This window comes from Melanerpes formicivorus, unplaced genomic scaffold (genome assembly GCF_026170545.1).
Source record: "Melanerpes formicivorus ecotype bairdi unplaced genomic scaffold, bMelFor1.0.p_v2 SCAF_16, whole genome shotgun sequence".
Classification (NCBI taxonomy): Eukaryota; Metazoa; Chordata; class Aves; order Piciformes; family Picidae; genus Melanerpes; species Melanerpes formicivorus.
In genome coordinates, this window is record NW_027142368.1 from 11,022,959 (window position 1) to 11,311,316 (window position 288,358).

Sequence of the window (288,358 nt, forward strand, 5' to 3'; positions counted from 1 at the left end):
ATAGAAAGGATTAAAAATTACAAGAATCCTGAGATTCAAAATTAACCAATCATTTGAATAATTCATTCTGTTGATTTTAATAGTAGAAATCCTGCCTTCCTCATGATATTTACTGCAAGACTTCAAAAAAATTAGACAGACTCTTGTTACGTGACACAAAAAGGGGTCCTGAAATGCAGGACAGTAAATGCAAGCTGTTTCCTCCTGTCCTTCCTTCCCACTTCACAGTGAACAAAGAATTTTCTGCCTCAGATTTCCCCGAGCTAAAAAGATCCTTGCAGCAGCTCCTGGAAATAGTTGCACAGTAGTAGTGCCACGGAAGCTGCTTCACATTCAGGTCAAATCTTGAAAAGAGCTTTAAAATGCTACCAGAGCTGAAGAGGCTTTATGCAAGAACCATAAGGTGCATCTCACACATTGAAATAAGCAACTAAGGAGACCGGGGAGAAACCTACCATTTCTAGTCAATGGAAAGAGAACTGACTCTTGTAAGAACAGGTGGTGTGGAAAATGATAAACAATGAACTTACAAAGGAACAAAGGTGTCCAGGAAATGTGAACTGCTCTACTCTAAGTGCCCCTCTAATGGGCAATGATAGATGGAACAGGAGGAGTAAAAGGGGAAAGCTAGAAAATAATGTGACAATTAGGCTCAGTCTTAAAGAAGAAATTTAATCACCAAAGGCATTTAATGATTCCTTATTTTAAAAACTAGGATGTTTCATGATCACAAATGTAAAACATGCCTTTCCAATTTTTCCTTGCTTACTACTCATTAATGTTAGTTTGACCATCTTTTCATGGGAATTTGGAGACTGAACAGGCATTTATTCTCTTAACTGGAAGTCTGATAACGTCCTTCATAAAGCTGAAATATATAAACACTGAAAATACAACCATTATTTTATCATTTTAAAACAACCTTTGATTTCACCCAAACATTATTTTAATATAGATGCCTGAAAATATTCCATAGTCAATGTGAAAGCTTTGTTGCAGTCTTGAATGAGTTTTTTTCACAGCATTACACTGGCAAGGCAATTAGCCATATTATTTCTAAAACAGTAATAGTTTTAGATGTCTGTTGTGAACTACCTAATACACAAGAACTTGATACTAGAAGCTCCTTGAATAATTAAGTTGCAAGTAACTCGGTGCCTCTGCACAGCTTTTGTAATCAGGTAGTGGATCAGTTCCGTAAAGCTTATTTAGGTTTTGTTTGGACAATGTTGTCCTTTTTCACTTGAGTAACTGTTCTAGGGCACCGTAGCTAATACTAATGCTATCTCCTGACAACCCTGCGTACATAAAATTGTTGCTGTTACTAAGATCCCTAGGCAGAGGATTGTCACTGGAACTGAGTGGCTGAGCATGGCTCCTTCACGTTTGACAGTAAATGCCAGACCTTGAATTCAGCTAAAATCTAAACAGGTACTGGCTGTGTGGAGAGCTCAAAATGTAGCTGAGAATTGCTTTGTCAGCAGGAATGTTTTGTGACAGCATCGCAGAAGCAACCACGCTGTTCACATCCCTCCTTACCCCAAGAACAAAAATCTCAGCTTCTTTACAAAAGGGAAAGGAGTGAAAGGTTGTGCCTACTGCATGCATAATTCATAATTCAGCATTCAGCATTATCCACTCCTTTAATAAAATATCTATTTATATTCCCTGATTATCTAACAGAATTCACTCTGACCTAAGGGAGAGATTAATTTTTCACTGGGTATCCTATTGCCACGTGGCTCTCTGTGTACGTTTTTTGCTTCTTTTCATCTGGAAATCTGAAAACAGAATTTTTCCCATTTATAAATAATTTCAGTTGTATACTATCCACTGCTCTTTGTAATAGCAAATCATTGCTTACTACGAGAAATGTACAGCCCCAAACTGTATTACTGAATGTTTTATTTTGGAAGTGTAAAGGGCTTTAAAAGAAACAAAAGTAAATATTCCAATACATTTTATATTGCATGTGGTAGGAGTGGCTCCGTATGATACAATATGGCCATTAATTTCTTTGAGGCACAGAGTTTAATACATCGATGCTTCCAGATCTGCTCTGGTGTCATACATAACATTGCCAGACCCTTTTGTTATCATTCACATTCAGCCTACTTTATTAATTATTAATATTCTATTTTGCTATATTGATTGTTCGAGGAATCAGTTAAAAACTACTGACTTGAGGACACTGCAAGACCCTAAATACTGCAACCTCTGAGGACATACTTTTTTTTTTGTCATGAAAAGATGTCATCACCTGCAGATGAATCAATGCAAAATGATTGTGTAATTAAATAGGACAGTCTGAACTGGTATTTAAAGCTGCAGACCATGCTTTTCCTACTCCCAGTGCTGCTTGAAATCTCTCATGTCTTTAAAAAAATATAATTAGCTTTAGATTTATCCCATAATAAATAACACCAGAACATACCTTGTGCTACCAACCTGAATTAAATAAAAAAACAAAAAAAAAGAAAGAAAAAAGAGGCCACCTCAGTGTTTCAAGTTTATGAGATCTTTCCGACACAAAGCCCTAAGAGAGTTTTCCAGTCAAAAGGCATCAGGAAGGCTCATCACTTAGGGTAAACTTGGGCTTTAGCTTGACAGACCTCTTCCTTACTGGGCCTTTAGGGGACAGTGGCATGGTGTCCATTATGCTCTTGTCCTCCTCCAGCTGCCTAGCAGTGCATGAAGGGGTGGGTACTTTCACCGTGTTGCCAAATTTAGAGTAGTCCACAGAGTATCGCCCATCTTCCTCTGCCACAATGGGCACAAACCTTTGGCCCCAGAGGATTTCGTCTGCCAAGTAGGAGGTTCTGGCTTGAGTAGTGATGCCGGTGGTCTCCACTACCCCTTCCAAGATGACAATAATCTCCAGGTCCTCGTGGTGGTGAAGGTTCACGGGAGAGATGTCGTAGAGGGGACTGTTCTTGTCTATCACATGGTAGATGATGAGTGGGGAGACGAGGAAGATGCTGTTGCCCCCTACGGGGTTCTCCATCTGGATGTCGATCTGGTTGAGGGGCACCACCTCTCCCTCCAGGCTGGCGGTCTTCTTCACGACCTGCATGCGAATGGTGGCGCTGATGATCATGCTCTTCCGGAGGTCACCCACTCGCAGCATGAAGCACAGCTTGCCTTCCCGCAGGGCGATGACCGCGTGCTTGCTGAAGATGAGAGTCTCAGCCCGGCGGTGGGCCTGTGAAGTCTTCATGAAGATGCAGCCCAGCATGATGGCGTTGATCACCAGCCCCACAATGTTCTGCACAATCAGTACAAGGATGGCAGCTGGGCACTCCTCTGTCACCATGCGTCCACCAAAGCCGATTGTCACCTGCACCTCGATGGAGAAGAGGAAGGCGGAGGTGAAGGAGTGGATGCTGGTCACACAGGGCACGAAGCTGTCCAGGGACCCTGTCGCACCCCCTCCGGGGTCACGCTGCAGACGGGTGCTGTGGTCCAGGTCTCCATGGGCAAAGGCTATCAGCCACCAGACCATGCCAAAGAGCAGCCAGCTGCACAGGAAGGACATCGTGAAAATAAGCAGCGTGTGGGGCCACTTGAGGTCCACCAGGGTGGTGAAGACGTCCTGGAGGAAGCGTCCCTGCTCCCGGATGTTTTTGTGGGCCACATTGCATGCCCCGTTCTTGCCCACGAAACGCGCCCTCCGCTCCCGGGCGCGGTACCGGGCATGATCCGGCACATCTTCTGCCAGCCGGGTCAGCACGTACTCCTCGGGGATGATCCCCTTCCTCGACAGCATGGCTCCCCGCCGCCGCTCCGCCGCTCAGCGCCACCCCATGCAGCCGCCGCTCCGCCGAGGGTGGGAATGAGGTGTGTGGGGGGGCGGCACGGTGACGGCCGCGTCGCGGGGGCCGAGCGGGTTCAACGGCGCCGCCGCAGCCCCCGCTGTAACCGGTCCGGGCAGCGCGACGGAGACGGCAACAGGGGCCGCGCTGTCACCAGGCGGCGCAGCCGAGGCCGCGAGCGGCGCGCGGGGCCGGGCTGGACCGCTCACGGCCTCCATGTTGCAAATCCCGAGCCGATACCGACCCCTCGGCGAGCCCAAAACGGCGGAACGAGGCGCTGAGGCGTTCCCGCGCAAGGCTGTGGAGGAGCCGCGCGCACCCTCCGCCTAACGGTCGTTGGGCAATGGCCGGCGGTTAAAAAGCGTTGGCCGCCGTTTCTCAGCGTCGCTGTGTGGGAAGGGGAGCGGGGACCCGGGACCCGGTACTGGATACCTCCCCGGTGAGCCCTGGGTGCGTCTTTGCTTTTAACCTCTATTTTTCCGCTGAGGAAGGGGGGAGGTCGGATTTTAGGCCGCGGCGGTGCGAGCGATCCCCTGTCCCCAAGGGCTGCTTTCTGTCAGTATTTGTTCGAGGATGGATTTGCTGTTGGTACCTGGCTTCTATTAACGGCACCTACTTGGAGTCGGTGTGGTTTTAGGTTGGACAGTTAGTTCATGAAATAGGAAACAAAATGGTGCTGGGGATTTTTTTAAAAGAAAAAATTAACGAAAGAAATGTACTAAAAATCTTGAAATTCACCTGCATGTCTTTCCGTAAGCAGGAGGAAAGCATGCATCTGCAGAAACGGGCAGGCAGTGCTAGCAAATTGGCTTGCAGAGGCCAAGTCTAAGGATACAGTGATTAAAGAGACACCCAGGACTAAAGGGGCTCAATCCCATGTATAAAATTTGCTAGAGTGATTTAGCCTAAGGAAGGATTTTTCTGAAATAACGAGCTTGTGAGCCGATGTGAGATGTGACTTCGGGAAAATGCCTGCTGCCCAAGTAGCACTGAAAATTCCAAACAAATGATCCCTCCACAAATGGTTAACCTGCGGTGACATGAACTTCCAGAGGGACCGCAACAGTGACAAGCAGCAGCAGACAGGAGCCTAGACCTTGCATGTGGCAGTACGATGCCTGTGTGTGCGCAAGTGCATACATGTGCATGTGTGTGAGGATGTGGTTTTGTAACGAGATGCCTTGTTTGGAAACACTCCAATGTGTTTACTTACTTTGCTCTATATATTTTGTTTCCATTTCAGTTTAGCCACCAACATTGCAGAGTTGCTAAAGCATCCTAGTATATTCTGGGTAAGAGGTTTCTTTAGTGCCAGTGGATTTATGATTTTATTTTTCTAATCGTGTGTGGCTATGGACTTTCCCTGCAGTTGTGGCACTAAGTGTAAGCAATTATTGGCATTGATTGCCTGGGCAAGGCAATTGCCCACTTGATGGCTGGGAGCCAGCCAGTTGAGGTTGAAATTAACTTTCGCCACCTACAGCTATTTAGTGGCCCACCTTGGGATTTCAGAATAGTGTTGTTGAGTTATTACTCAGAGCTCTCTGAGCAGTCATTATAGGTGTTGCAATTAAATGATTCCTATTATTATTTTTGCTTTTTATGTATGGATAGTTGCATGTCCTTGGATAATCCATTCCTTCTGGAGGTGTTGGTTTCCAGTAGTCTGTGCTTTCTCTTGTTCTGGGTTGTCTTTGTGGCTGTTTTGATAAATAAAACTAAAATAATAACAAAGTGCCCTGGCACCTGGCCACTGAGCTTAGCCAAAGATACTTCCCCTTTCTCTGTATCACTTGGTCTGCTAGATGCGCTTTTGTGCTTGCTGTGAATGTCTTCTGCACCTACACTTTAAGTACATGATTATATGTACAATTTAACTTTTTAAAATATTGGATTTTTTTATGCTTCTCTTTGGCAACATTAAAAACAAACAAAAGCCCCCCAAAAAAACCCACACACCAAAAAACTACAAAACAGCACCCTGCCAAAAGAAACCCAAACCAAAACCCCAATATAAATGAAGTAATTTGAAGATTTGCTTGTCAAAGGTGTGATTATCCAGCTGATGGCAACTCATAGTTACATCTATCACTGTGAAGTGAGCATGAAGAAGCTCTGTAACATCACACTTTTTTTGCAGAGGTGGGCATAGGCTTTCAAGGAGGCTGTCGCGTCCTTCATGCCATCTTTCCTTAAGTGTTTTCTGGTTCTTGCCTTATTCTGTACGTTTCCTCCAGAGGGCGATAACTACATGAGTGTAGAAAGAATATACCCGTGTCTGGGATGAGTGTTCTAAAAAGAAATTGGTCTGGTCCTGGGAATGACCAATGGAGCATACTGCATGAACACACTCACCATGTGGGGTTTGGGATTCTTGAACTCTGTAGAGCTAAAAGGATGTCTCTTTGACTCAACTTCTACTCTTTATTTGGACTGTCATTTGCCACTTCTTTTCCTTCGCTTCTGAGCACTTACTGGCTGAGTGGGACAGCAAAGCAAGAGGCTTCTGCTAAAGAATTTCTAGAGCAGAGTGAGGGAGCCCTGTCTTTGTGGATCAAGTGACAGATACTTAAAAAAGTGACAGATCTTCTGAGTGAGCCAACATATTTGTGTTAAGAGCTGCTGATCAAATTTGGCTCACAGGAATGAAGAATCCCACTCTGTAGTACTGTAGTTCTTCCACCCACAAAGTAGGTTTTACATTTCAAAACTCCCCCTCACCCTGATTTATCCTAGCTTTAATGACTATTGAAGAAGATGCAACTACGACATTAAAATTTCCTTGACACCATGCTATTATTCTGCTTTTCAGAAGCAGACCTTTCCTTCAGAGGCTACACACAGCCTAACATGAATTAAACCTTATAAATCACCTTGTTGTACAAGTGGGTAGACAGGAGAAAGATGTGGGAGCTGGCTGTGCAAAATCACAGGGGAAGGGATGAGTAGAGCTGGGAAGAGGACTAACTTATCAGGCATGCTGGCCTCCCAGGCATTCCCTTAGAACAGGATGAAATTGCCACACTAAGACAAGGGCATAAATCTTATAAATGAGTTATATAATGGAAGCATTTGCAGAAAACAAACTAAATAAAACAATCCTTAGTTGTGTCTCCATGGGCAGCTGACCCCACTGACACCTTTGGGACTGAGACAAGTCTCATCCCAGAAGAATCAAAGTCTGGACACGGCAGCTCCCTCAATACCTTCAAATGGCTGCTTTAGGGCTGCCTTCCACCCATATTAGCGCAGCACTTTCCTTAGTAATGCATCATTGCCATGCAAAATACATTTGTGAGCCTGATTTAACATTGACTTCAGGACTGCCTATCTCAAGGTTTAATGACTCAGGTAATGGCAAAGAGCCACCCACCACAGAATAATTTTCTTGGATACTGTTCCTAGTCACTGTTGAGACGCTAACCCTTTGGATTTAAGGGGCAGAAACTCCCTGGGACTTGGCCCTGTATCAACAAGAATAGACAAAATGTGTTGAGGAAATGTGAAGCATGTTCTCCCCAAGTGGCAGCTAAGAGGCCTCCCTGTTCACACATATTTATCCAGGAGCGTGGCACCATTAAGAAGATACATAATTGTTGGATATGAACCAACCCAGTCTCCTCCCCTGCAATGCTGCTTTGTGAAATACAAGCCTCATTTATAATGGAGGTGTATGCCACATGTACTTTGAGCTCTATTTCCTAATACTGCAAGGTATAATACAGTCTTGTTAGTCATATGCTGTGTCCTTCACTCCCTTACATTCCTTTCCAGGTAGGGTTGGCAGAAGCTTGTGGAATAGGACCTAATTCAAACTTTAGCATCAAATCTCAGGTACTGTATTAAAAGCCTATCAAACATCACTTGTCTAGATCTCTCCTCTTGCCCTTAGGATTTAGGATCTTCCACTCTTGAAAAGCTTCCACAGCTCACTCACTGCGGCCTGAGTTGGAGATGGCGTGCAGAGTGGTGTTTTCCTAAGCTTGTACAGGACCAGTGCTGGGCAGCTAGGAGACAGCACGCACAGCAGCTGTGGTAGAAACCTGCTCTGCGCTGTGTCCTGCCCTGGAAGGATGGTCACCTTCTCTTCTAGCCCTAATGGAAGCCTGGTATCCCAGAGTGGAAATGCACCTGTAGCCCTTGCAGATGTTTTTCCTTTGATGCTGCCCAGCAACTGATTTCTCTGGAGGAGGAGATACTTCCTAATGCCTATTTTCTCTTTTTTCTGTCCTAGGCAATGACAGGGTGGAAGTATCTCATCTGCATGGCTGTATCCTATCTCCTTTTACCATTGTTCATCCTACACTCTGGTGTTTGGTTATGTGTTCTGTGGCACCAGTCTAATGCCCTTGTGTCACATAAACAGTAGCAGGCAGATGCTGCAAACACACTACTGTGGGACTGGTGCAGCAACAGCAGTTCTTCAGTTTTTCTTGCTCTCTGCTGCTGTGCTAGAAGCAAGGAATTAAAAATACCATATATCCCATGAGAACACCAAGATATTTCTTTCTAGAAAATAAAGCCTTTAAAAAACAGATTCCAAATTAATTGATCAGGTTAAAGCAAAAGAAAAGGAGTTTTCCCAGGTTTACACATTCTTCAAAAAGGGCAAGGGGACAAAACCACATGTAAAGCCAAAGTTGCTAAAAGCAGAATAATGGTGGAAAACACTTAATATGTAATTTCTTGGGAAAATCACAGTGAATCTAGAAACAGTGTGGCAATGGGTAAAATACATGAAACTGGGAGGCAACGAGTCAAGCTCTCAGGAAAAGGTTACATACTGTTTATTTACTAGATTTGGAGGGATAATTTCCAGATGAATTGGTACATGTGTACCGATCTGGGAACTGCACATTAACCACTGATACCATATCACAACCTGCTTCTTCACTTCCTCTCAGTTTGGGAGGAAGGCTGGCTCAATTCCTTTTGGAATAAGCATGATATGATTCAGTGGTTGTAGAGCTGAGGCAGCCTAAGAAAGACTGAAGGAACCCACTTGTAATTAATTTCTAAAAGGTTTTAAAGGAGAGAGCAAGAGACACGGGCACCATCAATAAACCACAATATAATTTTTACAGGTTTTATATTTAGGTATTAAAGCTTTACAGAGTCATATGAGTAAAAGATATACAAGCTTTTGAGAAATACCTTTGGTATATTGCTATTCCTTCTGTATTTATGAAATCATGAGCATTATCTACAGTAGGGCTCTGCTACTTAAAAAATAGCATGTTAGTAAAATGACAGGAGAAGTTGAAGAGTTACATCAAAACTCCATGCTGGCTATGTTGCTTTGATGTGTTTCCTGTCATAGTTCAACCATGTAGTTTAACCATAATTCATCATTCTTTGGTAGCAAAGAAAAGGAAGGTTAGTAGTATACAAAAAAGGAAAGTACAAGGATAATTTATTAATGCTTCAGATGGAGAAAAATGGCTCATTTTATTAAAAAAGGAAAATCTCATTTTCTTATGAAATAGCATTTATTTACAGATATTTTACATTTTTAGAAAATAGTACAATTGTATTTTAAAATGCTTTATTCGGTTTTTTTACTTATCTGCTTGTACAAAAGATGCAAAGACACTGTCTTCTTGTTCTAGCAGAACCTCAGGCTTGTCATATTCCAAAATAACCCCTCTCTTCATTACAATAACCAAATCCGAATTGAGGATCGTGTGCACACGGTGCTGAAAAACAAACAAAATGCCAGTTCAGTGTATCCGGCAAATACGTTGCAGGATAAGACAGACTTCCAGAAATGGATTTTTCTGACAAGTTCAAGGCTACTTAGCCTATTTTACTGTTTCAGTGCTGCTGATAAACATCCAGACAGAGCCACATAGATATTCAAGTACCTGAATTAGGCACTTGAGTAAGAATAGTTATGTTAGTTCACAGTACAATGTCTCTAACCTGTTGTCCTGCCACCATGTGCTGCCACAAGATAGCCAAGAAGAGCAGGAACAGGCCATGTGCGTGTGGTACTCTATGCAAGTACTCTCCCAGTTCTGGACCACTTCTAGCATCAGGGGGAGTTCCTGAGCCTGGTGCAGTTTTGTCTGATTGTGAAACTGAATAGATCTAAGACCTTTTTTCTAAGACCTTTTCTGTCTCTTCTCTTGAGCTTTCACTGACATTTTGCATCCACATCTTTTGGAAAGGAGTTTTCCAGTTCTGCTCCCCACTGTGTGAAAAAAATCTCCCCTTTTGTATGCTCTGTGCCTTGCTGCTCAGACCTTCATCTGATGCCTCTTCCTCCTCGCCTAACGATTTTGCAGACTACTCTCACATGTCCTTACATTGTCCTTTTTCCAGGCAGAAGAAGCCTAACCTATACAGCTGCTCCCCTTGTGGGGCAGTTTCACACCTCCGATCATCCTTGTGCCTCTCTGCCGTTTTTCAGTGTAACACGTCATTGTGGTGAACTACACTCAGTATTCAAGGTGTGTTTGGCTCACACAATGTTTTCTTTTTTGTTCTTGACCCTTTTCCTAGTAAGCCCTAAGATTTGATTATTTTATTAGAAAGAAACCTCCCCATTTTTTTCCACAATGAATACTGAAAATAACTAACTTGGCTTTTCTGCAATGCCATTATTTTTCCTGAGCATTTCTTTCATATACACCGATCTCAGGGATTCATTTTTTGTGGGGTGGGGGTGGCTGCCTTACTGCACTTTCACATGTAATGACTTCTTAGCATAATTTCTGCTTTTTCTGGATAAGAGTTCAGCTTTTACAAGAATGCCTTTATGTTTCTAATAGTATTTTCTCTTGTTAAGGTACACCAGCTGCCTTTCTACACTTACTCAAACCTTTCCTAATATATAGCACACATTAGCTCTGTGATTTTTGAATACAGTCCTTCTGTAGTTTCCACAATCATCCCATTTTCCTCACTTCCTCTTTCAGCTATTTCCCCCCCTCCATCTATTTTTGGGTTCTGCTTTTAACAAGCTGCCTCCTTTTTACAGGGTCCCACATTCAAAAGTTGAGCGTAACTGCATTGGACTTTTTTCCTTTCCTTTACTCCAGCAGGGATATTTCACCTCAGAATACGGTGGTCCCTGTTATACAGTCACCATAAGGTTCCTTGTGATATCTTGGGCACCCTCAGTACCAAAACAGCTCTTGTATTGCCTTCTGTGGCTTCCTAGCCAGATATTCCATAAAATAATTGCTGATGGCATCTACAAATCTCATCTCTGCTGCAGTCCTCCTGTGACATTCATCCTGTCCTCAGGCAGGGGGAGGGGACTGAAATACCACATTCCAGTTGTACTTGCTGCCCTTAGTGTCTGGTATCTTTCAGGCTAACACAATAAGTGCTGCCATCCTGGTAAAGTAACATCAGTGATAACATAGGCCTAATTTTCCTTTTCTTATTCTTTCTAGGCACAAATTAGGAATATATGTCTCTCTCTGGAAAAAAACAACTACTCTGCAAACCAAATCGACCAACTAAGCCAAAACCCAAACCACTACCCAAAATCTCTGCATAGTGTTTCCGCTGTGTAGCATTTTGAATGCAAACCCATCTGCTTGTAAACCAAATAGCATTCTGTAAGTAAAACCAAAGTAAGTTTATTCCAAAAACGCTATTTCTTTGAACTGTGCAGTTTAAAACTATTAAAGACTAATGAATTTTCCTGTCATATCCCCAAACAGACTAGAAAAGATACATAAATGCAAGATGCACTTTTAGCAAGTCTGAATGCAAAGTCTGAAATTTTAGGCAGAGAAGTCAGGAAATTTCATGTTTGTGATTCCTTTGCTGAACAGGTATTTTAAGATAAATCAGGTTTTCTATTGTACATCTGCTAGGTGAAAATAAAAAGATGGTGTAAGATTCCTAAGCATATATTTCTTGAGTTGTATTTAATGTTTGAATCTTAAAAGCATAATGACATTATTTCACCTCTCTGAAATATGTATTTTTAGAAAGTAGAGCACTGAAAGGTGTATATTTCTTCTGGCATATCTGTTGTTGAGCCAACTGCTTTGATTCAGGCCAAATCTCTTCCATAAACAATTTTTATAATAGATACTCAAGATCTTTATATAATGACTTCAAGAATATGCAAACTTAAATTCAATCACTGTCAACAGGGATGGAATGTTTATTTTTAAGTTAGTAAGAAACTTGTTTATTTAAATTCTGAAACGTAATTTTATCTGCCTCTTTATACAGTGGCACAACTATTCTATAACTTGATTTGTCCTTAGTTCAGCAATTATTGTAGTTTGATGAAACTTAGATTTCATGGTAGTCTGAATCATACTGTACTTTAAACGAGCATAAAATGAGTAACAAAAAGTAGACCTGTACTTAGATTACATGCCTTTACAGGCAAACAGACCTAGCATCATCACACAGCACATTTAATAAACTGTTGTTATGTATTTAAATAAGTAGTTTAAAATGGAAAAGAAAGCTCACATTTAAACACTGCTTTAAAGAAAAAAAAATTAGTGATAAAATTAGCATAGTCAGATCTTGTCAGTATTAATAAATGTGGCATTTTTGATTCTTGTTCCCGTTCCAATGGCAGCAGAAACTGTACTTACTGCTATTGTAACCACAGTACGGTCAGCAAATGCAGTCATGACTACCTTCTGCAGTATGTTCTCCTATATAGAAAAACATTTGTTGCTTTTTAGACAACAGAAGTTACATGATAAACACACAGAAAGTAAGAAGGATTAAGTAACCACTGATTACTCCATGCTTTTATTGATTCTTCATTGCAGAAATGAAAAATTAACTACAAATTAGAGCTTGATCATGTTAGCCCTGCTTGCTCCCGCCATCCCCCACTGCCTTTGGGCTTCAGCACACACAAGATCTGTGTGCCTTGGCCCCCAGGCCTCAGCTGTCCTAACCTCAGCTGTACAGTGTGAATCAGAAGTGAATTCAGTATCCTGCCAGGCTGCCCGCATGCTGGCACCTCTGCAGCATGTTCTTCACCCTGCTGGAAGCCCAGGAATGTCCCAGCACACTGGGGACTTCTAACACCAAGGGGTGGCAGAGATAACTAAAGGAGTGTGGTGTACCTGGCATATTTAACAGTGGAGATGATATTTAAGATGGTCTTAACATACATAGTTCTCACTCAACAAGTACTCATCCTTTACTATTTAGGCAGCATGATGTGTACTAAAATCAGCCTAGAAATGTCACTAGCACAGATACCTTTATTTATTCTTATCTGTTCTTTAGAGATGTATCTCAAGGGAGGAACTATACCCTCGATGTGTCAAAACTCAGAATACATTTTAACTGGGCTAATTACAGTCCAAATTTCCAACCTTTCTGACACCCAACGCACTAACGTTTTACAGAACTAAAAACTGTTAGCTGTTACAATAAACTTATCTGATTCTATTCTTTATTCATAGAAAAATCATGAAGAAGACTAAAACATTTCTCACAACTTACTAGAGGAAAAAAAAAATCCTTTTACACTTTTATTGTGTAGTTTAACCTCTGTCTAGCAATTTCAGGCTTGGTTTCAACCCTTCTAACTTCTAGACTTGTCCTGTCTGCTATGCTGGGGAAATCTGTCTGCTTGCCAATTTACCTTTCACTGACCAACCCAGCTAACCTTTCAAAGCTTTGTTTACTTTAGGAAATCAAACTGCAGATGAAAATAACATGCTTTGTTTTCCTAATGCAAGCAGTGCTAGAATATCTATTAACCCCCTGGTAAGAAGCTCTTTAGATTAGTGAGCAGTGACTCAGAACTACCTGGACTTGTAAACACACCTGCACTAAATATGATGTAAATGTATTACAGAGAAGATAGAATTGCTTTCCACCTTTTGCTTTGTATATTAACAGTTGGGTGTTGTGTCTGCCCCACCTTGCTGCCCCCCAAAAAACCAAAACCCAAACCCCCAAGAAATCAGAAATACTCCAAACTCACTGTTGCCATATCAATAGATGCTGTGGCTTCATCCATGATGAAGATGCTTGTCTTCCGCACAAAAGCCCGTGCTAAGCAGAACAGCTGTCTTTGTCCCTGGCTAAAGTTTTCACCTCCTTCTGTGACTATAGCATCTAGAAATGATACAGAACAAAATGTGTCTATGGGTGTAAGTCTGTGTGTCTGAGAGGGTCAGGTCAGTGTAGAGCATATGCTTGGAAAACATCTCAATTTCAGCATAAAGATTTTCAAAGTAATGTTTCCTAGGTTTACAGTGGCTGGTGACCCAATGTTGCCTGTTCATTTCCATTGTTCAACACAACCGGTACTCCTGTTTCTTGATACTCTTTATATCTATTAGACATTGAAGTAACTAAGGATGTTTTAAGAATGGGTTCCTCTGGAAGATGTGCCATCTAGGGTACTGCATCTCTCCATCACAGTGACATCTACCATTTCTTTACCCTAAGGCAGTGTGTAACTTACGGTTTGTTTTTTTTGGTGTGTGTGGCCATGAATATTGGAAAATACAGAAGAACATACTCTAGGTAACACTGATTTGTTGACACTTTTAAGGCCTGTAAACCTCAATGCTTCACAATGAAGACATTCTGCAATAAAATTAAGAATTTCACTACTGATTTAATAGGAGCAGGATTCTGCCCCACAAGGGCAGATGGTAAGGCAATTAGATGGATGTAGAACCTTTGCCTGCAGCAAGCACTTGTTGTCACTCTCCATAAACCTAAAAAGTCCTTATTTTTCAGCAACTATGTTTTTAATAAATAGTAATGTGGCAGTTTAGGCTGGGTGCCTCCTGTTCCTGCCACATAAATTATACCTCCTGTGTCCAGAGGGTCCAACCCAGTAGGTGGACACAGGAAATAGCATATTTCATACCCATAATGTCCTGTGCCCTGTAAATCCATCTGCATAGTCTTTCTCTTCCTCCTCTCTCTGTTCTCGTGGGAGATGCTCCCTATCAGGTAATGGTGGGGGAGTATCTCAAGGCTTCTTAGGCCGGTTCAGGTCTAATGCCAGAAGGAGAAGGGGGAGGGGCAGTGTCAGACCTGAGACTGGCCTAGCAGGGTGGGGGGAAGAAAGTGCCCTGGGGGGTTTTGGGCATACCCTCAGGTGGGGAACAGGGAAGTGTTGGGAGGTTTTGGGTGTGCTATAGGGGATTCTTTTGTCACTGTTCTTGAAGTTTCTGTAAAACACTTACTGCTTTTCCATTTAAACTTTCCATCACTTCTGCAATCCATTTGTGTGAGTGTCATTCTTTCGCCCCTCTCAGGGGCAAGAGAGGATCTGCCTGGCCTCAAACCAGGACAAGTAAACATGAAAAAGGAGCACTGTGAACACTGGTAGTTATCTTCTCAAGAAGGAAGTCTTATTACCTAGGCCCCCAGGGAGTGCTTTCACCACATGCTTGAGCTGTGCTATTTCCAGTGCTTCCCACAGCATGCTGTCAGTGCACTTCTTCTCAGGGTCCAAGTTAAACCTAGTTATGTGTAATTCAAGAATATCAGTCAATATGAACTTCTGCAATGCATTTCTTCTTTTAGTGTGCTTAGAAACAAAGTTGCAAATAATCAGAATCACATACTAGAGACACCATTCTGATCATTGGTATAAAGCCACTGAATTTTTAGGCTTAGTCAACATTTACACCAATGTGATTAAGAACAAAACTAGACTCCTTCAGTTGAGCAAGATGGGAAAAGTTTTCTGTTTTGCAAATATCTTTGTGGTTTTAGAAGTAATCTTGTTACAACTAAAGAAATGCTCATGTTTTACTAGATAAAGCTCTGAAGAAAAAAAGTCAAAAACCAATCTGTGAATATCATCAGTTCAAATGAACACATTTTTTAAACAGAGGCAGTGATCCTGTCCACTCCTACTGAGGAAACAGGAAGTGGTGTGAATCAGCAGTTCTGAAGAAGTCATGCTATGGTATCATTATTGTATCTAATGGCATATAAGTCACTGTATGGCTTTTATTGCTGGTGCTTAATGCTTACCGGATCGTTCCACTGAATAAAATAGGATCTTGGAGAATGATTGACAGCCTGGATCTCAATGTCTGTAAAGGGAGCTTAGCAATATCTATACCATCAATGATAATCCTTCCTATTCAAAAGAAAAGGGACAATCTGCTAGCCTCTTTATTGTGACACACCACTGCTGCAAAGATATGGCTCACTTTCAGCTTGCAATACAGTACAGTAGGAACAGACCTTGAATTGCATATCCCCTTATTCACTAATGAAAAAAGTTTTGGTTAAGCAGCAAGCAGAACCATCTTGAGACTAAGCCTTAAATGGAAAAAATGCAAAGTGTATCTCTAATATTTTATAAATAATTAGACACACAACTTATCTGCCTCACCATTATAAACATCTATCAAGCAACAAAATAAAAGATTACTACAATCAGGGACTAGTTAGCAGGGAAAACAGGCATTTCAGAAAGTCAAATTGCTACTGAGCACTTGGAAATTTTGTCTCCAAGTACCACTGTCTGGCTCTGCATAGGGGTCCTGTGGGCAACGTGGCTGGAAACTGAGGCTAAATTTTTTTGAGATGCAGAGGAAGATACTCCATGATATGGCACACGTAGCAGGAAATATGGCAGGAAATTCCAGGGCAGCAGGCCAAACTGCAGTCCCCACTTCCTGAGTTTTCTGGGCCAAGTGGGTCCTATCCATGCCTTATATGAGTATCTTTCACCACACTTTTTAACACCTTCCCCTTTCGTGGTTTGCTTCTATGGCTATGATTTAACAGCACAAGAACTTCTGCTTCTGTTAAGTAGAATTTATATTGATCCAGCATATCAATGGCACACAGCTGTTAGGTGACAGATGATAGCATGTTTATACAAGATTTTAAAACTGCACTTCAAAGCTGCTGCTAAGGACTACCAAAGCACATTCTAAGAGCTAAGCTTGACCAACATGAAAAAGCATTAACCTTACCTTCAAAAGTGTCAACCATTCTGAAAAATGCAAGAGAGAAGGAGGATTTTCCACTGCCTGTTCGTCCGCAGATTCCTATCTGTGACACAGAAAGCAGATGAACATCAAGTGAACATAAATGGATAATGTTTGTATTTGACACTTAAGGTGAATGGATAGAGGAACTCAACTGGCCATAACAGAGTCCCTAAGTTCACTTTGTCTTCAGGGGTCTAAGCAATGTAGAGAAAAATCAAGGCCAGTCCAATATATACAGGAACAACAAGAGAATGACATAGAGAAGTGGAAGGAGGTCTAACCAGTGCTGCAGGCAAAACTTAAGATCCAGACGTGGCCCAGTTTACCTAGGACAGACATATAGGAGTAAAGAGAAAAACAATAGAGAAAAAAGACATTGAAGCAGAAGTGATGGCAATAAAGGCAACAGAGCCACATGGGATTGATGGAAAATACATCTAACACAGTGAAGGGCCACTCACTTCTTTTGGCACTATGTGCTGGCAGCAGGGCACTGGGATACTGAGAAATAGTGTGTAATTTTAACGTCTCACTCTAACATGTGCCTGAACACAACAAACTAAGAAACCCACAGGCTCCTAAATCCAGTGCATTACACTTTTAGAGTAAAAATTCTGCAAACCAAAATGCACTGCAGTATGTTTTTTCAACTGTGTGATTTCTATGATGTGCTAGTCTAAAGAGCTTCTCAGAATCCTTGCAGTTCTTTACCTTTTGTCCTGGGGAGATGTGGGCATTGACATGTTTTAGCACTGGCTTTAAGTTGCTATCATATCGGACACTGAGGTTCTGGATTTGGATTTCGCCTCTGTCTGGCCAGTTCTGAGGAATCTGTGAGGAAGCTGTACCAGGAGAATAGGAAAAAAATACATTAACCCTCTCATAATAAATTAATTAGGTCATTAAGTGATTTATTATATTTTTCATGTTAATACACTGCAAAATCATTAAAATTTCAGCAAGCTCTTTCTGCATGCTGCACAAAACTGCACTTACAAAGGAGCCCTTCGTAATTTTCAGCTTCTGTTTTGAGAAGGCCATTGATTCTTTTCACTGCACCCAGCTGGATCTCCATGTCAGCCAGGTTACGAACCATCCAATTCAGGTAGTTAGACACCTGATGTAAAGCAAATACACTACTAAATTCCAGATTTTTAGTAATTTGCAACCTTTGACCAGCATGCAGCTTATATTCTTCCACAGTTACACTCGTCCAGCCTTAATGAGCTGAAGTTGTGAGTGAGCTGTACAATACACATCAACAGAGTGACAGCAATGTTTAAAGCTTGAATTTCCTGATTGCAGTGAACAGGTAGATCTGATATACACCAACAGGAAAAAGGAATGGGAGCAATAAAGGCAGGCCAAAAGACATCTTGGTAACAAGGTTTGACAGTCTAGAACAATGTAGTGGGGTATAATTACAACTGATGCACTGGAAAAAATACTCTTAATAATGGAAGACAAGATAAAAAAATATGATGCAACTTGGCAAGTTTTGTTGACATATTTGAACTAACACTTCAATGAGTATTTTGTCTGAAGAAATCACACACTCAAATATATCAACCACTGAATGTGAACTGAAGTTAAGACATGGTTTCAGTGATGTTACAGAGTACCCGCTATAGATGTACAGACACCTTCAATCTTCCTGTTCATCTCTGTGCCCTGAAGAATTACAAAGAAATGGGAACAAAAAGGGTCCCGAGATTCTTACCATAAGAGCATATGTTAGTCCCAAGCCTACAAGTCCTGAAGAGAGGTTACTATACAAGCAACTGGTAATAGAAGTGACAGCTGCTATGAGTACCACACATGCTCCAATGTACTCCTGAAAGAATATGAATAGGCTCCATCATTACAAGGCTACAGATGACTAAAACATTCTCATAACTTTGCATACCAAACAACAAATTCTTTGCAGTTTGAAATGCAGGCATAAAACACCAACATAAACACAGACCCTGCCTAAGGTTGTGCTGTTTGGAGATGCTGTTGCATACAGGAAGAGTTGTGCCAATACTGCTAATCTTCTGGAGAAGCCAACACAACTATCTTAGCATGTAGTAGAGGTAGCTGAAACTATGCAGGTGCTGTACATAAGGTAGGAGGGGAGTGCTCATGTGACCCCCTCTGGCTGACAATGAACTGCTTGGAGGCACTGTGGTTGCTCCTGGGTGGCTACCATCATATTTGTTCACACAAGCTGTCCTTGCACAGCATGTATCTATTAGTTGGATTGTGTCCATGCATAATGGGCTTTTGCTACTTTAAATCATTAGTGATTTGACTTCCCACAGACAATCTTTGTATAAAATTATGTGACAGACTGGAAAACAAATGGCATAGGAGGGAAACTGTCACTTGTCTTATGTTTGTATTACTGAGTGATCTTGGCATAGATCAGAATTAGGAACGTATGGTGGTCTCTAGGACTCTACGTGTAAAAGGTAATAACATAAGATGCCTGAACCTAAGTAGCAAAAAGTACCTTCACTACAACCAGCTAAAATGGAATCCATAATGGAGAGCATGAGGAGAGCTAGCATACATTTAGTGCATATAAAAGGAGCCCATGCTACCACAGCAGCAATACTACACCTGTATCAGACAAAGTCTGATACAAATATCACCATGCCCAAGACACCATTCCTCAATTTGCTTTTCAAGGAATTATTTTAATAAATAGTTCTCATGCCAGTCCACTTAGTGAGCACACTAAGGAAACAAGCACCCGAATACTTTTGGCATTCTTCAGATGAACCAAAACAGATGTAAACCTGTCCATGCTTAGCAAGAGAGGTTCCAAGATGTTGAAATGTTCCTGGGGAACCCACAAGGCAAAGGCCTGCTAACACTAACACAGTCCCAATAAAGGCAGCCTGGCTGGTGACACAGCTCAACCAGCTCTGATCACTGTTCACACACAGAGGAGTCAATGTGACCTATGAATGCTGTTCTTGTCTTGGAGAAACAGCTGCAGGCTATGGTGAAAATTCATACTCTGTTCAGTTTTTCCAGGGTGGGCTGGACACATGTTCAATTACAGATACAGAGATATAGAGGTAAAGATATAGTTTCAAAATCCAGAGGCGGCTGGGTAGCTGTTGGATGCCTCATCAGATTGATTGAAGTCAAAGAAATTCATTGTGTATATAAGAAATGAATGTACTTGCCATGCGGACTTCCAGCCAGCGATTGGCAGCTGTAAGGAAAAGGGAAGCAATGTTGTTGGAATCTGTGTATTCAAGAAGCTTTTGTCGAAATTTGGCTTCATACCTAGGAAAAGAAGCAGAAACAGCAGGATGAAGTTCCTCTTCTCGATCTTATAATCTCAAGTTTTAAACTTTGTATCACTGCAGTGCCTAGAAATTTAACAATTTATAAAGCATCGATTGAAAGTACCTCCATTCATGATAATGCCAACCTTGCTCAAAGGTGTTTGTCCTAACCACTAACCAACAGGAACACTTTGGGAAACAGAAATCCAAGCACATGGTGCAACAATAAGTAACAGACTGAAAAAAGTGTCATTCCCTCCCAAATGAATTAGCCACAGAATACAAAATAAGATTAATGGCAAGCAGGTCTGTTTACAGTTTATTACAGATGATCTGCACCCACTCATCAGAACAGCTGCATCAGTGAATTAATTCTGCCTTGAATTCAGCAAATAAGGAAGATGATTCCCCGCTACCTTTTATCTAGACCAGGGGCTTGGAAAGCATGCAAGTCACCACAGGCATATTTATTTGCATAGGTGTGATGTTAATAATAAAACGTATCAATAACGTCTAATAATAAGAAGTTTGGCACAGAAGTTTTTTCCAGGGTAGTAATGGAAGCTTGAAGGCCTGAAGTTCTAGTTTAAGCACCCAAAGCTTGCCCTTTTCTCTCCTTTATTACATTAGCAAGCTTAACAAACTTGGCCCTATTTATAGCCTTAGCTACTATGGCTGCAACAAGCACCACTTAGTTATAAAACTCAGCCCTCCTTATACTGATATGAAAGAAAGAGAGGACAGTGTTTTAACTATGAAGTACATAGCTTTGAGAAGCTTTCAAATTTGTTCACTGTAGAGTGAATCCTTCTTCTGAGTACAGTATAATCAAGTTACAACTTTCACATAGATCCTGTACGATTTTAGGGGAAGAAGTTAAGAGCCACGTTGTGGAAGTAGTTTGGCTGCTCACAGCTTGGCCAATATGCCAAGACATGACTGCTGCAAGCAACAGAGAACGGCCTGTGCTAGTTCCAAGTGTGTTGGTGTTTGTGTAGCCTGGAGTGGTTGTTCCTGAAAGTCAGCATATCAGAATTTCTCTTCAGAAGAGTCCCCAGATGAGCAGGCCTCTCAATATAGACCAATCTTTGGAGAAGCCTTCACATACACATTTTATTGATTATTTAGAACCAATATTATCTGAGGTGCTGGACAGCAAACTACAAATCAATCCAAGGCATTTGCTGGTTTATTTATATCTGCTGCAGTAGCTGTCTTTCTGATCTCCCTCTGCATTTTTTCGCACATTTCTTTCCTTATGCATTCTGAGTAAGTGCAGGATGGAGAGTTACCATAGGAAGGGACACTCCAGAAATAACTAGCACCTCCTAACTTAATGACTGGATTCCTGAATTAGTGTTATTTTTAGGGATACTCAAGCTAGCGAGTCTGAACTCCACTGCTACTAATATGTTAGGCAGCTGAAAAGCTACATAGTCCTAAAAATAGCAGGTTACCAGCTGATGTGGGAGGCTGATGGAATACAGAACTTACTGAGCACACATAGCTCTTTGGGTCAGACACAGAGCAATGACTGCAAAATTTTAGAATGTTTCTTTACAGTGGTGTTCATTTCAAGGGGACAGGAAGATCCAAAAGAGAATGCTCCAAAAAGCTGAAAACATTAGCTACATGTCATTGAATATTATTTATTGTATCAATACTTGACACAATATAGAACTGCAGATCCTTTTGATAAAGTAGAAGAATATGTTGATAAATGTAAAAGCAACAATTAAAAGAGAAATTGAATTTCCTTAAAACTGACCACAGACATAGCTACAAACTAGAGAATACTGTTGGCACTTAAATATTCAATAGCAGTAATTATTAATGGAAAATACTATGCTGTTCCACCACTCTTCAGGAGGCTCTCTCCAGTCAAAAAAAGAAAACTCTAAAAACTCTCAGACTGTTTTTACTGAGCTATTTATATCCTATATAGAATAGTTTAAGAACAGTTAACTTTGCACATTACTTCTGTTATAAAATATAAAGTATAGGTTAGGAGGAATAAATGCCATTATTACTGTAACAGTAATAATTAACTGACAAAACATGACACTGTCCAGATGAGATAGGTGTGGAAGCCAGTTGACCACATTAGAGTGACAAGAATAGCACTAGAGTAGGGAAAGCAGTGGTAAGCTCAGCAGTGCTTTTACTGGTACCTCTGGTAGTATCAGCATGACTGCCATTTCTGTAACGGAGACACACAGCCCAGGCGCACTATAGGGTATTCCTGGGATACTCCTGTGAGCATATGTAGTTGAAAAAATGGATCAAAACAGGTGATGAAAGACTTGGTCTCCAGCTTGTGCATTTCCAAAATCTGTATCAACAACCACAGTTTTTGCTAGCAACCTGAAAAATAATTTTGGGTGCTACTGTAGCCTCTGAAGCCACTAGCATATGCATGGTTTACCTTACCCGGACTTCGAGTCATGCACAGATTGCTCTGGCATAACAAGTTCGTGTATATTAGTTACATGGAAACTTTCCAAACACGTAGTCTGCCACACTGCATGCTGCAGCAATTGCAAGCTAATTTAGCTTCTTAAATCACATTTTCCCCACAAGTATTTTTCAGACTGTGTGCAAGCGTATGGAGAGTCAGTGCAGATGACACGCATTAGCTTATCGTTCTACAGCAACTCCTTCACATGCAAAACTCTTGCAGTTCTCCAGTGTTTTGGAGTTCCCCCTTACCAATGCTTTGGAGATTATGGGTTTTCCAGGTGAACCAAATAACCATTACTTGTAACTGCACAATTGCAGAACAGAATCAGAGATCAATATTCAAAAGTGAGGTAAGGTATGTTTCTTAAAAAACTGTACCTGAAGGCTCGGATGGTGGTAAGACCTTCAACGGTCTCTGAAAAGTGGGAGAGTAATGGTAGCTGAGTGCTGTCATCCAGCTGCTGCAGGTCCCTGGAGGGGGTTATGAAAAGAATTTTGTAAAAAACCAGTTTTGTTGTGCAGTTATTTGCTTGGAAGAAGCCTAAGAAATGAAAGAGAATATCATCACAATAATTATACATATATAATCAGCAGAGTGTGAGACAGGTAACTAAGAACCCAGAAGGATTATTCTTTTGAAATGTGAATACAAACAGTGCTGGAGTTCTCTGGGTCTTTTCTTTCACCGCTTTCCCTTGATTCTCCTATGTTCTTATTTCTCATGCTCAATTGTTTGTTTATTTAAACACTATTCTGGCCCTATACTGAATATAAATTTAATGGGATACAGCAAACAAGAGCATGAGCTGAGCAGAAGGCAAAAAGCAACAACTTCTCTCTGCTCTTCATCCCCATCTGATGCATGACTTCTCACTGAGCTCATACGCTTGGTAAATGGGAGCCGACAGTCATCATTAGATTGTGCTTCCCACTTTCACATTTAGTCATCAAATAGCTGAAGCACATGTGGGGTGCAATTCTATTTAGTCTCAGTTCCTTCCAGCAGGAAGCCAATTGGTTGCAGAATCCCTCTTGATCCATGCATACATGAAGGGATAAATGCAGCATTGCTGCAAATGCTTCTTGAGCTCCATGGGGAGGGAAGCTGTGTGACTTAAGAGAAAAATCACAGATGTGGCTAAATTTTTTCAACTTGTAACAAAACCTAACAGATGACCAGAACAAGAGATCCAAAATGGACATCAGTATCACCACAGTTATACTGCGTTCTCCAGCCTCTCCCTGCCTTTACAGATTTCTTCCTCAGTTTCCCTTTTCTGTCACCACATTTTCTTGGACGTGCCCATCATGCAGCCTTTGAAGAGGACAGAATTCAGTTGGGGTTTTTTTGTGTGTAATGTGAACTCTAAGAAACTTTGACCAGGGACAAAGACCCTGCTCATGCTTCCCAGAATTTCTGCTTAAAAGCTACAGAGGAATGCACTTGTAAAATGACACATTTTCACTACAGTGAATTTGGGTCACTTTCAGAGGGGTTTTGATAGGACCAAATTTAAACATGCAGTTCCCCAGCACTGTGATTCTGCAATGCAATCATGCACTGCAGACATTTCTCCTGCCAGAATGATACTGGTTTGTGCTCTTACCGTGATGCAACTCGGAAGTACTTCTGGATGAAGTAACACATGATTGCGAGGGGAACCAGGGCAATGAGAAACATCGGAGTGACGTACGAGATGACAGCAAGAGCAGATACACACAGCAATGTGGAGCGACTCAAGCACTCCAGGGTAGCTGGAATGTGCTGCATAAAGAATAAGCCCACACAATCTTTCATAACTTATCAAGTTTGAAACACTATTATTTTATTTTCTGTTCTCCCACTTACACAAAAAATGTTAAAGATTTGAAGTACTAAACATACAGATCTGCTTTTGAGTTGGCTGCTGGGTTTTGGAAAAGTCTGAAGGTATTTCTGTGGGGATGCTTAGATGTTTGCACTGTGGACAACAATCCTCATGTCCAAGGATCACAGATAGCATGCAGTAGTGGATTTTGGCATCTGAATTGATCCTATGAACTGGCATTGTACTCTGGGGTAAACACTGATAATTTGAATTTCAGTCATTTGTTCTGGGCAACAGCATTTACCCTTCTCTCATTTCATTTGCTCATGTGTTGAGTTAATATGTTTACCCACTTTTGAAAAAAGAAAAAGAAGATCCTCTTAATTTGGGGATATCACTGTTGGCCTAATTTCACTTTCCCTTTCTGTGTGGGGCATCTTAGTCAAATAAAAGTGGGTTGTTGGTTTTTTTGTTTGTTTGGTGGTGGTTGTGTTGGTTGCTTTTGGTGGTGTTTTTTGTTTGTTTTTTCAACTGTGCATTTAAGATGCGGAATTAATTCCAAACCTAGAAAAACCACAATACAACCTGATACAGTAGTCAAATATATGCATTATCAGTAAACTTCATCCAACTGAGTCTGCAATAAATGAAAATCCAGTCTTTCAGATTGAGAAAGACAGGATAACCTGGGAGGTCGATGATATTTATTGAGTACCTGGTCGATGGTATTGCAGTCAGCTGAAAATCTGTTTAATATACTTCCCAGAGGTGTTGTTTCAAAAAACCTGAAGTGAGACAGGGAATGGGAAAGATTACAATACTGATGCCAGAATGGGTTGACATTTCTTTTTCTCTCGTCTTCCTTAAGCTAGGTACTCAGCCACAAACAGAAATAAATTGGCATCCACAGTATACTCTCTCATTTTCCCCATAGCTATGACTTTCCAATAAAATGGCCATCTTGCATCTGGAACATAAGGCAACAATTGCAAGTGTGGCCTCAGCTCCCTCTGCTGCCTAAGCTACATAAATCACATGATTACATTAAAAAAAACAATTCAGCTTTGCAGCTTGAGGACCCTTCATTAAAACTGCAAACAAAGTGAATGCATTTTTCTGGCAATAGACATGTATAACTAAGAAAGGCTGTTGGAATAATACAGCAAAACATCCTTCCATTTGCATGTGCGAAATGCAAACTTCATTACTCTGTAATTGTTACCTAAGTCATGTTGAACCTTGAGCTCACAGAATGGTGGAGGTTGGAAGGGACCTCTGGAGATCATCTAGTCCAACTCCCCTGCTAAAACAGGTTCACCTAGACCAGGTTGATTGCATATGAACCCAGGTGGGTTTTGCAAGTCTCCACAGGAGATTCCACAACCTCTCTGGGCAGCTTAGTCCAGTGCTCTGGCACCCTCACACTTTTTCCTTAGATTTAAATGAAACCTTCTTCTATGTTGTGGTTTGTCCTTGTCACTCCTTGTCCTATCATGGGGCACCACTGAAAAGAGCTAAGGCCCATCCTCTTGACCTCTGCTGCTTTAGATATTCATATGCATTGATAAGATCCCTTCTCCATCTGCTCTTTCCCAGACTAAACAGCTCCAGGTCTCAGCCTCCCCTCACAAGACAGATGCTCCAGTACCCTCAATTGTCTTCATGGCCCTCTTTGGTCCCTTCTCCAGCAGTTCCTAGTCTCTCAAAATAGGGACCCAGAACTGGATATAATCTCTTGGTGTGGCTTCAGCAGGGCAGAGTAAAGGTTGAGGAGAACCTCCCTCGACCTGCTGGCCACACTTCTTAGTGCACCCCAGTAGACAATGTATGGATAGTTTAAAATCAACAAGGCATTTTTTCCTAATGTTCAGGAACACCTGTAGGTTTGAATCAAGCTACAGCTTTTCTTTTATGCATTAGAAAAGAAAACATATGCACGACAACTTTACCAGTAATGTACATCCCAGTGTAATGATGCCACTGATGACATTTGTCTAAGGTCATTATCATATGCTGCCTGATAGCAAATCTTTACAGTGATTAAGATTATGATGCATGCTATGAAGGAACTCTACAACATATTGATCAATAATTGTGGTTTCTCCCTAATTAAAAACAGCAAAGAGAAATTAAACAGGCAAGAAAAGTAAATCTCTCATGTTGCAGTCATGTATTTGACCAGTGTCCAGGAACTGAAGCAGCCTGGCTGGCATTTTCAGAAACTGCTCAGTGGTTTGACATCTGGTGACTTTCAATGACACATGAAAAACAAAGTAATTCACAGTCATTTCTTAATGAAAGCTGTGCTTAGAAGGCTGCTTTGGAGTAAGGAACACAAAATGAGTACAACACTATTTGTATTAGAATCGGAGGAGTACCTCATTGGAGCCAAAATAATTTTATTTAGTAAAGAAGAATGTAGCTTCTTGGTGACTTTCAAACCAGTCCACTCCACTGCTATTGATGTGACAAGACACAATACAATCCCAAGGCAGCAGAGAATGCTGAAAATTTTTGAATATGAAGAATGGTTGAAATCCTAAGAAAGAATAACAAAAGTTATTCACTGTAAACATTTAAAATTTATTGTAAAAACATGAATACAGAACTGAAAAAACCAAATAAAAGGAACAAATCCTTTCTCCTCCCTAAATTAAACTGCCAGTGATTCTCAGCCATCTTAAACCACAATTTATTATCCTTTAGAGAGAAGAGTGGGTGAAATGAGGAGATCAATCAGAAATTTAAAACAATTCAAAAATCTCTGGAAAGATGCATTGGATAATTTCATTTGAAAGTAAAAACATCCTCAAAGCATTGATTATGGCTTTGTTTTTTAATAAAAACAAAATAATAGTTTTTACTTCAAAATATTCATTTAATGGTAAATCCTACCATCCATAGAGCATCTTTTAGAGGTGAAAGCATGACTCCAGTGAAATCATACATGCCCTTCCCAACATTGATGTGGATTATTTGTAGGCACTAAATCCTGATAAAGAAAACAATCCCATCTCTAACAAAATCCCTCCACTACTGCTTTATACATACAGAATACTCTGCTAAATAATGCTGTGGTCAGTTCCATGTGGAATTAACACAAAAATCAACTGAAAAAAAGCACGCCTCTCACAAAAAGAAAAACCAGCCTGTCCTTCCCATATGTGACAAAAGCTGTAAGCCCTGCTTGCAGTGAGAAAGCAATAGTGAACTACAATATCAAAATCCCTTTGCAGGCCAAGGATTAGGCATATCAGCTAGATGATGGAAGTACAGCACATCTAGCAAAAAGAGATGAACAACACACTAAACTTATCCATTAGTTTTATTGCACTCTTACCCCACAATGGATTAACCTTCAATACTATGGAGTTTCTGTTACTATAAATACAGTGCAGTGCATGCAAATCTTGACAGAGGTTTACCACCAGTTAAATCAGAAGAAGGTGGTGAAGAAGTCTTGCATACCTCCTCACAGTGAGAGCAGTTTTTCAGCTCTAGCTCTGCTTTCCAAGAAATGGCTTCTGAGGTCCAGCACGCCAGGCAATAGTCAATGGCCACCATTACTGTGTGCTTCAGGAGCTGGGACAGCACCAGCAGCGGCAGAAGGAGGATTCCTGCTGCACTGAGGTACTTGCCACAGGCTCTCCAGGGCATCTTTGCTCTCTGATGCAGCACTGAAGACAGGTTGTCTTCATCATCGCTTTCTGTTACTTCTTCTGCAACATGCAAGAAAAACAAAGTACAGTCACACTGACTTACTTGTACACACCTTCCACAGGGACTGGTGAGCAGCAGCTAAATCAACTGTACCACACACAGAATGTCTTCGAGGTGAAATTAACTGCACATAGTCGTGCACATAATCACCTGCTAAATTGTAGTAGTAATGCATGCTAAAAAGATGCAAAAAACCTTAGCACTTGGTGATTAATGTCTTCAATCATGTTTTTGCAATTTGGAAGTACTTGATTGACAAACACTGATTGCAATTTTTACCTACACAAATCCATAAACAAGTGTGCCTGAAGCTCACCCAGGGTAAATTGTTCACTACTAGTCCTCTGCCATTATCAAATCATGTTCAATTATAAGGGAAAAACCTCAAAGTTGAGAGGAAGCTGACTGCTGAATGCTTGAAATCACTGTGGTCCAGAGAAAAAAACAATGGAAATAGCACTCAACACACTGGAAAAATTATTAACTGCTTCTCTTGCCAGTTTGAACTATGTTAACCCATTCTAATATAATTTAGCTGTGAAGAGTAATGTAGTGGTGCTGGGTTCAAAGGGCGCCCTTTTACCTTCATCCTCTTCATCGTCTTTCAGCAGAGCTTCACGGGAATACATAGTCCTTCGGAGATTCGTTCTTTCCAAAACAGTTTTACTTTCAATAGTAGTCTCCTAAAAAAGAGACAGTTCAAATGTTTAACTAAATAATTACTATAACACTAGCAAAATTACTATATTAATGGCAAAATTTGTTTCCAGTCAGAATATCAGTAAAAAAGAAAAAAAAAAGTGTGAATCTTACAGGAGGTAGTCAGAAGTGTTTGATTTACTACCTGTGTGTAGAACCAATGGATGTAAATTAGATATCTGACATTAATTTCATGTTGCCAATCCCAAGCCTCTTGGAGTCTTAGCTTGGACAGATATCTTTGAATCAATAAGAACTAAGATCAATATCTCATCATACTGTGTTACAAAATGTGTTGGCAATGAAGAGAGCTTGATATAGGCACATCTAAAAAGCTGAGAAAATGGAGGCATCTTTATAGAAGCAGCTGTCAGAATTGCACATTGCCAATGCTTTCCCTAAAATAGCCCCATTCATAGACTTCAGAATATTTTGATAGAGTTTCCTATCAAAAATGGATCAGAGGCAACAGTATCAGGGAAATGTGAGATGTCCAGACAAATTTATCTTAATAGATAAATAATAAAGGTAGTATTAGTATTAATGTAGTATTAAGTCAGAAATCACACACAGCTCTCCAATCCTTGCTACTGTTTCAACCTAAGGGAAAAAAAGTCAGTTTTTGCAAATGTTAATTGCCCTGCCAATTAAAAACCTTCTCCAGCTCTTGGTCTTGTCGATTCATTAATGTCTTCCAGTGTTCAAAGAGCTCAGTCTCTGATTTCTGAATGTCCTTGAGTGTTCCTTCTCTCTGGATGTTGCCATCTTTCATCGCGATTATCTATAAAGTTGGAAACACAAGTGGTGAGATAAATAGCCATGCATCTCTATTTTAAAGCTACATGGCTGAGCCTGGACAGTATTTTCTCTTTTCTTAAATAAATCACATTTCTGAGAACAAATCTGTCTTCTAAAAAGACTGTGGATTTTTCTCTTGACTCTACCCCTTTTGCACAAGATGCTGCAAGTCCCAGAAATTTCCTGCACTTCAGGTTTTCAGAAAGGAAGGCTCTTTTAACTAAGAAGAAGGAAGGGTCCTTGTCAGCAGACAGAAAAACACATTACTCTTCCTAACTACAAGTCATTAGCAAGATAAGATATTCAAGTTCTCTTACCTACTAAAAGGAAAAGGCTTTTAGCACCACACTGTGCGCAGCATGTTTTGCCCTCAGTCAGGCAATTAGATAGGAGCATGCTGGCTTCACTGTCTGTTTGGTATCATGGATCTGATAAGGAAAAGCTAGGGAACTTGAAACTCTAAAGCTTTTAAAAGCATAAAGAGTGGACAGTTAGAAAAATAAGTACTTCATTAAGTATTTTCTAATGATGTCACGTGAGTTCACAATCCACGTGCCTCATTCTCCAATTCTCCTCATCAGATCTGAGGTGAAGGTAGTTCCACTGGGTGTAAAATAGAGTTACACTGATACAAACTGGGAACCACACCCTTTGGACTGCCTTGCATATAGAATTTTTTTTCATTTCTCCGTGGAAACTCAGACAGTTCCATGGGCAGGAGATGGAAGGAGTGGAGAAATAATCTGTTCCACTTATTGCTAAGAATTGACACCAGAGGAAAGGGAAGAATAAAGCAAGCAGGAATCTGCTTGTGGTCAGTTTAATTAGGAAACCTGTAATTGGGCTGGACCTTGAATTCTTCTGAGAGTTTAGCTATAAAGAATTCGGAAGAACATCACCTATCCTTCAAGTCAAAGTTTTATTTAAAATTCCTTAATAAAATAACAATCCCTGCTGCACTCCATTGTGTAAGACTTGCTAAGGCTTAATGATTCCTGTGCTTTGGAAACCCTCCTGAACTATTTCTTGGTACTTTTAAATTATAAATCTAATTAATATAAGTTCTTCATGTCCTGCAGGCTCTTTGAAACAGTGTATTTCAGAAAGCATTACTGACACTCAGAAGATAACAGGAATAAGATAATTCTCATAGACTATCTCATAAAACATGAATGCTTACAAATGGGTCTGTTATTCATGAAGAAAATGATAAAAGTTTACACTGATGCAAGGCTGTGCATATTAAAAATTGCAAGTATAAAACAATTGGAAAAGAGGAAGTTAAGATGAACTCTCCATCACAGGGAGGGGAAAAGGCAGAAAATTCCTGTATCCTGAGAGCCACTAACCAGAAAACCAGAACTGTGTTGAAAAGAGCAACAGTTCTTCAAGTCCCAGCAGACACCATAAAGGATAAATGCTGCCCACAACAACATGATCAGAACAAGATTAATGTCTGTCTGCAACTTTATAGGAGGACAATATGAAGAAGAGTAAGCAGCTGACATATGATTGTTTCTTGAGAGGGAGTAACTGATGATACATAGTCTGTGCAAGCTGCAAATGAGAGGAGTCCTGCTAGGAGGCATAACTGCAGTCATCAATCCTCAAGTGCAAGTTATCCTGTAGCTGGATAACTGCAGGAGAACTAAGTGCAAGGCCAGTATGAATCAATGAACTAAACCAAAACATGCAAAAAAAACAAACCAACAAAAAAATCAAACCCCCCAAATCTCCGTATCCTACTTGATTTGCTTCACCTTTGACACTTGCAATTGCAAACTGTTACAGACAGCATACTTTCAATTTTCTGTAAACTACAAGATGTAACAAAGAAATCGAACCAAACAACACTACATTTCTTAATATTTTACCAATTTACAGAGGGTTAAGCTGTTGTTGATACATGATGTACTAAGCACAAGGAAATACTCTTCTTATATTTCCATTCACCTCAACATCCATAAACAACTTTTTTTGTGGCAGCACAGACAACAGTAACATCCCAGAAGAGGCAAATATGTTATTCAAACATTTCACTGGGTTTTGAGATCAAAAAAGTGAGCAAAATTTTCCCATATAAAGTTTCTGGGTACTCCATATATTTTAAATGCAGTCTGCTTTCAGCTCTAGGAAAATCCAGCTGATTTACATATTCTGGGATGGGAATCCCACAATTATGGCACCTAAAACTCACTGGCTCATTTCCAAAATATCTTTGTTATGTTTCTCCTCACTAAAAATACCACTTGGTTGGACAGGTGAAGCAACAGCCTTGTGTGTGCCACCTGAAAAACTGGGGAGAGCTTTCTTACCCAGTCAGCATGGGGCAAGTACTGCAGCTTGTGAGTTACTAGCACAATGGTCCGCTTGTCTTCCCGTAGCATTTTCAGGATCCCTTCTTGCATGAGATGGTCACTTAAGTGGATATCCAGTGCAGAAAATGGATCATCCTGCCACAAGGAAAAGAGGTCAGACTGCAGCCAGCACTTACAGGATTCAAGCAGATAGAGTTCAATACTAGTAAAACCAGGTCGATAACTATAAACAAGCAAAAGAGACCATCAGAAGATCAGATTTGTTCTGAGGAATGGTTTTCAGAAACACCCCAACAAACCTCAAACTGTCTTTCTGCAGTGAGTACTCAGACATAGGGCAATGTCAGCTGTGTGTAAATGCTGATTTCATAAGGGTTCTGGGAGCTGCTGCTCTCCCCAGATGTGTTTCACAGCCTGCATAACTGCAGCACATCGTGGCTGTCAGACTCAAGACAGCAATGTAAGCCTGTGGCATATGTTACGTAAGTGCTCCAGGAATGGTGACACAGAGCACTGTTTTATTTCCCTTGTACAGAATTGCCTTCTGGTTTAGGGTGGGTTGTTTGTGTTTTTTTTAAATCCATAAATCAAAACTCTAACAATGAAACACAAAAGGAGAAATACTGATTAATATGATGACTCTGCTTAGATGCTTCATTTACAACCAAGATTAATTTACTGAATCAATGAATTATATGCAATCAATTTAGGCATAAACTAATTTGTACCATCTTTTGGGGGACTTGTTTACCTAATCCTAGTTATATGGAATAATAAATCTCATCATTTTGCTTGCACTAGTTATACTGGTAGTATAATTTACTTGGTATTTACTGGTAATTTACTTGGTTTTACTAAACCCAGGATGCCTTAGAAATAGTTTTGTTTTCTTCAGAAGTGTGCTGATAAAGTCGGACTGAATTTGAATCGGTTCTGCTCACTGAGTGACAACATTGCCACCAGTTAGATATGATGAGGTGTAAGAAAACAGGTGAATGCTCTAGAAAATACCCTGCAAATTTCCTTCCTTTTGGTTTTGCAACAATTTCTCTTGTAACTGTGTTACTTTAGTATTGCTTCTTTAATGCACATGCAAAATCAAAAAGATCTGCCATCAGCAAGAAGATCTACCACCGCTGAAATTCTAATCAAGCACAGCGTTATAGCAGAACACCTGAAAAGTGCTTTTGAAACACAGCAACTTCTGACTGCAATAGGGAATTTATTCTTAAGTTGTGTGTGCCCTTTGCTCACTGAGCAAGGCTGTGTGTCTGGTGTCAGCTTCACTGCTGCATTCTTCTGACCTGGCACAGATCTAACATCATCCTGAGCCCCGAGTCTGCGCACAGCCACCTCGTATGCAACGGTGCAGCTCTGTGAGCTGTAAATGCCAGCTGAGAGAACAGGATATTACACTGTGGTATCAGGCAAGGCTTTTCATTAAGGTGGCATTCACCACATGATGATGCACTGACTACAAGGTACCTAAAAACCAAATCTGTTCATTCAACAGGACTAGTCCAACATGCAACAAATAAAACATGCTGACTTAATGTTATTAAGAATAAAATAGGTAATGAATTATCACATGACCCCTTTTTTGTATCTGCAGTGATCACAAGTTCAGAGAATACAGAAGATTATTGACTATGAGGTGTGTTCTTGTCACAGAATCACAGAATGCTGGGGGTTGGAAGGGACCTCTGGAGATCGTCTAGTCCAACCCCCCTGACAATGCAGGTTCACCTAGATCAGGCTGCACGGAAATGTGGTCCAGGTGGGTTTTGCAAGCCTCCAGAGAAGAAGGCTCCCTAACCAGCCTGCTCCAGGGCTCCAGCACCCTCACAGCAAAGAAGTTTCTCCTCCTGAGGAGGTGGAATTTCCTGTGTTCCAGTTTGAATCCATTGTCCCTCATCCTATCACAGGGCATCACTGAAAAGAGCCTGGCCTCTTCTTCAAATCCACCCTTCAAATATTTGTAAACATTAATAAGATCTGCTTTTAGTCTTCTCCAGGCTGAACAGCCTCAGGTCTTCCAGCCCTTCCTCCTAAGAGAGATGTTCTATTCCCTTAATCATCCCCATAGCATCTGTTGCACTCTCTCCAGTAGTTCCCTGTCTCTTGTAAGACACTTTCATACAAGACATTTTCATAAGCAGTTGTTTACAAATTCAGTTTTTAAAGAACTCTTAGCAAATACTAATGTATGCTATTCCTGATTACTTTTAAAAGACTGTTAACTGGGAAAAGAAGTGCTTTCCACATTATCAGACGATGAGAAAACCTTCTGTCAGACTACTAAGTGCCCTGCACAAAAGCGACAAAAGTGACAAAGCCAAGTTAGAACCCAATACTGGATCTGCTGACTTGCAGCACCTGGCTCAACTTCCACTCCATAGTGATTTCCAGGAAATGCTCTACACATGAAGGAAGCACATATTGATCACCCAGATTACAGGAAAAGGTCTAAGTAACCGCTAAGACTTTAAGGGATGACCTCTAATGTTTACAATTTTTCTAATCCCATGTGACTCATGTCTCACAGCCATAGCAGCTGCATTCAAAGCACCTTAAAAATTAAGTGTAAGAAGGAAACCCTAAATTGGACAGCTAGCAAACTCACTACTAGGATGTGTAGGATGCATCTGTTTTCCCACCTACTAGGTTTTCATAGCCTGCTCTCACTCCTTTTTCCATAGCACTTCTTTTGAAGATGGGACAGGATATACACAGGAGATAGCTTAGTTTGTTGCAGAAAGGAAACATCCAAGACACAGGACAACACTCATTTTAGTTCTGAGACATCTTAGGAATTCCATTAATACAGAAGAGACTATTAAATTTCTACATACCAAAGATAAACACAAGGATCAGAGTCAAATGTCAGCGGACAGAGGGGAAGCATCAGCATTTCAACTGGTATCCTAATACCTATCTATTGCTCTGCAGCATTTACAAAGTACTCCTTACCTGCAGACTAGCTAACAGCAGATACAAAATAAACAGTGCACATTTGGCTTTGCCCAGTGAAGCACTATGATCTCTGTGTGTTACCCATGTACTGCTCCAAATGCTGACATCTTGTGCTTCTATTTGGACCATGAACATAATGGCATCTACTCACCAGGAACACAACATTTGTCTGCTGGTAAAGTGCTCTTGCCACACTGATGCGTTGGCGCTGCCCTCCAGACAGATTAATACCCTGGAGATAAGCAGGAGAAAAACAATCAGACACTTGTAAAAACATCAACTGAATATTCAGATTCTGATTAAATTATCCACAGAAGTCTTTCTGGACAAAGAAACCCAGAGAATTTTTTTGAAAGTGTGGGCCTGCAATTCATCTGGGAACACAGTAAACAAATTGTTAGGACAGCCAGAGCACTCCATCTGGAGCTGTACTCCATACACATTAGAGGGGTGGGAAATGTTTAATGCTTTTTGTGACATCATTGTGTAGATGGCATGTCTGAAGCTGTATTCTACACGTCAGAGGGGCAGGAAAGGTTCAATAGCTGTGGTGACATAATGGTGTAGGTGGCATAGATATTCTGCAGGCAGTCCAAAACAGAATTCTACTCAGAAGTCAGCCTTATGAGACTGGCTGTGTCCTGGGGTTTATTTTTCTAGTTGTATACTGCTGTAAGTTACTTATCCTCCCTGTGGTCCCTCTGCAGTTTCACCAACACCTGTAGCTCTCATAAGCCAGAACTGCTGCCAAAAAAAACTACTCCACCTCCTCCTTCCACTCCACCTCCTGTCAAAAAGCATTCATTTGGCTACACAAGGAACTTGGTTAGGACCTAGTCCATGTAAAATTAATATTGTAGCCCGTGTGGAGATTAGGTATGGAAATGTATCCTTCAATGTAAATATGTGGGGTGGATTATTATGGTTTGAGAATTTGGGGTTTATTTTATTTGTGACAGACCTGGTATATGCCTGAGAAACAGTTTACTAATCTGCAACTTGTTTCCTTTCTTATGACTCCCTAATCTTCTCTGATGTGCTGAAGCTTGGTTTGCTGTTGATTAAATGCCTGCCCTTTTGAAATGAAGGGGTTCTAAAAGAATCAATGAATTATTTATTTTACTCCTAAAGAAACCAAAAAATGCACTGTGAAATCAGGATCTCTGAGACAGTGGCCACAGAATAGTCAAACATTCTGATAGCAGCATGTTTGAACCACTGCAGCTCACATAAATGACAGGGTTTCCATGTTTACTGAGCAATAAGCTTTCAGACTAATGACCCAAACACACTTCACTAAAAGATTACCTTTGTTGCCAAATAACCAGTAAGATTTTAAGAACACATCAAAATAATAAAACCCCTTCTATATATTTAAAACAAAAATAGAAGCCTGTAGCTGTTTACTGACCCTCTCTCCAATCTGAGTTTGGTCTCCATGAGGCAGAATGTCAATATCAGGCTGGAGGGAACAAGCATCAATTACTGCTTTGTACCTGCGGAAACAAAAAACGTAGTGCAAAATCCACACAGATACTGCTAAAGAAGCACATTTCCTACCTGCAGAGGAACAAAAATTAACCAGCTGGAAAAATCACACAGTGGAAAACATATTTGTTAGCCACTAATTGTTCTAATGGGATCTCTCTCAATCACAGGGAAGTAAATAGTATTTCAGCTAAGAAAAAGCAGCTCCCAGTTAAAAATATCCAATAGTTAAAACCAGGCAAAACAAGCGCCGCTTCTTCCCTGGTATATTGTTACTGGTTAGCATTTAACTTTTTTCATGCCCAAGACCTTTGTTTCTTGTTTGAATATCCAAAGATGACAGAAGAATGCATGTAGGACATGAATGCACAGTCAACCATTTTTTAAGTGCCAGGGCGGGGGGATGGAATACCAGCAATTAATTTTAAAGATCTTAGAATGTTTGGTGGGCATTCAGACTGGATAAAAAGGCAGGCCATTAATCCTTCACAATGGCCCAAACACTGAAATGATAATAAACATCATTCCCACTCACAAATGGCTAATGCTCTTTTAAGACAGTTAAACCAGTCAAGTAGGCATTAGAAAAGAATGCTCTATGCTAAGTAAGGACACTCCTTGGAAATGAAACAACTTCTGCACTTAAGTTCAAGTGAGACAGAACTCTGTCTTTTGTGCCCTTCAGGAAAGCCATGGTCCAAGGGGGACCATGTAGGACTCAGGGTCTTTTGCCACTATTCAGGCAGGTGCAGTACATTGTTAGAAGGAGATGGAGACCCTAAAGTCAACTGAGGCCAGTGCAATTCCATTATTGCCTGAAGGGGAGTAAAGCATGTGACAGTGCTGAAACCTCTTACCTCTGTTTGTTAAAAGGGCTGTCAAAGGTGATATTCTCTTCCACTGTGGCATTGAGCAACCAAGGTTTCTGTGATGCGTATGCTACTGATCCTCTTTTCCTGGGGGAAAAAACCAACCATAAAACAGTGTGCCCAGCTTATCAGTACAATAGATGTGTTTGGAACCTGTGTTCCTTATAAAGGAAGATAAGGGGATAAGGTTTCAAAAATGCTGACTTTCATTTCTTGTCTCTCATCAAGTTAAAAAATCAGATTTTAAATTCCTTGCAGAATAATGAAACTGTTCACCTAAATGAATTTCATTTTGTTCCCTTTCTGCTGCAAGAGGTATGTTGGAGAGGCTAGCTTAATAAAGCTGCCTCTTGAGCAGCACAGCTGTCAGGAAGAAAATTACCAAGAATCTCAGCTCTGTTTGAATAGATTAACAAAGAAGAAGAACAACAAAACTTACAGAAAATTTCTAGTTAGGCAACACCTATCAGGAAGGATGTTCTAAAGATATTTTTAAGGTGTTTAAAATTAACTCCACATATGCACAAAGGCAATTTCTCCTGCCCCAAACATTTTTTTTCCCCATTCTGAGAAGTCAAGCCCATGAAAAAAAGGGTAGCCATGGGTAGCTTCTTTCTATGTCTACAAAGACAAGAAAAGAGAACAGAGACAAAATATATATGCTAAATTTCTCCTTGTGGAATTGCCCTCATAATGGATCTTCAGAAGAGATGGCTTAGCTGATATGTGTATTTTATTTCATAGGGATTATCACTACTATTTAAAAACTAAAGTATCTGCCTCCGAGTGAAGTAGTGATGCTCTTGTTTGCTGTTAAGGACTAAGGCAGAGCTCAGAGAAAGGAAACCTTTTTTAATCAGAGCAACCAATACTGTTGGAAAATCCAATGACATATCACTGTCTCCAGAAAGTGGCCAAAAGAGGGATCATACACCTAAAAACATATCCTTTTTCTTTCCAGCTGTATCACCTAATACAATAAAAAGATAGGACCTCTCACCCAAACCTAGCCTTTGTCTGCTAAACAGCCCTTACAGCAGCCTCCTTATAGTCGGATCTCAATGCAATTCAAACCATGAGCAGGCAAAAAGCTTCAGGCATTTTATCATTTTATCAGGAGTTAAGGTCAGTCACCCTGCTCAATTTTTCAGGCTTTCACCAAACTTGCTTAGAAATTATTACAGGATCCAATTTCTTTGACAACCCAGAGGAATAGAGTTGTATTACCCTGCTAACACGCTTCCAAGTTCAAATGTTTGATGGCTCATTAGCATTTAATTATGTTTTATGAATTATCTTTATTGGAAAAGGAAACAAACACACACAAAAAGAGGAGAAGAGACAGAATAAAATCCCCTAGGCAGCTCAGGCCACAGTCCCAAAATGTAATTCTAAGAGCATTCAATCCTGCCTCAAGAGGGAAGCATTTTTTTAATTAGTATGAAATTCTCATCCCAATGATCGAGAAATAATTGCTCGGAGCACAGCAAGACAACCATGTATTCCCTTCCCTGCCCTTTCCTTGCCTTAAACTGTGTCGTTGCTTCTCTTAATTCTCCATGCCAAAAAAAAGTTACTTCTAATTTAGTTTTTGAAACAGTACTAATGGTTTGAGGATGCTGATTTTGTAACATCTGTAAAAAGCGTTCTTTTGCTCAGAGAAGATATAAGCACTGCCAGTAAGGTGCATTCCCTGCAGAGAACCAGCATTTCTGCTCTTAGGTCATCAGTGAGAATTAAGTAAATCAAGTAATTTGGGAACAAGCAATGAGCTTGCCAAAGTTTCATTATAGACTTAGAATTTAGTGAACCTCTCTAAATTAATTTTAATTGCAAATCGACACTAGTGTGACATATCAGGGCAGATCACACTCTGGCATTAGCAAAAGCTTGCAAGTGCACCTGTACTCTGTTCCTTACAGTAAAGGGGCAGTCAAACAGAACTTCTATTGAAACTATGAGAAACAAGTGGCCAGAACCCCAGAGAACAAAATGTTCTGGAACAGAATATTTGCAAGAACACTTGCTCTGGAAGCCTACCTTGAACCTGTCTAAGGTTTCACACTTAGAAGACTGAATGCATGCAAATGCCTTAGACAAAGACTTAATGAGGAATTTACTTTGGAGGTTCAAGTAATTGCATCCTCTCTTCTAGTGCATAAACATGCCTTTTCACCAAGGGAGTGTCATTTTTTGTCCTCCAATAACTCAAGACAGACTAACCGTAGCCTCTTAATTTTCGCATAGACTCTGACAGCAAAATCCAACCTTACAATAAGTAAGACAAACCTTTCCTCAGCTCCCTGGAGGTTATGTGTTTTGGCTAATATAGGAGCAAGCCTGTTCATTAATTTAGAATGAGAAACAACGTTGTGAAGGTTGCTTGCTTAAAGTTACTAATCTAACTCTATCTTCACATCTCATTTTGTATATCCAGCAGGCTCAGTACCGACTCAAGATTACTGGAAATAAAGATAATTAAGGGATGTTCATATATAAACATACATGACTCAAACCTACCCAGCCTGAGATGTTGGCCCTTTAAAGTTATGATAAAGTAATGGAGTTATGATTATAATGGTAAAGAACATATTGCAAAGCCCTTTCTGTATGTTCTACACTGCTGACTTGGTTTTATCTTGATTATTTTGCACAATTTGTGAATTTCTAATATAGGTGAACAACTCAAAATCAGATGTTCTCCAGATATGACACAAATGTGTACTGTCCTGTACTATTCCTGCATGAACAAAATAATATGCTTCTATTATTTTCAGCTTGATGGTAGGTAATGGAACATTCTGCTGTTGGCAGTCCCAAGTACTCAGGAGCATACTTTTTGCCATTATCAAACTGCAAGGGTCACTTGCTTGTTTTATACTTCTAAATCTTGCAATAGCTTCTTACAGAGAAAACACATTTGCTTTTTAAGGATAAACAACTCAAAACAACGGAAGGGACCTCTGGAGGTTCCCATCAGCTTTGAAAGTGTTTTACCTGAATTCCGTGTCAACAGGAACCTCCTTCTCCGGGCTGCAGAAAACAAACAAGGGTTGGTTTGGGTTTTTTTAAAGCAATTCAGTGATTCCAGAGAGTGCAAACAATACCTTAAAGTACTACCACTATGTTGGAGTGAAAAATATAACAAGATGACTGCCTAACAGAAATACTCTCTTAAGCATGCTACAATTCTGTACTGATCTAAAAAATAAAAAAGAAGTTAAAGCTTCAGTTCTGATAAGCACTAAACAACCTTGTAGAAAAGTATTGAACAAATATATTCCTACAGTGCTTACCCAGCATGAACAGGATTCCCAGGACATAGGATAATGTATTTGCTTCACACAGTCTAATGCTTTTTCCTGCTTTTGAATATACTTACCATGTTGTTGTGCATACTACCTCTTACTGTTTCCTGTCCACCCCCATGTAACAGTTTCAGACATGCAAAGTCTAACTCTGATCAGATTTCTCTTGTATCTTAACAGGTCTAAATGATTTCACTCTAAACTGGCCCAGAAATCACAGTCCTAAAAAGAAAAATCTCTGATTTCTAGCATCCTTTAACATGAGCCTTAGTTTCTAGGCACATGAAAGTACTTCTTATGCTACACATGGATGGGAGCAGAGGTTTTGTAGGACTCAGTCTGACAACTAGGTAATGTGTGTGAGAAATAAGGTAAATGGAAAGAGAGTTTGATAAATCTTAAGTAAAGGCAGTAGCTCATGCAACACACAACCAAGAAAATATTCTGGTTAGAAGAAGACACGTAATGTAGTATAAGTCAGGAAAATGGGTATCATAAGGTGTTTTTCTTCTGCTGAACAAAGCTCTTGCTGACTTCAGGAGGGACAGGATTGTCACTTAGACAAGGTTTGCCCACCACACTATAAGGAGAATCACGTCAGAAAGCTTTGCTCTCAGCTGATTTTGTAGCTATTCCCAAAATCCAAGCTGAACTAGATTAATCAGGTAAAAATAATTTCCATGCAAGTATCCCTTGCCAAAGGATGGACTAATCTGTTTCTCCCCACACCTCTCAGTCTGCGTGTGCCTGAAGAATGCTAGGTGAGAAAAACTTACGACTGGATGAGGGGAAGGGGGGCGGGGGGGTGGGGGGGAAAGAGAAGGGTAATGGGGAGAATTTATTTTAATAAAATAAACATTTAATACAATATTTGATCCTGGACTTTATGGTGTAGCATAGGCACTAATCTGGTTCAGACTCTAAAAAGGATTTTCATAGACATGTAGGAAAGTTGTGAGATGATTTGCAAAGCAGCAATGTTTCAATAAAAATGTTTCTTTTCATAAGTCACAGAAGTGGTTTCAAAAACTGCATCCTGATCTAGTTAATACAGTGAGAGCTTCACTGGTTTTCAGAATTCTGACTGAAAACCCTAAGCACAGATTTCAGAAACCTTTGGTTCCTTTTATCACAGTGGATTTAGTAGGAAGACCAATGCAATACCATACCTGCCATCTTCCCCCGTCTCACTGTCAGAAGTACAGCTGCATCACAAATAGAAAGCAAAGATTGTTTACTTAAGCAAGCACAGGCAATCTGCCCCAGAAAGCAAAACTATTAAATTCCACTTATTGCACAGACTGCAAACAGTATTTATCATCACAGAGCTGCAGTGCAGCGTCTGTTCCTTCTACACAAACTGACTTGATTTTAGGAGTAAAAAAAATCATTTGGGAACAGGTTTTTTCCCCTTAGGAACATTTAATTCAACTCCACAAATAAAATCACCCCCACTCTGTCCTGAAGGTGCTAACAGAACTATTATCAGAACTTAGAACTATTGGAATTAACCAGGCTGGAAAAGACCTTCAAGATCAAGTCCAACCTATCACTCAACACCATCTAATCAACTAAACCATGGCACCAAGTGCCTCATCCAGTCTCTTCTTAAACACCTCCAGTGATGGCAACTCCACCACTTCCCTGGGCAGCCCATTCCAATGGCCAAGCACTCTTTCTGGGAAGAACTTCTTCCTAAGATCCAGTCTAAACCTCCCCTGGCACAGCTTGAGACTATGTCCTCTTCTGGTGCTGGTTGCCTGGGAGAAGAGACCAACCCCCACTTGGCTACAACCTCCCTTCAGGGAGTTGTAGACAGCAATAAGGTCTCCTCTGAGCCTCCTCTTGTCCAGGCTAAGCAACCCCAGCTCCCTCAACCTCTCCTCACAGGGCTTGTGCTCCAAACCCCTCACCAGCTTTGTTGCCCTTCTCTGGACACATTCCAACTGAGAAGTCCTAGTGTGACAAGAATATTGTTCCAGTAAAAAAGGGACATTTTCAGGGAAAACAAACCAATAATTTGTGATACTGTTTTGAAAGATACAATAAGTTAGTTTGAACCCCAAATCCCACTTTCAGTTGACTTGCAACATGCTGTGTTCTGTATCAGCCCTATCCTTGGAGGGGATGTGGCTGTGTAAGTAAGCATCAGCAGGCCTGAAGAACAGACAGGTTTTGGTTTTGCCATTTTTGTATGTGTACTGAAATGCTCACAGCCAGTTGATTAGAAGGAGACTGGCCTAGGACTGCTACTAGATTCAGTTCCATTGAAAAGAATAAAAACACCTGTATGTCAAACAGAATAAATGAAGTTAAGGAGGAACAAAAGTGTTCATGCCTTAAAGAGTAGTCATTAACTGGATGCTAACACCATTTGCTTACAAGTATCCAGGAAAGAAAATATCTGCAGGTGAAAAGGTTGGTATGAGGTCCTTGCAAAAAGTTACGGCACAGTGAGCAATGACCATATCTGACTTCACTTTACTGTAGAATTTGAGAGGGGCAGCCAGCCACTAGTGTCTTTATGACAGTGTACTGAACAAAGTTTTTCCAGTTACATCAATTTTCAGTGTTTCAGTATTCCTAAGGTTGGAAGAGACCCCAAAGATCGAGTCCACCTCACACTTGGTCTTCATAATGACACTGTGAACTCAGTGGCAAGAACCCATGAACCTTCTGCATATTATTAAGTAGCAACACATTCTTCACAGAAACTATCAAGTTCCCAAGTGTTTCTGAGAGTGAGCACCAGCCAACACATCCTTGTGTAAAATCAATGTACTTTTTAGGCATCACAGTAACTTTTCAAATATTGCCATTTGAAAACAGCCAACTCTACGTCAAGTAAAAGAAAATCTGAACAGCCTTAATAAATCTAGCATTTCATATTATAAGGACTCTAGCTTGACATGGGAGTATGTGTGTCCTGTTTAGAAACAAATGACATAATTGCCTGAGCGAACTATTTCTTATATAGGTCAGTTTTCTGATATTATTTACTTCAAAAAGACTTATACTATAAATTGCTCCCTGTGAATTAAGTGAGATACTGCCCAGACAAAATTAGCATGACATGTACTATAATTATTTACTCAACTAGTCAAATCAATACTATTTACCATCTGCTCAGAATATAAATAACGATGTCTCTATTTTTGTTAATCTCTAACCATATTATAAAGTATTTATGCTCAGATGCTCTCAGTCTCTTTGGACAAGGGACAGTAATCTGAGCTGGATCTTCCAGGCACACACTGTAATATAAACCACAAAATAAACACAAACAAGCCTGTGCTCACTTGTGATTAGCCAGCTCCTAGCTCAGGAATAAATTACATGTCTTTTTAAGGTTTTGAAACAAATGATTTGTATAGGAAGCAAATGAAGATGATATGAAGTTAATCCGGTTTTATCAATACAGCATGGAGGTACAGAGGAGGGAAATGACTTGTGCAAGGTTATCCATTAGACCAAGGGAAGGGCCAGGAATAGAATCCAGATTTCCTGAGTGCTGAGTGTCATGTCAGCAGGATGCATCCCTCATCTTCGTAGCTGTGACCTTGGAGGAAGGGAAGGGGAAGGAAATTTGGAACAAAATAATTCAGGACCATTCTGTAATGTGAATGACTGAAGCCAAGCATTTATCTCACGCCACAGAAAGAACTGTAACAAAGGTCTTCCTGATTTTGGTGACATTTTACTGCCTGAGCTAAGGCTACAAGCTGTGGTGACTGTTCTCCTGGAACCTGGGATAATGTTGCATGTACCTGGTCAGGCATTAGTAGTCTTATCTAATGCAAGGAGCTTTCATCAGATAGCTTTACAACACAGGTGTGCAACCCACAGTGACTGCATCCACCACTCTGAATAGACCGGTACACATAGCAGTAGCCCTGGAAGATGAGATAAAACATTATCTGTCCCACTGCAGCCAGCATTTACAGTGCTGAGACTGTTTCAGTCACAGCCCCTTTATGCACATCTGACAGAGAGCAACTGAATTTTACCTTGTGATACTTTGGCACATATAGAAGACATGAAAACCAGTTCTGACCTTTACACTGTTGTGAAGCACGCACTTCTAAACAAGTGCTGTTTACAACCACAGTCTGATTGGAACCACCATGTCATCTGTTTTAGTTTAGCTTCAGACTTTCAAATTACACTTCTTAATCATGTTATGTCATCTGTAAAAAAATTACAGCCTTACCAAAATGAAATTAGTTCACCTAATAGGGCTGCAGGGATTCTGTATGGTTCCTCGCCATACATGGATTTTCTCCTTGGGAAGTATGTTTTAAGGGATAGATCACCACATTCTGGAAATCTGGCTTCTGTTCTTGTCTCCCTCACCTGCTGGTCACCTTCCAGTGTCCCATTTTCCTCACCTATAAAATAGGGAATCTTCCTTCTTTGTCATATTACTATTAAAGCATGTGTAAATCTGTGTGGTGTGACTGGCTTATGCATGAAGGCTGGATATCAATACCTCTCTACAAACTCTCAAGGAATTGGTGAGAACTATTTCCCAAATCAGTGCATAACATTGCACTGAGTAACAATGACTCTCTGTCCACCACAGTGTGGGGACTTGACACACAGTTCACTGTTGTTCCTTCATTCCAATTTATCTGGAAATAAACTGAATTTTCTCTAGGTTCTTCTGAAATTTGCAACACTTTACTCACAAACAATAGTATCTCAAAAGAGAAAGAGCAGACTGTATGGCCAGAAAGTGTAGAACTGTGAAATACACAGGGCAAAACATTTTCACACACATTGATCAGACAGCGTACAGGAGATGGCAGTAATTTACCAGAAACCACACACAGCAATTGCAATCTATTGTATACCATCCGCCACTCAGATGGAGGCTCAAGAGACCAGGTCCTAACAGTACAGCTGCTGGAGCTGGGCAGCGTTTGTTTTCCCTCCCTTCATGGCCAGTACAAAGGTGAGACAAGTGTAGTCTATATCTGGCTGTCAGAGCACAGCTACTTGAGTGCCCCTGGGGAAGGAGGGAAGGACATGAGTACCTCCCTCTTGTCAAATCAGGGGAGTACCCTGAGGTCACTGCCACTTATAAGAAGAGTCTTCAATTTCTCAGGCACCAGACCAGTGCTGAGATGGTGCACACATCTAAAAGCATAGCCAAGGACCACTGCTGGTCAGCCCATTCAAAGACTTGAGTTCAGGCCTGAAAGGGCAAATGTATTCTGTATCAACACAACACTTGAGCTAATTAATTCTGATCCCTGGTAAGTGACCATTTCACTCAGATTATATCACTAGGGTGCAGAACACCCACATATGGTTATCTGTTCCTATTCAGGGACTAAATAGGTTGTCTGACCCTGACAGAGTTCTTTCTGATGTGATCCCCTACCATTAGGATAAGGTTTTTATCTTGAATGTACACCTACAAACTCCCTGATTCCACCTCACGGTTCCCAGGATAGATTTTGCCTCTTTTCTGCAATATTCAATCTTGAATTTTTAAATAGCATTACCTGCTCCAAAATATGCTCCCAGAGATCTTCTGCATCTCACCAAGTATGGCTAGCAAGAGAGATGACTTACCACAGCCAACCTGCCCTACAATCATTGTTAGCTGACCTGTGAGAGAAGAAAGCATATATAAACCTCTGATTTACCAAATGCTCACAGAAAAACAACTTATTCTGTGTATCTGATGCCATTTTATACCTTGAGGGATTCGGATATCAATGTTGGACAATGCTGGAGGACCTTCAGGTGTCCAAGTGAAAAAACCATTTGTGATCTATACCAATATGGAAGGAAAAAAAGAAAGACAGAACCACTTTTAGAGCTGACTTCTTTTTTCAACATCATAGACACTTCTTTTTTCACTACATTGGGTACAGAAGCAGTTAACCTTTGCAGGAAACAGGCAAGTGACAGGTTTTGTAAAGGTCTATATTCTGATGTGCAAGAACCTGTGAACTCAAGCAAGCACAACAAATAAGAAATTATGAGACATTCCTTCAGAAAAAAAAAAATAGTTCCTGTTTAGGATTTCTTCTGTTTTGTTATTTGTGAGGTGGGCACATCAAAACAATGGAATTATTATGATATGATTAAATTCTATACAGTCACAGTTTGCTCTCTGCAGAGCACCGAATGTCACCCTAGACACTGCAGCATATACAGCAATTACACAGTCCAAATCCCAAGCAGATTTGCAGAACTTGCCACAGAAATTAGATGTTGCTGCCTTTTACAGTATTTTCCTTTCTATTTCAGATATGACACAGCTAATGTAGGCTTTACTAGATACAGAAATCTGTTCACTGAAAATGACCAAAAACAAGAAAGCAAGGTCTGCTCAGGACTTTAAGTGGAAGAGATTCCCATGAATACTGTGAAAAATCAGAAAGCTGAGACAATTTTAGAAGGTCTCTATTTATACAGAATGATCTTCTCACACTTTTCCAGGCACTGAAGCCTTCAAAGCCTTTCAGCAACTCAAGGTACATTTTTGATCTGAGTGGAATGGGGCACTTTTATCCTACTCTGGAGAGACAACAACAAAAAGGTAATACTTGGGACAAGAAAAAAGAGAAAAGAAAGCACAGTGTACATCCCTTTAGATTTCCAAAGGCTGCCAGAGGACCCTCTCTCAAAAAATGCCTCTTCATTGGCAATGACCTGCAGACCTAGGTGCCACTGGTGACAAGGATGTCAGCAGATGACGCTAAAGATTACAGCTGGCCCTGGCTTTCTGTTCAAGACCTTATAAATACTGTCCTTACAGACATTACTGCTGTAGCCTCTCCTTTGTTCTCACTCCAGGCAGTCTGCTGCTCCTACATCATCCTCCCAAAAAACCTCTCTCACACATTCCTCTTATTTCCCGGCAAGTCTTCTCAAGAAGGATCCTGCACCAAAGCAGCACATCAGATCACAGCCTCTGAAAACCTCTGAAAGCACTGTAATTTGTCCTACTTAGTCCCATGAAACTGAATTATTCATTCTCTTGTGCCAGAAATGCAAACATAATAGCAGACTTCCTAAATAAACAGAATCACCAGGACAGCCATCAAGATTCTTATTACTTCTGGCCATCCCTATAGCAAATCAAGAGCTTCAGTCTTCAAAGTGGTATGGGTAGCTTACATTTTTTTCTTCATGAGAATGTGACTAATAACTTAAACACTTCAAATAGAAAAGTGGTGAGTGAAATCTAGAGGAATACACAGCTAATCACGACATACAGGTCAGTAATCAGTTCTTAAAATGGAAGACATTGAGAAGATAGGGGGAGGTTCATCTCTGACATGAGCACAAGTGGCTGACAGTTCACATCAAATCTTGTTTCTCGAATTTGAAACTGCTATCAGAATACAAAACTAACTATTAGTGAGCTAGAAGTAAGTGTTATTAAAGTGACCTTCATATCACCTTTACACAGAAATCATCTGCTTCTGCGATGTTAATTGGTCTTATGTGAGAGCTGTAATTGTTCCAGTCCTCTCTGGCAGGCCTCTTGCGGTTAACAACTTTGAGTGGCTGTGCAAAATCAAAGAGACAGAAATAAGTTGTAATCTGTGGCAGCACCAGCAAAATATCCGAAACACAACCAACCATATGATGACATACATAGTTCAGAGTGTTAAAAAGCTTTTGCAATTGCAAGAAACAATTGTTAGAAGATGGAAAGGTTAAAAAAGAAATACTTTGGGCACTTCATCTACAGGTAAACAGCCTTACTCACCACTGCCTGGTATTTGCTGTGATTATCTGCACTTCTCAGCTCTGAAGATTTATCATGCTCTTCTCCAATTTCTTCACTGGATAGGAATTCACTCAGTTTCTGCACACTGAAGGGGAAAAGACAGAATCACACCTTAACCTGGAATGCAAAACTTCTGTTTATTATAGAGCATCCCCTTTAGTATTTCAACCACTGCCTGCTGTGCAGCTTGTTTGCTTTCATTTTGTTACACATATATGAAAACTTGCAATGAGAAGATACTGCAAGGGAGCTGACACAACCTACTCTGTTGTCTGTTAACAGCTACAATATTTTAATGGTTTGTGTAGATGCTTCTCAAGTCTTGCCTTTTCTCTACCACCAGAAAGGCATTGGGTGGGATGCAGACCAGTTACAGTAGTAGGTCATTCCGAAGCCACGTGCTAGATCAGAATTAATGTTATCTATGTTACTGAAGTGTTGCACAGTCAGTTCTGCTGAACAGCCTTATGAACACTAGCAGTCTGATGACATCTGTACATAGTGAGACAAATCCAACCAGCTATGGTGAAATACAAAGTGTATAAGGTAATAAAAAGGAATATACCCTAACAGAGCAGCATTCAACAGATGAGGGATAAAAGGAATCCTGACAACCAGCAACAAAGGAGATGGCATTAAATCTTCACAAGCTGATGAAGATTTAATTAGGTAAGAGATAATGTGCCATTATTATGACATTTAACAGATCATGGCATCAGTTTTATCTCTGTACCTGACTTTATAAAATGTGTATCTGATCTACTCCCAGGGACAGCAAATGAAATTTGTAAAGGAAGTGGATTGAATCATGAACTCAAGATCAAAGGGGCTCAATTAGCTGGAAATAAGTTAACTATCACTCTCCAAAATGCTAAGGTGGCAGAAGGTCTTTAATTTCCTAAAAATAAATGTACAGATGATGACCAAAAAAGATTTGATTTCAATATTTAGCCTTAGGCTAATTGGGCAGAAAGAGTCAAATGATGCCTCTGTAGCATAGTGATACGTGGCTATCTACCAGGATAGAGATCTTAAAAATTAAAACCAGTAATATTTTTGAATAAAAACATTTATTTTGCATTCCACTCAAGGTATTTCTTATTCAGGAGGAGACTTATTCTCTTCTAAGAGCTTCATGAGATACCCAACAGGTGCAAAAGCAGTGCTTAGACTAAAGCATTAGAGCACTGCAGGCCCTCTGTACAGTCAGCATTTGTACTACAAGTAGAGATGGAAGCCACCTGAGGACTCCCTAGGAAAGAACTGGTTCTACAGCTTTCCTGTCAGCACGCCTGCTTGCTAGTGACAGCTGAGGATTAGGAGATATACGTAGTGAAGTGGATTTAGCTAGAGCGGGTACTACAGCCTAAGCAACTGAAAAGAAGGAGAAAAACTACTTGGAGTGGGGCAAGAAGCACAACAATTACTTCAGTCTTCACACTGAAACAAAATTCCTTAATGAGGTGGTCTGTTATCTCAAAGGAAGAAATTGGAAGCTCCAGCAAATCATGGTTTAGATGCTGTCTATACAGAGAGTTGGTATGCAGCTGCACCCACATCTCTATAGGAGAATTACACTCAAATTAGAATAATTGCTCTGAAGGTATAAAGAGCAGATGGAGAAGTCCCCTGCATGTCTGCTCCAGGCTCCAGAAGGGCAGAAAGAGAAGACAGCAAACCATGCATACCCAAACAAGATCATGCCTTTATTAAGCCATTCAATAGTTTGATTTTGTTTTTTGGTCTCTGGTTGTGTATCAAGGTGTACTCTAAGACTTCTCCCTGCCCAATAATCTGCTCCTGGAATCACTGAAAAAACACAGTACAGCTATCAGAAAATCTTCAGCTAGAGGTAGCAACTTCCATTTCAGAGAAACACACTGTTAAACTCATGAAGAGTATAAAAAAAATTATGTTCTCTGCAGAGCTCTCAGTGACATCACAATTTCACTAGTATCCCAATATTTCCAAAGGGGAGCATACTTTCAAGCCACAGAATAGATACATTGATTAAAACATGGTTATTTGCACAGCTGACTGAAAAAGCAGTTTCATATTAAACCCATTAAGATGCATAATGCCACTCTTGCAACTTGACTTTTGCTGATGGAAAACTGAACACACTTTGTCCTGGAAGGCCTTGAGCTTGAGAAATCCATCAACTGGCTGCTCACCTTTAACTTTCAATGACACAAACACTCTACATTCTAAACCAAAATTTTCAGAGATAACAGAATTTTTCACCTTCCTAAAGTCTTTCAACAGTCTCCGCACTCAGATGCAAATACTCTAGCCCTGTAGATGGTCCAGGGAATGAAAGTCTGCACGATTCCGACACGGAACAGAAGCTTTAAATCTGTTTAACTATTGGGATCAATCACACAGTTCTGATAGCGTCAATGACAATCTATGAGGATACTTTGCAATTGGGCACATCAAAGATACTGACAAGCCTATTTATGGAGATTACTGTCCTTAATAGCACCTGTCATCAAAGACTGTAGCCAATATTAACAGAACTCTCTTAGTGTCCTTTATGTGCTGTTTTCACTGCTGGATCATTTGCTTCACTTAGTTCCTTGCTGTGACTACAGAAGAAACTGTCTTGTATGTTTGCTAGATCCAATTAGTATGTATCAGGCTAAAGAAAGTCAGTGTTCTTCAGAGTTAGGTTACCTTTACCTCAGCTCAGCTCAGCTATTTGTTAGCAGAAAGGTTTAACAGCAGAACACACAGCAAGCATACATTAGTTGTGCTCAGTTGGCAGAAACACAGCTTTCTAATAGCTGTCTGCTTCACATGTTTGCACGTGTTGAAAATATCTGGCACATGCTTCCAAAACATTGCACCCAAGGATGAAGTACTGAGAAGTCACATCTAGAGTACCACCAGAAGCACTGTGGAGCACTGCACTCTGGAACAGTGCTGGGTTACTGTGCTACAGCCAGCCAGGAAGACAAGGATCCTGTCAACTGCGTTACAGAGTTTGAACCCAGGGATTCCTGCCTGCACTACAAATGGCAGGGCAATAGCCTGTTAATAGGAAGATAACCACAGAATAACACATGAAGAACTCCCAGATAGCAACAATTAATACTTGCTTGATACTAATAGTTTACAATTGCTCCAGCAGCATTAACAGGCACACAAAGACCCAAATTTACAAAGAAATCTTCAGGCAAGCCAAACTACATGCCCATTACCAGTGCAGTCCCCCCAGTGCTTTGCTGGCTTGCAATCTTAGTGTGCCAACTTGCCATGACTCCAGAGTCTAACACAGAGGCTGCAAAAAAATTCATGCCAGCTGCCAGCACTCTCAGATGTCACACTTGTTAGAAGAGGACACAGCTGTGACTTTGCACTGTCAGGGAATTTTGAAACAGCAAGGTCAATCTCAGCCTCCTGCTGCAGTCTGCATCGCCAAGGTGACACAAAGGCAATTAAGCAAGGGCTGGTGTCCAGTATCTGTTCCATGGTTTAGACAAGCTCTTCAGACAGCCGTATTGGAGGTCACAAAGAAGTCCTAATAAAGTCCAGACTGTCTCTTCCTCCCCTATCAGTCAGGCAGAGTTACATTGCATACAAAAAGGACTAAGAGGTTTCAATACAAATCTGTTGATATTCAGAACTCCCAGTGAAACAGTACTGGAAGTTTTTTCTCACCTTTTGAATGCTCAGACTAACACGTCCATGAGAAAGTAAAAATTCAAGTCTGGAGTAGACATTTTGTCATGAACTTACTTTCACACATAAATAATATTTTATTTTATTTTTCAATTTGACAAAGTCCAACTTCCCACCAACAGGCAACCTCTCAGACAGAGGGATGAAGGCTGAGCACCGCCCAGGAGATGCATGCTGAAACAGGTGCTTCTGCGATTACCTTGTTGCCTTGTACATGCTTGATGGAGGGAAACCTTTGGGTGATTTGCAAAACTAAATCTTAAGCAAGTTTGGCTTTAGCTCAGCCCACTCTACTCAATGAAGTATTAGCTGTGGATCACAAAATACTGCCTGTGACAGCTGTATCAGCAAAGAACTTGGCCCACATGATACAGCCAAGGGGTCCGTGCAAGGTAAAAAGCTGGGAAGCAAATTACAACAACACAGAAATAATCACCACATTATTCCTAAACTTAACAACTGTAGAATGAGGCACAGACACATTCTCAGAAGTCAGAGAGGTGGTAGCAAAGTCATTAATTTTACACTTCTCACCTTACTAATGCTTTGACAGTGGATCTGACCACACTGGAGAGCAGGAACAACGGAGACACAAGAATGTGAAATAGGGAGATGGAAGCAAATGCCACAGATGGGGAGAAGTCAGCCTTTGTCGTCAGATGAGCATGGACCACAAATGTCTATAAAGAGACAGGCATCATCATCAGTGCTTTGTTATAAAGAAGGAAATGCACAAACATGTCATATTTCATAAGCATTTAAATTTAGAGAATCTTAATTTATACTCTCATAACAGTTTAGGGGAGTGCTGCATACTCCAGGCTGCTTCTGGTCAGGATGACAAGTGGGCATTTTCCGTTCTCTCCCAGAGGAAGTGCAAATGTGTAGCAGGTTTGCATCCTGTCCTCCTCCTTCCTCATTTCCACATCACTTATACTTGAAAATGCAGTTGTAATTGACACTACTTAGGAAAGTCCATACTTACTATAAGTACAGCTGCAATTGGTATTGCTGCATTCATAAAGACTGTGAAGGAAAACACGTAGGAACATTTAGAAACAATTTCCATTCAGACATGCTAAAATACTACTAGCACTGCTTTACAATGGTATTTTCTATGCTTAAGATAGGAAAAATGTGCAAGATTCTCCACACAACACATTGCTTTAAAATGCCTACGGTTTACTTCCCTTCACATTATCAGGGCAGAACCCAGCAATGCACCCTAAAGAAGATGACTGGGTTTGAGCTGTCACCAGCTGACATGTGGCTCAGGTGAAGGGTGCTGCAGTTCTCCTTCTCATGACAGGCAGAAAGGCCAAGATGGTACAAGGTCTGGTAGGTGACCTGAATCCCTGACAGTGAGGGTAAAGGTGACCCAGCAGTGGCTGCACAATCTGGCTCGGCCCCATCCCCCAGTCTTGTGGCAGGACCTCCTAGGAGAGCCATGGCACATATATCAAGCTGTGACCTACTTCTGGAGTACCACTTCTGGAGTTCAGGGCTTTGTTGCCCCCTCAGGTTTCAGAATGCAGCTCAAAGGGTAAGGAAAGATTGGCAGCCCTGTGCAGTACCACTGACAGCTTATATTTATGGAGGATTTACTCAGTTACTTCTGCTTAATTAGGCTTGGCTACTCTGTGAATGTCCTTAGGAGTTTGGTACAGGTTCTAACTACTTATATGTGGCAGAGTTTGATTTCAGCTAGGTCTTGAGTTATTAAAATGCATGTACTGAATCCTCTAAAACCAAGCATAGGATCAAACATATGATCCTGCAACATCAAACATAGGACTCCTGTAAAACCAAACACAGGATTGTTATGTACGAGTCATCTTTGCTACTGCCAAAGCTCAAAAGGTGTCACTATTAATTTTGCAGCCCAGCTTTGATTCTGGTGGTGCCTTTCATTAAAATTATAGAAAGAGCTAACATGATCAATTCCAGAGATGCACAAAACAGACCCAAGCACAGGGGTGAGGCAGATGAGATTCAGTTCCCGTGTGGTCCTGAAATGGAATTTTTTTGTTGTCTATCCACCACTGCCCTGAAACTGGTATGTATACTTTCTGTAATCCAATGCAATCTATCCCTCATGAATTGAGGTAGCTCCGAAGACATTCTCTTACTTGTGACAGTAGCCAAGTATTCCAGAGCTGATTCAACATTGTAAATAAATAAATAAAATATATAACCCTCCCAATTTTTGCTGTCTTACTGTTCTATGAAGTGTGTGCCTTCCTCTTGATCAATAATACATTTCTTGCATATTTTTTTCTTTAAAGAAAGAAATGAAACCATGTTCACGATAATATTAGCAGACACTGTGTGCTGGTTATGCTTATCATTCTATTTATATGTAGGGTAAGAAAACTGGGAAATTCTCCTAGATTTATGCTCCTTATACAGTCCACTCAAGTGCAGGTTTGTAAAGATCAGTGTAATTTCTGCTAAAGAGAGTATGAGAAACTCCTAGGTTGACACTATAGGAACTCTTTATAAGCCAAGAATGATACATAACAACAACATGAAAAAGCAGCATTGGTTTACCTCAGCTGTGCCTTACATACACATAAATATCACAGGTAATACAAACAAGACCACAAATGCACACAAGAAACGTTTGAAGAAGCATCAGTACACATTCAGAATTGTTTTTAAGAACATAAACACAAACTATGTCACTATTTCTTTACAGGCTAGACAGTACCCTTAGGATGAATACACCTTTTTGTAGGTGTTAAAAATGATACTGTGAGGATTTAAAAATCAAATAAGCCTCTACAGCTCCTTCAATCTTACAGCTGAACCTGTGGCTCTGACTATAAATAGATTTTAATGTCACATGAAGAAATGCAAACAAAGGGAGCCCATCTGTGCTGAGCTTGGTGTACGACCAAGTTTCTGGTCACACAGTCTACTCCAGCTAAATCCTGGTTTATGTCAAAAGGGAAGTTAGTCTCCAGACAGAAAGCTCAGCATCTCCCAAGATAAATTCTGGCCTCAGAAGTCAAAGAAAACCTCCATGTAATGTCAGTCAAATTCATTCAGATCAGGATCTTTCCCTTGGAGCACATTGTCTTTGTCACAATTTGGCAGGGAAGAAAGCCAGCTGCACATCTCTTGGGTGAATGAAATCAAACAATACCAACCAGTCTGCAAGTTATTTTCCTAGGGAGCAGCCTTCTTTATTAGCCTAGAAAATATTTGCACAGGTACCTCAGGGCATTTAAATACTTCTCACTATCAGTTTCAATTATTTAATACCTTGCAGATTACAAAAAAGTGTTCTTCACGATGACTTTCCTAACTTTTCAAGTATTACACAAGTGATTATACAGGTGCTGCATATGGTCTCTTCAAATACAAAGTTCACTGTGGTCTAGTCTTCCTGAAAGGATGATAAATGCCTTAAAGCAGCTTGAAAGATTACACAAGACAAAAGAATCTGGTCAGGGACTGATGACACTTCCATGATTTTCATTTTTTACCTTTTTAGGATCTAGAAAGGCTCTTAAGAATCACTTGGTTTTAGAAGGAATCAGAATTTTGAGTGAGAAAGTTTAAGTACCATCTGCTGGAACTTCAGTGCAAAGACAAGTCATGTAACACGAGTTGCACACTGGATTGTGCAAAATACAGGAGGAAAGAAAAAGAAGCATCAACAGAAGTTTCCACCTGAATGCTCTGTTAGCAAGGAGAATATTGCAGGCTGACGGTAGCTAGTGAAATACTTGTCCCTTAAAGGCTTCTCTCCAACTACGTCCTGTGAAGCATTAATCAGGATTTTCTCTTTCAGGTGTATTTCCCATATAGGCAAAGATCTACTCAGCTAAATGGGAAGTCTCACTAAATGGAAAATGAGGAGTACAGATCAGAGCCTAAAGCAACTGAACCAATATTAACAGAGAAGTGGTAAATTCATTAGCAGCTAATAATGTAGTAGCACTTCAGCTGAACAGTGGATTAGAATGAAGGAAGAAACTTACTGGATATGGAGGTATAAAGGGCAAAAGACTTGAGGCTAGTCATTTCTTTTTGTCTGGTTTCCTCTACGCTGCTGTGGAAGATGTGTTCCCAAGCATAGAGTTTAAGGAGCTTAATGCCTCGAAGCATTTCATTTGTCTTCTTCAGTCTCTCATTGGAGTACTCCTGCAACATTTCCATACATGTTTACTTAAAGACTATATTTAAAGAAATTTTATCACACAAAAACTGTAAGCAGCCCCTTGTAATCAGTGAGGTGAACTGCACTGGTTCTGTCCACTCAGATCCTTTGTTACTATTTTCCACAAAGGTGAGCTTCCCTAGAGCTCAAGTGAATAGGCAGTCACTTTGCACTCTTAAATCACACAGCTCGTACTGAACATTTTACTCAGCTTTCTGATCACTTGCAATGTGGTGGAAGAGAGTTCAGCAATTTATCCAGGCTCCAATGGCTTGCTTGGCAGTGCAATAGTCACTGAACATAGGGATAAGGCTCAAAGCAGCTGGGTGTGGTAATTCCTATAAACCAAGGTAACTTTCTCAGCAGTGATGCAGACAATTTAGACAAGTGAGGGATCCAGCAACAGCTCAGAACTTGGCAGATGCCTAAGCTCCTCAGCTGAGGAGCGTGCTGCAGGAATTAGGACTGTCTGCTGGTAATTTAGATAAATCAATTTGATGGATTTCCACATCTGTGATACATCTGAGTTTGGATGTAGCATTTCTACTTCTTTTCCCCTTGGACAGCTTGCCTTGCATGAGTTACTTATTTGTGCACCATCTGACTGCACCGACAGTGCACATTTGCACGTTAAAGGTTTTAAGATTTTTGGCTTTGCTCTTAGGGAAATGCATACTTGTTGAAAAATATAACCCCCCAAACCACCATCTTTACTGATTATGTTTATCCTATTTTCACATTCTTGAACATTACAAAATGTTTGACAATGGGTTCTTGATCAATATCCAGAGTTGGCTTTGCAGTTCCAAACAGACCAATGCATAATTTCCAGAGGTCTCACTTATATCATGTATGATTTTGAAGACACTTACCAATGTACTTCTCTGGGCCTGTGAGAGTTTTGTGGCTACAAAGTACTGAACAGGTGCAAGGACTATGATTACTGCTGCTCCAATTAAGGCACTGATTCCAAGAAGGTAGTAGAGCAGAAGAACTCCTACAATTATCTGTTTGGGTAAAGAAAACAAATGAGAGGAAGGCTGAAAGTTAGGGATGACTTCACTTTGTGTATGCAATACAAAAAGCAATCACAGGGTAACTGGAGGGCACATTCAAAAGCAATGGCCACTGCAGTTAACTGTGCCCCCCAAACATCATACTTTCTGCATCATTAGCACAGTGGGGTATGATCATTCTACCAGAGGACCAAAAAGGGCCACCATAAATCCTATCAATAAGAGCCTTCACTTCAAATAAACTCTAGCAAACATACAAGGAATTATTTTAAGGAGGCACTGTACCAGGCTGGCCATGACTTCAAAAAAGGTTAGTGAAAGAGCTTAAGAAAAGAATGGCTTGTCTTTGGAGCCATAGCCTGGATGGAAAGGGTTCCTGTAAGCAGCTCAAGAAATGCAAACAAGATACAGAAGCCACCAAATGTTAATTACCACTACTCTAATGACTGGCTCCTGCACAATCTGGAGCACCCACACTCTACATACTTATCCATTTAGGCCAATAGATTAATCAGAAGACATAATGATAGAAAGCTAATTTCATACATCATTTCCCTTCATTAAAGAAAGGATAAATTGGATATTTCCTTAAAGCATTATCTACTGTCTTGCTATATTTACATACTCTCCTAATCTTCGTAGAAACACTACCTTCCATCATTTTGAAGCTCAGTAGTCACAAGCTCATCCATTCTCACACATATTGATGAGAACTGGATGTTTCCATGAAGAAAAATGAAGTCCTCCATTTCCACATTTCCATTTTGACATTTTCATGAATTTAAGGCACACCAAGATAATGCAGATTTTTTTTTTTTCCTTAACAATCCTTTGATGCCCCTTTGCAGATTAATTTAACTGAAATGGAACTCTTAAAATGAGCCACAGTATTTACTTAAGAAATATGCAGTAACATGAAGGTAAGGTCCTATTGTACACACACCACAAATCTAGTGTGAGGAAAGCCTAAACTGTAAATTATTTATTTTTTCAGTGATGAGTAAGTGAGCAATCTGCTTCTATCTGGAGTCAGGAAATCCATGAGTATGCATGAAGCCAAAGAAAATCTGTAAGGGCTGTGTCAGATACCCCTGGGTAGAGCTAGGCAGAGCTCTCCTCCAGAACACGAAATGGTCTTGCTCTTTACAGATCAAGATAGTCCTTTCCCAACTGCTCGGTCATGGGCAGGCAATCTAGACACTCAGAGGAAAGCACAGAACAGTGCACAGCGATGTTCAAAACTACAAAGTCAACACAGAACACTGAACCTTGCTTTCCACCACTACTGGTTGATTGTCAAGGACATTATGGGACTGTCTGGGACTAGAAACAGAGCCTCAGCTTCTCACACATACAGGGGAAAGGTGTTCTAGCTGTTAGATCCTGAGGGAGCTGTTGGCTTGCAGCTGCTTCCAACCCCTTCCCATCCTGCCTATTGAAAGGGTCAGTCTTTGATCCTGTTTTCCATTATATTGCAAATAGGGGCAAACTTGTCAGGTATGGGCCAAGAAAATCTATTGTCAGTTTAATTATGTGAATATTTGCATCTGAAAAGTGCTGAAATCTGTAAGCAACCTTGCAAGTAGTTCTATATTTATCATACTGCACACTACACAGACAAGAATAAACAGTACATAGCTAATATCTGAACTGCTGGAGGACAGCATCTGGCAGATGGGAAGGCTCTCATTAACATTTCTGAGATGGAAATGATCATATTTTCAGAAAACTGTGTAATGAAACACTTTCCTACCCTTTCATCAAAATCCCAAAGCTCCTACCTGCCAGAGAGATATATCATGAGCAAGATATTCCCTAATAGCTCTGGTTAGTTTGTCTTGATTATTTACATAAGGTGGCAAATACTTTCAGCCAGACACTACTTTGTGGTCAGTTTTGAAACAGACAAATGGCCTTTCATTCCAACTGTAAGCTATCCCTGCCAATGAACCAGAGATGACAATACAGGATTTTTTAATAATCACAATGAAACCAAAAGGGTGTTTATGAAATGGAAGCCTCTATAGGGCCTCACTTTGCTCCCAGGGTTAGAGCCAAGCCTGCTGAGGGCATCTTTCAATTTATGGCCATCCTCAGGCCTCTTTTCATACATTTCAATGGCCTTCAAACAGTAACTTAAGGCTCCTATTGATTCCAGTCAGAGTAAAGATGGAGCTCAAATTATCTGGTCTGTAGAGAAATCCTAACTCCTCATGAATGGCTAGGCCTTCGAAGTCAGGGATAATTACAGAATCCACAGTGGAGGCTGAAACACTGATTGTTCATTCAAAAGCTACAGAACAATTAAAACCTTGTTTTAACTGATAATGAAGCTTGTTCAGCTTTTTATTAGCCACCTCTCAAGCACCCAGTAATTGCTGTCACTGCCTCATAAAACAAGGTATTGAATGATTGATGGGGAAACATGTTTTGGAGAAATGTTTGTGCCCACCATAACTCACTGATCTGCGCCTTGCAGTGTGCCCCATCAACAAAACAGGAGCATGCTTTGGCACTGATTGTCCTGACCTGCTAGAGAACAGGGTGAGTTCTAATACAAATGCAAGCATGCATTCAGAAAAAAACTTTGGAGTCCTTGACTTCTGGCACTTTAGAGCAAAATGTTAAAGAGAACACCCAATGAATTTGGCTTAACTCTTGCTTGCACTAAAGCCCTCACCACCTTGAGCTGCCAGAGTGGTCTTACAAAAGCATGCAGGAAACAGATACCTCTCACAGCCTGTTTTACTAACAGAGTTACATGGGACTAAGCCTAACAGTATTTATACCCTTGAAGTTATCATTAAAGGGGCAGACTCTTCTTAAGGCCTCACAGCTATATCATTTTAGCAGTATACAATTACTGACTTCTTACTGCAGGGTACTTCTAGCCAATGGACAAAAAACACTCTGGTAACTGAACTGCTAACAATCTGCCAACCTGTAACCATATTTAATGTAATATTTAATTTTTTTTTTCTCATTACAGTTGTCTACTCTTTTACAATTAGGCATCAATATTAGCACATGTTCCTATATCATTGTTTTCCCCCCATTTTAAAATAACCTGGTTCCCATTTTTTCCCCCTCCATAATTTCAAGAAAGCCATACTGAGGTTAAAAAATGAGCATTTCCTTCTGAAAAATTCCTACTGATAATTCCTGTATCCAGCAGCCTTTTTTAAATACAAGTAAAATGTTTTTAACTGGCATATAAACCTCTGTAGAGTAGGTTGGGAACACTAGTTTATATCCTGCTGCTGTTAATCTTGCATAAGAGAGAAATAAATGCATTTATACTGTGTGAATGCAGCTGCACTGTGACCTGTATGACCACAAGAATCTTAATATTTTAACAGTCATAATTACACACAGCTCATGCGTAAAGACAAACCCTGGGCACAAAGCACAGTTAAAAGAAGCCATCAGTTAGTAAGCTGCTGGCTGCTTACATCTTACTATCCTGATTTCAAGCTTTATACAACTCTCCCAGGAGTCAGATAGAGTTTTACCAGAGATTCAGACAGATTTGTTTTACCTCCAGGTCCTACTGCAGTCTTGGAAACAATGTACCCCCACTAGCACAGAGAAACTAAAAGACATATGGTACCACAGTAGATTTCAAGCATATAGCAGAAGTGTGAGGACTCCGAGTATTTCGGGTAGACACTAATTGGTTTTCCAAAGAACAAATACTCCCCATAGGCAGAGACTGTGAGAAAGGACACAAGATGCATTCAAGAACTCACTGTCTCTGACAAGAACCTTCACGGCTGGGTAGATTACTTGCAGCTTTCTGACTTCTATGCCAGCCAAATCAGGCTTTCCATAATGCTGGAACCAGACCACCTTTGTGACATGAACACAATGGGATTTTCATCATGTTTTAAAAATATTCTTTAAAAAATGAATGGGTTTGAAATTACTGTTCAAAAACACTCTGTGAATTTCAACTCTGCTGCCTCTTTTGTCTGTATTTACTGCTAGCACCGAAGCATCCACAACATCACCACACACAGCAGGTGGAAGAATGCAGAAGCTATTTTATTTATTGTCAGTTTTCTCAGGAAATTCCTAAATGGAAGTGCAGGAGGTTTCTACGGCTTTCAGTACTGGCTCTCCCAAAGCAATTTGCAGTTGAGTACTGTTTCAGTAAGGGTAAGCTTTGAAAAATGATCTACAGTTATACTGAGATTGCTCTGACCTCCTTCTACTCGTCTTCTCTACCCTTTTACTAGCATAAACCTACATTAATGCTGTGGCCATTGAGTGAGACTGACCACTTCAGAGTCTCAGAGGAATGATGCTGCACTGAAAAAAGCCTAGCTTTGATCAGAGTAGTTTTTCAGTAGCTCCACAAATTCACATGACACAATGCACAATATAGAGAACTGGAACAATGAAGGAGGTAAAAACACCATGTTTCTATGTAGGACATTGGCTACAAACTCCTGTTCAGTAGGGCAACAGGCTTAGGTGTATGTTAATCAATCAAAAAAAGTACCTCCTGAGTTAGGACACTGCTTTCTTTGCCTTAAAGACTCAGTAAGACACAGCTGTATTTCACTGGGCATTACAAATGCTCTGAGGCTACAGGACATGGAACCAAAAGTCACCAGGCGATTGAGCACAACTTAGAACAGTGATTTGCCACATCACACGTGGGAAAGAAGACTGAAGAGAATGGTATTTAAAGACAGGAGATGAAAGACACCAGTGATAAAGTAGCAAACATTTCAGATAAATAAATCTGTGGAATTTTGTGTGCTAGAATTTGTGATCCATGAGGCAGCAGTAAGTTTGAAGGGATATCCAAAGGATCATCTCTAAGTGATCATATTTTTTAATGAACTGCTATTTCTTTTTCTTCTGCTGGGATTCAGGAGACAAATGACTGCAATACATTGCAGTTAACTTCCCTGATGGAATAAATGCACTGAAATAGCACAACCTGCTGCATCCTTCAAGTTGTTACATATGCAAAGCATGTTTGGCAGCCCTCAAGATCCTAATGCAACCCTAAATACCTAGAGTCCTGTCACAGATGTGGAGTATACATACAGAGTTTCTAGATAATATTAACAGCTTGAATGTGATTTAAAGTTATTCTTTAACTTCTTCAATATGTCTACCTTCATAAAATTGATAAGCAATCAATCACTACAGACTGAGGCACATTAGTAACAAAAGCACGCTCAAACGCCTTACCTGTACTGGCATAGCCCAAAGGTTAGGGCAGAGGAAAAAGAACCACATCAGCTGATTTGCGTCTATGGCAACCAGGTTACAGATCTGGCCTGCAGTCATCTCCCCCATAGACATGTTAGAGGTTGAAAGCTGCATAATTTTATTGTATATTTTTGTCTGGAAGAGAGATCAAGATGTGTTAACATTCAGAAATAAAATAGGATTTCTGGTTCCATCTAAAACACAGGTGTAGTGCAGCATGCTAAGGGAAAACAACATTCCCAGTAACTTGAATGAAGAGCATAAGGCTTGGCTTTCTTTGTTACAGTGAAAATTTTAAGCTACTGTCTTAGTATTTGCCCAGAAAGGGCACAGTGCAGTTAGGTACACAATGGTTGTCTCAGCACTCCCTTTTTGCACCTCTGCAAATCCGCAAGAGAATGAAACCTTTACTGTCCAAAAGGCCCCAAGCCCAAACTGGTACCTCCAGCTTCTCATTGCTGTAACTAGTGCTAATAGGACTATACATCATTACATTCAAAAATATTATAATCCTTCTTCTTGTTTTTCTTTGGCAATTGATTCAGGTCTCATCAGGCCACAAGACCACAATCCTGGCTGAGAACATTGATACATTTTGGCTGGAGAGCTCAGCAACACTACAAAGTTTATTTCACAGAACTGATGTGACAGGTCCTGTACTGAATTAAGTAGTTATCTCAGGGCAGAACCAGGCACCATGTATGAAAATAACTTAAAACACAATAATCAAAGTATATTTTTACCAGATGGTTTGGGAAAAGACTACACTGAGCTGCTTTGCAGTCACAAAACTCAGCTGACAGGAGCTGCTCTGATTCAGTAAGTGTCTTTGGACCAAGTGCCAACTACTCATTGTGAAGCATAAAGTCATACAGGGCATGCTGCATAGGTGCAGTTTTACACAGGGGAGGAAATAGGAAGACTTAAAGAAAATTGAAAAATCATAGGAAAAAAGTATAGTAAAAAACCCTGGCACTGGGACTGCCATGAACACTAACTAATTCTGCTGCTTAGAGTGATGGCTACACTGTTCAGTTTGAATGGTCTGACTGCTTGTGTTATCTGGGCCTCAGGGTAATACCCAGTGCAGAGAACACAAAGCTTTTCTTAAACAAAATTAATGTATCCCTATTTTCTGACAATACCCCTTTTACACTTAGGGGTGTAACACTTCATGTGTGTTTTGGTTAGTTGCAGCTCTTCTGCTTGATGCAAGACATGCAATTGTTTTCTATATATCTTGAATCAAATTTTGTTTCTTCAGGAATTTTCTACTTCACACTATTAAGGGAAAACCAGTGGATGGATTCAAGAAGTCTGGCAGCTGAAAATTGTCTCCAAGTGTAAGATCAAAAGAAGATTAAACAATTACAGAGCTATTGAAAGCATCCATCCATCACACAGACTCTCACAGGATACATGTAGTTTGGTGGATAAATAGCCTAACTTAAGGCTGGCTTTGAAGCTGTCAGAGGGTAGATTTCAGCCAGTGCACTTGGCAATATCACATTGTAATCTTACCCCTAATGCTCTCATTTCCAGGCACAGAGCTTTGTATACTATGTAAAGCTTTGATCTGCTGTCCACAGTTCTACAGCGATTTTGGACTCCATTTTAACCATCTTACTTCTGTTCAGTAATTACAGAGTCCACAACACCTGGTAGATTTTGTGGCACGACCCACAGAATAAGACACTACTTCAGGTATAAGGAATACAACATAACATTGTCCCAGGTATACTTCTAAGAATATTTAAAGCTGTATTATTTGCACAGGGTGTTACAAAGATTCACCTTTGAGATAGAAAAGGTATAATTCACAACCTAAATTATTTCAAAAGTTACATTCAGCTTTCCTGTCAGCAAATTTATGTTCAAAGGTAACAAGAAATACAGCATTAAGATATTATAAATAAATGTTTATATCAGATCATCAAAGAAGCTGCAGAGGAAAAAGAATGCAGGTCCAAGATAACACAGACTTTAATGGCAATGGTTATATGCAACACACAACACATTTTAGGAGAGATGCATTTTGGAATTTAAAACCTCTAATTGGTGTTTACAAATAGACATGATGGTACTAAAATAGATTAATTAATAATAATTAGTTACTCAATATCAGCTACCTGTATTGCACCTCTCAAGTTGATTCCCGTTTCAATAGCAACGTAGTATGATGCTTGGAGAAATGTCCTTTGCAAGAGAAGGGCAAAAAACAAGAGCACAGCCAAAACATAAGCATTGGAGAGGAACTCTTGAGATGAAATAAAGAAAACACCAAGGATTTTAATCTATAAAAAAAAACAAGTAGAAATCAGATGTAATGGTAGTTGAGTTATCAGCTTTGCACAATTAATTAGCAGAGGTAGCTACAGTTTATTACCTTGAAAGTGCTGCCAACCTCACAGTTTATCAGTTTAAGGAAACAGTCATATAATGTACCAATTCAGTAAGTTTTACTTAAATGCAGAATGACACCTATAAGATTTCTGATGTCCTTCCAAAATGCTAGGACACTGAGTAACTCCATATGGCCATTGCTAAATGATGTGCACTGCCCACTGACTAGGAGACATCCTTTCAGAGATATGAGTCTCCTTATTTTATCACTTCAGGTCAGTGAACACTAAAATGACCCTCACAACCAGCTGAAACCCCATCCTTCCAACTCCTGGAACTACATGTTATTTTGGTTTGCAACATCTTGTTTTGCAATTTTACTTAGGGTCATTACCTCCAGCAAGTTCACCAAAGTGCATTTTGAAGCATGTCTATAGCTTGCTGGGAAAGCAGTGCACTTATTCTAGATCACATTTAACAAGCTGACACTTTAGGTGCCACAACTAGCTGTGAGGCTAGCTTTCCTTGTGAAGCCTTATGGAACTAAAATGCCTCTGATCTTCCTTGGCTGCTTATCTTTCTACCCTTGGCTCCTTCAAAACTTTGCTTATACTGACACAACAGGAAGACACCTCTTTCCATTCCCTCTCAGGGCTTCTTATCATTTACACTCCAGCTGTGTTCCTTGCTTCACACATTTCTTCTGGCCTACATAGTTCCTTTGCTGTTGCTGATATCAAGGCTGCTATAGCATTTAATAAACTGTATTTCACAAACTCTCACTGTCTGTAGAAGCTATTAGATCTGATCTGCACCTTGCAGTTAACTGTTCCTAGAAATCCCACACAAGTTAGTACAGAGACTAAACTTATTTTAAATAATGAGGTTTGGTGCAACATTTGAATGTGCTGTTAGCAGATACTCCTAATACTGGAACTGCTTAATCTAGCATTGCAATATGGAAGATGCTACCAGCAAAATATAAAGGTTATCATTCTGTCAATCTCTTCTTAGGTGTGAAGTGATTAACACCCAGAGAAATTCATGCCATAAGAATGTTCTGGGGTGACCATAAATATTGATGCTGGAGTTATAAATAAAAATGAAGAGCGTGACAGAATTTAAGATGCTGTCATGCTCTATAGCAGTTAATACTGCTTGTGACACCCATGTGATCTCAGAGTTCCAGCTCCATAGTAGTTTATATCTGTCACAAAGGGTCTGAAGATTAGAGCAAATACTCTGTTTTAGGATTTATCTCTTTGCCTTCAATTTCATAAACAAATTGTGTTTGGAAGACAAGGGTGACTCATTTCAACATCTCCTCAACCTAAACTACTTAAAATTAAGACTTGTCAATACAAGGGATGAGTAGAAGATGCTCCCCACTCCACTTGCACCTTACTTTGTTTGCCCAATTCTATCCCACTGTATGGCAAGTCTTTCCAACGTCCTCAAACTCAGCAGCACATCTGACACCTTATCTTTGCCTTCCTAAGGCAATGTTTTAGAAGGCCTCTCTCATACCCATGTGGCTCTCAGAAGCAAACACTTAATAGGGTGAAGTTCTCCTTTTTTGAGTGATTACAAATAAGGATGTAACACTCCTATCAGTAGAGATGGTGCACCTTTTTCCAGAGCAGACCCAGCTGGCTAGCTATGTGGGAGCTTTCCTGAACACCCCAGTCTGGTTACAGGTGGTTTGAACAGAAAGCCTTCATGCATTTCAGAAAATTTTTCATCTAATCCAGCAAAAGCAATTTTCAAAATTACATGAACGACACTGCAATTAGCCTCTGACCAGGAAAACAATATAATTGGCCTCTTTACATAAAAGCAATTCACATAAGCCAGGCAAAGGTGAAATACACCCTTCAGTGCCACTCAGACTATCATCATCAGTGAATATTGCTGTTAGGTGATCCCCAATGTAAATGACAATGATGATGAGGGTACATCTTAGACACAGTGAGGATGTCAGGGCTGGATAAGGCCCCTCTTTAGGGCCTGTAGGGATCAGACCTGAGCTGTTTCACAGAGACGCACCACTGACACCATAATAGGAAAATGAAATAGGATAAGCTATAAACTGTGATTTGGTATCATTTCAGCTAAAGCAGCATTCCAAACAAATCATCAAGAAGCAGAGCTCAAAAGCTTCTGCAGTACTTTGCTGCAACATAGCCCTGAAAACTTAATTTTTTTAATTTCCTGCCTGAACTGGCCTCCCCTGAATCTACTTGCTATATTAAAGTTTCCAAATATTAGGATAAGGATTGCAAAATGGATAAACAATTAATTTTAGCCTAAGGCCTTTGTTAAATTTTCTGCAATGCATCTGATGTATTTCACTATTTACAGTGGACCTAATCCAAAGTGTACTTGAGTTAATGGGTATATTTCCATTAGTGTCAACAGACTTCGAAAACGAAGTCTTACATCAAACAGTAAGTGAGCTGCAGAAATAAACTGATCTTTCTCAAAGAAATTCAGCCTGGGCAACCTCATCTTATAATGAGAAAATGCTTCCTGAGAGTGTGCATATATTTTATTTTTCATTAATCAAGAAGTATGACTGATTTTATTTTCTAGAACATGCATTTCAGTAGCATCCTTTAAAAATAAATATCTTTTGATCTTCCAGAACTAACCTCCCCAAAGACACTAGTGGAAATTCTTTGTCACAGTTAAATAACTTGTCATTTTATTATGATGACCAAACCCTGCTTTAATTCTCTCAGATATGACTAATTTTTGGAGACGAAAAGGCCAGCCTATTGAAAACACACTTTTTCCCTTCTGAAAAGCACTCACATACAGTTTCTTCTCAAGACTGTTCATAAAATCCTTGATATTACTGAGTTTTGGACACTTTTGACTGTTATCTTGACTGAAGTAATTTTCCAGACTTCAAGCCTGACTAGATGCGTGGGTTACCTGCTTTGCTCCCCATCACACTCTAACAGTGAGTAATAGGCAGTACATATTTACTGTCATTCTAGCATTCACAAATGCACTGCAGAGTCACTTTCTTTACTGAGGCCATCCATAGTCATAGCATTACGTTTTTGACTCCTCTGTTTTTATGACACTTGGAAGTACCTGTGGGCGGATGGTGTTATTTCCTTTTCCAACATTATGAACAATCCCAGAGATGCAGAGCGGACCAGCAAATCCAAGCAAGTCAGCCAGGATACGGAACGTGCTGCTGAGAAGCAAGGGTCTTCCAAAAGCACAGCAGAGAGCACGCCAAATCGATCTGGATCCTTGTGGCGATGATGACCTTTTGTTCTGTTCAGAATGAAAAAAAACAACTCAGTAGTAAGGATGATGTTATACATTAACCTCAGGTCTGATGAATGATTGGTACTTTTATCCCCGCTTCAGTTCTGTGACAAGAAGTTGCAATCTTAAAGCTAAAAAAGCACAGGAACCACAACTGTTTCTTTTTCCTTTTTAGAATCAGAACAAAGCATTATTTGCACTCTTCTCCAAGTAAGTGTTTTATTTGTGGCTTGCTGAGGGAGAAAAGTGAAAAGAGGGAGGCTTTGTTTTCCTGGGGACACAGAGACTAGTAACCTACTGTCTTCTTAGAAAGGATGCAAAAGATTTCTCTTAAAATTCTAAATACACTCAGCTCTCACCAGGGAATCAAAGAGAATCTGAGCTGATGTTGCTTCAGCTCTAAAGTCTCCTACAGACAAACAGTAACTGAAATAACACAGGAAATAAATATTATCCTATGACATCTGATTGACTCTGTAAATGAACGATTCCAGCATCTAATTAAGAAGAATAATGGTGTTGTGTGAATACAGTCCATAACTGCTTTCCACAGCAGACGAGAGAGACGACATGGATTGTGCACACATGTAACTAGTAATTGTTTGACATACATGCTTAGAGAAATGTCATTATTTGTACAAGGTACAACTGAGGATGTGATCTCTCTGTTTATGGAAAGCTATGCTAATGGGGATCCTTCATTTGCATCCTGTCTGTAAAGTCTTATATCATGTTCACAGCATAAAAAGTAATGAAAAACACAAGCATTGAGTCAGCAGAGACATAAATCCCTGCTTTGCCTACCTTCTGTGCTTCGAAGGCTTCATTAAGGCGAATGTAATTGGTCAGAGCTCTCATAGCAATGGGAAGCTTGCCTATCGTTTTCAAGTCTATTGGTTTTTTATGGGCAGTCTTGATGAATGTATTCATCCACCAGTATGTTCCTTTGGATAACAGATTCACAAACGGCTGTAAGAATCGAACGCCAAGGTCCTGGAGGTCCTCAGGAGGTTTAACTTCTTTGGGAGTTTTGAAGAAAACATACCTCTAAAATTCAGAAAAATACAAAACAACCCAAAAGAATCACACTAAATGCATGGAAAATGGAAGTTCATTTGCATTAATGCAGGAAAATAATTCTCACCTTACATTTCAAGTAGCACAGCCCCCTCAGTTCCAGAGAGTACCCCATAGAACACACTAGCTTAAGCCCAGCCCTGAGTTTTTCAGTCATTCACCCTCCCATCATGCTGCCTCACCTGTAATTAGCTAAGAACATGCAGCCACCTATGCTGGCCTGAGTAGATCTGGGAAAGCACTGCACTGGAGGCTGCATATGGCACTAGGAAATGTTTTTCTGGCATTTAAGCCACTGAGAGCAAGGGCAGACTGATAAGGATTTGCTATTGTCAAGATAAAACTTTTTTCAGGCATTGCTCACTTTTGCAAATGCAAAGTCAAGCCTCTTAAAAAATAAACCTTTTCCTTCTGAAAAGTACTCAGTCATTTAATACCTGACTGCCCCTAAATCCTTTTAATCTTAATAGGATTTCTGGATATGCTTCACTGATATCTTTTCTCCAATCATACAAAGAGAAACAGTGCACAGATCCTAAAAGAAATGCTGAAGGCTTGGGAAAGGCTATCTACAAGAACAATGGGAACAGCAGAAAGAAGATAGGCAATACAGCTGGGAGTGAAAGTCAAACAAGTCAATCTTCTGTCTTCTGGTAGAAGATGGGGGAAGGTAAGAGGAAAAAAAAACAGGTGAGGCTAATGCCTGCTGTTTCTGCTGGCACAGAGGCCTTAACCCTTATTTTTATTTTCTCCCACCTCTGCAGTGGTGAGCTCTCCGTGCACCCCAATCCTTTCCTCCTCCAGCTGTAGCAACAAACCTGGCTGTCCAAACTCTGCCATAGACACAACAGACAGTAAGAAAAATCCATACTGCTCAGTGAGTTAATGGAAAGAGTCACATACCGATGTGAGAGAAGTGACAAGAAAATTTCCATAGAAAAGTTTCTTTTCCTCCAGAGACCAAGTTTAATTTGTACACAGTCAAGTGATGGACAGGTGAAAGGAAGAACGTCAGTATTTATATATCCAGCAGTCTCCAAATCTATTTCTCATTTTGGATTATAACCACAGAGGGAAAAAATATACATATATAGCAGGGAGGTTTGATAGCAGTCCCAGTTTCTCCAGTAAATCACTTATTGTGATTGTCTCCTGGAGAATAAGGGATGTTATTTGTGTGCCTGAGATATTCTCCCATAGAGCAGATGATTCCTTTCACCCAGACTTTCCTTGCATCAGAAATACTTGGTCCTGATGACTGGGACTGTGAATTGTGATAGACATTTTAAAATAGAAGTTGAACAGGTGAAATTCATCTTAATTTAACTACAATGGAGTCTGGCATTTTTTTGAAATGATGGATTCATCTAGCCTAATGAAATTACATTAGCCTTTGATCTGCAAATATTTTTCTCTTTCTAACTGGATTTTCTCTCTCCTTTAGAAATGCATTTTACACTAAGTACCCGGAAATGAGAATACCCCTCCAAACAACAACAAATTAAAACAACAAAAAACACAGCAGGAGACTTTTATGGTTATAGGACACTTAGATGTTTTTATAGTGTGCAGGAGAGTAACTTACCCTCACCCTGATGACATTAATTTCTACAGCTAGTAGCATTCCATAAAGAACAACCAGAAGTCCTGTGAGGCAAAATCGAAGCTGAGAAAATCCAACCCCATTATCACAGAACTTTACAAATTTGATGGTTTTAGTTATGAAAGCCAAAGTCCAGTAGAACAGTAATGCTGTAAGGGGAAAATCAAGTACATCAGCTCCACAGTTGCAAAAATACACAATAGCATAATAAATATCCAGAAATAACGCACAAGAAAAAATAAAAACCAGAGAGTGACCTTCTCATGTCAAAACAGAAGCCAAATTCAATTCCACAAACATGGAAATATTAAGATATTATTAGTTGCAAATGCTTCTCCTATTGGATTTAGTGATATTTGGGAAGTTTTACAAAGTGAAATCTGCAGAAGGAAATTTTCATCTGTTGTAAACATGCACCCACATAATGAGTTCAAGGCAGGGAACTGCCCCACAAGTGAAGGCGGTGAATGAGGCCCTTCAAATTTGGTGAATGCTACAAGACTGCTATAAATTAGGTTTGAATGAAAATATCTCATTCCCTCTGATTACTATCAGGAATTGTAAAGCAGTCCTACAATTACAACTGGTTCAAAACAGGACAGCTTTCTTAAAATAAATAAATATCAATGCCATACTAGTATCCCTTTCAGATTAAAAGCATCAAAGTCCTATTGTTTCATTACTTTCTCCAACTGTCCAATTTCTGAGGTTTATTGAGCTACAAAACAAGTAAACTAGCTCATGAACTCATAAAGATTCTCATATTCAGTTGTGTACTTTGGAGGTTGAGAAAGCAAGCAGATGTTTCCAATTCAGTATGAAAACTGTTCTAAAATTTGTCCTGCTAAACTGTACAGCTATTATGCACCCATCCTGCAACAGTGTGCAAAGAACACCAGAAGTAGCTTTACTACTGGAGTACCCCAATAAGCAGCACTACACAGGAAGAGTCATGCTTGTTATAACTACCTATTTTAGCTTCAAAGAATAAATATTCCAAACTGTCATTTTTTTTTTTTCTTAATAAGAGATAATGACTACTCTGAACCAGCCAACAGCCTGGGTATAAAGTTGAGAAGCAGGATCAGTGCAGGAACTTTGTGTCCTTGTCCTGCATACCCCAAGGGAACGTGTTAATCCCCAGGTCTGGTATGGTATCTGCCCCTTGCTTATTTATGAGGAGCTACAAATGGACTTGATTTCTTCAAGGTACAACGTAGGGAAAAAAAAAAGTTAAAAAAGCCAACATCATCTCAAAGTTCCACAGGACTGGAAAATTCTATCCTGTTCAGAATTAATTAACAGGTTTTTAAGGGTCTTCTCCACTGCATTGGATACTGCCCATTTAGTAAGTTTTGGATAAGACTTGGTTAGCCTTTGCTTTATACAGTTACCAACTCTGCAAGCATAGCCCTTGTTACTGTGGATGAAGCAGATGCCCTGGAGTTGAGTGGACTTCACTGATAGTCAGATACAGCAGAACATGCTGTATCAAGTCACTTCCTTTACTCTATTTGTGTAGCGTTAGTCCTTATCTACAAGATTTTATAAACTAGGAACCATCTTTTGGTTTCCTGTCTCATACACTCAGCAAAACGTTAAGCCCAAACTTCAGCTCTTCCTCATGGTTCAAATTTACCTCATTTGTCTTAGACTCTAAGAGAAAAGTCATGGCCACACTGCACTCTAGTGGGTTGATCTCTAAATATAGGTATAATTTAACTATCTCATACTAAGCTAATTCACATAAAGTTATCATCACCTAATCCCAGACGTCAACATAGAGTATTGCAATTAACACTGGAAGATGATAACATTCACAGTTGTGTAATAATACACGTATAGTCAAGAACAAAGGATGGATACTTCTAGAAACATCTGGTTTAGGCTCTCTCTCAAACATGAGACAAGAAAAAAAAAAGGTCAAGAATTTAAAAAAAAATAAATCAAAGGGCATCAGCTTGCAAAGACTTTGGATTAAAACTTAAATCAGACTAAGTGGAAAAGCCTGTTGTCTACTTTTCTTTCTTGCCTATGACTTAGCTGTTAAAATTGTGGATTTTACAGGAGTCTATTCTCCAAAAATTCTTGAAAAAAAAGGTCAAGATTATTAACATATGTGCCAATAACACTTAAGTGTTGGCATTCACTGGTATAACTATTTACTATTCAAGTAGTGTCCAGAGCTTGCCCAGCATCAGCACTCTAAATACTGAACAAAATTATCATAACAGGATTGCTACAGAGAAAGAATTATGCAAAGCAAGGTACTTGACTACCAGTTGCACATTTGTGCTCCCTTCTCAATGACTTAACAGTAGGAATGTGGTAGTGATACTCGATTATTAAACATGGCATTATACCTCTGAAAAAAACCAAACACCCACAAAACCATAAACTGTGCTTAAATGCAACACACTGACAAGAGGGAGGTTTGGGTATCTTTTCACAAAGAATTTGATCTACTTCTCTCACAAATCCCATTTTCCCAAGAAGCCAATGGGCCAATAGGTCCATATAGAACACTACTAGAAGTGACAAGCACTGAGAACAATGAACTGGCTCAGGAAAAATCCAAACTGAGTCCAGTAACAGCAGCCAGCAGACCATAGTACACATATAGCTTTATCCACACAAGGCAGCACTGAGATTGTCACAACCTGCCACAGAATGAGCTGACACACAGTACCACAGTCAGATTTCCCAGTCTTGTAAGTTGTGAGACATACCAATTAACAACTTGGGGAAGTTAGATGTCTCAATGTTATGGTAATAGACAACTGATGTGATGGCTGCCAAGAAGGCCATCCCAGCTGGCATGTACAGGTGCAGATGGCGAGACTCAGATACCCTTAAAAAGAAAGAAATGAACAACTATTAAAATCAAACCCTCTTGGCTTTTAATTTGTTAATTATATTCTGTGCCCAGCCCTGACATCCAATTTCCTACAATGAGTTATGGATGCAGATCTCTCCTATTTTCAATAGGATTTATGCTCTTAAATGACGTAGTGGGATTTCAAATTCTTCCCCTGTGCTGAAAGTCAGATATGTTCATTCCTACTGAAATCATCTGGAATGTTGTTTAAATTAGGATAAGCAGCTCAGCTCCAAAATGAGAAAAGTTAATTTAAGCTAAACTAGTTTGGGAGCTGTCCATCAAAATATGCAGATATGACCAACCGATAGCACACTTGAAGATTTTCTATAGAAACATTTTATTTTCTTTTTTCCAGTCTGGGAGAAGGAACAGCACCACAGCGTAGGAAGTACTTACAGTGATCTGTGTTTTCAGCCAACAAACAAAACCTACAACAGAATCACAGACCTCTAAGCTTTGTCCTATAAAGCAGAACTCTCTTGACATTGCTTCAAGTAGCAGCAGAGGGGATCCTGCCAGCTGCAGCACTTTGGGATATGAGAATTGTTGGGTAATGTTGTTGGTTTGTGCAGAGTTGGGAAGAATCACCTTCCCCCAGCCCCCCCTCCCGCCCCCCCCTCCCGCCCCCCCCTTCCTTCCTACATGTCACCTTCTCTTACATTTCTCTATCTCCCACAAAATCAATGAAGTGTCCTGTGTTGTTAAGAAGTACTATTCCCTTTGTCTCCCAATCCACTCCAAAAGAGCACCAAAAGGAAGACCTTCAGGACACAAACTCTCAGGGAAATTCACAGTTCGTCCTCTGAATCTCATGGAAAATAAGTTAGCATCTCTGGATTTGTTCCTGATGCTGCAAGAGCTAGCTTTGCGTAGTTTGGAGGGACAAAAAGAGCCATGCTATCAGGGAACTGAAGGTCATCATGGGACATCACATTTCTGAGGGAAGAACATCCCAAATGTCTAACAGATCCGTAAGAGCTCAGGAGGACCTTGTAGCAGAACAAGGAAAGGAAAGCCTTCCCTCACATGGACATTGTGGTGTACTCTAGAGAGCTGGCTGGAGAGGCATGCTGACAACCTGTGTCGCGAACACTTAACTCCTTTTGTCGGCAATTAGCTGTACCTGTGTACAGCAAATAAGGTCCTCCAGTCTGATCTCCCAGTAATGCCAGGAGTTTTGTGTGCCAAGGCTGAATTCTGAGTAAGGAAAAATAAGCAACAAGAACAGATTTGACGCAGCCTAAGCTTCAGTAGGTTACACTGCAAGAGTGGGAGGCTTGGTGGTTTTGCGTTTTTTTTGTTGTTGCTTGTTTTATTTTAGAATTTATTCATTTAAGACAGAAGTTGCTGGAATTCTCTGATACAACCATATCTGCAATAGGCTGCATCTATTGCTGAGGTGCTGAAACTGATGGTACTCTACTGCTGTCAAAAGGACTTACCAACATGATCCATTTTAGTCTTAAAAAGCTGATGAATCTCAAAATCTGCATTTACTCACTTGAGCACTTACTAGCCTGCTGAGTGCTCAGGAGGCAGGACTGTGGGCTGGCACTCCCCCAGTTACAGCTAGGAGCTTTGATTCTCATCAGGTGACACTTAGTACTTAACAGTAGCACTCTGAGTCAAGTTAAACAGCAAATAAACATAATGAGAAGGGTAAAGTAAAATAAAAGACAACTGCTGAAGAGTAAAATAAAACAGAAAATTCAAAGCAGATTTTGCTCTGAGCATCCCAACACTGAATAAGAAGGAAAAGAGATTCCTTTTTAAAAACTAGCACTAAGAAACATCCTACCTATATATTTTGTATAGAAGTTACAACAATAATGATGATATCAGCTTCTACAGCAGAATACTGCAGTGCCTTTCACACTGGTTAGTGGAGAATTGCCATACAGATGGACAAGCAGTGGGGCTTTGTTCTATTTAATGAGGAGCTTCAACTTTATAATCACTGAGCTGAAAATTCATAGCAGTTATGAAAATCAGACCTTCCTTTAGAAGATGATCATAGTCAGTGTTACAGAGAATATGCTTTTTTTTTATATAATAAATCCCTCTTCTGTATCACTTGTTTTACTTGGACTGTTTTCCCCCCACAGATTACTTCTAAAGAAATCCTAAATTGAGTAACAGCTGATGCATCATGCTCACACAATGTGAGGTACTCTGCACAAGGTAACAGATGAGGTGTACTGCACAGCCATCAGAAGAGCCTCTATAGGGTATGCAAAAGAGCATGTGTCCAATAGACCCATTCCTTTTATTAAGATGAGCACAATTCAGCTTGCAGGGGAATGATCTACTCTGCACATGGGAATTCTGTCAGTAAGGACTGTGGGACTGGGTCCTTGGACATAAAACATATCATGAAAATGTCACCATCTGCTTTAGTTGTTAGGATTTAGCTGTGATTACTCTTTGGAAAGATAGTGTCATTAAGCTGAACTAAAAAATGATTAAGGTCAGTGTGCGTGTGCACATAACTTGGCAGGGTCTGTGGAATTTCTGATACAAGGTCGGTAGGTTAATCACCAAGAACACAGATTGTAACCACAAGAAATATGGTCTAGATAAGAATTTAGACAGGGACAAAAAAAATTACCCTGAAACCTTTAAAATGCTCAATGCATCAGAAGGTAGACATCCACTTACCCATCAGACACTATGCCCTCTGCAATTTCACACACCAGCACAAACAAGAGGATAAAAGTCAATATCCAGCGTAAATTGTGGCCAGGAAAATGAAGCCATGTGCTATGATGTATATGTACTTTGGAACTCTGACTTCCCCATCCTAAGCAGGAAAAGAAAATTATTAAGTTATTACTAATTATTAAATAATTAAATTATTGTTAAGAGCTTTCGTAGCAACTGGAGTGACACACAAAGCTCCTGCATACAGAAAAGCATATGTATAACAAACCAGTGCACTGAAGTTGACACAACTCATTTGTTAAACATGCATGTATTTAAATGTTGAATACATATTTGTATCAGCAACACAGACAAGGAAAAGCCTTGAATTCCTATACTTCTAGCAACTTACTGTCATGTAATTACATCCATTACGTATCTTTCAAATATATGAACAGTTTAAATGAACAACTGAACATTTGAACAAATATGCATATAATAATTTCTTTATTCCAGTGTATTTCATTAAAGAACTTACACGAGTTGACCTTTTTTTTTAAGACTAACTCATTCTATTAATGCAGATAAAAACTAGCAGCATTGAGAAAGCCAGATTACCCTAAACAGTTCTCCAGCTGACCACGTGTTAACAGCTGTACCGTTATTTCAGCACTGGACCTTTTAGGATGAATAAAACTAGTGGTTAAGTCACACCATTTGTGCCCCGGCTATCTAGAGGACAGACCGGGCTGGGCAGAAAGGTACTCGGAGGAGTCACAGTCACATGTATTAAACCAGCGGGCCACCTACTGGTAACCCCAGTTTTATGCTATCAAATAATATCTGCTGCGGATATGGCAAGAGTTGCAGCAGCCGGGCAGCCCACCCAGTCACTCCCGGCAATGAGGGGGCTGCCCGGAGCCTGAAACTCTTCCGTAATTGCAGGGAGCATCATCTGATAATTTAAGACTTACCCACCAGGTTTGCTACACTTTAAAGAACAGTTATTTTGCTTCCCGCACTGCTAGGCATGACCTGCAGCCTCCTCCAGCACCTAAGCCACCCCTCCCAGGGGATATCGCCTGCAGGGAGCCCCTCCAAAAGCCCCAGCAGCGAGAAAGGGGCAAGCGCGGCCAGAAGCGGAGAGCCGCCTACGGGGGCGGTGCGGGGGCAGCCCTGGGAAAGGCGCTCCCCGAAGCATCCCGGAGTCCGCGCCGCCTCCTGGCATCCTCCGCAGGCTCCCGCACTGCTGCGCGGCGGGGACCGAGCTACACGGGTCAGGCCAGGCTGGAGGGAACACGGCAAGGCCATGCCAGACAAGCGGGGGGAATAACACGACACAAGCGACACAGCAAAGCGTGGGGAACCCAGAGCAAGAAATAAAGGGGCGGGGGAGGACCGGGGGAGGACAAGACAAAGCAAGACCGGAGAGCGGAGCTTGCAGAACAACAGGGGAAGGCAGAAGGCGAGGCACAGGCGGCCACGGGAGCCCCGCAGGCACTCACCGATGAAGAGGATGGGGAAGGTGATGAACAGCAGGAAGACGTGCGGCACCACGTTGAGCGCGTCCACGAAACAGCCGTTGTTGAGCACGCCGTGGTCCACGTTGTAGGCAGTGGAGTTGCCCTCGTCGCCGCAGAAAGCCAAGGCCATGGCGGGACCCTGCACGCAGCCCGGCGCCGCCTCCACCTCCGCGCACATCCAGGCGGGGCCGGCGCGGGCTGCGCGGTGGCGGAGACAGCTCTGCCCGCACCTGCGGCCAGCAGCAGCCGCGCACCGGCATCGAGCCCGCCCCCAAACTCCGCCTCGCCTCCAGCTCAGCTCAGCTCCGCCCCACCCCGCCCGATGAGCTCCAGCAGAACTCCTTATCCATCGGGACTGTCGGCAGTATTCGGACATCGGACCGCCACTTTGAGGGCGATCCACATCATTCACTAGGCGGTTTTATGTATACCAAGTAATCTATAAATCAAACTTTTCAACCCGTTTTGTCTTAAGCAGCATCAGGCTCAGCTGAGCCAACGCCAAACAAAACCTCTAACCAAATACCTCTATGCTGGGGGATAAAATTACAAGGAAAAGTGTGACGCTCAGCAGCAGCCAGTACCTGGCTTACATGTCTGAGCACAGGCTGAGTCAAAGCCTGAGGTCCCAATGTCTCTGGACTGCAGCCATGAAACAATCAGCCATAAGATGTCTATCCAAATCCCTTACCTTGAAGCTCCTCCCTTTCCCAGTCATAAAACCATGGAGTATCTTAAGTTGGAAGGGACCCATTAGGATGATCAACTCCCTGCTGCTTGCAGGCTCAATAACACTTATTCGCTGCTCAGCTGAACATTTAATACAAACTTGCCAGATCCTACAAACAGGAGTACAAACAAATATGCCCAGGGATCCAGGCTTAACTCGCCAAAATGCAAAAGCTATAAGTTGGCTGAATGCCAACTAAATGAAAAATTCCCTTGTTTCTCTTTTAACAATCAAACTGGGGGTGCTTGATTAGCCACCTCCTCTCTTAGATTTGAAAATTACTTTTGTCATGTTGTTTTTATTGATCTTGCTGTTGTATAGGAGGAATTCTCTGCAACGTTATTTCCCAGATTTCCCAAAGCCCATATAGGGTCTTTTGGCAGTTTGATTAGGAACAAAAATTAAAAGACAAACCCCAAGCCAAGTCCTGTGTATATGTATTTTCCAGTGGTAAAGTTACACCCACACTGGAAAGACTAAAATTATTTTAAGTTTTGGACAAAACCCAGCATTCGTCTGAGCTTCTGGTCAGGCTTGTCTCTGTTATCCTAATAGCTATTTAATAAACAGTATGTGCAGTTTACATGAAGATAATTTAAAAATCATTTATATTTTTAGGATTTCCTGAGGCCCCAAGTAACACCAGGATTACGTGTTACGGATGACCAAGCTGGGGACAGGAGTTGATCTGCTGGAGGGTAGAGAGGCTCTGCAGAGAGACCTCGACAGGCTGGACAGATGGGCAGAGTCCAACGGCATGAGATTTAACACATCCAAGTGCCGGGTTCTGCACATCGGCCACAACAACCCCATGCAGTGCTACAGGCTGGGGTCAGAGTGGCTGGAGAGCAGCCAGGCAGAGAGGGACCTGGGGGTGCTGGATGATGGTAGGATGAACATGAGCCTGCAGTGTGCCCAGGCAGCCAGGAGGGCCAATGGCATCCTGGCCTGCATTAAGAACAGTGTGGCCAGCAGGAGCAGGGAGGTCATTCTGCCCCTGTACACTGCACTGGTTAGGCCACACCTCGAGTACTGTGTCCAGTTCTGGGCCCCTCAGTTTAGGAAGGATGTTGACTTGCTGGAACAAGTCCAGAGAAGGGCAACCAAGTTGGTGAGGGGCTTGGAACACAAGCCCTATGAGGAGAGGCTGAGGGAGCTGGGGTTGCTTAGCCTGGAGAGGAGGAGACTCAGGGGTGATTTTTGCTCTCTACAACTACCTGAAGGGGGGTTGTAAACAGGCAGAGGTTGGTCTCTTCTCCCAGGCAGCCAGCACCAGAACAAGAGGACACAGTCTCAGGCTGCGCCAGGGGAAGTTCAGGCTGGAGGTCAGGAGGAAGTTTTACACAGAGAGAGTGATTGCCCACTGGAATGGACTGCCTGGGGAGGTGGTGGAATCACCATCACTGGAGGTGTTCAGGAGGAGACTTGACAGGGTGCTTGGTTACGTGGGTTAGTTGATTAGGTGGTGTTGGATGATAGGTTGGACGCGATGATCTTGAAGGTCTCTTCCAACCTGGTTTATTCTATTCTATTCTAGTGGCAAAAAACGCTTGACAGTTTGGAGACTGAAATAATGGGGTAAGATTTGGGGAAGAATGATCATCACCTTCACTGGGGCCAGAGGACTGAAAACAGAACCTGAAGTTTGAATCTGGAAACTGAGTTCACATCTCCAGCCTCTGCATGCTCTCTGACCCCTAAGACCACCTTTCCTTACTACAAAGTGCCAATCACAATACTTTGAAAAGTGTATTTCTCAAACAACAGCATATCATGAGATCTCATAGTTTGGAATTCAAAATGTATCTTTTACAGAATTTTCAAATGCAGCCAAAATGACATTGTTTAAATCATGGTTTCAAATTAATGGTCTCAGTTCAGGTTCCTCGACAGATATGGACCCATCACAGGGCTAAAGTTGAGTCAGAAATGTGTTGGCAATCCCACCAGCAACATGATTGATTGAATGGAGAAGAGTCTTGCACTGCAATTAACTACTTAAGGAAACACTAAAAAAGCCCTCACTGGCAGAAATCAAGACATTTCATAAACAGAAAGTGGTATGGAGAATGCTAAGCAATGCACACACATTGACTAAAACTCTGTGAAGAACTCACACTTCCAGTAACAATCCCACAGTTTTTCCCTGCTCTAACAATGAAATCAGGAGTGCTGAATTTGGGCTAATACTGGTAATGCTCACTAAAGCATCAAACAGCAATTTCTTATTCTCTCATTAAGTGTTGAGCAAGCTATTCTGTGACTGAACAAAACAACTCGTAATGCAGAGTTTGCTCCTTGCATGAAAAGCTTAGACATGATTGTCAGTGGCGCCAATGGACAATCTGCTAGCCCTATGTCCAGCGGACTTTGGAGCAGGTCATAGAATGATTTTTTTCTCAAAGCTGCCTTTTTGTGAAGCTTTGTGAGAACAGAATTACTTCTCAAAAACCAGAAAAGGCAAAGGACATCATAAAACCAACAGGTAGACAGCTACGTTTATCTATAAGCATGTGGCAAATGCAACCTTGTTTTTCACCTAAGTCTCATTTCCCTCACTCTTTTCTGACTATTTCCATATTGCAAGAAATCAGTTTTCTGCTTCACCACTGCTGTATCAGTAATGAGAAAACAGGTTAGATCCTGGCAGCCATCAGCATATTCAGCAGGTGACTTGAAATACTTTGGAAGAACCATGATTATCTGAAATTTAATTCCAGACAGGTGAGTGCAACACTTTTAATTAGCAGGGGGGTGGGGGGATGAGGTAAGAAAAATCACCTTTTATGTTTGCTTTGGAATCTGAACATGTCTGCAGGATGCAGACAGGCTTTGGTATTTGCAGTAAATTATTGATGCTTTCAACTTTGAAACCTGACAGTTATTTTTAACAAACAATAATATTTTCTTTTTGTGGAAATTATATTTTTTCTTATCTACCTTTGTCATTCCTCTTATTCAGCTGTTTTGCACTAACCTCTCTCTCAGCAGTGCTATGTAGGGGAAGTGGTCTATCCCTCAAAATGATGTTTGGCTACTATGGATCACTCTGCAGGTTTTCACTTGGGTTTGCATCTAGAGACACAGATACAAAAGAGAAATAAACTTCTGAAAGTTTTGAACAGCCACAGCCCATTTTCAAATTTAGTCAGGTAGACATTTAAAGCTTAGGCATCAAGCAGGAAAACTTCATTCTCCTGTGTATTTCAAAGATGATAATAGGACCAAGTATCAGGATGAAATCTTAATCAGGAAAAAAACCAAAACCAAACGAAAAACCCCTCCAATAAAGCAAATCCTTATTGTGGTTTAGAATTTGTACTGATCTATGACTTTTGCTTCCTACTCAATTTTGCTCTTGGAGGTAGAAAAAAAAAAAGTAATTTACATGAATGGGAGGGAATTATTAATCCACCTCAAATTCACATTGGGGAAAGTTGAGGGGAGAACACTGGAGAAAATGACCTTGAGAGAAACTTGTTATGTTGTGCTTGTTGAACAAAGAATCCCATTCCATCATTTCATAGAAGATATCATTGGACAAAACAAATAAAATTTCCATGGTTTTTCTCTTGCCTGCCCTCTTGCTTACTCCACCTATAGCTCTCATTCATCCTGTAAATATTCTGGAAGGTAATTTATTACCCAGCTTCAGCGTGCTTCGTTGGTGCTCAGCATTTGAAGATATTTTAAGTTGAGCTAAGAAATGCTGAGCCAACCAAAGCAGCAACAGTTTTGGAAAAAATAGGCCTAAACCAGCTTTCTATTCACTCCTGACTATGTTTTTACATAGATGTACTCTTACAATCTCACTGATCACGTTCTACCTTAGTTTATTTTCCCAGCATTTAAATGGTTAATATCCCTGTGTAGTACTTGTAGCACAAGTGTTGTGTTTTCCTCAGGAGAATAAGCCGAGCGCTGTGGACTAACTCACGCCAATGTGTTGGCTCCAGTGTGGTATTCTTCAGCAAATGTTATTTTAATTACTGATCCAGTTAAGTGCCTTTGTGATGCTTGTCTTTCATATAAACTTTTGTATATAAGAGATCACATACACTAAAAAATAAACACATAACCAGCATTTATTTCTAAAATATAACAGGGCTAGAAGTCACTGGCCTTTCTAGGAACTCTTCCAAGTAACAGAAACTGGACTCAAACCCAAGATCTTAATTGTTTGTTAAAGATTATTAGAAACAGAATGAAGCTATTATCTTTCCTTTTCAGAACAAAACCCAGTTTTCTCTCCATGCACACTACAGAGCTGTAGTTACTCAATTTGCTTATTCATCACCCAGAAACTTTTCCAGACTACCTTCAATTTATGCAGCGGGTAAAATCGACACACTAATTAGAAACTTGAAACTATCAGTTCAGACTTGCATTGGGAATATGTTTCTTTTGCTGCTGTTTGACAAAATTATGCAAAAAGTTTATCAAAAAGGATATTTAAATGAGGTTTCTTCTATTCATTCTGAATAGACTGCAATATGGCATTTATTCTAACTCTTAAAACAAAATGGTAACCAAAAGAAATAAAGATCACATTGTGGATTTGTTAAAAATGAATTTAAAAGATTATGAGCATGCACAAGCAGCTTGATCCTGTAAAGTCAAGGCTGTGTATTCCCCACTGTGATTTATCACATAATTAATTAATTGTCAGAGGCCTATTTTAGGAGCCTTTCCTCTTGAGGTCAGCCAATGTGCAGATGACATTTGAGATTTTCAGAGGCTCAAGGGAATTAAAACAATCAATACCCATACAAAATACAAAGAAAATGAATTTACTAACTTTCTACTTGGTAATTTAACTTTTTCCTCCTATTGTTTTTCCTTTTTTTCCCTGAGGATTTTTACCTGAAGCTCCTTGTGTCTTCTAGCAGTACAGTGTTGTTCTCATATAGATAAAGCACTGCATGTGCGTTCATAGGTGTGGAAACTTTGCATGGAAGTAACTCTAGCCTGTGATACTGTTACCTAGCAGCAGTAAATCATGGATGTCCTCATTTATGACAGATGCTCCACAGTCTAAGCCTTCATACTAGCCAGAGACCTCTACTCTGGAAAGGGATTCCTCAGACTGTCATGATTTAGAAGAAATTAAACAGCTTTAGTAAAAGTTGGGGGGGAACCATCAACCAAACCCTTAAGCTGGGCAAAATAATGCATCACAAAGGACACAAACTATTTGCAAGTTTGGGCCATGTGAAATGACTATTTCTGGCCAAAAAAGAGAGAGTAAATTCTAAATAGCAACAAAAACAAGTTCCCAGCATATAACACCACAGAAAACTGGCTTCACTGAGACAGGCCAGGCTACCAGTCCCCAGTCAGCAAATGGTTTATTGTTAAGACTCAGGGATGTAGAGTCTCCTCTTAATGCCAAGGAAATCTCATGCTGTTGTCTGTGAGATTTCTTGAAAAAAGTATTTAGAGGTGGGACCATTTTTAAGATGTATCAGGAGCTTGATGTTGAGTGGCACCTATATGCTCTATTACCATGCAAATGGCAGCAAACAACTAGGTAGCCACTGCAGGATATGAAGCAGCTGTAGGTCCTCCCCTTGTAAGAGCTGCTCTCAGGAAAGTATAAGCTATTGGTAGAAATATTAGGTGCCTAAATACAAAATCTCTTACTACAGTTGAACAAAAAAACAAACTAAAAAACCTGTTCTGGTTAAAAAGTTGGAGAAGTTGGCTTTTTTTTTTCTCTTCTCTTGACAATGCCTATAAGGAGAAACATCCCCTTTCCTTCAAAAGCACTTATCTCCTTCAGCACTTCTGTAAAACTTTGCTGACTGGTAGTAACACATGGTAAATGCTTTAGATTAAAGATAATACACTGTGTGTATTTTCTTAAAAGAGAAGCCCTATTTCTTTGTTGTAGATTTTCTGAAAACAAACCAAATCCAAATCCAAAACAAATAACAAGAAGAAGAAAAAAAACCAACAAAACAAAGTTTCTATTTTCTCAAAGCTGAGTGTTTTCTTTCCATAACAGCATATGTTCCACCAGTTCACTCCATAGCATTAGTTAAGAAAACAATCCTGACTCACATGCACAACAATTAATTTGTGCTGTGCTAAAGCTGCACACAACTGTGATTGATAGAGCTAAAAATCATAGTAAGCATATAAGAATTGACAAGTAACATGAACAAACATTGTGTTTGGTTCCATAATTTCTAGCATAAATAGCCTGTAAGACCAGTTTATAAGAGTCAAGAAATATGGCTTAGCAAGCATTAGTTTGTAGGAAATCCCTTGCAGTCTCCTTGGTAGGAGACTGATGTCCTAATACAGTGCTAGCTCCTTCTCAGCCTAAGTCCATGGCTTCTCAGTAGTCACTTGGGCAGGCACAAACATTCTGTGGACCCACTTGATAACACAAGGTGGATGTGTCAAAATAACCTAGTACAATTTCCAGACTCGAAATCTTCCCTTCTATATGGAGATACTCCTCATTCTTCTCCTTTTCTCATGGTTGTAGGTAGCCTGTCTCAGAATGTTTTCCCCAGGCTGTATTTGTCTCCTGTGATAAGGCAATAAAAGCTAGTGAAAGCTTTCTGCACATCTGCATTTTAGCAGCCCAAAAGGGGGATGTCAAGAGCCGAGGCATGGAAGTTTTTCACATACAGTCATCTGCTGTCTGGTTCATCTATAGGGTAGCAGCAATGCAATGGATAGCAATTGCATCCAGCTGGAGAGTACTGACAAGTGATGATTTTCTCATGTGCCAGGGATATATCCTCTGCACATGCTCATAGTAACTGGGCAGAAGAACTAAGCTTGCTTTCTACGTATTCCCAGTCCTGAAACTGGCCAGGGCTTCTTCAGCACATGTTGACCTGCTTATTCTTTACCCCACATTTCCCTATTAACTTGTATTTTGGGCTATGATGGCTCTCTTCACTGCTGGAAACAGCTGACTGTACTGGTCACTGACCCAAGCTTGAGAGACTATGCCCATAATAAAGAAGAGCTGAAATATAATCCTCAGGTGTAATTTGCTTTTGAGCAAAATGATGTCTTATATAAAAGTCACTTGTCCTACTGTAAAGGGCAAGTAATTTTTCTCTCTGTGTGATGAGGCCACACCTCATGTATTGCGTTTAGTTGTGGGCCCCTCACTACAGAAGGACACTGAAGTGCTAGCACATGTTCAGAGAAGGGCAAAGAAGCTCATGAGGGGCCTGGAGCACATGGCCTACAAGGAGCGTTTGAGGGAGCTGGGGTTGTTCAGTCTGCAGAAGAGGAGGCTGAGGGGAGACCTCAGCGCTCTCTACAACTACCTGAAGGGAAATTGGTGCAAGAAGGGGGCCAGCCTCATCTCCTTGGTGGCAAGTGACAGGACTAAAGGAAATGGCTCCAAGTTACACCAGGGGAGATTCAGGCTGGATACTAGGAAATACTTCTTCACAGAGAATGTTCTCAAACATTGAACTGGTCTGCCCAGGGCAGTGGGGGTCACCATCCTGTAGGTGTTTAAGCAGTGTGTGGACTTAAGGACATGGTTTAGTATTGACCCTACAATGCTGGGTCAAAGGTTGGACTGGATGATCTTTGAGGTCTCTTCCAATTGGATGTTTTCTGTGATTTTGTGATTTATAAATCCAGTCACTTTTCTCCATCTATTCACTACGGTAAATATAACTACTCACATACATGGGGTTAGAAAAGGCAGTACTGTAATTCATTTAGTATTTTGTTCTGGTGAAAAGTGGCTAAGAATTCTCCAGCAGCTACCCTGAGTGTGATCCTGTTTCAAAGTCAACATACATGTAAAGTATAGAGAAAATATGTCTATCAGCTATTATCTGATAAACTCCTGACAAACAGATAAACATCATCTGATATGAAACCATGAGTTTCAGTCCTGTTTTTAATGTAAGAGGACTTATAAAGGCTTATTTATATTCAGAGGTTATACCTCATATTAGTGAGATTTTTACATGTGCTACTCAAACTAAATTGATTTAAACAGTCTTAATATACATCCCTCCTTTAGGTATATAGGTTTGTTCATGAAGAGAACATTAAAAAAAACTAAATCATCATTTCTTTGGAAGGTACTTACAAATTTTAGAAGATGTCATGATAAATAAGGGCTAAATAATAAGTTCTTAAAATAGTAGAGTGGCAGTAATAAGTAGATCAAAGTCTTCTCTATGCTAATATCCATATGAGTAACAATATTTCCTACCCTGTAATGCATGTCATGGTTCTGATCCGTAAGGTTTCACATTTTTTTCCCTGCACAGCGGCACGCACAGGCTCACAGAGCAGATGTGAAAGTCACAAGTCTCTAATGTAATTCATGCTCCAGTTCAGCAACTGTGAGGGTATGCTGAAGACAACGCAGTGACTAACATGGCCAAGAATTCCTGAGAGAATAAGAACGACTGTTAACAGTTCTGAGAAACTCTTCCTCTGGGCTATTATCCCACAGAGAGAGACAGTGGGTTTTAGCGGTCTTAACCAAACAAACAGCTCTGAGAAACTAGACATATTCCCTCTGAGATTACACCAACTGAAAAACAAAAAACATCTTATGTTAAAAGTGGTTTGAAGCATTCATGACACTGTCAGTGAAGTACTTGGACTTCTTGCTTCGTGCATCAGGTCAGACTTTCCACACTCCCAAGGGAAACTAAGCATTGGCTGAAAAAAAACAAGCGAAAAGACCCATTTACCCTTACTCTTCTCTTTCCACATCCGACCTGATGGAACAGGGGTAAGGCATGGGCACACATAGGGCTATTACAGCCGCCAGAACACAGTGCAGTAGCACTCCAATGGGCATGCCTGTTTGCATCTGTTTAGATGATTTACCTCTGGGTCATTTTAGTCACACACACCCCAAAGTAAATGAAAGTGAAGCTTCTTGAAAACTTATTTCTTGCAGCATTCTTCAACAACTTGAGCTAGCTGGAAAATGAAAGATGTGATCTAGTCCTAGGGCATTGAAAGCCAGAAATGAAGTAAAACAAACAAACAAAAACCACCCACAAAAACCCCCCAAACAATAAATGAACAACTCTACCTGACAATTGGCTTAAGATAATTTTAAGATTTCAGAGGTGTCAGTCTTGTCTTCTCTAACGCCATCTCCTTAAACAGCCTAAAGCGACTTTGCCTTAACAGAAGTTACATGCAGTAAGTAGCATTCTCTTATATACATGAAGCAATGAGCAGTAACTATTTCCTGAACTACCTCTCATGCATTTTAAGTGTATCCAAGCAAATTAAGTTAGAGGAGATGAGGAGATGGCAGTTTTCTGACTAAGAAGCAAGGCTGCAACTCCACTGTTGGTACTCCCACAGATTTCCCAGCTCAGTCTTCGGTGCTCCTTTTGTGTCTGAAAAAATAATGCCAGTAAAATTATTTCTAATAGCTAACCTTGAAGTTTTCTGTGTTATGTTTCTTACTGTGCTGAGACATTGATTAGAGCACAGTCAAGTACTGGTTGCAGGCTGAAGTTCATTATTGGTGCATTACTATGGCTCTCTAATTGCTGGTACATAGCATCAGAGAAAACATTTGAGAGCATCACTCATCTGCATTGTCATACAGACCAGATGGTTCCAGTACGTAGGAAACTGGGAGCCAGAGCAGCAGGAGGAATATATCCTGCTGCAATTTTCCCTCTGGTGCTAATCTTGATGCATTTGGTCTGTTGGTTAGGGGGTCTACAGCTCTAGTTAGATGCACCCAGAGACCTAGCAAACTAAATAAACCAAAGCAGCTGGACTCAGTACCTTGCCAACTATCAGATGATCAGATTTGCCCAGAAAAAACTCATTAAAAGATTACTGCAACTCAGACAAGTGGAGTTCCCTACTGTGCAGACTGAATTTTCTTTGAAGTTCCACAAGGGTGGCATTCTGTTGCAAATGGGTCTGTTATTAAAGTTCAAGTCAGAAATCTGTGTACTTTAGCAGATTAACACCTAACAATTTACAAACCCAGAGACAAAGAGGAAACAAGACTTCTTCCATGTGGCAAATGCAATTTTATTTCTGGATTAGTTGCAAGAGTTACAATTTTTAACATTCTATCATGTGTACCCTGCCAGACACATTAATTGGCATACTGGAACAATACTGCAAATGAACAAAGTCAACATAATTAATCATCTCCATGTAAGCACAGAGTTCTCAGGAACCTAATAGTTATTTTTCTGTGTTACAGAAAGGAGGGCTTCATAACCTTGAAAAGGCAAGACTTCACTTGAGATTTGATATGCCAAAGAAGTATAACTGGATGTCATCAATCCAGGTAAGAAAAATCAAAACACAACATGAAAAACATAATATAAACTGGCAGATACAAGGAAGGAAGGATGACAATGGCATTTCTAAGGAGGTATCTGGATCATATAACAAGATTAGGAAGTCCACAACAGCTATAATGGTTATTTAAGGCCAGGTTAGCTCAGATTTTATAGTCTTGAGGAATTTACTTCAACAGAAGACAGAGTGATCAAGAGCAAAATATTACAGTGACTTCCTGCACAGTTTAGTCATGTATATAGCCTCACTGAGAGCAAAGTACACCACACCCAGATTTTCCACACCATGGCTATACGAGGGAGTCCTTTTCCTACCAACACAAATACTTGGTAGCATAACTCTGACTACCATAATAATTTTATCTGGACTGTTTGCTAGCTGTTTTCTTTTCTGGTAAAGAAGATTCTTTACACTGCATAAGCATCACCAAAATTATTCCTTATCATGATAGTACTCCTGGTATTACTGGTTCTTCCAACAACTGGGATTTATACTCAGAACAACTTACAACTAAGAACAGACATGGAGAGCTCCGACACACGAGTGGGAACAGAAGTTACCTATACACGTTCCCATTTTCCCAGGAAAAGTCATTATGTATGGAGTAAAAATATAATCATTTTCACACCCAAACTGGCCTGTGAACGTGTCATCACAAGTGTTGCATGTGGGAACAGACATCTGTGTTCCATCTTCGTTTGTCATTTTGGTGTCTATTTCCAGGAAAAGCCGAAGATAATGTTGAGAATTTGGCCTCCCAAGATAGAATGAAACAAATTGAGCTCTCACAACCCAACTATGCTCACTGGAAGTCCTTTTTGGTGATCTTCCAAAAAAATTATTGCTCTATGTCTATAGAATTACTTGAAATTACTCCAATTACCTTAAGACTCTGAAGTCTCTAGTTCAATTCATAGGTCTGATTGCTCACATTTCTCTCAAATCAAGATGCATTTCATGAGGGTTTGAATTTCCTATTACTTTACAGAGTAGCAGGTTGCTGCATTTCTCCAGTCAATATGCCATTTCTCCAAGGTAGCCTTATTTAAAAAAATGTCCTGCAGAAGAAAAGAAAAATAAAGATAGTGAAACAGTTGCTGTTAGCAATAGTTCAATTTTTAATCTTTCTGGTAAGCACAGTTTTATGTGACTGGATCTCAGTTGAGTCATTTTGTTTTGTATAGTAAATAATTGAGAAGAACACAAATACCCGCATGCAACAAAAATCTTAAGATGGTTCTTCTAGAGATCTACAACTGTACTTACAGTGATGATAGCATACAGAAACCACAATAAACTGAGTTTGTGACACAAGGATAGTTCTGGGACAAACCCCTTGTATGGTGACAAATTAACACAGGCAGACTTCAGTGAAACCAAACACTCATGAATCTTTGTTTACAGGCACACTGTCATATAATACAAATGAGAACTTGTTCTTTGGACAAGCCTTAATGAGAAAGTAATTTGTAGTTGCTTATACACTTATGAATTCACAAAGCCACAGCAGTGGTCCACAGATAAGGGAAACAGAAAGTAAACTGGATTAAGCCTACTTGTTTAGGCAGGGCCTATTTAATTTGTAGTCTGGTAGAAGATAAACCAATTCTACAGAGGACCTCTAGGGGACATTATGAAGAAGAAACAAAATGCTTATATTTTAATATGATAGGCATGGCAAAAGCCCAAAGAACACTCCAGCATGCCAGAAATACAAGCACACATGGTATGCAATGCACAGGCAGGCACATGCTGAAAAAATAACACAGCCTCACAATGGACAGTCATGTTAACCCAGGTCTGCTATTCACCATGAGGGAACACTGCAGTGGCTACAGCTGCAGAAGATACCCTTGTCTGTACACAGGTGCACTGCCTTCAAAAACCTTTCTGTGTGTGCTGGGACTGACTGTTGATGAGGTAATAGTAGGGCTAGATATACAAGATATGAAAGGAAAAAGAAAAAAAGAAAAAGAAAAGAATAACAGCAACAGTCATTTCCTTGCTTGTCAGTTTTTGCACGGGTATTAAATGCAATTCTGAAGCAATCTTCAGTTGGTACTAGCTAGCAAAACTCTACTGATTTACAGCTACTAGTACTCTAGCACTCTGCACAGAACAAGAGCCCAAGTTAACTGACTACAAAACTTCCTCTGCCATGTTACTTGGTACAAAGGATATCTTGAAAAAATCCTCCTCACAACCCCCCAAAATCCTCAAACTTCAAACAGATTCTGAGTGTGCAATCACGTACAACCAGTTCTGAGAATCAACATTTGGAAAAGTCTGGGAACCACTGCTGTAATGCATTGATAGCTACTTGTAACTAACAAATTAGCAACCACATGATGCAGAAGATTATGTAGTCCACAAGAAGTAAATACATGAAGTTGATCTGATAAAAGTAAGCCTTATAAGCTATTGTTACTAGCCTTTTGATCCTCCAAAAAAGAAAGTTCATGCACTTACAGTTCATCATTGTACTCTTTTGGAGGTGATGCTGCAATGACTAAGTCAATCCAATCCTGAAAAAGAAATTCAAAAGCAAAGGTGCTACTAAATACTGCTTCTAGAGATTAGACATTTTAGATTTCAGAGGTGGTTAGTAGAAGGCCATGGAATATTAGATAATCAGGAAGGCAATCTATTGCTGGAAAACTACAAGGAGCAGCAGAAAGATGCTCTACAGGAAGAGCATTTCAAGACTGAGCTGTTTGATTTCTATCTATTAAGGAAAAATATGCTGGTCATGCAACAAGCTTGTAAAAATGATAATTCTAAGACTCATCCTGTATTTGGTAATTTCAGCTGTTACAGTTCTTGCTGAGAAAACACTCACTGTAGCTGAATTGCAATGTTACTGTACATTAAGAAACCAAAGATAAAATAAACTATTACCATAACATTCCAATCAGCTTGCAAGCAATTTTCAACATCAAAGAGAGATTTTACAGATAAACATACTATAAACACTCAATGTAATGTGTTTAAATACCATCTTGACAAGTGGCTAAATGCCATGAACTTTCACAGTAAATTACATGCGTAGTTTTCACAATATACCAATATATTCAACTCATGATGGTAGCAGCATACCTGTTACTTTTGACAGTTCACTTGTATTGATGTAACAATGTCATGTAAGAAAAGACTACCTCAAATGATCGTTATGGGTAGATTGATGAAGTAATGCCAGGTTACTCACCCCACCCATGTTCCAAGCTTTCGCTAGGGTTGCCTGTGCTTCTGCCAGTGTGCTGTCAATTAATATCTTGCCATTTACAGCTAGTATTTCATCCCCTTTCACTATGCCTCCTGGGGAAAGAGCAATATGGTATACATAGATGTAAGCAACAAAAATTCTGAGAGTAATTTCTGTTCCTATTTATGCAGTATTGATTATGATGAAAATTGCCTTTACTGTATGTGAAGGCCTACACTAAAAATTGAGAGAGACAGTGGGATTTTGGGAGTAAAGCCAGGTACATTACCAAGCAAATTGCCATTGAAAATAACATTAAGAACAAAACTAAGCAGAGTAGTGCAACCATGGTCAGGTAATTGCTTTGCACGTGGAAGGACCAGAATTGTCACTGTTTGGAAATTGGGAAATAATGGAGAACATATCCTGTTTATCTTAACAGAATGCACCACAGAATCAAGTGTTGGTTTTATATATCTATCTATACATATATCTATAAATGAGATTAGGAAAAAAGACCTTGTTAAGAGAACAGCTGTACAATTTCAGGACATGTTATTAAAAATTCTGCAATGATAAAAATACCACAACAGTGACCATTTCCTCTTAAACACTATTCATAGGTTTTACATAGTTGTTAATTTGAGCAGCACCTTTCAAATCATGAGCCTCTCTCTGAGATGCCCTTCGAGCCAGGGCAGAACTTGTCTGCCTTGAACAATCTAAGTGTGCCTCTCAGTGCTATGTACAGTTATGAAATGAGCCAGCAACTCTCAGTGTAAGGAGCCATTTTGCAGCAGCATTCAAATTCCCCATTCTTACTCACCATGTTTGTCTGCAGCACCACCTTCATAGATGGCAGACACCACTATCTTTCCAACTGGAGAATCAATTCCTCCTTCAACTGCAAGGTCTAATGATCCCTCCTATTAAAAACATGTTATAGTTCATAAAAGGCTGTTATTTTTTTACCATCAGCAGAAGATTAATCTTTCCTTCTTCCCAGTACATGGGATTGTAGAATAAATGCTTGCATGAACACTTTACATACAGGTTAATCAAATAATAGAGTTATCTACCTTTTTAATTCGTAATAGCCGAACATCTTTTCCCACAATCTGCTCTGGGGTAAACTGTGGAAGACATAAGCATTAGTCATTTCCATCTTGGAAATACAAAATAATTAGGCTGATCCATGTAGTTTATGGGTGCAAAAGGACCTCCCTTTCCCTCCTCCAAAGCAGTCTTAGAGGAAGATCTGAACACCACATCACATTTTCTGTAGAAATCTCCTTTTCAACATGAGTAAAAAAGACAAATACAGAAGTCCCAGCAAACCAAGGACCCCACCCCCTCCCAGTCCTCAAAATGAAGGATGTATTTTTTTCCAGTGTCTTTTATATTAAACAGTGGGATATATTTGGATTCTCTCCTTACCATTGAATATGGATCAAAATCTTCCAAATATTTCTGGAAGCCCTGAGAATAAAACAGTACTTAATTGTAAAAATATCAGATTCATGCACACCCCGCACATGCAAACTCCATTTTATTGATTAGTGAGTGAACACAGAACTTTGTAAGCTATGAAAGATGACAGTAAAAGAGAAAAGCACAGAAAGGCAGCAAATAGTCCATCCTGACAGTCAGAAGACACTTCAAACAGTTTGAGCCAGTTGTACTATGGAGTAGTTTTGAGGACATTTACCACTCTGTCAGCTCCAATTTCATCCTGGGGTGGGTGGGTGGGGAACCAAATGATTCATTCATTTATGAAGTACATTAATATTATGAACAGTTTCACCAAACTGTAAGAGTAATATTTTACAATGATAGTTACCTCAACCAATAGTTTGACTAGCTGAATTTGTAGTGATCTTTGGAATCATGGCTGAAGTAGTTATCTATAGACCTGGAGCAAGCAACTTGTAAGAAAGAATTCCAGTCTCAACCAAGTCACTAATTCATTATGTAATCTAAAAGAAGTCAGTGAACTCTTTGTCCCAGGTCACCATCATGAAAAACAGATGTTGGCCTTAAAGATAGTTTGCCTGGGAAAATAATTTTTAAATGGGGAAAAAAAAACCCAAATCACTAAACCCCGTAACAAAAAAAACCTGCAGACAAAGAAGTGATGTGATCTGGATGCAAAAAAATACAAATACAGTGGTGATACAATGAAGACATCCACTAAACTGTAATAAACCTTGTCAGAAACAGGCATCACAAACTCTCAGAGCCAAGTACCCTCTGTATCCAAACAAGGACTAGCAAACCAAACAGCACCAAGTGGAAACCACAGTGCTAAGCCTGCTCTGTCACTACTAAATGCATCTCAGCTGAGTTAAGACTCTTGCAATAATTTTTTTTACTTATAATAATATTCATATGGCTGAACATATGAAGAATCTGCACAATTAAATGTGCTGCTCACTGAAGTCTCTACCATCAAGAGACCATAGCAATTGAAGCTTGGCTGAAATGAAAGCAGAGTTAAAAGATAAATCATGACCAGATATTACAACTTTCTAAAACCACAACTTTTATATACACAGAACACATTAGCATTCAATATAATGAACAAGCTCAAAGTTTGACTTATCTCAAACTCAGTTTTCCCTTCCATATCTAGACTGCAACTGATCAAAAGAAAAAATAATCATTATTATTCCTAATGGTTTACCGCTCAACAGTTCACACTGTGAGCTCACAACTGTGTCCCAACATTTTCATATAACTTGGCAACGTATCCAACTTCACTTGTATTAATAAAGGGGTTTTGCACAGAAACTGACACATTTAAGAGCAGCAAAGTTAAGCATGAAGTTATTTTCTTTCAGGGACCATCTATTGAACCACCAACCACGCAGAGAGGAAGAGATGAAAATGTCAGAGAAAAGCAATAAAAATAGTAATGCAGCAGAACCCCCCTACACAATACAGAAAGACTTTATAAATATGTGCTTTCCACCACCAGTTCCTGTAATTTCCTACCAGTAACTATATTATGACAACAGCTCTATTTGTTAAACCAAGAAAATATTTTATTACCAAAAGCCTTGCAAGTGGACACTACAAGAAACAAGGAAAACTTGAAGATATATTAAAAAAATTAAAAATCTTATCAGTTAGTGTCAATTGTCTTAAAGATTGCACTGACCATCTAAGTAGTTACCTATGGTTCAAGCTGAAGGACTTACTATTTCTTCATTCTTCACCTGTCTAGACCATCAGAAGCCACAGACACACACTGAAAGTTTACAAGACTAGCAGCATGCACTAGGGCTGCCTGGCACCCCCTGCTTTAGAAACTGAGCAACAGGATTAGAAAGGAAAAGTTCAATTCAATGGTTAGTCAAAACAAGAAGTACCACACAAAACATGGAAAATGTTATTTTACTTGTTTTTTGTTAGATCTAAATGATGAATTGTAAACCACCATCCTTTTAAACATCTCTTGTGGCTGCAAAAGATAAAAGAATTGCCGAACCAGATATTAACTTTTTGCTGTAAATAAGTATCATCCACTCAAAAGCAATCTCTCTGCAAGTCTTCCTTCATATCCTACTGTGACTTCATTGAGAAAGAATGGGTACTCTTTACTGCACTAACTCAAACAGAAGCAAGAGGTAACAGGTCTACCAAAACAATTTACAGACATGTTTCTCTCAAGGTCCTATCAGAATATTGCTCCCACTGAAACTGTTATCTTCCATGTGGCATGAGGCATTTGGGGAATGAAGATGGTTGACATATGAAACATTTCAGCAGACTTGTGATTTGGAAAGTGTGCATACACGCGTAACACATCATAAGCAATATCCCTATGGAGGTGGATATTATTGCCAATCAAACTGATTGTACAGAGTCAGTAACAAAAACCCCCAAACACCAACAAACAATATTTTTAATTTTTACCATGTCTGCCTGATCACACATAAGGGTATTAGCAACTCTGTAAACTAGTTTATATTTGCATGCCAGGTATTTATTGCCAAGAGCTAGATTAACTGCAGATTATTATTTCACTCTGTTCATTCTTCCCCTAAGGAATTTCATATTGTTTAGATATGCTGAATTACTGAACACCATCAAATGAAAGCTTCAGTGCCTGCAACTGAAGGAATATCTACAATGGAGATAGCTGCTTTTATTTTTAGCTCATGTACCTGCCTTCTCTTGAGCAATTTACAAAAACTGCTTTAATTTATCACATTAATCCACTTATAATAGAGAAATTTCAAGATGACTATGTCTGTGGGAAAACTAATTATGATGCAGCACTTAGGTTTATCCAAACTGTAGCTGGGAAAATAAAGGAGCAAGAATATCTAAATTAAAGAAGAAAATGGTAAAAACCTCAATTGCACTTTCATTAAAAACAGCTGGGATTATTGTGGGTATAATTTATTGTCAGGTATAGGAAAAGCTTGTAATTAAATAACTGAAATATAAATGTGACATTTGTCCATCACTTAGCTCATGTTGCAATACACTGCCCTGCTCATACAGATGCATAGATACACACCCCTACACCATGTATGCAACAGACATAACTCTACTTTCAATAGTATAAGTAGTTATGACTCCCAGGAATAAATACTCCTAACTGGTCCTATTTACAAAGGGAAACACAAAGTCAGTAATTTTCACTATTTTTTAGAAACATGAATTCAGAATAAAAGAAAATAAAAAATCATAAAACACAACAGGTAAATAAATAATAATAAAGAAACCACCTACAGACTCACAAGGCTTCACACTGCTCTGGAATAATTATGCACTCCTGTACCAAAACTGTCACTAAAAGTGACTTGAAGGTCATGGAATAATGCTCTCGCACTTACCATTAGTGATCACTTGAAAATCTACAAGAGTTTGTTAGCAGAAAATGAGGCAAGCATTGATTCTTTGAAGACAACAACAAATCCCATAATACTGCAGCATTCAGGGGAAAAAGAAAGGACATTAAAAGGCTTACCAGGGCCTCTGATTTGATTGTTGGCCTGACCATATAGTTTGGGTCAGGATGCAGCATGACGGGTTTAGAGACTATTGGTACCCCTGGATGTCGTTGGGTAGGTGGACTTGGAGCAAGTTGCTAGGGGGTTAATTTAAGAAAAACCACAATTCACAATGTAATTTGTGCAAATCCATCATTTCACCAAGATGACTCAAATCAAATAGTTTATGATAATGAATTTTATGGCATGAATACAACTAAAGGCTTACAGAATTGTTTTAACTAAGACTTACAAAGACAACATAACAAAATATAATTTCTCTTGCATCTAAATAGCAGCTTTCCCCCCTAAACTCTGACTTCAAAATGATGGAAAAATTTCATCCCTGCTTTTGGCATTTATCCCATAAAGGCAATTAAATAAATGAGAAACTACAGGAAAAAAAATACTGAAGTTGAGCATATCAACACTGTGAATCTCAAATAAGGTCTTAACTACCCATGGATAAATAGAGCCTTTAAGATGAAATTCACCAAGACTGTAACAATCAGCTTTTCATAAAGAATTTCATATTACTTTATCCTGGCTTAAGAGCAAGGGTTAATTATGTTAATTACCTACCCTTGACTCTAAAAAGTACAGATACCCAAAGGCATATGAGACCATCCAGCATGTATTAACCCAACTGTAGACTTCATTCAATAAATTCCTACTCACATCAAGCACAGTTTTGTCCAAGGAGAGTTCAAAACTGACTTAACCCCAGCAACTCTCAGCACACTCTTGTCAATGTTTCTCATAGGAAATGTGATGTATTCCAGATATCTTCCTATAGTACAAGCTGTATCCTCTGAAATTATTTGAATTGCTTCCAGCAAATTGGTTAAAGCTGCCTTTTTTTCTTTTTTTGAGGGTGTGTGTTGTTTTTTGTTTGCCCTCTTTTTTTAAACCAGAACTTTGAAAGTCCCTGTGGATCTCTCTCAACTAATGTGTTCCACTCCACAAAATATATCATATTACTAACCTTTTTTATATTAGAAAAATTAGCAGATTCACAGCTATCAACTTGTTGAAGCTGCACTGGAACTGGATTTCACCTGGAGTTGCATGATTTAGAGACAGGCTTTTCTAGAGTGCCTCAGAATGGGGAAACTTGACAAGTCCTTTACCATGAGGGTAGTGGAACACTGGAACAGGTTGTGCAGGGAGGTACTTGAGGCCGCACCCCTGGCGATATTCAAGGTAAGGTTCAACAGGGCTCTAGGCAACCTGATCTAGTTGAGGATGTCCCTACTTACTATAGAGGGGTTTGGACTAGATGACCTCTGGAGATCCCTTCAAAACCAGACCATTCTATGAGTCTATGATTCTATGATCCAGCCATCCTGAATGAAAACCAGTGCATAGCTACCAAACAAATGGTGATTGCTTTTCAGATGACGACTTGCTTCTTTGCACCCACTATGTTTAAAATATAGTTTGGTCCTAGGTCTTTTTGTCTGTGTTCAGAGACGAACAAAGCATATGCTGTGTGACATACAGACATCTGGGAAACACAAACATCAACTGCATGTTGCTGAAGTGTTGAAACGTGAAGTCCTCAGACCAGAACAAAGGATTCATAAACATGAATGCATGGGCTGAATTTTAAATAAATTAGCCATGCAAAGCCGAATCCTTGACATTATAATTCCATGGGAGATCATAAAACTACACTCATTAGTAACAGTAAGTGACATACCAGTGGATTGCTTGACACAGAAGATGCTTTGCCAACGTGGGAGGTGTTTCTTACAACCTAAACAGTAAAAGACTTAGTACTAGATTCATATAAAGTATATAGCTGACAATACTTTTGAGAAACAGACCCATTTATACCAGCTATCTTAATACTTAGTTGTCAAAAATATTTGACAAGTTTTGAAGATCAATTGTCCAGCTTCTACTTTTCCTTCCAATCCTGAAACCACATCAGGAATACCAAGTTATCTACAACGCAGGTTTTGGCTCACTATTAATACATTACTAAGAGCTTACTTGTCTCCTCATGTATGTTAACAATATTCAGGGAAAACTGACTTACAATTTTTAATGGCTAGGTTATTTCATTGTTATTACCTGGTGTATTTTGATTTATTAATTTCTTTTCTCCAATATACCTAGCAGTAAAAAACTGCCAGAAATATATTAGAACATAGGGGTTTGGAGCCAGGTCCAGTACAACAGTTTCTGTATTATACCTTTTATCTGAGTATTTTCTATTAGCATTAGGTGAATGTATTTCTCCTCTTAACACCAGTACTTTGTACTCTTGTGTCATTTCACATCATTTTTGTTTCACACATAGCTTGGGACACTGTGATCTATAAGGAGACTTGACATTTCTGTGTCAGTTGATCTAGCATATTCTCATCACTTCAAAGATAGAAACTACATAGGTCAAGCACTATAATAGGTGTACTTAAATTTTTAAGAAGAGACTCATAGAGAACATTAGGGCAATTATTCACATAAGCTGCCTGTTTCTCCTGAGAAGTAATTAATTTGTATATCTTTCTCCACCCCACCATGCAAACACAAAGCCATTACTTGCAAGTAAACATGCAAATAAAAAGAAAACCCACAATGCAGTCAGTCAATCCATGCAGAAAATTATGTGGAGAATAAAGTGACCATATGGGATGTTTGGCTGTTTGAAACAAATAAGAATCTTTTGCCACAAAAAGGGGTATATGAATCCTACTATAATGCTTATCAAAGGGCACTACATTTAAACAGGTGCTATTTCTCTCCTGAAGTAACATCTGGCAGAAGATTCTTTTATTAGATTTTTTTTTTTCCTTTTGACTAAGAAAGTGAGAAAGTTATCTCAAAATAAATGCATGCATCCAAACAAATCATGAGGTCACCTGGGAAGGTGGTGTTACTGCCAAGGCAGGAGCCCTTGGAAGTGGAACATTTGATGTAGGAAGTGTATGAGTTGAGGGTGCTGGAGTAACAATTGGGGGTGGTGGTGGTGCCACACGTTGTTTAGGCTTGTCAACTTCATCTAAATTTATATCATCAAGATCTGTGGTATGAAGCTGCAGGCCACCGGCAAAATGCCTCATCGACGTGGCAGAAGGAGAAGCGGAAGGACGTCCACTCGCCAACTATGTGCAACAACAAAAATCTGCCTTAACAGCTGATCTGTCTGCAACATGTCTATGTCTGTAGAGATAAATGGTAAAAACTAGAACATCACTCAGCTTAACTGCTCCTGCACAGGAAGCTTTTGGCTTTTCCTCCACACAAAACATGTAAACTCCTTCTCTAAAAGCTTTTTCAAAAGCACTCCTTGGGTGCCCAGTTTAAAAAGGAAATTGGAGTGCTGTGACAGTAGCACTGTGGGGCAGGGAGTTGACACAAAACCACCACTGAACTGCATGGTGTCTTCAGGAAGCAAAAATCACAGGACAAATCATAGCTAACATAATTCTTGCCTTGCTTTCTCTTCGTAAGAGCTAGAAATCTCTGCCCCTTGGAAAAGTTATTGTATAAAAGGAAAGTAATTGAAGATGAGCCCTGAAATCCCATGCCATTGAAAAAGGGAAAGGAGTTAAAGTCTAGTGTAAACAAAACCAGACATTAATACAAGGGGGATAAATAAGCTTAAGCAGCTATCAAAACAAAAAGTTTAGAATGCTATAAAATTCAGATCCTCAGGAGGTTCTGGACTTTCTAATTTCTGTCAAATCAACACCAGATGCACTGTGAGGCTAACAAACTCCAGAGTTTGAACATAACGGCTTGCCTAAAAAAGTAAGGTTGAATGTGCAAAGAAGGATTCTGCATGTGCTGTTAGAGCTGCTGATCAGTAATCAAAATGAAGTACTTAAGAAAACCCAGTTGATACTCTTGCATTTTGCTATTTTGTAGACTCAGCTGAGGAAGTATTAGAGAGATGAGCTGTCCTACAGACACGTGCATCTTAGTCTAATGACAACACTTCCCTCAAGTAGTGCTCTCTGTTGGCATTCTTTGGGATCTCCTTACATGCCAGTCACTTCTTGGTACTGGAAAATAGGGGGGTTTATTGGCAGAGATCAAGAGATCTTGACTAGCAGCAGCTCCAGCATGAAATACGTCAACATTGTTCAGCTGCATTTATCCCTCAAAAGCACTCTGGTTTTGTGATTTACGTGAGTTTAATTGCTTAGGTGGTTTTGTAGAATTGTAATAGAATATTTATATCTAATGTAATAGAAGAATTGGTTGAGCAAACAAAACAGGGTGCTTGTCTTAAATCAGGGTAGAGCTCTGGAAATGCAATAGTGATTTTAACACGCAATTTCCCCTATTACTTTAAAAAATAAGTGGAACAAGGGTCTAGCAGAATCCAGGTAGTCAAAATTAGACAGGGAAAAAACTCAGTATAGTAATTCCACAGACCTGCACTGAAAAGCCACAAAGATCTGAGCCTGAGGCCAGGAAGAGCAGAAGACCAGCTGCTTTTTTTCAGAGCTGCTCCACATTGACCTGAAGTAAATTCAGGCGAACGTGCTCCCCAAGGGTCCCTTTTGTGGTTGCAATTTTTTGGGGGTCTCGGGGGAGTTCAGCAGATTGCAGTGTTCCTCTTGAAAGCAGCTGTGCTCGGAAGAAAGCCAGAGCAGCAGGATGGTGGGAAAACCTCACTCCACATCTAGAACCATTAGACTCTGAGGCACAATCACTATCTGCAGCTCCTTTTGTTTGAGGGAACTATTTAAAACAAAACCCTATTCCACTCAAGAGCTCATCATCAATGATGTTCTTATTTTCATAGGATACTAAGAAATATGGCTGGGTATTCTAGTCTCACTTTTATTACTGGTAGCATGTCCCACCTAAACCAAAGAGCTCATGAGCTAATAAAGTCGTTAATTTTGTGATGATAATATACTTTAAAAGGACAAAATATAACTAGTTCATTAAAATATTAAAAAACCCCAAACCCTCCATCAATTATAGGAACAACAAATGCTATAGAGACTGTAATTCATCAATTAACGATGTTTTTTCTCCTCCCAGTATAAAGGCTGAAAGGGAAAGACCAATACAGAATTTTCTCTGGTAAAACACTGTTGCTTTTAGGAGAAAACTAGTAAGTTTGAGATTGTGCAATATGTGGAGAAACCAGAGTATTACCTCAGGAGACTCATTCTCTACAGAGGAAATCTGTTCTAACCGTGTCTGACAAAGTCTTTCCACCCAGTGTTGCACCTTTTCTGATTCTTCCAGGTCTTCTCGTTCTGTCTCAGATACCTTAACCATCATACAAGTGCAGGAGAAAAAGTTATAGGTACCATTACAATACAAACACATTTCAAACCTATGAAATGACACTTAAATTGGTTTTTAAACTAATGATAAATTTTGATAGTTATTTCATATTTTGCTGTCTCTCATAAATTAAGCACTAGAGATGGATAGTCATTAACTGCAGTGGTATCCTCAGCTGGGCAAAAATTCGCTATAGAAACCAGCAAATGCGAGAACAGTTTTGCAGTGAAATGGCAATTTTTGAAAACCTCATTATCTTTGACATAATTACACAAATGTCCTGCTAAGGATAATTCCATTAAAGAGTCAGATCATTTTCGTTCAGTATAATATTGCATTTGGTAGGAGAACACAACATACCTCTTGCACGAGACGATTTATTTTCAGTTGTTTTTCTCTCTCCAACATTCCTTCTTTCTCTTTGGCAAGTTTTTGCTCAAACTCCATTTCCTTTTTATTCTTCTTCTGTTCACACAGACTGTCACTTTTTGACTTCTTTCGCTCCTTCCCTTTCTGGGAAGTTTTGGTGGGTTTGGTTTGGGCTTTTTTGGTTTTTAGCAAACAGGCTAAAATCACTGCAAACTTCAAGCTCAATACATGAGCACCCGCCTTGAAAATTTATTTACAGTTCTGGCAAGTGTGAAGATGGTCTTTTAAAAGAGAATCTAATGTCCATTTCCCTAGCAAATTGCAGGAAATTCAACTGCATTTAAAGGGCCTGTGCACATTAACTTAAGTTGGACAAGATCAGGCAGATCAACTCTCTTGCATTTCTGCAAAACTATAACACTAGGGCACACTACAAAACTTGGAATATTCAAATAGTTTTGGTTAGACCTTGTTTTGCCATCTCTCTTCTGGCATTTTTATATACACACAAGACTGCTTTCAGGTGACAGATGCTCATGTATAGGTAGATATGAATATTCTATGCATAAAACACCTTCATGCATATGTTCTAAACCAGCATTGCATGCCTTAATACAATTGAAATAAGCAGCTACAAAAGGAAGGCTTAGATTAGTGCAGGAATTGAACTGCTCACAGGAACAAAGTCTATCACAAAGACCAAGTAGCTCCTGCAAGCACAGGGTAACATTTACCCTGGTGAGCAAACTTATACAGCACAAAGCAACTCTATCATGTTACATGCGGAATGCAACCAAAAGGGAAAAACTACATGGTCTTTGTGAAGCCTCTGTTCCCGTGGCCTTTGAAATACACCCTGATCCTTATTTCTACTTTAATGACATGACATTTCTGCCTCCCTCTTCCTTTTTAACTGGTAGAGCCTAATTTGTATCAGAAAGCCCATGTTCTCCTTTTATTTATGCAAAAGTCAAAAAAGGAGGGATAGCTGGCCACTTGTCCATTATTGCCACAGAGGCTACACTTCGATTTTTCTTTGTTCACTATCATTATCTACTGACTTTTCATGGTGGTTTTGAGAATTCAAAGCATGAACATGCTTCACTTTAAATAGCATTATTTATCTTCCTTCCACCTGCTACATGTAATATTGATAATAAAGCCTTGGAAAGCAGTTTGCACTTTAACAACAATTGTTGCTGTTATATTATCCTCTAATAAACCAGAAGCTAACTTTAGTACTGTCTACTAAATGTCAAGTCAAGGTTCTAAGCATCAACATTTGAAAAATGACTGAATTTAAAGGCACACTGAGCAGTACACATGCCAAACTGTTCCAGAGTATGAATCCATATCAGATAGTCCCAGATGCATGCACTGCATTCAGATACAACAGGATGAGTCATCCTTTCCATTCATCTTCCCCATGGATTCAGTTTACTTCCTAATATAGAATTTTTTAGTACAGAGTGAAATTTGGTTTTTAAAACAAACCAAAATTTAAAAAAGTCTAGTAATTACAAAGAAGAGGAAGAAGAAAAAAAGATGAATTAAAATTCTAACACACAGCAAACATTTACATATCAAACTTAGTACCTTACGGATTGTGGGAAACTTTCCTTCATACCGATAAAACCACCCAAAAGCTACAAAAGGTAAAGATGGGTTTTGAAGAAAAGTCATGGGCTGGTTCAGGTGCAGCTCAATCTAACTGTTTAAAATTTATTTGAAGACACAACACCAAAGTTTCGATATTACATGACATGCTCTTAGACAGCTTGATTGTATAAGTACATTGAGTCACTTTACTCTTATTTTACTGATACATATTTTATAGAAAACAAAGCAATGGCAACAAGTAAACATCGTAGAGAACCATATAGCCATACGCATTGCTAAGATTAACATGGTCACAGTCCTATTTCACATGAGTTTAAACAAGTCTCTTAAAGCAGTTATACAAACTCATCTGAGTTTGTGGCAGAACACAGTGGCATTTGTGAAGGCAAGAAAAGCTCCATTTTCTAGCATAAAGTATTTCAAGCCAAGTGCATAAATAGGAAAAAACACATTGCTAAATGAAAACATACAAAAGAATCAGTTACCATAATTTTACATAAGAAACACTGCTAAGCCAGAGATTTCTCAATATATTCCACCATTCTGCAGGATTGGCAGAGATTTTTATTTGTATCAAGGTACCTTTAGAAAGCAATGACAGTAAGAGTATCATAACCTTTCAATGTCTACCATAGGACCATACATATCACTCTAGAAAAGCCAGTTTTGTGTCACCACTGACTGTCAGGAGGAAGTGAAGAACAGGAAGAATCTGAATCAGGATAGGGAGTTAAGGCTGAGTGGCAAACCTGTTTGTCCTGCTTCATGATCACTTCATCCATGTCATCTGTCTCAAGTTGGTCATGTGCAATTCCCTTTACATCTACTAGAGAAACAAAGGAGGAAAGGATTGAGGAGAGAGAAATGACAGTCTAATTGGAGGTTCCCATGATGCAGAAAAGAGATCAGCAATGTAAAAAGAGCAGTTAGGATCTGCTCATGGCCAGTTAGTCTGGTCTGTTATGAAGGGAAGGCTGCAAGAGGTAGCTGGCTTTTCCTGTAATGAAAGCACCATCAGTTCTGGGATATCTGGCTTCAAAGCCGCCTACTGTGCTGTCACTGGAGCAAATACTATACAGAGGAAGACACTGTGCTAAAGAATCAGAAAACTAAATGGATAAAAGATGGTCGCAGAAGAAATATTGTTCCATCTCAATTTCTCATCAATGAAAAGTTGTGACTTCAACAAAGTCACACCAAAAAACCCCCAACATAATCAGGTTAGGAACCAACACAGGCTTCTCAAGTTATGGAACAAGCACTTTCCACTTTTTCCTTCATCCAATACCAATTTAGTACGCTCTCCACATTCTATCTTCAGCTTTCAACTTAGTGCTTAACTGCCAGTTAAGCTCCAAGCATCTCAAATTCCTTCAGAATTTGGAAGCTCATGGAAAAGCAAGCAGTGTACAAACTCTACCTGCTCAGTCACATAACTACTTCTGAAGCAGACTTTCCACTGATATCAAATCAGTTTTGAGGCTGTGCTGAATACAGCCTTTTTGTGAAAGGGAAGGGAAAAAAGATCGATTCACTGAGGAAAGTGATAGTAGGAATAGAAAAGTTCACAAAACCGCACAAAAAACCCCAACAACAAAAAACCAAACCCACAAAAAGGAAAGAAAAGAAAACACACCCCAAAACATAAAAAAGGAAAATATATTTCCAAATCTATACAACCCACATATGAAAAAGTAGGATTTTTTTCTATTCTGATAGATGATCTATTGAAATTATTAACAGACCTGCTACTACACACAGCAACTCATGGACAGAAGCCTGACTTTTCCAAGTTCTTAGAAATGTGCCTACCTTTCTCATGATTAGGTCACTAGGAATTGATTTAAAAGTTCTGATTGCGTATTTTTAATTAGTACCTGCTTACATGCTTTGATACCCAAGTTGTGAGCATGCAAGATCATTATTGCATCAGCTGAAAACATCATTATACCATCATCATTACATTTTCAACATAGTCATCCAAAGAGCATGAACTGAAGAAAGTGATATGCAGAAAAATGATGTGGTAAATACTTTAGCCTGAGAAGGAATAAATCAGATGTGAAAGACATGCTGACAAAAACCAGATTTGTAATAAGAGCTAGGAAAAGAATTATTTTTTCCTCTATTTTTTTTTAGTGTTTCTTTGGTGGTTTGCAATAATTACTTCTGTTACATTTTTTTATGACATTCAATATATGAAGTTGTTTACTACTCATGGAAGAGGCAAAGGAGCCTCAAGACATTCCTACAGCCCCCTCCTCCCCCGACTGCTGAAGTAAGAGGACAGAAGTCCTGCTGAAGAGATGAAGGAAAAGATTATTAGATTTTTCTGAAAGCATTAAATTGATTTACTCCAAGGCAAAAGCACAGATTTCATACCTTTTTTAGTTAGAAACAAGCAGACAAAAAATACTCAAAACCTTAGCCTCCATCCTCCATAATACAGTGTTTTAGAGTAAGGGAAAAGAAAAAAAGGTAATGATAGGAAGAGTACAAAATGTATTCACTCACTCCCAATGAGATTGCAAATCTAGTACTGGTTTTCTACCTTCAAACAATCCACCTCCCAAAATCTCACCCCAAATACAAAATTATGTTAAATTATTTGCTGATATGATTAAGTTCTTCACAGAAAGAGTAAGAGTAATTTGCCATTGGAATGTACTGCCCAGGGAGGTGGTGGAGTCACTGTCCCTGGAGATGTTCAAAAAAGGATTGGACGTGGCACTTGAAGCCATGGTTTAGTTAGTCATGAGGTGTTAGGTATTAGGTTGGACTTAATGATCTCTGAGGTCTTTTCCAACCTGGTTTATTCTACAATTCTTCTTGAATGCAGAAAGCCTGAAGCTAATTCAAAATTGGGAACGACACCAAACACTTGCCTTCATACCTTCTATTTGAAAACTAAAAGTCTTTAACAAAATGCCCATAAACCCTGTAATATTACTTATTATAAGTGATACTTTCTTCACTGAGATGAAAGTGTTGATATGTGCATAATCTAGTATTGCAATATCAGCTTCATATCATACTGAAAACAAAGAAGCATTACTTCTATTTAAGCATATAGTGGAAATCAGGACAGGCCTATTGATTCAAGAACTGTGAAAACAGAGACAGGCCAAACACTGAACAGTGACAACTCTTCTACTTGCTGCTTTTTGAGTAGATGTAGATTTGTTGAATTAGATACCTGTTAAATAAAAGTTATTGATCTATCATATGCTTCCAGCCTTCTGAAAACAACCAAATAACCAAGTCATAACCAAGTCATAGCTAACTTGGCTTGGACACAGGCTCGTGGTATATTCCACCAAGCTCAGCAATGTGCCTCAAAATTACTTTTCCTAGGAAGCAGACTGAAATGAACCACTTACATTTGTGTTTGGACCGAGGGGCAGAGTGCACTTCTGCAGTTACAGTTTGTAGAGATTTAGGAGGTTCTTTAGGACCCCAGTCTTCTTCCCACTGCCTTTTAAATTTCTCTTCTTCTGCTGTTATCCTGGAGGGGAAAAAAAAAGGCATCTAGGAACTCTGAGTATAAAACCTACCATCCTCCTTCCTCTACACCCAGAGGACTGACACTGCAGATACCAAATGTTCCTTAGAACAGACAAGCAATCTGGGTTTGGAGAACGGAATAATTCTTCACCTGAGCTGCTTTTATAGCAGCTTTCCATGGCTGATGAAGGATTTTCTACAGCAGACTACAATAAAGAGCAAGATGTTATCTATTCTTCAGGAGTTAGAAAATGTGCAAGAATTCATCCACATGCTGCAGCAGTGCCCACAGCAGGACTGTCAGAAGATTTTTCTCTAGTGACAACTGAAGAATATGTTCCTTTTTTGCACCTCACAGACTCATAAATCCCTACATTTTTTCTATCAGAAAATTTTAGCTACTATAGGTACCTGAAAAAGGGACTTACATGCATGAATATGAATGAAAAACCGTTTATGATGTCAAGGTGTAAAGATGAATACTTCAGGCTCAATCCTAGCTCTAAAGGGCTACGTCAAAACAGATATTGTGCAATTTCACACTATCTTCCAAGCAACTTCCCTACATCATTTGGAAGGGAAATTAATTGCTGTGATAACAATCATGTTATTATACTGGTTAATTTTAAAGTTACAAATGTAAAGCAATGCTTAAGTTACATTTATAGTACTGACTTCATTACGATACAATCTTTGAATGTGTCTAGTTCCTAGAATCACAGATTTTTTTTAAACCATAATAAACTGATAACAAAATCCATCTTTGTTATAGAATTTCCTACTTTAATTCATTCTCTCCCAAGAAAATCAAAAGCCTACTGAAAATTTACAGCTGAAATTTCTACTCATGACAATTAGCATCACATAGTCTTTATTCTAGTCTAAATCTACATAGCTTCTGTTTTCAGAACTGATAGACTGAAAAGGCACCCAACTTCCACACTCTGTACGTTCTCACAACAAACTACCTGTGTTTTACCATTTTTCTTTCCTTTTTATTTAATATAAGCTACACAAGATACAAATTATAAGCTACAAAAATACTACACTAATACATGCCAAATGTTTTCAATCAGATCTAATAAACAGGGATCCTTTTTTGAGCTGCAATAATGCCTATGTAAGGCTTTTACTTACTGCTCTATTTCCCTGCGATATCTCTCTTCTTCCTCTGCAGCCTTCTGGGAAATCTCCAGTTTTCTTCTATAATAAAGAGGAATTAGGACACCATGTTAAAAATAGTATTTCCTAAGTAAGAATTTGCACAAAGCGTGTCAGCATGTAGTTGGTAAGAGATACAGACAGTAAATACATATGCTTTGAGGAAAAATGTTCCTTTTAAGTCATCTTTAAGAATACTGAGGGTTCAATATATTTTCACAGGAACCCTGAGGATATTCAGGACCATCTGGACAGCCAGGGCATATAATCTATTTTACTTTGTAAGTCACTATCTCCTTCTGAGACAGCTCCATAGTGTTATTTTAAGACCATAAGATTTGTAACTGTCCTGCTAAAAATAACGGATGAGGGAATGGTATCAGGAAAATAATTAATATCACACTGAATCACAGGGGTATTACAGGGAATAAAGTGACCCTTCTACTCAAGCCACACTGAATGATATAAGCTTTAAAAACCTGGAGCATCCAGAGTACCACAGGAGAAGGATTTATGAACAGAGTTTCTGAAACAACAAAATTAAGTTAATCTAAGCTGGGAAAGACATTGCTCCTGTCTTCCATGCCCTTTTCAAATGCAGGCAAATATTTTCACTGTCCTATACATAGTCCTTACAATCTCTCTTTCTCTTGCTGCTCCTTGATGATTTTGTTAGTTTCCAGTGCAAGTCGCTTCTGATGCATTAGCTCCTGGCGTTCTTGCTCACGGAGACGTGCTTCTCTCTGCCTTTCTTCTTCAGTCATGAACAGCTCCTTTCCCTGTAATCAGAACCGCCACCTAAATCAGTTGTGGAAAAGTCTCATGAATGAAGCTCTAATCAGAAACAATCGAAACCTAACTATATACCAGCACACCTGCCATTTCCTCACATCTCTCTGAGGATGTTCTCTGAAAGACCCTGAAAGATCTGACCACTTCATTCCAAAGTGCAACTTTCAGTTTCAGCCTTAATGTTATGATGTGCTCAGCATCTCATAGGAGGCATGCAACTACTCAACTGAGCAGCAACAGTGGATAATTATCATTGAAATAATAAAAAAACACTCAATACTGCTCTGGTTTGAGAGAATTTAGTGGTATAGACATTACAAAGAAATGCAGCTTTACTTCTTATCTATTTATTTTCACCATTTATTTGCCCACATAATTTTCACAAATGTTCTGCTTTTATAAATATAGTACTTACAGCACCTGCTACCACAGAGATAGTCAATGTACGACTACTTTTGAGCACTCTGACAGCCTGCAAATTGAAACGATACAAAAGTCAGTATTTATAGGATAAAAGATGCTGGTTCTCAAGGGTGGACTTTCCACAACTACCTGAATCTAACAGGGTGGTAGGTATTCAGGTCTCAAAAATCTCATTTTCCTTATACAAACTCCTTGGTTAAGTAACCCAGTATCAAAATATATTGTTTTTGCAGCAAGAAAAAACAGATAGATGCTTAATGAGCTGACAATTATGAATTCAGGGAACTAGAAAGACATAATCTTACCTCTTTATGATCCACATTAGAAAAGTCCACTCCATTTACCTCAACAATCTGATCTCCAACCTAAAGAAGTTAATCCAAATTTTAGTACAGATGCTAAATTAGCACATGTATTAATATGACCTCTAACACTCCTAATACACTAAGCATTGGTACTGGCAGAGTATACTGAGCTCAATGCACTCTTGGTCTGATCCAGGAGGGCATCTCATGTTTTAAATTACAAATGAAGAGAGTTTCCTAAAGGCAAGGTCCTCCTTTCCCCTGCAAAACCCCACTCGGCTCGTGACTTCACAGTGATCCATACTCCTTGAAGCAGTAAATACCAAACAAAACTTCCAGAAGGAAGTACCTACCTTGGAGGGTGACATGCTTACCTCCAAGCCCACCTCTGCTGAAAGAGAGTCCGGCTTAACATTGCTGATAAAAATGCCTGGTTTCTGGGTTGGACCACTGGAAATACTGGTGTAATATAAAAAAGGGAAGTTTTATAGGATAATATTTATAGACTAATACGGTGTAATTCAGGAAGAATTCTTATTTGCTTAGTCATTATCTGTTTCAAATCAAAGACTATTTTTTTGGTATTAACCTACTCTGAAAAAAACCATAGAAACTTGCCAGTACGCACCCAATGGTTTGTCATCCTGCTCTTCTATCCTTTATACCACAAAACTGTGACTTAAGAAAAACATCCTTTGACATTGAAACTAACATAGTATACCCATAGATCTGTACTGCTAAGTGTGCTAGGTTTAAGTTCCCCCCCCCAGCAAGTAGATTTTAAAAGAACCACAATAAGTGACTGGGACACTAATGACATCTGAAAATAAGCACATTACACAATAAAGAATACTCATTGCTTGCACATTTACTCACTGAACTGCAGTATACTACATGTATAATATGATGTTAGTTCTCAGGATGATTAATTAGAAGGAAGCAGGATGTTTTAATTAGGGGCCAACATCTAGACTGGAAATTTCAAGCCGCAGCCTAAGCTGGGCCCAAACACAGCGATTATTTTTGTAGCTAATATATCCAGCAGAGGATATACCACCACTCCAGATTTGTAGATAATTGGAAAAAAAACCCACATATCTAAATCTCCCAATTAATATAAAAACTTATGCTTTAGAAAACATTCTGTGACATTCAATCTCAATAACATCAGCTACATATTACTGATTATGTAAGAAATCCTATAATATCCCTTCTCCTCCAAAACCTCCATCAACAAGCTGCCAGGGTAAGTGTGCCAGTTTGCCTTCCTGATGCAATGTGAATCTCCATTTTCCTGATATCAATGTAGGAGGGGAATAACAGCCTTGGATGCCTCACTTAAAATGGTGATATTAAGTAAGAAACATGTACTCACCTGCATCCCATGCCTTTTGTACCAATCAAGCTAATGAAGACTTTCTTCTCTTTACTGTCTCTCCCTCCAGAAGAAGCAAGACCAGCAACACTGCCCTTTCCTTCCTGTAGGGGGATTAAAAAACACTGCAGATGTTACTCTGTGTTGACCTTGTATCAAGACTACTCTGAAACTTCATGGAGTCAGGAATCAAAATCTGCCAACATCAAGATAAGATCCCTGATCCTGAAGAACAGTCATTTTAGTGGAGGTGCATGGCTGAGGTTAAAGATTAAACTTCTCTTTTGGGTTGAAGAACATTGTTTCAATAGTCAAACTCTGCCTTCAGAAAAGGGTGAAGGAAAATTAGAGGAAAGTGATAGGATAAAATAATAATTAAGATATTTCCTGACAAAAGAGTGGGAAAATACATGACTATTCAACTGAGTTTTTCCTCCTGAAAGCAAAAGAACAGTAATTGTGTTCTCTCCTTTCACTGCTGCAACCCACAGAAGTCCCTTATACTGATAATCTGTCATTCCTCCACTAATATAGCTAATATAGGCCAAATAATCTGTTAAAGATTTGTACAGTAGAACTATAGCCTGGTAAGTTAATAAGCTCCAGCAAAATAGAGTAGCAGTTAATGAGGAAAAGATATTTCATTTGTATCCTGCCCTTTCCTTATCTAATGAGTCTAGAATAATTTCATACCACAAAGGCTATTTCTCCCAGAAACCCTGTAACAAAATACTGCATCATAGAAACACGTACAATAACTTTTGTGATAAGGTCAAAGGAGAAAGTGCTTCAGAACTAATGCAGGTTTTCCAGAAGACATGTTAATAAGAGATTTATCTCTTACCCCAGAGTCTGATACAAACTGGTCCACGTACTGCCATTTAAGGGGTTCATCTGCTGAACTGGAAGGAAAAAGTAATTCAAAATAATGGGGAGAAAATCAATATGAATATGTTGAAGAAGCTACTTTGGAATGTGATCTCCTTGTATCCACGAGTTCCTTTGAATATTCTTCACAACAACTGGCTTATTTTCCAGTAGTTTGAACAGAACATCAAACAAGTATGCCATTCTTTAGGCTACTAAAGGTGGTCAAACACAACACTGAGAAAAGTGGTACTCAGCAAGTGAAACAATTTTAAGAAACTCTAAGAAAGACTATGAAAATAACCAGGACAACTTGAACAGATTACATGAATGTCTATGCAAAGAGGCACCTTCCATCACTAACATTTCTCAAACATTCCACTTGAAATTTTACTTTTTAATGAAAATTGGAAGAGGACAATGATTTGAATTTTTTTCTAAGTTTTGAAGCAATCCTCAAGTTTTATGCAGACAGAGAAGCAGTGGGGCTTTCTGTTAAGCTACATGTATTGATAGTGACATTTCCAGCTAATACACACCAATGAGGAAATGAAACCTGGTTTGTCTAAGGAGGCAACTGGCATAAAAAGTCAAATTCATCAAAAAAGACACCTGTCTATCCAGCTATGGAGATGCTCATTCACACATTCTCAAATATAGAGATGAACAGAGAGGTTCTTTGGATATTGAAGAGGCTTTATGAAAATGACTTTTCAAATTAATTACCGTTACCTTTTGACAGGTATCATGCCAATGTCTGAAAAAGAAAAATACTTTTGTTAAATAACACTTTCTACAGATCACCAGCAATTTTTAGTGATACAGATAATTTTCTTGTTACTTACGCCTCACTTTTATGGACACTATTTTCTTTGTGCGAATGAGGTTTATGACTTCTTCATGTGTGCATGATGAAATGGAATATCCATTTATACGAACTATCTCATCTCCAACCTCAAGATGAAAGAGAGAATTAATATTAAGTTCTGAACTAACATTAAAGTTTGGTGATAAAATGACAGTAGATCACTAGAAAGCTTTTATTTGAAAAAGCTTCCTTTCCTTTAACATAGATCCAGGTTTGATATGACTAGAAATTTCCAAGTTTCTATGACCAACAAACTATCAAACACAGCCTCTTACACCTCTGTACTTCGATCTTTGCAACAACAAAAAGCTACATACTTTGGCTATACTTCTCTCTAGTAGTGTTCCTTAAGAGCTACTGTGGATAATTATGTAAAATGCAGCAAAATGTCACCTTGAGAATTGTCAGGACTCTTCTTAATAAAATCAGCAGAACATGATTTTGTCTTAATGAAACTTTGTGGCTTCCTTGCAAATATGTTGGTTTTCACAGCAGTATTAACACCAGCTAATGATTGCCTAACACATTCCACTTAAGTTTCAAGCTGCCAAATTTCAGTGTATCCACTGTTTCCTCCATCACAAAAGTCTGATGGCAGTATGTGCCTGGAAAAATGTAAAGAAGTCACAGACTAGCTCACTGCAGACCAACTTCTTTGTACCTTACTGACAGTTTTAGGTAATAGATGGAGCGCTGCACAACTGAACTCCAAAAGCCTAAACTTGCATCACTGCATTTATGTGAAAGAAGGGAGGGGAACTGGAAGCATTAATTCCTCAGTATGGCCTGTGTCCTAAAAACTGTCACACAAATACACACTGTGACTAGTCTACACTTGGGCAGCAGGACATTGGCCATGCCATCACCTTCTGGTTTTTTTTCCATATGTACTAAACATTACTGAATCTTCCTACTGTGACCTGTTCAGCTAAAAACAAAACAAACCCAAAGAACAATGGAGCAAGAAACCACCTGCTGATGTTCATCACTTTCACAAACTTTGCGGTAGGACACAAACATTAACACATCCACAGTACCAGCACAGCTCTCCTAATGCAGTTTCCTCTCCACTGAACTTAAAGGATTTTTACTTGACACAACACAGCATCAGAAGACCATAAAAGAAAATGCATCATATGACTGCTCTGCAGGCGAGAACAAATTTGGAGAGACAGGTGACTGTGGTTCCCAGCTCCTGATTAGTCGGTCCCGTCCTCAACCAGTGGGACTGCTGCTCCACCTGCTGGCCATCCAAAAATTCACCCAGGGCCATGGCCTGCCTGGGATACGCAGTTCTCCTAAGACTGTGACTGTTTTAATTTAAACTAGTCAGATTTTTAATATCATCTTTCATAGAAGCAGAAATAGGTCGGCAATGAAGGCTTTTCAACGTACACTCTGATGTGGAATCAGAGAAGGAAAGGCACACAGGATATAGTTTAGTATTGCACCCTGATAGCCCTTGCCATGGAAGAACACTCATCCTACCAACTTGCTCTAAATATTCAAAGCATTCATCTTGCTCCAAACATTCAAAATCCACCCAACTATTCCATAGGTCTGGCAGCCATACAGTCCAGCAAAACCACTGTACATGCATTTTTAGGACTGAGATTAGCACTGGCAATGTAACTCTACCACCAAGAAGTGAAATGCTTCAGAGGTTAGTCAGACTTGTGGCCTATGCCTAAAGACTCCGTATCCTCTACAAAACACTACTGAAAAAAAACAAAGACTTTCAGTCTATTTAGGATTCTGATGGTTATTTTAGGAAATGGTAGGAAAGTGAGTAACCTCTGCTTTTCAAAGGACTGTTGAGTTCCTCAACAATAAAATGCTTAAAAAAGCATTTCTGCTGCATTCCCACCTCTGGATTACTCTCTTGCAAAAATACTAGAAATTTGCACATGATTAATCTCATTACAGAATGTTATATAATTTGATCTAGTTAGCCCTTTCTGTTTATCTGTTTGGTTCTTCTGTTTTAGCTCAGTTCAAGATCTCTCTTTTACTCTTCTGCATCACGCAGGCTGTAACAGACCATGGAGCCTGGATTTGCACAAACCCACTGTTAATAACTGCAAAGAAGCATCCTAGTTTCAGGACTGTAAACGGCAATGATGTTTGTGAATCTCCACACAGCTCCTTTATCAGCAAGCTAGTGTTGTTCTGAGAATGTCATCATTCACAAAGCAACTCCTATCTGTTAGTACTACACCATCTCTCTAAGAGGAACATATTAACAAAAATTATAAATACATCTAAGAGCGTATTTTATTTTTTCCTTCTGTATGGGATCAAGTTTTTCTCATAGAGATATTTTAATACTCCTCTTTGCATGAAACAAAAAAGTCAGGCTGGCAGTTTTCACTCACTCGAATGTCCATATACTCAGTTAATAGTTGGTTTCATATATTTTGTTACTTTTGTACTGGTATCACTGTATACCAACCTTCTGAATCACAAGCAGTAGAGATAAAAGTCAACAGGATGGAACAGAGTAGAGCAGTAACAATTATTCTGTTATTATATATCAGTATCCCCTTTTCCTATTAAACAGGGAGATGACAGACTTCCAAAACAAAAAGCTGCAAACCTAACTTTTCCCAAGGAAAATGCCCATTATTTGTAAATCTTAATGTAAGAAATACAATATTTAGTGCTTCCAGGAGATTGAAGGGTCCTTACATAATAACATCACTGTTTCAAAGTTCTCATTTTGTATACTTTGTGCACTTTCATCACTCACACCAATCTCTATCTCTTTGTATTCAGCAGAATCCCAAAAGACATAAGTATCAGAATCACAGGAAAGAAAAAAATGAAGCACATGTCTTCATGAAAGGACAAAACACTTGCCTTTTAGAGAAACTGTAGTTAAAAAAAGGGCTAAAACTACAAATGCCTCAGTAGGCCTTCATGATCATTCAGTCATTTTAATGTACCTTGGAAACTACTTCAAGGAGAAATAATGTAAAATTAATTGGTATTTATGAAAAAAGCAGGACGATGTAAAATTGGTGGTATAATAGAAGGTCATAATACCTTCCTCAGACAGCATTTTTGGGATAGAAAATGTTAAATAAAGCAGGTGGGTGAAATTTCAGAAGCAGTTGGCTCTAATTCGAGACAGCAATTTAGAACAATGGGCTGCCTGTCAGCTCTTGTTATTCGGTGGGGTTCAGAAAGCCCTAGTGCTACCTATTATGAAGGCAATTTAGGCTGAGTTTTAGCACCACATACCAGAAAAATGGAAGTCAGACAGGTAAATGAGCTGCAAAGCACCATCTGTTGATGCTGATATTAATATATATAACCTAACCTTAACAAATGCGTACAGTCTCAAGCATATTTCCCCCTTACTGTCCCTGCTTTGCCTGCCAAACTCCCACCACCTTCGGAGGTGCAGTAAAACTTGTACAAGCCAGCCCAAAAATCCTTTACAATCCTGTTTATTGCCATCATGCAGTATGATGGGCTCGGTCACAGAAAGTCAGTAGTTGTCTTGCATATTGAGAAATAACTAAACCAAACCTGACATCCTTAGAGTAGCACAACTAAGCATAACACTTTCAGATTTTTTTTTTAACAAGTGACAAAGAGCATCTTAGCAAAAAGCTGTTTCTAAATACAGAAGAACAAGCCTTACTGTCCTCTTCCCTAATATGGTAGCAAAAGCCTTTTTGCATCACAACATCCATGAATATATTTTTCCTTACCTGAAGTCCAACATTGTCTGCCTGGCCTCCTTTAACTAACTGGGAGATAAAAAGGCCACAGCTAAATTCCACTCCACCTCTCACACTTATTCCAAGTCCTTCAGGATGCAAACGATCCAATCTCACCTCTTTCAGCTTTCTGTGAAAGTAAAAGATACTTGGCTGTTCAGCTGCATAACAATTTGTGGCAATAATATTTCATGTGAAAGTTACAGCAAAATTTTCTCTTGTAACATTTAGGCATAAAAAAAGGCAAGTTAACAGAAGCCTGGATGGACACGTGTCAGCTAAAGTTATCAAGCATTTCTCATAAACCATCAGCAAATATTGGAGATGTCTATAGAGCTGTAAGAATTTTTATTATTAAATGCAGGAAAAATGAGAAAAAGATTGTTTCAACTGGAAGGCACTGCTCTTGACTCCCTTACCTTGCTTTTACTAGATTAAACTACTTGGCAACCTATTTCAGCTAGCTCAAAACTGCACTTCTATCAAACACAGTAGAAGTGAAATAATTATGCCCATCTCTGCACAGGTGAACAATATTTTCCTCAGAATTTATCTGAAAACTCAAGCATTATTGCTCAAGTATTTAAGTTAGATGCATTGTTCTGCACACTCTTACCTTGATCTTTTGGGAGTAAGCTGATCATATTCCACCTGGTGCTTTAATGGGATAAGTGGGCGGATAGCATCAAATAGAGGCAATCTGCTTGGCTCATTAATCACAAGTTTTAGGTCCCCCACAAGCACTGAGAGATTCATAGACCTACAAAACAAGCAAACAAAACAAAATCCACAGAGGAAACAACAACAGCAAAAAAAAAAAATCAGAACAAACCCAACCAAACAAACCTCCAAACAAACCACAGGAAAACTCAAACAAACAAAAAACCCCCACAAATACAAACCAGTGAGAAAACAGGCACAATAATCAACACACAGCACCATGTAATACCTTTCTGTACATATGGCTTCAATGTTCACATGTCATTTCAATCTACTGAAGTTACTGATGCAGATACTAGTTTAACCAAAACCTACTATGCTGAGAAAGCAACCTTCAAAATAACGGAGATCTCCTATCTACAGCTTAAATTTTAAATGCCACTTCTATAGATGACATCTTTACTTTCAGAGTCCCCAAAAGACATACAGAAACATTTGGAAATAACACATCAGATATACCTGCCTACTAAATTGTTTCTTCCTTACTAGTTAGAAATCCTCCTAAGTGTATCTAGTCTACAGCCTGATTCCTCTCCTGAGCTTGGGGGACTGAAAAAAATAGTCAGGAGGCTCAGTAGCTAGAGCAAAGATTTATTTTAAGTTTTAAATTTCTTTTCAAATCTATATGGAAGAGCCATCAACCCATAAACAAACATCTACAGAAGTTAAACCACTGTGAACATCTGATTTATGAGAGCTGTGCAAAGCAGTCTCCCAGATACTGTCAGCACTGGCATAGTTATAGGTCTAAAAAAATATAGTTTGTTGACCAGCTGCAAGAGAGGAGGAACAGCTCCCTAAGGCTCAGTGGGACAATTCCTACACAACATCCAGTTAAACTGAGTCTCTATTATTTGTTATTATCTCTCTTACAATTTACATTACTTGGCATATACTATTTCTCAGGTATGTGCATTGACAATACAAACCAGGAATACATATTAAATGAGATTGGAGGTCAAATGCTTTTGAAGTTGCTGGGCACAGTTAAGAAGACATTAAATGTTAATTCCATCAGCAATTGCAGATTTTTCTGTCCTCGAATATTTCATAATGTATTCCAAAAAATGATAAATCATTTACATATGTACACAGAGATTTTGGAAATTTTGCTCAAGATATTGCAACTTTGGCAGCTGAAGAAAAATTACTATATGCATTATTAATTTTGTAACTTCAGGAAGATTTTAAATAATTAAGAACTACTGAATCAACCAGCTTTCCAAACAAGAGAGTTTATGAATGGAGAAGTAATTAGACAGACATAAGTGAAAATGAAACAGATATGCAGCTGAATACACCCATAACTATAGCTCAGTGCAAACACAGGATGGAAACATCTACATTTCACTCAGCAGAGATGCTATTGATTAAGATGTGAATGGAAACAATGTTTATCAGAGCCACTTGTCTGTGATGAGTGGAAAATGCATTTTCATCTTCTTTGAAAAACAATGGGTTAGAGGCTTAGCTCATTTGCAACAATACAAGTCCTATGCAACTGTGGCTTAAATCAGTTCAGCAAAAGGACTGGTAATAGGCCTATCACCTTACCATTTCCGCCACCCCCCATTATGTTGTAATAAGCTAAAGTTGTTAAACATGCCAAATAAGATTCCTGACTAAATTTTTTTCAGCTCTCAGATAAAACAGTTCCAAACAAATCTTTGAACAGTTATCAAAAATCTTTTAAAAGTTAACCCAATGAGAACCTCTGTTGCAAATGAACAAGTATTATCTGGAAATATGAATGAATTTGAATACTCTTTTCCTAAGAACAATTCTATCATACTCTCAAGAACACCTTTATCATACAGATGCTTCCCCTCTAATATGAATCCACCAAATTCTGTTACAAAACTGCTAAGTCAAAAATCCAAGTAACTTTATAAGTGATTACAGACATGTTCTCTCCTTGTTGGCAGGCTACGAAGTAGAATAGTTCATTAAACAGGATGAAAATTGTCATTTCAAGCTACTTTTCTAGTAGCACACACATCACAAAATCTTAAATATTCACTCTTTACATGTAAAAACATTAGTAAAGTTTTACAGAAACATATATAAAGCTAGCTCTTACTGGTGGTACATTCGCAGCACATCATAAAGGTAATCCTTCTCCGCTTCATTGTCAATTAGCAGATTAACCTGAAACCCCAAAGATAATATTGTAAACATCTGACTAAATATCCACAAAATGTCGAACATGCAAGATTTTTGCTAGTTCTTAAGCCATAAAGGAATTCAACAGGATAAGATGTTACCATTTTTGCAACCAAGCATTACCTCACAAGCTGAAACTTGTATACAAGACTTCTGAAAATTAGTATTACAACAATTGGACAAGGTGGCAAATGCTGCTGTATTCTGTATGCTTCATTTCCCCTCAGCAGTAATATTATTACAGTAATATCTTATTTGCCTTACCTGATAATCACTGTACTGTTGAATAAATGTTTTCAGAAACCTTTTTGGCCATTCATTTATATAACACATGCTGTCACAGATAAAACCACCACAGTGAGATGATTATAATCTATGTTCTGTCATCCAAGCCACTGATTTCAGGATCTCACTTCTAACGTTATGCAAACTGCTACACCTCTGTTCCTCTTTGCTCCAGCTCTTAACTGATAGAACTTGCTAGTCACTCTTCCTCCCCTCCCCCCACTAATAGTACGTTTACTTAAACCAGTGTCATATTACTATGACTGCTCTTGGATAATGACAGTAAAATACAGCAGAAATAAACTCCAGGAATTCTCATATGAAGAGTTCAATTTATATTCAATGGCAGTGAGATCCTCACTGATCTTACTTCCAGTAAAAGGTCACATCACATTGGTTTTACATTTGGACAAGCTTAATGTTTAAGAAAACAATTTACATCTGACCTAAAGGCTAGTATTACTGTGACAGGAAGTCTGAGGACCAATTTGCATACTTAAAGACAAGCTCTTTCTTTCTAGGTTTGCAAAGGTTTGCACTGTATTCTGAACTAAATGCATGCTTCTTATGCCCCTTTGTCCCTTTTAGATTTCTAAAGCCAGCAAGACTTCACATACGTGTGGTTTTTAGTTACTTGTTCCCTTTGGAGAAAGACACTTTCAAAACACCTAAAGGCCAAAAAGTTACATGCAGGACAAGACTGCTTGACAGTAATACTACCGAGTAAACCTATTTATTCACAGGCAACTTCAAAAGACAGAAGAAAATGATTGCCTTAAAAGAAAATAATTGTTGCAATCAAATCTGGTCACCAGCAATGTGCACAGACTCAAGGCAAAGTCATACATGCAAAATTAAGTCCACCATCCATTTTCCCCTTTCCCATCAGGAAAAATATAGCATAAATAGATTGGTTCTGGTATACAGAACTCAGTCTGTAACACTAAGGTCTCAGGAAGAGCGTGAAATGTTTAAGTACATCAACACTACACAGCATAGAGCACAATATTCATTATGTCTTCTCCTGACTGGGAAAGCAACCAGTAAGAAGATTACATTTTTCTCCTCACATACTAGCTGATGAACACATCCCTACTCCCTCTCAGGAACTGGAGTGCTGTATCTACTTTCTGCCATTTCTTCTCACAACACATTCTTTCTTTGGGTTTGATCCCTGCACTTCTCACTCTGCACCAGCAACTTCCTCATCCTCCATCAAAAACAAGCACCCAAATGACTTCTCTCATTAGGTCATTTTTCTCCTGCTGCCTTCTGTTTTTGCTGTCTACAGCTACCTGAAGGGAGGCTGTAGCCAGTTGCGGGTTGGTCTCTTCTCCCAGGCAACCAGCACCCTAACAAGAGGACAAAGTCCCAAGCTGCACCAGGGGAGGTTTAGGTTGGATGTTAGGAAGAAGTTCTTCATAGAAAGAGTGATTGGCCACTGGAATGGGCTGCCCTGGGAGGCGGTGGAGTCACCATCACTGGAGGTGTTTAGAAAGAGACTGGATGAGGCATTTGGTGCCATGGTTTAGTTGATTAGATGGTGTTGGATGATAGGTTGGACTTGATGATCTCAAAGGTCTTTCCAACCTGGTTGATTCTATTCTAGTCCATTCTGTTCCACCAATTATCACTTTCTGTAGCCACCTGCATTTCTTAGCATTTTCCTTGTTAATTCCTTGGGACAGAGTCTTAGTGTAGACATACACTTTACCTAGGCTTATCAATGGCATCTAAGAGCTGACTAATTTAATTAATCCTACAAAAACTGCATTCCCATGCATTAAGAAATTATCTACATCAATAGCAGCTGTGATATTGTGTAACTTGGATCAGAGAAGTATTTTAATATCTGCTTATTTCTCAAGGAAATAACTGTGGAGGTATGGGATAGATGATTGCAACAGCTTTTAAACACAGAAGATTAAGAAAGCATCAAGACAGAGTCCTGGGCAACATGCTCTAAGTGGCCCTGCTTGAGCAGGGTGATTGGAGTAAGTGACTTCCAGAAGCCATTTCCAAAAGTCATTTCCAAGCTCAACATTTCTGTCATTATTTAAAGGTGTCTTCAGAGTCATATAATTCACAACCCCAGAAGACAAGAGTTGCTTATGCTCTGTTTCTACATGAATTGCACTAGTTTTCATAGTTAGAACTGACTGAAACTACTAAGAGGAAAAAAAATAAATTGAAGTGGCAAATAATTGAGGAAACTCATTCTGTAGCTGACCATTTTCACTGGTCTAACAGGAGAATTAAGTATCCAAGACATGAAAATCACCACAGAAACCATTAAAAACAGGATAATACTAAATATAATTTAGGTAGAACACCTGTTACAGTAGCCTCTTACTCAGAATGAGTTTTCATTCATATATGTATCCTATTTACTTGCATCAACAGATGCGGACAGTAAGTCTTTTATTATCAGGGGTGAGACTGGAATGAGTTATGAATTACAGCAGCAGTGAAAGGGAAAAGGTTTAAAGTTCAAGATGGTAACCATCCACCTAGGAACCACATAGTTATGTTGTAAATTCTACGCTTAACTTATATGCTGACAGGTAGCATGGCAGAAATAACTTGCTAGATGGCTGTAGTCATCACTACATTGTATCCAGATTCTTAACGATTTTGAACTTACATTTTTCACACAGAGGTGGGTTGGTTTTTTTTGCAGCCCCTCTACTTTACCCTAACAACTCTTTAGTTAATTTGTTTACCATCAGGTGACACCTATAAAACACAATATTACACTACCTCCAAAAAATTCCATTCCTTAGCTAATGAAAAAAACCAAACAAACCACAGAAAAAAATACCAAACTCTTCCACAGGAAAAACAAACAAAATAATCATAAAGTGGTACTGAAAGCTTTATTCTGAGAATAAAGACCTAAACGGCTATGCAAAAACATCTCTTAAACACGTAACCCATTTTAAAAAGAGTGTTTTGAGCTTTCTTGGCTCATACAGTTTTGAGTTCCACTGCGAACTTAACTAGGCAAATGACAAAAGGCCGTGCCAGGCAACAGAGTCGCTCCATGTATCAAGTGCGTTCGCACATGACTGCACAGGCACAATTGCACACGCCAATGTTAAGGTGGAGCTGAAGTCTCCCTAGGACCCGCTAGCAGCGCCCTGGACTGCAAATGTGATCTGCCCGGGCCTGGACTTCAGCCCCTGCACTTTTGCCTTCCCTGAACTGGGCTAGGCGCAACATTTTTTTATATGATATTCAAATAAAACAAATTATATCGAGCCCTGAAAAAGCTCAAACATCGGGGAACGTTCTTCCTCTTCTCTCCCTCCTTTTTTAAAAAGGGTTTTAAGTGTTATAACCATCCTCTAAGGGGAGGCTGCCACCTGCTTTTCTGCGCCAAGTTCCCTGAGCTTCTCCCTTCCCCGTCGCCTTCTCCAGCCGGGCCAACGGACCAGAAATCGCACCCTCGTCTGGCGCTTCGCCTCCCTCCAGGCCGCGGGGAGCAGCGCTGCCTACCGCCCGCGCACCCATCCTAGTGTCCGTGCTCCCTGCGGTTCTCTCACCTTGTGCCGGAACTCACGGGCGACCCGGCGCTCCATGCTGCTGCGCGGGGTGCGGGCGCTGCGCGGGGTACGGGCGCTACGCGAGGCGGCTGCGCCGCCGAGGCCGCGCCCCGGGACGGTGGGAGGCGCGCCCGGCGCTCTGCTCCGCAACTACCTACGGTATCTCCAGTCCTCGTCCTCTGCCAGCCTTTCTGCTTTAACGATAGGTAACTGCCCAGCCGCCACAGGCTTTCGTTGTTTAAGGTCAAAGCAAAAGAGAAAGAAAAAGTTAAAGATCCTTCCCTACCGCGGCACTGTGTTACCTGGCCTTGTGCCTTCCACCTGGGCCGATCTTTACAACTGGTGTTTTTCATGTGGCGCAGCACTCGCACACAAACCTCTTTTGTCTTTGTACGTGTGTAATCTTACTAGTTAAGAAAAGCACGAAGATAAGAAATTTAAAGCATGCCAACACCTTGATGGAGAAGAAAAGAATAATTTGCTTCGATAAATTGCTCTACACTGTAAATAATGTCAGTTCTATATTTTTAGGTAAGTAGGGTGAATCTGATGTATCATTAAGTCTGATTTCCATCAGCCTTTCCCACTAACAGAATATTGTTGCTTACAAGTGTAGCCTCTGACATGTCTGCTGGAAGGAACCACCTAAGAACCAAGCTCAGAACACCTGAAAAGGTGCCTATTTCAGACTGATCTCTTGTAGATAATTTTGTATTGGGCTGGTTCTTCTCCCACTTTCCCTAATGTAGTAGACAATAATAAAGACTTCAGCAATGAAATCTGAAATCAGGTGGGAAAGACCTGCTATATCCCTTAGTCTCCACACACAACCAGCTTTGTCCGTGTAACTCTGGAAACAGAAGGATATCCATAAGCACAAGTACTTTACCTGCTCTTCTTTCCAACAGAGTGGAAACTTATATACACTTGTTGTATACAAGTGAAACTTGAATACACATAAAGGCATGATAGATTGGAAAAAAAATTAAAAAATCCATGATGCTAAATACAAACTGGAATCTGTTTAATTACTTGTGTGATAACCTACATAAGCTACACCAGCTCCTTTAGAAATCACACTTACCCCCTTCAGGAGATGCCTTTGCTGCACTGGAACTTCTCAGTAGTATGTGCACTGCCCATTTCTCAGTTCCAGTGTCAGGAACAAGAGAGGAACACACGTGAAGCCTGTGTATAAATAAATACAAAAATGTTTTCAGGGAAAAAAAAAAGACTTTTTATCTTAGAAGTACAACTTTAAGACACGAATAATTTGTTTCTACCCAAGTTCTAGTACCACACAATACTGAAAAGGTATCCTATTCACACAGCTATAGAATTTCTTCCCTGCCTAGGCAAAACATTTCCGAGGTGTTTGTCTTATATTTGAAAAGAGGAGAAAAGAGATAAATTAAATGCAAAGGACACATGAAATGCCATGAATGAGTCCTTTAAATTTACCTATCAATCATTTCTTGAAGACTTTACAGGAAAAGAAATTTTCAAATGGGAAGTTATGTATGTTTGAAAGCAGCTTTAAAAATTCATATAAACAAATTTTCCTGAAGTCAGAAGCACTTCCACAGTCAAATATTGTGGAATTAAGTCCATTAGATGAGGTGAAAACTGCACTGAATCATCAGGTAAAGGATGCACCACAGATAGAATAATGAACTTGATGGTCTGTTAATCTGCTCTGCAAAATGAATTCCTGTGCTCTCCTGTGCACACACATAATGCAGACCTACACACAAACCTATGCCATGCTCCAAAACTGGAAGTTTGGTCATCAGAAAATCTATGAGATGGTTTTGAAGTTTCCATTACTTCAAGTATGTAATATCAAGATATGGTACAATTAGGACTGTTTATTAGTTTCAGATAATTAAATCTTTCATAGCAAGAAAGCAAACTGCATCTAAATTTACTTTCAACTAATTTCAGTTATTGTCTGTTATTTGTGACATGAAAATTAATATAGTGGTCATCCCATTTAAATACATTAAAATGTTGTGTTGTGTAAAATGGTTCCTGTTGCTTTTGATTGGCTTTCTCTTCTTCTGTGAATGTAATCTGGATCAGAGAAAAGTGTACCAAACATAGTGTATGGGGCATTCTCAGTAGCTGAGTTTTGCTACAGGATGAGGCTTGCATAGAATTCCAAACATCTTCTTTGGTTTATTGGAAAAAGGCTGTGTTGAAGTTAAAGAATAACTTTTCTGTCTCACTTTTATTCACATTCTGCCTCCAACATTTACTGGAGAGAACAGAATTCTTAGTGAAAACATCACTAGTTTTCCATCATTTCATTAAACACTTGTTGCAGCAAGAAACACAATCCACAGGGACGAATTACAAAGGCAGAAAAGAGATCTTTTTAATGACTTACTGTTAACAGACTTCTCAAAGCAGTCAGAAAAGGCCCCTTTTCATCTGAGAGAGTTTCTCACCTGGTATGGGCAGTTTCTAAAGCTTCTGTTATAAGATATGCAAACCTGAAGAATGATGAGGAGAGAGGCAGCGGCAGATGGGAAAGGGAAAAGAACAGGGAAAAAAATGCAACACCAATAGGAATAGTGAAAAGGGGAAAAAATAATGGAAGAAAGGTAATCAGACAGCAAATTTAATCACAAAGGAAAAAAATGAAAGAAAACAATAAGCCTAGAGAAGGGTGCACAGAGAGCCCCAAATATGGAACTGCATTTATAGTTTTTAAAAAAAACTATCAGAAGCTGTGGCAATAATCCATATACATTAGCATACTGCATGCATGCTGCATTCAGTTCATTTCTGACTCACACCTTTCATTACTTAGGTTCTGGCATCTGTTTTAGTGGGTCAGAGCAAATATTCTGTGTTAGGCATCACCACCATTTGCTGCATCTCAGCACAAGCAGGCAGCTATCCACAAGCTGACAGTTTTCAGCCGTGCAATATTCCCAAAGTCCTGGCTTTATTTGTGTTACAGTGAGACTTACACTGCACCTCACCAAGAGGTTTCAGTTCCTGCAGAGAAGTGACACTGTTTCCTTAACCCCAAAAGAGCAGGAAAGTGGAAACAAACATGAGTAGCCAACAAAGTGAGCACAGTCAAAGAGAAGTCTCCTCAAGGCTGAGCACTCCAGAGTGAGAGGTGGTGTCTGGGGTGGGTATCGTAGTCACTAGTGGTGTCTCCCAGGGTTCAGGACTGGGGCCTGTCCTCTTTAATATCTTATCAATGATCTGGATGAGGAGGTTGAGTGCACCCTCAGTGAATTTGCAGGCAACACCAAGCTGGGTGGCTGTGTTGATCTGCTAGAGGGTACGGAAGCTTTACAATGGGATCTGGACAGGTGGGCAGAAATTAATTGTATGAAGTTCAACAAGGCCAAGTGTGAGCTCCTTCACATAGGTCACAACATCCTCATGGTAAGCTACAGACTTAGGGATGTGTGGTTGGAAAGCTGCAACTCAGAGAGGGACCTGGGAGTACTGGTTGACAGTCGATTAAATGTGAGTCAGTAGTGTGCTCAGGTGGCCAAGAAGGCCAATGGCATCCTGTATCAGAAACATGGTGGCCAGCAGGAACATGGAGGTGTTCATCCCCCTGTACTCAGCACTGGTGAGGCCAGATAGAATCATAGAATTGTTACAGTTGGAAGGGACCTCAAGGATCATCCAGTTCCAACCCCCATGCCCTGGGCAGGGACACCTCACACTACATCAGGTTGCTGACAACCACATCCAGCCTGGCCTTAAAAACCTCCAGGGATGAGGCTTCTACCACCTCCCTGGGCAACCTGTGCCAGTGTCTCACCACCCTCATGGGGAACAACTTCTTCCTAACATTCAATCTGAATCTACCCATTTCTATTTTTTTTTTTCCATTCCCCCTAGTCCTATCACTACCTGATATCCTGAGAAGTCCCTCCCCAGCCTTCTTGTAACCCCCTTCAGATACTGGAAAGCCACAATAAGGTCTCCTCAAAGTCTTCTCTTCTCTGGACTGAGCAGCCCCAACTCCCTCAGTCTGTCCTCACAGGAGAGGTGTTCCAACCCTCTAATCATCTTCTTATCTCAAGTACTGTGTTCAGTTCTGGGCCCCTCACTACAAGAGGTGCTGGAACATATTCACAGAGAAGGGCAACATGGTTTGTGAAGGGCTTGAAGCACAAGGCCTGCGTGAGAGCCTGAGGGAGCTGGGGTTGCTCAGTCTGGAGACGCGGAGCCTGAGGGGAGACCTGAAGGGAGGTTGGAGCCAAGAGGGGGCCAGCCTCCTCTCCTTGGTGGCAAGGGACAAAACTAGAGTAAATGGTTTCAAGCTGTGCTAGGGGAGGTTTAGGCTGGATATTAGGAAATATATCTTCACAGAGAGGGTTCTCAAACATTGGAATGGCCTGACCAGGGCAGTTGAGGAGTCACCATCCCTGGAGGTGTTTAAAGCAGTGTGTGGACCTGGCTCTTAGAGAGTTGACTTTTCAGTGTTAGGTCCAGGGTTGGACTGGATGATCCTTGAGGTCTCTTGAGGTCTGTTCCAACCAGATGTTTTCTGTGATTCTCTCAGGGGAAGGGCCGGGGGCGGAGAGCGGGCTGGTGGCTGATAAACTCGCCGGCCGCCCCGCCCGGGAGGGTGGGATGAGCCTCGGGCGCAGGTAGCGGTCGGTGCTGAAAATCGGAGCGCTGTGGAAAACTGCTGCCGCCCGATAGCCCATATGGAGGCCCGGCTCCTATTTGGGGCGCTGCTGTGCGCCTGGCTCTCGCCGGGTAAGCCTCCCACCGGGCAGGGTGCGGGGACGAGTCGGGAGGACAGGGCTGTCTTGGGCATCACTAACCTGTCGCCTTTGCCTTCCAGCCCTGTCTCCGTGGGGCGCCCGGGCGCAGCTCCCTGCTGGCGGGGACCTACCGCTCCCCAGGTAAGAGCTAGTCGGGGCGCAGGGCGCGTTCTTCCTCGCTGCTGCCGCGCGCGATAGCCCTGAGGAAGAGCGGGCTGGGCGGGCTGGCCGGACCGAGCAAACCCTTCCGTGTTTTCCTGCCCTCAGCCGAGGCAGCGCCGCGGGACCTCGGAGAGCGGGAGGCTATGCCGTGGAGATGCAGGTACGGGTCGAGGGGCTACCCTTCAGACAGCATTTCATGTGTATTTTATCCTGGCCATGAGATATGTCAGTCATGAACGGAAGGAAACCTGGGATTTAAAGTCTTTAAGCAGTGAGGGAAGATGGGAACTAGAGCTTCAGCTCGTTCAGGAATAGTTATATCATATGATGTGTCATTCTCCAAGGAATGTCGAGGTCTGGACTGGCTCATCCCACTTTGTGGGAGTCTTTTCCCTTTCAGCAAAAGTAAACGAGATGGCAGTATCAGATCTCTACAACTGCTGATGGGTTTGGTTTGTTTTCTTTTTTTCCATGTGGTTTGTCTTGGCAGCACAGCTATATAATTCACGGTGGGTTGTTGAAATGTAATTAGGTTGTGTGGTTCCCTCTCCCTTGTTTGAGGGTGGGAAAAGGGAAATTTGTTTTGTAGTCCTTATTCATAGTTCTGCAGAGGAGTTGCCTTTCATTCTGATTTCTTCTCACTGTGGGAAAAGCTCAGCAGAGAGAAAAACATACCACATATCTGCAAACCGGTAACAACATCAGCTCCTTATAGGAGCAAATGCTTGTGGATTGAGGTCCCCTCTCAAGAATTCAGGATACAGTAATAGGCTCTTTGTTTCCTTCTGTGCTAGGCTAGTGAGCAGAAAAGTTTATTAAGAAATGAGCCTAGGGGAAAAGGGGGGAGGAGGGGGAAAACCCAACAAACTCATTATTAGTTAAAAACAAATAAACTGAAGATTAGTAGCTCTAGTCACTTGAACTGTCTAAAATTGACAATGCAGTTTTACATGTTCTTGCTTTTAATAAGCTTCTACAAGAAAGAGGTAAAGCAATACTAAATGATGGGAGGTTAAGCCCTCTGCAGTATTTTATGTCCGTGAAGCTAACGACATGGCTTCCAAGATCGGTTTTCAGTCAAATGTCTAAGTAAATATTTAGAACACAGGAAAGTATTTCTTTAAAAATCCTTCACAGAGTCATACACAGGACTGGAAAATATGAATTATAAGCTTCTAGGACACAAAGATTAAATATGGTAAAACTAAAGTCAAAGTCATTAGGCAATTTTTTTTTTTAAAGATATCCTGATTATAGCTACTGATTTTTTTGTTCACTCTGAAAGGCATCTGAAATGGCAGTTCCCAATGCTTCATCTACTACAATATCCTCATCTCAAACCAGGAGATTTCACAGTATGAAATGTGGACCATCTAGTAAGTTATTTATGTCTCTATATGAAAACTTCCATTATCTGTTATATTCTGCATAATTTTTCTGAAGAAAAATCTTTAAATAGCTAATACACATCTTCAGGGTAAGAGAGCTCCACCTTTGTTCTCAAAGAACTACAGCAGCTTGACAATTTGTTATAGAGTTTATCCAAGCTTTAAGTTTACACCTGATTCTGGTCTGACTGTTTCTAAATTAATTTTTTATTAACAAAAAGCTTTCAGAAGGCAAATTTGCTCTGAAGATGTGGATTGCTGCCTAGATGTCATGAAATTACCTGTCCTGTATCTATTCTTTGCTTGGAGGCTTTTTGTTTGTTACCTTTTTACTGAGGTAGTCTATGGCTGCTTTTTGTGTGTGACCCATGGGTTAGCAAGATGAGACAGCCACAAGCTTGCAGTGGGGGCCCCTCCTTGCTTATGGAATTTTCATCTTGGCTATTTTGGTTCATTTTATTTTCAGAGTAGACTGGCTTATGTCTCTTTGGTCAAGGGTAAAAATCTTCTGTGTTAGCTGTTCTGTAGAGTCTGTTTGCTCGTCTTGTACAAAAAGAGAAACATGAGAAGAAAGTAATTCATAGTAATTCTAGTTAGTGATGTGAAACCTCTAGTTTCTCTTCAGTTAGCCTGGTTGGTTGTATTGGATGTGGGACCCACCTAAGAGTAAATAGTGAAAGAGTTTGCATCCCCAGCTTTATAGCACACAATTCAGGAGTGGTGTGGACTGGGCTCTTGCCATTTGCAATCTAGATTGTGTCATCTCCAAAAGCTTCTAATTTTTTTAATACATACGGCTTTTGACAACTTTTGAGAAATGTGTAGCTGAATTTGGAGGAATAATGGAGGAGTTTAGAGAAGCATAACATTACCCAGATAAAAAAACATTACTTTTGAACCTCTCCAGTATATGAAATCTATGTATCTATAATATATAATAATCTAGAAGGAGAGAGAGAATGAAATGAGTTGCATGTATCTCATGGCAACAGATTATGTGTCTAAGCTTTTAAAGAAGGATGTTGTTATGGCAAGTACTGAGGTTCATTGCCCTCTGCATATGTAACAGCATAAATTTCCTGGTTTCTTTATAACTCATATTTCTATGGGACAAAAATATTTCAAAATCATTTTCCATTTCTGATGTACTTGCTTTGACAAGACAATGTTGTTTGAGACATGTTTAAAAATTATTGATGATTGCTCATACTTGAAGGCAAATAAAATAAAATCAAACTTTTTACACAGTGGAATACCTAGATATGGGAGTTCCCTTTTTAAATCCTAGTAAACTCTGTGGGAAATGGAATGCATTGTTGTCTGTTTGCAAAAGACATAATAAAGCAAAACAAAAGAACAACCTGATATGCCTTGTACAAGATTTTCAATAACATGCTCTAAGTGCTTAGAACAATAATTTTGTTTTAGCCTTTCCTGTTTGAAGAGAGGTCTAGACTAACATCACTCTGCCCATGAGCTCTGCTCATTGCACAAATCAGACAATATATGAAATTGGCAAGCTTTTATTACAGTCAGTTCTTGTTCTTTACCTTTGTTGCATTAGTCAATTGACAGCAGTTTAGAAAGTGATGTAATGTCTTTCATGTCAGCAGATCTAAACAGTTGGTGTAGTAGAAATAATGCCAAGAGATAAATTCTGATATTCTGGTTTTGTACCCAGTCAACACAGGATTTGAGTTTTGAAATACTCATCTCAATGACTGGCAGCAGTTAACATAGACTTTACAGAGCTGTTAAACTTGAACTTTCTTCCACACAAACCTGTTTTTCATGTGAAGTTAAAAAGCACAAAGAAACCCAAGCAAACTTGAGAGTTAATGCTTGGTAGTTAACGTGGGACAGGCAAAACAAATGATTTCTGGAAGTAAGTTTCAAACTACTGTTGAAAACTCCTAACAGTTTAAACACTTCATATTTCATTGTGTTGAAATGCTGTAGCAGGCACGAGCTTTTAATGTTTGAAATTACTATTACTGTAGATGATACTTGTCTCTTACAACATGAGTGCTGATTTCAAGAGATGCACCAGAGCAGAAAATTTACAGGTTACACAGGAGGCTCTTGGTATTGAAGGATTAAAATTACATCCTATTTATTCACCTCAGAATCTCAGGAAGGAATATTTCACATCCTGGTGTAATGGGATCTTCGTCCCCATGTCAGGGCTGTACTGCATTGTGCCGAAGCTTGTATGCCACAGAAAACTTGTCATTACAGGCAAATGCTTCCAAAGACTATGAAAGTGAAGGATAAAATCAAGTAGATTTCTTGCATTATTTCTCCATAATTAAAGGACACCTGAAAGCATGCAATAAAAATTATGCAGAGTTACAAAAGATAAAATTTCAAGAATATTGATAGTAAAATTCAACTTTAAGCATTCCTCCTACTCTCTTATGCAGCTCTAGGGCTGGTTGAAGTTTCTTGCAAGTTTAAAATGTGTCATCTTTTAAAGAATCCTGAAAATTGAGAGATCTTTGTCTATTTCTGCAAATGACTCTCTGGAGCTCTGAAATGGGACCAAAGTCACTAATTAGAATCATCAGAACTGGGGAGACAGCCTGAACTTTGTACCTACATTGCTTAAGTAAAATTTGACCACTTTCAGATGTCTAAATTAATCTTTCATATTTCAACTTCTATTAAGGTACACCCTGAAAGGAAACCTCTTCAGTGATTTGCATTAAATAAATTTTAATGCCATGTCTTAATGACAAAATGCAGAATTCCAACACTAGAACATGCTTAAAATTTTAGAGAAAAATGTCGGTAGGAAGGTCCATATCAGTCACAAGTCTTCAAGAACGATGATAATATGTCACAGACAGGTCAAAACACAGGTTAAGCATCTTGATTCATGTGATGGTTAAAAAAAAAGCTTCAGAGTTGATGGTTATTTGAGTAGTTGGACATGTTCTTGAAAGTGTTGACTTGGTTTTACTTCTCTGAAAAAAAACTTATGTAGTTTTAAACATTTTGATTTAGTATCTTAGCTTTTATGTGGGGTACAGGTACTTGCTTTCTTTGCAGTTAATCCCTTTGTGTTCTTTAGTCACTACAACTGGTAGTTGCTCTGTGGAGCCTGGACACCGATCTCAAAGAACATTTTCCACAAAATGCAAACAGGTTACATTGCAGTCTCACTTTTTCAAAGGCCATGGTAAATAAAAGACATGATGTTCTGCTGCTGCTTCTAGGGTGCTAGTTCTGGCTTGAAGGCTTTCACTGCCTGATACTGGAAAATTAAGAAGGAGTATGAACAAAACAGAGGTCTAGGAGCACAAAGGTCTAGAATAACCCCATCCACATGTTGAGTGGGATTATAGACTGTTCAGTAATTACCAGATGGTTAGAGTATTTGAGCAATGAGGGGAGCAGAGAAGAATTCAGACCTGTGTTATAAGATGATCCCAAGTCTTCACTCTGTTCAATAAAGAAGGAATTTGAGACAAGTTGCTTCATGCAACAATGGTCATATTATCAGAGTGACTGCAGGTTGTAATGGCATCACTGGTCAGAAATCACATTATTACTTATGTGAGTCGAATCATGTTACTTAGGCCCACCACTTTCTGCTAGAAAAGTCTCACCAGTTTTCAATTTCAGATTCCAACCCAATGCACTCAACTGGCATAATGTCAAAGAGAAAATCAGAGCTAAAGACTCTTAATAGAGGTCACTTTCAGGTAAACGAAGGACACAATGCTCTTCCGTAACCTTTGCTTAGTCTTGATGTTTGCTTCCTTTCTCGAAGTGTAACAGTATTTCTTATATCCCCTAGAAGAGATCCCCTAGAAGAGACCTATGGGTTACCTTATTCAGAAATCTTAGCAGATCAGAGTGAACCCTTTGTTACAGGATATTTATTCTGGGTACATGTGGAATTATTCCTGTGTAAATTGAGTGGAATTGGATGATCTGAGGAGGCCACATTGTTTGCAGTAGCAAGATCATTAAATGTTATCTCAAGCAATACAATACTCCTTGTTATCTGCTTGTGTGGCAAGGTTTTGGTAGAGGGGTTGCTACAGGGATGGGTTCTGTAGAAGTTTCTAGAAGCTTCACCTGTGTTTCACAGAGGCAATGCCAACCAGCAGACCCACTGCTGACCAAGGCTGAGCCTGTCATCAGTGGTGGTAATGCCTCAGGATAACATTTTTAAGAAGGGGGAAAAGCTGCTGTGCAACTGGGAAGCTGCAGCCTGACAGAGGTGTGAGAATAGTGAGAGACCACTTCCTGTCCATATCCTGTCCTAATCTCAAATCATAAGCCTTTCATTTATATTATCTTTTCCCTCTCCAGTTGAACAGGGGAGTGATAGAGCAGCATTGATGGGCAGCTGGTGTCTAGCCGGCATGAACTTGCCACATGTGTTTTCTTAAAACATACACAAATAGGAAAGAACTTCATGACAAGGAAAATGCTCTTCAAATAATTTGACTTTCCATTCACATTTGATTAGCTCCCTCTCTCTAAAAAGAACCAAGGGAGATCCTTTCCAGTGACAGCAAAGGTCCCCAGATCAGCTGACTGTTTGCACAGTCTGAATACACGCCTTGAAGCAGGTTACCTGAGCCATGCTTAAAGGGGAATCATTCAACCCAGAACATCAAAAGGGGGCTAACTTCCTCTACAGCTAAGAGGAGCATGACTTGCAGCCTAATTGCAGATTATTGTACTTGGACAAGCAACAGGGCATAATCTTAGAGAAGCAAAGAACAGAGACCTGAGCTCTGATTACACAGGTCTCGCACCACTCACAATGAAAGAGATCAATGTCTGCCTCTATTGACGAGGAATAAGGCTTTTGCAGTAGTGACAAGATTGGTCACTGTGAGTATGTAAATGAGATGGCTCACTCAGAATAGGTAGGGACCTTTCTACATGGTGCTTGTATTAGTTTTTAAACTGAACTCATGCTAGCCAAGAAAGGAAAGGAGCTAGATATTTGGACTAGCTAGCTCTTGTGTTTTGTCTGCCTGCCTTGTTCTTTTCAGCATGGTCTCTATTTTTTTTCTAATTTTTTTTATTGAGGGTGTGTTGAAACCAAAGGAATCAAAATTAATTGTTCAGGCATTTAAAAAGTCTTCATGTAAGTACTTAGTATTTAAAATGCTTTTGCAAATGGAAAGGGCCATATAAACATGAATAAACCATACTGATGAATTTTGGTAGAATTCAGTAAGCAATGATTCTGTAGACTTGTAACTGAGGGTAGTATTTTGTTATATCCTAAAGTAGATGAATGTCTAAGTTGTTTTGTGGCATACTGTAAGTTTCTTGAAGCCCTTACTCATTCTAGCATTATAGGCACTTGAGAGCACAGAGCTTCTTTTTTTTCTAAGTTTCTAGGACCTCACAAAACAGGAATAACTTTTTCTTTGTTAAACTTCTGCATTGACCTCCCTTTGGTAAAAAAGCTGGTACTGATGTTTGAGGTAGTCTGACAATGGGCAAAGTCTTAACAGAATTCAAGCCATGAATTCTGACAAAATTTTGCATGTAAGTTAAATGTTGGATATATGGTTACTTAGTGTGTACGTCTGGAAGCAATCTGTGTGTGGTAGATGCTTTTGCAAAACAGGTGAAGTTTTTCAAGAGGCAATGGGAAGTCTTGTTCAAGGGAACATAGAGGCTTACAAGGAAGCTGGACAGTGTTGGTAGCATCTTGTTTAAAATGATGTTTCCTATTGCTGGCAGAGGTTGAGTTGCTTTTGGCTGCGATACTCACAGGATATCCTCCACATGTGGCTTGCTTTTGGATTATTTTAGCATATTTAAAGCTCTTAGTAAGCAGGTATGACTTAATAGCTGCTGTAATTGTACTTACATTGATATTTTCTGTTGGCAAAAAAACATGTGCCATAAAAGATGCTGATAGGTAACTGTTATTGGTAAAATATCAATCGAATGAGCTTCTAGAAGAGAGGAGAAAAAGTAAATAGCAAGACATAGTAAAATAGTAAGATGCCTTGTTTTTTTCCTCTCAGATTTGTTGCCCTGTTTTAATGGTGGAGAGTGTGACTACAGAGAGCTGTGTAGCTGCAGTCGGTTTAATGCAACTGGACCAAGATGCCAGACAGGTGTGTGAAGAGAGAAACCTAACCGGGTTTCTGGGACTGTACTTGGGTTCCCACAGCTACAAGAATGACTACCCTAAAGGTTTCTTCTTGCACTATTGTCTCTCCTTCTCTTTTCTGTGATTATATTTCATACCATACCACACACATAGATCTCAACTACTGACTGAATAAAAAAAAAAAGTGGAACTTCTCAAGTGACTGTCCTTTTGTTAGTGTATAATACAGGTGCTGAAAGAGATCATATATGCAGAACATGGGGTCAATACAATTTTGAAACTTTTGATGGACTCTATTATTATTTTTCTGGGAAATCCACATATGCACTTGTGAGACACACTGAGCTGGATGAGCAGAGTTTTTCCATACAGGTAGGGGACTCCCCTTCTATAATCCTTTTAGCTGTTGTTTAGCTTGCTCATAATGCATTAATATTTAGAGATTAAAAATAACTTGTGATGATAATACAGAGCTCTGGAATGTAACCTCCACATAATTCCCATGTAATGTGGGCTGCCAGTTATTATGGCACAAAATGTACATAGCTGGAAGGAAACTGGTGTGTCTACTTCAAAAACCTGCCACTCCTGTGAAAAGACTACTCTAAAACTAGTGCAAATTGTACCCTGGGTGTTGGGTAGGAGTGGGATCAAACTACTTGTTCAGAATAGAATAGAATAAACCAGGTTGGAAGAGACCTTCAAGATCATTGTGTCCAACCCACCATCCAACACCATCTAATCAACTAAACATGCTGAGTGTAGGATTTACCAGAACAAGAGGACACAGTCTCAGGCTGCACCAGGGGAGGTTCAGGTTGGATGTTAGGAAGAAGTTCTATACAGAGAGAGTGATTGCCCATTGGAATGGGCTGCCCAGGGAGGTGGTGGAGTCGCCGTCATTGGAGGTGTTCAGGAGGAGACTTGATGGGGTGCTTGGTGCCATGGGTTAGCTGTTTAGGTGGGTTGGATTGGTTGATGGGTTGGACGCGATGATCTTGAAGGTCTCTTCCAACCTGGTTTGGTTTATTCTAAATAAAGGTTTATTCTAAAATTTGGAGTATTAGCTGTGTAATGTGGATTGTGAAGAGTTTGGGTTTGACACTAGTAATTTTATTTGGCAGGTGAATAATGATCCCGAGTGCCATTCTTCTCCTTACTCCTGCAAAAGATCGATTAGTTTATTTTTTTCTGGAGATGAACAGATAAAGATGAGCAGTGAAGTCACCTATAAAGGCTTTAGGTAATAGCACTTCTGATGCATTTACACTGTAACAAATCTTATGATGCTGATTTGACAGTAGAGATGTAAACTAGGTAATTTATTTGTTGGTAGCTTAAAAAAACTTAGCCAGACTACAGCTGTAATAATTGTTCCCTGTCTACAGAGTAGTGTCTGAGGAAGGTGATGTCTCCATGAACGGTATGTAGTATGAAGAAGCTTAAGTATTGAAGCATCAGTATTGACACTGATCCTTAGATTTTTGCTCTGATTTGCAATTTCATATTTTTGTAGTGGAGTTACTCAATATTAGGGTTTTTCAGATGTATGCCACGAAACCAGCAAGTAATTTCATTTTTAATCGTGATAGTTTTTCATGTAAAATTATTTTTGATTCTGTCTCATCTCCCAGAGTACAGTTACCTTCTATTATTGGAAACTTACACATCCAGAAGCTAGCTGGATACTTCCTAGTCAGGCATCAGTATGCCTTTACTCTGGCTTGGGATGGTGTGTCTGCAGTGTATATCAAAATGGCACCCGAGTACCTGGGCAAAACACATGGGCTGTGTGGAAACAATAATGCTGTCCTGCAGGATGATCTTGAAACTAGTTATGGTGAGTATTTAAAATAGTTCTTTTAATTGGTTATTGGCTTTGTTGTTGTTATTTTTGTTTCCTTCTTTTTATTTACTTTTTTTCAAGTGAACTAAACATTATTTTTATTAGGTTTTAATTGCAATGCCAAATGAATATAGAATTGGCAATTTTTGAAATTTAAAGTAGGGTATGGAAGTACTTCTGATGGGTGATACTGCTAGTGAAGAGGGACAGTTTCAATATAGATGGAACTCTGATGAGGAAAATCTTTAAAAAGCATGACAAAAAGCTGTTTTACTCCATTACTTACAATCATACTTGCATTTCAGTTTTCTAGGACTTCAAGGGTAAAATCTATGCCTAAATGTTTGCTACTCTCATAGTAATCTCATATAGCAGCCAGTGGAAGGCCTGGAAATAAAGTGATAATATTAATTAGTATATCAAATGTATGAAGATTGCCAAATCTGATTTGACCTGTCACTTCATTTATGCTAATGCTCTCAGAAATGACCAGTGATCCTTGATATCCAGCTTCAGATACTTCCATGAGTCTTGGCTTTCAATAAACACTGAGTGAAAATCTCTATAAAATAAGATGCAAAGAGGGAAATCAGCCCCCCTACCCCATCAAGTTAGGTGATAAAAACTTCTGGAAATCACTGCTTTGGGCTATTTGAGTCTTTTCTACTCTTCTTTAGTATTGTACAGAAACAGCCTAATTTACTTTTATGTTCATAGAACAATGTGTAGTAGGTTTTCTGTGTTAAGTATGCCACTCAGTTTTAGAAAGTATGAGCTCACCATAGTATCAGCTCTTACTCCCATTGAATAGTTTTCTCACTAAATCAAAATACTTAAAATAATACCAAGATCAATGGCTCATTGTCCTCATTGCCTTCAGAGACTTTTCTCTACCCTCTCACCTTTCTCAGGATATCTCAGTCACATAAAGCTGCAATTGTAGCACAAGTTGACAAGTTGCATACTAGCTTTATCCAGTTAGCTTGGGGAACAGTAGTAATAAAGATATGGCAAGATATGTATTAATGGGTAATCCAAGTAGTAGTTAGTGCCACCACTTGTTTATGATGGAGGATAACTTTCTTAGCTAGTGTAAAGCTAGTGTAGACATTTCAACTTATGTGAAAAAGTCATACCTTTCCTTGGTTAATGTATACATTTATTTTGTACTCTTGCAGTGACCCAGGAGTGTCTCATTGTTCTTGGGTTTTAGACTCTCTTGGTAGTTTCCTATAAAGTAGCAGCATAGCCCTATGTGCTTACAACTTTTCCTTTTTCTATCCAAGCACTCTGCAAAGTCCCATCCCCTAACGCCTTTCCTTGCCAAGTCACAAGCAATCCAATCTTCTTTCTGCCATTTTAAAGCTTTCCTACCCTAGTCCCTTTTAAAAGTACTTTTGTTTCTTTAAAAGACCAGATTGTCTTCACACTAACAGCTGATTCATTTAGCTGTAGGAAGTTTTTTGCGTGCTGCGCTTAATGTGCGATTTTGATTACTGAGAGGTTGCCCTGGGAAATCCTATAGAAATATTGATGTTCTTCCAAGTCATGATGTGACTCTGTGTGTCTTGTTTAGGAAAACTGACAGATGATGTAACAGAGTTCGTAGAGAGTTGGCAGGAAAATCTTCCACAAGGAACACACGACTGGGATAAATCTGTTCTCAGTGAACCACCCTGCCTGACACAAAGCCATGAATCTCTACAGGTTTGCATCCAGACTGAACAATTCTTACAATTGGAGTGAGAGTTTGACATAACACTTTGAAGAAGACTGGAAATATTCTCCTGGTTGCTGCACAGGGTTTCCCTTGTGCCCATCCTTCCCCACCCCTTTTCCCCTACAATCTCTTTTCTTCTATGTGCTTGTATTTATTGAATTAATTTCCCCCCCAAATGTTATGTTGTCTGCATAGCAGACCTTAGAAGTGTTTCTGAATCTGGGGCTAAATGAGTGGAAAGTTGTAAAGTAGGAGCATGTTCTAGAGCTGGTTCCCATTCCTTCCCTTAAGAAGGATAGAAAGAAGCAGGTAGACAAAACCAGAATGAGAGCACAATTTGCCAGTGTTTGAAAAAAGAATTGTTACTTTTGTCCATCACATTGAAGTAGGTTTTCCTTTTAAGTAATGTTTTCCAGATGCAACCCTGAAATGAAATGCTTTGAAACAAAAGCTGATACCAGGCACGTTTTATTTCTGTTCCCTTTTACACTGTCATTTAACTCAAATAATGGCTATGTCAGATTGAGATTAGCTGCAACATCCCTTTCATGGGGGAAAGGATATGTTTTGCCACCATTCATATAACCTTGGATAAAAGATTAAATGTTAGGATTATCCTGGTATGGAGAGAAATTGTTGCTAGCCACTGCTTCTAGTTGATGAGAAGAAAGTGATTCCTAGTCAGACTAAGATGTCTATTCTGATTTTCCATAGTATTCTGTTCTGCTTAGGTTTATTATTTAAATCCTTCTCTTCACACCAACTATCTCATTCATTTCAGAGGACATATGCTCTGTGTAAAACCCTGTTACATCCTCCTTTTGAACAATGTCATGAATATGTGAGTCCTCTTCCTTTTATGGCAAGCTGCACCAATGATCTTTGCATGTAAGTGAAAGATTTTTAGGTAATTCCAAAGTTATTATAAAAACCATTGTCCTTCTATTGCAAGAATGAATTGTAAATGTTAACTAATGTGTGTCTCTTCCTGTGTAGCAGTTTTTAACCAACATAATTTAATTATTATTCTTGGTTTTAATTTGTTCTGGTCCTACTGCTAGAAATTTCTGTGTTGTTCCTGTTTTTTTGTTGTTGTTGTTTGTTTGTTTTTTCCTTGCTATAAGGATGACAAAAATCAGACTTAGATATGTTCACAATTTGTTGGTGTACCTTCCCTTGAACGTGGCATCTGTTTTTATTCAGAGTGTGCAGCATCATTAGTATTTCTAACCTTAATGAAAAGTAATAATGAACAGATCAGTTTGGCATCCACAAGCCATATCATAGTGCAATGAAAAGAGGAATTTGGTTACTATTTGAATTTATGCTATCATATTGCCACTTGCTATGCTTATTTGTTCATGAAGTTTTCTTGACCAGTTAATTTAACAGGCAGGAGAAGGTATTTTCAATTTCTAGTACCGTGGTGACTCACTGGTAGAAATCTTACTTCTTGTGAATTTTCTGAAGGATGTTACTCCTTTTGTAAAAATCAAGACTATCATTTAAGTGTATTTGTACTGCTGTATCTCTAGCTGTCATGAATTTATTAAGCAAATGAGTGTGAGCTCTCAGATACATTGACTTGTCTTCAAGTGTGGCAGAATGTCTTACTCCTTTAAAACTTTGAATGTAGAAAACAACACACTAATTTTGAGCATTGCTAAAGTAAATGCAGAGAATATGGTTGTATGCAGTGCAGGAGCACTCATGAGGCTATGACTCTATGTTGAAATGTAGGTAGAAAATAATATGTCAGCCTTTTTTTTTTTGTGTGTGTGTGTGTGTGTAAGGTCAGCAGTTGATAATGCAACTTGGTGTCGAGCATTAACTGAATATGCCAGAGCATGTGCCCAAGCAGGAAAACCACTTCATGGATGGCGAATGCACTTCCAGCAGTGTGGTAAGCAGATACTTTCATACTTGGAAATACTGCTTAGTATCTGTCTTTTGAAAACAGTGCTCTTCATACTTTGACTTTGTCCTTTCTTTTCTTGGAAACTCAAATAAAAGAATAACTATGGGCTCACTGCAAGGCTACATAAATGCAATGAAATTTCTTTTTAACCTCTCATTTGTACTGAATAGATTTAAAGCACTAAGCTTACTAGAATGCTTGTAAGAACCTTCTTACTAAAACATCAGAGATTCTTTTAAATAATTATTTGTTTTTTCACAGAGCTACTCTTTTGAACATTGTTAAGCCTTAGTGACTTTCTGATATATGAAATGCCATGAGAGTTGAAAAAAAAATGCTAATTAGACTTGCCTAAGCCTTCATCTTAGAAGTCATGGAGAGGAGTTTTGAAAAAGATCATCTGATTTGTCCACCCGTTTGGAACACAGGGCTAAAACTACTTTATCACTTATGGCAGAAGACTTCCCCTATGTTTCCAGAAATGTTGGTTAATGGATGTTCTACTGCTTCCTATGCTGGTCTGAGTATCTAAATAACTCTGCTGTGAGAGAGTCTCTGAGTTCTCCTTGGTATAATTTAAGATTATTCCTTCTCAATGCACCTGTAATGGACAGAGTATTGAGTGTATGTACATTCTGTTGTGTATTATGGAAGCTATTGGTTCATTGTTCTAGATAACAGATACTTATCAAAATGTCAGTACCTGACATGTTTACTATTTAAGCTCCAAAGCAGTAGCACAATGCCTCTTCATTTCTCTACCTGTTTCTGCTTTTTAGTGATTACATGTCCTGAACCACTGACCTACAATGAATGCATCAACTGTTGCCCTGTTTCATGTCGTCAGCAGTCACAGTGCATTGACAGTGAGCTTCCCTGCATTGATGGTTGCTACTGTCCAGATGGTAAGTTTTACTTCTCAAATTCATGTTATTTGATTTCACATAACTTTCAGATAGTTCTCCTTGAAGTATACACACTTGTGTGGTTGAGCTAGATACAAAGAGCAAGGAACTCTCCATCCACATGGCCGGAAATAGATTTTAATACTGAGATATTTACATTGTCATGTGATTCTGGCAAGTGATGTATTTACCAGTGTGGCCTATAACCTAGCTTTACCCTTATCAAAATACACTTTGATGTCAGGTTTTCCCCTTGTTACTAGCTTCTTTTGGACATATGATTCTATGATTCTGTGAAGTTTCACAGTCAGGAGGGGCTGGTTCACAATAAACCCCAGGGAGATCTGTAGTGCCTCAAGTCTTCCCTGCCAGAGCAGATCTGGCAGCCCAACCAAGGCTACTGCCTCTCTTCCTCCTCCAGCAACAAAATCAGTGCCTTGGCCCAGGTTTTGGGCTGATGTTAGCTGCTGCACAGCAGAGCAGTCTCCATCCCACCTGTCAGAAGGTGAGCTGGAGAAGGCCTCTTTCAAGGGGTGCTTTGGCTTTCTGTGCCAGAAAGTTCCTGGGCCCCTTGTTAGCGACACAGGTTCTCCTTTCTCTCAGATTGCTTGCAGAAGGTCCTGCCTGAATCTTGTTTGGCTGTGGGATGACACCAGGATTCAGTCCATAAAAGGTTATTGACCTGGGAAGAGACAGTTTCTAGAATTTAAGGGCTGGGCAACTTCTTGGAAACTGCCTTATCAGCACAGCTACAAGCTGGAGCTTAAAGAGCCCTTCTCTAGTTCCTATTCCTGCAGTTTGGTATTTGTCTCTGCACATTTATTTTGCAAGTTGTTGTTTAAAACAGCTCTGGGCCAAGATTGCCACAAAACCACAAAGCCATGCTCGATTGCTTTCCTGTTTCTGAATTAGGTGTCAGCTAAGTCCTGAAGCAAACCAGTCAAAGGGAGCAGGTGTTTTTGTGCATAGAGACTGGGTAAAGGCTGGTGCAATGAGCCTTAGAGGTTGTCCTCTTTTGCTGGGGGAGAAGGGAATTGCCAGAGGATGTCAAGGGATGGTTAGCAGAAACAAAGGGTGGTAAAGCAGGAACAAGAGGTACTGACTTTACATAGCAAGGAGTGTCACCAGGGTGCATGCTGGTGTCCAGGAGCAGTGGAGCACTGGGAAGGAATGGATGAGTGCAGCACTCCAATGACTGAAACCAAAACCTGATGATATATTAAGGTCTGCTGGAATCATGAGCCTGTGCTTACAAAGAGATAGACTTGTTCTTTTTTTTCCACAGCAAGAGTGGTCAGGCACTGGAATGAGCTGCCCGACTCTGGACGTGTTTAAAGGTCATTTGGATGTGGTGCTTGGGGATATGGTTTAGGGATGAACCTTGTAGAGTAGGGTTATGAGTTGGACTTGGTGATCCTGGGGGGTCTTTTCCAACCTGGATGATTCTATGATTCTATATAATTCTGTCTAAAAGAGACAGAGAACATTATGCTACACATACCCTGATGATTTGTAAGTGTAGTCATTTCTGTCATATGTTTTACCTTTTATGGGTTGGTAAAATGTTTTAGCTTCTGTCTCTTTAATAAGTAATTAAACCAACCAACAAACCTGTAAAAAAAACCCAATATTATAGTAAATTAAGGAATAAATTGTGCCTTTAAAATATGAAGGCAAATATTTGTAAGGGTGTCAAAGTTTGGTGTTCATCTCTTTTGTTTTGATTTGGTTTTTGTGTTATTTTTGTTTGATTGGTTTAGTCAATTAGTTTTTTTTATTCTTGTGTTGTGGGAGAGAATCTTCCCACTCTCCCTCAGTATGAAATCCTTCTTATTCACACAATTGTTAGTGTAATTTAGGGACTAGGTCCAAACAAAATTTATTTAGTATGATTCAAATGCACACTTGTTCTGCAAAAATGACTACCAATCTCTTTAGATTTTTATTATCATACCAGATTGTTAGTGCTCCATCAGCCATTTGTGCAGATGTTTTACTTTTATCTTGTTTTATTTCTTCTAGGGTTAATCTATGAAAATGAATTGTGTGTCAAACCTATGGACTGCCCTTGTGACTACCATGGAAGTTCCTTTGAAATGGGTTCAGTAGTGTATGAGGAGTGTAATAACTGGTTAGTAATTTTTCGTTTTGTACTGTTGAATGAATCCTTTCACGGTCATGAGATAAATTCTTTAAGGCCTATATTGCATAAAGGTAATAAATCATTATTGGTTCTATATACAAAACCTGTTGTTTTATGCATTTTGCAATGAAGGGAAAGGTAAACCATAGAGCTATTAATGTGGAAGAAGAACAAATGTCAGATATTGCAGAGAATACTGTAATGTTTAGCGCACTCTGCCTTCAACTCTAGGAGTCTGGAATTCAACATCTTAACAGGAGAATTACTTTGACTTTAACTTGTCTCCACTTCGTATTGCTTCACTTTGACACAAAGACCCTTAATTTAATTATGGCACTAAGCTGCTATTTGGGGAATTTCTAAGATAAATCCCCCGATTTGTAGGAAGAGATAATAGCTTTTATTGGATCAATTTAATTGAGGGAAATAGATGAGCTTGCAGATGTGCAATTTCTTTTTCACAACAGTTCTGGGTTTTCAAAATAATTTTAATTGGTTTTAATCATCCTCAACTTTTATAATGATTACCAATGAGATAAAAAGAAAGAAAAGTCTTACTGGATGCATGGATGAAATATCACCTGACCATATCCTCATGACAAGCTCTTGCCACAGCTTCCAAGCATTCTCATGACTGTGATAACTCTGCAACCTTTTGTGAGATTTATATCCTTGGTGCTTGTTTCATAGAGATAGATTGATAGATTCCAGGAAGAGCAACAGAGGGACAGCCATGTGTATATACTTCACAAAAAAAACCCAACCCCGAAACAAACAAACAAAAAAAAATCACCCACACCTTTTTTTTTATTTCAGCACTTGTATGGGAGGAAAGTGGATTTGTACAAATCTTACATGTCCAGGTATGTGAAAATCTTGAATATTAGATGGATGGATGTTAGATCAGATGGCAAATGCAATTTGGTGCTAGGCTTTTCCCTTTAGGTTTTACCCCAACAATGTTTTCATTAGTTTCGATCAATCTCGAAATCAAGCATTTTGCAGCAGTGCGGACCACCCTGTATCTCAGCACAGGAAAGAGGCAGGCCAGAATTGTAAGGATCATTTTGACTGTCTCCAGAAGTTAGATCAGATGGCAAATGCAAGTTGGTGCTAGGCTAGGCTAGGCTAAGCTAACAGTTTTAATAAAGACATTTTACTTGGGTAAAATATTGCTGTTAGATCTTACAGCAATACTTCACTGTATAATTTGTATTTTTAATTCTATTTACATCTAACTGCATCTCTACCCACAGAGGATTACATATTTGAATGGTTTGAATTGGAGATCATCTGCCTTTCAGTTTAGTGTAGTAATGTTTCTCCATATACATCACCATGAGGTCTCTTCCAACATTAGTGATACTAATACTAATAATTTCTCTGGTAGATGGCACTACCTGGTCATTCTTGTCATTCAATAAAACTTCCCTTGCAATATTCACTTGACATATGGCATGATTATTTTCCCCCCACAGTATTGCTGACTAGAGATAGTATACAAATATCAGTTAATTATTTTCACAACATGCCTGTGGAATGAGGTGACTGTTGGTCTCGCCTCATAGAGGCAGCTAAACTACAAAGATCAAGGTCAAAATGGTTTTCCATTTAAAGTTACCTGTGGCCTCATGGTTCCTATAGCTGACAATGGATTTAAGCACTGGTCTCAAGGTTACCAGTTAACTATGGGAGTCCTTAATGATTCTGCAAATGAGGTTTGAGAGTCACAAATCAAATACTCAGAATGTAAGGATTACACATTACTGCCTCCTTTAGGGGCAAGAATATTTTAGGTAGGAACTCCGTAACAAAAACAAGGATAAGGTTCAGCTCCCAACCCTGTTTCCAGTAACTGGGTAGAATGTGAGTGCAATTTAATAAATTATAATATGTATCAGAGTGCATGAACTCTACAGCAGTACAGCTGATGAGAGTACACTGTCTTTTCTGCAAACTTAAATACATTGTTTGTTATCTTTGTCAGCTGAATGCTCAGTTTCAGGAGACATTCATTTCATGACCTTTGATGGACGCAAATACACTTTCCAAGCTACTTGCCAATATATTCTTGCAAAAAGCCGTATTTCTGGAGCATTTACTGTATCCTTGCAAAATGCTCCTTGTGGGCAGGTAAGGCTTCAAACTTTCTGGTAATGTTTATATGCTTTTTTTAAATCAGAAAGAATTAAAAAAATATATATAAATTAAGGCAGGCTACCTGCCATTAAATGTATTAATTAATAGCAACAGTTTTCCTTGAGGAGGAAATAGTTGAACAACAACAGTGCAAAGGAACTCTGTACAGAAATTATCATGCTTGTTTGTGATGTATAGGAAAGGTAATGGTAGCATTATGATTCGGGTTTTGCTTAGGTCATTCAACAGCATACAGCGTATGCTGAGTACATCTTTGTGAATTTGCAGCCAGGACAGCATAAGCACATTGCTTAGTACTGCTTGAAGGAAGAATGACCTGGTTTTGTGTCATGAATGTAGATTTCTCTTTCAGCTTTGTCCTTGCAGCTTGAAATTCAGTTTTGCTTGCATTGATTTGGAAAACATTGGATAGTCTTTGGGACATCTCTCTCAGATTTCAGCATATGTACGAATCAATTATGTTGGCATCCTGTGCAGTTTATTTCAGCCAAATATGCATGTGCATACTAAGAATATTCCTACTTTATATTTGAAAGTTTCTGCTACTGTACATGGAAGTCACAAAATATGTCATCTGCTTTATTTCCAAGACCCATTCTCTTCCCTTTGGCGTTTATGTGAATTTTTGACCCTATGTGTGAGGCTTGGAATGTTGGTAAGATTTTCACTACAGTATTTCATCCTCATTATAGTCTTGGTAGGTGGTGTAATTTTGAGGAAGTTAAGACAAGCTAGACTAGATCTTAAACATATATAGGTGATATGAGAAAGTAATGCCCCAGGGAAGCTTTTTATCCAATGAAAGTTGAGGCATGATTGACTTTGTGCAGAAGCCCACAGTGAGATATTTTTCAGCCTGAGAATACCACAGTGAGATATTTTTCAGCCTGAGCTGTTGAAAAGCCCATCAATGGACAAGAGAGGTCTGGAGCAAGTACTGCTATGGTATGTGCAGGATATGTATCATGGGCCTGATTTTCTTTTGTGCTACAGAATGCTTTTCTCTGTGCAAACCAGACAAAAGTTAGCCTTCCATGTAGCCTTCAACAAAACTAGCTTGATCAGTCCATAATAGATACAGACTTTTTACAGACATTTGAGTGAAGAATTCCAGACATTAGCAGCCAGGTAGGTGGTCAGAGGCTTACGTGGTGTGTTCCAGGGCTACGTGCAGTTGATTTAATTATCCATGTAGATATGGTGAGACAATAGTGAGAACAGTTTGTATTACTACAGTGTAAGAATGTGAGGCTTCAGTGCAGCTATTCAACTGTCTTACTATCAGCTAGCTGGTACCACTTGGCAAAATTGCTGCTTTACAGTTCCCTAGGCACTAGCCATTATCTCTTTCCCATTTATAAAAATTAATGAATTGAAATGGGAAGCTGAAAGATTTGTACTGCAGAATCTCATATTCCTTGATGGTTTGAGATTTTTGTGCTTTTCTTTTTTAGAAAAAAACAAAACAACTTATCAGTCCTATCTCATTCAAGCAGATTAAAAAAAAATGTAGAAATAAAATACCTGGGGAGATTTTAGCTTTCTGAATCACAAAGAATCCAGTCATCTACGGCCTTAGAGCTGATGACATAAACAGTCATCAAGCAACAAGTTATTTCAAAATGATGTGAAATTTTGTTTAAGCACTTTTTGGAGGGAGAATCAGCCAAGTGATTAGCACAGTTTAACCTTATCTGAGTTTCAGGTGACAACCTCACTGGCTTTGTAGTTTGTCTTCTCAGCACAGACATTTTTTGAAGTGTCTAGTGAGCGAAATGGCCATTCCTGCGAAAACGACTGCTGAAAGTTGACAGGGGTAGCGCTATGGAAGAAACAGAGAATAATTGTCTGGCAGAATTTCTCCTTTAGTTTCAGCATGAAGGAATAATAAAGCTTTTGTCAATTTTGTGTAGTAATGAAGATAGAATAGAGTGTTCTTCTCTTGGTTCTGGTTTGCTAAGCCTATTGGCTGGTTTTCTTTTAGTTTCAACTACTTAAAAGGTCAACAAAATTGTCAATTTATATCTGCAGTTGCCAAATGATATGCACAAAAATTCAATTTCTTAATAAGGTGGCAAGACAATAGGACAAGCTAGAAGAGCATGGCTTCACAATACAGATGTCTGTCTTCACTATCATTTCAGGAAAGTTGGCTGAGCTGCTATGATATATCTTGTTATTTTTATAATTCCCTATTTTAAAGTTCCACTTTAACATTTCAGCTTTTGGGGAAAGATTACTGTGGCTCTCTTCTTTAGAGACTGAGAAATTGTGAATGTAGTGTTTTACACACCACTATGTATACTTGTATGTCCATGGTACTTGAAGGACTTCAGAGGGTCTGCTCTGTGCTAGTTCAGCATCTGTCAAAGACCAAGTGGTAGTGTTCAGAGATCCTTGTTGCTCTAGTAACTGTTTTCAATGTGTAAGGCAATGTTTGTCCTGTACAGGCAAGTGTCATTGAAGTGTCATGTTAAGTCATGATTCCCATGTCTTGAATGGGAGTCATCCACCTTCAAAAATAATTCGAAGTAAACCAAATGGCTGATGGTTTTTAATCAGTTCTGTTTATAAGTCAACATAGACCCTAATGAGTTCCTTAGAAACTTGAAAATTATGTACCAGGGTCAGAAGTGGAAAAAAAAATCTAGCCTAAGTAATGTAGAACAAGGGTTCTATAACTGACTTCAGTTTTGATGAAAGCAGGCAACTTGAATTAAATTCTTGATATTTATGCTGTTGTGAAATTTTCTTGTGAAGGCTATGTAGCTTCTCTGTGTTGTAAAGCTCCACACAAGTCTGACTGCTTTGGGGTTTAGCACTTCAGTCAATTAGCAGCTTTAATTTAAACATAAATGTAAAATCATTCAAAATACTAAGCTTTTAAAATTCACTGTAAAGTGTAGTACACTCTGCTAAGAAACAAGATACAACTGAAATTTTAATTCCCCAATAATCGCTGTTTTACTCTCACTGCTATTTAACATTCAACTTATCAGTATATTTATTTATTTATTTATTTTACATTTGTTTTGCTCATAATTGCAGAACCAGGATGGATCATGTATCCAATCAGTCAGCCTTATTCTTAAGCAGGACCCCAAGAGGCAAGTGACTCTGACTCATTCGGGAGATGTTCTGGTGTATGACCAATATAAAATTAACCTGCCTTATGCAGATGGTAAGGAATAATATATAAGCGTATAACTCCTATAAAGCACTACTTTAATGGCCTGTCTGTTGTGATACTGTCAATATTGCTGACACACTGAAGTTAACTAGCATCCTGTTAACATCAGCATAAACATTTCATAACAAATGACCACATTAACTGCTGATGTACCTTTTACACTGATGGTAGGAGCTGTGCAGTGGCTGTGTTGGGCTAGTGGCTGTTTATGTTAAGCCTGAGTACGTTCTGTCTCTAACTGAGGCCCAAATGCCATCCCTCACATTTGCAGTGTTGGTCAGTTCTTTTCTGAGGAGGAAATTATGTTCTTTGATTTTTGACTGAGTAATTTCTTTTCCCTTTTCCGCAAGCAGCTTGAGTAAATAGATATGGAAGGTGTCCTCTTGCCTCTTACATACAAACTACAAATTTACAAACAAAGAAATTTTTTTTTCATTCCCCCCCCCCCCCCCCCCAAATTCTAAAATCTCTCCCTCTGGAAGATGTTACAAAGTATTCTGCAGATGAGTATGTAACTGTTCTGTGAGATTCCATGTAAGATTCAGTGAGAGTTTTATATGCAACTCATTAGTAGATTGGTGTTTGTTGGGTCTTGGCTCTGGGAATTGCCTCAAAAAAATTCCTTGATACAGGAAGCATAATGCAGACCATTCATTCTATACAACCTAATCCTAACACCAGTAATGTTTCTAACCTCACATTGATTTGCTTTTGGTTAAACTTTATGATTTTTTTGGGGGGGTAAATTCTGGATGCATTTCTAAAAAGTGTGGTGACTGTCACAGGTTTCTTCGTCAAACTGATTCATTGTAATCTTTCCTGAGAAATCAATGATTAGGGGGAAACTGGTGCTTTAATTGGAAAAAAAAAAGTAACTTACATGAAAAACATAAATAAGATAAAAAAAGTGAGATGACAAGAAAAAAAATACCAATTACAAGTAGATTTACTATGCCTTTCAACAATCTGTTTTTACTCTCCAGAGTTATTTGAAATACGGAAACTCTCCTCTGTATTTCTTCAAGTAAAGACACACATTGGGTTACAGATACTCTATGACAGAAAAGGACTGAGGCTTTATCTTCAAGCTGATGGACGGTGGAAAGATGATACTGTGGGCCTTTGTGGAACCTTCAATGGAAATATGGAAGATGATTTTTTGTATGAATAGCTGCAAGATTTCTATTTCCCAGTATATGAATATCTACAGTTAGAGTGGTAGATCAAGTGTGTACTGAAGCTGAATGAATAGATTCCAAGAATTATGTATTTGAAAGTTTTGTGTTAGTAAGATAGCTTTCAGTTTGCTAACAAAAAAATAGGTATCTTCAACTACAGGATATCGAGCCATGCTTTGCTTAAAATATAGTAATATGAAAATATAGTGAAATATGACTCATAAGTGCTAGTTTATCTGAAAAAAATTGTCCATAATCTGGAATGGCAAATTTAAGAGACCCTCTGCTTCCCTTCAAGCCTCTTTATCTCTCTCCTGGTCCTGTTTTCTGCTGCAAATTCTGATCTTCTCTCTCTGACAGAACCTACATTGAATAGTGTCTGCAACAGGATTTGGCTATTGCCTGAGGTGAAAGATGGTCAGAACTGTTTGTACACCACAGTCCACATTATTCTTGTCCAGCTTCTTTATTATCTAAAGGAAATATTCTGTGAAGAAAATGGCCTTTTGGAGGGTCGAACAGCCTGAGGGAAGTGGAGGATGTGAATTTAGACCAAGGGAATTAGAAAATCAGGAGAATGTATTTTTCTCAAAGCAGCTGGAATTTTTGAAGTCAAAACAAATAGAAAAATGGGAACACTTTTCATAACAGTTCCCATTATAAAACATAGAAATGTTCTGGTGGATTTTTGAACAGTTTTTATCTTAAAGATCAAAAAGTATTATCAGAATATTGCTTATACTAGGAAATATACAGGAAGGATCTCAATGAAGAGATTATTTATGTAAAACTATTTCATTTCTGTTTGAAGCAAGTAAGTTTTGTGTGTTTTTGATGACAGTCTTTGGACCTGTTCTCAAATAAGTGAAAAATAGTTGGTATTTGTGAAAAAAAAGCTGTTAGACTACAGGAACTTAACCTGTGCTTAGACATGGCAAACTATAACCTGCGAGCATCTTGACATGTACACAAAACACCTGATCTACACCAGATTTGGGGGACTTGCCAAGGAAAGTGGTGTCTTTTGCAGCACCTTTACTTCCAGCTACTTTACCAGAAGTAATGGCACTGGTTGCATGCCAGGTGCAATCTTTACTCTAGCGTGCAACATCCCATATTTAAATGTGTGGGTTCGATCATTCTACCTGTAGAATATTCATACATCTTGGTTGTTTTGATCAAAGTCTTTCTAGCTTGCTAATTTTGCTGCCTGTGTACACCTGGGCCTCATGAATATCTGTCCTTTGCAATTATACCTCTGGACTCTTGGATTTCTGTTCCTTCTTCTTTCATGCAGCCACTAGAGAGCCTGGGAAGTCAGATACCTAGGGACAGGCAGGAAACTATAGGCAGAGGAGAGATAAAAATGGATCAGATATCACCGAGGAGGCAAAATTCTGAGTAAGAGAGTACAGACTTTCGAGACAGTGATGTTCTGTTCTCTTTTGTGAAAATGGAACTTGACCTATTTTAATTTGTCTTTCCTTACTGAATATCTAATGGCTCTAGAGCAGATCTTCTCTTTCTTTTCTTGTCATTTGGCTGGAAAGAAATAGTTGAGTCCTGAGACTCAAGCTGACAGTTCTTCATGGGAGAATGCCTGAGAATATGGAGCAGAGGAAGCTCTGCTGAAGGGGGTGGTAGAACTGAGACCACTTTGTAAATTTGGTATATCTTTTGTGACTGACTTCTGTTTTGTAAAAGATCTCCAGTTGGAGTAACTGAAAGCACTCCAGAGCTGTTTGGAAACACATGGAAAACCTCATCGGCGTGCGTTCTTGTGCATGATAGCTCACAAATGGATCCATGTGATGTTCATCTGCAGGCAGGTGGGCAGTGAAGGTCAATTGTTGCTAAGTAACGCATTTCTACTTACTAGGTTTCGTTCCAGTTTTACTAGTTAGATCAGGTAAAGTAATCAAATACCCACTGAGAAAACATAAATAGTTATAGGTAGCATTTATTGAGTTCAATCCCCTAACAAATCATGTAGAGAGCATTGTTTAAGTATTTTCCAATACTTGCAGAGGCACTTGATACATCCCCTTTCTATTTCTGGTATGCAGTTACAATGTGTAAAGCAGGATGTCCATTACAGGTTGGTGGTATTACTGTTGCTGCAAGGTAGGATGGAGACTCAAAAGTTATTGCAGTGTTCAGTTTTGAAAACACTGAACAAATGAGACATTTGATTTAGTTGTCTGCTGTGGAGGAGAAAGATATTAATGCACTGCCATCCTTTAGATTCAGCTCAAAGGGTACAGTGGGGAATGATGCTTGTGACTGATGTCATGAGGAGCACGGATGGTCCCTAGTTCATCACTATTAGAGGATGTAATTTGTAGATCTTAGTTGTTACCCATTTCACAGTTCCTACCACTTCTTGTCTTGGACTCGACACACTTTTAGGCACAATACAGAGGTAAACTAGAGATTGAATTTTAGCAGTGCTAGGAAATCATTATGTCTGCTGCTAAACATAGTCCTGTCTGCTGAGTATCTATATGATGTGCAGCACTAAGAAACTGCATTCTTGGTAATGGGTTTGGACAAGAATGTAGGAAAAAAAGTGGCCTGTTCAGGAAGTCAAATTATGTAAAAGGAATTTTGAAGTCCTAGTTGAATGAATCTCTCATACATTGTAGGAAATAGAAATTTATCTCTGAGTATGCTAATATAGCATATTATTTCTTTTGACCATTATTGCACAATTATTTAATGCATTCAGAATGAAGAATGCTGTGTTTTAACACTTATATAACTATTTGATAGTGCTCTTGTTCTCCTGTGCTATAGAGCTACCCAAGCTAGCAGCTCTGAGTGTGGTTGCAGTTTTGTACAACTGAAACTTTGGGTAACAACAGATTATTCTTTAAAATGCTGACCTCTTGAAGGTAGTTACTAGGAATGACTTACACTAAAGAGAGGTGTAATCCTGTGTGTTTACAAAAGGCACTGAGTAGTGTGTAGCATCTGTTGCCCAATCTGCATTCATGAATCAGTTGCAAGATGGGAGATTATATATAGGCTATCTGCATATTGTAAAGGTCTCCTTACAACTATTCCCAGAACAAGTTGAAAACAATGAGAACCTAACTTGTTTTCTGTCCTTCCATACATTTGTATAGAAATAAATACATGGCAATAGTATGTAACCATGATTAATTGCATTATATTGAACATTATTTTATTTCAAATCTCTTCAAAACTTCCTCACTGAAAGTGTTTAATCTATTATTTCTATAGCCTCTTATGCAGCAGAAGCCTGTAGCATCCTTACAAAAGAACTTTTTGCTCCATGCTACCCCTATTTGAGTCCTGTTGCCTATTTTGAGCAGTGCAGAAGAGACACTTGTAAATGTGGACAAACTTGCTTTTGCTCTGCTCTGGCCCATTATGCTCATCATTGCCGAAGATTTGGAGTTGTAATAGATTTCAGAGGAAGTGTTCCAGACTGTGGTGAGTTGCCTCTCAGTTCTAATAACGAATTACTTTTCCAGGACTTCAGAATGACAATTAGAAAATAAAATAAAATAATCTTTAAAATGAGAAGGGGATTAACTGTAGCATGATCTTTAGTATAGAGGGCAAGGTTCTTTTTCCAGACAGAATGAGGATTAAAGTTTTTATAGGATTATTCCTTGTTGTTGGCTTTCTTTAGTTCTTTTGACTTAAGAATCAATGCAAAGATTGCTATATTTTTTAAGTAGCTGAAGGTTTTCAAATCCATACAGAATTAAAAATATGTCTTTACCTCATATGTGGCTTTGCATATCTCATATCCATGCTGATAGTATTCATGAGATGTGTTCCTTCAATGCTAGGTTTACCTGATTCTTTAAATGAATGAGAGGAAAGATGGTGACATGTTTAGGAGGAAAAATGGTGACATATTTAGGAGTTATACCTGGATTGTTGACACCTTCTGATGGCTGAAAATATTTTAGCTTATTCTCTTGCTGTCAATGACACTGAAATATGTAGACTGCTAAAATAAGTGTTGAGAATTGGTATTGTTGACAATTCATTTAAAATGAATGGAAGAATACAGAGATAGCCAAAGGTGGCATCTATGTAGTCTCCTCTATAATGCCTCACAAGTAGAGGAGTGGAATAGTAGTATTAAATTCTTCAGTTTATAGGAATTTTTAATGATTTAAAAGATGTTGATAGAACATGTGGTGCTCATGTGTACATTTAGAAAAAAAAACCAAAAAGAAATTAGAATTTGAAACCCTGAAACAACTCTGAACTGGCACCCCTCATGTGTCAGTAGGTCTGGCCCCATAAACAAGGCTGAAAATATTTTTGTACATTTTCAACATTTAGTAATTTAGCATCTGTGCCAAGGGAGGGCTAGGTTGGATGTCAGAAAATATGACTTACTTAAAGAGTGGCCAGATTTTGGAATTGGCTGCCCAGGGAGGTGGTGGAGTCACTGTCCCTGGAGGTGGTCAAAGTGCATGTACACATGATACTTCAGGTGCCATGGTTTAAGGGCCGTGGTGGTGGTCAGTGGTTTGGACTTGATGATCTTAGAGGTCTTTTCTAACTGAAATGATTCCATATAATTTCATATCATATCACATACTTATCCATGTTGTAATGCATGATAAAGAGGATTTTGAAAAGTTGGTCTAGGTTAAGTATCTCAATCTGGAGTACCAGTATGTATGTCTGAAAAAACCTGTCGTGCTTGCAGTCATTACTACAGGAATGTCTGTGTCTACTATGACTTTCTTTTGGTGGTTGGTTTTTTTTAAGCAAGAAGTGTTTTATTACAATATATTGAATAAGTCATGCTTGTTGATTTAAAATATATACATTTTTTTAGTATTCTTAAGAACTTCAGATTTTTTTTTGAAGTAGAGGTTTTTAGTATAGATGTATATAAGAGAAAATAAGATGGTTTTGTGCAGCATGTGCACAGTACGCTCATTTATTGATTTTAATGTTGCTTTTTAAGATGCTGTCCATTTCTGAAAGCCCATGCACAAGAGCCAAGAGTTTCCAGTTAGAGGGGAAAAAAAAGCTTCAACTGTTCACTTTCCTCAGTGTAAATCTGGATTAACTGCACAGACTTCATTGTACGCCTTATTACTGCGGATTTACATCTGTGTAGTTTACACAGCATAGTGCCAAGAGAGCAATTTTAGTGGAATTTAATGTGATTGGGAATGAAAGAATAGAGATGTTTATCAGAAAACTGTTGGGAGATACTACTTGAGTCTCTTGCACTGTAATTTGAGAAATGTGTTTCATTTGGACAGCTCTTTCATGTGAAGACACAAAGGAGTACAGTACTTGTGTATCTACCTGTGGCAGAACCTGCCAAGCACTGTCTGTGCCAGAGACATGCAGTGGTGATTGTGTTGAAGGCTGTGCTTGTCCCTCTGGAACATATTTGAATTCCAGGACTGAACGATGTGTACAGAGGTGGGTAAAGCTGCAGCTGCAGCCACACTCACTATTTTATACCACTGCACTTGCAAATCAGAGAGCTATGAACATGTAGATATTACACATCTGTAAACTTGGTTGGATCCTGGAACTTTACAGAATCTATATGTTGATCAAAGACAGCTCTTTATAACACCAGTACTCATCCAGTGTTGCCAAATCTAGGTGTTTCATCTTGCCTGGTGTTTGGTATATAAGAGCCACAGGTGTCCATTGTTGTGTAGAATTCCTGCTTAGTTACTGATTTGTTTTGGATTGTGCTCAAGTTATGTGGCAGTATGTATTGGCAGATACTGGGATCAATTTCTTGTATTTAAAAACCAACCAAGCCCACAAAAACCCAGCCCTCCCCCACATATCCCCCCTCAAAAAATCCCCCCCCCCAAAAAAAAAAATAAACCTCACCAAAATGAACAAAGCAGCCAGTTGAACTTTGAACAATGATTACATCAATGTTTTGGTTTTTTTTCTTCTTTCAGTTTGAGATAATCATTCTTCCTTTCTCTACTCCAGAGCTGAATGCCCCTGTTATTTTCAAGGAATTGACTATCCCCCTGGAGAAAATGTTATGACATCTTTGGGCAAATGGTAAGACACAAATCTGTTTTTTCTCCATAGTAAATGACATCTCTTTTAGAGCTCTGTCAAATCATTCTGGTTAGCCTCTTGGGCTTTTGTTGCTGCTTTGGTGGGGTTTTAATGAAATACAGAGAGTAAACCTGCATGAGCTTCTTTGTGCATGTTTGCACAGAGTTTCTTTGGAACCTAGGTTTTCAGGCTGCTGTTTATCATCCAATATACAGAAGTACAGAGTAGAGAGAAAAGCCACCATCACTTTGTAGGTCCATACTAATGTGGAGATCTCCAGAAAACCCCAGACATTACACAAAGCACTGAGGTGCATGACTGGCTGTAATCCATGTGATCATTCACAAATTGTTTGGGGTACACAAACATCTCCAGACATAACAGCAGAGTGAGTGTAGCACACACGGATTTTGATTCTGACCTATTGGCTAGCAGTAAGAGTGATGGAGTTCACAGGTTTAGGTTCTCTTGTGAGGGACAGAACCTGAAGTGAAGCCAGTGCTACTACATAGCTTGCCTTCCAGCAGGGCTTTGAGCTGATGGTGAGAAAAAGGGAGCATTTGTAACAGTGCTAAGAATGCTTGTGTGAGAGTCCATACCCAGAGCTTGCTGTAATTCGTATGTGTGGTTAGAGTTTTGCTTTGCTGATGCTATTGCTTCTTGCATTTTTGTTTCAGATAATGGTGATTCTTTTATGTACAGGGTTTGGTTTATTTTTACTGCAGTGACTTCTTTGGAAGCAGTATAATGGTGTATTTATGTATTTTTATGTCAGCCCAGGCATTTAAACTCATAGTTACATACAGAAAACAAAATTGTTATGTGTAGTTAATGTTCTTTAGGTAGGAAGGCAATGCATGCCTTATCCACAGTTTTAATGTTCAATGCAGGCATTTATACAATTTATATCAATTCATACATCATTAAATAGAAAATGTGTTTCAGACCATTCAAACTCTCATTACATCTGCTATGTATTTTTATTGCAGCCATTGCAGGGATGGAGTAATGAATTGTGATAACAACATCATAGGTGAGTGAAGAATGGGGAGGGAAGTTCCTTGAGTTCTAATGAATAAATATACTCTAACCTTCATGGAACCCCTTGTCTGTAGTAAACATTGTGTAATACATACAAAGAACTTGCAGGAGGAGCTCCATTGTTTAGGAATTACATATTTGAAAGCAAGGCAGGTGCAGAGGAGCAACATACACTGTTAAATCTGAGTGAGGTTTCTTCCCCAATGCTTTACTTTTGTTTGTTTGTTTTTTAGATTGCTAGTGTAAGCAAGCTTAGCTGCATGACAAACAGCACAACTTCAGTAGGACAAGGGAAGGTTATCTTTGCTCCATAAAACACTGATTGTAGGAACTGAACACTGGCAGTATTTTTCCCAGATTTTTTTTAATTATTATCTCTCTCTCTTTCTTTCTTTCCCTCCACAAACCCAGTGTAACTGAAATATGAAGAAATAGTTGTGGTGGTGGTTTTTTTGGTCATGCTTAAGTATGACCAAAGCTATATTATACTTAAGTAAAATATAAGTACTATGATCCAAAAACTGCTTCCTTTGCTTCAATGAGAGACTTCTGTTTAAGGTTTTAGTTCTAGAATCGCCAGTGCTTTGATCTTTAGCAGAAATCTGTTACCCATGTACTGATTTGACAGTTATTCAGCAACCCTCACCCTAATAAATAAATTAAAAAGCCCAAACAAACAAACCAACAAAAAACCCCAAACAAAACAGACAAGCCAAACAGAAACCAACCAAACCCGTTTAAAGCACTGCCACCACTTTGGACCTTTCTGTGGCAGGTACGCAGTATGCTCAGCACAACCCAAAAGCAATTTTAATTGAGTTGTTTTGGTAGCCAGTGGCTCCAGCATGGAAAGTCCCAGCTCTCAGACCCTTTTTTGTTTGTCTGTTTATTTGTGGTTGGGGTGTGTGTGTGTCTGTGTTGTTTGGTGTTTATTTGTTTGTTTTTTCTTCCTTCTTCCCCCCCCCCCCTTTTTTTTTTTTTTTTTTTCAATTTGTGTAGATTTCAGTTTCTGTGTTGGTAGCATTTTGCATTTCTGTGTTGGAGGGATGATTCCTGATTGTTTAGAAAGTCATGTCACTGACTGAAGGAATACATTCATTGCAGTATTCTGTACGAGATTGATAGGGGTTCTCTGAAGCTCAGGAGACAGGCAATTGGATGTTACTGGAAGTTACATTTCTATGTTGCATGTTGTCAGAGTAGATCTATTGTACACCTCTATGGAATACACAATTTCAGATGTCAAGACCAATGTGCTTATGACTTTTTTTCCCCAGCACACAGCTGCCCTGCTGGACAGATTTATATTAACTGCAGTAATTCCCAAATCGATCCGGTACTCAGCAGAGAGCGAACTTGTGAGAATCAGCTACTAAACCTTACTTTCCCAGGACACCTTCCTTGTGTTTCAGGCTGTGTCTGCCCACCTGGGTGAGTACAGACATATTTGTATCTTTTGGAGTACAAACATACATGACTACCTTCAGTAGCAATTGAATAATTCTGCTGAGGGCATACCACATTTCTGCTTCGCACATGTTGAGGTGCCAGGGTGTGAGCATCCACCTTGTGAAGGCTTACCACACAATGATATGGGCCACTGATGGTGTAAGAAATGGTAAACTAAGAGCCAAGTGGAGACAAAGGTCTAATATCCCACAATTATGCAAACAAGATAACAGAAATATAGAAAGGGTGTTGAAATTATTTGATCCAGTCCCTGTACTGCAGCAGAATTGTTTACCTAGATGATTTTTTCTCCCTGATATCTAACCTCTCATCTGAACATTTCACTGAGAGGCTTGTTTCTTAATACTTAAGGATGATTTTCATTATTGCCTCCAAATCACAGGCTTTTATGCTGAAAATGCATGTGTATCTCTTTTCATTACTTACTGCTTTCATAAGAGCTATGAAAAGATAGAAAACTGAAAGCTGTAGTATACTATAATTGTAATGAAGTTTTGTAACTGAGAAAGGAATATCATGCCAGGTTTTCCTTCAAAAATTTCTAAGTAATCACTGTATTTCTGAAGTGGTGCATTATATCAAATAACAGATAAGGAGATTAAGCACATTCCTGGAAGATTTTCTTAAAGTCATCACTTTCTAATTTACACAAATAAAACAATGAGTTTTGTTGTCTTAAATGTGCCTATGACAAACAAATCTAATAATAGGTTAAGAATGCAATTAATTTTCAACTATATTTAGAAAATTAACTTTTATTAGAAGTAATTACATCAGCTGCATCATGTTTAAAAGTACATCTCAGATGCCCAAATGCTGTCCTTTTGGCATGTGTTTAGTATCATTCTTCAAAAGACCTACAGCTCTTCAGTTTAAGAAGCAGAGCTCAGAATTCACTATTAGTAGCACAAACATAAAAGTGTAGTGTTCTGTTAACGTTTCTCTCTGTATGGCTCTGTTACATATTCTTCACGTTTTCCATTTTCTTGTTTAGACAGAGTTTTGCAGAGGTCTCCAAAAGATTCACTGTTTTCCAGACAAATAAGGATTTGCACCCCAATGGTGATACTGTCACAGCTACGCTCTCTGCTGTGCAATTCTATCACAGAGACTGTGTCAATCTTCTTGTATTTGGGGGCTTCAAGAACTCAGATTTATCTACATTTGGGGTTTATGTTGATTTTTTAATGCCTTACATGATTTTTAGCACTGAATCCTACCCACAGTATTCATGAAGAAAATGGTACAATTTGAGGGCATGTAGAGGCTGGTTTTAATTCAGTGTGCTTAGTTTAAAATATTTGAACTTTGAAAAAAACTTGAGTCATAGCCCTGAAGTGCCATTGCTTGATAAAAGGTACAGCTGAGGTGGCATAGAAAGTTATCAACCATCACACCAATATAGCTATAGATAGCTCAGGGACTTCTTATTTATGAGACAGGCTGGGGGAAAGTACAGGTATGGCTCAGCCTTCTGTCCCCTGTAGCCCTGATGGGACCTTGAGCATCACGGGAGGAGCCTCTGCTTAAAACCCTTTATTGAAAACAAAACATCTTGGCAGGGGAGGAGGGAGGAAGTGCTCTTTCAGTCATTTTCATTCCCATTGTTGTTGTCCAGGGAAGAGGAAAGAGCTGTGTGCTACACAACCTGTTGAAAACTGAGTAGTGTTCTGGTCCAGGTTTGTGGGCAAAAGCACAGAAGCATTTGACTCACAGGAGACACATTGCTTCCAGTAGTGCTTTTATCAAGATTATTTACATATTTTTGTGTATGTGAATGAATAAAGCTATAGACAGTGATGAGATAGTAATGAAGCTGACTTTAGTAGGCTGAAGTGTGATAGCTGTTATTGTATCTTTGCAGTTCATTGTCGGTTGGACAGTAAATGTAGGCATCAAGAAAAATGATAGTTCAAAGGGGAGCTGTGCAAGGCCTCTCTGTAGGGTATTTGTGGTGAATTCTTAGATCATTGAAATCTATCCATTTGCTTGGCTTCACAAGAGAGAAAGCTGTTATCACTTGGGTTAGCCAGGGTAATAGTGTGAGGAAAAACCTGCATTTTCTGTTACCTTGTCAGTGTGATGCTCTTTGTGTCTGAATGTGCCCTGTTGAATTCTAAGCACTGGGAATTTCAGTCTCACACTTTATTGCCTTCAAGTGACACAATACGTGAAGTAAGTACGGATTACAAAGAACACTTCACATACCCTGGGGGAAAATTACAGTTTTGCTGCTTGATGGAGGAGGGAGGTTTATGATGTCTAGACATTGCTATTAAGAAGAGCTGCAGTGTTGTAGATTTCCATCTGATAAATAACACACTGAAGAAGAGTTTAAGTCATAATATGTGCCACAGATATTTACTTTAAAATTTAGTCTATTTGCTTTATTTACTCTTGCCAGACAAGAACTCCTCTATTGTTTCTCTGTTAATGGAGTCTTTTTTCAGAATTATATAGAAAGCATAATCTTTATCTAGGAGTTGTGATTATAAAGCATGGCTCCTGCATCTCTTGGAAGATTTCGTGGCTGGAGTTAAATAAAAGTTAATTGGCTGAGTTACAGCAGATGTGGTGAAATACAGTTTCCCTGTCCTCAATATTTGTGTGCTAATGATTAAGCCTTCAGAGGGTTAGTGGCTGAAGGGCTAGTGCCCAAAGTGTAAGCTGTTGTTTTTCAATAATCATAATCCTAATAATTTAAAAAATCAGGAAGATATTTTTGTACCTAGGTAGCAAATGTACTTCTGCTGAATGTATAGTTTTTGTTCTTTTTTTTGATAGCCTCGTTAAACATGGGGATGTGTGCTTAGATGCAGATGAATGTCCATGTTCATGGAAAGGAAAGGAATACTTTCCAGGTGACAAAGTGATTTCTTCCTGTCATACATGGTAAGCAAAGATCTATTTAGGTGATTATTTCATTTTAGTTGTGTAATTATGGATTGATTATTCTTTTATGTTTCTTAATCATAACTTTCACAATAGACTGATCAATAATTTAGCCTAACTTTGTGTTTACACTAATTTGAAGAGCTATTAAAATTACTTTTTTAAAGGTTTTATTGATTCAGGGAGCTTTTATATAATAAAATTAGAGCTATTGGGAATTTTTCTTTAAAAAGCTTGATTTTAAAAAATGGGAGTTGTTATTATCAAGGTTATTTCTATTCATATTCCTTGGTTACTGTTCCTAAAGTGCAGGTGATATCCCTCAAATACTGCATCTGAGTGACATTAGTTAAAGCTTTCTACTTACTCATTTTTTCATTTAGCATTTCATCTGAGCAGTCTAGGGACCCAAAACATAGCCCTGTGGCCATAAGTATACACCCACTACAATGACAAATTAAGGAGAGGACAGAACAGCATCATATACTGAGCATAGTACAAGATAAGTCAGCTGCTAATTTTGTGTGTGTGGATAAGATAATCAATTGACTTTTAAAGGAAGTATAGCATGCTATTCCTGGGTAAATGCAGCACATATCCTGTAGCTATCTATATGTCTATACCATTTCAGTAAGCTTCCTAAGAGCTAAGAGATGAAAACACACCGTGTCTGCACAATCCTGCAACAAACTTCTTTCATGATGATCCCTGCCTGTTTCTGTCTCTGACTGTTGAATGTTGGAAGCTGGCACTAAGCAGCACCGTTTGTCTTACCAGAGCCTCAGAAAAATCAGTTGTACTATTGCAGAATCATACAATGGCTTGAGTTGGAAGGGAACTTAGAGATCATCTACTCCAACCTCTCTGCCATGGGAGGTTGCTGAAGGCCTCATTCAGCCTGGCCTTAAACACCCCCAGGGAGGAGGCATATACAAGCTCTCCTGGCAACCTATTCCAGAGTCCCGCCACTAAAGAACTTCCTCAGATCCAGTTTAGATCTACTTCCCCTCAGCTTAAAACCATTCCCTCTTGTCCTATTGCTAGACACCCTCATGAAAAGTCCCCCTCCATCTATAAAGCGTCAGCACAGTGATAAAGCCTCCTTCTTCTCAGCAGAGCAATTCCTTACTTTTGTGCCCTTCTTTTAGCTCACCAGGAACATTTAACTCATGTCACCTGGTAAACTACTGCTCCTGGCCTGCACAGCTCTGTATAGCTTAGTACAGTGAAGGCTTATCCAGTCAGCACTAATCACTGCCTTGTCTGGATGTCATTGCCCCCTCCAGCCTTGGGCTGACTGCCTACCTCTGCCTCTCGTCAGGTCCTCAGTATCTGCTCTAGAAGATATTTGTAGCCCTTTGGTCGACTGGTGAAACGACTTACAAGCCATCTCCACTGGGCAGGCAGGTAAAGCGACCCGGGTTATTCACCCCCTTGCTTCCAAAGGCCTTTCCAATTGGACCTGGCGTGGGATTGCTTGCATCAGAAATAGCTATTATATCCCTTTAATTTGCATGAGACTTCACCAAAGGCAGCAGCAGTGCAGGCAAAAAGACACTGGATATTTAGCCTTCACGTTTTTGGTTTTTTGTTGTTGTTGTTTTTTTTCCCTGAGGCCAGGCCCATAAATTATTTAGAAATCCTTAATGCTGTCATGACTATTCTAGTCTTCCATGTCCAGAAGCAAAGACAGATTAAGTGATAATGGATTTTTGACAGTTTCACTGAAAGATAGAAGTCTGCCACGAGCTGTGCTTGATACCAAGTATAGCAAGTCTTTGAGATGGTTGTCTGTGTGCTGGGGCGTAGTGATATACGAGGGGAAATGCACGTGTTTGCTTGTGCAAAACATGAGAATACTCCTGAGCAAACAAACCCACTTAGGCACTCAGAACAGTTATAATGGTTTCAGTGTTTAGAGCATGGAAATAGCTTGTGTTGATATTTAGTATCATCGTATTCACATCTGATGTAGTATTAGCAACTTAACTATTAATCTGATTTGTCTATTGAACAGTAAAATGACAAATAATGTAATTTCTTAAATTGACAAAACTGTCATTGGAGTGCCAGGAATGTTCAGCCTAAGTTCTGGGGTCTGGGTGAACTGCAGTTCTAGGTTTCCCAGTTTGTGTTTTGAGTGCAATGGCCTGAAATTGTTACGTGCTGCTAGCTAAAGGTAGCAGAGCAGCAGTTTGGTGCTGTGTTGTGCAAGGTAAGGTAATTGCTGCTTTTTTGCAGTGTTCTGACTCTGTCTCATATGGTGGCAGTATGAAACATTAAACTGACAGAAAAATTGTTTCTTGGTCCTTCAGTTATGTGTTGCCAACCATTAGTGATTTATGAAGTCAGGTTAGTATTTTAGTAGTAAAGTATGAAGCATTCTTTTAACCAGGAAAGCCAAAATTTAGTGGTTTTGAAACTAAGCATAGATCTGTGCAAAAATTGTATCACATGCTGTCTTTATTTGAAGCTATATTTATAACATATACCTGTGGTAAAGCTATATCAGGGTGTCAGCTCTGCTGTCCTTGTTGAAGCAAGTGTTTTAACTGTCCAGGTGATTTAGAAACATAAAAAGTAATATTTGAAAAAAATAAAATAAAATTGGGGTATAGGAAATTAAATTCTACTCTCTATAAGAAACCTTGCATCATTTCTGCAAATGCTATTTCCATTGCAACAGGCTGATGCAGAGTGAGCGCTATAAAGCCTTGCTGTCCAGCAGTTATGAAGTGGAAGTAATTCAGAAAAGTCTGAATAGTCACTTTGTATGTGTGTGATTAAAACATTTTGATGCTCAAGGAGACCATACTCAGAATTTGAACTATTCTGGAAGCCCAGCAAAAATCAAAAATTGAGCAAAACCAAAAATGCCCAAGAACCCAAACCATGTGTTGTGTTTTTTTTTTTCTTTAAAGCATCCTAAGCACCAAAATAGTGATACTGAAATTTCTCCTTTGCACTTCAGTGAAATTCTCATTTAAGTAGAGACTGTAGTAAAAGGACACATTACTTGTTGCTTCTAGGATTCAGCTTGTGTTGAAATAAATATTCTGTGACAAGTTGAAAAAGAAAGCTTTAGCTTTTGTGGTACATAACTGATGTGGGTGACCAGAGAATAAATTATGTTGCTTCCAGTGGCATTGTTTATTTTCTTGTTTCAACAAAAGAAATGCCCCTTGATGTCTAGATATTGCAGCAACTATAAATTTTAACAGGAATAGACACAAGCTGTATGAGTTCCATATGTACTTTTCCCCCCTTATCCAATCAAATCAATTTATATGTGCTGCTTTTAGTTAGAGTTTGAAAATGTTTCTGTCTGCAGTCAGCATATTGGCATGGCTTTCCCCTCCCCCCAGTAAAATAGCTGTAATCTTTGTCTGTGGCTGCAGTTGATATTACCATTATTGGTCATACATTTTTCAGCATTTGCCAGCATGGAACATTCCAATGCTCCTTCCATCCTTGCCCATCAATGTGTACTGCATATGGGGATCGGCATTACAGAACGTTTGATGGACTCACATTTGACTTTGTTGGAACTTGTAAGGTTTACCTGGTTAAGGTGAGACTGTTGTTTTTTTTTTCTTTAAGCCTTTGTCTAATGGCTTTAAAAACTACCCTTCTACTTAATGCCAATCTGTATATTTTATTGAGGCCTACATGCTGTTTTTTAAGCTTTGAGGTTGCTTAGAATTTGAATCATAGAACCATAGAATTAACAAGGTTGGAAAAGACCTCAAAGATCATCAGGTCCAACCTGTCACCCAACACCTCATGACTACTAAACCATGGCACTAAGTGCCATGTCTAGTCCCCTCTTGCACACCTCCAGGGACATCGACTCCACCACCTCCCTGGGCAGCCCATTCCAATGGGTAACAATTCTCTCTGTGAAGAACTTTCTCCTCACCTCGAGCCTAAACTTGCCCTGGCACAGCTTGAGACTGTGTCCCCTTGTTCTGCTGCTGGTTACCTGGGAGAAGAGACCAACCCCCTCCTGGCTACAACCACCCTTCAGGTAGTTGTAGACCTACAATAAGGTCTCCCCTGAGCCTCCTTTTCTCCTGGCTAAACAATTCCAGCTCCCTCAGCCTCTCCTGGTAGGGCTTGTGCTTGAGGCCTCTCACCAGCCTCATTGCCCTTCTCTAGATATGTCCAAGTGTCTCAATGTCTTTCTTAAACTGAGGGCCCCAGAACTGGACACAGTACTCAAGGTGTGACCTAACCAGTGCTGAGTACAGGGGCACAATAACTTCCCTGCTCCTGCTGTCTACACTCTTCTTGATGCAAGCCAGGATGCCATTGGCCTTCTTGGCCACCTGGACACACTGCTGGCTCATGTTCATACGTAACATAATAATTATACACTGAGTCTTCTACTAATTTAACTATATAATGATATACATATTTTTATTAATATATTTTTAAATGTCCTTTTATTTTTTTTTCTTCAGGGTACTTCAATCAGTTTTTCTGTTGTTATAGAGAATATTAACTGCTTTAATACTGGAATCATATGCAGAAAAAACCTTTTCATTAATGTTGGAAAATCTTCTTTAATATTTGATGATGAAACTGGAAATCTAGTAAGTTTCAGCACTGATCAAAAGCTAGTATATATACTTCTCTCAGTTTTTTTTCTTTCATTAGAATAAATTGCTGTGCCACACAAGTAGTAGATCACAGTTGGATTGTTCAGTGGAAAGCTTAAAAAACTCTTGTCTGTATTTCACAAAATATTAGAAGAGATGAATGTTTTTCTTTTGTTTAGTCTTCATTCCTCTATAATGTCTTTGGAGAAATCCAGATATTTTTAAAACAGCAGGAGTTTTGCTAATAATATTGCTAGAACTAAGAGGCTCATCTGGTTTGGAATGTATAGGAAGAATATTACTTTGCAGTCAAAAAAATACATTGCAGTCCCTGGTATATCGTCCATGGCCTGAATTTAAGTTTTGTTTTGGCCAAACTGCAAAATTGCTGTGAATATTTAATAATTTCAGTGTAAATAGTACTATTTACAGTTTATAGTCTCACTATGCAAGGAAAATTGTGTCTCTTCACTTTCACAAGTTATTGTACAATGATACAAATAATTTCAAACCTGATTGTTATTAGATGGAGAGACGAATGCTGTATGTAAATACGACAATTAAACAATTCCTTATTTTAAAGTGATGCTACATGCATCTCTGTACTCACCCATCTTAAAAAAGAGCATGGGACTAAAGACCTGCTGAATGCAATGAGGTTTAACTAAGTGAAAATCATACCCAGGAATCTAAAATTAATTATTTTTTCAACCTCCAAAATGAAGCATTAACTTTTTATTCTTCACTCAGTTGCTGTTTCCAATTCTGTAAACCTGATATGAACCCAACTTTTTAAAGAGGAAGATCATAAAAATTGTCCACAGTTCACAATCAAAACCCAGATCACTTTTGTTTAAGCACTTATCCCTCTGTATCCTCCTGTGTCAGTTTTTGGACCTCTGTCTGAGAATGATGTTGTTAATTTTGTTTAGGTGTGTTACTTCCTGTCAAGTGAACTTTTTGTGAAGTCATTACTTACATTATAGTGCTCTTGTTTTACTTCCAACAGAGCTTGTCTAGTTACATAGATGAACTACAAAAGATACTGTTCTGGAAAGCTGGATTTTTCACTGTTATTCATTTTCCCAGTGAGCACATCACCATTCTTTGGGATCAGAGAACAACAGTTCATGTACAGATTGGTCATCAGTGGCAGGTAAGTGGAAGTCAACAGTCATATGTGCATTTCTTTGAGGCATGTCAAAGGTATGAGACATGTTATCTTTCGGATAATAGACAATGTTTTAGAAACTGTGTATGAACTCAGCGGTAGAGTTGAGGAAAGAATCATTTGACTACCTTGTTAATTAAAATCTTTCTCATTTACTTATTTTTCTTTCCCAGTCAGTATTTACTGTCTAATTTCTCTAACAACAGAAATAAATATCTGAGACAACATTCTTCTTCAGTACCCATTCCCTGTAAGAGTGGAGTAAGTGTTATTTTGCTGAAGCACAGAAGAGCACCTATCTAGCAAACAGGAACTTCTTTTCTTCAAGGATCAGCTCCATTCTTAAAGGCTTAGAGATAGTTAATTGAAAGGAAATGACATTGATGTTGTCAAAATACTATATTTTCCCTAACTTTATTATTGTAAAGAGCTGAACTGTTTTGGCTGATATTTAGATGCAAAGGATCAAGTCCTGACAAATTTATTAAACCTCTGAAGACAGGAATTTAAGAAGCAAGTTTTGCAAGCAGTCATGGCAAGTAGTGTTTTGTGTCACGTGGAAGTAGATTCTATTGTTTGTTTGTTTGTGTGTGTGTGTGTATTTGTTTTTGCCCAGGGTCAATTGACTGGATTGTGTGGAAATTTTGATTTGAAGACGGTAAATGAATTCCGGACACCAGATAATTTTGAATTAACAAACTCACAAGAGTTTGGAAGCAGTTGGACGGCTGTAGAGGTATAAACTAGAAAGAATGCATTTGCTTGTAGATTTTTTGCTATTATACCATATAATTTATCTAGAATGAAATCAGAAATTCCTTCCTGGAAGTGTCAGACAGGCAGCAATGCAAATGGTCATGTCAATGTTTTTTACAAATATCATGATCCATGAAGAAGTAGGACATTATTTTTTTTTCTGCACAGCGCTACAGTGTAGAGAAAAATACTTCACAATATTCAGAATCTACAAGTGGTTTTGTGGCTGTTGATTGAACAGTTGTGATTTTTTACATGACGGAAGAACTGTGGGTTCACTTTAGACTGTGTTGTCTCTTTAGCTGATCTTTGATAGATGAGAAATATTTAACCATGAAACCATAGCAAAAGAAGGAAAAAATAATCTTTTCATGTGCTGTACTGTTGAAAATGAATGTATTGTGTCTAGTGGTGTTATAGACATGTTCCTTCTTATCAGTTTGAGTATGAAGATGCAATTTCTGACACTTCTAATGTATGTTATCCAAATGAAATTTGTTATTTATGTAAGCTATGCTATTCAGGTGTAAGGACTGCAGGTTGGGACTGCATGGCAGCTCTATTTAGACCTACATGTATATATGTGTCTTTGTGATGCACTCAAATGAATGAAATAGTTCTTCAGATTGTCTGCTTCTCCTTTTCTGCAGATTGCCATCTCCTTTGATTTGCATGTCTTAGGCTGGCTTTACTTTGAGAAATGATTTATTTGTTTTTCATTTTACATGTCTTTTTAAAGAAGACAAAGCAAGTTTTTTTAACTTTGCAAGTTTAAATACAATGTTGTTATCAAACAAGTTTCTCATCTTGATTTTGCCTTCTGGTTAAGTGTGTTGACAGCTCTGACATCCGAAATCCATGCAGTATGAATCCTCTTAGAGAGCCATTTGCCAAGAAAGAATGTGGAATATTGTTAAGTGAAGCATTTGAAGCTTGCCATCCAGTGGTGAGTTGGGGTCAATATAGAAAGCTGTGAAAATGAGCATATCACTAGAGAGAAACTTTACTCTTCAACAGGGATTACTTTAAACTTTCATATTTTCTTGCATAACATAATAACTTTGAATACTAGAGCAAAATAGAATGTAAAGAAAGTCTAACCCATACCTCTTCTGATTCTCACATGTGAATGTTTAACTGAGCCTGTTCTGAGGCCTGTCTGCCCTTAGCTGACTTAGACAGTAAGCCACTTGGGCACTAATTTACTATTCTGTGATACAAGTAGTCCTATTAGTCCCCTTTGTAATTAATGCAGGCAGTTATACCAAATTCATATTATCTATTTGCATCCCAAGCACTATTTGTATTGGTATAACCGGTTGCCTTATTTGGCTTTATTATTGCTTACATTTTATGTATATCTAACTTTTATAAAGCTTCTGAGATTTATTGGTTTTGCTTTATTTTTAATCCATTCAGAGAGAATTTCTCTTGTTTCAGAAGCTTCTTTGTAGATTAGTATGGTTTAAATATTACACATGGTCACATGAACATCCTAGTGTGCATGTTCCTAATGGATCGCTGATTTAATTGTGTTACTAAGTACTGTACATGATTTTATGATATGTTCTAACAAACTGTTTTTCTTGTCTTTCAGGAAACATTTAATTTAAAATCCTTAATACTTTGAAATCTTATATATACATTTTTAATGAGTCATAGCTTTGTATTGAGGTAATTGTAGCTAGTGTCTATATGAGTATTTTTGATAAGTGATATTTATGTTTCTAGATTGACGTCACCTGGTTTTACTCAAATTGCTTGACAGATACATGTGGTTGTAACCAAGGAGGTGACTGTGAGTGTTTCTGTACAAGTGTATCAGCATATGCCCATCAGTGCTGCCAGCATGGAGTTGCTGTAGACTGGAGGTCCCCTAGAGTGTGTCGTAAGTTTGCTTAACTAACATTGCCACTGGCTGCATTCATCAGATTCAGACATGAAAAATTGATTGCATTATCATGTGTGGCCATGAATTGAATTACTAAGCCACACTGGTAAGTGCCTCTTGTGGCCCTCCATGTCCATTTTAGTCTAGCTTGGTTACGCACCTCTTTCCATATTTGTGGGTGGTGGTCTTCTATTTTTAATTCTTTGACCTATGATGCGAAGGGAAAAGTTGTGGGAAGTCTGTGTTAAGATGCAGAATGCATCCCTCAAACCAAAGTTGCAGCAGCTTAATTTCCAACTTCAGGACAGCTTCATTTCCTAACAGAAACATAGCTGCCTTTGTATTGCCCCCCAAAGCAAGTGTGAAATGTAAAGGTCTTCTGAAGAAAAGGAAAGTAGTTTTTTTTTAAAACAGGACTTCATTATTACTTTATTATTCCTGTTCAGCAGTTCTTAGAAGCTGTAGAAAATCTGAGGTATTTTTTTTTTATGGCATCTAGTACAAATGCCTACCAGCAGTCATTTCCCCAAAGGTGTGATTAAAAAGGGCAAGATATAGAGAAGGGAAGGAAAGCAAGCATTTTTCTAACTTTGCACATGCACAGAGCATGCAGCTTGCTCAGTCACACAGCAAATATACCATACAGGGAGAGGATTACTCTGAATTTGTTGTAGAAATGGTACATGTGTTTTAATGTGAGCGTGGAAAGCCAGCAAAACTTAACCACTAGAGGTCACAAAAAGACAGCTGTAGGTATGTAAGCTTACTGTTTCTTGCTAGAAACCAATGCTTTGTTGAAACCATTCTACTTTAAACTAGTATTTTATTTAAAGCACTGAAGTAAATACTTGGGAATAATTTTTGAGTATGTTTGTGTATGATCTAACTTGCCCAAGCATTTGGCTTACCCCTGAATTGTAGAGAGTAATAGGAAGCCTGTTTATCTGCAGAATGCCTGCAAATGTGTTTCTTGTGTTTTTATTTTTCAGCTTATGATTGTGAATATTTCAACAAAGGTATGTCTTAAAGCAGCTGATAAAAAGTCAGTAGAATTTTTGTTTGGGTTTTATTATTTATTTTTAAAAAGAAGTCTTAGTGCTTTGTATAAAAATAATTGTCTTCATGAAAACAGTTGTAAATGATAAATATTTAAACAGACAAGAGTCTATTTTGCTGGTTTATTTTGCATTTTGTAATGCTTTTAATGTCATAGTTGGTTTTTTTGTGTGTTTGGTTTGGGGGTTTTTTTGGCCTTTCCCAAGAGTATTTTAAAACTATCTTTCCATTTATGGATTATGATTCAACAGCTACATCAGTAAGTAATAAACTATTCAATTCACTAGTACTAGTGGCACTACTTGCTTAAGACATATTTGATGCCCAGTGGGTCTGTTAAACCAGTGGTGCTCTGGTGGGAATCCTGCAGAGGGAGCTGGCTATTAAGATATTTCAACTTTTCCTGCCAAAGTGGGGATTAACTCTCAATTTAGGTGTATTTTACCTAGCTTTAAGTCCCTGAGCAGCAAGCATTGCTGTGACATTAGTATGTCTCTCAGAGAGATGCAAAACTTGTACTTTTGCTAAGTAACCTTTGAGCCTGCACTGGGTGCTCTATGGCTGTATTAACTCTGGAATCCATATTCAGACTATTTTAAAGTTCTGTTGTGTCTGCATAGTCAGACAGGGCACACATACAAGCCCTCCAAGACAGCCTGATGTGTGGAGTGGTCAGGACTCCTGCTATTTCTTCTATAGCTCTTTTTATCAAGCTCATTTAGAAGCCTGTCTATCCAGATAGTTTGTGATATTTTGGTCTTCTGTTAGACTCCATATTGCAGCAACTTGCCCACAGAAAGATTTCAGAAAAGGATGGAATTTAAATTGGGAGAGACTTGTGCAACATGCCAGGTCCAAACAATACATCCAGGAAATTTGCATTTCTCATATACTGACTGCCAATGCAGTGAAATGTCTGAATCACTATTTACACTATTAAAGTAAATAAAGACCAGCTGAACATATAAGGTGATTCCAGGAACATAAAAGGTGATTCCAGGTTCTTTTTTGGTTTGTTTTATAAATGAAGCACAGTTTGATGTAGGTGATCTTATTGCAGTTGTAGCAGATTGACATCTGTGGTAGTAGCCAAGTGAAGTTAGATGATAACATATACTTCTGAAGTGTATTATTAGTTTTAATTGTTACTGAATTCTCACTGACAGAAATTAGTTGAAATAGTGGAGAGCTGAGCATGTGACCACTTTGTAACAAATCTAGTTATCATATACTTCTCAATTTGTATCTTGCTTCTTTTTGCTAACTCAGTTCATCTATGTTCAACATAGTATGTTTTGGAACTGCTAGTGGGGGAAAAAAAGTTTATTTTCTACTTTAAATATAGTAGCACTCCCCAGATTTACTTAGTTTTGGAGAGAGAAGGTTTAAAAAATGTCTTAGATCAGACAGATGTTTCCTCTATAACTTTGTCATGAATCCAGAGTGAAATGGTTCCAGTTCTACTAGAAGCAGAAGCCTTTTGTCTTTGGTAAGGGGAAATTCTCAACTAGTAGCTGTAGTTTCTCAAGCTTTGGATGGGACTGAAATAGGAGCCTTAAACATATAATAACATTTCCAGAACACTGGATGTTTTAAGTAATTCTGAAGATGTTTTTCAACTGCCTGCACTGAAGGTAACCAGATATCACTGTACACGTTTAACTAGGTGTGGACTTGTGTTCTAACTGGCTACTTACTTATGCCATTAGAATCTAAAACGTTGCGGTGCAGATTCAGAATTTCAAAACTCTTAATAAAATTGAGTTAAATAGACTAGAGGGAACCAGAATATGAAGGCAGGCTGCAGATTGCAGTCCAAACTTTTAACCTGTTGGAACAGATTTTAAGGTTCGATAGTATTAGATGCAACTATAAGCTGAGCAGTTCTGGGATGCTTCTATCTTAGACATATACTTTCTGTGTCCTGTCTTGTGGGTAAAATGATAGTGAGGTGAATTGCCCAGATAGGCTCTGAAATGCCTGGTTTTAAGAGAGGGTTTTATAGAAATAATTACAATTACATTTAAAAATTAACTTTAAAATACTTTTCTGCACTGAAATTGAAACTAAATGAGCAGGTGGGACACTGTCTCACTGTATCTATGCTCAAAATGTTCTTTGAAACTTCATGACAATAAACTTTTATTGCTTGCAAAATGCTTCACACTTTGGACAATAATAAAATGGATTTTAAAGAATAGTAGGAGGCATATCATCAGTTCAACCATACAAATTAACAGGGCTTTCAGGATGCTCTGCAGAACACCATTTATTTCCAAATCAAGTAACTGAGGGGTCAACTAACTTTAATAAAATTGCTGTGAAACTGAAGTGGATGAGAGGGAGGAAAAGAAAAAGCTAATCAGGAATCTTGAAATTTGAAACTAGGTAGCTTGGACGGTTTTTAGAACAGGTATTTTTTCAAAGAGTTTGGCTTTGCTTTGGTTGTTGGTATAGGTTAGTGTGTGGCACCTAAAGCTGTTTTCAGAGTGGAAAGATGTGTTTTTCATTATGTGATGTGTCATAATCTTTAGAGCTCAAGCATTTGTGAAACTTGCTATGAAAGATAATTCAGATTTTTTTTTGTTTTCTCAACAGCTCTGGGAAAAGGTCCATATAAAGTGGTCAGCTATTTGGATGGAGAACTTGTAATGGCAGTGAAACTGGTGGATGGTGTTGTTTTTCCAGTGAGAAAAGAAGATATTGTTCCTGGACATGCAGTGAGCTTTATGCTCACTTCAGGACTTTATAAACCCAAAGCACATGGTAAAGTCACTGTAACCTAGGCACATTCTGCCACTGAAAATAAGTCTACATTTAAGAATAGACCTGGGTGGAAAAAAAAAAATATTTATCTGTCACCTGTTTTTGCATCTTAATGTTTCCTGCCAAAATTTTCATTTGGTTTAATTAGATGATTATAACTTTATAAATAGATACTTCCAGTTAAAAAGCAAAACTCCCCCCAACCTTCAGAAGCACCAAACTGGTGGTGTAACCCAGTGCTCTAGATAGGCATTGCTCTCTCCCCCTGTAATCTGTCAGAAATGGAACATGGGAAAGTATAGGAGAGAAATTATACAAGTTACTCCCTAATTCACTCAACTTGCCACCATGGCTCAATGTCAAGCCACTTGTAGAGAGATGGCATTGACACTTACTTGAACCGTGTAAGGATATGTACTGCACATTTATTTTCTTCATGGCCTGAATTAAATTTCCACAGAAGGAATGTGTTGCTTATTCAGCAGATGAAAGCAGCCTTGCACACCTTCAGAGAGGTGGAGAAAGCTTACAAGAGTATATTCAACACTTTGTGGCATTGAAATGCTAGAATGGTCTGCAGACACAACTTTAATACCATCAGAGCACTTGAGTCTCTACACAATTGTACTGCTCAGAGTCCCCTGATCAGCTCTTTGGACAGGCTGAAGATGGCTGCCTTTGTGTAATTAAAGAAGGGATATGGGTCACTTGAAAATATGACAAGCATGTGATTAGTAATACTGCTGTCTCTAGAACTGACACAAGAACTGATGTAACAGAATATCCAGGGCCAGACTTCTTTTATTAGTCATAGTTTTGAGACACTTGTACATTGCATTCAATTTGGATTTGGAAAGGGATGGGCAGTTCTACTGTTCTATTGCCTTAATCTCTTGCTAAGGATTTAACTTTGCAAATGGAATGTGTGCTTCTTGGTCAAATTTGAGTAAATTACAGGCTGTGGAGGAGTTTGTACAATCAATACTGTATTTCTCATATCCATATCTTCATTTATAAGACATTCTTGGTCTTTGGTACCTCAGAAAAATTAATGTGTTTTATTAGGCTCAGACAAACAGTAGACAAGGGAAAGTTTAGGTCATGGATACATTGAATTGGCTGTAAGGCAGGTATTATAAATCACACTGTCCATTGTCACTTACCAAATAGCTATTTCTACAGACAATTAATAAAATATGTATTTCCAAGTTTTTAAGCTTAATTGAAGAGTTTATGCTCAGAAGACAAGTTGGTATTCTGGAAGTGTTATAGCAGAATGTGATTTGTTTTCTATGCATTCTTTTTTTCAAGAAATGCTATCTAGGCCTGGAGGGTTAGTTGGTTTTACAGTAGTTTAATGGTTGTTTCCAAGAGAATAGCAGGGTTTACAGCAAAACAGAATGAAGTAATTCTGTGAGTAACAGATGCCTGCAACAGACTTAAGATCTACCACTCTGCAGTTGGTTGTATAGAGCCTCGCTTGAAATTAGTAGTACTATTTTCAGGGTAAGGTATCATGTGGGCACATTTGCCAGAAAACAGATTTTGCTATGACCTTCTTAGGGGAAAGGCTAGAGAGCTGACTGCTTAGAAAAGCTGAATGCAAAATACATCTCTGTAATTTGTTTTTAATGAAAGGCTGAGCTCTTAAGCTATTAATTCCTGATGGCAAATGTTACTTGTAAGGATAGTTAGATGGAGTTTAAATTTTTATTAAGTAAATGGCTTACTGCAAGCTGTCAACTAAAGTTCTCCTTGACTTGGAGGGCTGTACTCCTGTTAGGGACAAATGTCTTAATCTACTTGTATTCCTGTTGCAATCTGTAGTGCATTTAGAAAACTAAATATCCATCAGAATCTAGCACTCTGAAATCCATATATTCCTTAAAAGATTCAAATTATTTTCACTGGTAAAGGCAAAGGCAGCTTCCTTTGCTCATGCCTCTCAGTAGAGGTACATCAGAATGTGTTTGGTTTATTATGCATGTATCAGCAAATAAATAAGATCTGTGTTTTTTCTTTGTGTTTTGTTTGTATTGTTCATTTGTGTTGTTTGTTTTCAGATTCCAGCTTGGTTTCATTTGAAACAGCTGAGAGACCAAATTATTTTCTTCAATTGGTCCCCAATAATACTCTTGTTCTTTCCAAATGGAAAAAAAATGAAGAGTTTCACAACAGCTCTACATTTGTCATTCACAAGAATACATGGCTTTCAGGATACAGTTCCTTTGAGTCATTTGCAAAACCAGGATACTTCATCCACATTTCAGCCTCTTCAGTTGAGCTTTTGAAGTACCATCATTCAGAGGAGTTCAGACAGTCAACTCTTTTTAAACTTGTGGGTAGGTAATTAGATTTGTATTTTATGAACAGCAGTTTGCTCTCTGTGAAAATACAAGCTAAATGGTATTGACATTTCCAGAAGTGATGAGATTGCTTATTTGTTCCAACATCACTGGGAGCTGTGGATAATCTGTGAAATGCAGGCTCAAAATCTTCCCTGAGCTTTGTAGTGAAGATGAGATCTTGTTTTGTTGTCAAAAGACATTATATTGCCTAACACACAACTTTGCCAGCTGGTATTTGCCAGCTGGTTTTGGAAATACATAGCCTAGTGTAGTGTATACATCTGAGCAATACTTGCCTCACAGGAGGTGAGGAAATTCTTAAGGAGTAGAAAAATTGTGGTGTTGAGTAATGGATTCACAAATGGAATAGAAAAGTACTGAAAGCATCTCAAAAAGCTAGGTTCTGTGGAGGACGTTTTCTCTTCCTTTCCTTTCAACTGCTGCCAGGAGAGAGTTTTCTGTATAGTACATTTTCATTGCAAGCTTTGTGGCTTCCTCAGAGGTTATGCTATCTGGTGCTAAGAACATTGCCTGTAGATTATACCTCTCAAATCTCCTGTTTCCCAGGAAAAACACTTTGACTTTTATCCACATATCTATTTGGAGGCTCTGTCTTTTGGCATGTTATACTCTAGTGTTTCTGGCTCAATCAAAATAGAGACAGATCCCTCTTTTTGGCTATCTAGATGTCTATTTCTCTAATGTTTCTTGGACAGCTACAGCTCTTGAATATGCCATGTAGACTACTGTGAGAGTGTTTCAACCTGAGAGATTCCCTTTCTTGTAATAGTCCTATTTCACTGGAACCATAAGGATCAGAAAAGTAGGAGATATTCTTAGGATCCTTTGCAGGAGCTGGATGCAGAAGTTGCTCCCACAAGAACTGATGACAAAAATCACACCTTAAAAAAAAAATCACTAGTCAATCAAACTCTTTCTTTTTTAGATTAGTAAAGAAAATAAATAATAGGAACAACTGTTTTCACAAATTCTTAAACATCTGGGAACCATGCACTAAAATAAAGATGGCCTTAGAGGTCAAAAGTGAGAGGAAAGAAGCTATACTGGCCTATAAAATAAAGCAAAGCAGATTATTCATGAAACCACCATTTGCTTTAGTGGCTGCTTGGTACATCTGATATATCAAAAGCTTTCATGACTTTATTTATGAGCTTCAGCAGCAACTAGTGCTTGCTGAAACCCAGACTGGCCTTTGTGTGGTGCATAAAATTCCAGCATCACTGCAAATGTTTATTTTTTAAAGCCTTTAATGTGCTGTAATTTTAAATGCATTGTTTATTCATGTAGCAGAGTATTAATAGGTCTTCTGGGCAGTTCCATTGTAAAAAACCAGTTCTTCTTTCTTTGAGACTGAATCTTGTATTGTAAGCAAAGTAAGAAAATGAAATATTGTAACAAATGAAGCATGGCCTGGCCATGTTTTACAATGACTGTGTTGAATCTTAGCACAGACAAATCCAGAGCAGGCACTGACTTCTGTGACGGAAGAGGCCAACTGTATGACTAGTGGAGCTTCTCGTTATCAAAACATTGAATTAAAGTGTTAATGGTGGCATTGTGAATCTGCCGATGTTTTGCAGTGCGTTGTGCTGACAGCCTAATGCAGCTGTTGACTGGCACACTCCAACTTCAGAAAACATGACAGATTTTGTCATTGCCAAATGCCTGTTGCCTCTTGACAAATGCTTGTAATCACAGAGCTGTTGAGGTTTTTGAACAGCGGAATTACAGAGCTAATGGTATTACCAGGATGTTCGTACAGCATTTCAAGCAAGGTACTTTTTTTTTTGGACATAACAAAAATATCTCCATAGTCTTTTATCTTTGAGAGAGGAATGAAGAAGGTTAAAACATGTCCCAATTCTCAGTGGTCATCCATTAACACGGAGTGGTATGTCTTTTCAAGTGTGAAGTCTTTACCCTCCAGTCATTATACCAAAAAATCCTATCTATGCCAATGGAAAACTAAAACAATTTACCTCAGCAAGTGGGATCAGATCAAATGATCAAGAGGCATTTCTTTAATCACCACATCCGAGGGCTTGGGTTTCAGAGTTTTATAAGCAGAGAACCATAGGGCTCGAATCTTTCTCCAGTGCGCTTTCACAAGGGCCAGCCTGCTGATGTAGGGTAATTACATGGTCTAAAAATACAGCAGCATTTGTTTAAGTTAATGGAAAAGTTACACCAGCTCCAGAGTGCACAGGCAAAAGCATATTGAGTTTCCTGCTGACTATTGTAAATGCTTTGCATATTAGATCAGAAACTCTTGAACCAAGAACAGCTATTCCTGCGGAATCAGAGGATAAATATCGGGAGCAGAATAATAGGCCCAGTAAATCCCCTTGGCCAGAAAGTTCCTCATGAGACTTCTTCGTGCCCTGTGACGCATGTTCAAAAGGAGGAATTTTAAATGACCTGCTCACCACAGCAATCGATATGTCCCCGTTTCAAGTCAGCTGACGAGTCACTTTTTCCAGTTTCATCGCGATAAATAGTGTCACATTGAAATACTTTGCCTATAAATTGCACAGAAGTGATGGGATAAGGCTGCAAAGTATTTTCCATGAGAAGGCAGTTCCGCTTTTAAATTGGGTTATTTTCATGACACTTAGATTTGTGTGCTATCCTGTACCCACAGACATTTGAGGGCTGAGTTGGTAACTGCATTTGAATATTTCGAGTATGCTTACTGACAAGAAAATACATTTTGCATTTTATCTACCCAATGCACAAGTACAGAGGTCTCATGTAAGAGTCATCAGTTCACATTTGAAATTGTTGGGAAATTCATGGATGTAGGGAATAGATCTTTTTATGGATATAGCTGCAGTTTTCTTACCCTTTCTGAAAATAATGTACCTAAGCTAGTTGTCTTTTAGCTTTCATCAAATTGTCATAATATGCTTTACCCTTCTAAGATCACTGTGAGTTAATTTTACAGCTATTTGAGGTGACTTGTCCTGTATACATTCTGCAACAAAATTCTTATTAATGTTAGCTATGTACTTTAACAGCTAACTTGCTATACGTATAGAGCCTCCCTTAAAATTTTCAGCTAGAATTAAATTCTGAAGATGCACTAGTTATATACACACTGCGCAGAGGTATTTATCAATGTTAAGTTTGAGACAGTGTTTCTATCTTAACTCAGACTCATTCAGAAACAGTGTAAAAGTGAACATGGAATTAATTTTAATGATGAAATTATTTGACAAAAGCATCTTAGACTTTAAGTCAGTTTTATATGTGAGATTGTTGACTATTTTAACTTCAATTGACTCTTACCCATTTCTATAAGTAGCATTAATTTTCTGGGATGTCCTGTTTTACTCATGAGTTGCTCCCAAGTTTAATTTGAGGTTGTATGCTTTGTCATTCCAAAAGATCATGATATGGGATCTAGGACTGGCTAATGCCGAGCAACTGCTGTTGTACCTGCAAATCCCAGGTATATCACTGAGCACATCTCTTGGAATCAGACTGAGGTTACTGTAGAATCATAATAGCTCACCTATTTTTATTGCAAACAAAAACATCCGCTCTCTCCTTTCTGACTGAATAAGTAGGAGATTAAATAATACACTAACAAGATCATAGTCTTCTAACATCATAATAGTAAACTAAAACAAAACTATTTGAGAGGCAGGTAGTTAATTATACCTTTGTTACCTTAATCACTTTTTTGAGTGATCTGATTTACGCTTCTCTTTGCAGGAACTTAGAAGTCATGGGCAGAGTTTGTTAGTAGTTTATGTGTGCTAAGTAAGTAGATAGGATTTCACGTTTCTAAACTTGTAACTGAGGTGATAGGCAATCTACGTTACTAAGCAGAGTTTTGCTGCTGTTATAAATAGAATCAAAGCAAAAGATTCTAAAGCAAAATTTATTCCTGTTAGATTTTAAAAAATATTTGGGAAAAGAGCAAAACAGAAAACAGTGTCGTGTGAGAATGAAATTCTAAATACTTCCCCCCCCCCCCCCCATTATTTTTAAAACCTTTAAGTATAACATTTTGTTAATATTAGAACAGTTCAAATTTTAGAGGGTTTTTGGAGATATATAGGCATTTTTTGAGCATAACATGAAATTATTCATAATGTGTGGATTCTCACAGTGGTGAGAATTATATTTGAAAGCCATAAAGAATGAAAATAAGAAGTTACAGGGAAGAAAGTGCACCTCTGGTGTCAATATGTCCCTAAGAACTGTGGGCTCAGTTTGGATGTCAGCTGGGGCAACTGTCACCCAGGGCATAATTTACCATTTTGTGAAGGATTTGCTGTGTCACTGAAGAGAAGACAAATGTTGGTAGACTTCACCAGCAATGGTTATTTTCAAATGCCATGACAAATCCTTTTGAGGAACACATGCTTGATACAAGAAGCTTGACTCATTGTCTGTAAACTGTGTATCATTCTTTTGTTGTGAGTGCACTGTACTGTTGCACAGAGTACAGTAAGCTTGTGTTACTGGTTGCTGGATGGGGAATTTAAGTATTAAAAAAATGGGAGGTATGTGGGTGGGGGTGGCTGATTAGTTTCCTGGCTAGCATGAAGTATTAGTGCCATGACACTGGCAAACTCCAGAGTTTCTGAGCTGTGGTAGTTTTTGTCATGGGTACAGCAGTATTGTAGTAATAATAAAGATGAGTGGTCTGGTGTGGAAATTCTTGTCTAAAATCATTACAGAGAGTGGAAGGAATATTCCCTTGGTTTATACAGAGCCTTAAAGCACTTTGTTACTGCTTTTCCTTATACCCTAATTATTGTAGGTATTGGAGTCATAGTTAATACATAGATGCACTAAAAATAGGAAAAGTTTTGTGGGTATAGAGATACCTTATTGTTCTCTTGGGTTGATATTGAATTACTCTAAGTTCTGAACATGGCTCTGTGCCTCTGTTCCTCCTCCCCTTCAGTTTCTCTCATATCTCTATCTAGTATAAAGACTTTAAGCAGGAATCACATCTTGCTGTTCAATTTTTTCACAGTGGCTTGCACAATTGACTAGGTCCTTGGGATGCTTAGGCATTCCAGGAGTGCTGTGCCAATAGTGAAAACTTTAAAAATGAGGAGTGGCTGAACTGACATTCTCCTAATGCTGGAAAGGCATTTTCCCCATAATTCAGACTAAAGCACAGATTTCACTATATTTGAAGTGTTTACTGAGACATGCTGGAAACAGATTCAAGCAATAGATTCAAATCTTACCGTGTTTATTTGGTCTGTTCTTTTATGTGGTTTACTCACTAAAAAAGCCTAGGACCACTTGGCCCAGTCTAAGATCCCTTGACTGCAAAATTAAATGTTATTAGAATAACCTTTATTAGAATAAACCAAACCAGGTTGGAAGAGACCTTCAAGATCATCGTGTCCAACCCATCAACCAATCCAACCCACCCAAACAGCTAACCCATGGCACCAAGCACCCCATCAAGTCTCCTTCTGAACACCTTCAATGACGGTGACTCCACCACCTCCCTGGGCAGCCCATTCCAATGGGCAATCACTCTTTCTGTATAGAACTTCTTCCTAACATCCAACCTGAACCTCCCCTGGCGCAGCCTGAGACTGTGTCCTCTTGTTCTGGTACTGGGTGCCTGGGAGAAGAGACCATCATCAGCCTGTCTACAACCTCCCTTCAGGTAGTTCATTGGTTCTACACCTTTTCATGGAGAACAGTTTTTATAACCAGATTAATCTGTTGTCCATACTTCTTGCAGAAGTGGAGACAACATTCACAGACAAGTACAACTTCATTCTTGACCGAAAGAGATATTTATGGGCCACTCAACAAACACTATGCCTTTATGTAGAAATTCACCCTATTTCCTACCCAGGCAGCAACACCAATAAAATCTATGACCTTTATCTATAGGAAAGCTTGAGGAAAATATGGCAATCATTGCATAGAAGTCTTATTTGGAAAATGAGAGATGGTATGTCAATGCTAGTGTTTGGAAGTGTTAATTGACAATTACTGTTCTGCTAAATTGAGAAATATAGCTTTATTCATGAGGCTACACTATGTCTTCTGCAAAGCTCAGACTTTTATTGTGTCTGAAACTTCTGCTGTGATTAATAGTGAGGTTTATGGCAAGAGTTGAAAGTTATGGATCTATCTTCATACTTAATCTAGCATAGTCTAAATGAGATTTCCTAGGTTCCACTTGGATATACTGTTATTGCTGGTTATTACTAATGTTGGTGATTGCCTGTGCCAGGTCTCTAATACGTTCTGTCTTTTTGTCGTGTATTTTCTTCTGTCCATAAATTCTGGCCTGTCAGTACATACAAAACTCCATGCATCAGTTGTCCAAATACATGAAAATAAGTCCCTTTCTTCATTAGATTTAATCAACTGAAGTTCATTTCACTAGAAGAGGTCACAGAATAATTAAGTGATGTGTACTTGGCTTTCTGTGGGATTGTAACTTTATAAATGCATTTGTTGTTGTGGTAAGAATCATGTTTTCAAAAGCAGTGACAAGTTGTCCTTGGCTAGAGTGACGCGTTAAAAGGACAACACTAGGTGGCAACATACACACTCATTTGTCATGAGTTTGATTTATGCCTTTAATGTAAGAAAAAGATTTGTATTTAAAAAGGAAACATTAATGGTTAAAAATGGCAGAGAAATAATTGCCTATAAGAGAAATTTCATTGTTGATATAGCTTTTAAAACTGAAACCCAACAGGTCTAACTAGCCTGGCTTTGTTTTCAAGTGATTGTAACTTTGGCTAATTCAATGTCAAATTTTATACTGCAAAGAGAAAACCAGGCTGCAATGCCCACACAGTCTAATATTCTCTCCATAAGCATAGGCTGGTTTTCTGTGTTCTAAAGACCTTAGCAGGTAAAAAAAAAATAATATTATAAATATTTCTAGAGACTGGATGTAGAAAGTGTAAGAGATCTAGAGCTGCAGTGAACATAAAGCTTGCCTCTCAGTGATCTGTATCTGTGTCTTTCTAGAGCTATATGAGAATAACAAATCTTGTTTTTCAGATGTCAAATTTAAATTTCTGTCCCGTTCTACATGTGAATGGCATTATGATGCCTGTACCAGCCCCTGCTTCAAGACATGCAGGGACCCTTTGGGAAAAAACTGTCAGGGAGTACCTAAGTAAGTATTTTTATTTTTATGGAAAAATGTGTAATTCACATAGAATTCTTATGCATCATGATAAGAATTCTGAGGAACCTGATGCAGGCTCAGTAGAGCAGGACCATGTTCTTGTATAAGGAGCTAAGTGAAGGAGAAAAGAACTGCAATAAAACCTGCTGTGGTAGCCACATGAAAATGACATTTCAGTGGCTAGGTAAATAGGGTCAGATTCTGGAATGACTAGTATACTTGTCACTTTCAAGCTTTGAAGATATTTTGGAGTGACCAGAAGTCTGTTTCTAATTGTTGTGCCCCTGCTTTTTCATAATAGCATTTTAACAGACATATCTGACATTGCTTTCTCCTCTCAGGTGGAATTTGTGGTAAGTCTGGTAAAACTGGCTTTTGGATTTTGATGTGTTTGGCATTTCTTAAGCAATAGCATTCACTGTTGAACCCGTGACCACTCCTTTCAAAGACTGAGTATTGCAGAATTCATGCTTTAGCTTAGATCAGAGCTAGAATGGAAGCCATGGCAATGACATTCTGAAGGAGTACACTGAGGGGATGAGATTCATACAAAACAAGACAGGCTACTTCAAAATACTTCACAAATAAGTTTCATATTCCTATTACTAAATGCTCAAGCCAGAAGAAATTATTCAGCTAGTTAATGCTAACTGTTTTTCTTTTAGAGTGGAAGGATGCATCCCTGCCTGTCCTCTCAATATGTTACTGGATGAAGTCACTCAAAGATGCGTGTATTTTGAAGACTGTACGTTTGAAAACTTGTATTTACTACCTATGATACTTAGCCTGTTCATTTCTTAGGTCTTTAATCAAATTTTATAATCTTGTTGCTTGAATTTGTTTAGCTGTGACCTGACCTTAGTTACATGAATCTTGAGCTCACTAAACTGGCATTTTAGCTAAAATAATTTTCTCAAAATCTGAGACAAATTTTAAGCTGAGAAATCTGTTCTTTCTTCATAAAACATTTCAGCAACATCAGATGTGGAGCAAATGATGCAATGATTTTTTTAAATGTGTCTCTGAATTTTAGAAGTCTACAGGTAATTGAAAAGATCAGAGTTAAGAGTTAATCTCTAATTCTGCTAGCTTCATGACTATAATTATTCCTAAATTTCAGACTACTGTTTACTTCTGTCTGATTTCAGGCATTGAACCTGCAGATGATGGTCCACCTTTGTCACCTAGCATTCAATCACCAGCAGTTTCCCACATAACAGCAAGTACAAGTTTGGCAGTGATTGGCCAAGCAGTAACTTCATCTCCTGTACCTGAAGCAGTGGACATGGAAACAACACTTGTTTCAGAATTGCAGCTCACTGCAACTGTAGGGAAAACTGAATTTCCACATGTTACGTCTAACACAACACTTCCAGCTGTAACTTTATCATCAAATATTTCTTCACAGTCAACAGAAAGGACATCTGAGAGAAGCACTATGCCAGCATCGAGGACAACAAAATCTAACGTAAGCGTGTCTTCTCCTGTTGGCATTTCATTGTTTCCATTTACTGTCAGTTCAGAGACTTCCACAAAGATGAAACTGCTGAGTGGTGCTTCCACTAAAATATTGAGAGCTACAGAACCTCTGACAGTTACCGCTACACATGCAGTGACTACAAGCACAGAATCAGAAACCAAATCAATTGCTACTTTTATGTTTACTGGGACACCACTTATAGTGAGGACAACAGAAATACCAATCAAAACTAAAATAATGGAAATATCAGAAATAGACACAAAAACGTTTCCCACAAAAGAAGCTCAAGTAAAACCAGAAGGACTTACAATGTTTACAACCAGCTCATCTGAATTAATAACAGAAAAAACTACTGCTTATCTGCCTCAATTTTCCACATCAACACCTCTGAGCATGCCTTCATACACATCATCATTAAGCCTAACAGGAACTTCAGAAGGGATAATAACGAGCCAAGGGCATTCTTTTACTACAGTAGCTAATGTTACAGCACCATCATTTTCTCCTGCAATCACTACTTTGTTAAAAACAGTGTCTCCAAAGATGACAAAATCAGCAGTTGCTTTAAGTGAACAAAGCATAAAGACCACAATTTCACCAACAACTGCACCACCTATTCCACATGCAAAGGCAATTACAGAACCTCCTGTTGAAATGGTCCAACACCTGACTGGTACTCCAGAAGAACCTTTCACTACAACTCTAGGTCCAAAACCAACAACTATGCCAGCTCAAGAGAGATTATCAGAGACAACTTTGTTATCATTTATAACTCAGAGAGAGAAAACTCCCAAAACAACATCTCATGTGGAGCATGCACCAAGTTCCTATTTCCCTCCGTATTCGCTGCATCCTAGTTCTACAGCTGAAAAACCTATCACTCTTTCTACAAAAAGACCTTCAGTGTCTGGTCCTACTCCTGCTTCTCCAGCTTCAGGTGAATTTAAAAAAACATTTAAAACTGTTTCAACTACAGCATATCCCTCACACACAGTTCTAAACTCAACAGAGGTTCTGACTACATCATATAGTAAATATCCTGTTGTGGCTGAGACTATCAGTGTGACCCCTTTGTCTGTTGAGGTAACACACAAAATAACATCCCCTTTTGAATTAGCAGCAAAGCCAACTTTGTTTTCTGGAAACACGTCTACCAAACACAAGTCAGCTCTGGTTTTGAGTACAGTGAAGACAAGTATGTCAGCATATTCAGATAGTGTTACCACACCAGCAATGAAAACCACTAGCTCATCAAAAGAAACCACTACAGTTCCTTTTGTAACCACAGAAAAAGAGTCACTACAAAAAAAACCTGTCACTGGATCTCCAGTCACTCTTAGTACAACTGAAAACACATTGTTGACCACACAGCCTGATAAATCACAAGTGGAAAAAACTACTAGCATCTCTACTAGAAAGCCACCTGCTTTCCCTTTTTCACCATCAAGTTCTCTAATATCTTTAAACACTTCTCTTCCTTCACTGCCTTCATATGGAAAAGAAGCATCGCTGACAGCTGTCAGTCCTGTGCATACATCCCATGATGCCAAAGAAAAATCAACTCTGTCCCCTTCAGTTGTACTTCCAGTAACAAAGTCTTACACTTTCTCCACCTCCCACCATATAGCAGATAAATCCATTTCTTCACCACCTGTAACAGAAATCACACCAAAATACCCAGTAGAAACTAAGATAGCTTCTACAACATTGAAATCTACAGTCCAAAGTATAACAGATACAGTCAAATTTACAGCAGATACAGGTCAGCCATCCTTTCCTCCATCTTCTGTAGTCCCCTTCTCTTGGCAGACCTCTTCAGGAGATAAACTGTCAGTACAGACCACGACGACTGTGGCTGTACCACATTTTTCTACTCAGAAGGTGATGGAACTTGGTCATCAGACTTCTGAGCCTTTGTTGATAAGCCAAAGCATTACCCCAATTTACCCATATCCTGCAGAAGCTTTAACAAAATCCACTGGACAGCCAAAACATGTCTTTAGCACAACTGAAGCTACAGTGGAATTGACTTCTTTTCATCCCCTAGTCACGTCACTACCTGAAGGCATTCATTCAAGTATATTACCTGTCTCAACAGGTCCTACACAAGTCATTTTTCCAAGTGAAAAAGAGTTGCATTTAACTGATTCAGTCACACAGCCACATATATCAAGAACTTCTGTTTTGCAGTCTACACTGCCAGCTAGAACATCAGCTGACTTGATATCTGGTGCTACAATTCTCCCTTCCTCTTCTTTAGCAACAATTAAAAAAGAAGTAGTTCCCTCATTTTCCACACAAAAGACAGGTACTGGTCTGAAATTCACACAGCAGGTCTCATTTACCAAATCACTTGATTCAAGTCAGACATTTGAAAGGGCTACAGCTTCACCAGGATCTCTCTCAACCTTATCGTCAGTTTTGTTGCTAGAAACAACAGAAAATCCTACTGTGATGGGGAGTGGGCATTCCATGTCAACAAGCAAAAGTGATACTGATAAACCTGTGGTGTTGCCTAAGCAAGTCACACTTTCAACCACTGCCTACAGTTCCATGTTTGTAACAAGTAAGATGTCGTCAGCTACAGCCCATTCATCAGCTGCGGTTCCAACCTCTTCAATGATAAGGAGCACTGGGCAAAATGTTACCATGGTATCAGCAACATCAGACAAAGAAGCAGCAGTAACAAAATCTATTACAAGTTCTGTGAAGCCCACCTATTTTTCTGTTACTTCAGAAGCAAAAGGAGCTGTGTCCCTGGATACAGTAAAATCTGAGGGGCCAGAATTAACCACAGAAGTCCAAGTTGTCCATACTCGGGGTGCTACTGGTACCCTAGAAACACCCCAGACATTTTACTCTCCATATTTCACAAACACAACTGCAGTTCTTTCTAATAGAAGTGTATCAGTAGTGTCCACAATGCATTCATCCTCTGAACCAAAACCTTTTTCTTCTATAGCTACATCATCAGTCAGTACTATTCAAACTTCAAAACCTGAAATATCATCTAAGCTGCAAATGCCTTCTTTGAGTTCACTGCTAATGGTATCTGACCATCCAAATGACACAATCACTCCATCAGTTTCATCATTTTCCTCTTTATCTACCAAACCACTCTATGGCTTGACGACAACATTTTCTGATGGACTGGCAACAGGTGAAACTGTGTCAGGAGTCACAGCATCAGCTTTTATGCTACCTAGAGAAACAGCAGCTCTGCAAACTTGTACAGTGAGTAACTATCATTATTCGTGCTTGGTTTTGAATGTCTTGGTTACTATTTCACTCTGAAAAAAAAAATTATGAGACATAGGTTGATCTTTGGCATTTAAAGTATTTGTATCAAACAGGGGGCCCTATTATTTTCTCAGTTATGTCTGAAACTTTGGATGATTTCATTGCACACAATGGTTTTTGTAATTGCTGTAATACACTGTGTCACAGGTCTCAGTTTACTACTGAGTGTGACTGTTACAAGAATGGGGTTTTGGCAAAATACAATGCTTCATGTTGTTATTCCTAGTTTATCTCAACTGTTTTTAATGTAAAATTAAAAATTCAGTAATGTTTTTCTTAGCTCTGCAATGGACAGGAGTTTTATATTGTCCTAGATGTCTTCACTCGTAGCTTTTACCAGTGTCACAGAGTATTCTATATATCTATATATCAGTATTCTATATCTGAGGAGTGTAAGCCCCATTTTTTGAGCAAATACTCTGGAGTATTGTGATGATAGCTTGGTAAGAATGGTAACCTATGTCTTTTATTAAATATGCCTTAGCCAATCACAGAGACTGAGTGCATAAAGCACATTTGTTTGGATGGACAACTGATACAAGTTAATAAGTCACAGAACTGCCCATACAACACAACTCAACCCAGCTGTGGAGTTCTAGGATTTGCTACTCAAACAAATCATGACCAATGCTGTCCAAAGTGGGAATGTGCATGTAAGTTTTAGTTATGCAGTACTTTTGAAGTGACTTTAGGTAGTAATTTAATGCATGTGTAAGAAGGTTAAGGACTGACCCTTTTATTCCATGACAGACAAACAGAAGGTGCATGTTGTACTAGTTATTCTCTAATGAAATGTAGAATTCTAGTTCTACATCCAGGGAAATTGAATCAAAATGCTTCTTGGATATTACTAGCTTTAGGTGTCTGTAGTGGATGTGTCTGGGTCCCCATCTTGTCATCCACCTTGTCAGAGGACACCTACTCAATAAAGTCAATGGATTTTTTGGTTCATCTTATATATATTTCAGGGTAAGAAGATCACCTAGACACTGCTAACTACCTGTTAACTCTGCTGTCAATTTACAGGCAACATTATCAGTTATCATTATCAGTTAGTGAAAATATGTGCTGCACATATGAAAGTTTAGTATGCTAGTTGATGTTATAAAATGTATTGGTTTCTCTTTGTGTTTTGTAATATTTATAGAATATTTATAGAAGTAAGTTAGAATGTTTTTATTTTTGTTGTTTTAGGTCGTTGCACCATTTTTTCTGATCTGAGCATTGTAACCTATGATGGAAATCATTTGGCTTTGTTCAAAGAAGCATCCTATATTGTTAGTCAAACTCAAGATGAAACTATAACCATCCATGTCCTTGACTGTAGAATGGTAACTAACATTTGTCAGATAACAAATGGTGCTCAGTACTGCTAATAAGATGTATCTTAAAAGAGCATAGTAATGCTACACAGTACACTTCTCTGCAGTACCTATGAATTGCACTTTACAACACTTATTCATTGTATGGCACTGACTCTGTGTGCATAGTTCCTTCTGAAACAGCTGTAAGTTGAAAGGTAGGTCCATGTTACTACATCTGTAAAACAGACAAAGTGAGAGATTATGTGCATACACATTCATTGGTCACTTCTGTGTATGCCATCATGTAGTGAATACCACTATAGTGTACCACTAGTATATTTCAGTTCATTATGTTTGTCTACACTCATATTGAGAAATTTGCACTGAAAACACCAGTCTTCAGAAACATGAAAGACTGTAGGATCTGACTAAATCAGACCACCCTATGCCTTCCAAGTCTTTGACAGGGGCAAATACTTGTTTGAGAGAGGGCAGAAATTCTAATGGGGCTATTCTGCTGAATGCAGAGTAAAGGTTGGTTTTATGTCACAAAGAGTTAATTTCTTCTGAGCCTTTAAAAAACTCTTTAATATCCATTTTTTTCTATGAAAGCTTGTAGGTAATTTTGGTGTCCATGAAAATGTCCATTCCAAAGTTTAATCCTTAGTTCTTATGGAAGTTAATTCCAAAACCTAAATATGATATGAAAAAGGAGATCTGTTTGTGACATTCAGATTTCTTTTCCTGTTGCATTCAAAGCTGTTTTGTTCAGCAGCTTGTAGCTCAGTAAGTATTCATCTATTTCTGACCCATTACTTCTGTGCTGTACATATGCGAATTCATCATTCCCACTCTTGTTCTTGCTCACCTTCACATGTTCATATTTTTTGGTGTCTAAACAGCTAGTCACCCATTTTTTTCCCCTGAAAGCCTTTATTTCTGCTGTAATTTCAAGAACAGGTGATAAGACACAGTTGCTGAACACAATGAGATCGTAATATTTTGTTTGTTTAATAAGGTTGCTGTCCAGGCAGATTTTGTAGTCCAGACTTGAAACTGCAATCAGTTTTCCTCTTTTGACAATATACCCCAAAAAGTCCTTAATCTCCTAGTACCTGAAAATAATCTGTATAAAGATTTTGTATATCGTGACTATGATTGATGTAGTTTTGCTTTTTCCACAGAGTAATTCAAACTCAACATCTTTGTGTCTGGCAATGTTGAATCTAACCTATGCATCAAACCAAGTTATCATCAATCGTTTAAGTAGAAAAGTAAGTATTTTGAAAGTATTTTTTTCTTTGCCTTCTAGATAGCATCTTACTTCTGTAATTGTTTCCTCATGTGGATACTGGAGTTTAGAGTAGGAGACAGTAGGTTATATAATTCCTTGTTCCAATTTTGTAATATAGTAGACTTCTAGTAAATGCAGAGTCAAACTCTGATACAAGGCCAATTAATGAGGAAAGGTGCAGAGCAAGGCACATAAAGCATGTCTCTTTAGTACCTGTATTTGTGGTGACAAGGGTGATGACTTCTGAAATAAGTTATGAGTTAGATTACTAAAGTATCAAGAATCTAGCTTTATTTCTACCTAGAGCTCCAAGTACCTGACATTTAACCTCTTTACTGTTTGTATATTTTAGATAATGGTAAATTCAAGATCTGCTTGGCCTACTGTTAGAAAATATGGATACAAAGTTGAGGATTCAGGCTTCAAGTATGCAGTTGAGACACCAACAAAAATCAGAATTCAGTGGTTTCACAGCACAGGAGTGATGATTATTGAGTTGAACAGTACCAGAGAACCAAGAGCTTTGGGACTATGTGGTAAGTACAGAGCAGTGCAAGAAATTGAAATGCACAGATGCTTTGCTAGGAAGGCACATTTTCCAAATTATATAAATTTGTTATGTCTTTTGCAGGACATTGCTCAAAATATTTATTGCAGATCATTGCAAAGTTTAAAATGCTATTTAAATGAAATTGTTATTAGTTTTATTAATTGTTAAAATAGTGTTTGATGCCCATCCATGAAATTACTTTTTACTCATAGGATTGCTTCTGACTGTAACCCATTTGAAATGCAGGCATGATTGCTGTAGGCAACCCTCAATAAGTAAGACAGGCTTAAGTCTGTCATGGCAAATAATGCACACAGATATTTTGTGTTTGATACTCATCTGATAGGAGGCAGTATGTGCTGGTTTCAGTTTCTAAAGGTCTGAATTCACAGGAAGTATTTATTTTAAAGTACTAATTTTAGTTTCTCTGTTGAAGGAAATGGTTCAGAAGGAACTTCTTTATAGTAATAGGTTAAATAACCATCTTGTTGCTCTGTTAGATCTGCTCAGTAGTTTCACCTAGCTTCTTTCTTTACAAAAACAGCTTTGAATAAGCTGTTGGTGCTATAGATTTCGCAGGCTTGTATTCGTTGATGTAAATCTGTCCTGTGACACCTGAATCTGTAAATTTATCTGCCATAAATTGGAGCTGGAAACTGGGGTTACACACTTCATATAATTACAGTGGATATCTTTCCAGTTTCAGAAAGGGCAAATGCCTGTGGCTCAGTATCAAATACCACTGATAGCACAGTCAAGTTCCAAGTCCTGTGGACAGTAATGTGCTTCTCACTGCCGTTTTGAAATTGGATTATTTTCTATAATTTGCCTTAACTTTTGTTTTCAGTGTCATTCTTTTTTTGTGTTTCTAATGTTTATTATAATTAGATCAAGCAGAAACAAGAAAGTAAAGACTTTGTTTTCTATTTCAAGTTATCCTGTAAGTCTCTTGCCTTTGCCTGTTTGATTGCTGTCGTAAGCAGAACGGGGAACGTTACTTCCCTTGTGTGTAAGGCACTTTAATCAGATGACAGCACATTCCTGTGAATGGTGCTCCAAGTACAGCCTTTTCAGCGAATGTGCTGTATTTTTCTGATTTTCATCTCTGGTTGGGACTTTCTACATAAGTCTGCCTGCATGGTGCTGTCTGATGCAACTTACTGGACTCTATTTTATATGAGCTCATTGCACTGCATCTTTTCAGGGTAAATTAGTCTGCCCTGGTTTCCTATGCTTTCTGTGTTAGTCTGCTTTCTCAGTTATCTTTTTTTTGCTAAACCTCAGTATTGGGAGGTCCTGATTTCTCAGTTTTATGGAAACTGATTTATCAGTCTCATGGAAACTGATTTATCAGTCTGATGGAAATTATGAAACCAAAGACAGCATTACAGTTTTGGAGCAGAAGCATCCTTTGGAAGGATCTGTGCAGGAGACAACAGTGTTTTTACAGTGCAAGGGCTGGGCAATTGTGACAGTTGGTGAAGAGCTAGTGTAGGATATGAGGCCTGTGAGGAGGGAACATGGATATCTCTATAGCAAACCTGGTGAAAGCAAGCTGCAACCAGATCTCACCAAGCTACATGTGAAGACTTAGTTTTGCTCTGCTAAATCTTGACAAAGTGTAAGAGAAGAAGTGAAAAAAGATATCCCAGACATGACGGCAATCCTTTGAAGTCTCTCATAACTGTCAAGTGCTTCCTATTTATGTTGTACACCCTCAATATAGATCAACTACTGGCTACTGTTTTGAAAGGTGTTTTACTCCCAGAATGCCTGTTGCTTATCATTGATTGTCTGTGGCTTGCTCTTGTCGAGAAGTGTGAAAACAAGTTAAACAGTCCAGTTCTCTAGAAAAGGGTTAAATCCACAAATAGTTTTTGAACAGATAAAGATTTAGAATTGCCATGAAAGTTTCTGGAGACATCAGAAGAAACAATTCAAAAAAATCTGATACAAAAGTCTCAGAAATTATAGTTTGATAGCTTAGCACTGCTCAGAAGCATGAGAATGGTACAGTATTTCTGAAGGATAAGCATCTTGGCATCTTATGTGGGTTCCCCTTTTGGATAACACAGTTTTCATTTATTGCTAGACATGGATGAACTTTGTAACCTTTTTTAAAAATAGATTTTTGTTTTATGCTTGTACAATTGAGGGGGGAAGTTTGTGTGCAATAGATTTGATATGCAATACTTTTCCATTTGTAGGTGCCTCTCCATTTTTGTTTTACATGATTTGACTGAATTTTGTTTCTTTTGATCCCACCAAAGATTTTCTACCTTTGTTGTAGGTTGATACTGTCATGTTGTGATATTGTCATTGTTTGTTTATTTTTTCCACAAGCTATTTATTTGTTAGAACACACCACTTCAAACATATTTTGACAAGAACCATACAGCAGTAATGTGCCTTCCCCCCTCCCCCCCCCCCTCTTTTTTTCTTTTCTTGTTTCTTTCCTGGCAATACACAGGTTTTTGTGATCAAAGCTATGAAAATGACCTGATGCTACCCAACAGGACAGTTTTAAGCAAAGGCAGTGCTCTATCAACTTTTATAGATAGCTGGCAAGTGCCTGACACATTGAAGTATGTTGGAGAAGACAGGAATCGGGAAACTAATTGCTCGGTCATGGACTGCTCGGAGTGCTTAAGAATGGTGTTGAACCAGACCTTCAGCAGCTGTCATCCTTATGTATGTTAACTATTTTGGAAGCTTACATTTTGAGAGAGATGCAATTGTGATATAATATTATATACTTGGTAATTTCACTAATCTGAAACTACATGTAATGAAAGTTATGGTATGATATATACAATTATTAATTTTTTTAATTTGCATTTTCAAGGTAAAAATAAGAGTGTGGCAGCTGGGTAGGAGAGTTGCAATAAACAGCTAACACTTCCAGCATTTGTAATGCATCTCTGCTCTTTTGGATAAATAAAAGTTATTAATCAGTCCCAGCTAATTTGATTGTATCAATATAATGTAGAGCAAAGTGAAATAAAAAAGTTTTAGGATTTAATTAATCCTTCAGTGTTCAGTAATTTAACAAGTTCCAAACTGCAATAGGTAATCTGAGAACCTGCATTCTCAAAGGCTCCAGAGACAGGGAAGTCCAGCTTAGAGAGATGAAAGGCTACACCAGACCATTCAAAGCAAACATAAAGCAAATAACAAACTCACAGTGTGCAAGTAAATTTTATTTGTAATCATGGAACTACATGTACTGTTTTCACCTTTTGTATATTGTTGAGTTTGATGAAGAGGAGGCTAAAAATAGACAAAAATATAGAGGTAAAGAAGAATAAGGAACAATGAGAATTATGCCTTCCATTGGAGAAACTGTATTGGCTCTTGCCTTGGCATTTTTAGGGATGACACTAAGGAATATAAGAGAGAAGTCTTACTTTAAAATATTAGTAGCTTCTCTTTGCACACCAACAAAGGCTGGTGGTCTCTTGCTTTCTGTGGACCTTGAACTTTTGGCTTTACTCTTTTTAGCTGATATTTTGAAAGATCAGGGACTCTATAAAGGTGTAATTTTTTTTTCTTTGTTAGGTTCCACCTGAGCTATTCTGTGATATGTGGATTCAAGACACTGAGTACATTCGAAATCCATGCATTTCTCTGGCTGCCTATGTGGCAATGTGCAACAAATTTAATATTTGTATAGAATGGAGGAGCCCTGATTACTGCCGTAAGTATTCTGCATGCAACTGTACTTCTAGTGTTCAAGATTTGCCTAATGTGAGAGTTGCATAATAGAAGGTTTGGATTACAGCATTGCTTCATGCTGTCATTGATCACCTGGAAATATTCTTATGCAGTGATAATATAGGGAGGGCTGTGGGCTTAATGCTTGAAAAGGGGAAGGCTTGTTAAGTATGATTCTCAAACATGTGAGAACTAACTGTGCATAGAAATTGTTAAGTGATGTCATCTTTTAATAAGTAATTTAAGGTGGTTTCATGTGTACAGGTTTCACACAGGCGAATTAATAGTCATGGAATCTAAAGCTTAAAAATAGTCAATTTAAAAAAAAAATCTTCGATTTTTACGTATTTTACTAGTAAATAATAGACGATCTTATAAAATCTAGCTGTAAATACAGTTAGGTGTTGCACCTGCCATGAAGAGACACTTCCCTCTCCTATCGCTAGACCAGAGTGACCTCTGGTGGTGTGTGCCTGGCCAGGGAGAGTAATGCACTTGCAGCGGGCTTTGTGGTCACTAAGTGATGATATGCTGTAGACTGATTTTTAAAAGCCCGAGTTTCTTTATTTACAGGGCTTTAACAGATTAATTTTTTTTCCCTGTGGAGAATTATGTCCATTTTTAGTAGTGAGGAGACGAATGAAATCAACCTACTCTTCCAATTAATCTTTAAAGTCTAAACTGGAACATTGTTTTTGAGCAGACTGTCCCTTTGTGAACTGGACTTTGTCTCATTGCTGTGATTCCAGATGGTTTTGCTCTATGATTTAGGTATCATTACATCATAAGGATTATAGATTTTGGTAGTTCACAGATCCACACTGTTGGCATTTGTGGTCATTCTATGTTTGCCATATTTATGCAGCTGTTTTTTGCTGTTTTGATCCAATGAAAGACTATGTTAATTTTTCAAGAGCAAAAGTTAAAATAATATGAGGTACCTTTTTAGTCTGTTCCTGCATGCACTCATAACATGACAATGAATTTCCTTTAGTAGTATAAAGAATGTTCAGTGTTTCAGTGTTCTTTGACTTAAAAATAATACACACACACAAGAGAAATGAACGTGGATAACTAGTAATCTAGCAAATGTGGTAGATATAGTAAATATGGTCCCATTTGTTACAGTTCCATGAAGAATTAGCCTTTACATAAGTATTTTTGCAATTGCAAAGCTTCACCCTTTAGTAATCACTGTTTTCTTTGTTGGTTTTATGTTTGTTTTGTGATTTTTGTCCACTGCAAAGTGCTCAACACTGTTGTATGGTTTGATATCAGTACTGCTGAAATGCATACCTAGGCCTGATGAGAGTGGTACTACAAGAAGAGAAGTGCTCATAACTTCCTTTTTCTAGAAAATTTCCTGTAGAAAATTTTGTATAAATGTTTTAGTTTGACAGACCCTACTGAATTGGCCAGCACAACAAGTTGACAAAAAGACAACACTGCTCTTAGGTAGTGCATTGCAATTGTAACTTTAGAATGAGTAATTTGTTGATTTCCTTCCTAGCCTTCTCCTGCTCTGAAAATTTCTCCTACCAGGCTTGTATAGCTGCCTGTGAGGTTCCAGAGAGTTGTCAGAATAAGGAGATTGCTGCTCTCGATTCAGACTCCTGCTCAGTATTGACAGAAGGCTGCATCTGTTCTGGAGGGACCATCCTTCATCGAGCTCATACTGCTGTCTGTATTCCTGAAGAAAAATGTGGTATATTTGGATGTGATTTTCATAATTACTATTATATGCAAACTGGTGGTCAGATAACTCATTAGTAAAAAGTCAAGTTCTGATGTGGTATGAGTTCTGTGTATGTCATTCAGATGAGGATTAGCTGTACAGGTGAGCAAGCAGGGAATGTCCTTGTGACATACAATGTTGCTTACCTTCCATCAGCTGGAGGATGCTCTTCAAAATGGAAGGTTTGCTTATGTTTACGCATTCTAGTATTCTAATGATGTTAGACTTGTCCTCCTTTTTCACCTAGCATTTTGCCAAGGGTCCACTCTATTGATGCTAAATGGCATTCAACAAACATGTAATAACAGTTAATTACACATTTTGAATAATTCATGTTCGTGTCCTGTGTTTTTTGTGTCATAATTGATATTTATTTATATTACAATTCTGCCTGAGCACAGCAAATTGTGGACCAGTACTTAACACTATCAAACCTGAAATACATTTATTTTAAATCATATTACATAAAGCACTGTATATTCATAATAGCTTTATGTGTGCAAAGTACAAAAGTAACTTCACATCACTACTTCAAAAACAAAGGATGGTTTGGGATTTTAAGTTACTAGCCTTGCAGTGGGGACACAAAACAAAGTGGAGGCCCTGATCCTCTGGAGGGTATTGAGTGTCTTGCTTTCCCATACAAACTCAGTCTCAGATTGTCTCCTCTTTCACTTTTTTTGTAGGGTGAAGTGGTTAGGTGATGACTTTAAAACTCTGGGATTTTTATACTTCATAGATCCACACCTAATACAGAAGAAAGTGGTGGTCAAAATTTAAAGTTAAAAGGAATGTATTTTTTGTTGTTGTTTTCCTGATTTAGCTTGTACAGACAGCTCAGGAGCACCTCATGCAGTAGGTGAGATCTGGAAAACTTCTTTGAGTGGATGCTGTATGCAAAAATGTGTTGACAGTGAGACCATTATTCCAGTGGAGTACAACTGTTCAGATACCCACAGTTTAGACTGTCAGCGATTTGCAGAAGTGGCTCTGCTTGTTCCTGATGATCAGACTTGTTGCCCTCAGAAGATCTGTAGTAAGTATTCCTTCATGATTATGAGTACTTCCCTCTGGAATATGCAGATGTCCATTCTCTGTGGTTTCTTTCCCTGTTACAGATCCTACTTCTGAGGGAAATGGAAATTACTTCAGTATGCATTTACAGATTGTATAGAAAACTGTAAACACTTTGTACTGTTGTACTACTATCAGTAGGTTGTGGGGGGGGTGTGGAGTGAAAGACCAAGGATTATAAGGACTGAAAGAGCATTGTGTTTGTTTGGATATGGATTGTGTATCTCCCTGCTGTACAGGCATTCAAATACAGATAAATTCTCACAAGGGCTCTGCTCCAGTTTAATTTTGCCTCTATGAAGAGTGTTGCAAATGCTGCTTATTGCTTCAGGTTTTTTTGCTAGTTTGTTGTGGTTTTCACACGTATGTTGTTATTTCAAGGTTTGTGTATCAAAATGCAAACAGTACTTGCTGCTTCACTATTTGATTTATAAATGTATAAGATAGTTTAGAAGGTTTTGGTTTTTTTCTTTCTCTTTATGTAACAGTTTGTAACCAGAGCCTCTGTGAGTCCCTAATCCCTGAGTGTAATGGCTTGGAAAAGCTGGTCACTTACTACAGTGAAGAATCCTGTTGTCCTAACTACGTTTGTGGTAGGTTTCTTTTGAAAAGGTAAAGAAGTTCACCCTGTGAAAATTATTCAGTAACTAAGTAGATCAGCTTAGAAGCAAAAACTTCCTTAGTGTAGACATCATTGTTAGTATGGCTGCTAATAAAATTCTCTTTCATCTAAAAGCTCAGGTTTGGTCTGTGTGTCCATCTCAGCAGATATAATGGTGAAGGAGTCTTGTGTTTAACAATCAGGCAGGAATGTGTCTTTGCTGTCTTGCAATACAAAGAAGTGTTTCTGAAGTATCTTGCAGTGATTCTCATCTCTGCACTATTTCTCTGAGATACATCACAACAAAGGAGGAATGTTATACTGCCTGTAAAGAAACACATCCACTGTACTTTCAGAATGCGATCCAGCAAAGTGCGAACCAATGCAGCAGATGCTGGGCTGTCAAGATGATCAGATGCTAATTGCTGCTCGGGTGGAGAGTACCTGCTGCATCTCCTCTATATGTGGTACAGTATTCTGGCTGGTTGAGAGGTTGAGACTGTGTGGTTTTGTATATACAATGATGTCTACTATTATTTTGGCAGATATAGCTTCTTGTATTCCCTTTAGCTCTCCCAACACTGAAAGGCTTAAAAATATTTAAAGCAATGGACATTAAGCTTACAAAACATAAGAAGTGGAAACAACCATAGTGTCACAAAACAACTTTGTGCAGCACAATCATGTGTTCCTACTGAATTTGGCTCTTTCTGCACACAGATACCTCTGAATCAAAGACTGAGTTGCCTTAATTAGAGAGACCAAAGGATGCTGAGTCTTTGTGCTGTTCATATCAGAAAAGAACCTTGTGGTTTTCATACGTGTTCAGGTGGGAGGATGACACTGGGATCACAGGAGATACCCTTTATAGGGGGTCAAGGATCCTATAGATTGAACAGTTTTGAAGACAAGGTGACTTGGTAGGAGAGAAAATCTAGCAGAATTTTTCATAACAGGGAGAGAAAATCCTGTTGTTTGTTATCTGACTCACAAGCAATGCATACATTATTTATATCAGGGGACAAAGAAAGGGCAAGCTGCACTGAGAGTTAGCCTCCTGTACAGAGACTATAGGAGTAAATGCAGAGTGTCTCTGTTCTTTCATATGACTGTGTGACAAACTTATGGGCATGTTTCCTAGGCAGTAGTAAAATTTTTTCCTGTGTTTTAGATTTAAATAATTGTTTTCTCCAGCATGCAGGCCTTGCTCACATCAGATACCCAAATGTCAAGAAGGAGAAGTTCTTACTGTGGATGGCAACACTACAGAGAGGTGTTGTCCTACATACCAGTGCAGTAAGTTTGACTTGATTTTGATATTTTAAATAATAGAAAACATGTCAAATATTGTATCATGGATACTTAGTGCAAAAAATATTTGGTTAGAGAATATAGCTCCACTTATGTACATAAACAAGCTATCATCTATAGTCCTGAACAGATAATCTTTACTTTCAAACCCTTGTCTGCCTAAGCATTACCTCTATCATGGTGACAAATGGGTAATTTTAGGCCCCAAATTCTGGAGATCAAAATCTGTTTCAAATACTTGTCTGGAGTAGTTGTACTCCACACTAGTATTACCCAATGGCTAATGATTACATTTTGATTTCTAGTCCTTTCAAGTAAGACATTTTCTGAAGATATTTATTATGAATAAATAATACACTGTCTCTCGATGCATATTTCTGTTCATCAGTATATGACAACCTTGTCTTTATTAGCCTTTCTTTTCTGCAATTTCAGTTTGTGAAATACATCGTTGTCCTGAATTCAAATGTATGCTGGGTATGTCTTTAGTGGAAGTATGGAGCCCAGAGAACTGCTGCCCCTTTCGGACATGTGGTAAAATGATTGCTTTCCATTTTAGCTACCTTTGGCAATAAGACGCTGACAAAGAGCTTTGGCTTTTCAAGTTTGAGTCTAGTTTCAGCCATCTATACCATTGTTATCTGTCAGACATGCTACAGAACTTCTTCATCTGCTTGTTTGGGAGTTATTTGCTTTGTGAGGGTGATAGGACACCTGTCCAAATTTAGCGTCTTGAAAATTTTAAAGTGTATTGTGTTTGTGTGGCATGGTTTTGGTAGCAGGGAGAACTACCAAAGCTAGAGTTACTACCTTACTCTGATATGATTGCTGATAAATTGAACTCATTTCCCAAGCCAAGTCTGTTTTTTTTGGCCTGTGATGGTAATTGGTGAGGGATCTCTTTCTGCTCTTACCTAAACCCACAAGCCTTTTGTTATATTCTCTATCCCCTGTCCAGCTGAGCAGCAGAGTGAGAGAGCAGCTCTGGTGGACACCTGGCATCCAGCCAGAGCCAATCCACCACAGTTAGTAAGTGATTTATGGCTAAAGAGAAAAAAAGGTTAGGTTCACAGGTCAGGAATTTGACAGTTTACAAAGACAGTAGTATATCATACTCTTTGTGATGCCTTAACACAGTTCTCCATTGGTTTATATTGATGGTAATGATTGTCATCACTGCAAGGAAGCTAGCAACTAGAACAATTTTTTTTAATGTGTTCAGGTAGGCTGCAGTAAATTGTAATTCCTGAAGGTGGTCACAGAAGCTGTCAGGGTGGAATGGCAATCAAACACTATTTCAAAAACAAGCAGAATGCCTTCAGTAATGACTTGTAACTCTGGAATTCCTGTTCTCTCTGCTGGTCTGTTCTAAGCACATGGCATATGACTTTCTGAAGTATTGCTTCTGTGTTTTCTTTTAGAATGTGCGTGCGACACAATCCCCAAACCTCAGTGCAAACTGGTATGAAATTCATCATCTTTGTCAGCATTCTTTCGTTAATTTCTTAATGAATCTCTTCCTCTTACTAATAGTTCTATCAGTGAAAGATGAAATGCCATGCCATTCTCTCTTTTTATTTTTTTCATTGCTTTAGAAGATGTACTCATTTTTATAAAACTAATTAAGGATAAATATTTTGCAGAATAAAATAGCTTTATAGCATTGACATTTCTTGGAGCTTTTAAAGACTATATCCTGTCCCAAAGTATTTGCAGAGTGGAGCTGCTTTTATGTGCCTTAGGATAAAATGTTGGGTTTCAAGTTTCAGAACTTCAAAGCATTACTGTTTTGTTTATATTCTTTTTCATAGTCAATATCTATTATGCAGACAACTGACTGAGCAGAACTTTTAAACTATATTCCAAGTTGTTCTGCTTTACAAAAAATAATATGTCTGAATTGGTTTTCAGTCAGTACAGGATATGCTTTGATTTTGCTTGCAGTTATCCAGAAAATAATATTGCAATGCAAATAATTGATAAAAATTATAATCTGGATTCCTAGGAAGGAACTCAAAATAGTCATCTTTTTTTTTTTTTTAATTGGGGAAATTCAAAATACTTTGTAAGTGGGGTTGGTGGTGGTGTTTTAACTTCATAAATCATGAAACTGGGGCATAAGGAATCAGGAATTCAAGAAATCTAGCAGAAAAATCTTAATATGCATCCATATAAACAATTAAAGGCAAAATGTAAATGCACATCTGTGCTATTCTAAGACTAGTTATATCCATTAAATTATTCACACACTCTGCACTGTGGAGATTGTACAAAAGCAAGCTATACCATTTCATTATGGGCCTGCTTTAGCCTCTTCTGTCAAAACAGGGATAAGAAACACTGCTACTGAGATCCTGTAGGAAAGATGTTTGAAAGATCATACAAAGAAGAAAATACTGTCATTTCATTTCTCTCTCTCTCCCTTATACTTAGGGGCAGAAACTTCAGGTAGATGAACAATTTCAGAACAGTACAGAAAATACCTGTAACTGTGTTAAGTACAAATGTGGTAAGTCAGAAAAGAATTTAATTCAAAGAAATATCCTTTCAAATCCTAAAATAAATCAGAAATTTGATGTTCACTTTGAACATGGTACTGAGAAGAAAAGAATTGACCAGTGTAATTCACAAACAGTCTAAGGCAAGAAAATAGGACCACTCACTAAATATTTGGTTGATTCTGGCCTTCTTTGTGTTCTGTTAGCTCCTGCAGCAGCAGGTCTGTGCAGAGAAACAGCAGAGTTTTGGGAAAGTTGACTAAGCAGCCTGCATTTTGCTGAGCTGAAGTAAGGATTCCAGCCAGAAACTGGAACGCACACTTGGTATTCACATAAAATCCTGCTATCCCATTATGGGATGATTCAGGATCTGGTAGACATATTCATGTGCTTCCCAAGGTCAAGGACAGAATTCAGCATGATGGAATTCATCTTAGAGCACACCCAAATAGTGTGTGGGAAAATTCAGGAAAAAATAATTCCTGTGGGACACTCAGTTGGCAAGAGAGTTAGGATTGTCCTTGACTAGATTTCTGCCACAAATACATGTGCTTCTGAACTAATTATCCTCTGTGACCTAAACAGTCAGTGGGGAGAAATAGTCTTTTCTCAGGTACTTTTTGTATTGTGAAGTAAACTTATAAAACTAATCTGCTGAAGAAACATACCCAGTCATTTTGGTGGTGTAACTAATAAAATGTTATATATCTATTTAGATACATGCACAGGTATTTTTGAAATAATGTGACAATTGTGGTGAAGTGTTAGACTACTATTAAGTGCTATTTGAAAGCCTTACTTATGATTCTTCAAGGGGTAGAGTAGCCTTTTCCATTTCTGTTTTACTCTCTTACTGTTTGAAGCAATTTCTAAGAGAATCCTGATAGCAAGCTGATTGTCCTGAGCATGCCATTTATTATTGTTTTTGTAGTGAGAGACAAAGTTTGCCTGAGTAATGAGCGAGGTGTGCTGCTTCCTGGCCAGACAATCATGGAACACAGCTCAGATGGCATTTGTCATGTTTCTTATTGTACAGATGTGATTGATCCCTCCACTAAGTACTACCAACTGAACACATCTTCAATAGACTGTGCTGTCAAGTGCAAAGCTGTAAGAAATTCAGAACTTCAGACATGTTTTGTGACTAGTGGTCTTAATTACATTTTGATTTGTTTTGTTGAGTAGATGACAGTCAGAATGATCTGGAAAGAGTTAACTATCCAATTTCCCTCTAATGATGTGCTGCTGCATTTCTGATAGATGTTTACAGAAATCTCACTCCCTTCATTGTTTTTGCCTCTATATATCTTATATAAACTAATCTATGTAGAATACTTCTCCCTTGCATCCCTGTACAACTTCAGTTGTATTATGTGCAAACTCATGCAAATTCCTGGTAGATATTAGCTCAACAGAAATTGGGAAGAGAATAATTATAAATAGAAGAATCCAAGTTGCATTGAAAATAGCTTTAGAAAATAGCAAATGATCCTTGTCTTTTTAAATAGTGTGGTATGTTACCATGGGAATATTATATTTTTTATAATTATGGACTTACTTGAGGTCTAATGAGGAAGAAGTCAAAATTTCAGTGGTTCTTGAAATAAGCTGTCAGGCCTATAATTGAAAATGGTAGAAAGACTAGTTTAAACTCTCATTTACTTCAATTAAAATCAAAGGCACTTTATAAAAACATTGTGAATGTACACATGTAATCTGTGTGGGTTTCAAAGTTATTTAATAAAATCCATCCCGAAAATACCTGAAAAATACCTGAAATACCTGCAAAAAGCTCACCCCCCTACAGTGGTAAAATGTCAAGCTTCAAGATGGTCTCATACATGGAATAATCTTTTTGATTTTGGCAGAACCAAGTCTATCAGCCCCCAAAAGATTTGACAACTTGCTGTGGTAGCTGTAAGAATTTGTCTTGTCTCCACACTTTCAGCAATGGCACAGTTTCCAGTTTTAAGGTAAGTTTATATGTCTCTTATTCCTTCAACATATTTGTAAGTAAACAAAGAAAAACCCAAACCAACAGATGATGTACAGACACTGCCTTATAAAATGTGCAAAGAGCAACTTATTTATCCAAATAGTTTTGCTTATATGCAACATTAATGTATTGGAGAGTCAATCATATAGTTTTTTACAATGATTAAGAGATTTTGATATATTAGAGAATTATTATTAATATGACCTGGTTAACATTATCTATTTAGTGGACTTTAAAGTTCTATACTTACAGAACATTAGCATGCATCAAACTGTATTTTCCTAGAAGTATTACATTTCAGACCAAGTCACATTCAATGGGATGGTGATATACACACTTAAAATAATGTTTTTGCTGAGTTGCCAAGTTAAGTTTCTGGTTTACAATTTTTAACAGCCTGGTACTGTTTGGATTTCGAACTGCATCAGATATGAATGCACTAACACAACAATAGGACCAGTTCTGGTTTCCTCTTCAGTTGGCTGCCCTCCTTTTAATGAAACTGAATGTGTGAAGGTCAGTGTTCAATACATTGTTTGCATTCAGGCTGTGATTTATGTTTGCATGACAAGGTTAACAATGACAAAAGATTATTTTACCTCAAGAAAGGGAGAAATGATAAATTCTTGTAATGCCTGCTTTTTTTGGCCAGACATTTCAAGATGAAAAGCTCTAACTACACACATGCAGTGTGCGACCAGGCTGCCAAGTTACACAGCTGGAGACTTCTAATTATTCTCAGAAATTTATTTCTTTTTCATAGAGACTTGTAATATCAAACTAGTCCTCTTACTGCTCTCTGAATTTGGGCACCTTTCTGGGTTAGACTTCTCCTTTCTAACAGGCTTTATGTGTACAGCAACTTGATTGATCACAATGGTTAAAAACACCAAAGAGAAGGAAAGATTGAATATCAGGAAAATCTTTTTACAGTGAGACATAATGTTTTGTGGACTAGTTTTGCAGCAGAAGCAAAAGCTCTATTTGAATTTGTGAAGTGAGATTGGACTAAGTGCCTGGTAAAGTATGTGGAGAGCAATCTCATATTGCTCTCTGTAATTCTACCATTTACATGTGGGTTGAAGAATACTTTCCTTAGTTAATGATGGCACACAAGTAGGAGACAATCCTAAAGGAACTAGATGGTTGTAGGTCCTCCTAACAGATCACAGTGCATTTGCTTTTCAGAGAGACTTGCAGTTACATAATTGGTGAAAAGCCTTTTGCTGTTTTAAGCAAACGAAAAGAGCTCAGGAGACAGCGTGGTGGCTTGAAATGCTGGGGTGGACATCCAAAACGGAATTCTCCAGTGTTATCCTGAGAAAGCTTCTTTAAAAGCTGCAGTTATTCTTCCCATGCTACTATGGGGAGTGCTTCACACTACAGCACTGAATATAGCTGTGAATCTCCACTGTGGGGAGTGAGTGGCTTCTCATTTAGATGAGACTTCTTCCTGCTTTAAATTCAAAATAATTTTTTTGTGGTTGTCAATATGGCCTCTACAAGAAGTCATGGATTTGCTCTAGATAACACATGATGGAGTCAGATTTAACACAGTCATTTCTGCTCCAGCTGTGGCATTTTGATAGCTGGTGATGTACAGTGTACCTCTGTATTTTTCTCTTCATCAGGTTGGAGGCTATGTTGTGCCATTCCTAGAAGGATGCTGCAAAACATGTAAGTAATGACATTCACAAGTCTGTGTCATTTGTTGTTACCTTGGAAACAAGGCTGATACTTTCCTGCATGAAAGCTTGACTCACAGATACCAAAGGCCATGCTTTTCCCAGTTTTACACATGAATACCAGTCAAACTATTGGAGTTTAATCAGTAGAAAGTAGTTTAACATCGAATGTGTTACTCCACTGATAGTGATTGTGGCTAGCCAAGTCACTAAAATTGCTACCTTGATTATTTTGTGATGCTTGTGTGAAATAGTTCAAAATATTAGTTACTGCATTTAGTATACTAGAAGGTACTGTGTTTTGGAAGGCACCTGAAAACGTGCTTCATCAACATTTGTATTTTTCATATTGGGTAAAGATGAAGATTGGTCTATGCAGTTTGTCAGTTAATGCTGTAAATAATTAACTGATCGTAATGTAGTGTTAGGTTCCAATAACAGACATAGTTCAGAAGCTTTCAAGCAATATCTTTTAAAAGAACTTACAATTAAAAACCTCCCTTACTTGATGATCAAGATATAGTTTGACATCTGAGAGCTGATAAAGATTTTTTTAAAAAACCAACTACTATAGTTAGAGAAAGGTAATGACCGCACTCTTAAATAATTAAGGCAAAAGTTAGTTATCAATCTGGAGCACACATTATAAAGTAAAATTAACCCCCTGAAAAATTCAGTGACTTCTAAGGTGCATTTAAGAGTAGATTCATACAATTTTCATTTTGCACCTGTTTATAGACAACAATCTTTGTGAATCATGTGGTTTATCCTGACTCCAGCCACATCTGGCATGAGAGCTGCTAGCTGATTGTCTCTGACATTTTATGAGAAGGATTATCAGATTTTTGTTTTCTTTTGCAGTACTTTACCATTGGAAACCATTGTGATTTTCCCTTTCAGTTCTGGGAGTTCCATCAAAGCCTTGAGAATATTTACAAACATTGCTCAGAGGAAATTAACTTGATCTTTCTTGTAGCCTTAAAGGACAACTTAAATTTAGGGTACCAGTCTTAGCTATACTGGTGTAGATCAGATTCTTTCTGGTTTGACATTCAGGGTAGCAATTTAAGTAATGCCTGGATATGGTTTTGAGCTGCTGGGCACAGCAGCCTGAGCTGGGAGTATGGACCGGATGACCTCCAGAGGTCCCTTCCCACATCAGCCATTCTGTGGTCCTGTAATATACAGATATTTTAAGGCTGAATTATTTTCTCAAATATGTCAAAGTCTAGTAACTCCAAAATGTTTCATACTGATAGGGAATACTTTGTAACATGTACTCTGTTCAATATGTAATATTCTTACCAGGTTCTTCAGTGTCAATGCTCCTCCCATTCCCTGTTAGCCCAGTCACTTCTACAGCCTATGGTAGCTGTTACACAGGTACATTTTCCTGGAAATAAGTGGGACCAACCCAAACAGCATCATTGTTGATTTCCAACAATGTACTCCCTGATAGGAGCATCAGGCCTCCCATAAGCCAAATATGCCAAAAGCTGCAGTGTAGTATAACTACTTGTGGTTCAGAGTCGTTCACATTTTGGTTTTGGTTTGCTTTTATTTTGCACTGTGTGGGCGGTGCATTGTTGTTAGCCAACAATGTACTGTTGGTAGTAAGCACTTGCGTGGTCTTGAGCTTGCTGCATGTGTAAAATTGCTGTGTTTAAATATGTAAGCTACTGCCATTATGTTTGCAGTGCTGTAGAACATAGAGGCTAATGGCTTTTCTTGTTCAAGCTCTGTATGTAAGCAACATTTTGCAGATCATGTATCATGTTGTTTTGCTTCCAGTGGCATATACTGTAGAAGCAGGTAATTTCCTTTCCATCCATAGTTAGGACAGTTATCTGAAATAGCAAGCCTGTGTTTTCTCCATGAAAATTGGAGGTTATCTTTTTTCTTTTTGAAAAACAGGTTATTTTGGGGAATTGCAACGTATTATGAACCCAAGTGTTCCAGCATTTATTTTGTGAAAGCATAGTATTGATGTTGACTGTAATTCTGTGCATTATGGAGTGATACATCCTTCATTAAATTACAGTCATGACTCCAGGAGGACTACTCTGAAATCTATACTATTCTTTCACATTGATATAACTTTAAATGACAACATCATTAAAAGTCAACCCAAAAACTAAGCAAGGATTTTTGACCATACAGGCTGAGGCTGTAAGAAAGAACCTCATTATTACAAGATGTGTGTAAGATGCACGCATTTTTGCAAGGTTATTCATGGAAAAGTATGTCATGTTGTAAAGCTCATTAAAATCCACTGGGCATTTAAGTGCACGCATGGAAATACATTAGATACTTACTTCTTTATGAGAAATGTACTTTCACTATAGCCTGGATGAAGTCATAGCCACAGCTGCACTGAGTTCCTCATCCTACACACCATGTATAATGCAAAAGAAGAAAGAACATGAAGAGGACTATGAGAAACGTGAAAAAATGGTGAGTTTTTCAGTTTTCAAACCAAATTTATTTGTTCTTCATTTCTCAATTTACTTCTTCCCTAAGCAAATATAACTCAATGCACTAGCAGTAGACAGCCACTTCTGATTGTAAATGTTTTACTTGTTTCCAAGAAGATTCATTACTGGCCTTTCTTTCATATTCCAGAAGCCTCTGCTATGTTTAGAAACAGCAGCAGGCCTTTGTGTTTTAATAAAAAAAAAAAATTACCTGGTTTGACAATGATTACAGCAGGGAACTGGATATCACACATCACGGTGTAATAAGCCTTTGTCACAGTTCAATATGGGATATGGGGTGAACCAAGAAGGCTTTCATTGCTCTTGCTTTTCTGGAGCTAGAAGTATTTACCTTTTGTCAACATCTCTGGATTTCTTGGCTGAAAGAAAATGTAGTTCTGTAAGTGAAGAATGATGTGGGACTGCACCATGATGTGTAAAATCTACTGTGAAACTGTGGAAGCTGTTATGGTGGAATGAACTATTCATTTCTCTTACAGATCTGCAGTGCAATGTGCTTGCTTCAGCACAGAGAGAATCACCGTGAGAAGATGCTGTGCCTTCTGATCGCTAGCAACAGAACTTCATACTGAACTTCTTCGCCGTTCTTCAAATGTTCAAGATTCCCACCTTAACTTCTCATTTCACACTTTCTTCTTTATTTCATCTGTATTCTTTGTACATACTTCTCTGAGAAAAAATGTAGAAATAATGCTAATGAAAATATAAATAAAACATTTAATTTGTTCACTGGTGTTTTCTTATTTAATAAAAACATAAAGAATAGGGTTTCAGGGGGCTTGATGTTTCTGCATCAGGTTCTGCTGTTTAGTGTTGATTTTAAACTGTGCTTATCCCCTTGAAATGTAGTTGCTGCTATTAAAGTTGTTACAATTCTTTCATAGGAACTGCATCTTTATGCATCATTAACAAGCCTTCTCACAGGAATGATTGATCAATTTACATAACTTTTTAAAGATGGTGGACTTAATGAACTTTTAATGATTGTCACTGAAGCTATAAGGAGACAATACATGAAAGGGAATAGTTTTAAGAGTAATACAAAATAAAGCTAATGTCACCTTGCTGAAGTTTTGCATGCGCAGTGATGTATTGGATATTTTCTTTGTTACATCTCTTGATCCTATAAAACATTCAGGAATGTTCTTGTCTGTGAAACATGTAGAATTTTGAGTGGATATTTTTCAATCGATGCCCATTTTGCAGGTAAGGAAGATGGAAAATTCTGTAAGAAGGTGACTGTCAGGATGACTATCCGCAAGAATGACTGCAGGAGTAACACCCCAGTAAGTAAAGAGCTATTACAATTTGTTTTAGTAGAAAGGAAATAATATGAGACACAAAAAGGAAATACAAATTCCACAAGTTTGTGTCTCAGGGACAGCATTTTTGTTTTTTTCACGGAGCTGCTTTAATGTTTCTCTACATTCTCAGTAAGAAAAAGGGACATGGGGACCTTCTGCTTTTGTATGCATATAGGTGCATGTTGATTTAGTGTAAATCCAAAGTCTCACTTCACCCTATAATCCAATTATTATATGCAAATTAAGTCTGATATCACTGAATCTTGCCAGTTAAAATGGCTACAGATGTGTTTGATTTTCCATCTCTCTAGGGGAAGTTTACATGCCAACTTCACGGAGAAAGGAATCTTGGGTCCTGAAGTTTTTTTTTTGACAGCGGCATGAATACACTGTGAAATGTGTAGGAAGAATGAGGCATTATCAGTGTGTCTACCAAAGGATTTTCTGTAGGAGGACACCAACAGTGTCCTGCTGTGCAGTAAGGCAGTGTGAGAGGCAGCAAGGGTGCAGACAGACCTCTCATGTGAGATGTGTAAGGGTGCCTGTAAAAGCTGTAATAAAAGAGTGTAGGGAAACAGCTGTAACCTCTAAAATGACTCTGAGAGTATGTTTTGTGGAATAAACTGTGCAACAGCCAGGAAATTTAGTTTCGGTGTCTCATTGAACAGAAACACAAATCCTGACCATTAAACCTGAAAAAATTCTCAGTTTATATAACTGTTTCTGTTACAGTCTGCATTACAGTTCTGGTGTAATTAGTAGTAATTCCCCTTGGCTTCCCAACAGATTGATTTAAGTATTTTATTTTATTCCTCCTTGTCAATACAGAAGCACTGCATTGGTGTATCATGGAAAACAATACTGCAAGGAGCTGTGAATAGAACATTTGGTGCTTTGTTTAGGCCAAGGCTGTTACTTCAAAATTAATTTTGTTTTTTCTTGGTGCCTCTACATGGCCAAAATCTGCTATTACTGAAATTGCTAGGAAAGTCACCGTTAGTCTCAGAGAGAGATTAAAAATTGGGACACATCTGGGAAATGCTATTAGTGGGATTTCATAAGGAGCTGGAAGAAATACCTCCAGGTTTTTCATAGCTTTGCCATTTCTTTTGGGTGTCTACTGTGTTGGACTTCCTTGAGAGCTCCTGACTTTATTTCCTGGTTGCTTCAATTTGCTAATGGTTCTTCATGTTTGTTACCAGGTGAACATTGTTTCATGTGATGGAAAGTGTCCTTCGGCAAGCATTTACAACTACAACATCAACACATACGCAAGATTCTGCAAGTGCTGCAGGGAGCTCGGGCTACAGAGACGAACTGTGCCATTGTATTGCACCAGTAATTCAACCTGGGTCAGCTACTCAGTTCAAGAGCCCACAGATTGTTCTTGCCAGTGGTCTTAGGCTATTTATAGCATAAGATAAACTATTCAAATTATCTGTTAAAACTACAATACCCAATCCACTGAATTTTACCAGTTTAATGCAAACTGATAAAACAGTAAAAAAAGGTTTTGGGCTCTTCTAAATTTCTGAAGAATGGCTTAGCTTTGTTTGTGTTGTGATTTGTCTACATGTTCATTCACAGGGACTGTTTAAAGATTTCTTGTGATTTGTGCCAACTTCAGGTGATTTACATCACAGACACCTCAAGAGAAAGAACACCTATTTTGTTCTGGAAGGCTTGCCCACTCTTTGTCAGGCACCTATTCCTTTTTTAAATCATTGACCAGCTTGCCTAGCTGTAGCTCCTTGTTTTAAATGCATTGCAATTGCACAAATACATTCCATGTCTATTAAGAAAAATGGTTTGGATAACATGAGAATTTTCAGTTTAAATCATATTCATGTTGGAAAATAGAGCATGTATAAGAAATTCAGCTAAAGACTTCTTTCCTTTCCTTTTTTTTTGTTTGTTTGTTTTTTGTTTCTCTTTTTTAAACCAGGGAACCTGCTAATCCTGATATAACAGTCCCTGGTATTTTCAGTTTTTTTCTAGTGCATTTTGTAATGTAGTGCAAAGCATTATGGCAAACATGATGTATGGAAGAAAATGAGTATTTTTAGGCTATCTAGATTAGTCACGAGTGGTTACTTTATCTTGCTGCTAAATAATATGACATAAACTGAAAATACACAGATTTAACAAATGAAAACCATTTTATGTTCCTTATATAGATACATCATAAGTGAAAACATTCATAATGAAATGTACCATACTTAAGCTGTTGCTTTTAGGAGAAGGAACTTTCTTTAACACTAATTTTAAAGAGGTGAAAATTCATTAGGAAAAATAAAACCAGGATTATGTACCTGTCTAAAAGAAAACCAAAGCTGACCATTATTTGTCACCAGTGTAGTAGAATGCAACTTCTTATGGCAAGTGTTTGATACTGAAAATATACGGTTGTAAGGTTTGAAATTCCTAAAGTGATTTTGCTCATGAACTTGAACAATTAGCATTTTGTTGCAATGTGATAATATTTTTATCCTCTCAGATAATGTTGCTGTTCTGTAATTTTTTTCAGCAAATGCCATCAAGATTCAGCAAAGATCGAGTAGCTTTTATTATGTAGATTAAACCTGTAGGTAGAACACAGTGATACACTTGAGATCCTATAATTGAAAATTAATCTCAGCATAACTTCTTAAAGCTGCTTTTCTGCAGTTAATCCAAAGGAAAAAAATGTCATTACAATCAATCCTGAGCATTTTTAATATTAATTTTGTATACTGTGAATTTCATTCTTACAATATCTAATAAACCACAGGAAGTCTTATTTTGTTACAACTAATTTTGCTGTCATTGTTAAGGCAGTTTACTGCCATGTGGTTCAACCCAATGTTTACTAATTTATCTCTTTTTTCTTTTTCAGCAGTGTAGGTGTTTCATTTTAGGGACTGTTGTTATCACTAGTACTAATGATCTAATACTACACTAGTGAAGACATGCATATAGATTTTTGAAAATCCATATATTTTTTCTGATTCCATCACAGTTCATTTTTATCCTCAGAAATGCAAAATTCAACTGTCAGTTAATGCAAGAGAAAAATTTGGTAAACCGTTGCTCATTGAAGCATAATAATACATTTCTGATCCTTAAGTGTCAGATTGGCTGTTTGTTCTGGAAAAACCGGGGTAGAGGGGTAAAGGGTAAGTTTCCACTGCCCGTTTTCTTTCCACAGATTTTTTCTTAAATGTCTTCCAGGACTGATTTGCAATTAGTACACTGGGTTGAGTAAATATAGGTATTACGTTATAACACAGTTGTTGTGTAGCAATGATTACCATTCAGCAATTGGGGCCAGGTAAGTAGTTAAGGTCTAGCAAGACGTGCTCCTTATTCAAAGACATCTAAAGAGTGGGGAAGGAACAGAGTTTGGGAGGAGTGCATCCTTTGGAAAACTATGGATTAAGGAGGATGGAGGGAAAGTTCTGTTTATGAGACATTGAACAGAGTTAAGTCCTTGAACTCACGCGCCTGAAATTGAATCTTTGGCATTTGCAAAAGTGAAGTTCAGCTTCCCTCAGTACTAGATAGCAAATGCCATCCTAGACAGTTAATATGAAGATATATTTCTTTTGCTTTCAAGCCAGGTGGTATTTGCTGTGAAGCGCCAACCACCAACAGGGGCAGAATTTGAGCAAGAATTCAGCCAGCTGCCATGATGCCCTTGACTATGACATGATCCCTTCTCTTGACACTCAGGCTAATGGCAAAGGGCTCATTGCTTCCAGCAAATAAATTAAGGTTGGTTACTCAGAAGGAAAGACATTTGAGATACAATCTTTGAACTCTTGGTTAAAAAGCAATACTAGAAGTGAGAGTGGAAAGTCAACTCCAGTGTGACTCTAGTGTACCAAGTAACTGTAATCAATGATTGCTGCTGCTGCTTAGAACCAGAAGTAAAATAAACATTGTATTAAGTCCTTATGATTTTGTAAATGTTAAACTCATTCTGAGAGAAACAAGGGAAAGATTCAAACTGCCTGTGGTTGGACAGGGGGATGATACTTTTCTCCTTGCCTCTGTGTTAAATTCCTTCACAGATGCTTAACCTCCCTGTCTGTGGTTAGTTCAAAGCAGCCCAGGCCCTTGCCATGTGTTTACCTTATGCTATGTTCACACTAAGCAACTCAGCTGGAAAAGGATTTTGCCTTATTTGTATTTCCTTGTCTTTGGGAACCAAAGGGACCTCAAGGACCTGTGGATTTCATCTAGCCCTCCCATGCAGGAGGTACTTAGATTATGGATAGTATCTGAGTTCTGAAATAACTTTCTTTTTACTTGCCTTTTGCCTATGTACGTGTAATATGAAGAGTCTACATTACTAAAGCTATATTCTTTAGAATACATGCATTTCGCTAGTACAATCCTATTACTGGAGCCTTTATGTAAGTTCTTATAGCAGCAAAAATTAAGCCCTGTGTTCAGCACATAAAAGTTGCTTTCTAAAAGCCTTGCTGCTCCAAGGTGCTCCAAGGTTATGGTTGCCCCTGCAACAGCAGCAGCACACTGCACACAATTCACAAAATTGAGACTGGATCCTTCACTGAGTTCATCTAAAATTTGTGATCTAAAAGACAAAAACACACACACACAACACACACCAGCTTTGGAAGTGAAAGAAAAACAACAAAGCTGCCCATCCAGCAGATATTGGGTAGCCTTTTGTAGAGCCATCTCAGCTGGGTGACTGCTGGGGCAGCTGTGGGCTGAGGGCCTGGGCCTCACAGGCAGGGGACAGAAAGCGCCTGTGCCGTGCCCTGTGCTTGGAGCCTCAGCGAAGGGGCTGAGGAAGGGCCTCCTTCCCCAGTTTGCACCACATGAAGCATGTTTCTGCTGGGCAATGAAGGTGGAAATGGTGGCTGAGGGATAAAAGAGGTATGTGAAAGGTAGTGTGACTGGTGAGTGCTCTACTACAGAACTGGCCCCTTGTTTTAGAAGCGGGGCCTGGCCAGTTGCTAGATGGTCTGTGGGCTGTAAGATGGGGGACAGGAGGTGTGTGGCCTTAGAGGCCTTTCCCTTGTGCTTTTCTGTGAGAAAAATTTGAAAAAGTAATAGTTTATTTTGTGAAAGCTGACTTCTTGGTGGTGAAAGCAGCAAAGAATTAAAAATGGTGGTGCTGCTGGAAACCTTTGTGCTTGCACAGCTATATTGGATTAGCCCCTCAGGCTCTGCGGGGAGAAGCAGCTCTCAGGTGGAGAGCACCTGCCTCACTTCTGTGGGTAAAACCGGTGCATGCTGGAGGAAAACACAGCTGCTATCATCCTCCAGTGCTGTTGTCAGCTGCAAGGCTAATTAATGTAGATCAAACTCTAAAACAGCGCTCAGGTGATTCTCCAGGTGCATGCTAATGAGTGCTTCTGTGGCAGACATCTTGATTGCTGCTCTGCAGGGTTGAGTGCATTGTAAAGTCGTTCATCTGGAATAAAAGAAGCCAAATATGAAAAGTTCTCTTCAAAAGGTAGGTGAGAGACTGAGTAATTAGTTGGGATAATTATTGTTGTTTAATGTGAGTGAAAATGCTGTGGGTGTGAAACCTGATCTCCCTGAAACTGAGGCCTGTTATGTTTGCTTACAAGTCGCAAAAGTGAAGTCCCCCCCTGAGGGCCTTGTTTCCTTTATATGTGCTTGCATATGTGCTGTTTCTCCACCAAAGTGATTCCTAGTGTAGATATATCATAAATGTAGCAGATATAATGCAGATACAATAATACATACAGCATAATGCAGATACAATAATACATACAGCATAGAAACATTATAAGCTTGTATGTTGTTAAAAGTAGGATTTAAGAATCTTTCCAATGCTGAATTGATTTCCATCTTTGCATAAAATATTTAGTGATTCGAGTGTGGAAACACTGTTTGTTTGTTATGGTGCTGTTTGCTTATTGTCATCTCCTCAAACAATTACTTTATTTGCATTACCTTGAGCAAGCTTACCCAGCCAAGATTCAGAGGGAAAATATATTTGGGAGCTGGACTATGATGGACATTTGCCATTAAGAAAGGCCTTTAAAAAAAAATAATATGTGTGTTTGTATATATATAATTAATCATCCTATCCAAACTCCCACTGTTGGGGTTATTAGTACATCATCTGGTCTCAGGATAACAGCCTCTTGAGTAATGCTTCCTCTAATTAGAGGTAGTGCTGCCTGGTGGTTTGGTAAATTAATCTGAAATATTTGCATCTGTTGCTCTGTAGTTTAATGTGAGCTGTTAGTCACAAGTTAAATAATTTGCATTTCCTCAGATCACCTCTCAAATATGCAGTCCATGAAGCCAGACCAAAATCATTCAAAAAAATGTCATCCTCCCTCTTATCTCTGCCCACACCATCGTTTCTCTCTCCAGTGCAAGTGGCTAGCTATGAATTACTAAAATGAAGTAACAGCTGCTATGCAGATGGTGATTTTTTTTTTGATGAATCCCCTCTCAATATGATGAAAATCTTTAACCTCTCTAGAAATAGTACCTGATGTACTGCCATCCCCTCAGGTCTGCTTTCTGTATGGACTTTTGACCAAGGCTTTCACCGTGTCAGCTCACTATGTTAAAACATAGATGTCTGAATTAACTCAGGTGTTCAGGCTCCATCCATCACCAAACAAAGAGAGGTGCATCCAGAAAGTGACTCATCCCATCCTGAAACAAATATCTAAGACTGATGTGATAAATCATTTTCCATTGGTATCATCTTTCCTTCTCACTGCAGAGAGAACCTGGATGGTAAAGATGTGGCTAGGCACCTTGGTTTTAGTTGTTAAAATTAATTGGGATAGAATTCAGCTTCAGTGGTTAACGAGATCTCAACAGGCTTGAAAGTCAGCTCCTCTGATGGTGTAGTGCTAATATTTGATTTGTATACACAGTAATGTCTTGTGCAGTTTTTCCTGTATGTCTTGAAGTATACTCATTTCATATGACCGCTGTATTTAAACTATCCATGGCCCTCATCCCTTTCTCTTCTCCTCTGCAACACAGAGAAAAAGGAGATGAGTGGTGAGATTTTGGCGGAAAATGTTAATAGAAGTTTATGCCCTCAAATTGGAATGGCAAGGCCAACCCTCATGAAGTTGTCGTACAGAGCAGAGTAGAAATCAGTACCTAAGGAGTAAGTTTTAACATTGCGGGGGGGGTGGGGGAAGAACAACCCTTTCCTGGACGCATTCTGTGGTTATGCTGACAGAGATGGGCTTGAGTGCAGACCTTGGTGCAGTATTAATATAGTTTTACCGTGTGTATCTGCTCTCCATTGCCCATGTGTTTTGCTGGTGGTGCCAGAGTTACCGCAAGTTAAAAAGGCAGGGACTGAAGACTGCTGCTATTTTCCCTAGCAAATACCTGTAGGATTTTTATTGAAAGGTTTTGGCTCTGTGAATTATTTCATATCTGGATGTGTCCGTGCTTTCCCAGGGCTGTGTTTTGGGACTTGTCTGGAGAAAATGACGGAGACACAGTGGCTTGCACAGGGCCACTAAGTTAATTCTGTGGTTTGATGGGCAGCCCAAAGCTTCACAGCTAAGCTGTGAGAAATTAACTTTGTGGTCTCATGCAAGCAAGTCATGGCATCTCCATCACCACAGAGTTGTAGATCTGTGCAAGGATGCACAAGGATGTAGTTTCTATGATGTTACAGTATTAGAAACCGGTACTTAATTACCAGAGCTTTCCTCCTCAGCTTTTTTCAAACAAGAAAAAATATTCTGCAAACCTGTACATAAAGGAAAACATTGCAACTATTGCTCTTAAATATGGATTTAGCACTTCACTGTATATTTTTTTTTAGCAGAGTTACTCTTCTATCTTATCCATGTGTCCTGGGGAGAAATATGGCACTTTTCGATAGCTCTAGTGATTGGAGTCTCATGATTACCTACAATGGAAGCACATATAACCTTGTGCCCTGTAAATATTGTTCTTAAGCTGATGTCTGGAATGAAATTCACAGCACTATTGCACATTTGTTTCTTGGCTTCATGACCAGTGGAGAGGGGGAAGGGAAGGTGGCATTTTCAGGCTTTAGATTTGGCCATATTGTAGCACTTCTAAATCTTCTGTCAAGTGGCGTGACGTCGCATTCGTTAAAAATGCACGACCTTTTTACATGTCCATCTGTTATATAAATAAAAATAATGCACTCCTACATTTTTATGGTATGCTAATCTTGCATGGCCATGGTCTAATTATCAAATGATTTCATGCTACCCTGGTGGCAGGCAACATCCAGACCACTGAACACTTGCTATGGATCTCTTATTAAATCCCTCTTGCACAGTTTCATTCATAAATTTACCATGCCTTTTAAAATAAAATAGTTTGATGCTTATACAGCAATATCAGGTAAGAGCAGTACATTTCCAGAATGTAGCAACAATTTTTCAGATGCTCCACTTCATGCATGACTGAATAATTGGTGGCAGGCTCCATTATTGCTGCCATTTACCTTGAGTGGAAGCCATGCCACTGCTTGTGCATGTGAGTTGTGCTCAACTACAAAATCTGAGTGTAATCTGTCTATATGTTTGTGGAGCTTGAATGTCCTACTCTCTACACCAAGCTTCATTTTGACAACAGGTGTCCTTAGCAGGGTAGCAACCCTACTAGTCCATACTGATTTCCCTGTTATGTTCATCCTGGCACAGAGGTGCTGGGATACTCATGACTTGCCTCCTCTGATGTTCCTCCAGGACTACTCTGTGTCAGCTCACAAGAAAGGACACGGTATCTTAAGGCTTTGTAAACATGTCATGTTAAACATGGAAAGCCAAAATCCAAAGAAAATTGGGGGGTTGTTGTTAATTTAGAAAGTTTCTTGGTGCAAGTGGCTAGTAGAAGTGCTTGCTTACTTCTGTAAGGCAATTTTTTAATCTTTCAGTTCGGTGCAAAGCGCTTATTCCCAAGTGACCATGCAGTTAACTCCATAAACAATGGGATAATTAAAACCAGAAGGGAGATATTTGTCCAGATTTAGACTGCAATTTACCCTAAACAACTTCATACCATCTGTGCCAACTTAGTGCCATCTGGTCTTTTATGAGATAAGATTTACAACTTAGCAAGAATTCTTCCTGTTGTCTTGTGACATTGAGTGCTCTGGTAATATCATCTTCTCCGGGTTTGCACCATCCCCCAGCATGTATTCCATAGATGTGTTTCATTTGACCTGTAGCTTCAGTGAGGTACTGCTGGAGTGGAATTGAATAGCAATTTTTCTACCCTCTTGTGCAGGCTTTGAGACCCCCTTAGCTGGACACAAGTTGTGGTGGTGACAAAGAGCCTGTGACACATTGATCAAGCACTGATGGTAGCAATTGACCCCAGTGTGCAGGTAGCTAGGGGCTACTGGGGAAATGAGGGAGGGTGGAGAGAGACATGACTTGTGATTGAGTTTGGATTAATTTCCCATCCTTGCTGCATCTTTGTCTTTTGGTTGATGAAAGTTTTGTCAGTTCCAGTACTTCTGTATTCTAGTTCAAGCCACCTTGCATAGCCTAAAATATTTTTATCACCCTTTTGTTTGCTTCAAATGAAAACAAGATGGCACCACAGAAGTTATTTACATCCATTTATTACCAGCAACCCTAGCCTCCTGCTGAACTGCAATAAGTTAGTTTCCCTCTTCTCTGACACAGATAATTTTAAGTATTTGTAATATGTTGGAAATCACAACGAATGGTGTGCTTACTCACACAACTGATGTGACTTGTTCAGTGCTTACCAGGACATTTGAAGCTCAATGTGGTTGAAGATGTTTGCACCATACTCTTTAAAATAAGGCACTGATGTTCTCTGTGTCAGACTCCTTGTTCAGAGGATTTTAAGAAGTATGTGTTGGATATGGAATCTGGGAAAATTTTCTTCTAAAAGAATGAAAAGTGCCTGCGGACTCACAGGGAAATAGTGCCAGCCTGTGCCAGCACTTAAGCCCCTTCCCAGTTCTCTTGCTGCAAGCAGTTGCTCTGCTTAAGCCATGAGCATTGTCTCTAGGTGGCTGGACTGCCACTCTCGGCAGCGGTGCCAGACAAGGCAGAGTGGCATGCTGGGGCATCACATACACATATATTTTCTATTTAATTTTTTATTCCATCTCCTTTGTGGGTTGTCTGAAAGCTGTGGCATTACAGACGGTAATGAAGAAAGCCCCCAGTCATTAAAGCAGCCTGTCTCATCACCACTGGCTTTCTCTGCTTCTGCATGCCCCAACCTTGCCTCCTTCCCTCTTCTCGGGTTTCTGCAGATCCAGCTGGTATTAATGAGATACAAGATGGTAGAGTGTGGCTGAGCTGGGATTGCCTAAGCTGGCATGTAGGGAAACAACTATACCTGGGCAAACTAGGTGAATTTTTACTGGCTACAGTGACCACCTTTGTGCCCAGGCTGGTCCTTGCCGTATTTCTGTTTCACAGTCTGTAAGTACTACAACCTCTCAGGCAAATGACTCCCCAGACGTGTGTGTGTGTGTATAATGCACGGGGGGTTAGTGGCTGTGCAGCTGAAATGTGTTACTTTCTAGCAAGTTCAGCTGTGGTGGGAGGGAGGAGCAGGAGCAATGGGCAGCACCTGTGTCTAAGTGAGCAGGTAACTGAAAAGAGTTTCACTTATTTGATGTTCTACTTGAAGTGTAAATACGTATTGTGTGTATGTTATGTAGAGGTGCAATGCGAATGAGGAAATGTGGTACTCATGGCCAACAAACAGACCACAGGGGTCGCAGATGCTTTCTCTGTAACCTGGTTGAATAGTCCATTAAAACACCTTTCATTTTGTATATGCCTCTTTGTGCCAGTAGTGGTGGGTTCTGTTGTGGGTTTTTTTTAGGGGGGTAGGGGGTGGTATGTTGGGTTTTTTGGTTGGTTGGTTTGTTTGTTTATTCAAAGCACTGGCGACTAATCAGATTTTCAGTTCAGTGACCTTGTCACATCTCTGCTGCGTTTTAAGATGTTAAGAATATTTTCCAAATGGAAAAACCTCATATTTAAAATTCTAATGTATTTTACATAACATAAGAAGGTTTTAGTACCAGAAAAATTACATTTTCCTCAGTCCAGTTTCAGGTTCCTAACCTGATTTTCTGGGCTTAATCCTCTTCCTGTTGAAATCAATAAGTACATTGTAATATAATGATTCACGTTCAAGGTTCAACCATAGAAAATTAAGGCTACATGCTGATTTTACTGCCATTGTTGAAAGATGATCTCTTAAAATGTGTAAAAGCACAATAAACTCTTTAACTCTTTCAGACCTATTATTTTTTTCCTTCTTTTTTTTTTTTTTTTTCCCTCTTCAGAGTCTAAACACTTTAAAATGAGGCTTTTAGTTTTTTAGACATAACAATCCCAAGACTTATAAGCTGAGAGATGCTATTTAGATAGGAATACCATTCTGGTTTCAATGCTTTGTAGGGGGTCAGTCATTGGACGTTGAGGAGCTTAACACAAGGTGCCAGGAAAACCATAGTCTACTCTTGTGTACCTTTTCTGGTGATTTACTGTTATTCTATATTTGCCACATGAAAAATAAAGGCTCTTTAGAAAACTCTTAACATTTTGATATCTGTAGGTGAAAAGATGCACAAGTTGGGATGTTTTCATTCCTTATTTGTGTAGGAACGGTAACACCCTCTTCTGTCCTTAACTAATTCATGTTAAGACTGAAAGGATATTAAGGCAAGTGGGGCGTATTTCCTTGTTTTAATGTAAGACAATGTAATTATCAATGTGGAAGTGTGGGATCTAATTCAATCTAACTCTTTGAGAGCAGTGGAAAAGCCCCAGTTGATCTGTCTTGTCAAAATGTAGTGGATGTGCTGCGAAAGTCTGGGATGCCTGATTATCACTTAACAGCCTGGTGAGATCTCCTGAGCTCCCACAAAGGGTCCTGACTGATACTCTAGCACTTTGGTGACTGCATCTCTCAAAAGATGAATGTTTCAAAATGGTTTTTAGGATATGCCTCTGGCTGTCTTCAAATGGCTCTTCTGTAAGTGATAAGTGCCACATTTTCTGCTTGCTGCCTCATGCAGATGCTATAACCATGGGTAAATACTAAGGGTGAGTTCTGCCTTTGGCTGCCCTGGATTAAGTGTGGGGAAAACTGGGGGTGCGCTGGTCCTTGTGGGTGCACATGTGAAGAGTCTCTACCACTGTTCTCCACCAGTACTGAATGTACAGGTCATAAATATCCTTATATTGCTTGTCTCCTTTCTGGTAATGAAAGTCAATGTGCATTCTATAGGCAGTTCCATATTTGGGGAGTGAAAGCTATTAAAATATGTGCAGCTGAAGTGTTACTTTCAGGCTCCTTGACATCCCAGTTGAACTAATCTTGAAGAAATTCTTACTTCCAAAGCCTCTAGAAAAGAAAAGGACCAAAAAAAAAAAAAAAATATATATATATATATAAATCTCCTCCCTCTTCCTCATGCCACAAGACTTTCTGAGGAAGCCAAACCCTTCCCATTATGTTTCCAGTCTCATTCAGGTACAGTGATTTCCCCACAACTACTGAACTCTCATGTCCTTTTCTGTCTCTGGTGGAGGAAGTGCTGTATTCCCTGCTGAGATACAGTCTTTTCCCATCCTCCAGAAGCAGGAGAGCATTGTGTCCCTTTCCCTGCTTTTGGGACCCCATAAGAAAACAGATATCTGGAAAGGGTCTATGCCAGCTGTTCCTTTTCTTGTCCAGAAGAACAGGGAAAACTGAGTTTGCTTTCATGTATTCCAGCCAACAGAACTACTGGCTCTTGTTTCCTGAGATGTGTGGTTTTTTCCAGCACACAGGCTTGTGAAGAACTGTGGACTGATCAGTAAATATTTCTAGCACTAATGGAACTATGTCTTTTGTAAGTGTAGTATTCAGAAAAGTCTGAAAATGTGTGGTACAAAGTACACTCTTTTTTTTTTGAGTATTCTTGTTGATTCCACTTTAAATGTATCCATCATAGTATAAGCTACTATTCTTCTTTTTTCCTTAATTGTCTGACTGACCAGGAAAGGATTGTCAGGTTGCAGATAGTCTCCTCCCCATCCCCATATGCTGGTTTGTACTAAATCAGTGAGGATTAGACTTTTTTGTGGACAAACAATGGTTGATCCATGTTAGACCAAAGATATCTCACTAAGGAGAAAAAGGCCTAAGATGGTAAAAGCCACAATAGGATTCAGCTTGATCTCCATGTAGATGTGGCCTCCTTTGCTGGTGGAAGAAAAGGGTTGGCAGTTCTTGCAAAAGTGGTGGGTACATGTGCATCAGGTCAACAAATACCAATGAGAAAAGTTAAAGAATTTTCTGTAGCACATAAGAAAAGAATACAGCTGTGTTCATTGCTTGCTCTCTGCATTTTCATCGCATTAGTTTCTGGGAATCTCTTAAGACTGAGATTTCTATGCAGACACTACAGAGAGCTGTGAGGGAGGACTATGATAAAATGGAAATACACTGAGAATCTCAGAGGCACCTTTGCCATTTTATTTTCAAATATGCCTTGAAGCTCATTACATACTACAGCAACAAATAGAAGTGGTTTGTGCTTCTTTCCAGGAATTCTTTCCTTGACAATGATTCTGGCTGGTTTGGTAACAGTGTTTCAAGGAGCTGGTGTCTGTACTTTGCTTTCTGGACCAGAGCAAATTGACTTATTTTCAGACTGGTCTTGATGTGGTTGTGGGCTGCCAGTACAGTTCAGGAATTTGTGTTGCATAGTTTTCCCAGCAATATCTAACCCCTGACTTTTAGAAGTGTGATACAATAAAAGCATCACAGTGATAATTTAGAATAAAATTTAGAATAAACCATACCAGGTTGGAAGAGGCCTTCAAGATCATCGCGTCCAACCCATCAACCAATCCAACCCACCCAAACAGCTAACCCATGGCACCAAGCACCCCATCAAGTCTCCTTCTGAACACCTCCAATGATGGCGACTCCACCACCTCCTTGGGCAGCCCACTCCAATGGGCAATCACTCTTTCTGTATAGAATTTCTTCCTAACATCCAACCTGAACCTCTCCTGGTGCAGCCTGAGACTGTATCCTCTTGTTCTGGTACTGGCTGCCTGGGAGAAGAGCCCATCATTTGCCTGTCTACAACCTCCCTTCAGGTAGTTGTAGAGAGTGATAAGGTCACCCCTGAGTCTCCTCTTCTCCAGGCTGAGCAATAATGGTGCTTGGAACTGGAATAATAGTTTTGAAACAAATGGAAACACTTCTTAGAAAGATGCTGTAGTTTGTACTTGAAAAAGCATTGATGAATTAATATGTAGTGATATCCTTGCTTTTATGAGATGCATGTAAATAGCTCAGAGTTGTTGGTACCAAGTGATGTGAACAGAAGGGTTGCCTAAAAATTAAACACAGGATTATCTTGATCTAGAAAGTATTTGGCTACAGGCATTGCCAAAGTATTGCCAAATAGCATCATGCCACTGAATGTGAAGGGTCAGAGTACTTTTACCAGGCAGCAGTATGTTGGAAAACACTTTAGAGGGCTTTTTCCATTGGTAAGAAGCTGAGTAATTAAAAAAAAAAGAAAAAGCTATTATTAGTATTTGCCTTGACCACTGGTATCTAATTTCTGAATTTGCTGGGGATATTGCTGGTGAGTTTTCTGCATGTTAAAAATGTCTCCCTAAATATATCCTGTATTTGGTGCTCTGTTGGGTCTACACATGAGATCCTAGCTATCTTGAAACAAAAATTTGTCTTATTAAAATGTACACTGAGAGGGATGCCTGCTATTCAATTGTACAGTCTATAGAAATACTTGCAGACTTGGGGGAAACTTCTAAAATATCTTGAGAATCTCCATCAAACCATCTCTGCCACATGGGCTCAGGGCCTGTGGGTTCATGGTGCCTTCTGCTATTTTGGCAGGTCATTGGCCCAGTGCAAATTGATTAATACCTGGAAACTGCAGTGGAAGGAAACACTGCTCCCTGTCTAGTCCTAAGCTATGTGCTGAAGCCACAAGGTAGCCAGCTAACTGCTAGTAACTCAGTATGACTGAGTATGCTGCCTCAGGCCTGTTGACATGCCATCCACCATGTTTAAGTGGAATGCTGTGGCAGCTGGGCAGCTGTGCTTAAAGCAGCAATTCTTCAGAATTATTTTGAAGAAACAGCTATAGGTCACAGTGTTTTTTAGTGTTTTTTTGTTTGTACATAATCTCTTATGTACAAATGTCTGGCTTTTTGATTGACGTGTATTTACAAACCTCTTAACTGGCATCCAGTTACAACTGAAGTGTTGGAGAACACATAAAACTTGAGTCCTATCTGAGGCTAGAATGAAGACACATTTTTAGTCAGCCTGATTGATTTTTGTAAGATAGAGCTCTCTGAGGAGACCATTAAGCTCCCTATTTTTTCTTTCTAGTTTAGCTTCAGATAGATGTTTCATAGAACAAATGCATTTGCCTGTGATAAATATGAAAACTTCTTGTCTACTGTGATGATTTAAGTAGAGAGGCAAGACCTCTGCTGCTGGAAATGGATAGGGCTATTATTTGCAGTAGCAGAGAATTTTCTGTAGTGTCAAATGCGGGTATTGGCTTAGCACAGGATTCAAGGGGAGGTACAGCGATCTCAGCCAGAGGGAAATGGAATGTTTTTGTGTGAAGCACATGTGGAAAGCCTCTTTATTTGAAAATATTTGCACTAATGGAAAACATAAAAGGAGAAAAGTAAAAGACAAAGAAAAATATTTTTAAGTAGCCAGAATGCTGTTATGTCTTAAAGGTCCATATAGTTATGTCTTCATTATTGCTTAGGTTTGTGAAAAGTTGGCAGTCTCATGGGACCTGTATCAATGGCTTTGTCTTTGCCTGTCCTTTGACTAATTCTTCCCCTGATGCTGAACAGCAGTCAGTTGATGATGGTGCTTGCTGCCTGCGTTTAGATATATTTCTGTAGTAGTACTGTTGAAGTGGTGTGCTTAAATTTACTCTTGGAAATGTTTCTTTGGGTTGTTTTTGGCTTTAATTATGCTCCTTCTGCTCCTGTCATTCCTCTTGTAAATACCAAAATTAAGTATGATGAGAGCTAAGACTGATGCTTGGCATAATTACTATAGAGGTTGCTCAATTTAAGGGTGCTGCCAGGGGAAGTTCAGGCTGGAGGTCAGGAGGAAGTTTTACACAGAGAGAGTGATTGCCCATTGGAATGGACTGCCTGGGGAGGTGGTGGAGTCGCCGTCACTGGAGGTGTTCAGGAGGAGACTTGACAGGGTGCTTGGTTACATGGGTTAGTTGATTAGGTGGTGTTGGATGATAGGTTGGACGTGATGATCTTGAAGGTCTCTTCCAACCTGGTTTATTCTATTCTATTCTACTGTAGCAGGATCAAAAAATGCAGATGTGGCAGAGGGAGGCTAGGGACCAGCCTGCAAATGTAGACTGATGGACCAACCAAAAAAACCAAAAGTTACCAGCCAGAAGTTACTGGTGAAGTAAACTGTCTGAATTTATAAACACTTCTAGTAAATAAAAGGTTAATAACTCTGTTTGTAGTAAGAAAAGACCACTGCCCTAGGATACACACACTTCACTGTACCCAGATAATCCCTGGAGCAAGGAGGTTTAAGGTAATTTGCAGTGCAGCTGTCCTTTTCTGGAATATGAGCAAATTCTCCTGCACATGGTCAGCTGCAAGAACAAATGTCTATAGCAAATGAAAAAACAAGATGTTCAACCGCAGCCTTCTGCACTTGGAAGAGAGGCACGTGAGCTGGGCTGTTCCTCCTGCCTGAACCAAATTCTACAGCACGAAAGGGTTTAGCATGCGGCTTATGGCCAAGTGGCAGCAACGTGTCAGCGGTGAGGGAGGAATGCTGGTGATAGAAACCCAACTGATTGACATACAGTGGCTATAAAGTCATAGTAAATCTATTGTTTCACCAGAAGGAAGCAGGATTAGAAAATGTATAATCATTACAACTCTGTGCTGTACAGCATCAAGTGATGGTCCGTCTCCCGTTGCTGGTGTGGCTCATACTTGGATTAATCTCACCAAAGCCTATACTTGGGCAAAGTCTTCATATGGTCAATGTGGTTCAAGCCATAGTCATTCTGGGTCTTTTACTCAAATACATTTATGGCACTGCAGAATTTAGCTCAGTAGTTTTAAGGAGGTACTTTTTTCTGTTGTGGTGCTGCAGGGACCCACCACAATGCAAGTGGCAAGCTTAAAAATCTTAACATTACAATCTGGGAACTGGTTCTCAACAAAACTATTAAATCCAACTAAACCATAAGAGAAACCCCCAATTATCTGATACAGATATCTTTTATCCACAAAGAAGCAAAAATGAAAATGGAAAAGAATGTCAATACTCTAGTTAGAGACCAAGTTCCTGGTCTAAGCTGAAGGAAAAATCTGCATTTTACAGATGTCTGAGTAGCCTGAAGAGGCTTGAGGGGCAAATAGCATGTACAGCCACACATTCAGTGTCTTGCTAACTGTCAAAAACAATTGAGTTACCCACGTAGGCTGGATTTTCTGAACAGCTCTTAGTTGATGCAAATCTGCTTCAGTATTTGTTTTACATGTTGCCCTTAATGTGTTGAATTTCTGCAGTCCCACTTGTCTTGCAGGATGGGCATTGAGTCTGTGTGACTCTGGGCACAGGACATCCAAATGTCATACGGAGATCTGCATAACCAAAAAGCGTGTTTCTACCTCCAGAGCAGACACAAGGAATTTCTTATTAGGCAGGAGACACTGGAGTCTCTAAAATAGTTTCAGAACTTTTCCCGTGAGGTTAATGGCCTCAAGGTGTTCCAGGGATGGTTTAGATTGAATGTTAGGAAATACTTCTTTACTGAAAGGGTAGTCAGGCCTTGGAATAGGCTGTCCAGGAAGGTGATGGAGTCACCATCCCTAGAGATGCCCAAAAAACATGTAGACGTGACACTTTGGGGCATGATTTAATGACCATAGTGGTGTTAGTTTGATGGTTGGACTCAATGATCTTAGAGGTCTTTTCTAACCAAAACAGTTCTGTAAAAGTGTAGTATTACAGTGGTTACACCTACAACATTGTAGTTGATGTATTTATGGTAGTGTGTGCTCTCCACGTTGTCCTTCTGCATTTGACCCATGCAGCCTGATCCCACTGTGAGTCCTTGCTGCTGAATCTGCTGAAGCTGCATGGTTGATGGGTTTATATTATGACACAATGTCTTTTGTGATTCAGCTGCAGGCTGTTTTTTATAATGAATGCTGATATTAGTAAGAGAATAGGCTATGCCTCTGCATGCCCTGCTGCTAAATGGCAGAATGTACCTGCCTTATACATGCCATGGAGCAGCAAATGGAAAAGCAAATGGGAAGTCCATAGGGGCCGGTGTTTGGTTTTTACTTACATTGATGCCAAAGAACAGCAAGTGCTCCTTGTTCGTGGGGAGATACAGATTATATAAGAGGATATGAAGGGACTTGTGGGCTAGTGTCTACAGCAGAAAAGAAGTAGACATTCTGATTCCTTTCTGTTTTAAAGTATATTCAGAGCAGTATGTGTAAATGGCATTGGCTACCTAAGGAGTGCACCTACCCCACTGCACCAGCTGAAGTGAGACAGGGAAGGTGCTGCTGGAGTACAGCCTGCAAGTGCTCAGGGATGAACTACAAAATAGGCAGTGATGATTCAATCTCATTTGCTAAAACAAGGTGGAAAAGTTTGGTAAACCTCTGACTTTAGACTAAAACAGTAATACATCATGTCATATCATGAAATAACTTCATATATTTCCTTTCGTGTTAAAATAGACTACTAAATGCATGGGTCTCTGGAGTGTTTATGGTTACCCTGAACTGTACAGAGGATTCATAGCTTGAAATAAGGAATTTCTGTTTATATTTACTTCAAGGACTGAATCTAATTGAAACATGGAGCAACTCCTTTGTTTAAACTGGGTTATGCTGGGTGTGTACTAGCATAAATCTGGTGCTGAGCTTTTAGAGAAGTCACAGTATCACTTAGGTTGGAAAGGACCTCGAGGATCATCGAGTCCAACCTATCAACACAGACCCCATGACTAGACCATGGCACCAAGTGCCACGTCCAATCTCCCCTTGAACACCTCCAGGGTTGATGACTCAACCACCTCCCTGGGCAACCCGTTCCAATGACAAATTACTCGCTCGGTGAAGAACTTCCTCCTCACCTCGAGTCTAAACCTCCCCTGGCGCAGCTTGAGACTGTGTCCCCTTGTTCTGGTGCTGGTTGCCTGGGAGAAGAGGCCAACCCCTTCCTGGCTACAACCACCCTTCAGGTAGTTGTAGAGGGCAATGAGGTCACCCCTGAGCCTCCTCTTCTCCAGGCTAAAGTCACCTAGCTTCTCTCCTCCTTTTTGATCCCCATTTAAAATGGAGCAAGGATTACCTGCTCCAGTAAGAAATTCAGTGACAGAAGTCTGGAAGGTGGAAGAGAAGAATCAAATTTTTAACTCATTATCCTAATAGGCACAAAAGCCCTGAAGTGAGCGAAATGGCAAAAAGCAGAGATGGCAAACTAGAAATAACCATAATTCATCTCTGTGACTTTGCAGGCAGCTGAGCCCTGCTGAGGTGATGCTGGGAAGGGTTAACTCAGCAGCAGCTGGCCACCAGCGCTTGGCCCTTATCTCACTCTTATCCTCTGCTATTAACTGGCCACAATTACGGACCGTATCGGTTACTGCCATCTGTTTTTTCATGAGGCGCTGGTCGGATTGTGGCCAGCAAAGGGGATTAGGGGGAGAAAGGCAGAAATGACAAAGCGCTTCTGGGGCGCTGCAGTGGGGTCCCGCGTGCGGCCAGTGCCGCCACCATCCCCGACAGCTGCAGGGAATTAAGCGTAAAGATAAACTGTGAAGGCTCTGTCAAAGCTGCTGTGAAGGAAATGCATTTCTGCCTGCGGTTGTAATGCAGGAGTGGTGCAGAGAGAATTAAAGTGTAAAGTGAAGGTGTTTGGTGGTCAGGTGTGTTCTGGGTGATTTGTAGTTTCCAATGTGGATCGTTACAGATGGGGTCAAACTTTATCAGCCACAAGCAAACAGCAGCAAAGAGAGGATACTGGGTGTGTTCAATAGGAGGCAAAACCAAGCGCAAGCTGTTGACTGAAGTGCCCCTTCATTGCTTATTTTTGCAGTAGTGATTGCCATCTGGGCTCTTGCTAAAATAAAATGTGCGCAAATTTGGGACTGCTTCACAATTACCAAAGGGTGTGACCAGGGAAGGCAGTATATTTCAGTCCTGATTATCAATACTTTGGAGAGCAATGAGGCTTTTGACAAATATTAATTTACTGCACTGCTATTTGTCTTAACTTTACAAAATATCAGGCCATCTTGCAGTAATGTGAGAAAGGAGAAGTTTTCACCATGATACCAGGGATTCAAGAATCATTATGGCTCAACAGCTGTACTTTGATTCCAAGCTTTACTAAAACCAGATTAATTAAATTATTCCAAAGTATGATATACTGCCAAAATAAGACTCTCAGGATTTTATTACTTTGGGTAAATTAAATTAAGGATAATACAGATTTTAATGTTAGAAAACTAAACTAATGTTTAATATCCTTTCTTAATTTTGAATTGATATATGACAGTCAATATTCTAAGGATTAACATATACAGAGAGAGTGATTGCCCATTGGAATGGGCTGCCTGGGGAGGTGGTGGAGTCACCATCATTGGAGGTGTTGAGGAGGAGACTTGATGGGGTGCTTGGTGCCATGGTTTAGTTGTTTAGGTGGGTTGGATTGGTTGATGGGTTGGACATGATGATCTTGAAGGTCTCTTCCAACCCGGTTTATTATTATTATTAATAGAAGAACAAACCTAATTCTTTGTAACACACAAGGTAGAGGATAACTAGAGGTGCACTGTACTTGGTAAAGCTACTGGTAATCCTCTCTGCTCCTGATTGACTTGAGCAATAAACTGGGGGGAAACCCCATGTGGCAATGCTTTTTCATTTTTTCAGATGAGTCAATGTTTTTGGACCAGGCAATGCTGTTCTGATGTTCTTCATGTGATCTTTGCTCTAGATTTAGGGTATGGGGTTTAAGATTTTTGGGTTATTTTCCTCTTACTTTGAATAAGATGCGTGTGAATGAGAAGTAAAATGAAGCTGATGTTGCAGGTGAGTCAGGCTAATTTGAAATGTAACTAGCTGCTTATTCTTTATTTTAACTGGACTTGAGTCTGACAGCAGGACCACAGAAGTTATGTGTCAGCTCTTTTGTCATAGCTTGAAATTAGGCAACATCTAATAATGCTTTCTGCAAATACAGTGACCACTGGTCATTCTGGGTATTCCTTAAACTTCTCACACATGTCATGGTACTTTTCCTGAGTACTGCTGCTTGACAAGTCCACTCTTACTTCAGCCACCAGAGGAAATCTCAGGAGCTCAGATCCTCTTACCTGCTGTGGTGCCTGCAGAGCCCTGGTGCTTTTCTGCCCTACAAATACCAGTTTAAAATCGGTGGCAGATGATGATCGTCCAAGGTATGTGGCTGCCTGAAGGGCAACTGAAGGTGGTCTGTGGACAAGAAAGCTTTTATCAGAGTCCTGGCACCTTAATGCCAGGACCTAGTGTGAGACCTCTTTGATGTCTCACCTCTGCCACACAGTGGTGGCTTGAGATTGCAGGCAGGCAAGTCCAGCACCTATGTTTTTAACCAATGTAGTAATCTGCTAGTCCTTCACATCAGCTTCTCTGCTGCTGAAATAAGTGGGTTTAAGTTATTGCTATTCCTATGCCCAAAGGGGATGTAAAGTAGCTCAATGTTCATTTAGAAGTCTTCAAATATGTTGAGAGTAGCATTTGATATCTTCATGTATAAGTGATAGCCAACTCAGACCCAAGAGCACCTACCCTTATATATGTCACCTAATACCTAGTGTCCAGGGCTGTGTTATAAACTTTGTGCCAAACAAATTTTTTCAGAAATATAGGGACAAAAAAAATCAGTCTGTGTTTTGGAAAGATGCTTGCCTCTGGAAGGAGTCAGTTGCATTTTTCATGTATTCCCTGGGGCAGCATAACAGCTTCAGCTGTGGCATGACCAGCTTCACAGGCCATGGGAAGACTACTGCCTTCCTCAGCAGACAGTGGCTTGTCTTTGGGGAGTACCTGCAGAAGCCACCTGCAGAGTGGGATAGTGGAGGTCAGGTCATGGCAAAGCTGTTTTGGCTGTTAAGACAGTGTGCTGAGCCCTCCCCTGGAGGGTAGGGTGGATATGAAGATACAGTGTAGCCTGGCAGACCCCTGATGAGCATCGAATATGAAGCAGCTGGTGGTCCTGGTCACAGGAGCCAGGATGTGCTGTTGGTGCTCACCGGCCATGGGGCAGAACTAATGAATGCCTGTGCTGTTTTGTGGGTGGCAGTGCCTTGCAGCCAGAGGCTCACGGGTAGCACAGCAGGGTGGAAATGATTTGTGAGTGACCAGAGAGTTCATGGCTATCACTGGTTTCTCTAACGAGGTGCCTTGTAACTTTGTGTGGTGTAAATGGGGCCGTGACTGCCCAAAGTGTGCAATGGTAACATGTGGAGGAAATTGGTAATGGGGAATGTGTCATGTGGTGTCATTCATGATGATTTATCTGTGCTGTTACATCCCCTGGTCCTGTAGCAACAGAGAAGAGTAGATTTTCTTCCAGTGACATCAAATCACAGCAGGTGCGATGGACCTGACTGCAGTCTTAACTTCCATGCATCATGCAGATGGTGGGGAGAGGTGTACTGAGGGTGAAAAGGGGGAGCTGAAATAATAATATTGGGTTGTTTTTTTTCTGAAGGGCCCATAGGGCAGGACCAGCCATTGGGAAAACCTTTTCTTTAGCCCTTCTCATCATGAGCCTTGCAAGGGAGCTACAGCCTTAGAGCAGACACAGAGCTGGGTGACTGCTGTGGATCAGGGAGGAAACATTTGTGTTTAACACGGCATTCAGTGCTAGCCAGCCTCCTTTAGCTGTAAGGAAAGACCTGTACTTTCTCAAGTCATAGACCATGAAATGTGATCTCTTGTTGCCCAAGCAGTGGTATCTGGTTACCTTTCCAGAAGATGACATGGGCTGGTGTTGCACTTTGCTAGATAGATGGGGCTGAGACTGACTGGATTTTGTATGTTGGTTTGTTTTTTTTTTTCCCTCTCCTTTCATTCTCCACAGAATTGTTTAATGCCTTTTGACTAGGAGAATCACTTCTGAAATGCAGGAGATGTACAGTTGCACACTGAAACCAATAGATTTGTTTTCAATTTCTCCTCCAGCCATGGGGTACTTCAGACTATTGTGTTATCCAGTAGTAGGCAAAAGGAACCTAATTTATTTTCTTATCCTGTTTTTCATGATATTTCAAGCAATCTGTGATTTAAAAAATCCATTAGAGCTGTTTTAAAATATCAGCACATTTAAGGAAATCAGATGGCAAACACCAAAAATAGTTTTGGTAGTAGAAAAAAGAATGTACTCTTGTGAAACTTCTTGGGAATCTGTGTGATACCTGGTAACTTCACATTAAATCTGTCTGCCTTTGAAAGGACTTCTAAAATGGTCACAAATGATGCTTAATAAACAAAAGCAGCAGTCTGAGTTCAGTATGAAAACTGGTATTTAGCTAATTAGCTAATTAAATACAAGTAGTCTGTGGTTCTGTTGTAACTGCTAGCAGGGGCTTGTGTTATTTCCTGTGGTAAGACTACCTGATATTTGGTGACCTTCCCCCATTTCCTCATGCTGATTTTTCTGCCTTGCATCCTATGGCAAAGCATTGGAAACCTATACATTTCTAGAACTGGCTCTAGCTTACAGGCTGCTTCTAAGACTACCTGCCCCTAATAACACAGCATCTGGTATTCTGTGTGTAATGGTTTAGCTCAAGGGATAACCTGCCTGCTCCCCTAACACAAAAGTGAGGGGAAGAGTAACACACACAAGTCAGGCTTGAGATAAAGAGATAAGAGTTTAATGTAACATGAGGTATCATAATCACACAATGCATAATTACCTTAGCTAATTATCTAATTAACCTGATAATACAATGCATTATTACCTTATCTTAGCCTATTTGCAGAAGCAAAGTGAAACACAGGGGGGAAAAAACCCAAACCAAATTTCCAGCATAAAAGAGAAAGCTAAAACCAGCAGCTACCTGACTCCCACGTGCCTCTCTGCCATCCCTGCAGAAAAGAGCCAATACCCCAGAACCCAGAAGTAGCCACTGGAACAGGAAGCCTCCCGTGTTGCAGTCTGAACTTCAAGCTCCATAATGCTTTGCTCCAGTTAGCACTTCCATTTTTCAGGCTGACATGACTGCTGCATGGTATGAATAATGACAGCAGGTTCAACTCAATCTGCAACACTGTGGTGTATGTGAAATAATATTTGTTGCTGTTGGTGGTGCTGTTTGCGCAGAATTACACTTGAAGTAACACATCCTGCACCCCTGCTTTGATCCAGAAAACAGCCCAGGGATACAAACCCAGAAACAGTTCTATTGTTAGATCCTTAAATCCCCTCCATGCTCCATGAAGTGCTGCTTCCCGCCAGTGATACAGACCAAAGCATTTCTGAAGGTCTGAGGAAGAGGAAAGAGGCAGTGGTGCAGCAGGAGGAGCTGTTGATTGTGGGATGGTAAGTCTTTACACTGAAATCTGATACATAGGGATGGGGCTGAAAATACTTCATGGCAACTTTTGCTCTTGAAGGAAAAATAGGAAACAAAGCAACTTCTTGGCAACTGGGACAGCAGAGAATTGCTTACAAGTTCAGGTGGAGAAACGTTTATTATGTATGTTAGCCCTTCTAAAGAGATCACAAAGGAAGGCAGTTGTGCCAGATTTAGTACCTTGAGGAGCTGTTAACATACAAGGTGAAAATGTTTGGGGGTTTGTGGAGCTCAGGGTTTTTTCTTCTGAAATCTTGCAGTGTTTCGATCAGAATTAGGGGAAGATTAACAGTGCTGACTGGTGGTGAAGCCTCTGGCCAGAGGTGTGTAAAACTTTTAAACTGGCAAATCCCTGTTAGAATTGGCAAATCATCCCTATTATAAAGGTCTGTTCAGTGAATGCTGCAGGGAAAACTGGTGCTGAGCTATCTCTCTCTGGGACAGGCGAGTGACGTTAACCACAGATGTAAACCCTAACTGAAGCATTGGCTCTTTGTAGGTTATCTCGTACAGCTGCATGGTGTGGAAACAGGTAAGGCACAATAAGGACTCAAAGAGCAGCAAAGATTCTGAGTTTATGGGGCTGTCACTACATGCTTGGTTAGGAAAACACTGTCAAGACCAGAAGAGAAACTTCATGAAATGTATTTGGCTGCAGAATGCTCTTCTGCAGCTTTACCCAAGGGTTGCTGTAGGGTGCCATTCAAAAGGGGTCACGTATAACTGCACATGCTGTTATTTCTAGAAGTCTTATGTACTTCAGAACAGTGGTGCAGTGGTATCCTAAGGGTTCTGAAAACCCTTGATGAACAGATCTTCCCAAGTCAAGAGAAGGATTGTATCACAAGCTCTTGGCAAAAACACTAGCAAGTTAACTTGCCAAAGAGGAAAATGTTTACTCACTTTAGTTCAGGTAATTTCTTAGTTAAACATGCAGCCAAGCTGAATTCTAGGCCATGCAGGACACCTTTAAAACCTTTTTCATTTTCCCATTATTTGAGACCTGTTGAGCAACAGAAACACTTTCCAAAATGGGTGGTTGAATATTTCCTAGTTTCATAGTACTTAACCTGTTTGTGCTCATAGAGGTTTTCTTATTACAAAGTTGGCATGATAAATTATTTCTACTTTTGATCCAGTTGCAAATGTCCTATGAAACAAAGCGCAAGTAGAAAGCTGGGGGGTAGCCTTCAGAAGGACAAGGAGATGGCTAAAGCCCCACTTCCTATGGGAGAAGTGTGCTTCCCTCAGCATTTTTTGGAAAGCAGGAGCTGCTAGTAACTCACAAACAAATAAAAGCCAAACCTAAATACAACCCCAAAGTATGTGTAGGATTTAGTGGTGAGAAGTTGCTTGTGTAGAGTTGAAACATTTGCTTGCCCAGACAAGTAAAGTGGTGGGTATCTGCTAGGGTTTGAGGAGTTGAGTCCCTGCCATTATTTATAGTGTAGCACAAAGTGACTTACTCCAACAGACACGAAATAGGTGGGTAATATTTTTACACTCTGATGTTTCAGTGGAAAGTAACCAAAGAGGACTCGCATTAGTCATGGCGTAAGCAGTTTAAAAAAGTAATCCTTCAACCCTTTTCTCTATTTCATCACTTATATAAGCAACACATTTGTGTGGATAGAGTCATAGATTTTTCCTTCTGAGGATGTCACATAACTTTCAAAGACTGCAGTGTTCAGCTTAACAGCTGCTCTTGCTTTTTTTAAACAGGGCTTCTTCATTCATAAGAAATGTAAGGAAAATGTGTCTGTATAGCGTCCCCTGATCTCTTGCTGGATGTGTAGGAGCCACCATTAGTTAGGGATATTTTGAGGAAGGGCCTTTTTTTGCTTTTTTTTTCTTTGTGATCTTTTGAAGTGCACTTATTCATTGTTTCTCCATTAAATGTGGAAGTTTTTTAAGTCCCAAAGTATTACACACAGCACATGGAAAACAAAATGGCCATTTACTATTGTGATGAACACTTGCCTTTGGAGCTGTGCACTCAGCTTTTCTTCTGGCAGCACTTTGCATTTGCCTTCAACACCTGAATGTGGTGGAGAAGGTAAATGCTGGGCCTTAGAGGTGTGTTCTACTGATTGATAACTCAAACTGTAAGTGGGAGTAAAAGTTTACCTCATATTGATAGATGGGACTGGCTTTCTCTCCTGTTCTGAACTGTACTTTAAACGTGCTGGCTAAACATCTGTTGAGCCATGGCAGTATCACTGCTTCTCTATCATGTGCCAAAACTTGCCTGGTCCATTCCTTTTCTTGTATTACTATTTTTAAGACTGGGAATGCTATAAGACAAAGACACACTTTGGTGAAATTATTTCTACATCTTGTGGCTAGGGCAAATGCTCAGCTGGTGTTTTGCTATGGTTCTGTGTTTTTCAGTGGATTTCTGACAACTTACCCCGGCAAAGGGCCTGCCCTTTCCTCCGCAACTATCAGATTACATTGACCAAGCATTCTGCTTGCAACAGGAAAGTGAAGCAAATTATGATTAGTAACATCAGCTGAATGCCAGCTCTGAAAAAAAGCTTCAGTTGTATTTTTGCATGACTTATTAACAATGAATAAGAAATGCAGTTAATCTGGTATTTGGTCTATCTGTTAAGAACATTAGTAGGCTGAGACAGAGTCTGAAGATTACTTACACTATTCAGCAAGTGCTGAGTGTACATATAACCCATGACACAGGGAGCTAAAAATGTGTATAAAATTAGGAAGAATGATGCTGGAGAAGAAGCTGGAGGAAAGGACCAGGTGTTTTTAAAAAAAAATATAAAAATCAAGAAAGCTCAACTTGCTACTGTGCCTGCCCTGGGCACGAGGTTGCCTATTCCTAAAGCTAATAGCCCAGCACTTGTGGCAAGGGCAAAGCATGAAGGAGCTTAGGGCAGAGCAGTTGGGAGGGAGTACAATGGCAAGAGCTGCCCCTCTGACTCCATACCAAGGAGAAGAGGTCCTTCAGGGTGCTGGGTCCTGCTCACCTGGGTTTTTACTGTCTGTGTCTTCAGGCAGATAGGAAACAACTCCCTTTCCTGTCTCTTTGGAAATTTGATGAAAGGGTTAAAAGACTTGTTTTGGGACACTCAGTTGTTGGATTTGCTGGTCACCTTTTCCACTAACATTTTAGTTTGGTTTTCTGTTTCTGTTAATAAAAATAAACAAGAGTAATATATCAGAGTGTGGCTAACCTGGACCACCCATGATTGCACTGTCTGTGGCTTCCTTGGGAGAAGAAAATTATTAGTGCAAACTAGGCAGATATCAGTTTAAAGCATTTCTTAACAGAGTTTTTCCCTGCTTACATGGGATGATGAAGATAGTATCAAGAATAATTAAGGATCTTATTCTTCCTTTCTCTCTAGTTTTAGTTGCGTTGAATTTCTCTAGACAGAATCCTGTATGTTTTAGGGTTTGACACAGATATTGCTGTGGATAAATGCATTTTGGTTTGGGGTTTTTTGTTGTTGCTGTGGTTTTTTTGTTAATGGCAAGTTGCAAGATACAGATCTTAATTCTACTGGCTTACAACTTAAGAGCCATTTCCAGAGTTCTGGTTTTTAAGCCTGTGGGAGGATTTTTCAATACTCTTTTTTTTTTTTCTCAAGAGAGAGAGGTATTTCAGCTATGACAGGACTGAATTTCATGCTCCTCTAGTATCAGAAACTATTACTTAAAATAGTTCTACCCTGCTGTGGACTGAGCTGGTTTGCTTTATGCTGCAGCAGGCCACTGGTTACTGCGAGAAGGGCAGTGCAGGGGCATGCCCGAGTTCCTTGGGAAAAATCCACTCAACCATCTGCAGATTGAAGCTAAACAACTCTTCAGTTGTTTAACCTTTAGTAACACCTCTGTTAGTGTCTTTGTCAGAGACAGCCCCATGTTTTCCACTAACCTTTCCTGGCTACATTATCTCTTGCCCAAGCAGCCCCTAATAAGCATTTAAGTTGTTCCTTTTACCTTTTTGCTTAAATAGCCCAGAGTGGTTCAAGATACGTGCTGATGTAACGTGGTACAGCAGGGTGTCTGGAGCCAAGTTGCCAGGTGAATTGTCACCAGTTCATGCATCTCAGCAGAACTCAAGTGATTTCTGTAGTCAGAGGCTCTGCTTTAGTCTGCTGGATGTTGCTTATGAAAGTACACTGTACTAGTGTCTGCTAAGTGTGCGGGGCTGTGCCTGCTGTTCTTTCAAGCAAGATTATTCCTTTTTCCCTAGAAAAGTGGTCCTCTAATAAGCATGCTGGAAAGGCTGAGTTAAATGAGATGTGAATGTGGGCACAGCCTGTCAATTATATTGACTTTGCAGACAAGACTCTGGCAAGAGAATGCTGCTCTGGCTTTCAGTGCATCTTAAAATTTTGCTGGTATTATTTCCCTACCAAAATATTCTGTGTATTGTCAGACAGATGTGATGAAGCAGGAGGCAGACCATGTGGAAGGGGAAGGTGAGGAGTAGAAAAGACAAAGTAAAAGAGAATTTGGAGACCTGAGCAATACCCACAGTACTGTATTTATAGCCTGTGCATGTAACTGGTGAGGAAAAAAGGTGATGGCTTTGTCCAACTTAGAGGACTAAAATGTCTTAACGCTTCTTATGCATATTTTGTCAGAAAGTATTTACTCATACTGTGGAACTGCCACAAAATGAATTGATAATATTAAAGTATTTGCACTATGTAAATTACTATTTACCAAGAGAACAGCAACAAAGCTTTTAAGAGCTTTTTACATGTAAAGATGCAGTTCCTGTTGTCTGTGGTATTGACAATAGTTAGTTGGAACCTAAACATGTTTAAGAAGTTGAGCAGTGATAATGACAGCTTGTAAAAGTGCCAGGGAGCAACATGACTCATACATAAGATCATGGCATTGGCAACATTCAGAATTTAGTCATTTTAATTCTCAGAAGTGTTCTGTGATCTAGAGATCAGGAGAGTAAACTTAGTGGAAATGTTGCAATAAACTGCAGACACTTGTAGGAATAACAAGTAGTTGCTTGATTGAGCTAGGGTCCAGAAGGTGAAAACATTTGGTGTGTGACACCAGGATGCTTGCAGAACAGAAACTGTTACAATCCAGTAGCTTTTTCCATACTGGAATTACTTAGAAATGCAGACCTAAGGCTTTACAGATAGAAAACCTTCTCTCTCCTTATATCTAGAAATATCAATCAGGAAAGGCGTAAGGAGCATGTCTGTATCTACAAACTGAGGAATACTCTATCACTCTGCCTCTTGCAATAAACACTGCTACAGACATGTTAAATGTCCACAGTTTGATATGGAAAAGATAGAGTCCCAGTACAAGATCACTTTTGGTCATGGGAAACAGGTGGGTTTACTGTGTAGTATCAGACATTTCCATATCACACTAACAAGAGGACACAGTCTCAAGCTGTGCCAGGGGAGGTTTAGGCTGGAAGTTAGGAAGAAGTTCTACACAGAGAGAGTGACTGCCCATTGGAATGGGCTGCCCGGGGAGGTGGTGGAGTCACCATCATTGGAGGTGTTCAAGAGGAGACTTGATAGGATGCTTGGTTTAGTTGATTAGATGGGTTGGATAATAGGTTGGACACGATGATCTTGAAGGTCTCTTCCAACCTGGTTTATTCTATTCTTGTTAAATGAGTTTGCTGCTTGTCATTGAAAGCCTTGCACAAATTTTTAGGTTGGTACAAGAGCTGTGAGTACTGGGGTAATAGGTGTTAAAGAAATTAGGATTGGAGCATTCAGACTCAAGCAGAATTAAAATAGCCACCTTCTAGTGAGAGAGTTGGTCTCTTAAGCACAGCATGCCCTGCACTGACACCAGCTGTGGCAGTGCTTCTGTCTAATTCTTCACACAGTCTTTCTGACTTACGACTTTTTCTGTATTGAACTTTGTCTGAGGATGGAAAAACAAAGCTTTGTTGTGAAGGTGACTGCACGACCACATAGAGCAGTGGTTTCAGCATGCTGCTGGCTGGCTCAATGAAGAAAGAAAATCTTCAAGTAATGTTTGCTGCTGTGGTTGGTGACATTATCAAATTTCCCAGTTCAAATACCTTTGAGAGGAGCAAGCCTTCAGTTTTTCTTTTCAGGATCATTTAATGAGTCATTATTTACTTTTATCACATAGCAGTATGGGACTTGATTTCTGGGAAAAAAAGTTTAACTCTACCAAGGCTCTTGCTGAACAGAAGCAGCATATTTCCCATAACAAAGTTTCATGTGGAGTTTCCACATATAACTTCTTCCATAATTTTACATTTTCCACTACCTTCCTGAGGGCCAGCAGCTCATTTCAGATAAAACCTGCTCAGTAATGAGCTTGAAAGCTGTTTCTGCTTGGAAAAGGGAAATCAACAACATGAGAGAAGTACCATTTTAGAAGTTAGGAAAAGCTGGAAACAATTCAGTTTGGGGTATGGCAGCAGGAATTTTAGGATGGTTGGATGTATTGTCTGTGGGAAGCCTGTGTGTTGCTGCCCTCCTGCTGCAAAGTGAGACAAGGTTATCTCCCAGACTGCTGTCTTAGGGTTTACCTGTACCCTAAGCCAAGGCCAACCCTTTAAGTCCAATAGTTTCACAGGTCCAAGTTTGCTGTTTTTTCTGATGGGGTTTGGAGAATGGCATGGGAAGAAATTTGCTTTTGTTTGCTTTAATCTTCATTAGTCCCTTCTTCCAACATAGGGTGGATTTTCTTTGGGGTGTTTGGGGGTTTTACTTTAAGTTGAATAACAAAGCAAACAACCTAAGCAAGTTTATTGGGTGCTTTCCAGCTTAATAAAAAGGGGCAGATCATATTGTGCCCTGCTGCATGAGTGATGGGAGACAAATGTTCCTGTTGTCTTAGTCATACCATACATCAGGCCGAAAGGAGACCCATCTATCTTCCTGGCTAAGAGTGATTTCTAACCTTCATTGTTTAGAAGGTGCTTTTGCAAGCCTGCAATGCCAGGGTTGTAGGAGAAATATGTAAAGGAAGAAGTGAGGAATTTTCTCCAGACTAGCCCAGTTTACTACAGTGGCTCAGGAACAAGTAGGTAGAGACTTTTGACACCATGATGGTGTGTGCAGTTTGCCTCCATACCCTTCTCAGATGTGAGCTTGGTAGGAACAGCACACATACAAACTAGCTCTTTATTTCTACAGGAGTGCAGTGCCAGGTCCCTATCTGCTATAAATAGAGGTAACTTCTGCAAAGCTGCTGTGATTTATGCCAGTGAGGGGCTTGGCCAAGGTGTCAAGATGAAATGTTGATAGGAGAAAGTCTCTGACTTTTATTTTCAAAGACTCTGAAGTTCTGTAGCTCTGTGTTCATGTTGGGACAGACTGATTCTTTTTCTCCCCTCTCCTGGTGCTCCTGTACATTTTTCTTGTCTTTTGGAATTGCATCAAATGAAATCAAAGCAGATGTGCTAGAGTGTTTTTTGTTGTGGGGCTTTTTGTTGGTGGCTGAGTTTGTTTTCATTTTGAATGTCAGCTCCAGTGGAAATACAAGAAGTTCTGGCTCAACTCCCAAGGTGTGAACTGACAGGATCCTGTTCATAGGATGACTCTCTTAACCAAAATACATAATTGATACCTTGCAGTGCAAGACAAGAAACTTACAGCAGCTCTCTTTAAAACAGACCCAACCAAGCAGTCAGAAATCTTTAATGCTAGTCTCCTAGTTCTTGGACTGCTTGATTGCAAGCTGTGAGTCACCTGTGACATCAGCTCTGCTAGCAGTTACCACTGCTGCTGTACAAAGCCTCACATTAATATGGAATAAGAATCACTTTTCACCAAGTGAGGCTGATAAAATTTGCAAACAGAAAAGAGAAGAAGGAACTTCAGTTCTTGAGATGCCTCTCAGCAGAAAACTACTGTTCACAAGTGCCACCAAGAAATCTTGACTGTGTGCCCAAATCCCATTATCATTCAGGAAGTTCATGATGAGTAGATTTAAGCTCTAATCATGCAAAGCATAGGAAAGTATGTGAGAATACCCACCTTTTATGGCATGGCATTTGCTGGCAGTATTGGTCTGGTTGTAACAGACAAGATGAAAGGATTAGGAAGTATGGCAGGTGCCAAACTGCTGCTGCTAAAGTTGTAATTTGCCAGTATATTGATTACAGTTGATTGGGGTTTTTTTGTTAAGCCTTCAGAACAACATTGTGTATCCTTATTTCTGTGTTAGCTTGCATATCCATACAAAAATGGAGACCTTATTAAATAAGAAATGTGAAGTGTCTTTTTCCTGAGATTCAGTTTGCTCCATTTCTGGAGCCATCTACATGAATTTGTTTTTCTTCTTTCCTATAAAGTTTGCTTTATAGAGAGAGATCCACATTTTTGACAGTGTCAAGACAACTAAGGAAACCTATGACAAAGTCTGTTCTTACACTGGTGCAAGAGAAAACTTCATAGAATTATATCATGGAATGGTTAGGGTTGGAAGAGACCTTATAGATCATCTGTTTCCAAACCCCTGCCATGGGCAGGAACATCTACCACTAGACCAGGCTGCTCAAAGCCTGTCTAACACCTTCAGAGAAGGGGAATCCATAGCCTCCCTAGGCAACCTCTTTCAGTGTCTCATCCCCCTCACTGTCAAGAGCTTCTTCCTAATATCCAGCCTACCTTCTTCCAGCTTAAATCCATTCCTTCTCATACTATTACTACAAACCCTTGTAAAAATTGCCTCCTCAGCTTTCTTGCAAGCCCCCTTCAGATACTTTGGTTTCCTTTGGAGGGTACTGGCCATACATGACACTACTGGCCCATCATCCAGTTTCTTTTCTGGAAGGTGTTCCAGAACAGAACCCTAAGCCTTATTTTTCACATCCCTTGCCCCAGGTCAGAATCTATTTTAATGCCTCTATTTAAACAACAGAAGAATTCAGCAGTTTTAAAAATTAGCAAGGAATGGCATTCTAAGCTCCCAAGTTTCCTTTTAGAGTAAGGTTACACTCAGTAGCATGGTTTTCCACCATGTTCTCAATCTGGGCTCGTTTTGTTAGTAGTACCAAGAGAGTAAGCTGGTAGGAAACACTCCTAAAGAATCGAGGTAGCATGAAGGTAGACTGGAGTGGAATCCAGGCAGAGCACAAATCCAGGGAAACTGCTCCATCAAGTGTTGAAAGGTAAAACTGGCGCTGCAGCACGCTAAAAGGACAGGTCTTCTTTGCGGCCAGAAGCAAGGTGCTCTGCAAGTGTCTCTGAATGTCTGGTTTCTAAGCGTGACCGTAATAATGTGTGGTGTTAGATATGGCAAGCTTTCTTGCTTTTACCATGGAAATTGGAACCCTCCTAACCTGATCCTGTATTGTACTCACTTATTTGGTATATCTGGGTTGCTTACTGCTTACAAAAACTTCAGCATCCATGTGCAGACCTGGATTTTTTTTGGTTAGTAGTTTTTCCCTCCCAGATGAGCCCACTCTCAGATAGCTACATGAATCAAATGAAATAGATTTTTCCTTAAGTTCTTTGCTTTTAGGGCTTTCTGTTGAATAGCTATGCTGAAGAGTTTCAGAATACTCTTAGTCATAGAGGGTGGTAGTCATAGAGGATGATGAGGTCTCCCCTCAGCCTCCTCCTCTGAAGGCTAAACAACCTCAGTTCATAGAATCAATAAGGTTGGAAAAGACCCCAAAGATCATCAAGTCTAACCTGTCACCTAAGACCTCATGACTACTAGACCATGGCACCAAGTGCTACATCCAATCCCCTCTTGAACACCTCCCCTCAGCTGTTCCTCATAAGACATTTATGGGGCTAACCAAGTTATTTCCAGGCTCATAACAGTTTCATGCTGTGCCAGGGGAAGTTCAGGCTGGAGGTTAGGACTCAATGATCTTGAAGGTCTTTTCCAAGCTAGTTAGTTCTGCAATACTAGAGGAGCCATCAATCATTGCCCTACCTAACCGGGGGGCCACCAGGCCCCCCGGCCTTTGTTGTCACCACCACCACCACCCAGTGTGCACCATGGGGACTCACCAGTGATGAGAGGAGGATCCCTCAGCCCAGATGGGCTCAGCTTGGGGTTTCTGCTGTTCCTGGGGGGGATTAAATAGGGGAGTGGGTGGGGAAGGCAAAGTGGCCACACCTGGAGCGGGAGGAGACTCCAACAGAGCCCAGGTGCTCTGGGTTTCGAGAGGAAAAAGGGGAAAAATGGGGTGGGTGGGGTGAAAAAGAGAAAGACAGAATGGATATTAAATAATATTCAGATATTAATTATTGACTTCTAATGATTGCTAGATACTTAATATGGCTACTTTCAGGATGTTCCACTACTCTTGGGTATTAGAATATTTATTATTGACAACAGCCCTTATTGCTCCTGTCCATTCTGGGTAACAGAATTCATGATTTTGCTCCCCAGGGCTGTTAATCCATCTGCTCTCATGGAAGAGTAAACAATCATCTGCCAGCATTTTATTTTTATTTTTTTTAAAAAAAAGAAAACAGGAGGGGGAAATCTGTTTCTTTGTTTCCAGAACTCATCTTAGAAATAAGCTTTCCATTGAGATGCACACAAAGACCATTGCTTGGTCTTACTGCTTGGCTACCGGCAAACACAACAGCAGTGCCTTGCTTTGCATCATTCAGACTCCTTGCAGCCAAGAGAAAAAGAAATGTTTTACCGCTATTTTAAAAGATTTTAAGTGTCTGGAACAGTCTTTGAACATTCCTCTGCCCTCTTGCTACTGCCTACAGATGTTCTCTACCTGGGAGTTTATTGGCATACCTTCCCAGGCTCTTCATCTGAGGAAATTTCACTCTAAGTTTTAAGCACTTCTTCCAGGCTTTCTTACTCCTTGAATAAAAGTCTTGGTTGGAAAAGCCAGGTAGGAAGTGCCCAGGAATAACTTCATATGACCTGATTTTCATGCCAAGGCAGTCCTATGAATGGTTACATTTTTTGAAGAAGAAATTAAGAGACCTTAAATATCAGGTCTACTAATGTCATAGAAGTTCAGATGCAAAAGCCACTGCTGACAGGGATCAGCTGTTAGCTGGGTGGCAGATAATATGTAAACAGTTTCTTTTACTATTTTTATATAAAGCCACTGAGCTTTTGCCTGCTCCTGCCCCCTCCCTACCCACTTCCTAGGGGTTGCCCCAGGATTCATTTTATCATGCCCTAACTGGGAACTTCAGAAACCCCACAACTTTGCAGAATGTTAGACTCATTTAAATTGGAAAAGACCTTTAAGATCATCAAGTTCAACCATAACTGTACCAATGTACTGCCTCCATCCTCATATGCTGAATGAGATTGGGGGAATGTACTAAAGCTGCAAATTTTCTTGTAAGCCTCAGAAACAGGTGTCTAATGTTCATGTTGCTGATCTGCCAGGCAGAGGCTGGAGCTGAGCAGCCCTCTGGCCATATTCAATAGTTGCTCCATGTCATTGGTTTATCTCATGGAGCAGTCACAGAGCTTGGGGAAATGTGCAGCTGGGGAAAAATAGGTCTATAATTCTAAACATATTTCATTTTAAAATAGTGAATTCTTAATCTTTTTCATTGACTCAGGGGATATAGCATGGCATTCATCTTGCCTATTGCTAGATACCTACAAACTGCATCTATATTACCTTGTAGTCAGTGGAGAGAAAAATGCACTTTCAGGGTGAAACTCAGATGGCATATGTTAGTCACTTGCCTTAGATATTGCTGGGGGCCTGATCTGTGCTGAGTAAAAAGCACAGTGCAGATGTGACCCTCAGGTGCCAGTGTTTATAATGTAAAGGTACAAACCCATTCAAGTCACAAAGGAAAGATGGTACAGCTCAGGGTATACTTCTCTTCTTACTCCACCACCCTGTTTGTAAAGAATTACAAACAATATCTATTTAAATAATAGAAATTGCATGCAAATATTTCCAAATCTCACCTTTTTCATAAACTTCAGTTAAAGCCACTTGCATGAGAGCAGCCCAGTCTCAGCAGCACTGTGTGTTTCTGTCCATTCTTACCAGGACTTAATGACTTCCCTGAATTTTGAGTTTGTGAGAGGATGATTAATATATAGAGGAATACATAACAACAAACCCTACCCCATTTCACAGACAGGTGTGGAGGGTGAGTGACCAGCTTAAAATACGTCACCTTTATCAGTGTGCAAAAGCTGAATGTTAAATTGCTTCAGGTGCCTCCCCAAATTGCATGGTGAACGTGGGATTTGTAGTGGGGGTTTGTAGTGAATTCATCAGCATGGCTGAACATTGGCCTGAAAGGGAGAGCAGTCAGTGCTGGGGGACCTGTCACAGGACAGTAAAGAAAGGAGGGTGAGTCAGTGCAGAGTGACACTAGTTTTGGTCTAAAATCTTGGAAAAAAAACCCCACTACTGTGTGGAGCAACAGGTGTAACCACAGGCTTTCCCTCCCCCAGCCCCATCTAATTTAGGCTTCTAAGCCTATGGAATGAATACAACATGGTGGAGCCAAAATTGGTGAAAATATATCCATGCTAATATAGGCTGTAAAATAAATGCAAACGAAAGCTAAAGTAAAACGGCTTTTATTCACATGAAAAAATAAACCTGTTAGCTCTGATAATCAATTAAAATATTATGGAATCAAGCTATCACAGATGTAGAAGCTTATCCTCCTTAAAGTCATTATAAATCACATCCTTTCCTAAATCTCTCTGTTCCCTCTTATTGCTTACATTATAATCCCTGCTCGGGTATCATTTTCATTGCTAAACACGCTGTTTGCCAGTCAGTTTATTAAGGTTTGTCTTGATAGTGCCAAAACAAATGCTCTTTTACAAAGATAAAAGGAAGCCTAATATTAAAATAATAATTTCACCTCTTTTCTAGCAGAGCCCAATTATTGAAGAAATTGGCACATGAAATCTCTGAGGTGATAGGGAATTAGTATGTCAACAGGAGCCTGCTTTGAAGTTGACCCACACTGTTCCTGGTGGTGTTGGACAGACCCAGTCTTTTGCAGTGTTAAATGGGTGAAGAGAACTTTTGGGGGTGTGGGAACAGCTAACCATAAAATTGTTCTTCTTTAGTGTTTTTAATTAATGAAAAGCTTTCATAAAAGTAGATTGGAGACACAAAAAGTAGAAGCAGACAGAAGAATTATAGGCTTAAGACTGGTAAGAATAGTAAAGAGATTTCAAAGGGCCTGGAACAATTAAAGAGAATGTGAAGCTATTAATTTTGGATGGGAGTTGTTGCTTGGTGACAGGCTTACAGCGATGCTTCATACAACACTCCCAAGTACTGAGAGTGCATTAGAGTTGAAGGTGGACACTGAATATAGTCAGGAGTGCTGCAGGTTACTGCTACAACAGCAGACACTTGTATTTAGCCAACCCAAAGCCTATAGGGAATCATGAACTGAACAGCTTAACAACCCTGTGGGTTTGTACAGAAAAGCTACAATGAACAAGCAGCAGAACTACTAAAACATGACCTAAAGCCAAACCTGAGAACAGATGAAATGTAAACAAAATATGTTTCTTCTTGTGGTTTAGTTGGTGTCAGGAAAAGCCAGGTAACATCTATATATATATATATATATATATATATATACACACAAAATCTTACTGCAACATGGCTCCAGTTCATGGCAAACAGCTAATGGATCACTATGGCTGGACATGTATGGACAGTGAGAAAAATGGCAGTCTAGTCTCTAGCAGACCATAAGAACTTGAGATAACTGAATAGGTCAAGATGAGGTAGTATGGGTGAAATGTCTAACAGAAAATAAAATCTATCAGTTAAGGGCAGTCATGTGTCTTCCTATGGAGTTGCATTTCACTTTGCCTTGAATGTGAAACTGGATGTTCCTTCATGTTCACAACTTCCTTGACCATCACATCCAGCGAGAAACAATTGATGGTTCATGGGTTTGGTCCTGGAATTTTAAAGGTGGCTTTAGTAGTGTCATGTCAGTTTCTACCAACTGGCAGTTTGAACATGGAGGTGTGGGTGTTCCTACCTCCAGGAATACATACAGTAGCTCAGAGAAAGACAAAAGTTAAGAGTGAAGAGTTCATTGTGGTTGAGCCTAGTGTTTGTGCTAATGTAACTGTACTAATTTTGGTGTAATTCTTTCATATCTGTCTCTTAAGAATAGACTGACTGTTGAGGGTTATCAGTGGGAAATTACCCATGTAGCTGAGAGAAGGCTTTAATTTCTCTCTTGCTCTTTTGTTTTGTTTATGGTTGGTTGGTTTTGGGTATGGTTTTGTTTTGGTTTGGTTTTTTTTGTCTTGTTTTCTTTTCCCTGTGACTGAAAATAAAATGTGAGAATTATCATCAAATTTGGCCAATTGGTTTTGCATTATGGAATTTGAAGAAGAGTGCATGACCCTAGAGAAGCTCACCCCAGGCTTTCTTCTGCTTTGGCAATGTCACCCAGAAGACACTCTGGAAACTTAGTGGATAGGATTGAAGTTTGTTGTCTTTTTGAGCCCAAAGTTTATTAGTTACATCAGAATCTAATTTTTAAAGAAATGTGTCTGGAAGGAAGATTTGTTTTGTTTGCTCATTAATCTTTGGGTAATTGGTGCAGTTATGTTTTTCTGAGTGCTGCTGTGTTAAGCCTGGATCAGTGCTCCCCAGAGATATGGCTTGGTTGTTCCTGGCAGTCTTTTCAATAAACACACGGTTTTATTGTGCTCCTGGTCTCTGAATGTAGCAAATTCCCATGTCAAAGTTGTTGGGACTTCAAACTTTCCTCACTACAACCCTGCCTCGAGGCACTAAGTGATCTGTAAATGTTCAGCTACTTCAGGACTATGATGATTCCACTGGAAAGTTTTATACAAAAAGACATCTTAATGTAGCCCACTTCAGTCACAATTCTTCCTGCCCATGTGAAAGCCTGAGAATCTTGGTGTCCCATTCCTGGAGCCAGTGATACTGAAAGCTGTTTCCAAGCGACTTCAGTGTGAGTAATCCACAATGCAATAAATCTTGCTTGAATGTATGCAGATAAAGAGGTAAGTCAGCTCCCAGTTCTTTTCTTATACTGTACTTGCTTAGCTGAATTTCTAGAACAATTAGCTACTCAACTTTTAACATTTTCTTGACCAGAGCAGATGATGTGCACTATAGCTTGAGCTAAAGATTGGCTTACTTTTTAAAATGCATTTTGATTCAGATTATGTGTTTCTTTCTTTTGTGTGTATGTACACACACACACACACACATGCTATGTGAAGCTTTCTGCTTTCAAATTCAGTGCTTTTCTGTGAAGGGAAAGATATCCAAGTTGATAACTCAGTTTGAGGTGCTCATGGAAAAAATGAGTTGGCCTGGTGATGGGCACCACATGCTCACCACTGGAAATGCCACACTGACCCTTTCGTGTCAGGCACGCTCCAGACAGAAAGATATTTTGACATTTTTAATGTGATATGAAAGCATATGGATATCCTCTTGTGAAATACAGCCAACTTACGTGTCTTATGTCACTCTGTTTTGAGACAGCTGGGGCTCAAGACAGCCTGTAACTATAAACACCATTAGTCCTTTGTTTTTTTGGTCTGTGTGGCTCACAGCCATCCCTCCTCCTGTGCTTTTAGACATGTAAGGATGGTAACCTATCTGCCTGACATGGTACCTTTCGATGTCCCTATGGTGTGCAGATACACTGAGACACTGGCAGCTAGACTGTTGTGTGTAAAAGGTTGTGTTAATTTCTTGGCTGTGCAAATATTAACTAAAAAAATAATGTTAATTACTGCTTATTAGATTTTATTGAAAAGCGCATTAAGAGATCTTTCAGGTTTTTAAAAGGTAAGAAAAAAGATAATACTTAGTTGTTGCCCATAAAGCACTGCTTCATGAACTTGCTTCATGAACTAGCTTCATGAAGCTCTGAGAAAAATCTGTGGCCTTCACTAGGCAGGTGATCAGGTTGGTTCTGTCTTGTCCTAACTGGAATTTAACCTCTAATAATCTCTGTTGACTGAAGATGAATTTCAGTCTCTAGTGAGAGTGGTGCAGTGGAGGTTTTTTGCATTTTAAAACATAGTGTAACGTGAGCTGACATGCAGTGATGACAAGAACATCTCCAGGGCAGCAAGGAGGAGGTGTGCCTTCAAGAGCCTGCTTGCAAAGTCTGGGATGTCCCCAAGTATCAGAGGACAGCCAGGGGTATGGGGACCATGTCATGGGAAGGGGGGTGACCAGTGGGATAGGGGGTCCAAAGAGGACATGTGCAGTGTGGTGCAGCAGGTTCCTGGGCTTCCATCAGGTTAGCAGTGAAAACTGTTGCCTTAATTTACCCACTGTCTCCAATGCCAGCATTGGAGAACATGTGCACCAACACAGCTGGTGACAGTGGGAGGATGCTGCAGCCTTCCCAGATGGTTTTTGAGAGCCGTTCAGACAACCAACGGCTGAAGGAGGGCGTTCAGCAGGAGTGCACTGTATCTGGATGAGCCCCCCAGCACAACAGCTACTTAAAGCACTCCCTAAACTACCCCAAAGAAAGGGAAGGCCTCCCCCAAGGAGCAGCATCTAAAAGCCATTTGCAGTCATTAGTGGTGTCCCCTGTGCTGCAAGCTGCCTGCAATGAGCATGTCGACATCTCTGTGACATGCTCGGATTTCAAAGACCCTCCTCCCAACCAGCTGCATCTGAAGAAATCGAGCAATTTTAATATTTTTTTTTCTTGAAGATACCATGCCAAGTCTTTTGAAATGAAAGCTGGGTCAGGCCTAGCAGAGATTAATATAGGAAAAATGCTGCTGGCTTGATAAGCCACAGATGTCTGTGAGATTTGCTGGGGCTGTTGACAGCTCATGATGGTTTGCAGCTTGTGAGGTCCCCCTGCCCCAGGACCAATGGGCTGGATGTGTGGCTGGGGTAGGGTTTGCCCCAGCATGGTTGTTGGTGAAGGGTTTGAGGAGACTGGGAAGAAAAACTGAGAACCTTAGACCCAGGCTGTCTTTGCAGTGTTTTCTTACCTGCTGTATCCATTGATGCAAAAGAAGTGGCATTTTGTTTAAAATAGTCATTTATTTAAATAATGTCATTCCTGGCAACTATTTGGTTTTGGTTTTGTTTTTTTTAAACACTGTAATGGGAAGACATAAGCTGGTGAAATTCTCTGAAAGAGCAAGATGGTGGTGGAAACTCAGCTTATTGCACTGATCTTGGGGGACTGAAAAGGTGACTTGTGTTGGTGGAATCATTCCTACAGGTAAATAGGAGCTGTGCTCCTGTTAGCTCTACACACATAATTAAATCTGTACAACTTCTTTTAGTGAACACCTTCAGTAAGTCCTGTCAGGGAAGACAAGCAACACTAGCAGACAGCAACTTGTCTGCTCTTTTTACAAGCATCTTCTCATCACTGTCAGAGAAGCTGTGCAGATTGTGACAGGAGGTATCCCACAGCCTGTGAGGAGGTAGGGTGGTCTGCCTGCCTGGTTTGTAGAAAGTTACAGATGATTTCTCATCTAAAAATATGATCATATTCATAATTTCTTGGCATTGCCCACACATAAGACCATGGTGTTTGTAAACTGTTGTCAGCTGGATTACCAAGGCCAAGCACTTCACCGGCTTGTGGAGGGAGTGCACATATGAAGTGACCTCACGCACATTGTGACTTTTCACAAAGAAAACCTCTGGGAGACTTAGCTTCTGCTTGGATTAAGGTTCTTCTCAAGCTGCATTCTTGTATGCCCTAGTATTTTATGTTCAGATTTATTTTAGACAGAACAACAGCTTAATTGAATTAGCTTTTAGATTTAAAGTTTTTGCATGACCCTAAGACACCTTTGCACACACTGGTGTTTATATGCAACTTCTTGGTACCAATGCGTTCCAGATCTGGATAACAGATTGAGATTGGTAATGACCCCAGTGCTCAGCAAGGCTCAGGCAAATACAGCAAATGGCTTTGTCAAGAGGAATAAATGATTAGTCTATCACCTGTGGATTGGTGTGTGCCTCTGTGGGGAAATCCAACACTGTGATGTAAACTCAAAAGCTAGAAGTTTCCTGGAGGGTAAAAATGCACCCTCATCTGGGATGGGAATATGCCTCCTTATCTCCACACAAGGCTTCTTTTAGGTAGCTCATCTGTTGTGGCAAGCCAGCCTGCAATGGCTGATTTCAGCACTGTTTTGTAGCTCTATCGTGCAAGTCTGTCAGGTAAGACACAAACATAGTTTATAATGAGGCTCTAAAGAAAAGAGGGGGTGTTGAGTAACTTACGCATTCACAAAATGTCAGAAATGGCAGTCCTACAGAAAACCCTGCACGACTGTTGGCTTGAAAAAAACAGTAGGAGCAAAGTGCAATTTATGCCTTGATAATTAGTGATGTTTTACCACTGAAATGTACACCACTTGGAGAATGGTCAGCAGAGTCTTTCACACCTGCACAGGGTATGAAATTCCAAACAATTCAAACAATATTTCCCCCTGAAGTGTATTTGGCCTTAGTAAAAAGCATACTGCAGGAGTGAGAACAAATGTGATAAAGCAGAACGTGTGATGAATGGAAAATGCACTGTCAAAGGCTTCCTGACATATCCTTTCATTCCCAAAGTTAAATATGGAAGAACTTTGTGAGCAATGTCACTTGCAAAGCTGAATTTGTAGTATTCCCTGTGAAAGGTTTTGCTTTTCAAGAGTGGTAACAGGGAATAATGTGGTTTCCCTTGCTTTTTAGAAACAACCCCAGTGTTTTAGAAACAACCCCTTTTGTCTTTTCATTGGAAACAAGTGGTATGGGGCTAGAATTAACCTTTAAAATGATCAGCCTTTTTGTGTTCATTTATCCTCTGTAGAAGAGAGGGATACCATGCAGGTTTTCGTATTAAATACTAGTTCTTTTAGTCCTATCCTTGCTGTGTGGGTGTTCACTCTCTTTCTTCAAGGTGTGGGGAACATGTCTGCAGTGCACCAGTCACTTCAACACTTGCATACTCCATAAATGCAGTTAGATTTTCTCTCTCTCTCTCTCACACACACATATATAAAACGTGTGTATCTTGAGAAAATGAACCCTTAAAAAGAAGGCTCTTTTAGCTGAAAGCTCCCAGTTTCGTTCCTCAGTGTTTGTGGAAGCATATGAAAATTTTCTTTAGAAAAGGAGATGAGGTTTTTTTGACAGAGACAGGGAAAAAAGCCCCAAACTTCACTTTCATTAATTTGTATTTCCCATGCCATTTTTTAAGAGAAAGGCTGAGAAAGCATTTAAAACAAAAGCTGAAATCCTTTGCATCCCTGGAGCAAAGCAGGAAGAGCTGCTTGTGCTCCGTGGGTGCTTGGTGCCATCCCACTCCTAGTCCCCTATTTTTGGAAGCCTCTGTAGAAGGTCAGCTGGAAACATAACCCTGGCTCCTAAGGCAAAGGCAGCCTGGATTATCGTTCATGTGAAACTGAAGACGGAGTGCTAGTAGGGAGCAAATAGTTACTCCTGTTAGTATTTCCTAGATGAACGCAAGCAGCTTAAATTTCAGTTGTTCCAAATTACTTGCTGAATAAAAAAATGTTTAGCTTTTTTTTTGTTGTTGGGCTCCCCCCCCCCCCCCCCCCCCAGTCAATCAATCCCTATTTTGATCTAATGTTGAAATCACAGCTGCAGAGAAACTATTTCAGAAACCCCCCCAAAAACCACAATATACATACATTCATAATCATATACCTTGTTTGATGTTCAGTTGCTGCACTTGTATTAGGAATCACTAGATGCCTTCACTGATGATTTATGTGTTTTATTAGAAATAGCATTTAAAAGAAAACCATGAAAACTGGGTTTGGAAGTTCCTTGCTTTCCTGATGGTTGTCTAGTACTGAAGCTTCTTGGCCCTAGCCTCCAACGTGAGCTGGAGATGCACTGGACATAGACAGGCTGCTCCCCATGTCCATGAGCTGCACTGGCTTTTGTCTTTAGAACAAAAAACTGAGGGAGTGTCAGGGAGAGATACATGAAGGATTTGATCCCTATACCCCTGTGCCCACCCTGCTCTTCAGTTCCAGCTCCCCAAGAAGTGTGTCTTCAAGAGGGCAGAATCACCAGAGAAGGGGTCTGCCTGCTGTGGGCAGGGCTGTGGTCCTCAATGCATCCCGGATCAAGAGGCTCTGTCCCTCTCATGTTGATTGGTGGCTGTGACTCACTTGAGGAAATTGCAGTACCTGCCTTCTCCAAGGAAAGCTGGACACTCTCTTAAATATTTTGTTAATATTAACAAAAATAATCAAACCTTGAAGTATATTTAGAGGCTGCATGTAAAATTCTAGTCATTCAAGAAGGGAAGCACCAATTTCACCATTCAGTGAATTCCATAGGCTGAGTTATGGCTTCTTTTGACTCTTGGTGGTGAGGCAAAGGAGCAACTGGTATTGTAAGTAACTGGACCAGCTAGTTAGAGTTAAAATGAAGAGGAGGAGATGCTATATAACAGAAGCAGAGGGATGTCATTAACTCATGTATTCTGCTAGAGAAGATCCATGGCATGGGATATGAGGCTAGGGATATTTCCCCAAGGCTCCCATACCCATTTGCCAGACACCAACTTTCAGGACTGGTGTTTCTCAGGGGGAGCTGCTCTGGACAAATCTGTACCAACAGAGATGAAGAGTGGTAGGTGCTGGAACAGCAGAGTCTGGCATTTGCAGTGAGTTTCTGCTAAAAGGGATTTCTTCAGTGTAATTAAGTATGCTGGGTAAGAGACAGAAATGTGAGTTGAGACAGCTCAGGGAATTTTCCTGAGCCTTTTTCTGTTGCATTATCAAACTGGGCAGATCAAGGTGACCCTCCATCTGAAGTGGCAAAATACAGTTTAGAGAGTTCCTTGCATATACAGCAGCCCCCGAACCCCTTTCTGCTGGCAATGCTTTTCAGCTCAAGTCATTGAAAAGTTTTGTATTTTTGTCTCAACATAATGAATGAAAATAAAGATCCACCCCAGAGCTGCTCTTGATGGCTTCTGCTAGTAAATTTTCCCCAGCCTGATACTTTACTTCTCAAACCCACTCATTTCCATTTTGTCTTGGCTCAACTTCTCATGCAATTTATAGTAGCTCTGCTGATCTTTAATCTTCTTGAGTACTGTTTCTCCTGTGTCACCATGTCAAATGGTTTATTAATGTCCCAACATGAAAGATCATCTTTCTCTGAATGAAAATTCTCTAGAAGAAATGTCTTTTAACCAGGTAAGCACAATACTTTGTAAGGGAGTCTGCATTAAATGCTCACTTTCTCCTTTGTCTTCTCAAGTTTCTTTCTCCTTTCCTTCAAGATTTCTTCAAAAGCTTTGAATGCTTAAATCTGTTTCTGTGGGGTAATTTCTCTGAGCTCTACTTTTAAATGTCAGCACTCTGCTTTTTGATGAACTGACCTGGAAAACCGACCGTTAATACCTCATGTAGCTTTCTCTGCCTTCTTGCACTACTTTGACAACCAACCTGGATAGATTCATTTATTTTTTCGTTTATTTTTTTAGCTTTGCTTCCATTTTAGTTGCAATCATCTCCTTCCTCACTGCTATTAACTGTATCACCCTCGAGGTCACATTCTATTTTAAAGCTCTACCTAGATCATCGTCAATGTATGTCATAATCTGTATTTTGTAACAACCCTTTTTTTTATGCCCTTGCTGTTCTCCTCTTATTTGGGCACGCAGCGCTGTTTGCTCTGAATACCGATCTTCACATGTGCACAATGGCATTTGTTCAATTTATATCAAAACCAGAACAATCTTGTTTATAGGTAGTGTGATGTTTCCTAGACTGCCAACTTTGCCTAAATTTGTTTTGCACTTCAAAAAAACAACAGATGTGTGCTTGTGCTATCCTAGAAAGCAAGGTGCATTTTATTTATTACAGAAAAAAAAGAGCTAAAAAGAAGAAACAGCAGCGCTCAAACTGCAGATGGAAAAGTAGTTTGTCCCTAGCAAGTGAGATGGTTTTGGCAGCAATCACACTAAACAGGGATTTTCCAATCTTGGCTGCTAACATGAGATTCCTTGCTTAGGATTACATTGCTTGTAGATTACAGAATTGGCCACAGAATAGCCACACTGCTCAAATGACAGATCTGTCCAACCTGTGCTGTGTTACAGGAAACGGGGCCGTGTTTTGTAAACCAGAGCTAATATTTTCCATCTGTAACCAAGTACAAGACTGACGAAGGACATAAAGACAATTTTTCAGTGGAGAATGACTGGAAAAATAAATTTCTAGTATTAAAAAAAAAAAAAAAGCTTAAAAAAATGCATTTAATTTGTCTCTTTCAGTGAATGCTGTTCTTCATGCCTCCACCTTGAGTTCCACCTGCCTGCACTAGTGCATGGCTAATCCAGGACAGTGGTGGCGGAGGCATACAAATAAGTGAAAGTGCTCCCAGAAAGCAGGGTTTATGTATAAAGATTAGCAAATCACTGGTGGGAAGCACATCTCTGTTAGGTGTTTCAAGAGAAATGAAGTACCAAACCCTGAATTTGGCTGTAAAATTTCAGCTATCTGTACTATATTGCTGATATACATGGAGGCAACTTATTTAACTTCCCAGTACTTGTAAAACACAAAGATACTTTCAAGTACAGTATCTAACAAAATGGTTTTCTCATGCTGAGTTACAAATTTTCCAGGAGGAATGAGCTTGTAGGGATGCTGCAGCCCTAGCCTTCAGTAGGCTATACATGGGAAAAATCGGTAGCCTCTCAAGCTGTGACAGTATTAGGGATTATTACTTCAAAGTTGTCATCTGTACTCAGTGTCTATTAAAATAGTGGTGGAGATGATAGACTGTGGTTAGGAGGTAGTTCCTCCGGGGAATGGGTACCTGCTGAAGATGACTGCTGCTCCAAACTGGGAGTCTGTGCGAGTCTTATTGTAAACTGAGACTATGGGCAATGGTCTGGGATGCAACGTGATATTTGTAACTATAATTGGAGTGAGTGAATACCAACAATTCAATTTAATCTTAGAGGATTTGAGGTGTCCAGCTATAATCTGTAGTACCTTCTTCACCTTAGGATGCGGTAATCATTGACACTTGGTATTGCTTTGGCTGAGGTTAAGCCCAGTGTTCAAGCTTTGCTTAGGTCTGACTTGAGAAAGAGAAAAGCCTTGTTATTAACAGTTCATGTTAATCATGGGACACTAGAGCCAAGTCAGTCCTATGTCCCACATCTTCAGCCACGGGGAACTGAAAGAGCAGCACTTTGGTGGTTGCTGTATGAGGATGAAGTTTGGAATCAGAGGGTTTGTTTGACCTAGGTAACAGACACAGCAAAGGTAATTCTCCCAAAATGAGAGCTGGTGCTGGGATCGCTGAATGCTGCCTTGCTCTTTTTCAAAGCAGGTCATAGGCAATTGGCTGTCTCAGGGCACTGTTCAAATGGAAGCTGGTCATAACTCTGCTGCCTTAGGGCAGTGCTGCCCAGGCAGACATTACCTGTCCCGTCCACAGGCTGCTTCTCGTCTGGTTGGTTGCAGCTACAAGATAAAGGTCAGACTTAGCAGCATGTGTTTCTGCTTTGTGTTTGCCAGAAATGCCATGGTGACTGTGACTGGGTCTGCTGACTGGGGCTTTGCTTATGAGCAGAACTGGAGCTATCTTTATGGCTGTCAGACACACGCTTACTGGGGAAACAGTTCTGCATAGGTAGGATGAGAGCTGGCATTGGCAGAAACCTGCTTCTCTTTGGAGCAGGGTTAAGGGTTAGTTTTCCTAAACAGAACTAACCACTCATTTAGTCTTATGGCAGTGGTTAGCACCAAGATAGAGACTCCAGCACAAGAAAGCCAAGGGTGTTGGTTCAGGGCTTGGATTCTTGTAGTTTAGTCAAAGTTGGAAAAGGGAAAGGAGAATGCTGCACCATGCCCAGTGTTTTGTCAGGGATGTGCCATCTTGCTGCATAAAGCCAGCCTTGCCACTCCCACTAATGGGAGCCCAGGTGGTTCTGTAACTGGTTTGCTAGTCTTGACTCAAGAGTAAGGTGCCCAAGGGTAGATCTAGTGACAGCTATGGATGGAGGTTAGCAGTGGGACCCCAGACTCGTTTCTGCTCTTTGCCCTCTCAGGTTTAGGCTGGAGACTGGGTCTGGGCGTGTGGCTGTCTAGTGACTCATCCCAGGGCAGTGCTTGCAGGTGGGATTAACAGCAGATTAAGTAAAGAGATGGCACCAGCAGGGATTAAACACCCTGTTTGTTCCATTCTTTCCACTGCTGCCTATTTTGGGAAATTAAGTTTTCAACCTGTGCCCAACTCACTCAGAAGCTCCTTTTGTGGGTGATACATGAATCTCAGCACAGGTCTGACCCCATACATTTCTTTTCAATGGTAAAGTGTTATTTACAGCAAGGAGTTTGAGGGAGGCTCTGGAATGATTTGCTGTATGTTTTAGAAAGTTAGCCAAAGAAGGAACAAAAATAATTTGGATTCAAATTTCTCTAAGCCCAAGCTTAGCATTACCTCTGATGCTGTTCATGGCATCCATAAAAATCTGCACGAATCCTTTCAGATTTTTCCAGTTCTTCTGCTGTCTTGCAGAATTTGGACCTTCAGTCTAATTAAATCCTGGAAAAATAAAAACATGGTGTAGCTGGAAATAAACTACCTTAGCTGTAGCTAGCAGATAAGGAAAAGATGCTGCACGAAGTATTAAATCATTGCCACAGGAAGAATATATGGAGTGAAGGGGACAGTGGTGTTACCCTTGGGGAAAAGCTGTGTTTTGCAGAGCACTTCTCTGGGATGGGGAATGACCTGGGACGCCCTGAAGACATACCTGGGCACCAAGTCAGAGTCATGTGCAAACACGTGGCAAAGCACTGACTTGCATTTGGCTGTGACTGTCATTTTCACAGCAAGTAGGTTGGTCACTAGACAGGCAAATGAAGAAGCTGCCATCTTCTCATGGCACGAGAGCAAGCTCCTGGGGCTAGGAAAGTCATTGAGAGGCTGTAAGAAGCTTGTTTTTCATTAAGAAAAGCTGTGGCCAGGGGTGATTGTAAGATGCTGGGAAAACACTAGGGAAGAATGGGGAGAACAGTTGTAGTGTTTGTAAATATCTGCATCAAACCAGATGTATCTTAGGGTTGTGGAAAGCTTTGCAGTGTTTTGCAAACAACCAGGTCTGCAGTGAAATGGGAGCAGAGGGACAACTGGAAGCAATGGTGCTAAACACTTGTGAGATTTTACCCTTCTTAATGTTTGCAGGGCAGCTTGTGCTGTCCCTGTGTTAATCACTGCTTGCTGCTGAGTGTTTTCCCTCTTGGAGTTCAATAGAGCAGCAGTCTGACAAAGGACAGGATTTCTTTTCCTTCCCTGTTCTGCTAGTACCCTGTTAGGAAGGTGAGTGAAATGGCCTGGCAAGCCAATCTAAAGTTATGACCCTAAGATTCAACAGACCTAGTGAGGGTCCATGTGGTGTATGCCCAGCACTCCCAGGGGTCCTGTCAGATAGACATGGGAGTTTTGGGGTTGGCGAGGAAAAAACCAGTATTCAGTTAACTTCCTCCTAAAACCAAACCTGATCATCTCTCCATGTTAGAGGACTAGTGCTCGGGTCCTTGGTGGGCCTGGGCTTTCCCTGTCCATTTCCTGGCCTCCAACCTAAGTGCTGTGCAGTTGGACAGCTCAGGACTGCCTGTGTTGAAGCAGATCCTGGGAGCCATTCTCCACCCTCTCCTAGTAGTGTGCACTGTCCCTACTTCGCTCACCACAAGGGTTGCTCCTGGAGGCTGATACTTCGTGTTGCCACAACCCTCCATGACAAGGAGAAAATGCCGGTTGCTCGCCTTGCTGGGCTGCAAACTTTCATGACCACCGCAACTAATAGCCCGGGTAAGTGGAAGATTAATTTCTGTTCCACCTGGCAGCAAGCTGTGGATTAGGCTGCGGTCCCTCCCAGGGGGTTGATGTTGGAGGAACGGGGCACTCGTGTACCCAGACAATCAGCCTCTTGTTTAAACAATGAGCTCCTCGGTCTTGTTAGCCAGCTCCCCGAAATTCTTGTTTTATTCTGGTATGCAGCCTTGTGTGATGTGGAGAATTGCTTCAGCGCAGAAAGACTGCAAACCTGTTCAATTAAAGGAAGTGCTCAGATCCAGCTGTTGGGGTCTCATGAATGCCAGCACTCCTTGCTGAGTAAATAAGGCTGACAGACTCTGCCCTTGGAACAGATACGACAATCTGCGCCTTAATTCTCCTGCTAAAAAGGGCCTTTGTGGCAAGGATGGCTGGAGAGAAGGGGAGGAACATAAAGCTGGTGCAGAAAATGCCCAGGGAGACAGTCTTCTGCAAATAAGCGAGGGCTCTATAGCATGAGCCTCGTAACAAGGCACCACAAGAGGCATGTACAGTACAAGCTCCTGTTACAGCCACATAATTGTCTTGTAAATCCAGGATGCTTTCCTGTCATGAACAAGCCCATGCTGCAGAGGAACTGACCCCCTGCTGTCCCTGCCCATGCTCCACACCTTCTGCCTCTGGTTTTTTATTGGGGACACATCTTGGTGCTCCCTGTGGGTGACAGGGTTGTTCAGACAGTCTGGGGTAGGGCCTTGGTTCTGCAGGGGTCTTTGTACAGGCTAAGGAAACAATGCACATACATAAAAATCCTGTCTTTTATCTCTGTTTGGTAGAGCTGCACCTACCACTAGACATCATTTCACTATGAAATGTCATCTACATGCGTATTTGAAACCAGCTCTGGCAGTTTCAGTAGCTGCAGAATGCACTTCAACTATGCATGCACAGCAGCTGAACTAATGCTTGTCTCAAGCAGGAGCAGAGTACCTGAGATAGTGTCAGGGGAGGGAAGAAGTTGGGATGTGACAAACCAAGTTTCAGAATGGCTTCCAGTGGCAGGCTACCTGCTGCTGGCCCTCAGCATGAACACTCATGTCCTTTGTCACACAGGCTGAAAAAGTTGTATTTTAAGTTGCCAGCTGGAGTGCAAGGTGCATGGGACTGCAGCCCACTGCTGAACAGGGCCATGGAGTGCTCAGATGTTAATTGTCCACTCCAGGAGTCTTTTCCAGTCAAGCATATGTCCATCTGCATTGATCTGCCCCTAAATGGACATACAGGTAGATATGTAGCTGCTTGTGTGGCTGTGTATGCAGATAGAGAGCATTCCTGCACATGCACTTATTAAAAGCCTAACAATCCAATGTCTTTCTTGCTAGGTTTAGAAGAAGGGGCTGCATGCAGGAGCTGCAGCAGCTGTTGGGTCAGAGCTTTGCTGCTTTTCTAATCTGTGGCACTTGTTTCAGGCAGCAGCTGAGCAACAGCCCCTGTGCAAGGAGCCTGGCTGAGGAAATCCCCCTGCATGTGCCCAGCTGCCCACATCAGCCTTCTCTGGTGGATGGTGATACACTAGAGGACCTTTGAAGGAGAAGTGTCACGCTGTGGTTTGCCTGTTAGAGTGAGGTATGAAGAGCACTCTTTGCCCTTTCTTCGTTAATTGCTATTGTGAATATTCACTGATTGTGTAATACACATTACTAGTAACAAATTGAAAGAGCACCTTGGTAAATAAACTCCAAATACTTGCAATGCTCAGCACAGTATGATGGAGAGAGGGTTTGCTCTCAGCTGCACTGAAATGGCAAACCCAAAGAGTTGTGTTCCAGTTATTGCTGCAGTAAAATCAGAGCTGGGATACCAAGGTGAAGGGGCTGAAAACAGGCACTTACCGTCTCCTGGTGATGCTCCTGTTGCTGCAGGCAGCTCTGGAGTCAAAGGCCCCCTTCAGTTTTTGGTTCCTGACACATCAAGATGCTTTCAAGACTTCTGCAGTGGGTGAGCAGCCAAATGCTGCCCTTAAACTAATAGCTCCAGCCAGCCCGGTGCAGGGAGGAGCCTCTCTAACCATTAACTTCACCTGGATTTAGGGTTTTGCAGATGTGCTGCCATGAGGACAAAACCCAGCAGGTGCGGCCCAAGATGCTGCAGCTCTGTCCTACCACACCTGGACATCTTCCTGCACCCTCAGCATCTCTCCTACTTTGATGGAGACACTGCATGGGAGCAGTCTGCCTTGCTGTGCCTTTACTTCAGGACTGTGGCTGATTGGGTGAGAGGTGCTGTAGCAGAAAGCTGCTGGTGCGTTACTCCACCAGGACTTCGTCTGGGTATTGAGGGAGAGTGGGACACACAAAACCCTTGCAGCCTTGAAAAATGCCCATGGGGCAGCAAGCAGGCTCCTGCTGCACAGCAGCCAGACTGGCTGGCACCTTAACAGTGAGCTCCAACCCCAGACAGCTGCAACCAGCCCTGACAGCGGCTGTGCTGGGCAGGAGGGGGTGGGGGGAGGCGAGTGGTCAGAGTAGGCAGCTGGGGGGGGAACTGCAGGGGCACCCAGGGCCACTGCACAAACCACACTGCAGGTTGTGAGACTCTGACCACTCAGGCATGCCACACTTGAGACCAAAACATGCCCTGCACACATGTAAAACACACAACACCCACTGCACAGCAACCCATCACACACAGCACTGACCTGCGCACGCCAAAACCAGCAGGGGGCTGTGTATGCACCACACTTGGGACACAAACCAGGGCGGTGATACAGGGTGCAGCCAGGACCTGTGTGCCACTTGCACAAGGCCAGGTGAGTCGCACAGTAAGGTAGGGCACCCTATGCACTCCACAGCAACTCCACTGCACACCTGTGTGCTGCACAGCACTCACACCTGCACCACAACTCACTTGAGAGTACATGACCTGCAATACTTCATAGAATCAATGAGGTTGGAAGAGATCTCAAGGATCATCAAGTCCAACCTGTCACCACAGACCGCATGACTACTGAACCATGGCACCAAGTGCCACGTCCAATCCCCTACTGAACACTCCAGGGATGGTGACTCCACCACCTCCCTAGGCAGCACATTCCAACGGCTAACAATTCTCCCTCTGAAGAACTTTCTCCTCACCTCGAGCTCAAACTTCCCCTGGTGCAGCTTGAGACTGTGTCCTCTTGTTCTGGTGCTGGTTGCTTGGGAAAAGAGACCAACTCCCTCCTAGCTACAATCACCCTACAGGTAGTTGTAGAGAGCAATAAGGTCTCCCCTGAGCCTCCTCTTCTCCAGGCTAAACGATCTGCACACTTAACGCACTGCAAGACACTCAGGCACTGCACACTTCACACACCATAACATTTGCTGCACACATGAACACCATGGATGTGCTGCACAGCACCCATGATGCTGCATGTGTGTGACACACCAGGAGTGGCTGCACATTAGGACATACCACACTTCTGTTGAACATATGCAGCGCTACATTTGCCGCACATCTCTGACATACCACTTGTGAGACCAGATGACACTATGCAGATTACACCCCACATGTATGATGCTGCACATCAGACTGGACATGCATGGCCCCCTGTGTCCACACCCATGAAACACCTCACCTGTTGGGCCATGCATGGTGTCCCTACAACACCATGTGCTGCACACGACTCACACCCTACATGCACCACATACCAGACAGGCTTGCAGACATGACACACCACAAATCCCATGTGACACTGCACATGTGTGATGCACTGCACACGGCACTCCACATCCATGTGCCAACATAATAGTCATGATGCAGACCACAGTGCACAGGACCACTCCCCTGAACACATGCTGTATGGCCATATATGACACAACACATGCCCACTGCACCTTCACCCTGCACACCCACACACATGTACTCACATACACCTTCTATTAATCGTGCATGTTCCATGGGTACTTACTGTGCAAGGAAGATGCTGTTCTGCAACTTGAGCTCAGTAAGGTCTTGCAAGGTAACCACTGCAGGGGTTTTAAGACATGTTTGTTATTATATTATTGGCCCCCTTAGTCACATCAGATACTTCACTTTACCACTGCAGGCTCTACAGATGCTCCCTGTCAGGTCCCCAACAGCAGTTAATTTCAATGACTATGAAGCACCTGCTCTGCATCACCTGTTTGAAGAAAATAACCAAACCCAGCAAACCCCACAAGCTCTCCTACCTTGGCTTTTGGTACCACTCCTCTGCAGTCTGGGCTTCAGCCTGTCAGCCTTAAGTCCCAACTCTCTGCTGAAAGGTTCATTTTAGTATTTTAATTGCTAATTAGGAGCACTCTTCCCCCAGTAAAGCACTTCACCAAAACAGGCTGCTTACCAACACTGCCCCCTTCCCTCTCAGCAATACCAGACACCTGCTCCAGCCAGACCCCTCAGCTGACATCGCCTTCACAGAAGCAAGTCAGAAGCAGCCCCCAGGCAACTTGGTCTGCATTGCGGCCCAGCTGTGCGGAGTCACGAGTGCCAGCTTGCTGCTGTGTGTAACCCAGCTCTCCAGCGCCAGCAAGAGCGGCTCAGCTCAGAGCGTGCCACAGCAGGAAGGCTGCAGGACAGTGCTGGCTGTTAAGCACAGCTGGTGCTCAGGCTGGTCATGTAACTGCCTGCTCCCCGTGGGCACAGGGCTGCACCACAGGCAAGGGCTCTGCAGGGCCAGCTCTCTCACACTTTGCCACTCCTGGCCATGTTATAACAAACCAAGCCCGCAGCAAGAGCCATGATTTTGTTGGGCCTTTGTATAAACACCAGGCTTGCTTTGGTGGAAGCTGCATGTCCTGTGCTAGGGGGCAGGCCTGAGCAGGGCCCTGCTGGGGCACAGGAGAATAGGACCTATGCTGCATCTGTAACCAAGCACACTATACATGGGCAGACACCCTATGAACTTCCTCCCAGCCAGGGCTGCAGGACTCCACCACTGGAGCCCTCCAAGTTCAAGAGCAGTAAATCGGGATGCTCACCTCTCTCTGCACTCAGCCACTTGCTAACTCCACTCCCCTCTGAGACCCGCATTATAAGAGAGTCATGAAACCATTACATTGTGCTTACCCAGGCTGGAGTTCAGTCCACACTTAAGTTTGAATAGCACCTGACAGTGATTGCTTATGTGCTGCCATAAGATACCAGTCCAGTCCACCACTCCCATTGTAGGCCCTAAAGTTTATGCTAAGACAAGCAGTTTCCAAGTGAGCTACCACATTAGTTGCTAGCCCAGGCTGGGGAAGAGAACAACTTCACCTGTGGAGTTCACGAAATCACTGAACCATTAGATCCTGAACAACTCAGGCTAGATAAGGAGCAAAGACCTCCAGAGCACAAGACTGCCTCACCTGTACCCCTCTGAGGCATGGTTGCCAAGCTAAGAAGTATCAGCTGTAGAGTGATACAAGGTAGTTTCTCCCAGGCCATGTTGAAGGGAAGAAGACACCTTGGCTCCTCTGTTATACCTGAAAAGAAGGCTTTAAATTACAAATCCAACTCCTGGTTTAGAAGGGATTTTGATACCCAAGAGAAAGAATGCTAGTGCTGGTAGGAGTGCAGGGAATCTGCACACCTTGCTGGTGAAGAGTAGCAATGTGACAGGTAACATGACATGCACTGGTGACTTTTCCCAGACTTAGGCAAACCTGCTGCAACCTGCTGGCCATGACAGGAAGCCTCACAGGTGTGGCCAAGGATACTCAGCAAGCAGCCAGAGAAACCTAAACCAGTTTTGAATCACATCATAGGGTATGCTCTGTCTTACATAAAGATGTACAGGTAAAGCATTAGAACAACCACGCCAACTGTCAAAGCCATGAGCTCTCGCTGCCCTTATTTCAAATCTCTTCTTCCCCAACTGAAGCACGGACAGATTACACCATAGGCACTAACCAAGAATGCTTCTTCCATGCATATGATGTGCTTCTGCCGCACTGAGCTTGTGCAAGTTGACTCTGACTACTCAGACACTCACGGTGCTCAAAATAAAACTGAATTCAGTTTGGGTTTTGTTGAAATGTTTGCAGACTCAGTGGTGTTTTCAGAGTTCTCACCAGTATTTCAATTTTGGTCAGACTCTGCATGCCAGCACAGGCCAGGCACTGTTACCATCTAGCACAGCACATTACAAAAGAATGCTGCATTGTGTGGTGCCACCAAGCCAAAACATCTGCTGAGCTGCCACCACTGCAACCTGACTTTCTATGAAGCACAAAACTTTGTTGCCTCTAACCTCACGTTCAGGGCATCTTAAAAGCAAGTTTCTACATTTCATATTCTGATGAGTATATGCTAAGGTGTGCAACACTTCACATTCACATGCTTATGTCAAGACCAAATTTGCAGAAACTGAAACAGAGCATCTTGAGAGGTCATCTAGCTCTTCCCACCCTTATTCTGTAGTGCAGATACAACTACAACGGGCTCCACAGCTTTATGTGTATCTACACCTGACCTAAGTTCACCAGCTCTCCACTGCACTGTACAAAGCCTCTTGCAAAGTCTGTAAAGTGCTGCAAGCTTAGTTCTACAGGGAACTTTATATTGTCTGTACCTTCTCCTTTTCTTTGGCAGCTCTAGGTCTTCTTTCCCTCTCCCCTCATTGAGGGCAAACAGAACACTTCTTTTGTTGCACCTCCCCCTCCTCGGGTGTCATATTTTCTAGACCCAGTTGTGGATTAAATTCCAGTGATCCAGAGGAAGGAGCAGCCTCCTCCATGTTAGCTTAACAGCCAAAAGAGTCAAGCAGCAAATCCCCCTGGAGTCAGTAATTTATATCCCGTGACCTGGGAGACATTATTACTGTTGGAACTTGGATGATATTTCTGGAGTGAGACGTGAAACAGGAATTACTGGAGGCTGGGCCCGTGGAAAGCATTCCTGTTTAGCACCCACCCCACCAAGGACTTTACACAAATGTTTTGGACACACCCACGTCAGGCTGAACAAATCCCAGCTGACAATTATCTCCAGCATTACTATCAGCATCCTTCAGGAAAAGGATGGACATCACCCACTGGAGCACAAAGTGCAAAGCCAGGTATACTTTTGGGTACTCAACAGGTTAATATGCAGCTGTGCCTTCTGTGGAAACAAGGTTTTCCTGCTGGTTAACACGTTTCTGTGCTATTTAAATCAATTGCTTACACGTCACAGCGCACTCTGGCTGTATTGCTCTAATCATCTAGATCAGCACAGGTTTATTTTCATTTCTACCTGCCACACAAACTATTTGCTCCAAACCTCAAAACTGGGGAGGCCAAAAAGGAAAGGACCCATGGGCCCCATCACCATGTCTGTCAACCTCAAATGACAAAGCTTGAATGCCACTTAACAGCACACACACAGCCTGCCCTTGGAGTTTAACATACACCTTCCTATGAGTTGGGCCAGGCACCTTACAAAAGCATGGTTTGCTGGGCCCACTGTCCAGCACACCACCTGTAGTCCAGCACTCTGCACAGGACGGTTACAGCTACTAAAGGTACTTTTTCTAACCCAGGAATAGCTTTGGACCAGCTGCCTTCACTAACGGAAAGGCCAGAAAACCTTTTCTTGCCCTCTTCCTCCCCAGCATGTAGATATGTAATATATTCTGGAGATTCTGAATATCTGAAACAAGAGACAGTCATTTGTCTTTATGGGCTGCATCAAATGGTGGATTTAAAACAGTTGGAACTATACAGAGCAAGGGCAGGAATGAGGAAACTTGGTTTGCTTCCTTGGTAACAAAATCTACAGCACAGCAGGAGAACAGAGCATGATAATTAGGGAATTACAGCTGTTAGTCACAGAAAATATGCTGCAGTTACAGGTCAGGGACCTGAGGTTGTGGTACAGGAAGGAAAACTGTAATTTAGTCTGTGAGGAACTCACTGCATGCATTAGACTTCTCGCTACTTATAGCATCTCTCCACCTGTTTTCCAGGGCGGAAATCAAACAGACAAGACCATAGATCAGCAACAAGCACCAAGGAAATGCAGTTTCTCTACAAGAGTCAGGACAAGAGCTACTTTCATAAGAACTACTTTCAATAAGCAGAAATGGATATTCCATCACCTCTTGTTCACTATCCCTCCTTTTCACTTGGCAAGCCTCCTTTCAAGCAGGACAACCAGAGGTATGGACTTTTAAGATGAGGGAGATGCCAAAACTTGATCCACAGAGATATTCTGGGAGAGAGCTCCCTTAAGAATCACCAGTTGTTACAATAGATGCATGATGTGAGTCCCCTGGAACAGAGCTTGGATTGGAGACCGCTGTGTATTAAGCCAGAACCTTGTGTTAGAGTCCTGCAAGTGGTAGATGTTCCTGAAGGGAACTGAAGGATACAAAGGGAAATAGCCTTAGTCTCTTCTCCCAGGTAACCAGCACCAGAACAAGAGGACACAGTCTCAAGCTGCACCAGGGGAAGTTTGAGCTCGAGGTGAGGAGTTATTAGCCATTGGAATGTGCTGCCCAGGGAGGTGGTGGAGTCACCGTCCCTGAAGGTGTTCAAGAGGGGATTGGACATGGCACTTGGTGCCATGGTTCAATAGTCATGAGGTCTTGGGTGATAGGTTGGACTTGATGATCTTTGAGGTCTCTTCCAACCTTCTATGATTCTCGACACGCCCCAGACTGAAGACAATGTCACTTTATTATCCTAGCCTTCACCTTATAATAAAATGCCCCAAAACCAAAAAGGCAAACCCCAATCAAAGGCACCAGAACAAAGCCAACAGACCCTGGAGTAACACCATTAAAGCAACTCTGATCATAGTTTGCCTAAAAGCTATTTCAAGCAGATGACTTGTTGGTATAGTTCATGACCAAGTCACTCGCCAAGCAGCTCCTGTGAAATACTGTGCCACCTGGTCATCTGTCATCAGGAGCTAAGTCCTGCTCCAGAGGACCAGAGTGTGCTATAACTACTGCACACCAGAAATGTTCACCTGACTTCAGCTGGCCCCAAATCCAGGCAAGAGGCTGACACAACTGCACACTTTCAGAGGTGGATGTTGAACTGGACAGTGATCTTATGGCATTTTCCTCATCTTTCTCCAAGTGAAGTCACTCACAAACCACGTCCAAGGCAACTTGTAAGCTGGACTCTCATTTCAGCTGAGTAAGAGGTGGCTTTTCCAGACCCTGAAGGCTGTTCAGCTTTCATATTCTTTTGGTGTGTTAACCAAACTGACAGCAGATGAGCACAGTCACTGCACTGACAGTCCTGACTCCGAAGTGAGCCTCTTAAACTTCTGTGCTTTACTGCAACTTTTGATCCAGCTACACGCTCCCTATGGAGCTCCTCATCACTATGCCTCTCAAGACATTTTGCTTCGTTTACTTCTCCAATCCCCTCCCCCCTTTTTCCACACTGGTCATTGCTGAAGTTTGGTTTTTTCAGATAATCTTCCCTTACTAAAATTTTAGTACCTTTTTTATTTTGTCCTTAAATCAAATTGTTTCAGAGACAGACAGCTGACTCTTACAGGTGAGAACTGAGGCATAAGGAACCTCAAGGGAACCTAAACTTACTGAGGAAAAAAAGGACAAACCCACCACATCCTGAAGCTGACCAAGAGCTGCCAACCACTTCATCACAGCCCTGCACCTGCACAGCCTGACCACACAGCTCAGACCTAAAAGCCAATCCAGAAGACCTCAGGCCACAAGCTCAAAGCTGTCTACAGGGCACATCTTGCTCACTGAAGTGTTAATAAACAAGACTTCCAGCATTTGCTGTGGTACCAGCTAGCAGCTTTGCAGCACATCGAAGCCAAACTCATTCTTTCCATGGTAAAGCAGCTATTAATAACTTCCTATTGCCAGCCCAGCCTGCTGACCAGTAGCCAGGCCACCCCAGTTCTCCTTGAAGGCTGGCAGCAGGCCATGCAGATCAACTAATTCAAACTATTTTGGGCAGGAAGGTATTTCAGTGTCCTAGACCCTCAGAGTGCCCTAAGCCAGCCTCTGTTTCAAGGTGGTATCACACATGCAAACTCACTGCTCACAGCTGTGCAAGGTGTCACAGTTCAGAAGTGACCAAACTCTGGTGGGCTCAGGGGAAAACTCCATCCCTCTATGCCCTGGCAGCTGTCTGGATGTCACATTTTCCTGACTCCGAGCTCTAGGAACAAGCCGTGAGCACTTACCCTAAAGCAAAGGGGTAAGATACTTTTATTCTCCTTCATGAGCTGCTCAGCCTAGGACCTGTGCCTCATTCAGCTGTCAGCCAGAGGGTTTGCTCACTTGAGGGCTGTGGAAGTCATGCTGCATGCTTGATGGAGACCTCCTTCCTGCCCTGCTTCTGTTATTAGCAGGCTGCCAAAGGCAAGATGGCTCCCAATCTCTACTCAGAAGATGACCTGTATTGAGATAGAACACTTCCCAGAAGAGGCACTGCTGCCATTCGGGACAGAATTGCTTTACATGAAGAACAGTAGCTAGGATGAACATCAGTCTTGTAGCCTTTTCACTAGAGCCACTTAACCCTAATAATGTGACACTTGCTTTTAAAGCCCTCCAGAGGAAGATCACGGTTTGCATTCTAGAGCCTCATGCAGTGACTTGCCTAAGATGTACCTACACCCAAGAGCTGTTTTGCTGGTACATGTGTAGTCATTTTTCTGGGGGAGACAAGGATTCACCAACGCAGCCAATACAGTGAAGTTCCAAGGCCATCCTGATAGTGCCGAGTGCTGGGTGCCATTTTTAGCAGCAGAATAACTCAGTATTTAAGGACAGACCCTTCCTCAAATAGACGAGAGGAGCCAATCAGCAGCTGCTTCTCTGGAAAGATTTTGCCAGCACTGCAAACGCTCCACACACGTAAGAAGAAAAATGCTAGTTCTGAGGAATAAATGCACAACAGATGACTCTGCCACTAAATACACCTGGTGATTGTAAGCACAACTGTTGTGCTGCCAGTCTGGCTTCCCTCTTCAGTGTGAGCAGCAGGGGCATCTTAAGTGAAACAGCCCCAAGATGAATTCAGTTTAATCACTGAGTGTGAAGGAGGGGGTGGAGGAGAAGGAAAGAGAACCAATATTAAGTGTGGAAACTAATACAAAAAGCTGCTGGGATATTAATAGTGTGCTGAACTAATAAGATGCAGTCAAAGCTATGGAGTTTCTGTAACACCACAGCAGCTGCCACTGTGAGTAAGAGACTAGAGTGGATCTGTGTATTTACAGCAGTCATCTGAAAGCTTGAGCATGTAATTCTACTCAGAATCCCCACCAACACAAATACATTAAAAGCAGACTCAAAAAGCCCCTGTAAACCCACTGAGCACAGTAGCTGAAGTTTCCCCACAGAATAATTCATAGCATTGCAGCTATTCTCACAGGGGTGGGCTAAGAGCCTTGCTGGACCCAGCATGGGGCAACAGCAGCTCTTACTGAGAGAAGGCTATGTTGTAGCAGTCCAAAATAAGTTCTACTAGACAGTGTCTGATGAAAGACCTTTGAACCACACTGGCTTACTTTTTTTAATGGCACCTACACACAAAGTTGGTTTGTCAAAGAAGAGATGAGATGAGTTTCTTTCAAGAGTTTGATTCTGGAAGCAAAAGCTCCTTTGGCCAAACTCTCAGCCCTGCTTCCATCTGCCTCAAGAAGCAGGAGGCCAGCAGTGCCTGCATCATTCAAGGCTGCATCAGCCACACAGAGAAGGCACATCAAGACTCAACTTCACACCTTTGAAAGGAGAAAACTCGTTTGGAAGCACACTCTCCACACTGTTTCTGGCAGAGAGAGGACAGCCATAGGAAGTAGACCCTGCACAGACTGCTGAGCTAACAAGCTGTAAGCAAACCTTCAGTGAAGCCTATTGGAGAGGAGGGAAAATACCGCACCACACATGGCCCCTGCTGCTCTAGGGACACACTTAGGAAGAGGTGCAACCAAAGCAGCAGAGTTAAGTACAGCTATTGGCCCAAAATGCTGAAGTTCTGGGTAGGGACCAGGATCCCATTAAGGAATTAACAGAGAAGCACATGATATGAACAGATTATGTATTTGAGAACAGGTGAATATGATCTCTGTTCAAGAAGACTGCAGTCAAACAAACAACATGATCACGATCCTCTTGGAGTACTCATGATGAGCAGTGGCCCTAAAGTGCCTTAAGCCCTTCCCATGGTTACCTATCCCAGTGAGAGCTCTCTGAAGGTTGAGCAGTAGCTGATTGTTAGAAAGCAAGACATTAAGAGAGTAATAAATGCCATTTTGTAAAGGAAGCTTTAAAGAAGAGTTACAGTTTTTAAGAGAGTTTAAGCCTTTGTCACTGGCAGGGAAGGGAAGAAGTCAGGTTACTTAACCGCTGTTATGACAGTTATCAAGTGGAAGAGAACATTGCAGTTCATAGCAAAATTCCACTATGCTTTTCATTAGGTGTGTCAAATTAGTTCCAGTATAAATTAGCCAGACAGTTGAAAGCAGATTTGGATAAAATGAGTTTAACACTACTATCAAATTGAAAAAAAAAAAAGAAAACAGGCAAAGGTTAATTTCCCACGAAACAGTCACAAAAGCCTAGAGCTATTCTGGAGATCTCTCAGACCCCGAAAGATTTTCAGGCTTCCCACATGCCTCATTGCCTGCTTAGAGCAGCCTTTCTGTCCCCATCAACCCTTACTAAGCTCTTGGAAGAGCTTAACAGGATTAGAGAGTCCAAAGCACATCTATGCCCATTTTCTTTTGCCTGCATCTTCCCCTTACTGAGGGGCACTGTGCCTGTAGAAACCTTGGTTCTCTGAACCAGGCTGTGACCCTGAACTTTGCCTTTTTGCAGCTGGGTGGAACCAGACCAGGTACACAGCAGTGCAGGGGAAGCCATGCACACATGACTGAGATAGGAAGAGACACTAATAAAGCCTCTAGGGCTTTCTCAGACCATCCTGTCATTCAGTGTAAGACTCACAGGCGAAACAACTCCACCTTACCTGAGCTGGGCATTGAAACTAGTCAAGCTCCAATATTAAATGAGCAAACACTTGCTCAAGCACAAGTTAGTAGTGGAGAAATAACCTAGGTGGTTTTTGAATTAGAAGAAAACCTTTCAACCAGAAGACATTAGAAAGGTCAAAAAGAAACAGCCATGTTTTACACAGAGCAAGACAGAGTTTAATGAGACTTTTACCATGGTACTCCCTTTGTTCAACAGTTTCAACCAAGGGGCACTAAAGAGGTTTTTCATGGCAGAAAGCTTATTCTTCAAAGCAACATCTAATGCCAGTTACAACAGCCATGTGAATACTCTAAACCCATACTACAACATACCCAGAAGTTGTGATAGCTAGAGAATGGGATGTAGTAGTCCATGACATTGTCAGCAACATGAGTGAACAGGATGCCTGCACTAAACTTCATACAAACCCCTTTTGGGTGATGCTCTCATGACTGTGCAGGAGCCAGGAGAGAACATCAAAATTTCCCAGTCTTTTCAAGAAAGTACTTTCCACACACCCACACATGTTCAAGGAAAAACTCACCCCTGCACACACTGCCAGAAATGAGATGCTGCTGCAGCAGATCAAGGGTGTCTCAGCCATTCCAAGGAAGGACATTTCTTTTGCTACTCTTTGCAACCGCCACAGGCAGCACTGTGCTCACACCTGCTCATACCCACTCACACCTACACCCTGGTGTCCCAGCTTGGCTAGGTCAGGCACAGTCTGCAGACTGTTAGCAGTCTGGAATCAGCCATGGCAGCTGCCTTGAGCTGGCTCACAGGTGTATCACATACCATGAACTTCACAATATACAGGGGGAGGTTTGCTGAGGATGAAGGGCCTCCTGCCTGAGCTCCTCTTCTCCCAACTCCTGAGGGCTGCTTTCTTGTTTATTGTGACCACCATATATATATAATTTGCTGGGCTAAGTATAACTTTGTATGCTTTATACTGGTATTAATGTGGCTATTTCATTAAATCAATTTTTATTTCAACCTGTGAGTCTCTTCTCCTTTGCCTCATTCCCTTCCTCTGCTGGGAAGAGTCATTAGGTGGTAGAATAACCACTGTAGTTTAACTCTGATACAGACTAAAGGGAGACACCCCTAAATGGCCAGGGCTTCTGTGAATGAGACTGTATGTCTCTAATTCTGGAGTCTCTTCTGGATTTCCTTTCTGTACTTATATTTTGATTCCTGTAGCACCTGTTACTCAACAGTGTAAAGATGAGCCAGAGAAAACAATGAACTGGAACCAAGTTGGGCACAAAAGAACTCAACCTTTCACTGTGAAAGTGGATGCACAGTCAGGTGTTGCATACAGATCTTCTTTCCATATTGCTAGAAGATGATGGCCAAGAGGCAGAGTTGCAAGGCAGATGTGATAAGCACAAAAGCTTCATTCCCCTTTCCTGTGTACCAGCTGGCTGCATGCCTGGGCATCCCGTTTGAACTATTGGGGTTACTCTCAAGTCTCACTCAGTTTTTTACTGCCCCTTAACACTTTGCCCAAAATACTTTATTTTCACTGATTTTTTGGATGTTTACTGTGACTAGCTATCCACTGTAGAGCCTCCTCAAGCCTGCAATGGATAGAGGCTGGCTGGGGGAAGATGGTTGGCACATTAGCTCAGTACCTACATTTCTGAGCAAGCCCACAGAATTCCTAATTGTTTGGCTACTGGCAGCGGCAACAGCAAACATGCTTGGTGCACAAATGGGTGACCACAGAGTGATCATCCGCCCCTTTCCTCAAGACCCCAGCTCCTCACAGCTACACAGGGCTCCTCCATCAAGAATTTACCACTTGCTCCTTCTCCACATTTTTGTCAGTGCAGCAGAAGCAAGGAGACAGAGGGGCTGCTTGTTTGCTATTTTTGCTCAGTGCTTCCACGGTGCAGTGATATCCCAAACAATACCAACCAAACTCTACCAGATTTTTGGAACTCCTAACTCAAGAGTTCTCACAACACCCCTGTGCAGTTGAGAAAAGGATATTGGCTCATGCCACCCACCACTGAAACAGACACCTCGAGGTTGGAACGAAGCAGCTGTATGACACCACGCAACAACACTTCACAGCATTTTAGGGTAGAAAGCAATTAACCTTTGGCTGAATCCCCTTAGCTCCAAGCTACAAAAAGAGTGTTTGTTCTGTTTTCTTCACTACCCCCCACCTCCCACAAGTCTGCAAAGCTCTGGTGTTCTCATTAGCTCACTGCCTGGGCTGATTCTGGACCCTGAAATGGAGAACAGTTGTCATCAAATTAATGGGCTGTTTATTCAGCTATTGATTTTGGTTCTTGTTTCTGCTCCAAAATAGTGGTGGCTGACTGAGATAAAATTAGGCTCACTCCAGTCAACTTGAATGTCACACCAGCGTGGCCACCTTAGTGTGCTCAGCACCACTCTGCTTCTGTGGAGACAAAAATTGATTTTCTGGTGTCCTAAAGCATGCATCAAACTCTCCACAGTTGCATGCAAGCCCTGAATTTAACTCAAACTATCTCCCAGTCACCCTTAAGGAGATGCATTAAATGACCTTAGGAGTTACAATACATAAAGAAAACCAGCCCTTTGGCACCTATATCTTTCTAGGTGCTGCTTATCAGCTTCACCCTATTAAGTCTTCCACTCTTCCATAATGCATGTCCATAAACAGATATGGTTTGTAACTGCATCACTAGAGAAACCATTCTGACACCTTCATTTTGGTGCATGCCTCTAAAGTGAAGCTTTCCCAGAGCATGCTCTTCTGAGCTATCAGAAATGAGAAGCTGTGCCTGAGGCTGTGGTCACATGCAGGAGCACTGGGCAAGCAGAGCTAGACCAACAACAGTTTGTGAACTGCAGGGGTTGGGTAAAAGCAATCTGACACAGGAGCAACATATTTAGTGCTTTGCAAAGTACCCTCAGGAGTGGTCTTTCCAGCAACCTTCAGCCACCACTAAGACCTGCCAGGTTATAGCACCAGCAAGTGTACACTGAGTTGGTGAGAAGAGCAAGCCTGCTGCAGATCCTCAGGCACAGCACAAACCCTCTTTTGCTAGCTTTATTTTCATTACCTGAATGACATGAGGACCTTCCCCAGCCCTTCCCCAAACTAGGGTTCTCAGTTAAAGGATTGCTCCGGATCAGAGACATAAAGCTACCTGCACTTAATTCTGCCTCTTAGATTTGCTTCAGTTGAGCCCATCAGTCCCAGAATCTGGTCACAGGCAGCAAGAATCCCTGGGCCATGCTGTATCTGGCCACTGCACCTCCCCTTGGACTGTACCTGCACAACAGCAAGTGAGATACTCAAAGCCAGGTCAGCAGCAGGAGTGCTGCTGAACTGCTGGTGGCAACAGCACCTCTGCTACATGCTATGAGGGCAGGTTTGAGCGCAACCTGACACCTCCCAACTCTTATTGTGGTCCTGGTGCCTATTCAAACATGACAGTTGCATTCAGCTTTTCCAATACCTGAAGTCCCTTTGCCAAAGTTACCTACAGAAAAGGCTGCTCTAAGCACTCCTTCTGGAGGTAAACAAGAAGTCAGGAAACAAAACTGAGTCCAAACAAAGCAGTGCCTCAGAGTGAAGCAGGCAGGGAAAGAGCCTGCATTGGCAGATACCCTGCTAGTGAGTTTAACAGAGAAGGAATCCATAAAACCTCCAGGCATTCCATCAGGCTGGGTATTGAGGATCACTTTCATAGTTTAGGAAACAGCTTCACCTTGACTCCCACAAATCGACCATGACAAAACACAGAAGGTTTGAGCATAGCAGCCATGTTTGTGCTAGGAGTAATCCAGTACTCTAAGCTAATGCTCCCTTTTGTTGGTGGAACAAAACTTCATGTTATCACATGAGCAAGTCATTAGAGGGAGAAAAAAACCCACTAAGCTGCACTACAATGATAATGCTGAGAATTTCCAAAGTCCATTTAACAAAATACTTGTATCCACAAGAATGTCAATGTTTTGTACATCTTTCATGTCTTTCCCACATACTTTTCAGTTTTATACACTCTTCCTATAGGTCAAAAAACTAGAGTGCTGCACTTGTAGCTAAGCTGCACTTCTGGCTTTTCTTCATTTTGTCTTTCAACTTGTTACACCAACTCTCCAAAAGAAAAGAATCTAAGCAAACAGACTTAAGCCTCTAAGAAGAAAAACTTATGAGTCTTGTCTGTGTCATATAAATGCTGCAAGCCTGCACATCAATACTGTGCAAAGTTTTCTTTCATCTCTTAGAAAAGAAAGCTACTGCAGCAAGTAATCTGTGCCAGTTACATGAAAATTCAGTCAGGTATCTTATATATATATATTACAGTCACCCTTGTGATCAGTTCAGAAGCCCACTGAGATACAGAAATTTCTAGAAATAAGAGCTAATGAATTTGGCCAAGTAAGCTGTAACTTGGTGGGTGGGAGCAGTGAGAAATATTTTATGACTGATGAGTTTGAGTTCAGTGAGAGCCTGCCTTTCCAATAAGATAAGGTGTCTATTTCTGGGCCAGGTAACAAGCTACTATAATTAGTTTACATTTAAAGCATGGATGCAGAGTCAGTGACAAGCTGACTTGGCCACAGCACGATGCTGAAGGAAGTGAAAGCATGAAGGACAGATTTAAGTTGTGGCAGTTCTTTGAAGCACTTGGCCCACTTGGTGTTAGAAGGATCTACAGACAAAAGTAGAAACAATATGTTAAGAAGCGTGTGGCATCCAAGTTCGTATTGCTCATGGCTTTGCAAGTCCTCACAGAATTAGCACATTCACATGCATTAAGGGTGAGTATATAAATAGACCATACTGTGCTTATTAGTGCTAATACTATTCATGGCCAACCCTCTCCTCCCATTTCTTCCACATACACACTGCAATATGCTGAACTACATCAAGTAGTTCATGGGTAGATGCTTCCAACAGTAGTTGAAGCTTTGTCTTTCAAAACCTCATGCACTGTGCTTTGAGATCAGAAGTGAAGAGACACCTTGCAAAGGATGGGTGCTCAGTCTCCCAAGGAATTGGAGAGCAAAGACAGAAGCCAATGTAGTGATGAGGAAATTAAAGGCAACTGTTGTTTTCATAACATCTGAGACACACTAGGTAAGGACAAAGTCACCAGTCCTTAGGCATGGGACACAGTATACAACTCCAGCACTTTATGCCTGACAGCTGAACACAGATGGGCAGGCAGTGCTCAGAGGAGTGCTGTTGCATACTCCACCCCTGCCACTTTCATAGGTGCTGCAGCTTTTAGGCTGACATCACACAACCACAGGTTTTCAGTATGGAAATGGGAAGATTCCCTATGGTTACTCAAACTGCCATGGTCGAAGTCAAGACAAGCAAAAGAAAAACCATCTCTCCTAGCTGGCCCTGTCCAAAAGGTGAGCCTAGGCATGGATCAATTGCTGAAAACCAGGAGCTGAAGAGCAGCCCATCAGGACTCCTGCATACCAACCCAAATAACTAGCAGAGAGTGAAGATCAGCCAGCCTGCAATCAACTCCTCCAAAGCAGAAAGAAAGGGCACAGCTCAGGTGTCTGCATGTAGATTCTCCAGACTGATCCCAATACACTACCCACATGCAAAGGAGCTTTGAGGCAGCATTCCTCAAGATGGGGATGAAAGTGTTATTCCCAACTCCCACACTTAATGCTCACAGCTCCTATCAGGCTCTGCTGTGTCAGTTACCCATGCAGCATACAGGCTTCCTCAGATCTCTTCATGCATGTACATGGAGGCTTTTTGCTGTTCAAAAAAAGAAGAGAGAAGCAAACCAAGTAGAAATGCATTCAGCCCAGTGTTATTTGGCAATGCTGAAACTGAGAGAACAACTATTAGGCAGCTAGTGCAAACTACTATGCAATAGCTAACTTACAAGCTCCTGGAAGATCTGTAAAGTTGTCCTTTTATTCTTGCTTGCCCTCAGATGGGCAGGTGCAGGCAGTAAGGCAGGAGTGTAGAAAGAAACTCTTAGCTGTCCAGACAGTATAGTCTCCAAAGCTGGTATTATGGTCAAATAGCACATCCCACAGGACAGCCCTTTTCTGTCTGTCATCATTCCTGCCTTATTGTCCTGGGTTTTGCTTTGTTCACTGTGAGTGGGCATGCTCCAGTTCTCAGCCACATGGCAGCAAACATGCTGGCATGCTGCCCACCCTAAGTACCGTGCAGGCAGGATGGCGCCTCCAACACTTAAAACAATATTCAGTGTTTTACATCATTGTGGGCTTGGAGACTGCTTCCTAAATCCATGAAGCAACAGTGGATCAGCATGTGGTTTGCTAATGCTGCACAAGGAAATAATACATAAGGGGAAGAGATTAGTGTGGAGCACTTTAAATTACAGTTGGCATTAGCTACAGAATAACATATAGTATGTGATGACCACTTGTCCCAGGCTCCCCAGTGGATCTAACAGTGGACTCTAAGAAAGGCACATAGAGAAGGAAGATGCCCAAAAGCAGACAATCTCACTATTCTATAGTTCTACCTTCCCAAATACACGAAGAAAAATTTCTTCAGAAAGTGCTTAGGTGAACAGAATAGCTAAACACTAGCAGGGATACTGTTTTCAGAAGACAGGACACAGGTATAAGGTAAAAGCCTCAAATACAAGCCTGCTTCTCATGGACAAGGGAAATCTTTCTTGCCACCAAACTAAAAAGAAACCCCAAACCCCCAATTATTCACACCTCCAGTTTTCAGCAGAAGTGTGCTCCAAGGAAGTTTGGAACACTAGCCTTCAGTGCTAACATTTTCTCAGGACTACCAGAGCATCCCCACACATGCAACAGTTTTCCTCTTCAAAGAGGACTGACTACTGAATCCACCTGGCAGTGCCTTCTCTACTTATTTATAGTAGTGCAGCAAAATGCGTATTTTAAGTTACCCCTATCCCTGTCTCCTCACACATCAGATACCTGTTACTCTTCTTACACTGAACTGTTCTATTTTATCTGATGGCATTTTCCTACATAGAGGCTTCCAGCTGTTGCAAGATACAAAAATGCATCCAAACCAGCTGTGCACAGATACATACATGCCTACCCTATGACTCCAAGATTGTTCCCTCTGCATTTTGGTAGAGGTATGTATACTACTTTGTAGTACACTCTGTTTCATCCATGTTCCAGCAAGGTAAGTAATCCTATGCTGTCCCAGTTTGCAAGGATCCAGGCAATTTGAATTAAAAGCATAAAAGTGCAGCACTTGCCATGAACAGGGAACAGTTGCTTTATTGCACTGGTGAAACACATTCCTCTCTTTGGTCACAGTTATGGTCAAAGAATTTAACAAAAACTTAACAAGCAATTCACAATAAGAACAACTCAAAGTCGAAGCTGGAGAATGCATCACATACCCTGCATGTTTCAATTCTTATGCTTTTTTCAGCCTGGTTCCTGCTTTTGGTTCAGCAAGCGCCTTAAAAGCCCCATCCCTTGTTCAGTACAAACACCACAGAGGAAAGGACACTAGAGAGGCTTCTCCTTCAGCCTGCCAATAAATACAGAGTGGCTAAACAAGTGGTTCCAGAGGCATTCACCAAACTCATTTCAAACCCTTCTTCTGGCTGTATTGACACTGCCCAAAAGACAAGCCAGGATCTACTGAAGCACGCTCATGACCAGCTTTATGGTGGGCACCACTGCCTGTGGGAAGACTCAGTGCTCCTAGATCTTAAAGCACCCCATGGCACTTTGCATAACCTCCAGTTCTTCCCTTCTGTTCTATGGTGATGGAGGATGACAGCTTGAGAAGTATCACCCCGACACCTCAGGGCTAAGTGGGATCTGCAGACAGTCTGAGCTCATACTGAGCGCTGGGTTCTTAGATGAGTAACATCAGATGATTCAGGCATCAGCTTAGCAGAGCAATGTCCCAGAATTAACATGCTTCAACAGATCCACTTTGGACAAACCCTTATGATCAAGATGTTCAGAAGCATTCTGAGCCCTGACAGAGCACCACCACAAATCAACAACGAGCACTGTCCAATTTCTTTTGGACCACGCACTCTGGAGAAAAGCATCTGAAATATGCAGTTCACAATTTGGAAGAGAGGACAGCAACACTTACAAAGTCCCTTTGAAAATTATTGCTGATTGCAAAAGGTTAACATGAGGTGTGACTGGAAATAAAAAAAGCTCCATTTTGAGAAAAGTGAAGGGATGCTGCACACAGGATAAAGATCTGCCCTATTTGCTAAACAGAAACAGAAGCAGTAGCTCTGCACAGGGTATCTGACAACTTCACTGCCCAGGTTATTAACCTAGATGGCTCCTCATGTGTATAACCATCTGCCTGCAGCTTAGCTCTGAATCTCAGGTATCTGAAGGAGAGCCCACAGGCTATCATGCCCACACTGAGCATCACTGGAACAGACAAATCCTGCAGCACTGCTGGCCCCACACCCTCAACCTGCTGCCAAGCCTTAAAGCTTAGTTACCGAGCAAATGCGTCACCAAGAACAGCAGTGGACAGAAAGAAAACTCTACCATGGCATGTGGTAAACAAGCCCCTTTATTTTTAAAGCACTACAACTAATCCAAAAAATTCATGTGCTTGCTATACTCAAGGCAAACAGCTCAACAGACCCACTCAAGAGCAAACAATTTACCATTTTGATGTGGCATGGTGGTGGTACAAAGCATAATTTTATCTGCTTTTACTGCAGTGACCTCTGAACCTGTGTATTATAATTTGAGAAGCAGCTGTGTATTTGGACTCACAACACCCTGCTACGTTCCCCAGTCTGCTGGGCATGGGGAGTGTCACTCTTGGTGATTAGCACAGTCACCGCGAAGGCTGCCACAGGGGAAGACCTAGTGCCCCCTGCCCGAGACAGGTGCACGCCACTGTCACATCCCACACATGCCCCTTGGGCCCATTAGCAGTGTTGTCATCAAAGCAGCCTATTATCACTAAGTGCACAATCACAGAAGTGACTCCCAAGAGTTTGAATTTAACATCTACGTGGTGCCTTTTAAGAGGTTATTCCCTTCCAGAAGTGCAGCAGGAATTGTGTAAAGGTAAGTAGTGAGGGCAGAGCAGAAGATGCTACAGTAACCACTTTGTTCTCAAACAAATACAAAATATCCTAGCCAAAGCATCTAATTTGAAGTCAGCAAACAAGCTTTTCTTCAGGTCTGCCACAAGCCTAGCCAAGAGCTGCCTTTTATGTGAAATATAAAAGTTGTAACCTAGCAAAAACTCATTAAGTTATTGCTGAAAAAGTTTAAAAACCTTAAGTGTCTAATACTTGTCAGTCATGGGTGTATTTGAGTAATCCTGCAGGTCCAAAGGTCCACATGAAGGTCTTGAACACTGCCTGTTACTCGAGAAAGAAAGGGAACCTTCAGCATATTAGCATTTTGGCCCTGATCCAAAAAAGCACTTAAGCACGTGCTTAACTTTAAGCATATGAGTGCACCCACCCACATAAAAGGGCCACTCATTCAGTGGAAATTAAGCATCTGCAGAAATACTTTACTGTATCAGCTTCTTTGCTGAGCATCTTACAGAATTACACCCTATCAAGTGACTCTGGAGAAAAACAACAACCAAACCCAAACTAAAACCCACCTAAACAGAAGTTGACTTCAGACAGGACTGCTGACTGCCAGGAGCTGCCCTAGCACATGTGGTACTCCCCTACGGAGGTCCATGTCCTCCTCAGCTCTCACAACAGCTGCACAGCACTGAGGAGCCTCTCCTGAGGGCAGTGCATGTTTAGAGTTGCAGTTCAGGCTTTGCCTTGTGGTTCTTAAAGTTATGTAGAAGGTATTCCCTCTGGCAAAAGCCTGCCTGCTTCACTGAAGCCTGGTTGTGGAAGTGCATACCTGACACAAGGTTATCAAAGGTTATCAAAGGGTTGAATCCCCACCCCTGGATGTATTTACAAGCCATCTAGATATTGTGCTCAAGCATATGGCATAGTAGCAGCCCTGGCAGAGTTAGATAATGGTTGGACTCAATGATGTTGAATGTCTTTTCCAACCATAGTGATTCTGTGGTTTTGTGAAGGCACTGCACCACCTGCCTAAGGTGAGAATTGCTTCCAGTTAATGTGAACAGGTCGATTGCTTTGCATCAGGCCCTATAGGCCATAAGTTACATACAGAAAGAGGTGTTGAGGGGACAAGTGCAGCACTGAAATTCATGTATACAGGCAGAAAGTAAGGCAGTGAAAAACAATTTTAAGCAGGCAGTGGAAAGGTATTATGTCTTCCATGTGCATTTTGGAAGGTCATCACAATGACAAGTTCGGCCTCCCACAGCTCCTCATTAATTCCTCCAGCTGTATCTAGAAAAAGACATTACTCCCAGGGAAAAGTTAGCTATCCCTGTGACAAGTCCATGTCCAAACACCTTGAACCCCTTCCAGGATGAAGCCTACTTATGACTCCCTCTAGTGTGCTGGATCTCTCTTCTGCAGAAAGAAACCTGTGTGCTCTAGAGAGGATCCCAGTATGAGCAACTGCAAGCTCAGTCTTCTGTTCCACAAAAGGCACTTGCCTTGAAACAACTTAACCTTAGGGTTATCATGACTGTTAGGAGTATAGAATTATTTTAAAGTAACAGTCTGTCACTAATTCCAAGTGACTCATGTCAGCTTGTTAGTGGCAGAAGTTTAAAGGCACATTTGAGGGAAGTGCTGAAGGAACCTGCAAGATAGCAATTTATGGTCTGTACAGAAATACTAGTCTGATCAAGGCTGCTGGACCTATCTGAGCAGCTTTGCTTTGAGATGCAGAATAAACCCTTCCTCTGCAGTGCAGCTGTGTGTGCTGCCAACACACTCTAAGTCAGAGTACATGCAGTAGTCAGCCCACTTTAAGGAAAAGCAAATATTTCTATTTCTGCAGCAAGTTGTGCAACAGGCTTCTGCTGAGCAGAGAATTTGAGTGACTGAAGTCACAAGCTGGCCACCCACCACGCAGGTTTCCTACCTACTGCTCCACACCAAGGCACACCCTGTGTGCAGGACACCAGCACAGGCACCTGTCAGCCCCTGTGATTTGTGACCCATCTGACAAGGACGGCTGGAGTCACTGTTTACAGCCTGGTGTCACTTTTGGCTGTGTGTGTTCCAGCTGCTGTTGTTGGGAGCACTTGCCTTACCAATTCAGATCAAAGGCTGCACCAGCACAAACACAGTTTTACAAGCCAGTCAGCTGTGCACTGTGATGAAGGTAAGCCTGAGATGCTCCTCAACATTTCTCTCACCATGCCTAAAACTAGCATCACCTTGTGCAAGAACTAAGATCAACTTTCTGTAGAAGATCAAATGCAAACCAGTGCTTTCTACTATATAATCAAATACAAGGACTACTTCAAAACCTACAGAGTCTTGTGGCACATGACAAGGGGTTTCAAGTGGTGCTGTAAAGAAACAGAATCATAGAACCACTGAAACATTTTGGTTGGAAGAGACCTTCAAGATCATTGAGTCCAACCATTAACCTAGCACTGTCCCTAGGCACCACACCTACCATCTTTCATGCTTCTTAACTACACCACTTTCAGACTAGAACTAATCTTGCACAAAGATCTAGCATGAAGGTCTTTTTAAGCAAGAAACAGTGATGCAACACTTGTGTGGCATTGTCCCTGACCAGGCTGAAGCGAACACAACAGAAATCAAGTGTTTCCTGCACTGTCATTTTGCTAGTGACTCCCAACTCCCAAGTTTCACAAAGAAAGAGGCAACAAGTCTGTATTTGAGTATTTCACTTTGAAGGGCATGTAACCTAGACTTCATTATTTTCTTTCCACAAGTATCTGGTAGATATATTTATGAAGAGATTTTTCTCCTCCTCTTCCCACCACTTAACAGCTCTTGACTTTGTGTGGCCCCTCTATGGCAGTATATTGTTTGTGCTTTTGTAAGACCCTACTTTAAAGTATGACATGTTTATATAAGAGGCATTGATGGCTAACACAGGCTTCAGCTCAGTAGGGCATTTGGGATGGTGTCACAGAAGAATGCTCTCCCCTGATTTATGAGCACGTTATAGTTATTCAGGTGGAGTGGCCAGACCTGGCAGTAAGCACCATCATACAGATCAAATGTGTTTTAAGTTCATAGATCAGGCTGAAACACTGCCAATCACTGCAGGGTTGTGGTAGTGGAAACTAAGGCCTCTATTTTAAAAATAAAGCAGTCTCTGAAGACAAGGAGCTGCCCCTCTCCTAAAGTTTTACTAACCGAATTCCTGCACTGTCCTTCTGAGCCCTACTCTGCAATGTGACAATGGTTTATGTACAGATTCAGAGATGCTTATGCTAGCCTGCAACTTGGACTTATCACTCCATTCTTTTCATAAGAAAAGCCTGATTCACTTCACTGTTTCCAGATACTTCTTTAACTGCTTGATAACACTCATCTTCCCTTTTAGAAAGCATTCATAAGTAGATACACTTTTTTACCTTAGCTGGAAGAGAATACAACAGTGTGTGGCACATCAGACAGCAGTTACCACCAAAATGTCCTTGGGCCATCAGATGTTTCCTTGCTGACCAACCCCAGGTTACATTATACCAGATTTAAAGAGATCTAGAAGATGAACAATTTGGAGAGGCCTGGTGAGCCACTTCCCCCTGCAGGACTCACAACTGATCTCCACATGTTCTACTCAAACAGGTTTGCTGTGCAAACCTGGCTGCCAATCTCATTTTGGGTCCAAGCTACAGGAAAGGAAATACTTACTTTTTTTTTCCATCTGCTGAAATGCTTTTAGCTCCTTTCAGATTTGTCATAACAACAATACACTTAAGGAATAATCTAATGCTGATTTAAATCTGTATTCAGTACAGACTGCTAAAAATGCCTTTCCCAATTTGATATGCTACACTGACATATTGCACCTTTCTGTATCTGTTTCATTCCCTTATGGTGGATGAAATTCAAAGGTATTAAGCAAAGTAATAAGCTAGCCCCATGTGAGGCATGTACAAATCAGGATGTACAATGAATATGATTTAGTCAAAGCTAATTAATTGCTCTATATCCATCATCATTCTGCCATTACCAAGTTCCTTGCCCTGCCTCTCAAGGGCTTTTTTCCCCTCCACTGTACAACATTTCTGACTTCTTTCCACTCATGTCCAAAGCTCCAAGGCTCTCTAACATGAATCTAGGCTTCTTCCCCAGGCCTTCCAGCATAATTTTCATGCATGTCTGTCTAAACTTCTTGCTGTTTTCTTCCAAAGGATGTGTATCTTGAGTTTAGACCTGAAGATCTGAATTGAACATGTCTTCAGTGCCTTCTAGACATGGCTCTGTAGATGTTTGCTGTTCCTGCTCCACACTCTTGTGATGTCAGTAGATACAGGAGCAAGGCACTGCAGCTCCCTTCTCTCAGTATCTCTTCTCCTCTTTCAGTGGAGAGATGACCAGACAGGGAGCAGATCTAAACCTCCCCCATGCCCCTCTCTTTTGCAAGCAGAGGCCTAACCACACTTGCAGGGAGGGACCACACTAACTGGCAGCTGGTACTGTCAGTCTCTTAGCAGCAGGGCATTAATAACCATTAACAAAATGCTATACAGTTCCAACATGATGTCAGTGGTATTAACCTCTGTCATTCCTGTATCAGCACTGGTGAATGACTGGTTTTAATTTTTTTCTTTAAAACTTACCTCTGAAATAGTCCATGGTGTTAAAGACAACAGTGGCTACTTAGAACAGCACTTCTTTTCCAGTACTGAAAATGAACTACCAGTAGACAGTAGTGACAGTGTAGAGAAAGAGATGAGTTTCTCTCATTTGTACTCTTTCACCAACTTTAAAAAAAAAAAAGAACCAAAGCAAAGCCTTTCTACCCTACAGATTTGTGAGCAGCTTTTGGGAGGCAATAAGGATTTGCCACCTATTAGAGAAAGCAGGCACAAGAGATTTGGGAGTTTTCTGGAACTGATAGTTTATGAGAAAATTACTCTGAACTGGTGCATTCTAGCAAAGCTGCTGCTTTCAAGAGTATTAAATACAAGTATCTTTTCTCATCCAAACCAGAGCACCAGCAACTCTTTTTCAATGGTATAACACAAAGTCTCTTACAGTACCTAGGTATGCATTGCTTCCCAGCTCAAAACAAAAGAAATG

At 40.0% G+C, this 288,358-nt stretch overlaps 4 protein-coding genes and 2 long non-coding RNA genes across 9 annotated transcripts; 2 read left to right on the plus strand and 4 right to left on the minus strand.

Moving 5' to 3' along the window:
- Nucleotides 1-407: 407 nt before the first annotated feature.
- Nucleotides 408-3,938, minus strand: KCNJ11 (potassium inwardly rectifying channel subfamily J member 11). Its single transcript, XM_068148098.1, has one exon. The coding sequence runs from the start codon at nt 3,764-3,766 to the stop codon at nt 2,564-2,566; it is 1,203 nt and encodes a 400-aa protein (XP_068004199.1). The 5' UTR covers nt 3,767-3,938; the 3' UTR covers nt 408-2,563.
- A 4,752-nt stretch (nt 3,939-8,690) lies between these two features.
- Nucleotides 8,691-77,849, minus strand: ABCC8 (ATP binding cassette subfamily C member 8). Its single transcript, XM_068148097.1, has 39 exons — nt 77,654-77,849; nt 76,167-76,308; nt 73,357-73,478; nt 70,610-70,776; nt 68,752-68,994; nt 67,765-67,953; nt 64,449-64,613; nt 62,299-62,454; nt 56,947-57,081; nt 55,896-56,058; nt 52,892-52,932; nt 52,441-52,586; nt 48,202-48,307; nt 47,889-47,996; nt 46,173-46,248; nt 45,977-46,082; nt 41,636-41,671; nt 40,156-40,191; nt 37,147-37,245; nt 36,213-36,297; nt 34,953-35,033; nt 31,826-31,963; nt 29,368-29,493; nt 28,597-28,696; nt 27,762-28,012; nt 26,672-26,832; nt 25,009-25,078; nt 24,093-24,250; nt 22,864-22,956; nt 19,921-20,023; nt 18,462-18,575; nt 17,738-17,858; nt 17,453-17,583; nt 16,724-16,802; nt 15,768-15,876; nt 15,144-15,247; nt 13,747-13,880; nt 12,389-12,451; nt 8,691-9,508 (listed from the first exon to the last, which is right to left on the minus strand). Exons 1-39 carry the CDS (start codon nt 77,847-77,849, stop codon nt 9,371-9,373), a joined length of 4,791 nt encoding a protein of 1,596 aa, XP_068004198.1. The 3' UTR covers nt 8,691-9,370.
- A 10,556-nt stretch (nt 77,850-88,405) lies between these two features.
- On the minus strand, nt 88,406-124,016 carry USH1C (USH1 protein network component harmonin). Of its 3 annotated transcripts, XM_068148101.1 has the most exons (26): nt 123,893-124,016; nt 119,980-120,047; nt 117,796-117,939; nt 117,171-117,309; nt 113,429-113,537; nt 113,316-113,340; nt 112,561-112,618; nt 111,717-111,820; nt 110,716-110,800; nt 110,342-110,401; nt 110,029-110,085; nt 109,458-109,600; nt 108,798-108,863; nt 107,537-107,661; nt 104,133-104,182; nt 102,528-102,680; nt 102,033-102,149; nt 98,608-98,664; nt 96,884-97,003; nt 95,303-95,365; nt 93,340-93,381; nt 92,982-93,035; nt 92,729-92,828; nt 91,906-92,015; nt 91,170-91,225; nt 88,406-89,758 (listed from the first exon to the last, which is right to left on the minus strand). In XM_068148101.1, the coding sequence occupies exons 1-26, from the start codon at nt 123,926-123,928 to the stop codon at nt 89,746-89,748; spliced, it is 2,154 nt and encodes a 717-aa protein (XP_068004202.1). In that variant the 5' UTR covers nt 123,929-124,016; the 3' UTR covers nt 88,406-89,745. The 3 variants fall into 3 exon arrangements, with proteins under 3 accessions (XP_068004202.1, XP_068004201.1, XP_068004200.1); XM_068148100.1 differs by lacking the exons at nt 95,303-95,365; nt 96,884-97,003; nt 98,608-98,664; ... (1 more) ...; nt 102,528-102,680; nt 104,133-104,182 and adding an exon at nt 104,906-104,979 and having other exon boundaries at nt 123,893-124,009; XM_068148099.1 differs by lacking the exons at nt 95,303-95,365; nt 96,884-97,003; nt 98,608-98,664; ... (1 more) ...; nt 102,528-102,680; nt 104,133-104,182 and adding an exon at nt 104,906-104,982 and having other exon boundaries at nt 123,893-124,008.
- Nucleotides 124,017-128,583: 4,567 nt separating this feature from the next.
- Nucleotides 128,584-213,888, plus strand: OTOG (otogelin). The gene is made up of 56 exons (XM_068148102.1): nt 128,584-128,635; nt 128,724-128,784; nt 128,911-128,965; nt 130,091-130,181; nt 136,205-136,297; nt 136,511-136,665; nt 137,418-137,536; nt 137,928-138,133; nt 139,716-139,846; nt 140,641-140,747; nt 141,653-141,762; nt 142,557-142,682; nt 144,705-144,813; nt 145,642-145,688; nt 146,813-146,958; nt 150,034-150,166; nt 151,159-151,336; nt 153,058-153,182; nt 154,600-154,812; nt 156,624-156,789; nt 157,327-157,401; nt 158,391-158,434; nt 159,720-159,873; nt 162,697-162,804; nt 166,237-166,375; nt 167,268-167,399; nt 168,415-168,561; nt 169,193-169,312; nt 170,162-170,278; nt 171,064-171,220; nt 172,213-172,239; nt 174,878-175,045; nt 177,109-177,387; nt 184,426-184,543; nt 185,221-185,300; nt 185,704-189,269; nt 189,820-189,988; nt 190,530-190,666; nt 191,824-191,913; nt 192,286-192,469; nt 194,954-195,174; nt 196,042-196,180; nt 197,708-197,902; nt 198,756-198,968; nt 199,495-199,599; nt 199,964-200,074; nt 200,802-200,903; nt 201,354-201,452; nt 202,340-202,380; nt 203,352-203,427; nt 204,348-204,526; nt 205,285-205,389; nt 205,809-205,928; nt 207,044-207,089; nt 210,799-210,878; nt 212,099-213,888. The coding sequence occupies exons 1-56, from the start codon at nt 128,584-128,586 to the stop codon at nt 212,297-212,299; spliced, it is 10,467 nt and encodes a 3,488-aa protein (XP_068004203.1). The 3' UTR covers nt 212,300-213,888.
- Nucleotides 213,889-255,168: 41,280 nt separating this feature from the next.
- LOC137445921 (uncharacterized) lies at nt 255,169-265,680 on the minus strand. Of its 2 annotated transcripts, XR_010988529.1 has the most exons (4): nt 265,513-265,680; nt 265,251-265,308; nt 259,964-260,068; nt 255,169-256,883 (listed from the first exon to the last, which is right to left on the minus strand). It is a non-coding gene; the product is annotated as an uncharacterized lncRNA (long non-coding RNA). The 2 variants fall into 2 exon arrangements; XR_010988528.1 differs by lacking the exons at nt 265,251-265,308; nt 265,513-265,680 and having other exon boundaries at nt 259,964-262,450.
- LOC137445923 (uncharacterized) lies at nt 256,615-269,277 on the plus strand. The gene is made up of 3 exons (XR_010988530.1): nt 256,615-256,698; nt 262,771-262,927; nt 269,250-269,277. It is a non-coding gene; the product is annotated as an uncharacterized lncRNA (long non-coding RNA).
- Nucleotides 269,278-288,358: the final 19,081 nt, after the last annotated feature.

Bases quoted from the DNA above. Each gene is read 5' to 3' on its own strand.
- KCNJ11 (XM_068148098.1), bottom strand. From the start codon at position 3,766: ATGCTGTCGAGGAAGGGGATCATCCCCGAGGAGTACGTGCTGACCCGG.
- ABCC8 (XM_068148097.1), bottom strand. From the start codon at position 77,849: ATGTGCGCGGAGGTGGAGGCGGCGCCGGGCTGCGTGCAGGGTCCCGCC. The intron at 47,997-48,201 runs GTGAGTAAGGCT...GATTTTGCACAG, and splicing joins ACAGCAAATACCAGGCAGTG to CCACTCAAAGTTGTTAACCG. The intron at 41,672-45,976 runs GTAATGCTATTT...TTTGTGATGCAG, and splicing joins GGGAGCATATTTTGGAGCAG to CTGTACTTCTGACAGTGAGA.
- USH1C (XM_068148101.1), bottom strand. From the start codon at position 123,928: ATGGAGCGCCGGGTCGCCCGTGAGTTCCGGCACAAG. The intron at 120,048-123,892 runs GTGAGAGAACCG...TTGGGGTTTCAG, and splicing joins CCCGTGAGTTCCGGCACAAG to GTTAATCTGCTAATTGACAA. The intron at 102,150-102,527 runs GTATGTTGTGTT...ATGATGGTTAAG, and splicing joins TAAATCGTCTCGTGCAAGAG to GTATCTGAGACAGAACGAGA.
- OTOG (XM_068148102.1), top strand. From the start codon at position 128,584: ATGGAGGCCCGGCTCCTATTTGGGGCGCTGCTGTGCGCCTGGCTCTCG. The intron at 154,813-156,623 runs GTGAGTTGCCTC...TCATTTGGACAG, and splicing joins AGGAAGTGTTCCAGACTGTG to CTCTTTCATGTGAAGACACA. The intron at 196,181-197,707 runs GTAAGTATTCTG...TTTCCTTCCTAG, and splicing joins GAGGAGCCCTGATTACTGCC to CCTTCTCCTGCTCTGAAAAT.